The sequence below is a fragment of the Cnephaeus nilssonii genome, assembly GCF_951640355.1.
Source record: "Cnephaeus nilssonii genome assembly, chromosome: 21".
In the NCBI taxonomy this organism is placed as follows: Eukaryota; Metazoa; Chordata; class Mammalia; order Chiroptera; family Vespertilionidae; genus Cnephaeus; species Cnephaeus nilssonii.
In genome coordinates, this window is record NC_137092.1 from 16779268 (window position 1) to 17067625 (window position 288358).

General features: G+C 40.5%; 8 protein-coding genes, 1 long non-coding RNA gene and 1 pseudogene across 31 annotated transcripts in view; 5 read left to right on the plus strand and 5 right to left on the minus strand.

Annotated features, from left to right (window-relative positions):
• Positions 1-13061: 13061 nt before the first annotated feature.
• On the minus strand, positions 13062-30891 carry PRKAB2 (protein kinase AMP-activated non-catalytic subunit beta 2). Of its 7 annotated transcripts, XM_079760528.1 has the most exons (9): positions 27430-30570; positions 26019-26185; positions 25175-25268; positions 24815-24935; positions 19307-19440; positions 18481-18549; positions 16443-16479; positions 15328-15371; positions 13062-15027 (listed from the first exon to the last, which is right to left on the minus strand). In XM_079760528.1, exons 1-8 carry the CDS (start codon positions 27745-27747, stop codon positions 15352-15354), a joined length of 960 nt encoding a protein of 319 aa, XP_079616654.1. In that variant the 5' UTR covers positions 27748-30570; the 3' UTR covers positions 13062-15027; positions 15328-15351. The 7 variants fall into 7 exon arrangements, 6 of the variants coding, with proteins under 6 accessions (XP_079616654.1, XP_079616651.1, XP_079616653.1 ...); XR_013812909.1 differs by having other exon boundaries at positions 13062-15371; positions 16443-17376; XM_079760525.1 differs by lacking the exon at positions 16443-16479.
• A 202-nt stretch (positions 30892-31093) lies between these two features.
• On the plus strand, positions 31094-56438 carry LOC307092940. 2 transcript variants are annotated; one of them, XR_013812910.1, is made up of 3 exons: positions 31094-31483; positions 42289-42484; positions 56310-56438. It is a non-coding gene; the product is annotated as an uncharacterized lncRNA (long non-coding RNA). The 2 variants fall into 2 exon arrangements; XR_013812911.1 differs by lacking the exon at positions 56310-56438 and adding an exon at positions 47917-48036.
• LOC307092935 (flavin-containing monooxygenase 5) lies at positions 35633-58091 on the minus strand. 4 transcript variants are annotated; one of them, XR_013812907.1, is made up of 10 exons: positions 56894-58091; positions 56485-56663; positions 51731-51919; positions 47824-47986; positions 46701-46843; positions 43945-44144; positions 42130-42482; positions 41112-41258; positions 39713-39785; positions 37399-37420 (listed from the first exon to the last, which is right to left on the minus strand). XR_013812907.1 is itself a non-coding variant. In XM_079760521.1 (9 exons), the coding sequence occupies exons 2-9, from the start codon at positions 56617-56619 to the stop codon at positions 37075-37077; spliced, it is 1602 nt and encodes a 533-aa protein (XP_079616647.1). In that variant the 5' UTR covers positions 56620-56663; positions 57155-58091; the 3' UTR covers positions 35633-37074. The 4 variants fall into 4 exon arrangements, 3 of the variants coding, with proteins under 3 accessions (XP_079616647.1, XP_079616645.1, XP_079616646.1); XM_079760521.1 differs by lacking the exon at positions 41112-41258 and having other exon boundaries at positions 35633-37420; positions 57155-58091; XM_079760519.1 differs by lacking the exon at positions 41112-41258 and having other exon boundaries at positions 35633-37420.
• Positions 58092-69068: 10977 nt separating this feature from the next.
• On the plus strand, positions 69069-115459 carry CHD1L (chromodomain helicase DNA binding protein 1 like). 2 transcript variants are annotated; one of them, XM_079760515.1, is made up of 23 exons: positions 69069-69132; positions 71804-71916; positions 74092-74198; positions 74745-74859; positions 75622-75653; positions 79867-79948; positions 84532-84694; positions 85981-86136; positions 86821-86913; positions 88333-88429; positions 91011-91084; positions 93604-93714; positions 94317-94431; positions 95026-95179; positions 96322-96487; positions 98800-98948; positions 100689-100852; positions 101667-101872; positions 102985-103083; positions 107776-107846; positions 110019-110133; positions 110904-111012; positions 115319-115459. In XM_079760515.1, exons 2-23 carry the CDS (start codon positions 71893-71895, stop codon positions 115395-115397), a joined length of 2481 nt encoding a protein of 826 aa, XP_079616641.1. In that variant the 5' UTR covers positions 69069-69132; positions 71804-71892; the 3' UTR covers positions 115398-115459. The 2 variants fall into 2 exon arrangements, with proteins under 2 accessions (XP_079616641.1, XP_079616640.1); XM_079760514.1 differs by lacking the exon at positions 69069-69132 and adding an exon at positions 69180-70147.
• LOC307092939 (thymosin beta-15C-like) lies at positions 99202-99735 on the plus strand. Its single transcript, XM_079760531.1, has one exon. The coding sequence runs from the start codon at positions 99500-99502 to the stop codon at positions 99713-99715; it is 216 nt and encodes a 71-aa protein (XP_079616657.1). The 5' UTR covers positions 99202-99499; the 3' UTR covers positions 99716-99735.
• LOC307093711 (thioredoxin, mitochondrial-like) lies at positions 111232-112075 on the plus strand (annotated as a pseudogene). The gene is made up of 2 exons: positions 111232-111247; positions 111279-112075. The product of its transcript is annotated as a thioredoxin, mitochondrial-like (transcript).
• FIRRM (FIGNL1 interacting regulator of recombination and mitosis) lies at positions 115418-165120 on the plus strand. 8 transcript variants are annotated; one of them, XM_079760509.1, is made up of 25 exons: positions 119860-120049; positions 123126-123166; positions 124197-124285; positions 126319-126423; positions 126865-127005; positions 128743-128908; positions 130893-130977; positions 132751-132889; positions 137911-137991; positions 145237-145301; positions 146269-146417; positions 147318-147447; positions 148488-148674; positions 149511-149593; positions 149919-149970; positions 150963-151052; positions 154482-154667; positions 156677-156799; positions 157858-157953; positions 159777-159890; positions 161475-161579; positions 162309-162389; positions 162800-162919; positions 163883-164113; positions 164675-165120. In XM_079760509.1, the coding sequence occupies exons 1-24, from the start codon at positions 119940-119942 to the stop codon at positions 164081-164083; spliced, it is 2739 nt and encodes a 912-aa protein (XP_079616635.1). In that variant the 5' UTR covers positions 119860-119939; the 3' UTR covers positions 164084-164113; positions 164675-165120. The 8 variants fall into 8 exon arrangements, 6 of the variants coding, with proteins under 6 accessions (XP_079616636.1, XP_079616638.1, XP_079616635.1 ...); XM_079760508.1 differs by having other exon boundaries at positions 119902-120049; positions 164702-165120; XM_079760510.1 differs by lacking the exons at positions 119860-120049; positions 123126-123166 and adding an exon at positions 115418-115496.
• Positions 117192-119703, minus strand: LOC307092936 (histidine protein methyltransferase 1 homolog). Of its 2 annotated transcripts, none has more exons than XM_079760523.1 (2): positions 119590-119703; positions 117192-118570 (listed from the first exon to the last, which is right to left on the minus strand). In XM_079760523.1, the coding sequence occupies exon 2, from the start codon at positions 118371-118373 to the stop codon at positions 117255-117257; it is 1119 nt and encodes a 372-aa protein (XP_079616649.1). In that variant the 5' UTR covers positions 118374-118570; positions 119590-119703; the 3' UTR covers positions 117192-117254. The 2 variants fall into 2 exon arrangements, with proteins under 2 accessions (XP_079616649.1, XP_079616648.1); XM_079760522.1 differs by having other exon boundaries at positions 119417-119648.
• On the minus strand, positions 164120-194352 carry SCYL3 (SCY1 like pseudokinase 3). Of its 3 annotated transcripts, none has more exons than XM_079760517.1 (14): positions 194099-194352; positions 189419-189629; positions 186982-187167; positions 182237-182350; positions 180025-180081; positions 178747-178849; positions 177482-177587; positions 175742-175819; positions 173841-173980; positions 172524-172708; positions 169472-169643; positions 166471-166629; positions 165127-165779; positions 164120-164754 (listed from the first exon to the last, which is right to left on the minus strand). In XM_079760517.1, the coding sequence occupies exons 2-14, from the start codon at positions 189581-189583 to the stop codon at positions 164695-164697; spliced, it is 2178 nt and encodes a 725-aa protein (XP_079616643.1). In that variant the 5' UTR covers positions 189584-189629; positions 194099-194352; the 3' UTR covers positions 164120-164694. The 3 variants fall into 3 exon arrangements, with proteins under 3 accessions (XP_079616643.1, XP_079616642.1, XP_079616644.1); XM_079760516.1 differs by having other exon boundaries at positions 166462-166629; positions 194099-194351; XM_079760518.1 differs by lacking the exon at positions 166471-166629.
• Positions 194353-196700: 2348 nt separating this feature from the next.
• KIFAP3 (kinesin associated protein 3) overlaps positions 196701-288358 on the minus strand; it is a 118737-nt gene continuing 27079 nt past the window's right edge. The window contains exons 10-20 of the mRNA XM_079760743.1: positions 281277-281439; positions 264462-264562; positions 254437-254545; positions 252132-252244; positions 251557-251722; positions 250664-250789; positions 248839-248937; positions 246096-246181; positions 232414-232603; positions 226447-226546; positions 196701-197976 (exon numbers count right to left, since the gene is read on the minus strand). Coding sequence (XP_079616869.1) covers positions 197868-197976; positions 226447-226546; positions 232414-232603; positions 246096-246181; positions 248839-248937; positions 250664-250789; positions 251557-251722; positions 252132-252244; positions 254437-254545; positions 264462-264562; positions 281277-281439 — 1362 coding nt within the window. The 3' untranslated portion in view covers positions 196701-197867. The remainder of the gene's footprint in view (positions 197977-226446; positions 226547-232413; positions 232604-246095; positions 246182-248838; positions 248938-250663; positions 250790-251556; positions 251723-252131; positions 252245-254436; positions 254546-264461; positions 264563-281276; positions 281440-288358) is intronic.

Below are 288358 nucleotides of genomic sequence, written 5' to 3' on the forward strand. Positions count from 1 at the left end.
GGTGGTTTATTATATAACAATAGAGAACAGAACCAAATGAGAACAAATTAAGATTTATTTGCAGTGTTTTTTATTTTCAATATTTTGAACGGGCACAAGGAATTTCAGGGCTCCCCATTATTTCTCCATCAAAATATTCATAATTATTGGAATATGGAATACAGTCAGTCACATCACTGTTACTGATTAAAGACCTAAAGTTCAATTGATCTAGGAAGGCACTTAACTGAAACTTATCTCACTCCTACAAGAGTGGACTCTACTAATTAACCTTTTGCACTCGGATGTCAAGTGTGACTCGACACGGTTAGCATTAGAATAAAGGAATCGAGAAAAAAGCAAGCGAGTGCAAAGGGTTAAAATTATTTCATGTTTGGATGGAAACATTTAGGGAACTATTTGGGAGAGGAGGCCTTCTTTTCTCCTCCCACCAAATATTGGGAGAAGGGTAGAAGGGATTCTGTCTAAAAGGACTGAAAAGGAAGATAGCAAAACAGTTTCCAGAACTTGAGTTTAGGGCCAGCTCTATTTTCCTTCCATCATAAGTACACAAATAAAAGCTCTGCCCAAAGTATCTTGGAGGAGCCAGCCATATATAGAGTCTAGGATGTGTTGACATCATCCTCAACACTCAGGACCCCAAATCAGGAAAACTAAGTAATGGAGAAGTTTCTTACTCAGGACCCAACATGTCAGTAGTAGAGCTGGAATTCAGATCCTGGCTCTCCTGGGCTCTTTTCCTGAGGGATTTTTCTACTGCACCATGATGTTTCCTCTAGCCTTGCTGCTGAGGATAGAGCACATTTAAATAATGTTTATCTTGCATGTCTCTGGAACCCTGACTCCCAGAGGTTCAGCTTGTTTTTCTGAGTTACCTTCCATCACTAACTTTGACAAAAATGAAAACTGAGCACAGAGCTTGTACAGAGCTCATAGTTCAGAAAGAGGCATTCTGATGTTGAGAGAATTTCAAAGGGGTCAGTTGTCTGTCCTCAGGCAGTTATATTCTAATGGGGAAATGATATCTGCTTCTACTCAGTGGTTGAAGAAGCTACGGCTAACTGAGGTTTGGGCAACTACAATTTAATACTGGCCCTGGAATCAAGGAGAAGAGTAGAGGCACTAGTCAACGAAGGCCTCTTGGAAGAGGTGGTAGGTAGGATCAGCTATAACAATAGCAAGCATTGGAAAGGAGAGACAGAGAGAGAAGATTTAGGAACAAATATTTTGTGCAAAGTTTTCATATTCATGTTCAAGACATGATAAGAAAATTCCCAGAGATAGCACATGGCCCTGGCTGAGGAAGCAGGACAGGTGTGATTAGAAAAGTGGAGGAAGGGAAAGTTGAATTAAAAATGGAGGGAGATCCTGGACTCTTAGGACTCTTATCTCTGAATCAGAGTATGAGGCACCTGGTCCCAAGGCCAAACCTCCAGCTCTTTGTAGTGTCATTTCTAACTCCCATCTGTGTCTCCGGCCTCGGCAATAATCTCAATGGCATCCATAATAGCTGCCACTTAGCAAGTGTTTCCTATGTGCTGGGCGCTACATGGAGCTCTTTACATGCATATTCTTATATGACCCTCCTGGAAAGACAACGGGGAACCTGCACTTTATAGATGAGGAGACTGTGGAACTGTGACACAGAGCTGGGAGCCGGTTGAGAGAGGTCTGGCAACTTGCCCCAGGAGTCCCTTGTCACTCATAAGTAGCAGAGCCAGGAAGGAGTCCAGGCTGTTGGCCCCAGCCTGTGTTTCCACCTTCATCTGCTTGGGCTCCGGGTTGTGGAAGGGATTACATGCAGGACTGGCTGCATAATTTGCCGGGCCCAGTGCAAAATGAAAATGTTCACATATGATGAAGAACATTTCAAGGTGACGACAGCAAGCGCAGGGATCCCTCTGAATGCCCCTGTGTGGATTGTCTCCCTACGAAACCTGGCCTGATTATGTGGTTACTGCAGGGACACAGGAGGGTGAGATACACTGGGCTTGAGTGCTTTAGCAGCTCCTATATGCCCTCCCTGCCCTATCATTATGCCTCTCCTGCCCTTAGGTAAATCTCTCAGCACTGTCATTCAGAGAGAACAAAGAAGGAGGGGAAGACAGTGAATTGGCACTGTCAGTGGGTAAAGCTGTCCTTTGGCTGATCTGTCCTCAAAGGACCCCTAGCTCCCAGGAACCCTCCGGAAAGCTGCCTTCAGGTGAGGTTTTTGCTGCATCCAGCCAGGGTAACATACTGTGTAGATACACAGCCATATAATAAGATATGAAGGTGATGAATAACTTGGGAATTCTTGCCTCTTCAGTGCTCTTTAAGTGTCTGTTTATTGGAGGAGCTCTTTCTGTGTGCCCAGCCCTGTGCAAGCTGATGAGGGGAGAAGACAGAGTAAGTGAAGGGGAAGTCAAGATTCCTGCCCTCAAGGAATTTTTGCACTCTGGTTGGGGATCTAAGATTTGTAAACACTAAATAATTAGAAGACAATGCCAAATTACATGTAAGTACACTGTCAATTAAATATGAGCAAGGGCCAAAATATATATCACGAACGTGCTGTGTGCTGTCTGGAAGAGGAGAGGCCAGGGTGGCTTGAATGAATTAGCATGCAGAGCTTCCCAAGAGAGCTGTGTTTGAGTTGGGCCTTGAACAGTGCGTAGGAATCTGAAGAAGGGAAGAGGCAAGTCAGAGGTGATGTGGAGGGTGGGTGGGAATGTTAACAAGGTCAGAAGGGAGAACAAGCATAGTGACTGTGTGAGTCTAGGAGGTGACAGGACAGGCTGAGCCACAGGTGAGTGCTGGCAGACTCAGATTTCAGTCTGGCTCTTCAGGGAACTAGCTGTGTTATTTCAGACATTGCTTAACCTTTCCAATCCTCAACTGTCTCATAATATGATAATATCTGCCATTCAGGGTTAGGCTAAGGATTAAATTTAAATAAGGTAATTGACAGAGCCTGGCACAGAGTAGAGCTCAAAAAAAGTTAGCTATTATTACAATTATTTTGAAGACAAACTTGCATGGGTGAGTAGGATTAGATTATGAAACACTGTCTTGCATCAACTCCAATTTTTTTTTTTTTAGTTGGGCTGAATTGAACAATTTACCTAACCTCCCCAAGTTTCTTTAGGGATGATAATGTCACCAACCTCATAGGGGATTGCCAGGATAAAATGACAAACTACATAAATGTAAAACACGTAGGGCAGGGCGTGGTACCTAAGAAGAACTAAAAAATGCTTGCTATTGTTCTAGCTGATCCTACCCAAATCCTGCAAAGGTTTTTATCATTCACTTATTGTTGTTAAGGAAACAAAGACTCAGAGCTCGAGAAAATTGCTCAAGGCCACCCAGCCAGTCACTTGTGAGCCAAAACTTCATCCTTTCTATGAAAGAAAAACAGAAACAGTCCAGACGACCTTCCTCATCCCCCAGGTGGAAATTAGTCTCTCTGCTTCCAAAGCTCTCTGTACTTCTAGTAGAGCACTTACTATAGTCTGATTTAGACTGTGCTGACTGCCTCTGAGGCTGGTGTCTAACCCACCTTTTGTGTACCTGCACCTTGACATCAGCCAGCCTCTGGAAGGTGCTCAAGCATACTTGCTGACTTGAAATGAGGTGATTGGGATTAGAGCCCTGGAAAAGGCAGGGCTTGGTATGAGCCTGTATCTGGGGTATCAGAGGAAAGAGTGAAAGACGACTCCAGGTTTCTAGTCTGGGTGAGTGGGAGAAGGGCTGGACTGTTGGCAAAGAACAGGAAGTTGGGAAAGTTGATGGCTTGGGCTTAAGAAGAAAGTGGGGAAAGGGGGGGATGCCAAGGTTAGGTTTAGATAGGTAGTATGGAAAGATGGGGGCCATTTAATTAGGATTGTGTGCTGTAAAAATGTACTGGCAGCTTCCCAACCCCCTTCCTGAGGACTGGCTTGTGACCAGTCCAGGTCCCTGCTCTGGAGTTGCTTCTAATGGGAGAGGCCTGAGACACACCCAGGAAACCACAGTGCTCAGACCACTTACCTGACCACTTATCAACATCCAGAACTGAAAAAGGTGTTTGTTCATTGTGGTGAGGATGAGGAGCCTTGGAGTGAGTGGGGTGTGGAGGGGTCAGTCTAGGAGAGCTTCTTGGAGGAGGAGGAGGAGGCCTAGTTTTGGCCAAGAGAGGCCAGTAGGCTGCAAAGGAGGGAGAGAGAATTGGGAGCAGGGGTGGTGCTCACTGCCAGGAAGAAGAGGCTTCCTGCCCCTGACTGGGAGTCTGGGCATGGTCCCCTAATCCATCTGCGGGAGTGCTGAGGAAGAGCACAGCACAGCTGTTGTGAGGGGGCCCAGAAAGAGATCTCTAGGGAAACGGGACAAGAATAATCATTCTAATGCCCAGCACCACTCCACACTCTGCTACCTTCTCTCCCTGTGGGGATTTTGCTTTCGATGTCGTGGACAGCTCTCTGCCCGCTCCCTCTTTTCTCCATTCCCCAGCTTTTTACTCCAGCAGACTGTGGGGGAGAGGGACCACCACCTCCCAGCATGTGGGGGGAGAGTGGGCTTTGCCAGTTGTCTTCACCCTCACCTCAGCCCATCATGATCCCTTTCTTCTGGGCTGGCAGCACCCACTCTGGTCCTGACAGACAAATCTGGCGTACTGCCTTATCTCTCAGCCTCCACTCCTCCCTCCACTTTTCCTCCAGCCCCCTCCCCTCCCTCCACTCTCCCCCACAGCCCTCACCCCCTCCTTCTACATTCCCCCAGCCCCCACCTCTCCTTCCACTCTTCCCCACAGCCCCCATACCCTCCCTTGAGCTGGCAGACAATGATAAAACCTCTATCCACAAGAATGCTCCCATCTTGGGCTTTATTCCCTGGTTTCTCCCCATTACCCTCTCTCATCCCCTAGTGCCTCTTCCTTGGTATGCCATAGTCCAGCCCTCAGCCTTTTCTCCTAGGGCTGAGAGCCCTAGTACCTGCTACCCCCTCTGCCTGCGGGAGGGCACAGAGCTCCCTGCCTGGCCTGGCTGTGAGTTCAGCTTTTGGGATTTCCCGTTTACAGCCAGCAGGAAGTCTGCCTTGGGGAGGGGAAACCTTATTCTTGGCCTTAGGCCAGATGCTAAGCAAGACCAAAGTTCAGGGGAGGAGCCTGTTTCCCTGGTCAGCTGGGGACTCCCACTGACCTCTACTATTCAGGTTTAGGGGTTTGGGCCTCAGAGGCCCAGAGAGCAAGGTCAGTTGGAGGCAGAGGGAGAAGGAGGGCTGGAGAGCAGTGGGGTGAGAGAGACTTTATGCTGACCTGCCTGCTGGTTACCTGTCCCTTGGCTTGTCCAGCAGTAGGCTGGGAGGGGGAATGTCTCGGGACGGTCTGCCCTATCCCAGAAGGGAGTGTATGCCAGGGGGGCATGGTCTGGGCACACACATGGTTGGTAAGGGGCCTGTAGCAGCAGTACCACCCTCTCCAGCCCCCGGGGGAACCCTGGTATAGCCCTAGAGTAGAGCTGCCGTGTGGGTGGAGTCCACACAGGTCTCATGCTGAGACATCCGGGAATTAGGTGCAAGAAGGGAGGGTGCCTGGAAGCCAGTCTTGTTCTCTGGTGCCTCAGTTTCCCCTGCTCTTGAGCTGTTGCTGTTGGAAGCTGATAAACTCTGTGGATGGGGCTGTGGGGAGTGGCCTCCTTTTCCAGTGGCTCTGGCCCAGAAAAGGCCTCCCAGGCACTGCAGACTCCTCTCTCTTCTCTGAATCTCACCTCTGCCCTTACCCAGTTTGCCCCATTCCCTGGCTCCAAATGAGCCCCTTGGGACCCCTCAAGAGCAAACACATCAGGAAAAGAGCAAGAGTCAGCCCCCAGGGAGCAGAGCAGACCACACTGGTGACTGTCACATTGCACACTGCCCAGGCCTTCCCTTCCTCATCTCCCACTCTGCTCCTCAAATTCAGGCCGGGGTCCCCTTTTCAGGGCTCTTGGGCTGGCATGGGGCGGTGGGAAGAGAGAGAAACGGAGACAAAGGGGCAAGTACGTGGGAAGGAACCACTGGATGGGCTGAGGTCAGGGTCAGACGTGGTGGGGGCAGCTTTGTGGAGCCAAGAACGGAGTTTTCAGGGTAGGGAGTAGTTGTGCATTGGGCCAGCGCCCCCTGGTGGAAAGTGTTGCAGTTGCTACCCAGAGCCAGGTCTCCCAGCCCTGCTGCTGTGGCTACCTGGGCATTCTTCCCTGGACATTTGGAGAGAGTGGAGAGTACAGCCCTGCACAGGGCCCAGAAAAGGTCTGCTTTAGTAAGAGCTGGGTTTGAGGAAAAGAAAAAAACAACTGTCCAGGAATCAAGTTCCATTCCAGTGCCCCTTGGAGAAGTGCTTCCAGGGGAAACACTGTTTGGGCAGCCAGGGTCAAGACCTGGATCACTGCCTGAATAAAAAAGTATGCCTGCCTCTCCTTTGCAGTTGTCCTCCTCCCACTGCCCTGCATGCTCTCGTGTCTTCAGAACAGGACGTGGGACTTCCTGGGATTCCCCTCCTCATCCCCCGCGGCACCTCTCCCAGTCTTCCTTTTCCTTCCCGCTTCCTTCATCTCCGTTCCTACCCCACTCCCCACCCCCTCACGTCCCTGCTTCCCCGACTCAGCCCGGGCTCTCAGGACACAGGAAGGGACTGCGCGACCCCTCCAATGGACCCAAACCCTACTTCTCAGGTCTGGACCCTTAGGGGATCTTTACGGGAGGCAGAGCATCCACAGCCAGTGCTCGAGGTCCGGGCAGTGTGGGCCTCTTGCCGGCCCAGGACCTCGCCGAATCGCGGGTGACCCCAACGTAAAGAGCATCGGCTTCCGCGCCGCTCACCGCGGGTGGGTGTAATCCCGGGGAACCGATCCGCCTGCCAGGCGCTCCTTCTCAGCGTCCACTGAGAAAAGGCAGCGCCCCTCGTGGCCAAGTCTGGACGGCACACGGTGATCAGCGCAGTACGCTGGGTGAGGATACTCGGGGTCCCAACAAGCTACTGGCTAAAACACGAAGAAAAAAAGCTGTTCCTCTCTCCTGGCTACAAGCGGGGTTTGCAAAAGCAATTGTCTAGTGTTTTAGGATTCAAAACGTGGATAGTCCCACAACTAGGAGCCCGAGGATCATTGGCAGGCAGGAGAAAGGCTAATGAGCCACAGAAGCCCCTACCTGCGCAACCAGCCCTCTCGTTTTTACACTTCCAGAAGTGCAGAGACTCGGCAGAAGCTCCCTTGCCTCCATCTGTGCACAACCCAACATCTAAGCGTCTGGACCCTGGAACGGAGAGAGGGGTCTTAGACTCATTGGGTGGGAAAGGAGAGAGGAGAACAGGTTTTGTGCCTTAGACTTAAGTATACTAGTCAGATTCAGTGGAGGATTTTAAATAAGCCTCTGCTCTGGTTTATAGTGAATAGTGGTTGCTCTTATGGAATTTAATGTGGGGGAGAGGAACTGAATTTTCCCCTATACACTGGGGCCAAGTGTAGCAGAGAAAGGAGGTTCAGGCATTGGGCTGAACAGCATTCTCGCACAGGTGGGTTCTTCAGGGATTTATCCCCACCCTCTTACTCTCTCACTTGTTCTTAAAATCACCTCGCCCCTCCTAAGGCTTGTCTGTGCTTGTGAAATGAGGGTGTGATCACAAGGGTTAATGGTTTCCTAATGATTGGATCCCACTTCCCACATTTAAGAATGACCAGTTCATACACACAATGGAGTGCTTTGCATCCATAAATATGAGAAATACCTCTATGAATGGATATGGTTCATAATGTTTTTTATGTGAAAACTGCAAGTACAAAAGAGTGTGTACACAGTATGCTATCTTTTGGACAAGGAAAAGGAGCAATAGATATGCTTGTTTTACAGGAAGAATAGGTCAGAAAATAATGAAAAAAAATTTATCTAGGGATGCATGGGAATGGAGTTTAAGATATAGAGATGGGAGGAGCTTTTTTCTAGTTTTATTTTTTACTACAGTTTTTAAACACTGTTAATGTTTTACATATTCCAAGAGATTGAAAAAGCTCTTAAAACTGAAAAACAAGCAGAACAAATGAATTTAATTATATATGAGATGATAATAAAATCACATAGAATATAATTAAGTAAATTTTGAAGGTAGTTTTTGTCTGTATACCCATAGTTGAGTCCATCTTAAGGACATCTTGAGCTTAACTTAGTAGGTTGATTTTTTTTGTTTGTTTGTTTTTTGATTTCAGAGAGGAAGGGAGGAGGAGATAGAAACATCAATGATGAAAATCACTGATCGGCTGCCTCCTACATGCCCCCCACCAGGGATTGAGCCTGCAATCCACACATGTGCCCTTGACTAGAATTGAACCCAGGACCCTTCAGTCTGCAGGCCGATGCTCTATCCACTGAGCCAAACTGGCTATGGCGGTAGGTTTATTGTTGGAGTGGAATTAGTATAATTGTGAAGCTGTTTTGTGTTTTGTAGGATAGAGCAAATTAGTAAAAAAGGTTGATATTGTCAGGAATCAAGGTTATCCTCTTGGAAAAAGTTGAGGAAGAACCCTATGGTGTTGGACTGGAATTGGAGATATCCATATCACCTCATAATACCCACTTTTAGGGTCTAAAAACAGTGAGCCCAGCGTGGCACAGTGGTTGAGTGTCGACCTCTGAAACAGGAGGTTAGGGTTCGATTCCCAGTCAGGGCATATGTCTGGGTTTTGGGCTTGATCTCCAGTGTGGGGCATGCAGGAGGCAGCCAATCAATGATTCTCTCTCATCATTGATGTTTCTATCTCTCCTTTTCCCTTCTCTGAAATAAAAAAATATATATTTTAAAAAATTTAAAAACAGCATATTTAGTTCTTGGTTTCTGAATAGCATTTCCCATGAAAAAATTATGATTCATTGTAGAAATGCCTGCTTTGGGATTGGGGGACTAAAAAATACAAGGTGAGCCTGGAATATCTTATTGTGCCTGAAGATTAGTTAGGACATGTCAAAAGGTCACAGAAACCAGTTTGAAGAGGTTGCCTGGTCAAATTAGAGACCACTGGGACATCAAAAAGAATTCTGGTGCCATTTGTTGTTTCCGTGACCAGGGTACATGAAGTGTAGACCATTCTCCCACAGGCCGAGTCACATGACATCTACCACTCTCTACCTAAAGCCTGCAGGCATATCTTGATCTGCTGTTAAGGTTTGAGGTTAACTGTTTCGGTCTGTTTCCTTCACAGGTCTTCATTACCTGTCCTACTATACGTCTCCACTTCTTTCAACTCACCCTATTCTCACCCTCTAGTTACTCCCACAGGGCCCTTCTCCTAACTCCCTTAACGGAATTTAATTCAGTTAAATCTTTAGAGCAGCAAATATAAAGGAGACTGGCTGTGTTGTTTTTGGAAAAGTCCAGAGGCCAGCTATGAAAAACCGAGCGAAACAAAGGGATAGAAAACAAAAATTAGCCCTAGTTGGTTTGGCTCAGTGGATAGAGCATCAGACTGTGGACTGCAGGGTCCCAGGCTTGATCCCCAGTAGGGGGCATGTAGGAGGCAGTCGGTCAGTGATTCATCACTGATGTTTCTATCTCTCCCTCACTCTTCCTCTCTGAATCAATAAAAATATATTAAAAAGAAAAAGAAAACAAAAATTACCCTGTTATAAAATTATGGCCCCAAACAAAGCCATCTGAGGAGTGATTTGCTGTCAGAATGAAGTATATAATCGGTTTTCATGTATAATGAAGTATATGTCTGGCAGAGAAAGGATAGTGGTGCTTATCCCTGGATGTATATTAGAATAATCTGGGGACCTTAAATATAGATGCCTGAACCCCATACCAGAGATTTTCATTTAATTGGGGTAAAGGTAGCAGACTAGGCATCAATATTTTTATGGAATCTGCATAGGTTATATGCATGTGTAGCCAGGGGTGAAAAAATTAGTCTAGGACTTGAGCTAATTCATCCCAGGATGGCTAAGTGTACAGTTTACAGAAAGTGCTGAAAATTAAATCATAGGGTTTGCAGTTCTCTAGTTAATGTCGGCATACCCTGGAACAAAAAGAAAAGAAAAAGTGGCAGATGTAAAGATGACATCACTTGTGTTCTACCCCTATAAATTCTCATTTAAATGTGCCTGCGTGGCAATTTACATTCTTTAGGTCCTGAGACTATCAAGGCAGATAGATCTTTTTTAAATGTATTTTTAAAATATATTTTTTATTGATTTCAGAGAGGAAGGGAGATGGAGATAGAAACATCAATGATGAGAGAAAATCATCAATCAGCTGCCTCTTGCACATCCACTACTGGGGATCGAGCCCCAAACCCCAGCATGTGCCCTGACCAGGAATCAAAACCTGACCTCCTGGTTCATGGGTCAACACTCAACTACTGAGCCACACTGGCCAGGCTTAAGATTTTTAAAAATTGAATTTTAGAGAGAGGGAGAAACACTGATGTGAGAAACAACAATCAGCTATTTTCTGCACACCCCTATCAGGGATCGAGCCCGCAACTCAGGCATGTGCCCTGACTGGGAATAGAACCAGCAATCTTTCAGTACTGGTTCGGGGTGATGCCCAAGCAACTGAGCCACGTCATCCAGGGCAGCAGACAGATCTTGATAATATAATCAGTAGTCAATGAACAATTCAAATATTGCTGCATAATACTTTTATTCAACAGTTTTATGGAGAAAAACAATTTCTGCATGTGCTACATCACAACTTTCAGACACATCAGAGTCCAGTGACAAAATCCATTTGGAGAAAAGTTTTCAAACCCATTCTTGTGTGCTACTCCTCTATTAAATAGTAAAAAGCAGCTCTGCACCTCAGCACTATAGGTTACAAAAAGCACCATTTAAAGGACATGTTTAATTCTTTTCAAATTATAGTATTATTTCCCCTTTATGACAGAGCTTCACTAATCCAAAAAGCTTCAGTATAACAACAACCACATCCTCCAATTTACCAGTATTCAAACAAGTCTCACATAGGGCCCACCCAGTCTGGAATTAGAATTAATAACATCAGTGAGCTTGGCTGTTCTAAAACCTGAACCTGGTTAAGGTTAGTGCTCTGTAGACGGAAACAGAAAAGTAAGATGATCAATACATAATACTATGGTAGGTATTCCTTGACCATTTAACCTGACTACAAGATCCAGTGTTTAGAATTTCATACCAATCTTACTGCAAAAGTACTGTACTACACACAATCCATTTCCAATTAATGTTAAAACCAATAAAAATTTCAATTTTTAACAAAACTTATTCACTAAAAAGCACAATTGAGAAAAGCAAATCAAGACAAAGCCCATATATGAATCCTAGAGAGATTCCATTACTAAGAATTGGAGTTCATAAGCAGCCGATTCGAGTTTTTTTCTTTTCTTCTTTCTTTTTGCTTATAATTTAAAATTTAAAAATAAATTCTTTTACTCCAAAAGTTTGGGTTCATTGCAGAAATCACAGCCCTTCAAGCTCCAATTGAGATTGGCGCTTAAGAACAGACAAATGCCTAGATCCAGACTTTTAAAAGACAGACCGTAACGCCTCCCCCGCCCAGGTCCACCATCCCATTGGTAACTGAATCAGCAGTCCCTGGTAGAAGACAGCAGGAACTTGGCCTTCAGGATGAGTCAGAATAATGCAGGAACAAACTGTATCTGCGAGTAAGCCCATGCCCCAAATCACTAGAACATGAGGATTTAGAAACCTTTGAGAACAGAATGTATTTCAAACACACACAAACATAGACTATTGCATATCATTTTTAGTTGAGGTCAAAATTTTAAAAGCCCTGTTTCCCCAGTTAAAAGCAGGAAATTCTATCATTAGTACGTCACCTTCATTTACAGCCCACATTAATATAAGTCTGGAGGTAACACTTCTTTCAAAATTTAACTTCATTTTAGTAGCATACATGGAGTACCAATACTTTTCAAAGGTTTTATCTCAGATTCAGTACGTCTACAGGAAACTAGAACTAATTGGAGGGAAGTAAGTGGGCCAGGGTTTGTAGGATTCTCTCAGGAACTTCTCTTAGATTCTTCTTTTACAGGATTTCTTTACCATGTAAGCATTGTTTAAAAAAGCCAAAGTATTAAGGCCCAGTATGCCCTTCACGGGTGTTGCTTATAGTGGTTGAATCCCATTCAACTCTAAGCATGACTTGAAAGTTCTCCATACCAGCAAGATGCCTAACATTTATTTTAGGTAATGTCTGACTTGAGACCCTGATAAAGTCTACCTGACAAATGAATTTGCATCAGAATATAGAAAAAAGGGTAGAGAACAGGAACAAGAGTTGAAGGGATGATGTCTTTTATAGTAATTCTGTACAATGAAATCCAGGGACACCAATATGTTATGTCTGATTTAATTTTTTTTAAAAGGATAGTTCTCAGTTATTCAAGTCTTTATTTTCCTAGTATTACTCCTCAACTCAGTCATTCTTTTTCCCATAATCCCAAACCATGATGTAGTTCTTTAAGGGTTAATCCTTCTGAGAGCTATTTTCTTATTCTTCTGACTCTTGTGAAACTGCTATAGTCCCTCCCAAAAGAGCTAAAAATATTTTTCTTGCTTTTATTCATTTCTCAAATCGCTAAACTCTATTCTGCAGAAAGTAAACTATTCCATTAACCAATACAAAAGAATGAGTGCCTATACGTGGGGCTACCGCCCTCCCTCCCTATCTACCTTCTAGAATAGTTTCTTTGGGACAGAGGGTGACAGGGCTTCTCAGGGCCATGGGACGTATTAGCAGTATAAAAAAGGAACAATACTGAAGGAGTCATCATCCAGTTCCTCTCACCCACACCTTCCATACCAGCTGTTAGGCTCCCATTTCACATCTGGCTGAGAGATTACCTCAGAATTTGGGAAACTGATGCTCTCTGCATCTTTCCTGATTAGAAAGATATGAAAGTCACCAGCACCAAAATCTACTGTCACTGAAGCCAGACCCAATTCAACAAAGCCTTTGGCCTGAAAGAAATTGAAGGGATCTCTTTTCCTGCCCGCTCTACTGACATACCTGTGTGGAATAAAAATCTTAATACATAAACACATAGGCAATTACATTTCAATACTGTTGACCAGAAATATGAGTGCAACAAAATCCTTTATTCAAAACCAAGATTTTGAATCCTCCTAAGTGGCCCACTTATTTAATGGGTATTAGAAAAAACAAAAGTCTAGATTAACTGAAGATGACATAGATCCTAAGAGTTGGTTAAAATGGGATTTGGCCTGGATTTTTTAAATGGCACACTATTCAAACAGTGGTTGGGAGTATAAAAGTTCTCCACAAAAGCCTTTTGCTGCAGAAGGTGGCCTTAAGTGGCTAAAGCAGTATTTATTCTCAGCAATTAACCACCAAAGCGTATAGCAATTTGCATTCCCAGCGAAACACCACCACCATACCCTATTGCCTCATATGGGGACCTAAGAGGTCTACATACCCAAAGATAACTGCCTTCAGCTTTGCATGGGAAAGCAGGAGGTAACTAAACTGACCTGTGAATGCCCTCATTGTGGCTGGGCTCATCTTAGCAGTCAAGGAGTCTCTCAAGCATCAAGTTTGGACTCCTTCGGTGTTGAATGTTTGACGTGCATTTACCTGTAATGGAAGAGCCAGATACCTGGAAAATATGTCTTATTTTCTACCCCAAGAATAGATTGAATGCTACTTTTCATTCCACAAATGGAAATCACTGATCCCACCTCATTATCAAATATTTTTTAAAAAGAGGCAGAAGAACAAAATGATGGTTGAAGAACACCAAGGGTACTTTCTTGATTTTCACCCTAACAAATCTTAAATTGAGGGAACCTTTTAGGTGCATCAAATGAGCCTGAATAAATCTGTACCTAGAGCAGTATTTAGTGTAATGATGTGCACAGGGTCAGCTACATTACTTACTCTAAGATTAAGAACTAGACTAGGGAAGAAAATCTTGGGAACCATTCATCAAGAATTCTCCTATGAAGTCTCATAAGACCAATGAAAAGGCATTTTTAATTAAAGAAAAATGTAGGCACATAAAAATCTTTCAAGGATGAAAGACATGAAAGTTTTCCCTGGCTCACTCCCACCTTCAAGGTTGTCTGCTCTGAGAAAGAGAACTTGGAGCAGGCCAGGCCAGGTAGGAAAACCTACAGGGATGTGCCAATACAGCCCAAGCTGTGGCATCAAAATACTAGTAAAACAAGAAAGTAGACCTTCTGCATTCCTGCCTTTATTTTTTTTTTGGTTAATCCTCACCCAATGATATTTTTTCCATTGATTTTTATAGAGTGGAAGGGAAGGGGAGAGAAAGATCGATGTGAGACACATCGATTGGTTGCCTTCCACATGCATCCCAACCGGGGCCAGGGATTGAACATGCAACCCAGGTATGTGCCCTTGGACAGAAATAAAACCCACGACCCTTTGGGGTGTAGGACAATGCTCTAACCATTGAGAACACTGGCCAGGGCTTCCTGCCTTATAATGCTGAGCCATTTTCCTTAGTAGAAGTTAGAACAAGTGGTAACAAAGTGGCGTAGGCCTGTGCTGGGCTAAAAAGGACTTTCTGGCAGCCCTAGTCTCTGAGGTGGGTCAGATATCCCACAGACTTTGAAAGGAGTCATTTACCCAATGAGTTTTTGTGTTAGGGGAGGGTCATGTATAGGATCTGAAAGAGGTTATCAAAGCAAGAATGTAAAATGAGAGGAAAAAAGGATTTTTGTGGGGTATCTGGTATTATATAAAAAAACCAGAGTGTATCCTCAGCTGAGGATTAAAAAAAAAAAGACCACCACAAAACCAACCAACCAACCAACCAACCAGCAACAAGGTTGTGCCACATACTCTGGGAATACAGAAAACCCATGCAAGAAAAGCTGCCCTGAAAGGAGGCAGCTGTGAGTAGGGCCAGAGTATGGCACAGGTCCATCCCTTGGAGAGCCAAGGTAGCAGTGATACTCTCCACCCATCAAGGATACTGAGTTTGCTCTTCATTTTAGTAAAAAAAGCTTCCTATGTCGAAGGTTCTTCCTGCAGCATCCCAAACAGTTCTTGGTGCGTCCCTAGAGGCAGAGAGAATACATCTAGCTTCCATTAACTTTCCTCTCATACGTGTACATATATGCATTATTTTTCTTAGAATGAACGCCATGAATTCATAAAGCCCCCATCTTCAATCAAATGCAAAAGCAGAGCATCCTACTCAGAGGCTCTGAAACACACATATCAGCCTCAAAGCAAATCAGCCTTCCAGTCTCGGGTAAGACTAGTCTAGTCCAGAAAGGCAAGGAAACTGCTTCTGAAGCCTGGGAGGCAGAAAGGGATCCCCTCAGATGGGCTTGTACAGCAGAGTAGTGACATACTTCTTCTTGTAGCGATGGGTTGCACTAAGGACCATTACGCTGTCCTGCAAGGAAAAGAAACATGCAGCTAATTCATTAGTTCAAGTGGTACACAGTTGCTCACTTTTAAGTTTGATATTATAAAAGGAGTTTGATTTTAGAGTCAAATCAACTTAAATCTGATCCTGAATCCTACTGTTACTCTGTTTGTGACCTTGAATAATCCACTTCATGTCTGTAAGTCTTTTTTCCTCACCATTAAAAGGATAATACCTACCATTAAGGTGGCTCTGATGTTTACATCAGAATATCTGGCATAGTAGCTGACACATAATAGGTGCTGGTGCGGAAGAAAGATTAGTCTCCTATTTCATTCCTTCCCCATTTTAAATTTGAATATTGGGTTTAAAATTGCAAAGAAAAAAAGAAAGAAAAACCCTGGCAATCCATTTATAGAAGGAATCTTAAATGCAATGAAAATAAAGGGCATTTTCAAGCCCTGACACAGGTCTAATTTCCATTTAAAAAGTCTTTGATCAAGAGGGGACTCAGGAATCCCCTCCTATCCTTGAATAAAGTAGACCCCAAAATCCTCCTAGGAAAGACACTCAATCCAATTGATTAATTCCAAATAGCCTAAACAATTTGGGTCAAGGCCAAGGTAAATCACAATACTCAAGACCAGTGTGAAAAGTAAAAGGTACAATTTCCCAGGCTGTGTTACAGGTTATGTATTTATGTATGTACCACAAGAGAAGATGGCAGGCCTGTAGACATCCATTGATAGTCAAGGAGCAGTAACAGGAGGCAAAAGTTCAGTCAGATCCCAAAGAACCCAAGCAGATCCAATTGAGAAACCAGTGCATCTTCCTATTTTCCCCTATACTGTTTGTCCACAATCAGTGCTTCCCAGATTAACATTCCGTGACCAGAGAATGCTGGTCACAGCCTAAATATGACAGAAGCAAGGCAGGTAAAAAGTTCAACTCCAAGAAGGGTATGGTAGAAATGAGAGAAATACCTACTGGGAAAGTGAGAGAAAGACCTACTGGGAAAGACCTGGCACAGTAATATCTAGGAAAGAATAGGGAATGAGAATAGGAGGACTGGACTTCAGTCCTTTCTCTGGTACTTACTGGCAATATGACCTTCTCTGAGCCTTAGTTTCTTTATCTATAAAACAGGGGTTAAAAATAATACTTACCACATAAGGTTATTATAAAAAATAAATTCAGTTATATTTTTAAAGTACCCATGAAAGAAGTCATTTGTTAAGAAGGTGTATCAGTGATTTCCCTTATCTGATGCACATCTAAGAAATATAAGCAGTTTAAAAAGATGATTAGGGCCCATTCTAGATGCACTTATTCAAAATCCCTGGGATGTAGCCTCTGAATCTGTATTTTTACAAACTCTCCAGGTGATGATCATCTGGTAACTGTAGAACAAAACTTTATTCCAATAGCCAAAACCACAAAGACATGACTAGACTGAATGACTATTTTCAACCTAGACTCTAAAGCAGCAGAGAAATCAAGAAGGACAATAAGAATTGGAGGGGACACTGCAAATCTGGTCACATTTCTCCCAATATAGGAGAGATGCAACCACTTGGGTATATATGAATGAGGCACCTGAAAGCAGCTGTGTCCATCTTTAAAAAGTGAGAGCTTTAATACCACATTTAAGTATTCTTTGAATCGAAGCTAAACTTGCTTTTTGTGCAAGTGGAATTTTAGTGCTATGTACTCAAAATTAAGTAGGTAGTACAGTGGTTATAGCTACCCACAGGGTAAGCTAAGAACACATATGTTTGTATCTATGAGTTTCAATTTTATATCCCACACATAAGAATTATATGGTTCTTAGCTTTTTCTGACTGATTTATTTTGCTTAGCAAAATATTCTCAAGGTCCATCCATGTTATCACAAATGGCAATATTTCATCTTTTTTATGGCTCAGTAGTCTTCCATTGTATACCAACATATATATGTACCACATCTTCTTTATCCAATAATCCATCAAAGCACACTTTGGTTGTTTCCATGTCTTGGCCTCTGTGTATAATGCTGCAATAAACATATATATATATATATATATCTTTGCAAATGAATGTTTTCAAAATTTTCAGGTAGAGACTTAGAAGAAGGACTGCTGGGTCATATGGTAACTCTATTCTTAATTTTTTGAGGAGCCACTGTACTGTTTTCCATAGTGCTGTACCAGCTTACATTCCCACTAGCAGTGAATGAGGGTTCTTTTCCCACAACCTCTCCAATACTTGTCTCGTTGATAATAGCCATTCTAACAGGTATGAGGTGGTATCTCATTGTAGTTTTGATTTGCATTTCCCTAATAGCTAGTGAAGTTGAACATTTTTTCATATATCTGTTGGCCATTTGTATGTTTTCTTTCGAGAAGTGTCTGTCCAGGTCCTCTGCCCATTTTTAATTGATTATATGTTTGCTTGGTGTTGAGTTGCATGAGTTCTTTATGTATTTTGGATATTAACCCCTTTTTGGAGCTGTTGTTTGCAAACATCTCCTACTCAATTGGTTGCCTTTTAGTTTTATTGGTGGTTTCTTTTGCTGTGCAGTTTTTTGAAACTAAGATAAAAAAAAAAAAAAACCCACCCACTAGTTTAAAAGAGTTATTAATTTATCTCTCTCTCTCTCTCTCTCTCTCTCAAATTTTTTTTGGGGTAGGCAACCAAAATTTTTGGTGGCCTAAAAAAAAATAAAAATAAGTAAGTTCTTTATATGACTGGTCAGTGTTGCTCAGTGGTTGAGTGTTGACCTAGGAACCAAGAGGTCACCCATTCGATTCCTGCAACATGTCCAGGTTGCAGGCTCAATCCCCAGTATGGGGCATGCAGGAGGCAGCCAATGGATGACGTTTCTCTCTCACTGATATTTCTCTTTGTCTTTCTCCATTCCTCTCTCTCTAAAAAATCAATAAAAACTTATTTTTTGGGGGGGAAAAATAAGTTCCTTATAATTTGTTCCTTATAATTGCCAGCTGAGGCTGGCAATAAGTTCCATTATTGCCAGCCTCAGCTTCAGTGAAGTAGCAGAGCAAGTCATCACTGGAAAACATATGTTACCCTTATGTGTGGGATATAAAAGTGAAATCCATTTTGGGGAGCTCTGTGAAGAGCCAGCCCCACCACTTACCTTTATGGACAATGCATAGAGATGGTTCAGCATAACGTGATTTGGTTCAGGGAGCAAGGCTGGATCACACTAAGAGAAAAAAAAACACTACTTGGGGTTAAATGCACAGTCTTAAACCAGGCAGTTTATTCTTCCTCAAGCCCTCTGGGATGGTTGAGAAACTCTAAACTAGAATATACTGTTCCTTTTACATACTGCACTCATCCTTGTATATATCAATACAGTCTCATTACAGGAAATCAGGAAAATTCTGAGTCCAGGACAGAAATGCTAAGCCTCAGCATCAATTCATCTTCCTTAATAGAGCTAAGACAAAAATATTGCCCACATCACACATAGAAGATACAGGCTTAAGAGGCAACAGTAATCTTAATGGGAATCATGTGAATTGACTAGAGATGTAAATTATATGAAAACCACACACAAAAAAGGACCACTTTATACTTCTTTTCTATATCCTCAAGTGCCCTCTCTTGTGTTGGAATATAAGTTCCTGAAACTGGTTCTAATAATCCATAGCTCTGGGCCTGAATTACTTGGAGCAGAAGACAACTATGAATTTTGATATCAGTACCTGGAAAAGTTACAACTCAGCCCTAGAAAAAAGAAACTATAATAATATATGTATCTATATATGATATCTATATATAGCTATATGTATGATAGCAATATGAAAAGATTAGAATTCTTCTTTTTTCCATATATGTGATGAATACATATGTAACAATCACCTTTGTAATAATCCCAACCTCTAGGATTACTAAACTTTAGCTCAAATGGTCCCAGTGACCTCAAGATGCCCCAGCAATACTCTCAGGATACTCACAGAAATATTAGTGTCCTTGTTAAGAATAACTTGGAGAAGGTGAGGAGGCAAGATGGGCGGGGATTTGAATCTCTCCTCAGATCGAAACACATACATTTCTTGACTATAAGGGCCTGGGGGTGAGCTGGAAAGGTCTGGAAGACATTTATCCAAATATAAGGGAAAGTTAGAGAACTAGTAAAAATGCATGAAAAAAATTTCATCATGGCATCTAATAATAAATACATAGAAGTCATGAATCATAAACTTGTGACATGTTGGGTCTACAACTGTAAGGCAGACAAGAAAAAGTCTGAGTTATCCTGAACATAAACTAGGAAGTTCCTCAACCTGGCAACATGATATGGAGGATAAAGGAGGAGAAGAGGGGTAAAGGAGGTAGGTTTTGGGAAGAAGTACTCCATTTATCCGTTTCCTCATTCATAAAATAAAAAGAATCTCTACCCAATTTCACAATGTTTTTAAAGGAATCAAATAAGGAAACAAATGTGACAATGCCTTGTCACTGTAAAACAGTATAAAAAGATTACATTTCTTCTTTTTTTCCCACCCAGGAAACAGACAAGGTTATAAACTTTAAGATTAATTACACTACCATGATTGCAACAATGAGGACAAAATTACTAATAATATAGTAGTCATTAGGGGAATGCAAATAAAAACCACAATAAAATACCACTTAACATGCATTTAGAGGACTATAATAAAAAAGACTGACAAGAACAATAATTGTTGGCAAGTATGTGGAGAAATTGGAACCTTTGTACTATTCCCATTGCTGGAGGGTATGTAAAATGGTGCCGCTGCTTTGAACAGTTTGGCAGTTTCTTCAAAAGTTAAACATAAAGTTACCATATGACCCAGAAATTATATTCCTGAGTATATACCTAAGAGAAATGAAAACATGTCTACACAAAAACTTGAACACAAATGTTCAAAACAGCATTATTTATAATAGACTAAAAGCAGTAACAAATCCAAATGTCCATCAGCTAATGGATGGATAAACAAAATAGTATATTCATACAGTAGAATTTTATTTGGCTATAAAAGGAATAAAATACTGGTACATATTACAACATGGATGACCATATTAAGTGAAAGAAGCCAAACACAAAAGACCACATATTGTATAATCCCATTTACGTGAAATGTCCCAAATAGGCAAATCCATAGATTTGTGAAAGAAAAAGAAATGAAAAATGGCCCTGGCCGGTTTGGCACAGTGGATAGAGTATCTGCCTGGGCACTGAAGGGTCCCAGGTCAATTTTGGTCAAGGGCTCGTACTTCGGTTGCGGGCTTCAGTCCCAGTCGGGGCGTGTGTGGCCACTCAATGTGTCTCTCTCACATCAATGTTTCTCTCTCTGACTCTCCCTCTCCCTTCCACTCTCTCTAAAAATCAATGGAAAAATATCCTCGGGTGAGGATTAACAACAACAACAAAAAAGAAAGAAAGAAAAGAAAAGAGGGAAAGGGAAGGGGAAGGGGAAGGGAAGGGGAAGGGGAAGGGAAGGGGAAGGGAAGGGAAGGGGAAGGGAAGGGGAAGGGAAGGGAAAGGGAAGGAAAGGAAAGGGAAGGGAAAGGGAAGGGGAAGGGAAGGGGAAGGGAAGGGGAAGGGAAGGGGAAGGGAAGGGAAGGGGAAGGGAAGGGGAAGGGAAGGGGAAGGGAAGGGAAAGGGAAGGGGAAGGGAAAGGGAAGGGAAAGGGAAGGGGAAGGGAAGGGAAGGGGAAGGGGAAGGGAAGGGGAAGGGGAAGGGAAGGGGAAGGGAAGGGGAAGGGGAAGGGAAGGGGAAGGGAAGGGGAAGGGAAGGGAAAGGGAAAGGGAAGGGAAGGGAAGGGGAAGGGGAAGGGAAGGGGAAGGGAAGGGGAAGGGAAGGGAAGGGAAAGGGAAGGGAAAGGGAAAGGGAAGGGAAGGGGAAGGGAAGGGGAAGGGAAGGGAAGGGGAAGGGAAGGGGAAGGGGAAGGGAAGGGCAAGGGAAGGGAAGGGGAAGGGAAGGGGAAGGGAAGGGAAAGGGAAGGGAAAGGGGAAGGGGAAGGGAAAGGGAAAGGGAAGGGAAGGGAAGGGAAGGGGAAGGGAAGGGGAAGGGAAGGGAAAGGGAAGGGAAAGGGGAAGGGGAAGGGGAAGGGGAAGGGAAAGGGAAAGGGAAGGGAAGGGAAGGGGAAGGGAAGGGAAGGGGAAGGGGAAGGGAAGGGGAAGGGGAAGGGAAGGGGAAGGGAAGGGGAAGGGAAGGGAAGGGAAAGGGAAGGGAAAGGGAAGGGGAAGGGAAGGGGAAGGGGAAGGGAAGGGGAAGGGGAAGGGAAGGGGAAGGGAAGGGGAAGGGAAGGGAAAGGGAAGGGAAAGGGAAGGGGAAGGGAAGGGGAAGGGAAGGGAAGGGGAAGGGAAGGGGAAGGGAAGGGAAGGGGAAGGGAAGGGAAGGGGAAGGGAAGGGGAAGGAAAGGGAAGGGAAAGGGAAGGGGAAGGGAAGGGAAGGGGAAGGGAAGGGAAGGGGAAGGGAAGGGGAAGGGGAAGGGGAAGGGAGGGGGAAGGGGAAGGGAAGGGGAAGGGAAGGGGAAGGGAAAGGGAAGGGAAAGGGAAGGGGAAGGGAAGGGGAAGGGAAAGGGAAGGGGAAGGGGAAGGGAAGGGAAGGGGAAGGGAAAGGGAAGGGAAAGGGAAGGGAAAGGGGAAGGGGAAGGGAAAGGGAAAGGGAAGGGAAGGGAAGGGGAAGGGGAAGGGAAGGGAAGGGGAAGGGAGGGGAAGGGAAAGGGAAGGGGAAGGGGAAGGGAAGGGAAGGGGAAGGGAAGGGGAAGGGAAGGGGAAGGGGAAGGGAAGGGGAAGGGGAAGGGAAGGGGAAGGGGAAGGGAAGGGAAAGGGAAGGGAAAGGGAAGGGGAAGGGGAAGGGAGGGGAAGGGAAAGGGAAGGGGAAGGGAAGGGAAAGGGAAGGGGAAGGGAAGGGGAAGGGAAGGGGAAGGGGAAGGGAAGGGGAAGGGAAGGGAAAGGGAAGGGAAAGGGAAGGGGAAGGGGAAGGGAAGGGGAAGGGAAGGGGAAGGGAAGGGGAAGGGGAAGGGAAGGGAAGGGGAAGGGAAAGGGGAAGGGAAGGGAAGGGGAAGGGAAGGGGAAGGGAAGGGAAGGGGAAGGGAAGGGAAGGGGAAGGGAAGGGAAAGGGAAGGGAAGGGGAAGGGGAAGGGGAAGGGAAGGGGAAGGGGAAGGGAAGGGGAAGGGGAAGGGAAGGGAAAGGGAAGGGGAAGGGAAAGGGAAGGGGAAGGGAAGGGGAAGGGGAAGGGAAGGGGAAGGGGAAGGGGAAGGGGAAGGGGAAGGAAAGGAAAGGAAAGGAAAGGAAAGGAAAGGAAAGGAAAGGAAAGGAAAGGAAAGGAAAGGAAAGGAAAGGAAAAGAAAAGAAAAGAAAAGAAAAGAAAAGAAAAGAAAAAAATGTATGGCCGAAACCGATTTGGCTCAGTGGATAGAGCGTCAGCCTGCGGACTGAAAGGTCCCAGGTTCGATTCTGGTCAAGGGCATGCACCTTGGTTGCGGGCACATCCCCAGTGCGGGGTGTGCAAGAGGCAGCTGATCGGTGTTTCTAACTCTCTATCCCTCTCTCTTCCTCTCTGTAAAAAATCAATAAAATATATTTAAAAAGAAAGAAAAATGTATGTAAATCAGAATAGAAGAAAATATATAAAAATAAAGAGAACTAATTAAAAAAAGAGAGAGAACTATAACTGTTTGCTTAACAAATTTTAATATTTGTTTATAGTTTCTAGTAAAAAAGATTTTAATAACCAGTATAAGAACTCAGATTTCAGTTGTCTATATGAGAGGCAAAAGAGTAGCAATAATATTGCTATATTAAGAAACATCTTAAAACTATATAGAACTTGAAATTTTTTAAAATACTCTGTTATTTTGTCATGTGATCCACAAAACACCCACCCCTTGGAAGTATGTAGAAAGTTTTTATTTCCCTTTCATCGAAATTTAAAAAAAAAAATTGGTTAAGTGATTTGCCCAAAGTTACATACTTAGCAAGATGGTCATTGAGTGCAGATTCCTAATAAAATGTATTCTAAACTTTACCTCAGTGGATCAGGAAATTGGGTAAAAGAGGGAAGAAAGAAATATCAAAAGTGTGCTAGTCCTCTCTCTATATAATTATGACTATATGTCCAGTATTTATTGGCTGCTATGTCAGAATAATGTAATACAAAAATTTAGTCACAAGTGGCCTCATGATTTAATTCAGTATTTGTAAACCCTTTTTATTCACTGCCCCACCAGCCAAGAAGAATGCCCAGCTTTACTTTATGAGCTTATATAATGAAAACAACATTTTTACAATTTCCATAAACAATTATACTATTGATTATTCTTTTAGAAACTGCTTCTTTTTGTAACCCACACTTTGTGCCCTGAGATTCAAATATGCCCCAATTCAGGTACTGTGTCTCCTCAATTGAGAATCTAAGCCTCCGATTTTATTCATAAGGAACGGAGAACCAAAAAGGTTGAAGGACTTGTCCATGATGGCAAAGCTAGTCAGTAGCAGAGGCAGGCTTTTAGCCCACAAGGAAGTATGCTCACTAGAAACAGTGCACACAGTTCTGTAGACAGTCATAGCCTTTACTGTAAAGTAACAAATGGTAACTGTGAGTGTGGTTAGCAAATCACCCATCTGGTGCTGCAGCAAATGCACATAGAGATGAAGGCCTTCCTTGGAAAAAATGATATTGGGAGAAACAAAAGGATACAGGCCTTTTACTCTTCCAAGGCATTAAAAAAAAGAAAGAAACACTTAGAAAACTTCAGTTAACATGCACACTCAAGAATTGTGGGGTTTTGTAACTCCTCTTTCCCTAAAGACTGCCATTCCTGTAGGGTCCTATAACACTGTAGGCAAACCAGACAACATCTAGCCCCCGGGCAGTGGGGGGAGGATGATACCACCAAAGGTCAATGAAAAACTTGAAATATTGTTAGAAATAGATTTTTAAATATAGGCCATAGCCCATTATTTGCCAAAAGGAAAGGATAAAATAGAAAATAGAGTGCATCATATGTAATAAAGGCAAACACTGTTTTACAAGACTTGTGTTATAGGTGTGTGTGTGTGTGTGTTGGGTTATAATGTAAAACAAAAGATCTACATTACTGCAGATCCTGGTTAAAGTTTGAAATCAGATACTCTAAACCGAGATTTTTTTTTTGTCTCAGAGCCTGGGACCAAAATGCTTACAGAATTACACAGGGTGGGGCAAAAAAGTAGGTTTACACTTGTTTGTATGAAAAATAATAAAAATGATAAATAATAATACAAGCATAAACTCTGTGTTTCGCATACCCACAACTATAAACCTACCTTTGCCTCACCCATTATATAATTCAGAAGATTCCTGAAAAGAAAATGAAAATAAAACACACAAATAAACTCAAATAAACACAACAAAAATTCTTTACAAAAAAAATAAAAACCACTCTTGGGAAGAAACATGCATTATAAGAAAAACATCAAGAAAGAGCAAATACTACAAAATTACCTCGACAAGATGTCTCCGAGCTTTCCATTGAATCTAGTTTTAAAGCATCAAACACCTCAAAATCGGATTTTTTGACATGGATCAAATTGTTAATCGTGCCAAGCTGACTGGTAACCACAGGCTGAAACAGTGAATGGTAAAAATGTATGAGTCCCTGTTTCAAATCCACCTCTTCCATTCAACTCTCCTCTTTTTAAAAATGATCATACTCGCCACCTCCATCTTTTATCAAGAGATAAATCCTCCAGTGCAGGAGAGCTGCTGCCCATCAATCCTGACAGCAGTGAAGTTTGACACCAAGGGGAATAATAGCTAGGAGGAGACTAAAACAGTGGTTACCCTTGGAGGTCAAGGCCTTACCTCTGATGGATCATGAACCCACTGTCCATCCACAAAGAACTTGTACTGATGCTCTCCCTCAGGGAGGTCCAGGATGGCCACAAAGTCATTATGGCTACAGAAGAAAACAGAAAGTTAAATAGGCCAAGTTCTTATCAGAAGATGGAAAGTAAATGTAAAAACCATGAGGCAATCAAAATATCATACCAATTATCCTCTACACTGCTAAGTGATTGTAGCCTCTGAAGTAATTTATAAACCAGTTTCCTTTCCTATATCATGTTCAGCATGTATTTGCCAACCCCTCCCAATAAATTTAGTTCTTAACTAATGTCTGGAAAAGAATAATAAAAATGTTAATCTCCCAAAATGATTCACCTAAGTACAACTATTTTGCTTCAGCAGAACAGATCCCTCACAAGTGTAAATAAGATAGCAGGTAGGTTCAGGATACAGAAGTGGCTCAAGGTACCCTTCCCATATTTTGGTGAGCATCTTCTGGAAGATTACGTACTGATAGGTAGGCCGTTCTGATAACCAGTTAAATAATTCATTATTGCCCTGGAGGCAACAAATAACTTCACAGTGTGTTTCGTTTTAGTGCAGAAGTCAGAGCAACTAGACTCAGCTAGTTATAAAACACTTCCTATTGAATTAATACAGTCCTAAAGAATGTGCCCACAAAACTATAAATCCCTCCGAGTAGTAAAACACCTCTGACTCATTATGAGATTTTTTTTTAAAAAAGTCGCAGATATAGTCACTGGTCACAGAAAATGTTCAGGAGTCCCTAGCAGGTGGAGAGTAGTCCAGCCAGGTCTCTACTCCTGGACTCTGTAGACTCAATCAAGACACTTGTCTTCACCTCTTAATCAGTGGAATCTTGGTGCTCCAATTGTTGAAGGACCCGGAGATGAAGACCTCCTTGCCTCCTTCAGACCAGCGGATAACTGTGGGTCGGGCCTGCTGTGTGGGCTTTACGGAGTCGTCCAAATCCTGCTGCCATGACACAAACTCTTTGTCCCCAGGGAGCTGTAAGAAGGATTAGGTCATCCCTAAGTTGTGACCCAGGAATTCTTAAAAGGTCACTCTCCTCCCTAGGGCAGAGAGGGGTGCTATGTTTCTGCTAAGGGTTAATAAGCCCTGAAATTAGCAAGTTTGGTTTTGAACACACTATAGATAAATAACTCATCTAGGACCAATATGGTCAAATAAATGACTTATGCTCACAGGCTGCCCAAATCACATCCTAACTTCCAAGTCTGTTTCCTGTTATCACATTATCTCACAGGCAGGCAACTATGATATGCTTCTGAGTGCCTCTTAAGAGGAAAAAATGAAGTATCTAGATATATAAAAGCCTAAGTGACGAAACGACCAGTCGACTGGTCGCTATGACGCACACTGACCACCAGGGGTCAGATGATCAATGCAGGAGCTGCCCCCTGGTGGTCAGTGCACCCCCACAGTCAACCTCCTACGGCCGGCCAACCTCCTGTGGTCCCTCCCCCAGGCCAGCCGGCATCAATTGCTGGCCAGGCCAAGGGACTCCACCCCTGCATGGATTCGTGTACCGGCCTGTAGTCTTATATAATAAAAGACTAATATGCAGAATGACTGGTTGCTATAATGCGCACTGACCACGGGGGCAGACACTCAACACAGGAGCTGCCCCCAGCCCGCAGACCCCAGGCAAGCCAAGGAGGGTGCCAGCGGGGGCCTTCCCCCCGCCCCTGATGGACCCATAGATTAGCCCTGATTGCTGGCCAGGCCTAGGGACCCTACCCATGCATGAATTTTGTGCACCGGGCCTCTAGTGGTTCTATAAAAAATAATTACATTAGCCATGTATTTTTCACATGCAAGTATGAACAGCTCTGAATTATCAGTTGCAATGGAAGATAGAGATACTGAAATTCATAAATAATTCATAAACTCCATTTTAGCTAATAGGTTACAAATTAAAAATATAAAAACCAGATCATTGGTTTCTTAAATTTTGAGAATTGGTTATGAACTCTTATTTGCTCACCATACTAATTATTTCAGGAGTAGGAATGAAAATTCTGGAGCCTCAAGAAACATCAGATCAAAAACACAGCATCCTTCAACAAAAGCAGTTCCAATATCAAATGAGGTCTGTAGGATTCTGAAAAATATTGACTCCTTACTTAGTTTCTTTTCATTACCATGTTGGGAAATTTCCTGGGACTGAGAGACTGAAGGAAGAGGTTGACAATGCCATCATTACATCAGAGTTTATTAAGGGAACTTACATGAGGTTCATCTTGGGCTTCAGCAAGATAATGTGGATAAACTCCAAGCCCTGCAGCAGGCACTGAAGAAATATATAGAACAGAGCAAAATGGATAGGAGTACTGGGGCAGGAGCTGCCCTAAATAAGGGGAAATAGTCTTAGTGCCTGCCCAGGGCAGGACAAGGGCTTGTTCTTGGAACCAGTACACCTGGGACATATGGGAGAGGTCAATCAAACAATCTCTGAGGGAATTTACAGGAAGCAATCTCTGTTCTGGCAGGGATCTAGCTGGATGTAGGTAGAGGACATGTCTTAGAACAGTCTCCCCACATACCATCCTTTAGAAGAAGAGTTGGCAAACTATGGCCAGTAAGCCAGATGGTTTATAAATAAAGTTTTATTGGAAAATAGCACACTCATTCATTTACTTAGTATCTCAGCTGTTTTCATACTATAGTGGCAGAAATGGGTAGTTGTGAGAGACTATATGGTCTGCAAAGTTTAAAATATTTACTATCTGGCCCTTTACAGAAAAAAGTTTGCTGAGCCCCACTTTACTTACATAAGCTTAAATGACGTTGGTAAATAGAGAAATAAGACTGAACAGTATCAAGTGAAAAGATTACCAAATAGCCCTGGCCAGGTGACTCAGTTGGTTGGGCATCATCCCATGCACTGAAAGGCTGCCTGTTGGATTCCTGGTCAGGGCACATGCCCAGGTTGCAGGCTCGATCTCTAGTTGGGGTGTGTGCAGGAGGCAGCCAATCAATATTTTTCTCTCACACTGATGTTTCTCTGTCTCTCCCTCTCCCTTCCTTTCTCTTTAGAATCAATAAAACATATAAAAAAAAGGTTACCAAATAAAATAATGTGGGTGTTTTTTTTAAAGGGCTAGCTTATTCATTTGGGCTTTATTTTCAAATGGCTGCGGTAGTCTACCTTCCATGCTGCCTCTCGATCTTTCTCAACACTGCACTGAGACACCAGTAGCAGTACAATCTGAAGTAAACAGAGAAAGAGAAATGAAGGCACTTTCACATTATATAAGTGGCTTAAGAGAAAACCTGGTCTCCATATTCTTAAAGCAATGCACTCTTGTCTGACAAGCTGCATTAGAATTACAAAATGTCTACATATGTCTAAGAATTATCCTCAGATTCTGATTCAGATATAGGGCCTGGGAATCTTTAAGTTTCCCATATAATAATGTTAAACAAAGAAAAAAAACCCTCATTTTTAGAGATCTGTTCTAAAATAAATAAAATACCATATGACATGTCTGGAATTTGCTTCAAAATAATTGGTGTGGAGAGTGAAAGGGTATAGGTTATATAAATTCATTCACGATTTGATCATTGTTTAAACTGGGTGACAGGTATTTAGGAGTTCATTACACTGTTCTGCCTAAACTTGAAACATTTTCCATAAAGTGTTTAAACAAATGTCAGGCGATTTTAATGTGCAAACAGAATTGAGAACTGAAGAAGGTTGGCATTCAAAGCAATGCAGGCCCCACTGCCACTGTTTCTATCAGTTACTTTTAGGATTTAGGATTTTCGATTTCGAACTTGAAAGCTACAAACTATTAATATGCCTAGCTTTGGAAGAAAGCCCTTCCATGTATGACATGACATTTCTGTGGGAGATATGAGTACTGCTGACTAGCAGAAAGACTGTTTACGCCAAGTTAAATTGTCAGCAAAGGCATTAGGGAAAGAGACAATTAGAATTACAGTATGAAATGTTCAAGTAAAACATTGAGGGAAGAAGACAGTAATTTGAGAACTATAAAATTTTAGATTTGGAAGAAATCTTAGGAATGATCTGAACCAATTTTCTTATTTCACAAATGGCAAGACTGAGGGAAGGGAAAGAATGATCCAAAATAAGGCTCCATTTTCAGATAGAGCAACCTGGCTTCAATCCAGGACACCGATTACCGCAGTCACAGCTTGACAAAAACACTATTCTTAATTCCTGAGTCATCTATGTAGGAAAATGGAAAAAAAAATACAGTGAGGTAGATCACCTTGAGAAACCTTGAATAAGTAAATTCAGATGGCTGGATGGACAGCCCAAATGATGAGGAAGGAGTCCTGAAGTGGGAGAAGAAAGGAACAGAAAAGAAACCCCAAGAAATGGTCCCTTTAATCATCCTCAGTCCTCCTTTCTCTGATTACGTTCTCAGTTGGGATCCAAGAAAATAACCTAATTCTATGTGCTACCAAGTAGGCAAATCATTCTCTATTACTTTGTTGAAGAAACAAGAAACATCAAACACACTCCAGTCTCCTCAATCCCTCCATTTTTTTTTTTTTTTACTTCTTCCCAGTTGGCCTTAATGCATTTAATGCTGACAGCTCTAAAAGTGATTAGAAGCATTTGGATGGTAATCATATTGCTGTCAGCTCCATCTGTCCTTTCTGTAGAGTGAACGCAAGTTGCTGCTTTCCTGAAAGACCTTGGAACGGAGAGCAAGTTCTCCGGAGCAGCCGCGGGTGGTCCTCGTGAGCCATGCTAGCGTTAGGAAGTCCTACTGGGAAATGGAGAAATCCTGGAATTACTTGCTCTGCCCCTGGAGGTAAGCAGCTGGGCATGAGAGAAGCACCACCTCAGTCTCTGCAGACAGCCGGAGTGTGGGGCAAAACCTGAGCAGGGATATCCTTTTGTGAGCCCCACTGCTAGGAGGAAAGGATTCACATAAGCAAGCGGCTGCCCCTCGCAGCCAAGCCAAAGGGACAGGGATCGGAAGTGCTGAGCGCCTAGAAGGGTAAACGGGATACGGATACACAGAAGTTGCCAGGGGAAACATTCATTTACCCACCTCAGGGCAAATGTGGGAAACGGAAGTTTTCCACCAGCGCTTCCAACCTAGACTAGTGTTCATCCATACTTCAGAAGAGGACACCTTCCGGTTAGGAGAACCAAAGATAAGGGGGCGGGGGTCCTCCCGCCATCCTCAACCTGTGGCCAACAACAGACTGGTCGGAAAGCAAGAACTCTCGCTTCTACTTGGAGGCAGCCCGGCAAGAGGAACTGCCATCCCACATCTCCATCCCCGAAAAAAACCCCTGTAATTCACAAAAACCGTCACCTAGATCAGTGGGATAGGAACTAAGAAAGGGAGGAGGAGGAGCCCCGACGCCCAGGCCGCGGCAGTGTCGCCACCCGCTGGGTTCGCTCACCTTGGAGTCGGGCAGGCTGAAGACGCTGGGGTCGTCGGTGCTGCCCACCATGATCTTGTGCTCCTTGCCCGGGCCGGGGCCGCCGGCGCCCTCCGCGCGCACAGCCTTGGCGCCGTGGCGCTCCCCGGCCACCCGGTCGCTCGCGGTGTTGCCCATGGCTGCGGCGCGCGCCGGGGCCACCTGCCGTGGGAACGGCACGGCGCGGGGAACCCCCCGGCGGCGCGTCAGGGGCCCCTCCGGCCCCGCCCCTTCGCCTGGGGTTCCGGTTCAGGGAATCCCCGCCGTCTGGAGGTCGCTTTCCTCCGGGGCCTCCGGGAATGCCCGGACCCCGCCCCACCCTCCCTGGCTCCTTCGCTGTGCGTCGCTCAGGAATCCCGCTTTCGGGAACTCCCAGGCATCCCCGCGCTCACGCCCGCACCCCGATCACCTCCCGCCGGCGCGACGGGTGTTGTGAGGATAAGGCCACCAATAAAGTTATTGAAAATTGAAGCCGCGCCCGGGTAGCAATCCGGGTCTCCTCCGAAAATGGCTACAGCCCGCCCCCCGCGCGCGCGCGTTCCCTGCGGCCGCGCTGCGCCCAGGCCCGCCGGCCCCTCTAGCGCTGCCACCTCGATGGTGGACAGCGGCGCGCAGCCTCCAGCGCCGGGCGGGGCGCCCGTCTGCAGTCAACGAGGGGCCGGACCGGGCCTCCGGCCGCAGGACTGCCCTGGGGAACGGTCCGCCGAGTCCGGGCCTCGCGTGCGGGGGTCGCGGTCCCCGGATGACACTCGGGCTGCCACCCCGTCTCCCGTGCTCGGTTCCCGGAGGAACGGCGCTTTCTTCCCGGCCCCTCACCTGGCCGCAGTTTCTCGCCAAAACCGGTTTCTTGTTCGCAGGCGACCCGGAGAGGTGGGTTCCTAGAGGGAATGAGAACCCGGGCTTCCCACGGACGGCAGGAGGGCGTGAGGTTGAAAACTAAGTGCTGTAGGGAGCAGTCAGTTTGGGGGCCCCGGGAAGGAGGGATTAGGAGATAACCTTAAGTTAGTGAAATGCCAGTCTAAGAAGAAGGGGGAAGCTATTCCAAGCTAAGAAACAGTATATGCAGTGAGCAACCCCAGAAGAAATGAAATTCAAGAAAGAGCACCAACAAAAACAACCGAGGAATAAATACTAGGCAGAAGAGGGCAAAGGTAGTCCTGGGTTTGGGACAAATCCAGGCTTTTGCTGATAATGAATGGCATTTAACAATTCTTACTTTGTATTGTAATTATATGGGTGTCTCATTCCCTACTAGCAACCCTTGTCGCTCAACACGTGTTACACAGACCACCTAAGAGATGGTTCCAAATGCAAAATCCGGGCTCCATCCCATAGAATTGAAATCTTCGTTTTAACAAGATCCCCAGGGGAGAGAGAGTGTGTGCACATTGACGTGTAAGAAGCGCTACTTAGACAGTTGGCAAAGAGCAAATCCTGATTTGATTCCTCTTCATATTCTGCACGCACCTTGTACAGAGTATGCTTTAATAACATTTGCAAACTGGAGGATAAGCTACTACATTTCTCACAAGATAATGCCATTAGGCTTAAACACAGCCAGGGATGGGGACCCTGAAGTCACACAAGGCCACCCCCTTTCTGAATGAGCTGCTCTATTTATTAAAAAGTTCATTTTTATATTTAAGTTGAAAACCCACTACTTAAGTCCAACAGATCCACTGCTCCCCCTTTTATCTGTGCTCTGCATCTAATAAACTCAGTTTTCTGGCTCTTACCCAAAGACAGCATTAAAAAGGCACATTTTTACGGCAACCTTTTGCTTACCCCTCCAAAATCTGACTGTCTGCTTGCATCCTATTTGGTTATCCCCGCCCCCATCCCGCCTTCCTGTCATCCTTTCCAAAGGACTCTGAAACAATGAGGATGAGTGCAGAGTCCTTTGTCTTTAGGCTTTTCTTTCTTGCTTGCAGGTGGGAATCTTGGGGAAGGTCTCAGGGGAGAGTTTCTGCAAATTATTCATCAGTTTTCCAGGTGTGCTTTTTCAGGATTGTGGTCTCCACTGATGGGTCATTGTCAGGGTAGGGGGTCGTTAGTCATTGCAGCTGGTCCTGGTGTTGACTACCTGTTTTGCTGTTTTTCTTGAGCTGGCGCTAAATACAGCGGAGGCCTAGATGTTATCTCTAGGGAAGTGACCTTCTGTATCTGCTGTAAATTTCTCTGCCAGTCTGTTCAGCTATCTGTCTCCGTTTCCCTATTCCACTTGTCCTGGCTTCCTGGCCAGCCTGTCTTTCTCCCAAAAGCCCATAATCCCAGCTTACTCATGAGGAAAATATCAGATAACTCCAAATTAAGGAATATTCAACAAAAGACTTAACGGGTTCTGCTCAAAACTGCAAACATCATAAAAAACCTGGAAGTCTGAGAAACTGTCACAGTCTGAAGGAGCATAAGGATGAGGAGTAATGTGGTATCCTGAGTGAGATCCTGTGACAGAAAAAGACATTAGATATAAACTAAGTTCTTTTAAAAAGTGTCAAGGGCCTGAAGTACAACCAAAGACTTCTCAAAGGTTAGAGGAGATTAAGGATGCATAACAACTAAACGTAGGATGGGATCCTGGAGTTGATCCTGGAACAGGAAAAGGAAATTAGTGGGAAAAGCAGTGAAATTTGAACAAGGTTTATGGTTTAGTTCAGTGGTCGGCAAACTGCGGCTCAAAAGCCACATGCGGCTCTTTGGCCCCTTGAGTGTGGCTCTTCCCCAAAATACCACGTGCGGGCACGCACGTATAGTGCGATTGAAACTTCGCGGCCCACGCGCAGAAGTCGGTTTTCGGCTCTCAAAAGAAATTTCAATCGTTGTACTGTTGATATTTGGCTCTGTTGACTAATGAGTTTGCCGACCACTGGTTTAGTTAATAGTATTGTATTATATTGAGAGGAATGGTGGTGTGAAAGATTCCCTTGGTCTCTCGCCTATAAATTACAGTAATATGTACAGCCATATCTCAACAAAGGATTCCCTGCTCAACACACAAATGTGCCTGAGAGAGCCACATGATCCACACATTGAAGCATCTAAAGGTGGGCAAGTGGATCAAGAGGGGGAAGCGAAAAGGGAGTGGGGCTGACACTGTTGCTGGTGAAAGTGATAGATTCTTTTGCGGTGACGTGAGAAAAGAATTTCAAAGCCACATGTATGGAGAAGTTTAAATGTGAGGGCAAGATTTTATTGTAAATTAGAGGCCTGGTGAATGAAATTTATGCACCGGTAGGGTCCTTAGGCCTGGCCTGCAATCAGGGCCAATCAGTGGGGCGACCAGGGCCCCCCCTCCCCCCTCCCCCCCCCCCCCCCCCCCCGCTGGCACCCGCCTTGGCTGGCCTGGGGCCTGCGGGCTGGGGGCAGCTTCTGCATTGAACATCTGGTGGTCAGTGCGCGTCATAGCAGCCGGTCATTCCACCGGTTGTTCAGCCGTTCGGTCGATTTGCATATTAGGCTATTATTAGATAGGATTAAGGGGAATTAGTACACCTTAGGGGACAGAGGGTGGGCAGGCTCTAAAGAACTGCCACAAGGCTCCTATTAATCCTCCATATATCTTCTAGGTTCAGGTAAAGAACAAAGAACCAAATTATCCAACCCAAATTCCTAACTTTTACTGGGCACTCTTCCCAGTAAATTTTATTGGCGTTTCATGTCCTCTATCCACTCTATCCAATCTGATTACCTCTTTGATTGTTCCCAGGCTAGCTTTTAGTATCCTGTTCCGAGGATTATGTCTCCTGGTGAGGAGTGAGGGGGAAGGGGGGGAAGGCAGTTCTCTGGAGTGTGTGAATGAGTGTTTACCACTAAACTAGATGGAATTCTGCTCTGTTACCTGCTTCTGCTTCCCAGATTTTTTAGTTCCCCTTTGCATTTCTCCTTATATTAATAACTAGCTATCTTCCTCATATCAATAACTAGCTACCTACACTGACAATACGAGCCAGAAACACAGCCCAGCAGCCAGGACCTCATCCAGGGAGGGAGGAATCTGGTTGTCGCTGACACACCATTCATCTGGGAGGAGCACAGACCACATGGCCACTCCTGCAGGAATGAGCAGCAGTAGCTGCAGCTGAGCACAGAGACCTGGGCAAAAACACAGCAAGGGAGAGCGGCCACAGTTGTCGGGCTGTTGGCAATTCAGACAGTGAAGCAAAGCCACAAAGCCTGGCCGCCTGCCCTTAACCTCCCAGAGATTGCCTCCCTTTGCCCTTGATGTTGGGCTGTAGACCACATTAACTGCGTGCCCAAGGACACGCGCCCATGGTCTAATACTGCAGAATCACATTTCTCCCTAAGCAAAGGGTTCACTCTTTAACCAGAACACAGGGAGGACCCTGGCAGAGGACCGAGGTCTCCTTTACTGAGTGTAAAACAACAAAGAACAGTGTAGGGATTCCCCAGCCCACCCCAGGGCATCCTGGCTACACTGACCAGAGGTCAAGGGAGACGATGCTGAGATCTCACAGAGCTAAAACCTTGTGATTCAGCTCCACCTGCTGGAAAATAATAGAAATATGCCCATGTGTTAATCAGCTAGAGGTAGTGGATGCTTCAAGAAGGTAGGAATTTGCCCTAACCAGTTTGGCTCAGTGGATAGAGTGTCAGCCTGCAGACTCAAGGGTCCCAGGTTCAATGCCAGCCAAGGGCATGTACCTTGGTAGCGGGCACATACCCAGTGGGGAGTGTGCAGGAGGCAGCTGATTGATGTTTCTAACTCTCTATCCCTCTCCCTTCCTCTCTGTAAAAATATCAATAGAATATATGTTTTTTAAAAAAGGTGGGAATTTGAGAAAGCAGAGAAACAGCTGTGAGGACCAAGGAAGACGTCTACCACTCCTCCTTTCTTGTGTTATGATGCTGACTTTCACAGGCAAGGAGGAGTGGTAGATGTGTGTTTGAGAATTTACGGAATACCTCATTTTATTGTGCTTTGCTTGATTGCGTCTCAGAGGTGTTGCATTTTTTTTTTTTAATTGAAGGCAAGACCCTCCACCAGCAAAATGACTAAGACTCGCTTTATTGCAGTACTTGTCTTATTATGGTGGTCTGGAACTGAAATCACAATATCTCTAAGGTATGCCTGTAAATTACAGACAGGACATATCATTTGTGTTTCAAACCAAACAGGACATTAGAGATGACATACTGAGTCAGATCAGTGATCTATTCCAGAATATTTTCTAATACAGTCTTGCCCCACAGACATTTCAAAATGTTAAGCACTCCTTACTCTCATTAATAATACTTTTTATGTATGTGTATATTTATTGATGTTGAGATATATTCACTATATTATTTGATCCTTTAAAAATACATTCATACTTTTACCTCTTATGTCAAATTTATTTATGCAATTAAGTAATCATTAACGTACTCAGGTCATATGTTTTAGGCAGCCCTAGCAACATACAGATTACTTACAAAGTATCTTCCTCCATGGAATTTACTAGTTCAAGAAGGAAACAGGTGAGAGAACCAAGTGATATATAGTCTGACAAAGGCAGAGTGTCTACATAAATTATTCGGAATTCTGGGTTGGAGATTTGTGTATTCTCCCCCTCTTATTAATTTATTAAAACACTAGAGGCCTGGTGCATGAAATTCGTGCACAGGTAGGATCCCTAGGCCTGGCTAGTGATCAGGGCCAATCGGGGCCTTCTGGCTGTTAGCCAGGGCCTTCCTTCCCCTGCTGCCAGCTGCTGGCCCAGGCCTTCCTTCGTTCTGCGCTTCCCCCTGGTGGTTAGCACACATCATAGCGAGCAATAGAACTCGTGGTCTCCTGGTTGAACTTTCTGACAAATGTTAGTTTATTAGAATGACCCATGATCCTAGGAAGTTTAAGGTAGTTTCTTCATTGAGATAATAAAGACCTTTTGCTGAGGTCAAAAGAGTCAAAATGACCAGATACCAGATACTCTAGTGAATAGCTAATGAGACAAAATGTTTTAGTATGTATATATATTAGGTATATACAACTGTTACAAGTCTGTTATTTCTTTTCATCCCTCAGGAAACACATTTAATTACAATATTAAAAACAAACAAAAGATTGAGCTTCTAATAGAAAACTAAATCCTATCAGAAGCTGAGTTACATGGAGTCACCCATTTCTTATACAAATATTGACTTCTGCTCCACACCATAATATTTGATAACAACAAACATTTATTAAGCACTTATCATGTAATAACTCTGCTAAGGACATAAAAAGATGACTAACAGTATCAGAGTTCACAGACTAAGGATTGCTGGAAGGAAAACATGATGGGTCATAAGAAGGGAGATAAGTCAATATGAATGAAAAGCTGGAATTTCATTGTAGGGGAAAGGGGAAAGAGGATTAATGCTTTGGAAAGAGAAATAAAAGATTTTGGGGCAATGTGAAACTCAAGAGTTGTTCAATCTTGTCAGATTCTGAAGGTGTCTCTCCATCCAGCTCCCCAATGGTACAGCTAAAAATAGGTTATCATTACAGCAAAGATAACAATGGCTAGCATAAACCTGGCCATTGTTATTGTTGAAGTCATGGAATCGCTGCTTTCAACCTCTCTTGTCATCATAGGCTTCCTGATACGATCGTCTGTGGTGAGGATGGCTTTTCGAGCTCCATCCCACTTTCCAGGACCCTGTAGACGATACTGGATTGGAGTGCAGGGTCCCAATAATAACTGCCATGCCAATTTGGGGTCGGTGAAAGCTAGAGACAGCAGATTGGGCCTGACGCCCACCAGGTCAGCAAGCTCTTCCATGGTGTCTACATAGTCTGCCTGAATGGTATGGCGCTGGCTCTCCACATACCTGAAGCAGAGAAGACAAAAGCCATGGCCTATCAACAATTTAGCAACAATTTAGTCCATCAACCAATCAATCCGTCAATTAACCAGTGCTTTCTAAGTATCTGTTATTAGCTCAAAATTGGTCTAGGAGGTATGGAAAATAGAGAAGAAAGATAAGATATTGTCTCTATCCTTAAGGATAAGAATATAAGATACACACGAAACATAGAATATAAGACTTTTGGAAAATCACGTGATCTTAGACTGCTAAATAGAAATGTAGAAGAGGGTAGTTAAAATACAGCTATAATAAGTCCTTGAAGTATGTGGAAGATACAAATAAGCTGACAACAAAGAGGAAAGTATTACAAGTCGGGGACAGCAGAGTGAAGGAATTAAGCAGGAATGAGAGTAGGATGTGAGTATAAAATATCTGTAGGCACTACCTACAGTAGAGGAGGAATATTGTGGAAAACAAGGATGGATAGAGAGAGGCAAGTATAGCCGTTCCCGATACAGAGGACTCTGATTTTATCAGAAAGAGAGAACCCCTCATAAACATTCTGAAGTTTGGGACTCTCAACTGTTCTATGAGGGCAGTGGTAATGGGGTCCACAGAGCACAACATTGGATGGCCAATGTTAATTCAGAATCTAGAAAGGAGGGGGCTGGATGACTTATTCCACAAGAGGAAGTAACGCTCCAAATGGAGCCAGGTGGGATGATTACACCAAGTGCAGATTTGAAAAGCTAAAAGGGATTTTTAGAGGGAAAATGTGGTAATGATGATACCTGTGTGGAAGGATTGAGATTTAGAGAGCTAACTGGTAACTTTCTTTTTTTTTCTAGAATAAAAATAAAACAAAGAGCAGTGGGATAGAAAGGAAGTAAGAGAAAAAGCCAAGTCAAATTAATTTAAATTAGATGGGCTTATTAAGAGAATCCAAAACAAGGACAGGAAAAAAAAAAAAAAACAGAAAATAAATTTGAAGTAGAACTGGTGAAATAAAATTCCACAGGAACGGACAGATTCTAAAGTTTAGAAGAGAAGAAGATAAGACAGGACAGAATTTGGGAGCTCTCCCTTAAGGATGTTATGTTGGCTCAAGGATTTATAGACATACATTTATCCTATCCTGGGTTGCAAGCTGTAGTATTCATGCATCTTTCACAAAGAGATTCACTAGTACCTGCCTTGTAGGGTTGTTATGAGGAATAAATAAATTCATACATATAAACCATTTAGTGCATGTACATAATGGACCCTCAATAAAGGGTAAATTATATCATTAGGGACTGCTCAGTCAGGTGGCCTGACAAAAATAAGCCAAAGTAAAGGGAATAGGAACGTTGAAATAAGACATTTTAGTGCCAGAAAAACAAGGAAAGAAAGCACCCCAAGAAGGATGAGATGTTTAAAAGTGTCAAACTCCGGGAGGAAAATGAAGTTGGGCATGGATGACTTTCAAGAGAGCCGTAGCAAGGAGTTACAATGCAGGGACCTTCGGAGGGAGAAAAGGTGGGAATTGAGCACATCATGCAGAATATTTATTGCAGACATTTGGCAGTGAAAGGAAAGAGGAAACGAGGACCTGGAAAGGGTATCAGGGTTAAATAAAAACTCTTTCTCCTCCTCCAAGGTAGGGAAGAGATACGCTAGTATAACCAATTCAAGAAAAACTACATCTTTAGGCTTGGATGATTGTGCCTCTGACTTTAGCACACAATTTTAGGAGCTTACCATCAACTTCCACTTGGTCCAAATAACATTGACCAGTGAATAAGCTCAGTTCTGAAATTCAGATTGCTAAATTACTGTGTCCACCCAAGCACTAAGCAGCTGGCTGATGCTACCACCTTTCCCAACCACACAGACTATTCACACCATGAGCCAGTGTCAACAGTGACCTCTGCAGATTTGTAAGCCTTCCGGTGGATTTGGAATTCAACCATATGTATCACTCAATTCATTGTCACTCTTCCTTTCTCTGGTGGCTCTGCTAGCATTTCAAATGATAGTTATAAAAACCATAGGCCTGATTTTCTCTCCAAGTGTTTTTTCCTACTTGACAATTTCTTTTAGGCTCTACATACAGGATTTTAAACACTTTTCTTAAGCTTGTCTCTTCTTTCCCATCCATATCTAAACCACTTGGTACTATTTCTTCAGTCTGTTGTCACAAACTATTATTTTCTTTTCCTGCGCAGTACAATCTAAATCCTTAAACTAACACAATTGAAGATAACTATAGTACAATATTGTTCTTATTAAATAGAAAAATTAAGCACATATTTTCCTGGGAGAATTTCTCACCTTTTTTCCATTTGCTCTTTAGCCTTAGTTATTTCTGTTATCATTTCATTTTGTGAGGGCAATGTCTTTAGCCCTAAAGAGAAAAAACAAAAATATAAGTGTAAAGCTACCTCGCTACCTCAGTAGGAACATTAATCCTATTAACAATTACTGTGTTATGGAGAATTCAAAGAAATACAGGATAGTTTTCTTTACTCAAGGAGGTTAAACCTTCACTTGATCACTTTATCCTAGCACCACCATAATATAATAATATAAATTAACAACAGTAGCTTTCTCTATTCTACTTTGTCTACGGTAGATACTTGCTTAACTCTGCCTTCCAACCGATACCTGGTTCCTCCCTAGCATGGTCCTTTATTTGGGAAATGAAATATGGACACAAGGAAATAATAAATGGCCTTAAAGTATATGGAAAATGAAGTACAAAGTAAAAGAGCAGGGGAGCACACCCACAGTTGTACTCTTAATAACAAAGAGGTTTTATAACCCAGGGAGAAGGAAGTAAAAAATAATGTTCAATCCCATTTCATGCCTGTAGTCCTATGGAAGATAAGCTTCATCTTCTAAACTTTTTTATTTGGTCAGAATGGGAGTAAGGCTAAGGGCAACTCATAATACCCAATCTTGACAGATAAATTTAAGCACTGATGCACAGTTCTGATAGTAGGAATTTAACATCAAAGACCTGGCTAGAAAGGTAGAATAGTATTTAAGCCAACATAAACAACTCTAAGTTTAAAGAATTAGCGTTATGCCCAGATTTATAGGCACTATGCCATGCAGATAATTTTTTAAAAATATATATTTTATTGATTTTTTACAGAGAGGAAGGGAGAGGGATAGAGAGTTAGAAACATCGATGAGAGGGAAACATCGATCAGCTGCCTCCTGCAACACCCCTACTGGGGATGTGCCCTCAACCAAGGTACATGCCCTTGATCGGAATCGAACCTGGGACCCTTCAGTCCACAGGTGACCCTCCATCCACTGAGCCAAACCGGTTAGGGCATGCATGCAGATAATTTTTGTCACACCCAGCCATAAGGTGTTACTCTATAAAATTCTGGATGGTAATATATTTTACCTAGCCGAATCCAGTTTGGCTCAGTGGATAGAGCGTCGGCTTGCAGACTGAAAGGTCCCAGGTTCGATTCTGGTCAAGGGCATGTACATTGGTTGCGGGCACATCCCCGGTGGGGGGTGTGCAGGAGGCAGCTGGTTGATGTTTCTCTCTCATCGACGTTTCTAGCTCTCTATCCCTCTCCCTTCCTCTATGTAAAAAATCAATAATATATATATATTTTTTACCTAACACAAACCTTCTCTTTACAAATACACGCATCAAATGGTTATCTCTTTCTTCCTTAAACATCTTTGCTGACGGGGATCTCATTACCTTCTGAGGAGATGATTTAATTGTGTGGCTGCTCTAGTTGCTGGAACATATTCTTTTTATTGATCCCCAAATCTACTTCCATGCCACTTGCACCGCTGGACTTAGCTCTGCCTTTTGAAGCCACGGAGTCTAATCTTATATGACAGGCTGTCAAATATTTGAAAACAACTGTCATAACTTCTTCAAATCTTATCAGCAGCAGCAGAGCACAAGTTCCCCACATCACAGGTTTCACATGCTGTCCCATGTTGGTTGCCCTCCTCTGGGCACAGGCCAGTTCTTATCCTGGTGTCCCTCTTAAACTGTGAGACTCAGAAACTCAACACTCAAGAAATAGACTTCTGTATTTCACCATGTGGTTTCTCATTTGGGAATTATTACTTATATTCATAAGTCTATGAGGGAACACTGAAATGCTTCATTTGAGATTAAGCAGAGGTCCCTTATGATGCTTGTGAAACATATTTTGAGAGTTGATTTCCAAATTGCTTCTTATAGTACAACCATAACTTTTACTTCTATTAACTAGAAACATTATGGGGAAGTATATTTCTTGCCTTGGAGAGGCAGCCAATTTATCAAAAGCAAAAAAATTAAAAACAAAGAAAAACTTCTATATACATATACAATATCCTGTGGTACAATTCTTTCTTAATTCATTGATACTCTTCTTGCAGTGTTTACTCGTTCAGATACGTATTATATTTTTACCACATTTTTTATCTTCCTCTTCTTATCTTAGGTTTTCAGTTTACTATTATTGTTATTATTATTTTCTTTAATCCTCACCTGAGGCTTTTTTCCCCATTGCTTAGGGAGGATGGGAAGAAGGAAGAGTGAGAGGGAGGGAGGGGTGGGAAAGGGGGTGGGTGAAGGTGAGCGAAGGGTGTGAAAAGGGGGATCCCTGCAATTATGACAACATTGAAAATTTTAATTAAAAAATAAAATAAGAGCAAGAACATAAGTATAATTAAACATACTACAAGCAATTAAGTAGTCAAGTTGCATGGTTATTTACCTTTAAATACTTGAGTGACCCAGCGTCCTTGGAGCTCTGAAATGGGCATAATGGCACCCAAGGGCTGGATCAAGCCTATGATTGCAAGAGTTGGCTTTTCCAGGTTAGGAGGGAAGACTTTTTTATACAGGGATATCTTGTTTTTTACTACTCTGACAGAATCTTCAAGGAAAGGAAAAGCAAAGCTGTAGCCTGTGGCAAAGATAACGGCATCAATGTCATCCTCCCTGGAGCCATCTTCAAATATGGCAGCTGTCTCTGTGAATTCCTTGACATTTCCTTTCACCTTCACCAAGCCAGAAATTATACGATTTGGCAGATCATCATTGACTGTTGGATGCTGACTCAGAGCTCTGTGAGTAGTGATAAAGACCAAAAAATAAAGAAAGAAGAGTGATCATGGGGGCAGGGAGGGAGAGAAAAATCAGTCACATGAAAGTAAAATTCTGTTTTGATGGAGGTGGTTAAACACTATGCCAATGGCCCCCATCTTGGTCTATCCATGGGATTTGGGAAAGGTCTAATGTATATTGGAACAGATGAGGATCTCAGAGCAGAAGTTGTACCCTGGATGTCACTGAAAGGAAAGATGTTAGAGAAGTGAAGGAAGAATGGTTTTATCTGGAGAGTGCATGTATGGTTTCTCAAAAAAACATACAGACTTTCTGCAAAACAATTGGCTTGGGTCTTTTTTAAAAAGGAGAATTATTTCAAATTAAGAGAACTTAGAGAGACAGAACAGCTAAATACAATGGTATAATACCTGATAGGATTTTAGATTTGGAAAAAAAAGCTATAAATATATATTATTGGGGCAACTTGGTAAATTTGAATATATTAGATAATGATATTTTATCAATGTTAAATTTTCCAAGTGTGATCATTGCATTATGTTTATGTAGGAGAATGCCCTTTTTCTCAGGCAATGTATGCTGAATAATTTAGGCCCTAAATTTTAGGGTAAAGTGTCTTAATGATTGCAACTTACTATTTAAATGGTTCAGAAAAAATATGTATGTATGTATGTACTATGTATGATATACATGCATGGATCTATTTTTAGAGAGAGGGAGAGAGAGAAAGCAAATATAGTGAATCTAAGTGAAAGGTATTGGTGCTCATTATCCTTACTATTTTGTATGAAGTAAATCTGAACATTTAAAAAATAAAAAGTTGGAGGGGAAAAAAAGTTGGATTTAAAATCAGCTTCTAAAAATGCTTTCAGTCTCCTTCCTTGGCTGTGTGAGGATTCCCATCCTTCATGCTCTCATAGCATGCCATGCATTTCTCTATCTTATCCTATTGTCTGTCTTATCGTTAGAGTATTTAAGGTAAAATCCACTTCTCGACTCTGCCATTTATTTCTTGTGTGCCCTTGGGATAGTTCATCTAAGTATCAGTGTTTGTAAAATGGAGGGAAAACGCCCATCTATAGGACTGTTGTGTGAGGGTTAAATGAGATAATGCATAGAACTCATTTAGTACTGTACTTGTCATATTAAGTTCTCAAAAAGGTAAGGTGTTATTATTTGTATTAGTATTACTATTAGATCTTTAATATCTGTATGCTCATGCCCAGTATAATGCTTGGCTTGTAAGAGGTGCTCAGTGTTTGTTGGATGAATGAATGATTCATGCGCTGCCCTCTCCCACCATTTTGTTGTTGTTGGACATCACATAAAAAGAACTAGTACCGCTCTGGCTGGTGTGGCTCAGTTTGCTAGAGTGTTGTCCCATATACCAAAAGGTGGCAGGTTTGATTCCTGGTCAGGGCACAGACCAGGTTGTGAGTTTGAGCCCATCCTGAGAACATACCTGTGTTTAGGCTTTAGGCCATACATTTTGTGGTTAAACCTTTGGTTCATCCTTTTTTCCAAATATGTGTTTGCTAATGATTGACCACAAATCTTCGACAAAAAATGTTTAAGCCGAGAGTTGAACAACACATCGAAAGGATATCCTTGGTCTGCTACACGATTCAGGATCCAAGCCCCTCTCCTGGTGCTGAGGAAAACCTGGGGCATGGGGAAAAATGGTTTGCTTTTACCATTCTTTGGTTCATAATCCTTTAAAAGTACCCTGTTTTCTTCAAGAGTAAGTTTAAACTCAATAGTCTGGCTTTTCAGCGCCTGCACAATCTTTTTTTATTTCCTGCTATTTTTCTTCTCAGATACTAAGCTTACAATTAAATTGATGTATTCACTGACCAAGAATATGTCTTGCTCTTAACCACCACTGCATTTTCGTTTAATGTCATCACGCCTCCTTGAAAAGCCCCTATCCTCTTAATTCTCTAAAACCTATTCATTTTTAAGATCCAGATCAAGCCCTAACCAGTAGGGGGAATGAAGGAGGCAGCCAATGGATGATTCTGTTATTATTGAAGTCCCTATCTTTCTCTTCCTCTCCCTTCTTCTCTCTAAAATCAATAGAAACGTATTTTACAAAAAATAAATTAGAAAAAAAAAGAAAGGAATGTTTTCTCTTCACAAAAGCATTATAGCACAAAAATTCTTATAACAAAATGTCGTTGATACTCTGACATTTATAGTTTTATTTAAAACTAGAGGCCTGGTGCACAAAATTTTGTACCCGAATAAGGTCCCTAGCCCTGGCCTGTGATCAGGGCCAATTTGTGGGGCAACTGGTGGGGCAATCGGGGGGTCCCTGCTGGCACCCGCCTTGGCCGGCCTGGGGCCAGCTCCTGTGTTGAGCATCTGCCCCATGGTGGTCAGAGCGCATCATAGCGACCGGTCAATTTGCATATTAGACTTTTATTATATAGGATGTTTGATTTACAAACCATCTCTCATAAATGCAATTTAATATGTAAAGCAAAGAGTCATATCCAGCAATTGAGTTTCTTCAACTTGCTTTAGTGGTGTGACAGTGCTGTCCCTGCTGGGCTGACATCGTTGTGCCATTTGTTCTCCCAGGCTCTCTCAGACACAACTACCTATCTCCATCCAGGTGGGATGCTTTGTTCCTTGGCAATCTACAATTTCCCGTTGCATGTAAGGCCTAGCTCCCTTATAACTGACCATTTGACCAAGTCAATGATATTAAAGAAGGCTTATGCCTTGAGTCCCCACCACATACCTTGTACATTCTTTTTATCATAACACCCACACACGTTTTTACCCTTTCTTGTTTATATAGCTATTTTCTGATAGATGCTGTTGAATTAATTCATGGAGCATTTCAAATCATTTTTGTGGTGATAAATGGAGATAGGACTGAGAATGGGGTTTCTTTTTTTTTTTTAATATATTTTATTGATTTTTTACAGAGAGGAAGGGAGAGGGACAGAGAGCTAGAAACATCGATGAGAGAGAAACATCGACCAGCCGCCTCCTGCACACCCCCCACTGGGGATGTGCCCGCAACCAACGCACATGCCCTTGACCGGAATCGAACCTGGGACCCTTCAGTCCACAGGCCGACGCTCTATCCACTGAGCCAAACCGGTTTCGGCGAGAATGGGGTTTCTGAGTATAGGTCATGTAACAAAGTTGTAGTATTAAACTTCTATTTAAAAAATAATTTAAGCCCAGCTGGGCTTGAGCATTGACCCATGAACCAAGGGGTCACCAGTTCAATTCCCATTAGTGCATATGTCCGGGTTGCAGGCTAAGGGCATGCAGGAGGCAGCTGATCGATGTTTCTCTCTCTCTCTTCCTCTCCCTTCCTCTCTGAAATCAATAAAAAATATATATTAAAAATTTTAAAACATATTTGTGGGGAAGCACACCTTAATTAAAGTTACTGGAAGAACAACCAGATATTTAACTATTGTTGACAGTTATGATTCAATAAAGACATGAATAACAAAATATAAAAATGACATGTCTTTTTCTAGGAACTTATAATGATGACTCTTTCCAGTTCAAAATCTGATGAAAACAAACAAACAAGAAAACCTCAAGGAAATCTATGATGAAAACAAACAAACAAGAAAACCTCAAGGACACAGAAATTGCTTTAGAGAAAATAGCATTCCGTGTTGCCTAATTGTATGCAAAGGCTGGGGCAAGCTGCCTGCAGGTGCCACAGTGTGGACACTTTCATACTGATAAGCATGTTGTCTTTTGAAAGATTCGAGTGCTCCTTTTTTTCCAGTTGGGGAGTAAAGAGGAAAATTCCCCCACCATCCTATGAGTGAAAAGCTTTCAATGACCCAGTGCGCTTTCCTTCACATAAGGGCATGGCACTTCTGCTGGCCAACCAAAGATCCACACTTCTGGTTGCTGCCTTCTGACAAGCTCTCCCAGCAATTATTTGGTCTTCTTCAATGCCAGAGGCACACTCTGAAGAGACAGCTGATTGGGATTGTGACCACAGTCGTGGCATGAACTAATTCCTTAGTGTGAGGCCAATTGAATGATGGGAATCTAACTGGCAACCTTGGCTCCATCACATCATCAATCGTAATGTTGCTCACCGAGGCAATGAAACCAAGCCCTACACTTGCCATCGGCACTGATGGGCTATGCACAGGTTATCCATACTCTCTGTTGAGTCCACCTGCAGCTTTCTTGGAGAAGCAAAGTAAATAATTTGCTGATTCAAACCTGTTTGGCTGTGTGGCTAATCTCCACAGCCAGGTCGCCTCCAGAATTCCCAATGCCAATTACAATGACTCTCTTTCCAGTGAAACTCTCTGGATTCTTATAATCTCTACTATGGAAGTACTGTCCTTTGAATGTCTCAATTCCTGCAAGATAAGGGAAAATAATTATCAGGTGATAGTTTATCTGATACCATTTGACAATTCTTTTTTTGCCGTGTGTAGAGTTTAAAACATATACTCTCCACATGTTCTCCCTTTACTCAGATGCACACTTGCCTTTCTGAATATTTTTGTCTATTTCCCCCCCATAGCCTCGGGGCAGAACCTTTCGACTTCTGTATCATAAATAGTCTGCTTCCCTCAGGATGTTTGTATTTTGGACTTGTAGACTCAGATATACAAATGGTTTCAGAACACCTCCATTCTCTTTTGTCTTTTCATCTTCTTTAAAGACCTCCCATTTCAATGGACTATATATTTTTATAAACTCTAGAATATACATAGACTGCTCTTGGGCCTAAAAATCCAGGCTCTGCCCTAACCCGTTTGGCTCAGTGGATAGAGCGTCGGCCTGTGGACTCAAGGGTCTCAGGTTCGATTCCGGTCAAGGGTATGTACCTTGGTTGCGGGCACACTCGCAGTGGGGTGTGCAGGAAGCAGCTGATCGATGTTTCTCTCTCATCGATGTTTCTAACTCTCTATCTCTCTCCCTTCCTCTCTGTAAAAAATCAATGAAATATATTTTTAAAATATCCAGGCCCCAAATGGAAATAAATTCTTTCCTTAAGCTTTAATTTCTTCCTTATTAACTCAGTATTTCTGTTTGTTTCCTTGATTGCTGAAAATCCTTATTCAACCTAATACACATAAACTCCATCTTTTTTCTTTTGATTATTAGAAAAACTAAAGTCATTGTGAAACTAAATATAGCACCTTCTAACTTTCCCCTAGTCTCCAAATTACCATTATCTCTACCTCCCAACATCTTTTAGGAGGACATACAGAATTAGGATAAGCCTTATTTCATCCCAAGGTCAGAATCACTCAGACCGAAATCCACCCATTCCTCAGGGACGAGGTCACAGGTATCGTTCAAGGGCCTTTCTTCCTGGTAAGCTACTCACCAGGGAAGCTTCCCAAGGGTAAGTGAGCATTGGTATGATGGCCGGTGCAAACCATGACTCCATCGAAGACATTCATCTCCTTTTTCCCTTCAGATTCCGTGACCACCTCCCATTGGCCTGAAGTGGAGAAATCAGGCCGCTTTTTCACACTGCACACAGCGGTCTGAAAAGGAAAGTGATAGCAACAGGGGACGGTAACCACAGCCTCCACAGCGGACATCTTTCCTGACACGACTCTCCTTGCCGAGTGACACAAAGGGCTGATATCACACAAGAAGGCTCATGCAGGGATGTTTGATTTCCATACTCCACAAGTGAGAACATTTTTGTGAGATGTGGTCAGAGCGAGAAAACTTCCATGAGAGAGGCTAAATAAAATAGAGTTGGCAGGCTAATGACGTACTCTTCTCCGCTTCTAGAAAAGAGCAGATTGCTAGGTCTCTTGGATTATCCCCTAAGGCAGCAATTTTCAAGTGGTGTGCTGCAAGAATTTTTAAAACATGCAATACCTGACTATTTAGTCAGAGGCTCTGACCTCTTTCCCCTTAGACTGTCAAATAAAAAAATGGCAACAGCCAACACAACAATAGCCATCTGGTGTGAATGAATTGAAATTATACCTACTTTTTGTCAGATGGGCAAAAAATATTATTTTTTTGGTGTGCTGCAGAATTTTAGTAATTAGTACATGTGCCAGGAGTTGAAAAAGGCTGAAAATCACTACCCTGAGGCAATGCAACACTTGAATAAAGCTTAGACTTCTCCTAATATACTCTATGCAATAAATGCCTATTCCTCCCCTGACCCCCAAACATCCTAAGACTCTCTGATGTCTTCTTACCCCAAGTCTTGTTCTCATTGTCTATCTTTAAACTTGTCACTGGGCTATAGGGCTCCCATTCTTAGTAGAGTAGAAAAACATCTCAGTGGCTCCCATAAATGCCTATCTCACACATAACTATAAAAGAAGAAGTTGTGAAATGGGATAGTAAGTGGTATTAGTTTGTTGTTTTTAAATAAATAAATAAAACAAACAAACAAATACATGTTATTCTACCCAGCCTAAGGAAACATTAAGAATGTATTCCGCCCTAGCTGGCTTGGCTCAGTGGATAAAGCATCAGCCTGCGGACCGAAGGGTCCCAGGTTCGATTCCGGCCAAGGGCACGTGCCTGGGTTGCGGGCTCGGTCCCCAGTAGGGGGCGTGAAGGAGGCAGCCGATCAATGATTCTCTCTCATCATTGTTTCTATCTTTCTCTCCTTCTCCCTTCTTCTCTGAAATCAATAAATATTAAAAAAAGAAAAAAAAATGTATTCCTATGTGCTTCTAGGGTCTATGACCATAATGTCTAATAGGGACATGACACCTTTATACTCTAGCCATCTTACACTATTTATAGTTCTTGCTTTTACACACGCTGGTGCCTCTGTCTGGATCATCTTTTTTATTTCCTTCTTCATTTGACTGATTCCTGCTCACCCTTCAGCCTTTAATTAACTCCTCTAAGAAAACTTCCCTGGTGCCTGATGACTGATGCCCAGATGAGTTAAGCATCCCTCCTCTGAACTGCCATATATAGATCTCTATAGCATTTATCACTTTGTAACACTTGTAAAAAAAAAAAAAAGTAAATAGAAATCTCACTCAAAATGAAGTGGGAAGTGGGGGAGGGGATCTGTCATGCCCTATGTCAATCATGAAGCATAAAAGGGAGAACTCTTTGTAACTGCCCTCCCAATTTCTTCTTCCCTTCTATAAAAAGAGTTCTTTCTCTTTTTTTTTTTTTTAGCAGACTTGCATGTGGCCCACCATGGTTGCCTGTTCCAGATTGCAACACTTTGTTGTACCTGAATAAACCCATTTTGCTGGAGAAATATCTGGCTAACTTTGTGTTTAACGTCAACATTTTTTGTTTTTATTACTTACATTTATAATAATTTTTCTTCATTTTTGTATCTCTGTAACTAGAACATGAAACCACTGGGTTTTGTTTAATTTTGTTTTTGTATCTTCACTACTTAGAATGATAACAAACATGTTCAATAAGTGTTTAAACAAGTGAAGAGAAGTACCACTGGGCTGGAAAATATTTACTTTGGAAGTTATCACTGTTTTATTATTGTTGTTAAACAGAAAAAGGCATGATTTAGCAGAATGATCAGAAAGTAGAAGGGAGGTGGGGATTAGGGGAATTGAATTAAGGTGGTCAAAAGGTACAAACTTCCAGTTATAAGATAAATAAGTACAAGGGATGTAATGTACTACATGTAACTATACCTAACATTGCTGTATGGTATACTAGTATTTGAAAGTTGTTAAGAGAGTAGATCCTAAGAGTTTTTGATACCGTTGTAATAACTTGGTTATTATTTAACAGGAAAGAGGTGAAAGGGGAGACCAAAAGATATAGGCATGCCATTTATAAAGCTATGCCAAAAAGCTACATTTAACACTGTCCAAATCTGTTCCCACTCATTGATGGGGGAAGGGACTAGAGCTAGACAAAGGCAGTTTAGACATGTGCCCAGTAAGGTCTGAATGTCATGGGAAATGCTTGCCTATCAATCACACCTGGAAACAGGTAACTGGCCAGGATGAGCATGGCCACTGAAGTGTGCCCAAAACCTAAAATATTTAAACTTCTAAACAAAGAACTGACACTTGGCTCACTCTGTGTTCTCTCTCTCTCTCTCTCTCTCTCTCTCTCTCTCTCACACACACACACACACACACACACACACACACACACACACACGCACGCACTAGCCTTAGCCCTCTTGGGACTCCTGCTGGTGTTGGGCTGAGCTACCTTTCACCCACATGGCCCACAGACATGTTGGACTCCACACACAGACTAATTGACTACAGTCTATTCTGGATGCTGAACCAGACCCGGCTGCAACACAGAAGGGAAATTCTGGACGCTGACCCTCTTTCTAGCTCTGATGAGCTTCCAGCTGCCCCTCTCCCAGGACTGGTTTTGGGGAAATGGGACATTGGAACCAGAGGAATGTAATTCTATGCCAATACAATCTACTGCCACCACTCTCCTCCCATGGGGGCTTCTGAAATTTTTTATTTCAGCCGCGCCCCAAGAACCCGACAAACAACGGATGGTTCCCACTCATGTACTCCTCTGGCAGCATTTTCATCCAAGGAAAAAAAGGGTAGAAGATTCAGGCTTGTTGCTAGCTGTCAGAAATATCTGTTCTTCTATGGCCATGGCTAAAAACTATAGAAAAGTATGGACGACTTTACAGCAGGAAGAAACCATTTAAGTGACCTAGTACAATCATCTTGTTTTACAGAAAAGAAAATTAAGACACGTGGAAGTTTAGGAACTTGTCTGAGGTCACAAGATGATTAATAATAGAACAAAGACTAGAATTCAAGTTTTTGTTGCCCAATTCAGTGTTCTTCCCTCTTCACCAGAGTTAACTTTTTTGCTTTCTTAGTAACTTCCCAATAACCACTTCACTGCGTTGTTGTGATTACATAAAATAATGTATTGGAAAATACTTCAGAAACGTATAAAAAGGCTAAGCACTAGTGGACAAGTTGTAGAACCAGAGGATTTTAAAGTTCCCATACCTGTCAATTTCCCTCTATAACTGGAAAAACATTCCCCCTCATTTGTTTTATTGCAATCAAATAGTATAAAATGCAGGCAATGAAAACATTCTGGCAGGTGGCTGGCTAGAGCTGCAGCCAAAAATATATAAAAGAGGGACTTTTCTGTGAATATTTTTCAGGCACAGAGAAGACAAAGTGCAGTCTTTGTCTAGATAGGATAGATATATTGATATCAAACCAATATTTATGTGTAAGTACTGATAAATGAAACCATATTATTCATGTAATTGACAAACAACCTCAAACACAAAGGTACCCACAAAATTTCCCTACCTTGAATCGGATATACTTTAGAAGGTCAAATTCTTTGGCATACATCCTGAAATACTCCAGGACCTGGGAGTTGTGCATGAAGTTAGGAAAATGATCTGGAATAGGATAGTCACTGAAGCACATCATCTCCTTAGAAGTATTGATGATCACTGATTTATAAATACTGGCTCTTCCTTCTTCAGGATTTTCCTGCAGTAAATAAGAAGCATTCATAGCCACTTGAGAATTAACTTCATGGTTTATAAACAGTCAATAAACACTTCCAAAAGATTTTTTTTAAAAAGTTACACACATCTCTACATCTCCTAGTATTAGTGCCTTCGTGTAGTCTCTTCCTCTTGAATCTGAGCTGTCTTTACGACTTGCTTTTGACCAACAGCATGCAGTTGGGATGATACTGAATGGCTTCCAAAACTGTCATAAGTAGTCTTGCAGCCACTGCCTACGTCTCTCAGAAAGCTTGCTCTCGTGGAAGTCAGCAGTCGTGTAAAAGGTCCAGCTACCCTGAGACTACCATACTGTGAGGAAGCCCACGCTAGTCCCATGAAGAGAATGTATGAGGTAGAGAGAAATACAGCCAGTTACTAGAAGTTCTAGTTATCCCAGTGGAGTTCTAAACATATGAGCAAAGAGACCATAACAGATGTCCAGTCTCAGTTGTCACCCTGATTGCAATGACCTGAAATTCCAAGTGAGAACTGCCCGTCTGAGTAATAGTCTTAACTATTTTATATATTTCAAAGCCTAGGTAAGTTGTGAGGGTTTTTAAGTGGCTTCATAGCATTCCTTAGTTGAAGAGCAGTACAGTCCTTTGCATCTAGACTGTCTTTGGAGACTAACTCTATTGAACAATAGCCCTTACTATACTTATGAGGCTGCTCTCCAGGAATCATTGTACTAACTTAAATTCTGTCCAGTATATGTCCCCATGTTACCTCATTTTTATTAATTTAAAAGACAATTACTCAGTGTTAGCAAAAATGAGGTGAAATTGGAACTTATGCTGGAGAGAGTGTAAGTTAGTAGAATGTACTTTTCCACCATCAGTCTTAACATTAGTGATGAGATCAAGAATTGATTGAAATTAATATTTTGAGAATTTATATATGCAGTAGCCCCCCACCCCCATCTGTTCTCTGTGCTTTTAGTTACTCACTGTCTGAAAATATTAAATGGTGCCGAAACCGGTTTGGCTCAGTGGATAGAGCGTCGGCCTACGGACTGAAAGGTCCCAGGTTCGATTCCGGTCAAGGGCACGTACCTTGGTTGCGGGCACATCCCCAGTAGGGGGTGTGCAGGAGGCAGCTGATCGATGTTTCTAACTCTATCCCTCTCCCTTCCTCTCTGTAAAAAATCAATAAAATATATTTTAAATAAAATTAAATGGTAAATTCCAGAAATAAACAATTCGTAAGTTTTAAATTTTGGGATGTTCTGAGCAGCATGATGCAATGTCATTCTGTCCTTCTCCAACCTGCCCATGGCATGAATCATCCCTTTGTCTAGCATATCCACGCTGTATATGCTCCCCACAAGTTAATCACTGGTTATCAGATGGACTGCAGCAGTATCACAGTGCTTGTGTTCAAGGACACAAGGAACCCTATTTTACTTAATAATGGCCCCAAAGTACAAGAGTACTGACATGCCAAAGAGAAGCCATAAAGTGATTCCTTTAAGTGTCAAGTTGAGTACAATACAATAAGATATTTTAAAAGAGAGACCACATTGATATAACTTTTTACAGTATAATTGCTCTACTTTATTCTTATTATTTTAATCTCTTCTGTGCCTAATTTATAAATTAAACTTTATCATAGGTATGTATGTATAGGAAAAAACATACTATATATAGGGTTTGGTAGTATCTGTGGTTTCAGGCATCTACTGGGGATCCTGAAATGTATTCCCCATGGGTAAGAGGGGATAATTATTACTATAAAGCTTCAACAATAACAAGAAGGAGGCAAGTAGTAAATCCTCCTTCTGTTTGGCAGATGGACTAGAGAAAAGAAAACGCAAGTGATGGTATTTGAGAAGAAAAAATTCATACTAAATCCTTGGGACCTGTCACAAGAGAACAGATATTTCTGCCACATATATATATATATATATATATATATATATATATATATTGTATATATATGATACATGATATATAATAGATACATATGTGGTCTGTCTTAACGTAAGTCAGAGAGTTATGATGAAATATAGCTTATTTATTTTCAAGAAAGTAGTTTACATGGTATTGAAATTTTGCCGAGAAGATAATCAGAAAAAAATCCCAAGTCTTTAACAGAGAATAAGGTTAAACCACTTTGGAGATAAAAGTCAGTTACCTGGGCCCCACTCCAGGCCTACTGAATAATAACTGGCATGCAGCACGTATCGTACAACTGGCATTGTTATTAAAGAATGACACAATTATTCATGTACTTAATCCCCACAATAACTCTATGAAGTGGGTATTATTATCATCTACTTTTTTTTTTAAAAAAATATCTTCTTATTAAAGATGAAGAAACAGAAGTACAGAGAGATTTACTGATTTTCCCCAACATCACACTGCTGGTAGGTGCCGATATAGGAGCTGAACCAAGACTATGCTGTTAACCTCTACACTAAGTTGTGGCTGGATTTCAAAAACAGCATGTTCTGTTGATTACTAAATATTAATTAACAGCCTTTTCAGCCCATGCCCAAGACCAATTATGACAGAGGCGTGGGAGATGTGGTTTTCTAAGGGGTATCCACTCATGAACTAAGTAAGGACTATTGTTGAATAGAGTTAGTCCCCAAAGACAGAGCCCAGATGCAGAGGATTGTACTGCTCTTCAACTAAGGAATGCTATGAAGCCACTTAAAAACACACACACAATTGAACAGCATTTATTTAATATTGCTGGCAATATGGAGTGAGGAGTGGGCTTCATGTCCTGGGGAAAAACTGCTCCTCCCCTTCTCCTGCCAGCTGGATGGTTATATAGGAGTAAGGGGAAATATCTGTGTGCAGTGTAGCAGGGTAAGGGGGTTTTTAGGGTCTGCAGTCTGTGTGTCTGCCTCCAGGAGCTTGAAGTCAAATACCAAGGTGGCTGATCTTGTTTGGTGTTAAAAACATCTCAGCCTGTTCCAGGGACCAGAGAATGGTCAAAGCTGAAGCAAACTCCCAGAGGGGGTCAGGGTCCAGGCACAGCAACCAAATCAAAGCATGTCCTGTCCTTAGTCTGCTCTCCAAACGTATTTTCTTTTCTGAGTAATGGGCCCATTTGTGCTTTGAGACCATATTATCTTTACAGCCCTGTTTTTCTTCTTGCAACACATCCTCCAGTTTCCCACGGTCTTCAGAATATGGTTTCAAGATGTGATTAATCCCTGATCTCAAAGCTTCCATCATTCTAGAAAGGTTTGAATTAGAGTCAAAATTTTCAAGAGCTCCCACTCATTCCTGGGATATGCATTCAACAATGAATACAAAGTTCCTGTGTAAACTCCCCCTAAAGAGTAATCTTCAATAGTTCTGAAGATCAGATGTCTGACATGGACCTCACTGGGCTAAAATCCAGGAGCCGGCCGGGTTCCAGTCCTACAGAAGCCGCTAGGCTCTTCCCCTTGCCTTTTGCACCTTCCAGAGGCTGTCTGCATTCCTTGGCTCATGGCCCCTTCCAGCAATGGCATCACTCTGACCTCTGCTTCCAGTATCACTTCACCTTCTCTCTGAAGCCACTTTTTTTTTACATAGCTGGTCAACACTGTTAGTTTTTATGAAATACGAAACATATTTGGATACCCCCAGTACCATTCACTGGTTTAGAAAGCGAGTTTAAAAACAAACCCAGTGCATGTTACTTTGGAGATCAGGAAAGGCGGTTCATATTCTTTGGCATATAATAAGTTTAACTATTATTTAAGTAGGTGATACCTTAACTTTTAGTAAGTAACAAGTTACAGGGCTGGGTGTGCATATTAAAGCAACTCAACTTTAAAACTGAATATTTGCAAAGACAAGAAAGTCCAGTTGCAGGTGTCCTCTGCCTTCTTCTGAAGACGAGGACTTTGACCTCCTGGTTTGATTTCTCCAGTGAAGTAAAAGTTCAAAGGATAGAGGTGGCCAGATTTTATACTCTACTGAAGGACTAGGATTTTGAGAGATTGATCTAAAGGGAACCGGAATTCAAAAGAAAAAGAGAAAGAGGAAGGAGGAAGAGGAAGGAGGAGGAAGAAGAGAAGGAGGAGGAGGAGGAAGAGGAGGAGGAGGAGGAAGAGGAGGAGGAGGAGGAAGAGGAGGAGGAGGAGGAGGAGGAGGAGGAGGAGGAGGAGGAGGAGGAGGAGGAGGAGGAGGAGAAGTTGTTGTAAGCAGGTAATCTATAATCACTTACCTGTTAATGTGGACTAGGAGCAACCACTCTAAATTTCCTCATCACTTCACATTTTGTTTGTTATTTTGTTCTCCCCTCACACCACCCTCTTCTGGATAGCAGCACAACTCAATAATTGAAAATGATCTCTGTGCCATTGTCCTGGACATCAGTAAAGGAAAACCAAATGATACCCATGTTCTACTTTGCTTCCCGCCTAGGGAAAGAGGAACCCATATAGAGGTGACGACGGCTGCTAAGAAGAGGTCAGCAGGCTGAATTGCAGCAGATTTAAATCACTGTCAAGGCCATCATTATCCCCTGACAGAAGATAAAATATCTCATGTACCAACTTACAGGGAGGGTTCCAAATACTATTAACCCCAGGAGATTTACCTGGAACCTCCAGAGCCCTCCGATGTCATCTGTCCTTTCAAAGCAGACGGGCTCCAAGCCTTCATCCAGGCAGCACTTGATGGATGTGAGCCCGCTCACACCTGCCCCAATCACGGCAATTCTCTTGCTGGGCATGGTCTCCGGAGAACTTCACAGGGCTGGGTCTACCCCAATGTGTCCTGAAGAATGGATGACAAAAGACAGAAAGCACACATCAGTGAACACCTTTCAAGAAAAGACCTTGGCCAAGGCATCCAAATAAAACTTGCAACAACAGGTGTCCCTGGGGAAGCCAGATTCTGCTGTCTTCTTAGCCCCTGGGAATGGCTACTCGCGGGGACCCGGGAGCCCCGTGCCTCCCAGTGAGGCCCAGCGCTGAGGGCTCAGCTGTCACACGCGATCTCACTACCTTTCCTACAGCGCCGGGCAGATCCGTCAGCTGCGCTCTGGAGGCTCCACTGCACTTTAGACTGTTTTCACAGAAATATAAAGCAACAAAGCGCAAACAACAGCAACAGCCAACTGGGAGGGGCTGAGCCGCACCACCCCTTTCAGCCAGCACCCCGCCCACTCAGCCGCCCCCGCTCCCTCTCTCGGGGTGGGGGTGAGGATGCGGGGGGGGGGGGGGAGATGGGGCAGAGGGAGGTGGGGAATCAAACGTGGGCGGAACCTGCTTTGGACAGACAAAAATTAGTCCTCCAACTTCTCCGTTTTTCTGTGCAGTTGCCTGCATTCTCTCGGGGGAGAGGCCTTCCATCGCTCCCCGCCCCTCGGCACCCACGGCGAACTTCCTGGTTTCCACCTTAAAGTGGCAAACTCCTCCTGGTGAAGGGGAACTGTCAACCACCCCAAAGCAAGTCATGCTCCACCAGCTTAAGTGGAGAACCCCAGTCTTTCCGATCTGTTCACACAGGCCCCGGTCCCTCGCCCGCCCCGCACCCTAACCCCCACTTCACAGATTGGATCTTTGGTTCTGTGTACTGAGGGACATTTACTCCGCAATGCCCAGGCACTGAGCTGGGTGCTGGCCTACAGTGCGCAGTGGGTTATGGTTCCTACTAAGAGGAGCTTCTAGTTTGGTGGAGAGGACCAAAACACAGGCTGAAAACTTCAATAAAATAAAAATACTTAAAAAAAAAGTGTTTTATGCCATTGCATGTGGACTTAAAGCCACAAATATCCGCTTTTAGAAATTAATTTTTTCAAATATAATTTCACTGACTGGGTCACAATCAGGGCCCATCCCAGGAATCCGCTCTGGTGGGTTGTTGGGGAGGTAAGCTGTGGCTGATGCAATCCATTTTTGCTCACCTTCTACTACTCCCAGTCAACTTTGCTCAAGATGGTTGGATGCCAATGACCGCCCTGGGTGTTGACTTACTGGTTTCACCTCTAAGGTATTGTTCATGGAGTTAATACTTATCATTTCTCAAGGGCTTACCTTGTATGGTTCAAAAGGCTAAATGGGAATGGACACAAGCTTCTCAGCAATGCTGTGAAGCAATACTATCATTATCCCCATTTCACAAGTAAGTGGGAAAGGATGCAAGCCAGGCAGTCTAGCTGTAAGCCTGAGCTTTCCATCACTGTGCATACAGCCCCTTTAAGAGGATAAATATACATATACTAGAGGCCCGATGTACGAAATGAAATTCGTGTAAGAGTAGGCCTTCCCCCCAGTTGCCGGCACCACCTTCCTTCTGGCACCTGGGACCCGGGCTTCCCTGGCAGCCTCAGCTTTGTTTGGAAGGTCGTCTGGAAGGACGCCCAGAAGGATGTCCAGTCTAATTAGCATATTATCCTCTTATTATTATAGATATATTTTTAATCCTTACCCAAGGATATTTTTCCATTGATCTTTTAGAGAGAGTGGAAGAGAGAGGGAAAGACAGAGAGAAATATCGATGTGAGAGAAACACATCGATTGGATGCCTCCTGCACCAGCCTTGACCAGGGTCCAGGCTGGGGAGGAGCCTGCAAGTGAGGTACATGCCCTTGACCAGACTCGAACCTGGGACCCTTCATAAGCAGGCCGATGCTCTATCCACTGAGACAAACTGGCTAGGGCTAGGAGGACATTTTTACTTCTTATTTAGTCACAAGTCCTTCCATTTCTCAACTCCTTTCTTTTTGCATCCTTTTCTTTTTGGCTAACTTCTGCCTTTACGACACTCTAGTTGAACTGCATTTATTTTTATTGTTTAAAGTTTTACAAATAGTAGTGCATATGTCTCCTTTTTCCCCCCATTGACCTCCCCCCACAGGTTCCCCTACCCCCGGCACTTGCCCTCACAGTGTTTTGCATCCATTGGTTATACTTATATGCATGCATACAAGTCCTTCGGTTGATCTCTAACACCCCCCACCCCCGCAACTCTCCCCTAACTTCCCGCTGTAGTTTGACATTCTGTTTGATGCTTTTTTGCCTCTGTATCTATTTTTGTTCATCAGTTTATAATGTTCTTTATATTCCACAAATGAGTGAGATCATGTGGTATTTATCTTTCACTGACTGGCTTATTTCTTCTTTTTTAAAAAAAATATATTTTATTGATTTTTCTACAGAGAGGAAGGGAGAGAGATAGAGAGCCATAAACATCAATGAGAGAGAAACATCGATCAACCGCCTTCTGCACATCCCCCACTGGGGATGCGCCCACAACCAAGGCACGTGCCCCTGACCAGAATCGAACCCAGGACCCTCCAGTCCGCAGGCTAACACTCTATCCACTGAGCCAAACCAGTTTCAGCTGACTGGCTTATTTCACTTAGCATAAAGTTCTCCAGTTCCATCCATGCTGTTGCAAATGGTAAGAATTCCTTCTTTTTATAGCAGCGTAGTATTCCATTGTGTAGATGTACCATAGTTTCTAATTCACTCATCTGCTGGTGGGCACTTAGGCTGTTTCCAAATCTTAGCTATTGTAAATTGTGCTGCTATGAACATAGGGGCGCATATATCCTTTCTGATTGGTATTTCTGTTTTATTAGGATATAGTCCTAGAAGTAGTGTTACTGGGTCAAATGGCAGTTCCATTTTTAAATTTTTGAGGAAACGCCATACTGTTTCCCACAGTGGCTGCACCATTCTGCATTCCCACCAGCATTGAAGGAGAGTTCCTTTTTCTCCGCATCCTCTCCAGCACTTGTCCTTTGTTGATTTGTTGATGATAGCCATTCTGACAGGTGTGAGGTGGTACCTCATTGTTGTTTTGATTTACATCTCTTGGATGATTAGTGACACACACACATGGAAACGCATGATAGCAACATAACCTAATGAGACAATGAAGGGCAAGAGACTTAAGGATGGAGTTTTATATATTTTCTCAGTAATAAAAAAAAGTTTTTGCTTTTTGATGTGGTTCTGTCTTTTTAATGTTCTTCTTATTTATTAAAATCTTCCAATAGTCACATCAAGATGGCCTAATCTAAAAGTTCTTCTTTTTAAAAAGCTGATGTGTACTTTTGCTCAGAATTCTCTTCTGACTTGGCTCTAGAAACCTTTTATTTGACTAGTATCTTCACAGATCACCACCAAATAGAATGCATTTATTCATTAAGTATTTTTCCTTCTATCTAACTTTTAAACTTTCTCCTAGAAAGAAAAAGCAGGTGTTTTTTGTTTTGTTTTTACCCCCCAGATATATAAATGTATCTTCCAGGCACCGAAGCCGGGTTGGCTCAGTGGATAGAGCATCAGCCTGTGGACTGAAGGATCTCAGGTTCGATTCTGGTCAAGGGCACATACTTTGGTGGCAGGCTTGATCCCTAACCCTAGTCCGGGCTCCTGTGGGAGGCAACCAATTGATGTGTCTCTCTCATATCGATGGTTCTTTCTCTGTGTCTCTCCCCCTCCCTTCTACTCTCTCCAAAAATTAATGGGAAAATATCCTCGGGTGAGGATTACCCAAAAAAAAAAAAAAAAAAAAAAAAAAAAAAAAGTATCTTCCTTGAGATTTCAGAAAAATTAGCTTCTCATTCTATCCCTCCCCAAGATGTATGGTAGTAGGAGGGCCAAGCACCACTTAAGAACAACCACATCTACTACAACTATCCTGTTTCTATTAGTCCATGGTTTATTGGGCGCTAGAGAAGGTACGTGACTTCCTTTCAGCTAATGAATTGCTGGACCACAAGGAGCCTCATCTGAATTGGAGGCAGATAATTGCAAGTCACCTAGAGATCCCCAAATGTGAGCTCGGTGTAGTAACTGAATGGGTGGGATGAGCATATCAAGAAAAAGATGAACATAGAATTTTCATGGTTAGAGGAGTGGCAGACACTGCTAGCTGTTCACTAAAATCTGTTCTCCTTATACAGCATAAATGACTGGATTTTCTAATCTGGATCTACTTAGACTGTTATGTAAGAGATAAGTAAACTGCTATTTTGTTTGTACTATTGAATGTTTAATTTTGCTTTTTACAGCAATTTTCCAACCCTATTAAGTTGCGGGGATGGGACTGCCCAATAGGAACTGTATTTCCCAGTTCCCCTTGCAGCCATGTATGCCCATATGATTAAGTTCTCACTGAGGAATATAAGAAGAGGTAACATAGGCAAGTCCTACCTAACCGGTTTAAAGGTAATGGTTTATCCTAGAGTTCTCCTCTTTCTCTTTTCCTGTAGCGTGAAATAGTGATATCCATAGATAACTTTGGAAATCACATATTGGGTCCTGAAATGACTGGATTTTCTAATCTGGATCTACTTAGACTGTTACATAAGAGATAAGTAAACTGCTATTTTGTTTGTACTATTGAATGTTTAATTTTGCTTTTTACAGCAATTTTCCAACCCTAATAACTATTACTATTATGTAATTTTAATATTCTTTGTACCTATAACTTTTTTTGCTTAGTCCTAGCTACTCTTGGACTTAAAATTTTTTTCTTTCAATTATAGTTGACATTCATTACTATATTTGTTTCAGGTATATAGCATAGTGTTTATTTGTTTTTTCAGCATAGTGTTTAGGCAGTTATACAACTTATGAAGTGATCCCCTGAGAAGTCTAGTACCATACATAGTTATTGCAATATTAACTATATTCCCTATGCTGCCAATTTTTACTCTTAATCCACTTACCTTTTTCAACCTCTAACCCCCTCCAATATGATAATCATCAGTCTTATTTAAAAACTAGAGGCCCATGCATGAAATTTGTGCATGGGGGTGTGTCCCTCAGCCCAGCCTGCACCCTCTCCAATCTGGCATCCCTCTCACAATCCAGTACTTCTGGCTCCCAACTGCTCACCTGCCTGCCTTCCTGATTGACCCTAACCACATCTGCCTGCCAGCCTGATCACCCCCTAACCACTCCCCTGCCAGCCTGATTGATGCCTAACTGCTCCCCTGCCAGCCTGTTTGCCCCTAACTGCCCTCCCCTGCATGCCTAGTCACCCATAACTGCCCTCCCTTGCAGTCCTGTTCACCACTAACTGCCCTCCCCTGCAGGCCTGGTCACCCCCAACTGCTCTCCCCTGCAGGCCTGGGTCCCCCCTAACTGCCCTCCCCTGCATGCTTGATTGCCCCCAACTGCCCTCCCTTTTAGGCCTGGTCCCTCCCAACTGCCCTCTCCTGCTGGCCTGATCGCCCACAACTGCCCTCCCTTGTAGACCTGGTCCCTCCCAACTGCCCTTCCATGCTGGCCATCTTGTGGCAGCCATCTTGTGTCCACATGGGGGCAGCCATCTTGTGTGTTGGCATGATGGTCAGTTTGCATATTACTCTTTTAATAGCTAGGATAGAGGCCTGGTACATGGGTGGGGGCCGGCTGGTTTGCCCTGAAGTGTGTCCCAGATCACGGTGGGGGTTCCCCTTGGGGCGTGGGGCAGCCTGGGCGAGGGGCCTGTGGTGGTTTGCAGGCCGGCCACTTCCCCCCGGTGACCCAAGCAGAGGCCCTGGTATCTGGGACTTATTTATCTTCTATAATTGAAACTTTGTAGCCTTGAGCGGAGCCAAGCCTCATGCTTGCTCTGTAATCGCAGCCATATTTGTTGGGATTTATTTATCTTCTATAGTTGAAACTTTGTAGCCTTAAGCGGAGGCCTGGGCCAGCCAGGGTGTGCAGAAATCTTGGCTTCCTCCATTGCCAGGGGAACCCAAGCCTCCTGCTCTCTCTGTGGCTGCAGCCATTTTGGTTGGGTTAATTTGCATACTTGCTCCTGATTGGCTGGTGGGCATGGCTTGTGGTGTAGCAGAGTGATGGTTAATTTGCATACTGCTCTTTTATTAGATAGGATTGGCAGAGGACCTGAGTACACATTTCCAATAGACACATGAAAAGATGTTCAATGTCAATAATCAGAGAAATGTAAATCAAAACCACAATGAGCCCTAACCAATTTGGCTCAGTGGATAGAGCCCTCGGCCTACAGACTTAAAGGTCCCAGGTTTGATTTTGATCAAGGGCATGTACCTTGGTTGCAGGCACATACCCAGTGGGGAGTGTGCAGGAGGCAGCTGATTGATGTTTCTCTCTCATCGATGTTTCTAACTCTCTATCCCTCTCCCTTCCTCTCTGTAAAAAATCAATAAAATATATTTAAAAAAAACACACAATGAGATATTACCTCACACCTGTCAAAATGGCTATAAAAAAAAAGAATGAACTCTAACCATTTGTGAAAACATGAATGGACCTAGATGGTATTTTGCTAAGTGAAATAAGTCAGACAAAGGCAAATACCATATGGTTCACCTATATGTGGAATCTACAAAATAAAATAAATGAACAAACAGAAACAAACTCATAGGTACAGTGGACCTGTAACTTTTATTTTTTGGACCTGTAACTTTTAAAAGACTGGTATATTTCATAAAAGCTTTCAGTTACATATGTGAACCTATACTATAATAGTCTCTTTTAAAAATGAAATTCTGAAGAGATTATCTTAACATAATCATTTTACAGATCAGAATTTTAACTTATAAACGAGTTATTTGTAAATTGGAATATATGAGTGTACTAGAGATGTCTAGCTATAGGAAAAGTGGGAAATCCTATATAATAAAAGGCTAATATGGCTTTGGGATCTTGCCAACCAGAGGAGGAGAGAGATCTTAGGCTCAGAGCCCCTGGGAGCAAGATCACATTGTTTAGCAATATTTCATTGTAGACTAAGTCAATAGAAACATTTAGCTTCATGGTTTCCTTATTGAGATGTCCTGCTCCTTCTGTGGAAATATGTCACAAAAGTTAACTGGCAAACTCAAAAGCTTGGGATTAACTAGGTGGATTCCTGGCAGGCGTGGCTTAGTGGATGAGTCCTGACCTATGAACCAGGAGGTCAGGGTTTGATCCCCAGTCACGGCACATGTCCAGGCTGCGTGTTCTGTCCCCAGTGTGGAGCATGCAGGAGGCAGCCAATCAATGATTCTCTCTCATCATTGATGTTTCTATCTGTCTCTCCCTCTCCTTTTCTCTCTGAAATCAATAAAAATATATTTTTTAAAAACAGAAAGAATAAAATTGGGTGTCACTAATTTGGTGGCAAGGCATATTGATAGTCAAAAGGCATTAGTTAAGGAAAATAAACAGAACTGTGGGCAAATCTTGGTGCACAGCTGATAGTTTACAATCTTGGATTTTGTCCTCCAAGATTACTTGATAATATCCTAGTGTTAAAACATTACCTTTGGTATAAGAGGGATTGGCAATTTTCTGATGAGACTGAGTAAGAGTCCTATAAAGCAGACTTACTTTGTTTATATATTTAAAGGGGCACTCTTTTTTAAATATATTTCCCTGGTTTTCTGCATTTTAAATTAATGTGTGATTTAATGCTAAAAATGTATAATTATGTCAAATGTCAAAATATGGTTTTTCCTTTTTTTGGGAGAAAAAAACTCAACTCTCTTTCATTCCAGTACAGTGATTTCTCCACCACAGGGCACTGACCTAATCCTAACCTGCACCCAAAGGTCTAAGTTCATGTACTCACAAAGAGGTTTGTACAAATTTTCACCCATGGCCACAGCTTTTACTCAAGCTCCCTATCTAACCTACTGCTAGTAGATGTTGCCAGCTGGAATCCTCCTTTTACCCACCAGGTCAGGGACATAATGGATAGCAAACACACTTGTTCGCCAGTCTGTGCTTCCTCATGCTTGCTTTGATGGGATTGGCAGAGACGAAGGCCTATCATTAGCCTGATATGATTACCGTTAATCTTATTCAGTTGCTGTTGCCAGGTGTGTACCCTCTCAGTGAAGTTATAAAATAAAGAATTAATATTAACACCATGATTATATAACCTGGACAAAGAATGAAAAGGAGTTGGGGTTAGACGCTCTTCTGGCAGCTAACATTGGCTCACTGGAAAAATTGGACGAGTTGCCTAAACTTTTGGTGCCTTGGTTTGTCCAACTCTGAAATGTCCTCTCTGTACAGTGAGGTTATAATAGTCAGGTCTGGACTTCAGAATTGCTCAACAGACACCTCATTCAAACATTCAACAATACTTACTGAGTGCATACTATGTGCCAGTCACTGTTTAGGTACAAATTCAACCTATCCTAACAGTGAAATTACTATATTTTATCTCCTGTATTCTCTGTCTCAGTGGTGGTATCAATATCCACCCAGTTATCCAAAGCTATGCTAGTCAATCTCAACATTTCTCTTTCTCTCAGCCCTATATCCAATCAGTGACAAGTCCCCTCAAGTGTGCCTTCACCAATTGAAAAATCTATTACTCCCTTGCTAACTCTGCCTCAATGTCTATACCCTTCCAGTCTCTGCCTTGAACATTCTTCTTCCTGATTATCATTCAGATCTTAGCTCAAATGTCATTTTCTTAGTGTCATGCTTTTCAACTCATCATGATCTGCATCCCAGCCCTGTTCTTAAGCTCATCACACTGTTTTATTATCTTATTAGCACTAATACTAATACTGATAACTTATTTTTTGGCCCCTTCCTTTTTGTCTGTCCCCATCACTAGAATCTAACCTCCATAAATGCAGGGACCTTACCTGCCCTGTTCACTTCTGTTCTAGACACTGGATATATGGTCAATGTAATCACTCTCTGCTGTATTCATCTAGCAAAAATCCAACCCTGGTAAGATCCAGTTCTTTAACTATTCCCCTCCTGCAACTAACACACACCATGCTGACTGGTCTCATGACCATAAACTTCAAGTGTCCCTTGCTGCCATATTTCTCTAATCATTTCACTCTCCCCTTTCCCCAGACAGCTATTTCACACCTTTCCCTCTTTGAACCTCCAAAAACTCCTTCTCCTTCCTCAAGCTCATCTGATGACCTTGTTTCTTCTTTAAAAAATATATTCTATTGATTTTTTTACAGAGAGGAAGGAAGAGGGATCAAGAGTTAGAAACATTGATGAGAGAGAAGCATCGATCAGCTGCCTCCTGCACACACCCTACTGGGGATGTGCCCTCAACCAAGGTACATGCCCTTGACCGGAATCGAACCTGGGACCCTTTAGTCCCCAGGCCGACGCTCCATCCAGTGAGCCAAACCGGCTAGGGCATGACCTTATTTCTTATTTCACTTAGACAACTAAAACAATGAGAAGAGATCTTCCACATACTTACACTCACCACCAACTCTGGCCTCTACATGTTCTAGTGCATGACTGTCTGTAGACTGACTGTCTGTTGTCCTACCTAGGCCAACCCCACCACTTGTGCATTGGCCACACCTCTGCTCACTCAAGGGCAGCACTCCTGCAGCATCAGTTTTTCTCTCTACTGGATTGTTCGTATGAGCATTCAACATGCTCTAATATCAACGATGTGGAAACCAAATAATTCTCCTGTTAGTACATGCAGACCCAGGGAAAATTCCCAAGAATGTAAAAACTACCTCCATAAGCAGAGGGCGTGGAAAAACTGAGGAAAGAGGCCGGCCACTCCAGTTTCATAAGTGGTAGAGTTTATGAAGGTAAACTTACATATGAGGTGTGTCTTGGGTGACCTACAAGACAAAACGGGTCTCTGTACCATTTGATAGGCATCAAAGAATTATAGAAGGTAAAAGGGGGGATAGTAATGATACCATATATAGGAAATTACATGCTTGATCTGGTCAGGACAATGACCAGGGACCGGCATATAGAGGGAGACAGGGGAGGTGCAGAATGAATATCAATTATGATCAGACAGATTCTAAGCGGGGTGTGTGTGTGTTAAGCAATCTCTGTTCTGGCCTGGGTCCAGCTGACAGGTCTGGCAGCAGTCACATCTGTCCTCCAGACCTCCCATTAGCTCTATATCCCCTTTCAGTTACTGCTCCCAGTATGCTGCTCCCTTTTATAGCAAAACTCTTTGAAAGAGTTGTGAGACATTCTGCCTCTACTTTCTTTCTTCCTATTCTCTTTTTAAAATCCATTCCTATCAGGCTTTTTATTCCACAATATACAGAAATTGTTCTTGTTGAGGTCGTGAATGACTACCACATTACCCAACCCAGTGGTTATTTCTCTACCCTATCTTTATATTTGACACAGACAATCCACTCTGCCGGGGTTCTTTCCCCAGCCTTACAAAGGGTTCTGCATTCTGGAGAAAGGGGCTGATGCGTAGATTCAAGAAGGAGTCCAAAGACGAAAGATAATTTTGAAAGGCATTGGGGGTCAGAGGAGCTTCAGCTAAAGGAACTGAAGACTCTCCTCCTTCACTCAGGACCCTGCTTTTATTCACACGATTTATCCTAAGGCAAGGTGGAAATATACACTTCAAAGGGTAAGGTATCAAAGGATAGAATACAGAAGCATTATCAGTTTGGGGAATAGCCTACAGCTGTTCAGGTGTTTGGCCAACAGGAGGCAATAAAGTGCCCTGAGCTGTCTGGCAGCTAACAATCCTATTCAGGTTTGGGGGAAGTGCCCTTTAGCCTTAGCCGTTTCCAACAGGTAAACTACATATGTGGCTCACCCTTGTTGAGCCTCCCAAGTCCCATCAACCTTTTGACGGAACTCTTGTAATTATTACATGCTGGAATTGGTTCCCTTCTTTTTGTAACTCCTCATCATTTGGCTTCAGGGACACCACACTCTTGCTTCTCATATTATCACATAAGCTGCTCTTAGTCTCTTCTGCTGGTTCTTCCTCATTTTCTTGACTTCTAAATATTATTTTAGTGTCCAAGGCTTTGTCTCTTTTATAATTCTTGTCCTCACTTAGGGTATACCATCTAGCACCAAGGTGTAAGGTCCATTCTATAATCATGACTTCCATATTTATATATTTTCCCCCTGAACTTCAAATTAATCTATTTGATTATTCACCATCTCCACTTGGATATCTAATAACTTTTTTATGCTACTCTGTCCAAAAATGAATTCTTGATGTTCCTCAAAACTCCTCATTCTCAGTCTTCCCCCATTCATAAATGGAAACTATTCTACTATTTACTCAGGTCAAATCCCTGAAATCATCCTTTATTTCTCTACTTCTCTCAGATGCTCAATTAGGGTATCTTACAGGTTCTTCCTTAGCAATATATCTAATATCTGACCACTACTCAAACCTCCACTCCACCATGTTGGCCCAACAACTATCATCTCTTGCCCAGACTCCCACAGTAGTCTCCTACAGGGTCTCCCTGCTTTTACCTTGACCCTTTCTATATACTCTTTTCATACAGCATCCAAATAAAACTCTTGAGGCATCATCTCACTAACTGACTTGGAGTTTCTCAGCTACTTCTCTTAGCTGTATTTTATTTTTATTTACTTATTTTTTAAAATGTTTTTATTGAATTTAGAGAGAGGAAAGGAGAGAGAGAGACACATATACATCAATGATGAGAGAGAATCATCAATCGGCTGCCTCCTGCATGCTCCCTACTGGGGATCAAGCCCGCAACCCAGGCATGTGCCCTGACTGGGAATTGAACCGTGATCCTCTGGTTCATGGGTCGACACTCAAACACTGAGCCACACTGACCGGGCACTTAGCTGTATTTTAGATGCCAGACTCAATATACCAACAGAACACTTAGCTTACAGCTAGGGCCCCATCTCTAGTATAATGCTAAAACAAATGTATGTTAAGTTGATAATAATAAACACCCGTTTGTTTGAGTGGCGGGCGGTTAATATTGGTGCTTTAGTAGATGTCTACCCACAAAGTCTTGAGGGGAGAAAGTAAGTCCAATCCAGACACCAGGACTCATAATCCATTTACAACAGCCACTTAGGACAGAAGCCCCTCAAGAGAAGCCAGCAAAGGATATAAATCTATCTTAAGGTTTTGAGAAAACACCCAAGTAGGAGAATCAATGTAGCCCTATTATATGACTCTGTTTCTCTTTCTTCTTAACATTGATCACTACTGGGTTTTCATTTGTTTATTGCTTGTCTCCTCCATTTTGAAATACAAGCTTAATCTGATTTACTTAAATTAAGTTTGTGACTAGTGGCCTCTCTCTCCAGTGCTGAAAGAGCACGTGGCACATGGTAAATGCTCAATCAGTATTTACAAAATGACTCAAGACACAAAATTAGCTTCACAAAACAGTGCTTTGTTTTTGAGGTTTTAGACATCAACCCAAAGTCATTTCTTTTGTAGCTCACAGCTAATTTCTCCCTTTTATTTTGAGGGTAGGTGAGGATGGGGTGAAGTGCAACTTTAGTCTGAGTTTACTGAAGACAGAAGCATCAAGATGAATGTAAGTGAGAACAGTATTCTAATTTCATTATCCAGAGAATATCATGGTTCCTGTTCCAGCTTTGCCAATTACACTCACAGTTTCCTCATCTGTAATGTGGGGACAATTATAGGGTTATTATGCGGGTTAAATGAGAAAATAAACACATGTTAAGGCCTTAGGGCAGAGCCTCTAACTGCATCAATAAATGCAGCTACCTGGTTATTATAATATTTGTATTGGGGATACACTACTAATCATAAATTACTACATCATAAATCCACTCAAAGCTAATATTGAGTCTTGGTGACCCCGAATCTAACAACACATTGCTTCAGTTTGCTCCCCATAATTCACTTGAGAAACCCATTGTAGCACAAGCTTTGGTGCCTTGACTACCCTTGAGGGGTTCCTAACTATGGCCTACAATCAGCAGGAAGTAAATAAGATTTCAGGGCCGAAACGAATGTATTATTAGCGTAAGCTGAAAGCACTCAGGCCTTTACCATCTCGCCGTGAATCGCTGGAGGGCAGCAGGGACGATGTCTGATTGAACGCTACAGCCCCAGAGCACCTGGCAGAGGGCAGTCAACTCGGGTAAGTGAATGACCAGCACATGCTGACCTCTGGGGGCGCGGCTTCAGGCCGCCGGTCGCTGATTATTGATGTTCAGAGCGCGCGTAAGCACAACCAGGAGCACAGGAGCGCGCATCCAGCGGCCCCGCGTGCACCAGCTGCAGGGAACCCCGAGGAGTCTGAAGGGTCGCCCGGAACCGCGCTCGCATCCGGAACTCAGCGCTGGACGCGCCCTCTGGCGGCGGGTGGACCCATTTGCGTCGGGAAGGAAGCGCGTGAGGCGACGCGGGGCGACGCGCGGCGGAACTCTCCGGGCGGATGGAGAAGCGCGCGGACGCCGCGACCCGCCAGGGCGGCATGCCCGGCTTCTTACAGACCCTTCAGAGCCGGAGCCGAGCCGAGGCGGCGCGGGCGGGGGCGCGTGTGCAGGAGCAGGAGTTAAGGCAGTGGGGCCTGACAGGTCAGTGGCCCCGGGCGAACTTCCGCCCGCCCGACTGCTCGCCGGGACCGGCTTCTCCCCGGTCAGGACCCCGCGCCGCGGACGGTGCTGGGCGCCGCGAGGGGACCGTCCTGTGGGCTGTTTTCCTGCGGACTCAGCACCTTCCCTCCCTTCCCTTCCCGCACCTGCAGCGGCGCTGGGCGGACCGGAGCCCCTCCGGGGCCAGGTGGCCCTTCCCGCCGGCGCGGGGCGCGGGGCTGGCGGACGCAGCTGGAGAGGGATTCCGCGCACCCGGCGCGGCCCAGGGGAGGGGGCGCCTGGTGGGGCCTCGTCCTAACGGGAAGACCTTCCTCTGCAGAGGCGGCGGGTGTCCCGACGCCCCCGGGCTGGGGTTTACAGTTTCTGTGCCGGTGGGTTTGCAGGCCCGTTCTTGGGGTTTCCGTCGTTAGTTCTGTGAAACTGTCAGAACTCGGCTCCCAGCTCCAGGTTTCTTAGTTTACGGTGCATGCGCAGTTCTTGGAGAATTACCCCGGCAAACTCCCTCCCCTCCCTCCTCCCTCCTGCTGTGTTTTAAAATGTGCATCCAAGCTTTTGTCAGTTCATCACCGCACACAACTGCCCCTCTTACTTTTCCTAGCCCTTCCTTCCCTAAAGTCAACGCAGATCAAACCTTTCAGCCTCTGGATAGGGAGGGGGCGCCCCCTTACCCCTCGATGAGGGTGAGCTATGGCTCCCCAGTTGGCCTCCACTGACACTGTAGGGTAGTCTCCTTTCCTCTGGACAATGATAAAGGTCCCGGGTCTCCACAAGGCCTCCGATGACACCGCTTTCGAGGGTGGTATTGCAGAGGGCTCATTAGGATCTCCTAGGGGTAGAAGTCCAGGCATTTCTGGGTTGTTAATTTTTTCACCTCCCAAGTCTTCAGAGTTGACTTACGTGTGGTTTTTTATTGTAACATTCAGGATTTTTAGTTGCGTTAGCAGGAAGAATGGTGAAAAGAAAATCTCCATCTTCCCAGAAGCCATTTTGGTCTTTCACATTTTAGTCTTCTTTGATTCGTTGAATTTTCTAACCTACAAAGTGGAGATAATACCTACTACATGGGATTGTTATAAGTATTAAAGGAGGTAACTTAAAGTGTTTACTACTCTCCCTACTATTTAATAAGTGCTTAATAAAAAGAACTTATTTTTTCCCAAATGTTCTACAATTATTATATATGGCCTAGTTTCTTTTTAAAGTTCAAACCAGAAAATTATAGTTGTGTTAATAGTAGTATGAGTGGGGTCTCCCCTTCTCCCAAGATGTAGCTATTTTCTGAAATTGTATATTCTTTCCCCAAGGGAGAGAAGAGAGACAGCAGAAGCTCCATGTGGATTGCAGCCTCATTTCCTAGAATGGACACTGGCATGAGAGTCAGGCCCCAGCTGACTTTCTTATCGGTCGTGTGGATCCCATAATATTGGGCTTTGAATATAATGGTGACTAAATCTGCTGAAAAAGCAGTTTGGAAGTCAGCAAATGTTTACATATTTCTAACTTCCCACCAGAGGATATGGCCAGTAATGTTGGGGTTATAGGGAGTTAGGCCATATCCTTCAGTTGAAGTCTTAGAATATAGCCTGTGTGTGTGTTGAAATATTTGCTGTTTGGACTTGCTGTGTTTTTTATTTCTAGGGATAAACCTACGCTCTTATCAACTGGAGGGAGTCAACTGGCTAGCCCAGCGCTTCCATTGTCAGAATGGCTGCATCCTGGGAGATGAGATGGGCCTGGGTAAGACCTGCCAGGTATGTCACGTAACCTCTGGTTGAAGGTGAGAGGACTGGCTCCCCACGTGGTCTCCACTGACCCTGCAGGGTGGTCTCACCTTCACTGAAATACCTTCTTACAACTCATTTCTATCTTTCGTTGCTGGTATGCATTTTTATATTGGGTGGGGAAACGCCTGAACCTTTATTTAGAGATTCTGATGTTGGAGCTGACGTTTCTAATCGGGACAGTTTTGAACTGTGTCACTTGTTATAGAAGACCGGAAAAAAAACCAAGCCATGCTTAGAGAAAGGGAGTTACATTTTATTAAGGGCAGGGCCAGAGAAAGATGTGCCTTTCAAATTCTGGGCCCCCCCACATGGAGGAAACCTTTTCTATTTATACTTTTCCTAGCTCTTTTGTCTCCCAAATTTGGAAGGAGACTTCAGGGCCTTCTGGGAAAGAAGGCCTACGTGCTGGGAAGGGGCCATGAGACCCTATCTCCAGGCCTGGCCTGGTGTCAGCACAGACACCTCTGTCTGGGGCATAGTCCACGGCCTCTCTGGAATGGGAGTAGTCTTATTTTCCTTGTTATTTAGCAAGCAAGTGTTTACAGAAGCCAAAATATCAGGGTTAAAATTTCAAACAGCAGTTTTTATATAAGATGGATGCTTCATCACTACCCTTATTTTAGTTATTGGGCAGGGTTTTTCTCTTGTAAAGCAAATATACCTGTCTCAGGGATGAAATTGTTTCTGTCTTCCTTAGCAATACTCTAACCAATTAAGTTAGCTGGATCACTTCGGATATTAATTTCCCTTCCTCAGTGAGGAGAGGGCCACTTGTCATTTTTCTAGCATGTTAGAGAAGTGCAGGAGAGATACCCTATGCTTTCCAAAATGCCTTGTACATGTAATGGTAGGACATAGTCTAGGGATAGTATCCTCAGCAAAAGCTAGACAGAGTGGTTTTAATCCATAAGTAAGTATGATTTTTCTGAGCACAATCTGGATTGGAAAGTGATAGGTAATTAAAGAAGAAAATTACTTCTATTATAAAATTAATGTAATTTCAGTTAAAAAAACAACAACTACCAAACCATAACCACAGAACTCTAATCATAACCATAAATAGTAGTGTATGTTTTACAATGGTTGAAATTATAGTGCATTTATAGTTTGTATTTTAGTAATCTAACACTGTCATTTCCATTTCTATTCTCCCCAATGATTATTTTTATTGGCTACTTAATATTCCTTCAAGAGAATTGATCATAATTTACTTAAATGTCCTAAAGATGAGGAATGATGAGTTCCTTTTTTTGTTGTGCTACTTAAATTAACCTCAGTGTGAACACCTTTGGGAATTTGCTTTCTCAGTATTTTGGATTGTATCCTTAGGATAGATTTTTTTCAGAAACAGTTTAGCATTTGGGGATGGAGGCTTCTCAGACTTTTTGTTTTATAAAAGAAAGCTATTTTCTCTGTATATCACAGCAAGCTTCTAAAGAAACTTTTCTAGTCAAAATTTGTACAACCATATCCTTTAGTAGGCCTATTTGGCTTTACAAAAATTTTCATTTTATACCCCTACTTAAGCTTATGAGGCGTTACTTATTGTTTTGTTTTGTTTTTTTACACTAGAATTTCTATTCCAGGAGAGCTAGTAGTTTTATCTATTTTGTTCACTGTTATATACCAGAGCTCCGAATAGTAGCCTAGCAAATAGAAGGTGCTCTATCAATACAGAGAGGAGGGAGCAAGTTAGGGAGGAAAGAGAAGCTGGTAAGCAGCAGAGGCCACCACGTGGTTGGTCATTTTCACAGTCATACCCTGACACTTGCTGTATGTTTTCAGAGTATTCCTGATCTCTTGTACATTCTTTGCATTGTTTTCATTGATTTCTGTGGTCTTTCCTGATATATATACATACATATAATTTTTAAATTTTTTTTGCATTAGAGGTTCAATTGCATAAATATTGAGCACCATTGCTTGTTAACTGTTGATATAATTGAGTGCCATAGATTTCTTTGGCAATTATTTTGAAGCTTACATGATTTCACTCCAGGAATGGATGACTCTCCTAATGTGCATATTATTTTTTGTAAACCAAGTGTTCTGTAAGAGTTTGTGTTCTCTATAAGGTTGTGGGAACTTTATGGTCGTTTCTCATATGAAATTAATCAAAACTGCCTTCTTTTTCTGTTTCAGACTATTGCTCTCTTCATTTACTTGGCAGGAAGATTAAATGATGAAGGACCATTTCTGATTCTTTGTCCCTTGTCTGTGTTGAGCAACTGGAAAGAAGAGATAGAAAGGTACAGAGCAGATGTAGCTGAAATTTTATTTTTTGCATTGATTCAGGTTTTTTTTTTCTGAGTGATATGAGAACTGTGATAAAACAACAAATTGCCCTAAACCGTGAGTGTATGTTTTTCCAGAAAACTCTAACCTGAGGTAATGTAGATAAAGACTGAGGATCTGGATGGGAGGAGGGTCCCATGTTATTGTTACTATTTGGCAATTTGAAGGTCAGTCCTCATCTTTAGTACATTTTGCTGAACTAAAGGAGAAACCATCTTTTTCATAGTGACATATGGAGTAACCCATATGGGAAAAACATTTTGTTTTTACAGTTAGCACAAGACCCTTTTTTTAGATGTTCACCAGACCCTACCCCTATTTACACAAGAACTTATCCATTACTCTGCATAGGATTGCAGAGTCCCAGGCCTCTTTCTGATTGCAGGGCATCCTGAGGCCTGCCCATCTGCAGTCCTCCCATGAAATGTGCTTTTCCAGATAGGCGTGCCCTTCCCCATGGCTCTGTGTTTGTGTTCATCTACTTCTTTTCTTGGATTCAGATTTGCTCCAGGTCTTTCCTGTGTAACATATACAGGTGACAAAGAGGAGAGAGCCAGCCTACAGCCAGACCTAAAACAGAAGCCATGTTTTCATGTGTTGCTGACTACTTATGAGGTACCATTTGTTCCTCTACAGCAAGAACTCTTAACTTGGGACCCTAGAAGTTGTAAAATCCATTGGAATTATGTTTAATGATTTTTGAGAACACACATTTTTTCTGGGACAGTCTACTTCGATTAGATTCTCAGTGCCGGGGTGTGACCAATAAAGTGAAGGGGAAGGCTTCCCAGGGAGGTGGCACTTAGCTGCTTCTTCTTTTAAAAAAAAAAAAATATATATATTTTATTGATTTTTTTACAGAGAGAAAGGGAGAGGGATAAGAGAGTTAGAAACATCGATGAGAGAGGAACATTGATCAGCTGCCTCCTGCACACCCCCTACTGGGGATGTGCCTGCAACCAAGGTACATGCCCTTGACCGGAATCGAACCTGGGACCTTTCAGTCTGCAGGCGGACGCTCTATCCACTGAGCCAAACCGGCCAGGGCTTGAGCTGCTTCTTGATTGATGAATAGGTGGCAGACAGGCAGGCAGGGGAAAGGGTTTGTGGGCTTAGGCATGGTCTCTGTTACTTGAGGATGGGAATGGTGGACACTTAGTTCCTGTCTCTTTTAAGACCTTGTTCTTCATGCTAAGACCAGGTCACTCACTGTAAGCAGGACTTACTCAGGCCTCCCTTTTGCATGTCTAAGTTAGTGCTACTTAGAAATTATGTTCATAACTCGTTTTACTTAGTAAATGAATAAGACTTAACTCTTATTAATCTCAGAGTTATACTAGTACCAGCCTTTATAATGTATTTTCCTTAAATTTTCAGATTTCTTTGAAAGATGCCGCATTTCTAAGATCGTGAGTATGTTGCATTTCTTCAGAAATTGTGTTAAATGTATCATGATACTCATGTTTTTTCTTCTTTCCTGCATGTCTTCCATGAGTCTTATTTACAAACTAGAGGCCCAGTGCGTGAAATTCGTGCACTGGTAGGGTCTCTAGCGGCTGCTGGCTGCTGGCCAGGGCCTCCCTCCCTTCCCCCAGCTGGCCCCATGCCCTGGTCGAACTCCTGGAAGAACTCCCGATTGAGGGGACAATTTGCATACTACGCTTTTATTATATAGGATAGGAGGCATTGCAGGAGTCCTACAGTCTAGCTCCCTAGATTGTATGTCCTTGGGTTAGTTACTTAATCTCCATGAACCTCAGACTCTTCATGTGTAAAATGGGGATGATTAACTCTCTTAACTTGGATGGCTGTTGTGAGGATGAAATGAAATAAGGTGTGCCTGATAGGAGGTGAACAGATACTAGATTCTTTCAATTGCAACTTGCATAGACACCTTCAAGACTGCTGTTTGGAGATTTTCCTATAATATAGGAGGTGACTTATTTGAGCCTACAAAATTAACGTTTTAGAAAGGGAGTGTTAAGAAGACTTCTAATTAATTAGCTTTCAGGCTTCATATGTGCTCATGAAGTACAGGAAACTTACATCTAACTCTTAGTACCACCTGATAATAAGGCTGACATGTTGCAGTATAGGGTCAAGATAACAGTTACAGTATAAATTAAACAAGAGGTAGACTTTAGGTAAATAAGAAAAGAATATATGTTGACAGAGTTTCGCGTTCTCCATTGCATGTGTAGTTATGACATGATTAGGTGGGGATTTGCATCTTTAATATTCTGAAACTTTTGTTTTCAAAGTGCTTATCAATATTTTAAATGTTATTTCTCAGTCAGGTTCTTTAGAGTTGAATTTTTTTCATCTTATTTTGAAATACTAAAGGCTCAGTCATAGATTTCAAAATGACTTCCATCCAGTATTTTGTTTCACTTTTCATTTAAGTGAGCATTTGACCTTATTTTTCTGTAGGAGAGGATATGCTTTGCCTCTCTTTTGTTTATTTATTAATATCCAACTTAATATTTGTTGAAGATTTCTCCTCTGGAATGATACTGTTCTGGGAGTTATCAGAAATACCAGGAAGGTAAGCCATAGAGCTACCTTTAAGAGGACATTAGCTCCAGGAGAGGGATAAAAAAATATATAGATATCCATAATACAAGGCAATATACGGGGCATCTCAAACAATGAAAAGATTGAGGCATAAATGTTATTCAGTACTTTATATAAATTATTCTATTTATATAAATTATCTATTTGATAGCTGAGGAAATGAGGTTAGGTAACCTATCCACTAGTAAATTGTAGATAACAGTTACAATAAACATTAAACAAGAGCTAGACACCCAGACCCAGCACTAGTGCTGTGGAGCTTTCTTTTAAGCGTGCTTCTCAAAGGATGTAGGTACACTGTAGTTTCACATTGTTCAGCAGAAATACAATCTTTCTACGTCAGATTATCTGTCTTGAATCCCTTCCAGGTGAATTGAAGAACCTAAGTAAATGAAGGGGCATTTGTAAATGTTGACTCATAGTATGAATCCCCAAAACACAGATAGGTTCTTTTGATAACAGGAGTGGGCAAAAGTAGGTTTACAGTTGTGGGTACACGAAACAGTTTATTCTTATATTTTTATTTACTAATTATTGCATTATTTTCTATGCAAACGACTGTAAACCGACTTTTGCCCCACCTGTATTTGGCAAGGGTACACTGTGTATTACTATATTGCACACTTTGAGGATACGTGGGAAGTGTAATGTAATCTCTGCCCTAATGAGGTTTATTATGGGGAGTTAAGACTGTGCATGTAACAATAAGAAAAATAGGAAAATTTTTTTATGATAGGCAACAGACTTATACAATCTCTGAGTGCTAGAATTTCCTCCACCTCTTCCTTTCCACGAATATCGTTCAGCGTGTCTTTTGATGAGTGCCTTTACCTCCTTCCTTTTACTGAGCCCCAATCCATCTCCCTGTAGCCTGTTGCACTGAACAAGCTTTTATTGGATGCCTACTTGCTGTGTAAAAACCTAAATATCTGGTTCTTCACAAGGGAATAGGACCCAATCTGTTTTGAATGCTAATTCAGTCAGGCACACAGCTTTATACTGTGGCCACGTTCACACCTTATCTGTGACCAGTGTCCAACTGCAGCTAGACTTTGTTCCTGGTAATCCTTAAATGCATCCCTTGCTCATCCTTCCCAGTGGGAATGATCCCAGTTCCTGTGTTCTCTTTGGACCCCCAGTCTCTCTCCACCTGGACCACTCTCAGAAAGTGAATGGAACTAGGTGTCTGTTTCTGTACCATTTTCTTGATTTTTCACTGCAGCCTCAGAGGAAGAGGGCTTCCTCTTTGTAAGGCCAACCTCGGCTCAAGATCTTGTTCTAACTTTTTAGGGATTTTTATTTCCATGCCCACTATCTTTCCAATATGCTGTCTTACTTGTATATACATTTAGTTTTTTTAAGTATAAATTAATGCAATGGAATTACCGAATGTTTACAAACAAAATAAAGAGTTAAGAAATCTTATAACTTACACTTTATTATCTTTTGAGTGGTTTACACATTTGTGAAAAGATATATTTATATCTTTTTTGGTTGTCATATAGGCCTATCTTATTGCAACATAATCATCTTTATTATTTAAAATGCTGTATAATATTTTATAACTTATAATTGGACCTATTATGATTTTTTTCTATTTTAAATAATGCAGCTGGAAACATACACAGACATACATTTTTTAAAAAATATTTTGAATTGTTTGGGGGGTGGTGGGGTGAGCAGCTTCCCAGAAGTGTTTGAATGAAACCTCTTGAGAAATTGTTATAACGTACTATGCTCCAAAACGTGCTCTGGCAGCCAGTGGATGTATCTTCCAGACATCTATAACATTTGGTCCTATTCACCACTTCCTCATTTCAACATCATATTATTTTAGCTATTGTGACACCATTGTCGGTTTTCTTCTCAGTCTGAATCTCAGCTCTGCCTCGTAATACCTCTATGACCTTGACCAAGTCACCTAGTCTTTCTGAGCTTTCGGTCTCCTTGTTGGTAAAATGAGCACAATAGTGTCTACAAATGTCTACAGTAAAACCTGGAAATAATGGAATAATTTGGGCGGAGGGGGAGGGGTTGTCCCTTAATGCTGAAAGTCTGTTATATCATAAAGTAGGTTTTCCAGATGCGTATGATAAAAAATTGACAAATCAGTTCATTTATCTGTTTTTACTTATTTGACACATTTTGTGTACTTGAAATTAAGTATGTATGAAAAGTTTGAGTTCACAGAAAAGTTTTCTATAAAATTACTGTAATTTTAAATTTATACTGAATAGGTCTAGTAAATGTGTGCATTCACCAGCCACCACAAGTAAACAAATGCGCACAGTTGAGGTGTGGCTTAGCACATGTCGGAACTTCATTAAAACTGCTGCAGAGTCTCGCCAGGAGACAACAGAACCAATTACTGTGCATGTGATCACATGCTGAACATTGTTTGTGAGTGGTGACTCTTGGATTTAAATATGTAGACTATAGTTGTAGATATGTAATATTTATTTATATCGGCTAAATTACTGCAGTTTTTTCCCCAACACGTGGCCTATTCGCTAAAATTTATTAATAGTAACAGTGAATTAGTAACAAAACAAAAAACACCCAAACCCCTGTTAATTTAATTATAAGCAAATCTTGGTTAAAAGCATTTTAAAATTAACAAGGTGTTAATTTTCACATATGACATATGGACTGGAAATTCTGTCTGTTAAATCCGAAGTCCATTAAATCAGGGTCTGCAAAATCGAGGGTTTGCTGTACTCACCCTATTCTGGTAGATTAAATAACATACATAAAGAGCCAAGCTCAGTGACTGGCACACAGTAGGTGGTCCTAAATGTTTCATTTTGCTTTCTGTCTCTGGCTCTTTCCTATCTTGGGAAAAATTCCTTTTATTTAAGTACCTTATCTGGATATTGTCACATGTACATGGTTGGCTCTCAGATAAGAAGGCAATTTGAGTGTGTTTCTAATAGAATGGGATTAATATTCATCTTCCCAACAATACTCACAGTTGTGTGGTAAGACTTTTGAATGTGAGATACGTGTTTGAGTTATACAAAACTGATAGCTTGGATTTTTCTCTCACAGCTTCCATTGGAGTGTTCTTGTTGTGGATGAAGCTCACAGGTTGAAAAATCAAAGCTCCTTGCTGCATAAGACACTTTCAGAGGTAAACTCACAGGATAGTTTTAGTTTTTAATATAACTTCCTTATAAGAAACATTAGTTTAGGCTTGCATAGAGCCAATTAAGTTGAAACGTTTTTTCAGTCACATTCCTGAAGAGCTGAATGAACATTTTGTGGGTGACAAGCAGGTACTTAATGTGGCCTAACTTCTTCTTCCTCTAGTCTTTTACAAAGGAGATGTTTTCAAACATTTGGTTATCCAGTGAATAAGTTTCTACACCAATAAAATACATTGTATTTTTGGAAATGTTTCAACTCTCTCTTTCAAGGGGCAATTTCTTTTAAAAAGTTTATTATAATTCTTCTGTCTGCAATAGCAGATATATCTGATATATTGTACCCCCTTTCCCATATACCTGTTAAAAAGTTTAGCAGTTCACATAGAGTCACAAAGAGACTGATTACATGCCATTGAATATTACCCTCAGTCTTTCTTGTCTTAGTCATACTTTTGAGTATGACACCCTTGGTCTCATTTCCTTCTCTTGATCTCTGACCTCATTCTGGCAAAGTGGATGAGGAATGTTATTATAGCCCGAGGTTTGCCATCTCTCCTGAGGATCAGGAACAGCTTGTACATATGAAGCGCCCTTCTCCTTCATCAAGTAAAGGCTTGTTCATTCATGAGACCACATGTGTGAATTTCTGTGACCATCATTGAGGTTTGGTCCCTGTCCTGTAATCAGTTAATAAATTTAGAGGTCATTTGAAGAGAAGTCTGGATTTTTATACTTATTGGCTAAAAGTTACAGTTTTTAGCATTTTCATGCAGATGTGGCCACTGTCCATTATTAGCTCAATCACAAGATTGCTATCCTGTGGTGAGTCCCTTTCTGCTTTATCGTCCTTTGCCTTCTTTTTAGGGACTTGTAACAGTGTCTTTCTTCCCCAAGAGGTTTACATGTGCTGGTGCCTAATCTTATAAGAGACTGTTTCATAAACTACCAAGTTAGTTTACTGATTTGCAAGGGGAGAAGCAAAGCAGGTATAGTAAAAGAACACGAGGTTTGGAGTGGGGACACTAAGTTCTGCGGCTGGCCTCAGAGCGATTAAGTCAGGAAATTGTTCTCTGTCATCATGCATTCTTTTTAGGTGAGGTTTAAATTGCCGTTAACGCATTGGTTGAAAAAAGACATTTACTAGTACTGATTGGGCTGAGAGGTGGGGAGGTTACTGCTTTTATTCTCCTTCCTAATATTGTTTTCAGCTTGTTTATAAAAAGTTGGAAACAACCTAAATGTGAAACGTAATTGATTATATAATTTATGCTATATTCATATACTACATTTACAAAGTAAGGTTACCATGAAAAATTATGTAGAAGAATATTTAATAACATGGGAAATATTTGTAAAATATTTTGCACAAAAATGTTTACAAAATATTATACATAGCCCTAGCCAGTTGTGCAGTGGTTAGAGCATTGGCCCAGGGACTGAAGGGTTGCGGGTTTGATTCCAATCAAAGGCACGTACCTTGGTTGCAGGCTCGATCCTGGCCCTGGTCAGGGTGCGTGCAGGAGGCAACCAATCTGTGTGTCTCTCCCACATCCATGTTTCTCTCTCTCGGTCTCTCCCCCTCCCTTCCACTCCCTTTAAAAAAAAAAATCATTGGAAAAATATCCTTGAGTGAGAGGATTAACAATACACACACACACACACACACACACACACACACACACACACACAAATGAATTGTCTCTGGATTTTTTTTTGCCCATTTAGAAGTTTTGATGCCAAAACAGACATTACTTTAAATAAAAATGTTAACTTATGTGATAGTGTAAGTTGATTGTAGTGACCAACAGCCTTGGTTTTGTGACCTCATATCTCTTAGGTCATCTCATTTTTTTGCCTGGTGAACACACATTGCAAAAATCTGATCTGGTTATTGGAAACTTATTTTTGGCCAGTTCCCATACTTGAAATACTTTGAAAACTTTGCCCTAAAAGTAGATCAGGCATGAATGGGTAGACACTATTAGACATTTTAAAAAGAAACAATATCTCGGAAGGAAGCCTGGGGAGGGTGGGTGGGTGGGAGGTGACCAACCAAAGAACTTATATGCACTTACGCATAACCCGTGGGCACAGACAATGGGGTGGTGAAGGCCGGGAGTGGGGGGAAGGGGGTCAATGGGGGAAAAGGGGACATATGTAATACTTTCAACAATAAGTTGTTTTTTTTTTATTGATTTCAGAGAAGAAGTGGGGGGAGAGAGATAGAAACATCAATGATGAAAGAGAATCATTGATTAGCTGCCTCCTGCATGCCCCCTACTGGAATGGAGCCCACAACCCGGGCATGTGCCCTGACCATGAATTGAACTGACACCTCCTTGTTCATAAGTCAGCACTCAACCACTGAGCTACCTTGGCCTGGCGACAATAAAGATTTAAAAAAAAATAGTGTTGTGCCCTAGCTGCTGTGGCTCAGTGGATAGAGCATTGACCTGTGGACTGAAGGGTCCCGGGTTCGATTCCAGTCAAGGGCACATGCCCAGGTTGCAGACTCCATCCCCAGTGCCATGCAGGAGGCAGCCGATCAGTGAGTCTCTCTCATCATTGATGTTTTTATATCTCTCTCCCTCGTCCTTCCTCTCTAAAATCAATAAGAATACATTTAAATAAATAAATAAAAATAGTGTTGTGTTTTCAGATTGGTAGAATTCATTACTAGGGTGCTGTTCTAAGAATGTCCACAAGACAGCACTATGCAACTTTTCCCTGAGGAAGAGAGCCTTCTAGGTCTATCAATAGGGATTTCTTCTCAGACTGGCAGAATTCCTACTAAGGTGCTGTTCTTAGAATGTCCATAAGAGGGCACTATTGTAACTCCTCCCTCTCTAGGGTGCTGTTTTCAGAAACACACACACACACACACACACACAAAGATTACCAAAAAAAGCAAAACATATTCAAGTCAGTTTTAATGATTGTGTTAATTCATCTATTACCTTTTCTTATGACAAAACAGTATCTTCTTAGGACTTTCTCCCAAATCAAAATGTATGAAGACAAGATGAAAGTAAAACCCCCCAAATATTCTACTCTGTATTTATTAACATTTGGTATTTATTACTACCATATCCTTGTATACCCAAACATATATTTGCATAATAACCTATTTTAAAAATTAAAACAATACACATACATAGGATATGGCTATCCCATTTTGCTGTGCTATTTAATTCAAATGGTGTATGTTCTTGGTAATGTGAGGTCCAAGGGTGTTTTTTGCTTGACCATCAGGTCTATTGTTGCTGTTTTTCCTAAACTTTTACTTCATTAGTCACTTATTCTTGGTGTTATCATCTTTGCTCAAAATGGAAAGACTTTTTTTGCATTTTGGGCTGTATATGACCCTGTGTCTAGAAATATCCGGAAGTCTTGATGTGTTACATGTGATGCACTGTAAAGTTTTATAAAAGGACACTAGAGGCCCAGTGCATGAAAATTCATGCACTTGGGGTGGCGGTCCCTCAGCCCAGCCTGTGCCCTCTCGGAGTTCCAGGACCCCTCGGGATGTCCACTTGCCAGCTTAGGCCCACTCCCCGGGGGATCAGGCCTAAGCTGGCAGTCAGACATCCCTCTGGCAGCCCAGGAGCTCTCAGGGGAGCAGGCCTAAGCCATTAGTTGAACATCCTTAATGCTGCAGTGGAGGTGGGAGAGGCTCCCGCCACCACCACTGCACTGGGCAGCCATGAGCTGGCTTCTGGCTGAGCAGTGCTCCCCCTGTGGAAGCGCACTGACCACCAGGGGGCAGCTCCTGCGTTGAGCGTCTGCCCCCTGGTGGTCAGTGCACATCATAGCGACCAGTCATTCCCGGTAGTTCTGCAATTAAGGTCAATTTGCATATTACCCTTTTATTATATAGGATTCTTTTAGCCTCAGCAGGTTTGGCTCAGTGGATAGAGTGTTGGCTTGCGGACTGAGGGGTCCCAGGTTCGATTCCAGTCAAGGGCTCATGCCTGGGTTGCAGGCTTGATCCCATTGTGGGTTGTGCAGGAGGCAGCCAATCGATGATTCTCTCTCATCATTGATGTTTCTATCTCTCCCTCTCCCTTCCTCTCTGAAATCAATAAAAAAAAATTAATAAAGGACATTCTTTTAGTATAGATTTTGTTTGTGCTTATAGCAATGGGGCCTGCTGCTATAACTTTGGGCTTCTCAAACTGCATGAATATATGCTATGTACCTCTGATGCCTCAGTGGACTCCCCCACATAGGTGATAATATAGCTTGAATCCCCACATACATGGAATAATAATGACCGTGTTGAATACTCATGTAGTACTTCAGAGTTCACAAAGTGATTTTATTTACATTCTTACAATGGTATCTCCATCACAGTTATTATCCCCTTTTAATAGTTGAAACCGAAGAGGTGTTATTTCCTACGTCAAACAGATAGTATGCAGCTAGAACCTGAGCCTTTTGATTTCATGTCCCTGTGGTCATTCCATTAAGTTATATCTCTGTTAATACGGGTAAAGGTTGTGATGGCTAACTCTGCCTTGCTTGCCAGTGTTACAGATTTTTTACTTTATTTCTTTATGTATTTGAGTTCTCAGTAGTCTTCAATCTCCTGCTGACCGGTACGCCCATCCAGAACAGCCTCCAAGAGCTCTACTCCCTCCTCAGCTTTGTGGAGCCTGATCTCTTTTCCCAGGAGCAGGTGGAGGATTTTGTTCAGCGTTACCAGAATATTGAGAAAGAGTCTGAGTCAGGCAAGTGCCCTTCGGACAAACTGTTCCCTAGAGGTCTGGGCCCAGAAACTGGCCTCGCGCAAATAGGTAATAGATAGAAAAGAGAGAATCAATAACCAGAGGATGCCTTCCAGGAAGATAAAGAGCCACACACACAAAATCAGATGTTGGTAGATTTCTCATGTTGTTCCCAGTTGTCTGCTATTCGTGGCTCTCTTATTTGTTACATGATTCCACAAGAGGGTTTCTTTGGGTGAATTTTGGAAGAAATAGAAAGTGTCTGCTAATTTTCAGACTTTGACACGTAATTTCTATAAGGACTCGTTAACTTTCTGTGCTACTTCCTGAGGCAGAAAAGTATATGGGTGCGATAGCCCTAAACTACTGTTCAGCATTCCACAACACTGGCTCTTCTATCAACACTGCACCGAAACCGAAAGTCTGGGATGGCTGTGTGGTGGACGTGAACGAGGAAAGCCTTCCTCCTTCATACATTGCCTGTTGTGGGCTTCTTCCTCTCGCTTCTGTGCACCTCTGCCTCGTAGAATTATCTGTATATCCCTATGATATTGTCCCAGGCTGATTATTCAAAACAAATGGTAGGCGTTCTACTAGTGGGTATGAATGTACTCGGTGAGTATGAATTGGAAAGGCTTCTCATACAAAAATCCCCACACTTCAGGCTGAGGATTCCTTGGGGAACTTGCTCTGATGTTGGTTGCTCATGTTTAGGGTTGCGAGATAAAATATATGACACCTAGTCATATAATACATGGGACATACTTGTATTAAAAAAATCACCTGAAATTCGAATTTAACTGGAGCCTTGTATTTTTATTTGCTGTATGTGGCAACTATACATGCAGTGTAATGCCAATTTTGGCTAATTTTGAAGTTTACCACACTTAGGGGAGGAACAAGGGAGTTGACGTCAGAAGAAGTAAGCAACAGTAGCATCTAGCTATGTGACTTTGGATAAGATGCTTAATTTTTCTGAGCCTCACTTCATTCTAAAAACGGAGAAATATTACTTACTTGGCCTGTACATTTCTCAGATGTGCTGATCAATGAGATTATCAGTAAGAATCAAGTTCTTTGGGTATTCCTAGTTCTTGAGTTAAGAGCTAGTAATGATTTCAGAAGGAATTGGAAAGAACCCAATGAAAGAAGAAACACTGAAAAATTACCATATTGGCTTAGAATGCAGAATTGGCATGAAAATGAGAAAAATAAATTGCTGTATGTTCTCTAGTAATTGGTCTTACTTCTATCCCACACTTCTTGTGTGTGTTTTTTTTTTCTTACAGCAAATGAACTACACAAACTCTTGCAGCCATTTCTGCTGAGGCGAGTGAAATCTGAGGTAGCTACGGATCTTCCCAAGAAGACAGAAGTGGTGATATACCATGGCATGTCAGCACTGCAGAAAAAATACTACAAGGCCATTTTGATGAAAGATCTAGGTAATCAGAGGGCACTTGTCTCATGCAGGGAAATATTTTATAATCACACTCATTTTGTACAGCAAGGCTATGGGCTGGAATTTTGTATTCTGAATATATTCAGGTCAGCTACAGTGAAACTGGCTGAGTATCTTCAGTATAACTCAGACTTGATTGGCTGTTGCAGTTGTGAAATTTCCTCCCCCACCTCTCCCACACTCAGTTTTCCTTATTGCAAACACTTGTAGGTGTTCCAGTCATGCCTTTAATTTTCCCTCCCTCTTAGATATTTACATTTCAGAACGTTTTTGTTGAATCAAATTCACTGGGAGGAATTGGGAGTGAAAGGGAGAGATAGGAGTGGAACAATCTCTGTTTGTATTTTTTTTTTTTTTTTTTTGTCCCTTGGCTCCAGAGCAGCAGTTAAAGAAGGAAATTTAGAATTTACAAAAGAATAACAAAGTTCTCCTGAGTTCAGTTCATAGTTAGTCTCCTTCTTAAAACAGAATGATGTTTAAGGAGACTTCCTATGGATGTGCTGTTAATTCTTAATGCGATTCAATGGAATTTGGGAAGTTAATGTAGGTTTGAAAGATATATTATTAAAACGAGTAAGATTATTTATGGAAACAGAGAAGGTTTCTTTTTTGTTGTTGTTGTTCAGTAATTCATCTCTATTTCTCTCTCTCTCTTCAAAAATTCCAGATGCATTTGAAAATGAGATGGCCAAGAAAGTTAAACTTCAGAATGTCTTATCCCAGCTTCGAAAGTGTGTGGATCACCCATACTTGTTTGATGGTACGGCAGTGCTTCGTCTCTTACTTTATGTTAACATTTCTGTGGCCAGCATGAGAGCATAATTTTTCAAAAGAATTGCCTGTATTTACTGTCTATTTTCCCTCCATTTTATTAATATTTTTATGTTGATGTTATCTAACATATCGATCATATACAAATTTCTTCAGTTGTCCCCTATAATATCCCTGATGGCGACTTTTTTTTTTTTTTAAATTCAAGATTCAGTCATAGATCCTGCTTGCATTTGTCATGTCTCTGTTCTCCTGTAATTGAGAAATATCTCACTTTTTTGTTGTTGCCGTTTTTTGTCTTTCATGAAATTGGCAATAAAGTAATCGAGGCCATTTGTTTTAGGGGATGTCTTATAATCTGGATTCATCTGATAATTTTTATGTAAGATGTCCCTTTGTCTTGAACCCACTCAGCCTTTCACCACTGTTAGTCCTAGTTTACCAATGATCTCCATGTTGCCCAACCAATGGTTGTCAGTTCACATTTTAATTAATGTCTCAAAACCTGTGACACAGTTGATCACATCTTTCGTGTTCTTCACATGGGTTTTGGGGCAGCACTTTCTCTTCTCCACCTCTGTTACGTCTACGCCTTTGTAGCCTCCTTGGCTGTGTCCCTCTTCATTTTACGGATGTCTATCAGTTCCCTCTAAGTGCTGTTCATTCTGTGCATTCTGATAAGTAATGTTTTCATTTTCATTCAAACTGTTGTGGTTTTGTAATTCGTCTAACTGGTAGTCTTTGGGACAGTGCCAGGACTTCTGTGGCTGGGGGGGCCCTAGTAGGGATCAGAACGATGCAGAAGGTTTGCTGCAGTAATTTTAAGGGAGTCTTTGCCAAGTAGCATGATGGGTTGTTTAAAAACGTCACAGCATCTTAATTAGGTGCATATCAGAACTTTTTTTTTCCAAGGAGGGGGGTTTTGGGAACATGTACATTTTGAAAGCAGCCCTCCAGGTTAACCTGACTGCCATCCCCAACTTGAGACTTACTAGAGTATACAACTAAGCCTATTATCGGTTAGCATTAGAATAAAGGAATTGAGAAAAAAGCAAGCAAGTGCAAAGGGTTAATTTGTTTTCTAGAGTTAAAGCCTCAAGATATTAATTTTGGGTCTCTTTGGCCTTTAGCATCTCCCTGTGCCTCAGTATCCTAGAGTCAGTTTGTTCCTTGGATAAACATTTATTAGGCATATTGGGTGTGCCAGGCTCCGTGATAGATGGTGAGCAGCACCGAGATTATCATGCAAACAAACAATTATAAAATGCCTCAAAGGGAGAGAAGATGTGGGCCCATTATCAGTTGGAAGGAGCTGGGCCTCTTGCTGTAGCCTGGCCCTGGGTTTCACCATTCACGGGGTCTGGCCTGGCTGAGGAGCACGATTGAGAGTGGGTTCTCTCTTGTCCAGGTGTGGAACCAGAGCCTTTTGAGATTGGAGACCACCTGATTGAGGCCAGTGGGAAACTTCACCTGCTGGATAAGCTGCTGGCATACCTATATTCTCGGTAGGTGGTTGTGTTACAGAATTTAACAGGTGACCGAAAAATACACAGGAGTACCCGGGGATACAGGAAAAACCCATTTATTTTCACATGTTTCACATGTACTAGTACAGTGACTCAGGGGGTCAGTTCTCCAAATCCTGAGTAAGCCAATATGGAGGAAGCTTTCTCTCTATACCCGTTGGTTTCTTTGTCCCCCATATATGGATCAGACTTGCGGATCTTTTCGAGGGCTTTGCAAAAAGCCCCATGTGTGTTGGGATGGGGGACATGAGACCACACCTAAAGGCCTGGCCTGGGTTGTGTATTGTTCATGGTTTATGGCTTCTGTCAAATGTGAGTATTTGGGTAAATAGGTCTTGCAAGACCAGATAATTAAGGGAGGGGCGGTGACTAGACTAGAGGCTAACAGGAATGTACTGATTAACTAGGTACAGAGTCAGGCTGCTGGTCTCCCCCCCGAAAATGTCTTATTTTCCTCATCATTTGGCTCATATTTTGTGCTCTGAGCTGCTGACTGTTAAAACCAGTATAATCAGGAACTTACCGATTTCTTGAGATTAATTTCAGTTTTTCAGTTTTCAAGACCCTGATTCAGGTTCTACCTATGCAGCTACACCTCCTACCCCTGTTCCTTCCCATTCTACCCCATCAGCTCCATAATCATCCTTTCCTTTCTTGAATTACTACAGCACTTAGGGTCCTAAAATAGTACTTGGCCATGCACTGCCTTAATTGGTGTAGATTAACCAAATCACTCAAGCTATGTTGTTTAGTTCCACAGGGACAGTGATAACATCAAGCATTTCTTTTTAATTGCCTGCTGGTAGCTTGTATTGAATTGGCACATAGAAAGACTTAATAAATGTTTGCTTTTGTTAACCCTGTGATGTTTTATTTTATTATTTTTAAAATGTTTTTAAAAAAATTGATTTCAGAGAAGAAGGGAGAGGGAGAAAGAGATAGAAATATCAATGATGAGAGAGAATCATTGATCGGCTGCTTCCTGTACACCCCACATTGGGGTTTGAGCTTGCAACTCGGGCACGTGCCCTGACTGGGAATTGAACTGTGACTCCCTGGTTTATAGGTCGACGCTCAACCACTGAGCCAAGCCAGCTGGGCCTGTGATGTTTTGGTTTTAACCCAGGAAAAACTTGGGAGATTCTATCTTAGAGACATGAATTGAGCCTTGGGAGACCAGGTCATTTCTGGAGCCTCTAAAAGTTCAGCTAAGTGTTCAGCTAAGTGTTCAGCCAGTACCTGATCCTCCTAGTCCCCAGAGGGACAGAGTAGTCTAGAGAAGTCTAGCTTCCAAAGTATTTAAAAATTCTTGGAACTATTTCCCCAAGTGGGCCTGAACCAACCTAAAACCTCAGATTTGGCAAAAGCACCCACCATTAGGAATGTGCTAGTCAAATGATTGCATGTCTTACTATATTCTGTTGGCTCTGATATATCTACTATAAGTGTGTTAGAGTTGGAGAGGATCCATAAATATCTTCTCTCTAACCATTTTATTTCATAGGTGTTGAAACTGACCCAGAGTGGTTGTGTGACTTGTCTAAGGTCAGCCAGTCAACAGTTGGTAGAGATGGGATTAGAATTGAGGTCCTCAGCTTCAGGTTTAATGCCTTTTCCTATTTGGGGCTAGAGTCTTGAAGGAATTCTTCATAATTCTTCCTGTTGTACCCATTGCAAGCTCAGATTAAATGAAAATACTGTTTTGACAGTGCCATACTTCTTTGTGTATGACAGCTTAAAATAACTGACATCATGGGGCTCTAGGCTTGACTTCATTCTTGGCTTAACCCATTTTGCCTCCTCCTCTCTTCACTCCTCTTTCTATACATAAGTTTTCTCATGTATCTTATGGGATATCACCTGCCCCTTGTTTCTCTAATGCTTCATAGACTTCAACCAGCATAGCTCTAGAAGAGAGGATAGTGACTTTACACCCTCAAGTAGATGTTGATGGCTGACTACAAACTTCAGTGTTTTCAGGTTTTTGGTGCATTTGCATTTTGCATTTTACTCTTCTAATGTCTTTATTTGCTGTTAAACTAAAATTTTCTTCCCACTTGGTAAATTGATCTTAGAGAGATCAATTTGGTTATCCTAGGGCAGTGGTCAGCAAACTCATTAGTCAACAGAGCCAAATATCAACAGTACAACGATTGAAATTTCTTTTGAGAGCCAAATTTTTTAAACTTAAACTTCTTCTAATGCCACTTCTTCAAAATAGACTCGCCCAGGCCATGGTATTTTGTGGAAGAGCCACACTCAAGGGGCCAAAGAGCTGCATGTGGCTCGCGAGCCGCAGTTTGCCGACCACGGTCCTGGGGCTTCATACGCTCCCTGGTGCATTAACACATGCCCCTGGGGATATTCCCTCTCTGCTTTGAGAACTACTATGAAGGATATTGCTACATTTGGACCTATGTCCTTACATAAGGCATTTAACATTTCAGAGGAAATCGCTGTAAATGATTAGGACATTTATACTTCTGCTTCAGCATTTCATTTATTTATAAACTTGCATTCTTTGGTAAATTTCACTTGAAACTTTTCTTTTTCTTGCCAGGGGCCATCGAGTTTTAATTTTCTCCCAAATGACCCAGATGTTGGATATTCTCCAAGACTACATGGATTATAGAGGTGACATCCCGTGGCCACTACATTTCTCCAGCTTTTTTCAGACTTAACAGTCCAGATAGGGTCCTAAAGAGTAATCTAGGGCGTGGGGATGTTACAGAGGAAAGCACAGAAGAACATTACTCAGACCAAAGGCAGATTAAAAGTAAAGAGAAAAGTGTGTGATGCAAGGATTGACAGCAGGGTGGAGACATGTGGGCAGAAATAAACACATATTCCCATCGGTGATGTGATTTAAAAATATGGGTCCTGGAGAAAATGTGTATTGCAGAAATGTTGAGAATTTTTGCAATGTATGATAAATAGTTTTAGTGAAAGGAGCTATCAGTGTCCTGCAACATTCAACTCAACAGTTGAGTACCTGTTCAAGATCAATAGAAGAGATGAATACTGAAATTATAGAGATCCCACATATCAACCAAGAAAGAGGTAAATGAAATAAAAAAAACCCCCATATATTTTTATTGATTTCAGAGAGGAGAGAGAGAGAAAAACATCAATGATGAAAGAGAATCATTGATTAGCTGCTTCCTGCACACATGTGCCCCAACTTGGAATCAAACCGTGACCTCCTGGTTCATAGGTCAACGCTCAACACTGAGCCACACCGGCCAGGCAAGACAAAGAATCTTAAAAGCAGCAAGAGAAAAGCAGTTAGTTACCTACAAGGCATCTCCCATAGCTAGTTACCTATACTACTGTCAACTGATTTCTTAACAAGAATTTTGCAGGCCAGAAGGGAGTAGCAAGAAATATTCAAAGTGATGAAAAGCAAGGACCTACAACCAAGATTACTTTACCCAGCAAAGCGATTATTTAGAATCAAAGGACATTAAAAGAGCTTCCCAGACAAGAAGAAGCTAAAGGAATTCATCACCACCAAACCATCTATGTATATAAAAGCCTAAGCAACCATTATGACTGAACAACCAGAACAACTGGAATGACCAGTTGCTATGATGTGCACTGACCACCAGGGGGCAAGACACTCAACACAGGAGCTGCCCCATGATGGTCAGTGTGCTTCCACAGGGGGAGCACCACTCAGCCAGAAGCTGGGCTCATGGCTGGCTAGGGAGCCTCTCCCGATTCTGCGGCAGTGCTTCTGAGCAGTTGTGGCGGCAGGCGCAGGGGGCGGGGATGAGTGCAAGCAGCGACCCAGCTCAGCTCCTCCCTGGCTGCCTGCCACTTGGCGCACTGCTACATCTCCCGAGGGGTCCCGGATTGCGAGAGGGCACAGGCCAGGGTGAGGGACCCCTCCCTCCCACACGAATCCATGCACCGGGCCTCTAGTTATTATATAATGTTACAGGGTCTTGAAGAAGGAGGAGGAGGAAGGGATAAAAATATGAACAATAAAATGGCAACAAATACTTATGTCAGCAATTGAATCTAAAAAACAAACCAACAAGCAGAACAGAAACAGACTCATAGACACAGAGACCTGATAGTTGTAAGATGGGAGGGGTTTGGGGAGATGGGTGAAAAAGGTGAAGGGATTAAGAAGTACAGATTGATTGTTACACAGTAGTCATGGAGATGTAAAGTACAGCATAGGGGAATATAGTCAATATTCTAATAACTATGTATGGCAGTGATGGGCAACCTTTTGAGCTTGGTGTGTGAAACTTCACCAAAAAACTGAGCATAACTCGGGTAGTGTGTCACTTTGAGGAAAAAACATTATTTCGCAAATGTTTCATCCTCAGGAGCAGCAAATGTTTCATCCTCGGCATGCGGCCGCCTCAGCAGCCGCGTGTCATCAGAAATGGCTACGCATGTCAGTGCTGACACGCGTGTCATAGGTTCGCCATCACTGATGTATGGTGTCATTGGATATAAGATTTATTGGGATGATCACTTAGTAAATTATATAATGTCCAATACTGGGGTGTACACCTTAAACTAATAAAATATTGTATGTCAACTCTAATTGAAAAATAAAAGATTATTTAAGAAAAAAGGAAAAGAACTCATAGACAGTCTCTCAGAGCCACTTGATGCCCCAAAGGTACTATAAACTGGTCCAGTGGACACTTGCAGGAAATGCCATTGGCACATTGAGGAATCCCCAGATTTGTAAACATGGCTTGAGCACATAGTTCCCCTCTCCAACATGGGTCTGTAGTGAAGCCTGAAGCCATCTGGCAGGCTCACTCACCAGCTCCCAAGTGCTTGTCTTACTGCTTGCATAAGTGAGAGTTAACGTCTTAGCATGGTCCACAGTGTGCTTTAGTGTTGCTCAGGATAGTCAAGATTGAAAATTAAGTCCAGGAATCCAAGTATATCTTATCAACTGCATGTATTTAAAACAACTAGAGGAGTACATTATGGAAAGTTCTTTGGTAAGACAATAAAATGTCCCCTACATTTTAAATTTTGCCTGTGGGATTTGCTTAAAATTGGGGCATGCTTGTATAGGGAAAGGGACAAAATTAGCATTTGGTTTTAAGCTGACAATGTTTTATTCCTCATAGAGTATCTGAAAAGGATTAGTATTTGTTTTTTTCCTGTATGTGAAGGCTACAGTTACGAGCGTGTGGATGGTTCCGTGAGAGGAGAGGAGAGATACCTGGCCATTAAGAACTTTGGACAGCAGCCCATTTTTGTATTTCTTCTAAGTACCAGGGCAGGTAAGTCACATTGGCATTGACAAAGACAAATAAGGGATGACACAGGACTTTTACATCCCAACACTTAGCATGTTTTTCCTTATTTCTCTGAAACTTTAGGTCAGTACTGAGTATAAAAAATGGGACTTTTAGGTCATTGCCATAAGTTTATCAAGGTACTGGACCTCTGGCATGGTTTTCTATTGTCTCCAGCCTTTCTTAGCTGTCATCTCATCAGAGAAGTAAGGCTGAAACCTGGGGTCAGTAATTTTGTGGAAAGTTTTATTCATAATTAATAGAGGTAGCTCTCCTCCCCAGCCATGAATTTGTGAAATGAAATAGGAGTCTGTCCATTACTTAAGTATCCACATTTGCTGCTTTCCCCTGCTCCCCTCCTTCTGTTACTTTCAGTGGTTAAATTTCCCCAAGTCAGGCAATATGAGCTCAGGGAGCATTTTTAACCACTACAGGTTTCTGGAGTTAGAGACTGGGGTGAGTTTGAAGGAAGAAGCCCGATATTTTGACAATTCAGTTTATCAATCTGACCTCTGTAGCCCGTGTCTTTCTTTTCTAGTCTCTAGTCCGCATACTGATGATCATTCTCCTTCGTGCATTATTTTCAGGTGGAGTTGGCATGAACTTAACCGCAGCAGATACCGTTATTTTTGTTGACAGTGATTTCAATCCTCAGAATGACTTGCAAGCAGCCTCCAGGGCTCACCGAATAGGCCAGAACAAGTAAGAGATTTAAGCAGCAGCATGTTTCCACTTCTTGGCTACTCAGCAGTTCTGGTTTGGGGAGGAAGGTGGTAATCCTGGTGATAGTCCCAGACTGGAGGCTGAGAGACCGCTAGGTGTTTGACTGGGCAGGACACATTCTCACCCAAGACTTGCTTTGTTAAAAAGAGCAAAATCAAATTGTGAAAGGACTAGAAGGAACCTTCAGAAGTTATTTAACGCATCCTTCCTTAGTTAAGGTCTAACTCAGTTAAGAAATTTGTGTCACGGAACTAAGCTGATAAGATGGGTCTTACCCTTTGACCTGAAGATAATTTAGGTTTACCAGAGATTTTCTTCTGCCACAGATAAGGAATCCCAATTCTGACCACCTCATCATCCCTTCCTTAACTCTTTTGGAAAGGTTTAGTGAGAACCTATGTGAGGTCAGATCTCTCTTAACAGTGGCTCTGTCCATGGATAACAATCTCCCTTTAGCTGTGCCCCAAACATGGCATTTTGGGTTTATTTCCTTTTAGGTGCATCAACCTTGTGTGCTTGCATCCATCTTTGCAGACTCCGATAGCACACTCCTCTCCTTTGACTTCTGTACAGGTCTGTTAAGGTTATTCGGCTGATTGGCAGAGACACTGTGGAAGAAATAGTTTGTAGGAAAGCCGCCTCCAAGCTGCAGCTCACCAGCGCAATCATGGAGGGAGGTCATTTTACTCTGGGAGCCCAGAAGCCTGCAGTTGATGCTGACCTCCAGGTATAGTAGTTTGTTCTTCACTTCAGAATACGTCAGGATTTGTAGTCAGTGCTCCCTGTGGATGAGAATGGAAATGAAAAGAACTAGCATTGCCCTGGCCGGTATGGCTCAGTGAGTGGGGCGTTGGCCCATGGACCAGAAGGTTGCTGGTTCGATTCCTGGTCAGGACACATGTCCGGGTTGCGGGCTCGATCCCCAGTAGGGGCATGTAGGAGGCAGCCTATTGATGTTTCTCACATAGATGTTTTTCTTTCTTGCTCCCTCTCCATTGCTCTCTCTCTATAAATCAACAAAAATATTTTAATAAAATACTAGCATTAATCACCCACTCTCCTCAACTACACATTTGGTCTCTGGCCAAACTCTTCCTCTTCTAGTACCTATTGCATACAGGCTGCCGTAGGAGCTAGAAATGAATATGATACAGAAAGGCAGCAGAATAAAGAATAACGATGTGCTTTGGATCCATCTGACTTGGATTCAAATCCAAGCTTTGTCACTTGTTGACTCTGTGGCTCAGAGCAGATATCTTTTTTTTTTTTTTTTAAGTATATATTTTATTGACTTTTTACAGAGAGGAAAGGAGAGGGACAGAGAGCTAGAAACATCGATGAGAGAGAAACATCGACCAGCTGCCTCTTGCACACCCCCTACCGGGGATGTGCCCGCAACCAAGGTACACGCCCTTGACCGGAATCGAACCTGGGACCTTTCAGTCCGCAGACCAATGCTCTATCCACTGAGCCAAACCCGTTTCGGCTCAGAGCAGATATCTTAACCTCTTAGCTCTAACAGGGTCTCTGACTTCTCTGTGGCTGTTGAGAATGCCTATGAAAAAGATTCGGTCAGGAGGGCAATGGTAATGCAACAAATTACTATTACTCTTCAAAAAAAGAATTGGAGGCTCATAACTTGTTTTTATTATGAGAATTGTCAAAAATCAACATCTCTGGCCATCATTTATCATATTTTCTGTTTAGCCATCACCCAATTATTAGATGGCTCTGTTCGTTTCTTATCATGGGGAGAGAGGAAAAGGCCCACCATCAGGGAAGGAATATACCTGGTGTCACTTAGCAAATCCCTGATATCCCGGTGTTTGTTTCATGAGGACTGACGGGACTTTGTTTTCTCCATTCAAGTTGGGTGAGATACTCAAATTCGGTTTGGATAAACTGCTGTCCTCTGAGGGGAGCACCATGGATGAAATAGACCTGGAGTCTATCCTGGGAGAAACAAAAGATGGCGAGTGGATCTCTGATGCCTTGCCTGCCACAGAAGAAGGAAGCAGAGAGCAAGAGGAAGGAAGTAAGTAGGGGGTGAGAGCAGCCCCAAGGACACAGCCCCCCTAAGCTAGGACATGAGATGAGTCCCCATGGAAAGTCCCCAGTACTGCTCTCTGGGACATCTTTCTCCTACCCAGCCTTGTTCTCATCTTGGGCACACTGTTTAAGACTTACTTGGTCCAGGACCTCTTTCTGGACTGACTGGGCATTATCTGGTTATTCCCTTATAGCTGAACTTTGAATCAAAGTAATGATATTGATGCTTATGTAGTATCAATCTCAAGGATCTTAATTTGTACTTTTCCTACCTTGGTTGCAAGCATCATCTTCTTTATTAGTAAATCCTACTGTCCTTAGTATGGTGCTTTCCATATCGTGATTCCTTTTCTGAATAGTATGAGGATTTGTTTTTTAAATTACAGTTAACACTGAGTGTTCTGTGCTCAATCGAAAGTGTGTACTCTGTCATGCGCTTTATATACCTAATTTTTCATTTAATCTTCACAATACCCCACGAGGTGCAGGCACCACTTAATTTTCATTTTTTAATGAAGCAATACATGTAAATCATGAGATGATTTGGTCATTCTCTTAATTTTTCTGACTTTGGTTAACATTTGTCTATTTCTATTCTGAATATTTGAATTTCTGATTTGAAGTGTTTTTTTTTTGTGTTTTTTTTCCCCCCACATAGTAGCTTTGTAAGGGTGTTCCCTGATATCTTATGATTGTTAGAAAGGACTTTATTTTTTTGTAATCCCAGTGGCAACAAGGATTCAGTGTGGACTTGGGTAAGAGGTTTGAGAGTCTTACTAGGCTTCTTAATTCAAAAGAACTTTATCCCATGGATACAGAGATAAGGTTCAGTGTCTTTACTGGATGGTGCTTCCTTCTTTTTGGTGGGGAGTAGGGTTGATGTGACTTCTGATCTTGTGTTCTCTGGTTTCTGTATGACCCTGAGTTTTCATCACTTGCTTCCTTCTTATGTTTAGTCATAATGCTGCCAAGGCATGTCTGCCCCTTCTAAGTTGTCCAACTGCCAAAAAATAATTACTGTTTCAGGCAGCCCAGCATGTTTGTAAGTTGAGAATTGCATGCAATATGAAGCTACATATATTGATTATATTTTGACACTTCTCAGCTCTTTATTATTTTTTTCAGCTCTTTATTTGTTCCCACATGTTGATAGATCACCTCATTGAAAGCCCACTGTTGATTAAATTAGCAAGTGCCAATTAGAATTATAGCTGGTTGTATTTGGGTATACGTGTGAAGCAATTGATCTCTTGAGAATAAAAATATTTTGCTTTCGTACTGTCTAGAGAAAACATACTTATAGCTGATTTCATAATGCTGTGAAAATATATTCTTTAGTAACATATACTATTAAATACACTTCAGTTTAGAATCAGTATTTCATCTCTGTGGTTGCTAGTCTTGTCATGAGTTTCCTTTATCAGTGATTCATGATCTTGGCAGGTCACCCAACCTCTTTGAGCCTTTGTGTTCCCATCTGTAAAATGGTGCTGTTAATGTCTGCTTCTCTTTTAAACAGTTGCAAAAATCTAACGTGATAATGATGTGACAGTGCTCTGATAGCATAACATGCTAATTCAAGATTACACTATTGCTGTTATTATAATTGGCCTGTTATCTCTTCTCGTATAGACACAGTAATATACTAAAAAGAGCACACTGGCCTTAGAGTCAGAAAATTCTGTCTTCTTTATTTATTAGCAGTAAACATTGGGGAGTCCCTTAATCCCTGTCTTAGTCTTGGTTTTCCCTTTCTTAAGTGAAGGGGTTAGTTATACCATGATTGTGGTGAGGCTCATGAAAATGCTTTCTGAGATCTGGAAAGACTACTGTAAATCTAAGGGATTATATTTATGATTCCTCATTTTTCTCATTAGTTTGCCACTTGCTCTTTTAATATTACAGAAAAGGGGAAAGAGTTGAGTATTAAAAATGTGTTCAGAATATGTTCTTAGTTACTAATGTCAGGAGATTTATGCTGAGGAATAGTGTAGCATGAATGAGTGATGAGTGATTCAAAACTCAACAGGATGGAGGTACTCACCGACCATGTAGAGATGAGCAAAAGGGTTTTAGCCATGCTCTCTCCTTTGAAAAATAAATGTGTGAGATCTCCATTTGGATCCCAAACCCATCAGTGTCAGTGGGATGGGAAATGCAATACCTTCATCACAAGCTAGTCTTGGCCCATTTAGAATACAGGCTGTTCTTTAGTTCACCCTGGTTATTGCTTTGAATAGAACTAATCAATTTTCTATAAATATCTAACATTTCTCTTTTTATGTTTTCTATTCTTAGAAAATCACATGTACTTATTTGAAGGGAAAGACTATTCTAAGGAGCCCAGCAAAGAAGACAGAAAATCATTTGAGCAACTGGTGAATCTTCAGAAAACCCTTTTGGAGAAAACTAGTCAAGAGGGCCGGTTACTCCGAAATAAAGGCAGTGTAAGAACTATCTATAATAATAAAAGCGTAATATGCTAATTAGACCGGACAGCCGGATGACCTTCTGGACAAAGCCAGGGCTGCGAGGGCCGAGCCCTTTGCACAAATTTCGTGCATCGGGCCTCTAGTTAATTTATATAAAAGAATAAGTTCTTCCAATTTTTCATTCTAAGAGAATAAAAAATTATGCTAGGTGTGATTATTTTTTGGTAGTAAAAATATATTTTTATTGATTTCAGAGAGAGGAAGGGAGAGGGAGAGAGAAACATCAATGATGAGAATCAGCCATCAGCTGCCTCTTGCATGCCCCTACGGGGGATGGAGCCCACAACCTGGGCATGTGCCCTGACTGGGAATTGAACCCTAACATCCTGGTTCACGAACCCTAACAACCACTGAGTAACACCGGCTGGGCTGGATGTGATTTATTAAGAAATAAATTGTAAGCATTTGTTGAAATGTAAGTATAATTCCTCGGCCAGAGTGTGGAGTGGTCTCCCCCTCGCCGCCTTCCTCCAGCCTTCAAGCCTTCAGTCTTTCTTTTAGTCAAGATGAGTGGTAAGCCAGACTTGTCTGAAGTGAAGTTTGACAGGTCAAAACTGAAGAAAACTAATACTGAAGAAAAAAACATTCTCTCCCCAAAGGAAACTATCCAGCAGAGGAAGAGTGTGTTCAAATATTGTAAAACAATCTTGTCTGAAGAACAAATTTCAACATTGCCTGAGTGTCTTGGATTTGGGCTTGTTTTTGTGTTGTGGAGACTTTAGGCATCTTATGATGTCTTCTCACTCATACTCCCTGGCTAAGAGGTCAGGGGTAACCGATGTTCTCTTACATACTTTTTTAAACTTCCCATCCAGCTGGCAGATGGTGTTGATAATCTCACCATTGATGACCTTTGTGTGTGTAGTCCTTGCACCCCCTGTAGGATGAACCACTTGTAACCTTCTAGGATGGATGCTTCCATTGCTCCCTAATCTTCACCAAGTGACATGCTTTTGCAGCTTCTTACAGTTTATTTCTAATGTAGCAATAATATATATATACATAATCACTAAAAACAAGAAATATAATTAACTGTACTGTAATATAAAAACTATGAAAAAGTTGGCATAAAAAACAGAAGGAGAATTTATTTTGCCACTTAATGCAGGTGAAAGCAGCTTGTCCACTTAAGCCACCCCTGGGATCACTGTATTACAGCAATATGCATACCCTGCTCTTGATGATCATGGCCCCATGTCATTCAGAGAGGATCGCAATCACACTATATCTCTAGTGTCCATATTATTTGGCATTTACTATGTACTCTTTGAATGCTAGCTATAATTAAGATAATCATGATGTTGAAATACTCTGTTTAAGAAAGAAATATAATACATTGTATGAAGATTTTCATTAAAAAAATGGTTAAACATAAAATGGCATCCTGCAAGGTATGCTTTCCATTTTTAAAAAGTGATTTTTCTGAAGTGCCTTATTATTAATGAAATTAATCAAAATGACATATAGCTTTACCAACCATGCCAGTCCTTTGGTTGAGTTTAGAGCACATGTCCTGGTCGCCATGCCTGTGAGATGTGTGATGGAAGTGTAAATTGAAGTGGCATGGAGATGCAGTGTTTTGTGAAATATTAAGCATGTTGCTGGCATACAGAGTGTGTTCTAGGGATGAACGAAACTCATGAAGGAGCAGGCAGCCCCCAAACTTCTTGGTTATAGATCTTGTTCTTCTGACAGGTTCTCATGCCAGGCCTTGTGGAGGGGTCTACCAAGAGGAAGCGGATTCTAAGTCCTGAAGAGCTGGAGGAAAGAAGGAAGAAAAGACAAGAAGCAGCAGCCAAGAGAAAGAAACTAATAGAAGAGAAGAAGAGGAGAAAGGAAGAGGTGGAACATAAGAAAAAGTATGTGGGCATTATTTGACTGCATTATTAATAAAGCTGAGGATCACAATTGATAAAAGAATCGCTATTGTATACTGAGTCCACAGTTGAACATCACTTTTTAAAAAAAGCACTGATTGATTTGAGAGAGAGGAGAGAAAGAGGCATCATTTGTTGTTCTACTTAAGCATTTACTGCTTGATTTTTTTATGTGCCCTGACTAGGGATTGAACCTGCAACTTTGGTGTATTGGGATGACGTTCTAATCAACTGAGCTACCCGGCCGGGGCTAGAACATCATTTTATTTATTTATTTATTTTTATTTATTTATTTTTCTTTTTATTTTTTCCAATTTTTTTATTAAGGTATTATATGTGTACATATCTTACCATTGCACCCCACCCCCACCCCTAGAACATCATTTTAAAATTGCAGAAAACTTTTATAAAGCTGGTAGCTCCTACTGGTAACAATATTTTTATAATAATTAACCTAAACAGTTTACTGAGGTGAAAAGTCCTGAGTGCCTAGGCAGAGAAGATACATTCAGTTGAGGCAAGAAAATTTAAGGTTTTATTGTAGCTAACAAAAAGTAGTTTACTCACAGTCCCTTCTAGTCATGTTCTTAAGAACAGGGACATCTGGTGGCTGCTCATTATTGAAGTATTGGTAAGCCTTCTTGTTTATTTACAGATTGGCAAAAACTCAATTGGGGGGAGTTTCTAATTGCATTTCCACGTGGCACTCAATGTTTGTGAATAGCAGTCCAAAATGTGCTCCATGGGAAATGGTGATTCGCCTGATTAAATTCCTTTTCTCTCTGGCCTGTTGAAGGATGGCCTGGTGGGAGTCCAATAATTACCAGTCCTTCTGCCTGCCTTCTGAGGAGAGTGAACCCGAGAATCTAGAGGAGGGGGAAGATGAGAGCTTAGCCCAACTGGATTATGAAGATTCAGACTCAACCTCCATCAAGTATGTTAGTGGTGATGTCACCCACCCACAGGCCGGCGCGGAGGATGCTGTGATCGTGCACTGCGTAGGTAGGAGAAATGGTATGGGCTCAGGGTGGGGGCTTCAGTCTTTATGGTGCTAAGAACTGGGGAGGATGAAGCAGAACCCTGACCTAGTGCAGTCTTGTGTGGTCAAAAAAAGTGTGAATTTTAGAATCAGGAGACTTGGATTTGACTGTTGTCTTTCCTTTACCTGGTTGAGTAACCCAACCTCCCTAGGCCTCAACTTCCTTATCTGTATAATGGGGTGATGCTATCTACATTATTCTCTTCACAGGGTTTTTAAGAGAGTGAAAAGAGGCAACATCCATAAGACAAATGAATCCTTTGAGGAAAAGCAAAATTCCAAGCATGTTTCCCCCTCACAATCTTTGCACTTTTCATTTTTTACTTCCTCTGCCTGGAACCCTCTTTCCCCAGAATGCCACCATCAAGTATTGTTCAGATGTCTGTGTGTCAGAGAGATCTCCCCTGCTTGCCTCACACAGAACAGACCCCATCCTCACGCCTCCATTTCTCTATCCCCTTTCCTACCTTGTTTTATTTGATGACACATATCACCATCTGACATTACGTATTTGACTGATTGCACTAGAAAAAAAGCTTTATGGGAGCAGGGTTTGTTGTCCACTGCTATAACCCTAGTGCTTAGAAAAATGCCTGACACATAATACATGCTAACAAATATTTGTAATATGAATGAGTGACTCTAAATACAAGGTACTAACCAGTTATGTTAACACCAGCTTGAATGAATCATTTAACCTTTCCTCTTCCTTACCTGTAAAATGGGAGTCAAATATTGTTAAGTACCAGTGCTACAACTCTCTTTGTTTTGTTACGTCAACTCTCCACCGTTCCTCGGTCTTCTCCCAGGAATTACAGAAGTTCTACAGAGATTTTGCTCTTTCTGAGCACTAATTTTTTCGATGCTTTCCTGTTATGATGGTTGGGTATATTAGAGAAAATCTAAATGTATTTGAGAAATCCAACCTATGGTATTCCTAGGAGATTAGATTGATTTTTCAAAGGGAAGAAAAAAACTTCCTTCTACAAGTCTATTTGGTGTAACTTTGTTTGTTTTTAATTGTGGACTGGACTTTGCCTCCTATAAGAAGAAAATTTTCTCTTTCTTCTGTCAGATGACTCTGGCCACTGGGGCAGAGGTGGTTTATTCACAGCTCTGGAAAACCGATCCACTGAGCCAAGAAAAATATATGAGCTGGCTGGGAAAATGAAAGGTAAGGAGCCAGCAGAGAGAAGGGTTAGGGATGGAATAAGAGGACGCTTAGGGTAGGTATCATGTGGGTTTAAAAAGCAGTAGATAAGGAGTCTGAAGAGCTGGTTGGAGTCTGAATTCTGTCATCGATTAGCTAGTTGTAGTGTGACTTTGAGGCAGTCCCTTCCCCTCCCTGTGCCTGCTTTCTCTATTGTAATTTGTGAATAATGGGACTATAATGAGGAAAATGAATGTGCAACTGCTTTGATAAATGTTGATCCCTGCATGCATGTTAAAGTTTAGGATTTCATTGCTTGCCCAACTCACCCCATCTTCATAAGGGAATCTCTCATGAAAATTTGAGAGCCTATGGGAGAGAAATCAGACACACCATTAAAGTGCTAACAAAAGCTGGGTGCTGAAGGGAAGAAGGCTGTATCATAACGTTAGCACAGGCGGGGGTGAAGCTGTTTGGTGCCGGGGGATTTGGAAGTCTGAACAGTATTCTCCATTGGCATAGAGAAGGGGTAAGGGCACCTCCTTTTATGAACAGAAATCACAAAGTGGCAAAAGGAGTAAAAGGACCTTATTCAATAGAGAAGGGCCCTTCACATTTCTCAGAGATTTTTTTTCCTTTAAATTCTTCTGCTCAGTTCTCTAGGATGGACTTAGAATGAATAGAATACTCTTTCTACTAAAACCAATTACTGGAAGATGGCTTTTAATATGAGTTGAAATAATTAACCCAGGTCTAGATATTGATTGGGCAGTTAGAAAAGCAGGGAATCCAGAGGAGGTCAGAGCTGGAGGTGCAGACGGAGGAGTCTGTCTGGATCCTTGTTTGAAACCAAGAGGGAGATCTGATGAATCTGGGATAGAATGCATGTCCTAACAGCCTAAAACGCACTGTTCTATTTATAAGAAGTTTATGTAAATCCCATGGTAACCACAAAGCAGAAACCTAGAGCAGATCAAAAAAGAGAAAGGGGAAAAAGAGCATACCAGCATAGAAAATAACCAACTTAGAAAGATAGGCAGAAACAGGGAAAAGAAGAAACAATGGAAATGCAAAACAACCAGGAAACAGTTAATAAGATGGCATTAGTAAGTTATTGTTACATATCAGTAATTACTTTAAATGTAAATAGATTGAATTCATGAATTAAAAGGCACAGAGTGACTGGATGGATTAAAAATTTAAAAAAAAAGACCCAACTATATGCCGCCTACAAGACCTACTTGAGCCTTAAAAACACACAGACTTGAAGTGACAGGATGGAAAAAGATACTCCATCTAAGTGGAAACCAAAAGAAAGAAGAGTTAGCTATACTGCTAGGAGACAAAATAGCCTTTAAGCCAAAAATGGTAATGAGAGACGATGAAGGTCATTATATAATGATAAAGGGATCAATTCATCAAGAAAATAAAACAGTCATAAATATATATGTATCCTAAGTACATATATACAACATTGGCACACCTAAGTATATTAAGCAAATATTAACAAATATGAAGGGAGAAATAGACAACAATTGAATAATAGTAGGAGACTTCAACATCTCATTTTCAGCCATGGATATGCTCTCACCAGACAAAAAAAATCAACAAGGAAATGATGGGCTTGAACCAGACGTGAGATCAAATAGACCTAACATCTATAGAACATTCCATCCAAGAGCAGCAGAATATACTTTCTTCTCAAGTGCATATGGAACATTTTCCGGGATAGAGCATATGATAGGGCACCAAACAAGTCTTAGCAAAGTAAGAAAATTGAAATACCAGGCATCTTTTCTGACTACAGTGGTATGCAACTAGAAATCAACAACATGAGGAAAGCTGGAAAATCATGTGGAAACTAAACAACACACTCCTGCACAACCAATGGGTCAAAGAAGAAATCAAAAGGAAAGCCAAAGAATATCTCAAAAAAGTGAAACACAGCACAGCATACCAAAAACTATGGGATGCTGCAAAAGCAGTTTGAGAGGGAAGTTTATAGTGATAAATGAATATATTAAAAAACTAGAAAGATCGAAAATAATCCACCTAATGTTACACCTCAAGGACCTAGAAAAGAAAAACAAATTAAGCCCAAAGTTAGCAGAAGGGAAGGAAATAGCAAAGATTAGAATGGAAGTAAATTAGAGGCCAGAGAAACAGTAGAAAAAAATCAACAAATCTGTTTATCTTTTCAAAAAGATAAATAAAATGGAGAAAACTTTAGTGAGCCTAAAAAATTACTTATTTAAATGTAATATCTGAAACCATAAAACTCCTAGAAGAAAACATAAGCAGTAAACTGTTATTATTGTTGCTTTCTCAGCAAGGGAAACAAAAGGAAAAAATAAACAAATGAGGTTACATCAAACTAAAAAGTTTTTGCATAGTGAAGGAAACCATTAACAAAATGAAAAGATAACTGACTGAATGGGAGATGATATTTGCAAATGATACACCGACAAAGGATTAAAATCCAAAATATATTAGGAACTCGCACAACTTAACACCAAAAAGACCTCCAGATAATCCAATTTGCACTGGTCAATGTGGCTCAGTTGGAGCATCATCCCATACACTGAAAGATTTCAGGTTCAATTCCTAGCCAGGGTGCATACGGAAGGCAACCAGTTGATGTTTCTCTCTCACATCAATGTTTCTCTATCCCTCTCCCTTTCTCTCTTTCTGAAATCAATAAGAACATATCTTCGGGTGAGGATTAAAAAACAAACAGTCAGACAATCCAATTAAAAAATGGGCAGAGGACCTGAATAGACATTTCTCCAAAGAGAACATATAGATGACCAACATGACTAATCATCAGGGAAATGTAAATTAAAACCACAATATCACCTCACACCTGTCAGAATATCTGCCATCATCAGTAAATGAACAAATAAGTGTTGGTGAGGATGTAGAGAAAGGGGAACTCTTGTGCACTGTTGGTGGGATTATAAGTTAATGCAGCCATTATGGAAATCAGTATGGAAAGTCCTCCCAAAATAAAAATAGAGCCTTCATGTGATCCAGCAATTCCACTTCTGGGTATTTATCCAAAGAAAACAAACACTAATTTGAAAAGAAATATGCCACCCCTATGTTTATTGCAGCATTATTAGTAATAGCCAAGATATGGAAGCAACCAAAATGTCCATCGGTAGATGAAAAGAAAAAAGATGTGGAACATAATATTACATAGCAATAAAAAAGAATGAAATTTTGTCATTTGTGACAACATGGATGGACCTACTGGGTATTATGCTAAGTTAAATAAGTCAGACAGAGAAATACCCTATGATTTAACTCATATGTGGAATCTATAAAACAACACACACACACAAAATGAATAAACAAAAATAAGATAGAAATATCCATAGATAAAGAGAATAAGCTGATGGCTGCCAAAAAGGAAGGTGGGGTGGGAGGATGGGAAGAAAAGAAATAAAAACTTAAAGTGCTTCCTACAGTCTTCCTCACTTCAACATTCTGGCCACAGAGTAGGGGAAAAAAACATGTAAAAATGCCTTTGTAACCTAATGCTAACTGTGAGTTCCAGAATATGGTCAGGCCCTCTGCAGCCAAACATGAGTATTAAGCCCTTGCCTAAGAAACAAGTGACTTGTTCTGAATCTTACTTAAAAAAAAAAGCACCTTTTTAATTGCTTGCAGAGAATTTTAAAAGGTAACCCTCACTCATCTCCTTGATTTTATTTTCCTATAGACAAGCAATCAAAAATTGAACTGCCAATTTATTTAGGTGAATTATTTCAATTGTGGACTTTACCTTGAGAGCTCAAACTTATCAGATGTTATTTGAACAGATTTAACAGACATTTTTCTTTCAATTCTTGCTGATTCCATTTATATTTCTGAATAAAGAAGAGTATTTTTTATACAATAAAACCTTGTACATGACCCAGGAAAGAAATATGTTAATCTACCTTAGCAGAGTAATTTCTATTTAAAAAGTATTATTTTTTACTAGAGGCCCGGTGCACGAGTTTGTGCACAGGTGGTGTCCTGCTGGTCTGCCCTGCCCACCCCAGTTGGGCCAATCAGCGGGTTAGCTGGGAGGAGGGGCTGTGGGTGGTCTGATCAGGGTGGGAGGGTCCGATTGGGGGTGGGGCTGGCTGGGTGGAGGTGCTGCAGGCAGTTAGTGGCTCCACCCCCCCCACCCCCTTCGAACTTCCAGTTGAGCTCCAGGTTGAACTCCTGGTCGAGGGGACAATTTGCATATTAGCCTTTTAGTAAAGTACTGTGCCAGGCTCTCAATTTTTTGTAAAAATTGAGCTTTTTTGGGGGAACTAAGCCGTATCTTTATGACAGTGGTAAACATAAATATTAGGCAAAAATGGCTCAGCTTCCAAAAGGCCCTGGTGCTACTGAATGGAGAGCAGGAAGCTACTCCGAGGACTGAGCTCTTTAAAGACACAAAAGTTAGGGCACTTACAGAGAATGTTGTCATATTCATGTCTGAATCCCCAGGGTTAGAGCATAATGCCTGGAATAGTAGGGTGTTCAATAATGTCAATAGTAAACTTTTATAAAATAAATATAAAGTAGAAAAAATGTTTTTGAGGGGGAAAAAGGAGTACCTAGCTAAGACAGTGACTGGGTCCAGGAGAGTGAGAAAAGGCCAGTTTGAAACCTGATTGAACTCAGTCTGCAGTGAACTTAATGTTCTTTCTGTTGCTCCTTTTTCTTGTATTGCAGACTTGAGTTTGGGAGGTGTCCTTTTATTTCCTATTGATGATAAAGAGTCAAGAAACAAAGGGCAAGATTTGGTAAGTGAAAAACACCACATCTCATATCAGAGCTAAAATATGGCTCCTATCACCTCCCCTTGAAACCGCTCCTGCTCCCACTGGCCTCTGTCACTGCATATTAGCTTGCTGGGGCTGCCATAAAATACCACAGGCTGGGTGGCTTCAGAAACTGCAACGTATTTTCTCACAGTTCTGGAGGCCACAAGTCTAAGATTGAGGTGCTGGCAAGGCTGGTTTCTTCTGAGGCCTCTCTCCTCGGCTTGCAGGTGGTTGGTTTCATGCTGTGTGAGGACATGGTCTTTCCTCTGTGCCCAAATTTCTTCTTCCTGTAAGGATGTCAGATTGGATTAGGCCCCGCCCTAAAGACCTTTTCAATTTGATTACCTTTTTAAAGGTCTTGTCTCCAGATACAATCACATTTTGAAGTACTGAGGGTCAGGGCTTCAGCATATGAATTTGGGGGGACACAATTCAGCCCATAAGCAGGTTGAACCTCACCTTCCGATGCACTCTGCCATCCCCCATGCTTCTGTTCACAGCTTCTGGAGTACTGTTCCCCACTTTCTTGTTCTCCCCACTGATTTAGAGGACAGGCCCCTCCTAATTGCAGAGTTTAATTTTATCTTTTTATCCTCAATATTGTGTGCAGTATGGCTTATGCAGAAATGCTCAATAAACATTTACTGAATGAATAAGGAAACCTGACTAAAAACTCATGGTTTCATCATTTGTTACATGAGAGGTTCTATAAAAGACCTTGCTTTCTATCGAGCCAAAGCCAAGAAGAACCAATCCACATTTCCTCTGTGGATTGGTTCTTCTTGGCTTTGGCTGGCTAGAAAGCAAGGTCTTTTATAGAACCTCTCATTAAAATTCTTCTTTTGTATCTTAAGTGTCTCCCACTTGCCTGTCATTTGGAATTCTTGTAAAATGTTTTATTTACCACTAACTTAGCTTTCTCCAGGGCCTGAATTCATATTCAAATTTTGGGCCAAACTTCACTGACTTAGCCCTGACTGGTGTGGCTCAATTGGTAGGAGCTTTGTCCCATACACTGAAAGGTCACAGGTTCAATCCCCAGTTGGGGCACAAGCGGAAGGCAACCAACTGATTTTTTTCTCTCACATCAATGTTTCTCTCTCTCCCTTCTTCTCTCTCTCTAAAAATCAATGAACATGTCCTTGGTGAGGATTAAAAAAATGAAAAAAACAAAAACTTTACTGACTTAAACAAGACATGTAGAAACTAGGCTGAGAGGACCTTTTCTTGAGGTTAATGGCCTGTGTGCCTAACAACAAAGTGGCTTCTGCTTGTTTAGTCATTTCTAAAATGCTGAGAAATGAGAATGACACAGTGGTTGTGCATAAAAGACTCAGAAGCCAGTGACTCAAAAAAACTGTTTACAGTGAGTACAACCAAGACTATGATGTGACTACTGGTGTAAGTCCCAGATATTGCCTTGACACTCTCTCCAGCTCTACCCCTCTTCGATTAGGAGGGTGGAGATAGTTGGCATTTTGAACAGAGATAGAATGACAGCTTATCCTGGTGGTTGCAGAGTTTACCTGAGCATCAGCTAGTGGGCTGGAGTACAAGAACCTCGAAAGGCCTTTCTGCTCCAAAGACTGAAAAATTCCTTCTTTATCCTTGAGAGCATTTAGAAAGGCCAACATGTCTTGGACTCAGGTTTTTTTTTCTTCTAATTTTTAAATATATTTTTATTTATTTCAGAGAGGAGGGGAGAGGGAGAGACAGATAGAAACATCAATGATGAGAGAGAAGCATTGATTGGCTGCCTTCTGCATGCCCCACACTGGGAATGGAGCCCGAAACCGGGCATGTGCCCTGACTGGGAATTGAACCGTGATCTCCTGGTTCATAGGACGATGCTCAACCACTGAGCCACGCTAGCTGGGCGTCAGGTTTTAACATATCTTAAAAAGAGTAAGGAAAGCTTATATAAAGTTGCCACAAAATAAGATAAAACAACTACAATGGGGTGTGAAATCATAGATTTGGTAGCATATGGCAATTCAGGCAGAGCATTCAAAAGAGGTGGAGCTAACCCGAGTGATCCGTAAAGGGCTATGCCTATTGGGGGACCGCTCACACCCCCTCCAACGGCAGGTCACTTAGTTGGCTGTGTAGCCATCTCATGCCGTGTCAGCTATTAATGATGGTTTCTCCTAGTTGGCCTTGATTGTGGCTCAGCACCGTGATCGCTCCAATGTCCTGTCTGGCATTAAGATGACAGCCCTAGAAGAGGGCCTGAAGAAGATTTTTTTAGCAGCAAAGAAAAAGAACGGTAAGCTCCTCCATTTGTCCTTAGGAGTAGATGGATTTCTGTAATATGGTTTTATGGTTTTTAAGGGGTGAGAAATGTCAAGAACCCGTTCAATATGCATAGTAAAGGTAAGTCCCGATGTGAGAGGCGGGAGAAGTAACCACCTTGTCGTCTTGTATTTGTAAAGTCCTTTTTCTTTTCCAAATTACTTCTGTTTCCCTGTATCTGTGATCTCTGTGTACCATCCGCATCCACTGGGGGACTTGTACCATGATTTTACAGATGAGGAAGGAGGCACCAGAGATGAAGGAAACTGGTTATATGCAGATGGGAAATGCCCTCTATCGTGTCCTCTCTTGGAGAGTCACAGTCCACATCAGCAGACAGTTCTCTGTCAAAAACCATAGTTCAGTGTTGTTTCCAAACCTTGTATGTCTCAGAGTTTGTTGAACTGATTGGCTTGTTAAAGAATCTTTGCTTATTTTAATTACATCTCGACCATTGATCATACATTCTGTTTCCGTTGTACCTACTTCTTTTTAGGGCCTACCTGTAGGCCAGACCTTGTGTTCAACAGAATTATTTTTCCGTATTACATCCCTCCCCAGAGTATTCGTGATGTTATAATTGTATGCTTTGAGTGGGATGCTCTATGATAATGTACGTTTGGTCCATTGGAAACCACAGAGTGACTAAGAGTAAAGATTATTTTCTCCTTTGTATATATATATACATCCATCAATCCATTTTTGATGAAGGAAGACATCATAATCTATTCTTCTTTTCAACAGCAAGTGTCCATCTCCCACGCATTGGGCATGCTACGAAAGGTTTCAACTGGTATGGTACTGAGCGACTTATACGGAAATACTTGGCTGCAAAAGGCATCCCAACTTATATGTATCCTTTTGTTACTCTAATAGTGTCCCCTCCCACTTCAAAAGGGAAAATGTCTTACATTTTCTGATATCACTATTTTACCCAACACCAAAGCCGCCTCTGCCACATTTTTCACTCTGCTCCTCTTTAACAAGAGAAAATCTAAGAAGCACTTTCTAACTTTTATCGAAGAAGACAAGTACATCCAAGCCTTTCTGGGTGCCAAGAGCTAAAAGATACATGAGAGGAGACCCATGTGGGTGGCTGGAGGTGGTGTCTTGGCTGAGGCACTCTGCGGGCACCTTCCCATGGGGTCCAGCAGCCGAGTGGGCGGAGGCCCAGGGTGGGAAGGCCTGCCCTCCAGAGAGCCAGGGTCTCTGATAGTTCAGTGACTTCTCCTGAGGAGGTACCTGACATCTCCAGGAAATCTCAAGGTCAGTGGGCACTCCTCACCTCCAGAGCTCTATAGACCCCACAAAGTCCTGGTGACCTGACAGTAACATCCAGCCATGCCTGGTCATTATATACCACCAGTCTATACAACAACCTTTAACATCCAGGATGGACCTGACTTTCAAGACTGAGTTGTCAACAGTGAGACACCAGTGGTTGTGGATTTTCATGCACAGTGGCGTGGCCTCTGCAAGATCCTGGGGCCAAGGTTAGAGAAGGTGGTGGCCAAGCAGCATGGAAAGGTGGTGATGGCCAAGGTGGATATTGATGACCACACAGACCTCGCCATAGAGTATGAGGTGTTAGCTGTGTCCATCATGCTGGCCATCAAGAATGGGGACATGATGGACAAATTTGTGGGCATCAAGGATGAGGACCAGCTGGAGGCCTTCCTGAAGAAGCTGATTGGCTGACAAGCAGGGAAGAGCCCTTATTGCTCTTGCCCACTGGGACCCTGTGGTCCTGGGAGGGACCCTGATAGAACTTAGTCCTGTGTAGGCCCCTCCCGCCTCCTCCCTTCTGTCTGGCCCCACAAGGGTCTGTGCTTTTGCTGCATCTCAAAAGTTTTGATATGTTATATTGTCATTCTCATTTGTCTGTATATATCTTTTGATCTCACCTTTTATTTCTTCTTTGACCCAATCATTTTTTAGTAATGTGTTGTTTAACCTCCACATATTTGTAGGTTTCTTTACTTCCTCTTTGCAGTTGACTTCTAATTTCAAAGCATTGTGGTTAGAGAATATACTTGGTATTATTTCATTCTTCTTGAATTTGTTGAGGCCAGTTTTGGGACCCAGTATATGGTCTATCATTGTGTACTGGAGAAGAATGTATAATCTGATGTTCTGGGATGAAAGGCTCCTTAGATGTCAATTATATCCATTTGGTCTAATGTATCATTTAAGGCTGATATTTCTTTGTTGATTTTCTGTTTGGATGATCTGTCTAAAGCTGTCAATGGGGTTTTAAGATCCCCAACTATTTATCATTATAAAATGTCCATCTTTGTCTCTTGTTACCTTTTTTACCTTGAAATCTATTTTGTCAGGTATATGTATGGCTACACCTGCTTTTCTGTGGGTGCTGTTTGCTTGGAGAATCAGTTTCCACCCTTTCACTTTGAATCTACCTTTGTCTTAGCAGCTTAGGTGTGTCTCCTGAAGGCAGCATATGGTTAGGTTTTGTTTTTTTGATCCAGTCTGCTATTCTGTGCCTCTTTATTGGTGAATTCAGTCCATTTACATTTAGGGTAATTATTTATGTATGAGGATTCCTCTAGCCCTTTTATCTTTTGTTTCTGTGCCTCTATTGGTTCTTTTCCTTTGTGTTTATATCTTTTTTGTTTGTTTACTTGGTGGCATTTCATGCTTCTGTCCTCTGTTTCTTCTTTTTTGATGCTAAGTGTCTCAGTTTTGGGGTTTTTGTGTGAGGTTACCATTAAATTTCTGGGGAAAAAAATCTTTTTTCTTTTTAGTGCATCTGGCCTCCCCCCTCCTTTGCCAATTCAGACCTTTTTCCCATCCCCATTTATATTTCGGTTGTCATAAATTATCCCTGTGTATGCTGTCAGGTTGTTGGTGATATTACTCGTAGATTTGTGACTTTCTGTTCTTTGCTTCAGGTAGAATAATCTCCTTGAGTATTTCCTGCAATTGAGGTCTTCTGGTGATGAATTGCCTCAGCTTCTGTATGTCTGGAAAAGTCTTTATTTGCCTTTGTATTCAGAGGATAACTTTGCTGGATATATTATTCTTGGCTGGTAATTTCTCTTTCAGTATTTTGAATATTTTGTAGAGTTTCTGCTGAGAAATCGGATGGTAACCTAATGGGATTTCCTTTGTAGGTAACTCATTTTCTCTGGCTGCTTTGAGAATACTTTTTTTTTTGTCCTTAATTTTATTTATATATATATATGTGTGTGTGTGTGTGAGAGAGAGAGAGAGAGAGAGAGAGAGAGAGAAACATCAGTGATGAGAGAGAATCATTAATATGCTGCCTCCTGTACACCCTCTACTGAGGATCGAGCCCACAACCCAGGCATGTGCCCTTGACTGGAATCAAACTCAGGACCCTTCAGTCCGCAGACTGACACTATCCACTGAGCCAAATTAGCTAGGGCTTTTTTTCCTTAATTTTTATCTGTTTTAATATATTGTGTCTTGGAGAAGGCCACTTTGGATTAAGGTAATTAGATGTTCTTGCTTCTTGGATTCAAGGATCTAGTTCTTGCCATAGGTTTGGGACATTCTCATTAACTATTTGAATAGGTTCTCCATCCCCTTCCCCGTCTCTTCTTCTTCTGATATGCCTATTATTTTTTATATTGCAGAGTTGTTTCATTTTTTTTTTATGCTCAAGTCTTTCTTCCTTCTACATCATTTCTAAATTTCTATCTTTGATATCACTGATTCTTTCCTCTATTTGGTTTGCTCTGTTTCCTATCCTCACTTAGTTCATTCTTCATCTCTCTCATTGAAGTCTTTATCTCCAGGATTTCTGTTAGGTTCTTTTTTAAAGTTTCAATCTTTTTGGTGAAGTACTCATTTTGTTTGTTGTTTTCTGAGCTTGCTAAATTGCCTGTCTATATTTTCTTGCATCTTGTTGAGTATTTTCAGAACTGCAATCTTGAATTCTCTATAATTTATGTCATATATTTCCATGTATTTGTTTTCTGGAGATTTTTCATTTACTTTCCAGCTGCCTTACTACCTTGGTTATTCATGGTTGGATTTCTTCTTTGTCTAGACATCAATATGTGAACACCACTTCTCTAGCAGATTAACAGGAAGAGGTTTTTCTGTCCTTTTCCAGTAGGTATCACAAGCTTTTTTGTTGTTGTTGTTTTGCCCTCCCAGTAATGGTGGTCTCAGGCCTCCATCGGGTCTCCCTGTGTTCTGACCCAGGACTGGTCACAGAGGGTATGTTCCCTCTGCTCAGGAAGAAATGTAATTCTGCAGTATTTGTCCTCCTGCTTGCAGTTAATGTGCTCTGCAACCCTACTCCAAGGGCAAAGTGAGGAGATCTAGCAACCGCCGCCTAGCAACCACCCTGCTTTCCTGTGCTGTGTTCCTGCCCAGGACACTCCCTTCAACCATAGCTAGTACTGCTCTCTCCTGCACAGAGTCTGTCTGCTTCACCCGGCGGAAGGGCGTGTCCACAACAACCAGATTCCTCCCCTCTCCCAGCTGAGTCTGGCTGTGTGCTCTGGCTGCTGCTCCCGGGCTGTGTTCCTGGCTCATATCAGCCCGACTCCCTTTTTGCCTCCCCCTTTTGCTCCACAAGGAGCATGCCCATCTTTAGATGTTTCATTGCGTGGGTCTCTCAGGCATGTTTGTGCTTGAGCAGGGCATCTTTTGTTGAAATATGGGTGTTCAGGTTGTTGAAACTTCCAGGGGAGAGACTAAGGGGTCTCTCAGGCCACCATTCCTCTGATATAATCTAGTTTTGCTAGGCTAGTATTTTCTCCTAATGACCTCTTTGTTGTATAAGTTAGAATTGTTTGAACTATTATAAGAAGTCCAAATGTTATAATCATATAGAAACTCTTATCTTTTTTTACTTAGATACTCACTGAAATTAATTCACTCAGTGTTGGTTTTCAAGGTATTTAAATTACTATAAAAACTTAGTAGGGAAGTCATGTTTTGTACCCTTGCATAATTCAAGCAGTATCAAAAGCATTCCAGTACATCAGCAATAGCAGTAACAAGTACTATCAACATCTGAAGGATTTATAATATGGTGAAAGGGAATTAAAGGTATTCTACTTCTGGAGTGGTTATCTTAACAGTGACTAAACTAGACAACTAGTAGTTCTAGTAAAGTTGATTTTAAAGAGATGAAATGTATGTTCCTTGACTGTCCTTATCAGATATTACTTTCCCAGAAACAAGGCTGCCGTCCCTCATTCACAGTACTCATCTTCCTCCTCAGGACAGCTGCCGCCTTGAGAACCAGCCCCGGCTCAGCCCCAGCCTTCAGCAGCTAGCTAAGGGTTTTGCTCAGAACTACTGTAATGGAATATTTTGAAAGAAATTGGGATCTGAAAGGTGGGCCTGTGCGATACTCTTTTTTCTGAATTCTAATTTTGTTCTGAGGTGTTGCTCTGATTGGTACCTGTAATACAGGGATGTTGAAGTTAGATGGGAAAGTCCTTTGGCAGCTTCTCAGGGCCCCAGTTGGCATAGCTATTTGAATAATAATAAAATTTCTGTCTCTAATGGTTTCATTGCTTTCTTTCCCCCAATCTAGATTTCTTCCCCTCTGTCAGACTGGATTAGAATATTTAATAGTCTAAGTGTTCTAATTGCCACCAACTTAAGCTATATATTTAATATAATATCAACCAAAATACCAAAGGAATTGTTTAAACTGTCAGAATGATTGTAGAGTTTACCTGGGAAAAATAAACATATATAAATAGTAAATAACATACACTGTACCTTCAACAACAAAAAGAAAGGTTTGAAAAGGAAAGAGCAAGTCTTGCCTGACAGATAAAATTACATTATATAGGTACATTGATTAAAATAGTTTAATACTTGTACAGAAATGGGCAATGGAAGGATACACCTAGATGGGGTTAAGACAACTATCTAATCATTGGAGGGAGAGGGGGAAGATAAAATCATTTGGTCTGGCTCTACCAAGCCATCAGGGGTGAGTTAATTAAATATTTGACCACATATAGCAGGCTAATTTTCAAGTTGATAATTTTGTATGGCCCAAGAATGATGTTATAAATATCCAAATGGCTCTTGGCCGAAAAAAGGTTCCCCACCCCTGGTATATATAAAAGTTGTTAAGAAAGTACATCCTAAAAGTTCCCTTCAGAAGGAAAAAACATTGTTTTCTTTTTCTCTTATTTTTTTTGTATCCATATGATAATGGATATTAACTAAACATATACATGATATGTTTATAATATGACTATATACACACATTAGGGATTTATGTATAATATATATAATTTTTAATGATAGGCATAAATAAGATTCTTTAACTGTGACTTCCATTTCAGAATAATACAAGGGTGCTAAGGAATATTTGTGATGAAAAACAGGCAGTGGTAAGGTTGAGACCACTGGGGTGGTAAGAAAAGCTTTTAAATAGACATCAGTTCAGATTCTGGTTCAAGGCAAGAAATGTGATGGGGATTTAATTACTTCCTTGACTCTCAATTTCTTTATAAAATAGAGATACTAATTATAACCTGAATCATAACTAATTCAGGGCGGGCTGTTATTAATATTAAGTGTTAGTATATGTAAAGCTCTTCTGCCCTGCACATAGTAAATACTGAGAACTGTTGGCTCTTATGATCATTATTAAAATGAGCATGCTATATGCCTCATAAGGTTATAAATATTAAGCAAGATGCTATACAAAGTACCTAGTTAACAGATGTCCAGTAAATATATTTTATTGAATCCTAATTTCACAAAATAAGACCCGAAGCATGGAGGCATGGAATAGACTGACATACTTTGATGTGGGGTTGGGGGGAGAGGAGAAGAGATAAACCAAATAACTTAAATGCATAGCCCATGGACATGGGCAATAGGATGGTGAAGACCTGGGCGGGGGGGTGGGGTAGGGCCTGGGAGGAGTGGGGTAAAGGGGGAGAAAATGGGAGACATCTGTAATACCATCAACAATATATATATATATATATATATATATATATATATATATATATATATATTACCCTTGCTAATTGTATTGTAAAAAACAGCAAAGCAGAAATTAAACATTCTAAACAAGTTTTTAGTTATTCTGTTTATTTTACTTAGGGCACTTCGTGGACATTAACTAGGATACTTAAAAGTCATTTCAATTAGGAATCTTTTTAGTCCTTCATCAATTATTTCAAGTATTCTAGTCTTAAATACATTCCTTTCTTCTACAAACTTCTGAAAGAGATGGACACCTCCACCTACACCAAAATAATGTGCTTTGCTGGCCAAAAGCACCCGCCCATTTTTACCTAACAATTGAAGGAATGTTTGGTGCAAAGTACCATAGTAATCCGGATTGTAAATCGTTTCTGAGGTGAGAATGAGATCATATTTTTCAAAGTGTTTTTCACTGGTTACAAGCTTACAAAACGTAGACCACTCCCCAGAAAAGAACCGGCATTGACCTAGTTTTTGTGCTACTTTTGATTTCCTGCATCTTTTCACATCCAGCTCATTTCCATCATTTTCTTCATCTTCCAAAGTGGAGTTAGCCGCCACATTAGGTAAAGTTACTTCATCGATCACCAAACTGTTATAATCTTGAAAATGAACTTCTTTGGCCCCTCCCTTGAGTGCAATTAAACCCAGCAACCCTGATCCACAGCCAAGATCCAACACTTTTCCCCCAGCAAATTTCACTTGGGCCTTTGTGAAATAAGCCAGGAGGTCAAAGGTACATTCCCAGATTTTTAAACCTCCTTCATAAACACCGGTAATCAGATCAGAGTTGGACGAAAAGGTTTTTGAAACGATGTTTTCTCCAGGGAAGTTCTCTTTCAACAGGATGGTTTTCACTACCGATATGTTAACGTGCTGGAGACCTGGAAATGTTTCTATGACTTTATTTTCTAACACTTTCTTTAAATCTTTAGGCACAGCATGCTCTTTGGCAAGTCTCAAGCAAGGCTGTTTTTCATGAGGCTCTGAGTTCCCTGAACTGTGAGCTGCATTGAGTGAGTTGCATGTGTCTTGGGAGGGAGCTGCATGTCCCACTGACTTAGGTCCCCACGAGTGATTCGGAGGCAAGACGGACTGTTCTGTAGAACATTTTGTGTCCCTGTGTTTACCTTTTTGACTTTCTGAGACTGAAGACTCTTTTGAGGAATTTGGGGTCAAAGTTCCATCTCCAGGGGGCGTTAATTCATTTTCCAGATGGTCATCTATAGTGAAGTTAAATTGGAAGGTCATCCTCGTACAATCCTTCAGTTCAAAGGGAGACTCCTCAGCTTCTGGATAGAATTGATGACACAGAACATAAACCTGTTTCAGTTACTCAAGTAGTTTTGTTTGGGTCACTTTCTCTTTAGTGGCTTATACAGTTACAAATATTTAGAGATGTTTCCAAATCACTTTTTAGAGGTTTTTGCTTTTCTTTCTGTTTAACTCTGGAGGGGAAAAAAAGAAATAAAATTGTTAGTAAAAAGCAAAATGACACATTTCCTTAAAATATAATATTAAACAGTAATCACCCCAACCCCCTCAGCTAGCTGCTTTTTCTATACAAGTTTTTTTTTTTTTAAATATATCTTATTGATTTTTTACAGAGAGGAAGGGAGAGGGATAGAGAGTTAGAAACATCGATGTGAGAGAAACGTCCATCAGCTGCCTCTTGCACACCTCCTACTGGGGATGTGCCCGCAACCAAGGTACATGCCCTTGACCGGAATCGAACCTGGGACCATTCAGTCCGCAGGCCAACGCTCTATCCACTGAGCCAAACCGGTCAGGGCTCTAGACAAGTTTTGAGGGAGATGAGGAGATTTGGAAACACACAACCCCTCAGGGGTCAAAAACTGGATTGGAGAATGAAGAGTAAAAACAAATAATAGAACAGCAGCAGCAACAACTAGAAAAAAACAAAAGTGCCAAATTTTCGGTAAGGAACTGACAAGCCTAGCTACTTGGTGTCTGTCACCTGTCATGACCCTGTCCAAACATATTTACCTACTAAACTGACAGAATCTCTTCACTCAGTCTGTTCCTGTTTCAAGTAACAAGAATTAAGAGTTTATTTTGGTAAATGTGTAGTCCTGTAAAAACTTGCACGGTTCTACTTTGGTGCAAGTTCATCCAAATGAGCTCACAACCCTTAGTGGGCATCAGCAGCCCTAAGTGTATGGGAGTGGGGTGATTTTGGAGTAATCAGTAAAGGTTAGTTTGGCGGCAGAACAAACACAAAATAAGGACACTGAACGGTTGGAGAGGCCTGTGGAAAATGGAAGCAACTTTACCGAGACTCTCACGGTGCTAGACCTGCTTCAGATCGTACAATTCTGGCAGCGGGGTCTCTATTCTCATTAAACAAGACGTGCAAAGTAGGGCCACACGGTTATGTGGACAGGAACCGGATCCAACCCCATCGGATGTGCAATCTCAAAGCCCCCTGGGATCGACGGTAGCAAACCTGGGGACTTCCGGCCTTCATCTCCCCAAAGCGCCTCAATGTAACAACAGCAACCTAGACCTTGGGATGCTCACAGCTCCGCAAGTTCCCAGCTCACCGCCGCGTGTAGAAACCTCACGTCACGCCAGATGCTCGGGGCTGAAAGCGCGCACCAGCGAGTCGAGTCCTCCGCGGGCCAGAGAAGCCCGGTTTTTCTCAGCCGCGCAGGGCCCGGGCTCAACGTGGAACGCAGCCCGCTCCCTCTCTATGGTATTGGCGCCGTCGGAGAGCTCGCAAGGCCTGCCGGGACGGCGGCGTTTCCGGTCTTGGCGGTGGCGGGACGGTTTTGAAGCTGGTTGCTGGGCAAAAGCATGTCTCAGGAGCGCGCCGTCTCGGCGAGCGCCGTCCCCCTGGAGGAACTAAGCAGCTGGCCCGAGGAGCTGTGCCGCCGGGAGCTGCCGACTGTCCTGCCTCGGCTCCTCATATCCTTCGCTGTCGCTTTGCACCCCGAGACGGGAGTGCGGCAGGTGTCGCATCTTTCTCCTCAGCCGGGCCACGCCCGCCGCCAGGTCGTGTTGCGTTCCCGCGGCCTGAAACCTCTCGGTTCTTTGTTGGTGAGCGAGACGGAGCCGCGAGGGGACGGAGGGCGAGCGGGGGCCGTGTGCCCGAGAGCCAGGGCATGCCTGGCTTTGGGACTGCTCGGGCTCGCAGAGGCGTCCTCTGCCCCTCGATTGTGGAGGTGGGAGTGGCATTTTCGTCCATGGCTCTGTGCCGTGGAGTTTTTCTGTGCTCGTCACGACTTTTGGACAGGATAGGGGGAGAGGCAAGGACTCGGACCTGAGCTGTAAGGCGAGACCTGACTCTAAGCTGGATGAGGCAGAGAGTCACTCTCTAAGATGCGTGGTGGGTCTGAAGAATACCTTCCCCAGTATTGTGAGAACTAGAGGTGCTGAAGTGCTCTTCCCCTCCCCCACCTCCTTTCCTAGGAGGAGTTGCTAACTTGTGTTATTGGCTCCATCTGCTGGGGTTGAGTTGCTTGATGCCTCAGTTGTCCAGGTGCTGACCATTCTTTAGTAGTCTCATGCCTTTGTGGTTGTAAATGTGCCTCGAGTACTAGCCTTTCATGTTATTTTGGTAATTTTTTTTTAAATGCTTTTGCGCTCACCTTCAACATAAAACTACACTGAAGAGGAAAAATGACCATTATTTGAGAGAGTCCCAACACTGTATAAATAATTTTTACAGTTAAAGCCAAATACAAATGTTGCCATCCCATAGACGTCATTCGTCTAGGGCAGTGGTCGGCAAACTCATTAGTCAACAGAGCCAAATATCAACAGTACAACGATTGAAATTTCTTTTGAGAGCCAAATTTTTTAAACTTAAACTTCTTCTAACGCCACTTCTTCAAAATAGACTCGCCCAGGCCGTGGTATTTTGTGGAAGAGCCACACTCAAGGGGCCAAAGAGCCGCATGTGGCTCGCAAGCCGCAGTTTGCCGACCATGGGTCTAGGGCCTAGGCATTAGCACACTCCCGCTAGGTACCAAAGCCCTTTGTTAGTCGTTGTGAAGATAAGGAATCCCCATCCTCAACGATTTTTGGACTTGGAAATTAAAAAAAAAAAAAAGGATTTTGACTTGGGAAACAAGAAATAGCTATCCTTCTCAAAGACATGTCCTGGGTCTTTAATATGATTCAGGCAGGTTGGCAGGCTTTGGAGTAACAGATAAGGAACATGGTTCCTCTTCTTCCCCTCAAACTTATAGGGGAACCTCAGTAATTGAAAGTCAACATTCCCACCTGGTTTTGCATCTCACACTTAACGTTCAGAAAGACCCAAACCTGTTCTTCCCCCAGTTTTCTTCATTGAGATACTGCAGGTCCTAGAATAACTAATTTCGTTCAAAGTCATTTCAATTATAAAATAGGAACTTTTGTTGAGATCAGATGGCCTATGAAAAAAGTGGTTTTGTTATACATCGTGTTGCTTTAAATCACAGAATCTATTGATAAATTAAGTGAGGACTTAACTGTAAATGGTTTCACAAACCTTGAATCCTCACATCTAAACAGCAAGTTTTTTTTTGTATCTGACTTCAAGCTGTATCTTGAATGCATCCACTTGTCTCCATCCCCAGTTGCTATCACTTTATTCTAAACCTCCATCACCTCTCACCTGGACTGTTGTTAATAGCTTTCTTATGTCCTCTTATAATCCATTCTCCAAAAATAGTTCTGGGTGAAAGAATTGTCATTTCCTTTTTAATCCCCCACCCCCACCCCAAACTTACCCTAAGGCCCCATGTAATCTAAGCCTTGCCTTTTCCTCCTGCCTAGCTCACCACGAAGGCATGACGTTCTCCCACCTCTAGGTCTTCATGCTTGCTACTCCTGCTGCCTCCTTTGTTCTCCAGCCTTTTGTGCAGCTCATTATTCGGGTCTTGGCTCAAATTTCACCTCACTGGGCCCTTTTCAGAGCCCTCAATTTTAGATAGTTCCCACAAACCAAATCTGCAACACTTTTATTACTTTGTCCTGTTTTCTAAAGAGCACTTTATCATTAACAGAAATCATCTTGTTTGTTTTGTTTATTTAAAAAAATGTTTATTGCTTTCAGAGAGGAAGGGAGAGGAAGATAAAAACATCAATGATGAGAGAGAATCATTGATCGGTTGCCTTCTGCACATCCTCCAATGGAGATCAAGCCTGCAACCCGGGCACGTGCCCTGACTGGGAATTGTACCAGTGACCTCTTGGTGCACAGGGTGATAATCAATCCACTGAGCCACACTGGCCTGGCAATAAATATATGTTTTATAATTTGATTACTCTTAGGATAATTTACTGTGACATATTTTGTAAGCTCCTGTTATGTGCAGAAGAGTTTCAGTCTGGTAAGGTTGGTAAGAAAGGTGTGAAAATAATATGAAAAGATAATATGAAAAGAAGATAAAGTGGTGAGTGACTTAAGACAGCTACAGATAAAGTATTATAGAAATGCTGAGGAGGGAGAAATTGCTTTCCTGCCTGAGAAACCAGAAATCCATGGCTTATTGTAGCACTGTTTGTCACCTCTCAAAGATATTTTATCTAATAGCTTAGGCAAGAATATTCCTGGAGTGATTTTGAAAATATTTTCATATTGTTTTTTTAAATCTAAAAGCTTTAACTTTTTATTTATTTTTTATCATCACCTGAGGATATTTTTTTTCCCCATTGATTTTTAGAGAGTGGGAGAGGGCGAGACCAGGTGAGAGAGACACATTGATTGCTTCCCTCCCACATAATACCTCCGACCAGGGCTGGGAGCCTGCAATTGAGGTACGTGCCCTTGACCAGAATCAAACCCGGACCCTTCAGTCCGCAGGCAGACGCTCTATCCATTGAGCTGAACCAGCTAGGGCAAGTTTTAACTTTTTAAAAGCAAAATTATGCCAGTAATTTGAGTCTAGTTTCAATCTCTTACTGATTATTGCTTAAACTTCAAGAATGGTCCTTTTAAATTTGTTTTCAGTAGTGAACATCCTAATAGTATGATTTTCCTTAATTATTTTACTCCATGTATCAACATTCTGACAGTTGGATTGAGCATATTCGTAAGTCAGACTATCTTACTGTATGATTTATTTTGATGTTAAGATGTGAATCATATCAATAGAGCATTGTATTCCCTTCAGATTTAATCTTTTCCTATTGTCCTGCTACAGTCTCTGTAACTTTCAATTACTTAAAATGCCCAATTTCTTCTAATTACAGTACTTACAGTTTTAAATTCCATTTTTGATAGATAGCAAACATATTCTGTTTAATAATGTGTGTGTAAGCACAATGCAAACTTTAAATGTTAGTTGTTAAACCATGGTTAACCTCTATGAAACAACTTGCAGTCTATTGCTTTCAGCCTCTAACATGTGAAGTAGCTTTAGAAAATAATTTCAACCTGGGCATGTCCTCACCGGGAATTGAACTGTGACCTCCTCAAGCACTGAGCCACACTGACCAGGCCAGTTCTGTAAACATTTTTTATGGTTTTTAAATAATCTCTTAAGAATCATTTACAGATCCTATTCAGTAAAGGTACCCACATCCATTAAGTGGGCCTCAATTGCTGGACATATTTTTCCTTTTTATTTATTTTTATTTTTTTATTGAGGTATTATATGTGTACATATCTTACCATTGCCCCCCCCCACCCCACACCCATACATGCCCTCACCCCCCCGAGTTTTGCGTCCATTGGTTATGCTTATATGCATGCATACAAGTCCTTCGTTTGATTTCTTATCTCCCCCACCTCTCCCTAACCTTCCCCCTGTAATTTGACAGTCTGTTTGATGCTTTACTGTCTCTGTATCTATTTTTTTGTTTATCAGTTTATAATGTTCTTTATTATCCATAAATGAGTGAGATCATGTGGTATTTTTCTTTCATTGACTGGCTTTATTTTTCCTTTTTTTGTTATTATTCCACTTAATAGTTTCTCTACACAGGTTATATGGCATTTGTAACTGTACAATGCTTTCTGTTCGTTGTGCTTACATATTTTCCCATTTGGTAAGAGCAATGATCTTTGTTGGCTGACATGATTAATATTCCTACAAAATGTGTTACTGTTTTGCTTTGTAGAAATTCTGAAAACCATTGTACAGATGTTTTTACCTCATATGAACCACCTGACATTGGAACAGACTTTCTTCTCACAAGTGCTGCCAAAGGTACAGTACTATTAATGTGCAGGATACAAAACAAAGGCTGTTAAAATCTGACCTCCGTTTTAGAGCATTCTTAATTGTGGCTTTTTAAAAAATATATCAAACATATTTGTCATACAGATAAAGTATTAAAAGATAAATCTCATGTGAGAATATGGTGGTGGGGAATGTCTGGCTCGAGGGCCACATAAGGCCTTTAAAATCATTTGGTCTGGCCCTGTCAGGGCATTGGGGGTGAGTTAATTAAATGTTTTGGCCAAATATAGCAGGCTAATTTTTAAGTTGATAAGTTTGTATGACCTGAGAATGCTGTTATAAATATCCAAATGGCCCTTGGCATAAAAAAGCTTCCCCACCCTGTGTTAGAGTAGGCGATTAAAAACTATTTTCAGATAATAGGGATCCTTTACTAATTGAATTTAAATTATTTGCAGTTAGTTTTAAATGCTCTTGTATTTTAATGCTATTAAATGAAAATTTGGGATATGTGATAAAGGTAGTAAGTCCCTTTGTTGTGTCTTCTCTGTAGGGTTTATTAGTAATTATTAAATAGCACTGTCTGAAGAAATGGACCCAAGGTTTATTAAAGAAGTCAGGATAAAAAAGGCTGAAATACTGGTAAAATCAAATAACTAAGAGAAAACATTATATTTACAGACTATATTATTACTTTTTAGATGCATGATATACTTTTTCTCTGAAAAGCCATCTTTTTTTTTTTTTGATAGAATTAAAAGTACTTTGGCATGAAAATGAAATATATTTACGATAACTTATTCTCTTATTAGAATGGAGTTCTAAGTTTAGCTTTGAGGCAGATAACAATCAGAATTCCTTTTACTCATATTCACTTGGTTATTCTGTATCCGAGAAGATTCTTAGGATTTGTTCTTGACCAGCAGGAAAGGTCAGCTGCTGTGTATGTGAAAACAGGAGGAGCATCACAAAAGCAGTGGGAAACCATCCTCTTTAATTACCTGGTCTTGTTGCCGGTGTGCTTATTCCTGCAATGTGTAGGTCATTTAAATAGTTTAGAAAGATCTTAGTATTAAGTCTTAAGGTGGCTAACTTTCACAGACAAAATACTTAGTTCTGAGGTCACATACTATGCCCCTAACCTGGGAACTGTATTTTGAGTTGGTTGAAAAGGGAAACTGGTTAGAATACAAGTGAATAGGAGATTCAGCACAAATTCATTACTCTGTCAGGAATTATCCTTATAAATGCCCACATGAATGTTGATTGGTTAAGACCATCATCTTTTATTATGAAAAAAGTAGCACTTATGTTTGTTACGTCACCAAAAAATGAACTATCAATTTTTTAAAAATTGTTACTAGATTCAAACCACAGAAATGGAAAATAAGTTAATTTCTGTCTGAAGTCTTTTTTTAAGTGACGGTACTGTAAAATTACTATATACAGTCCTCGGGTTACGTTGGACTCGACATACGTCGTTTTGTGGTTACATCGCCATCTCCCATTTATTTATAAAAAACAAAAAGTTTCATCATTTCGATGTATGTACATATGTGCTTTATGTTTTTTATTATTTACCTCAAGTAAAGGTCAGGAATTGTTATCTTTCTTTTACATTTTTTTAACTGTTTCACTTCATTACTGCTGTGTATGTGCTCCATGTGAGTGACATAGGTGCTTATGTAGGTGGGTTCCGACTTAATGGGGAAAATCGCGTTACGTTGTGCCATAGGAACGGATCTCCGACGTAACCCGAGGACCTACTGTATATTATACAGGGTGAAGCAAAAGTAGTTTTACAGTTGTCCATATGGAAAATAGTACAATAATAAATAATACAAGAATAAATGCTGTTTCACATACAATTGTAAACCTACTTTTGCCCCACCCTGTATGTATAACATATATATTCTAAACTTAATTAGGTACAATTGTTAAGCTAGATAATATCCTAAGGGTGTTACTGATGCAAAAATAAATCATCTCATTTTCTTTTAAGGAAGCTTTCCTTTTCTAGTGACTTCTGTTTATAGTAATAACATGCTTTGTTTTTACAGACGGTGAAATTATTTGATGATATGATGTATGAATTAACCAGTCAAGCCAGAGAGCTAACAAGCCAAAACTTAGAAATCCAGACCACTCTAAGGAATATTTTGCAAGTACGTCAAATTTATTAGAAAAGGAGAGACAGAGCTCCAAGAGTGTGAGAATTTTTATACTGATATTTGTTAGCCTTGTATTCTTTATGTGATGGCCTAGTACTGGAATTATGTTTATAGAATTAAAGATGTGAACGCAGAAACATAAATTCTGAAAATTTTCTTGCTGAATAAACATCTAAACTCATAAAGAAAGACAAGTAATTGAGAAAGCAGGCTTACCTGTAATTTCAAAGCATATGGGTTAGGATTCCAACATTTTTATTTTTAACCAAATGGCTAGCTAAATGTTCCAGTATTTGTAATTCTGACAGATTGAAGTTCTATGAATGGAGGTACAGAGTGTCCATTTTGTTCACTGCTCTACCCTAGCACTCAGTCTGATAGTTTTTAGATACACAAAAAATATATTCTGAATTAATTGTCTTTCCTTATTCCCAGACAATGGTGCAGGTTTTAGGAGCTCTTACAGGATGTGTTCAGCATATCTGTGCCACACAGGAGTCCATCATTTTAGAAAATATTCAGAGTCTCCCCTCCTCAGTCCTACATGTAATCAGAAGTACCTTTGTACATTGTAAGGTGAGTAAATGGATCCAGGTACACTTTCAGTGGTCTAGAATCCATGGGCAAAAGGGCTGAGTACAATAGTATTTATATATACAATTTTCTATTCTTGGAATGGACTTTGCTATAGAACTAAAAGCATGTATGTAAATCTTTTAAAATCTTACCTTATAATGGAGAAACATGCAAATTGACCGCACCTCCGCTATGCCCATGATTGGGCCGGCAGGAGGCTGGGGGCGGGACTCCGGGTGGCATATCCGCTGTTGAGAAGATCAAGATGGCGGTGCCCAGTGGCCGGGCCCATGCCGCCGCTCCCGGGGGTGCCTGGGGCAATCGGCACCCCGGGGGGGCGTGGCCGGGCCCATGCCTCCGCTCCCCGGGGTGCCTGGGGCGATCGGCACCCTGGGGGGGCGTGGCCGGGCCCATCGGCACCCCGGGGGGGCGTGGCCGGGCCCATTCAGCCGCTCCCGGGGTGCCTGGGGCGATCGGCACTCCGGGGGGCGTGCCGGGCCCATCGGCACCCCGGGGGGGCGTGGCCGGGCCCATGCTGCCTCTCCCCGGGGTGCCTGGGGCGATCGGCCACCTGGGGGTGTGTGGCCCGGCTCCTCCCGCCCCTCCCGGGGGTTCCGGGGGTCGATCGGCCACCTGGGGGGCTTGGCCGTGCCCATCCCGCCCCTCCCGCCGCTCCCGGGGGTCCCAGGGGCTGAGGCTTTCCGGGCCTTGGGCACCAGCGGGGAGCCTGCACCACAGGAAACCACTGGGGGTCGGCTCCTGTGATCAGTAGCAGGGACGCTGGGTGCGGCGAGCCCAAGGCCAGGAAAGCCTGGGGCGGAGGCTTTCCGGGCCTTGGGCACCAGCGGGCAGCCTGCACGGATCGCAGGAAACCACTGGGGGTCGGCTCCTGCGATCCTTAGCAGGGATGTTGGGTGCCGCCGAGCCCAAGGCCACCGCCCGGGGCCAAGCCCCCACCCTGAAAAAGGCAGAAGGCGGTGGCCACAGCCAAGGCCTGGGTCCTTGGTGCCGGCAGAAAACTGGTGCAGGCAGCCAGGTGAATGAAGGTCTATTGCACGAATCTTCGTGCAAACGGGCTACTAGTAAGTGACTATAAGGAAGTAATAAAAAGTGGGCTTTTGCCTTTTGTTTGCTTTATCATGTTTCCTTTGTATAAAGAAAGAAGTGATAGGATTTGTCTTGGGTCACAGGGATCCTGAAATAGTTCTGTAATGGCGTTGCGCCTTAGGAACAGATCTCCCACGTAATCCACTAAAGACAGTGGATTAGGAGTTGTGAAAGGACATTAACCCTTGTTAGTTCATCTCGGTATTCCTGAGGCAGCTTTTAAGTACAAAAGCTGGCTATGATTTGTGCATCCCAGGAAGTTTTGATACTGCTATTTGTTGGGTGAATGAAAAGTGTTAATTAAAGCTTCTCTTTGGTGATAGGGTTCTACATTGTCATGCACCTGACCTAATGTTCTTTATCTCCCTTTTAGTTCTGTATTTGCAGGGTCTAATGTTCTTTATCTCCCTTTTAGTTCTTTATTTGCAGGGTCTTGGAAGTCATATCATTTGATTCATGCTTGCATCTCTTGAAGTACACTGTATTTAATGGATGTTCACTAAACATTTGTTTAATGAGTGAATATGTGATTCAGTGAAAGGCATTAATGATGATCTCTGATAGTATGAGTAAAAGTAAATTCGGCTTTTTCTGATTTGCCTCTTCTCTCATTTTTATTTATTTGAGCAGAATAGTGAATCTGTCTATTCTGGGCGCTTACACCTCGTTTCAGACCTTCTCCAGGCTCTTTTCAAGGAGGCCTATTCTCTTCAGAAGCAGCTAATGGAACTGCTGGATATGGTCTGCATGGACCCTGAAGTTGATGAGAACGATGACATTTTGAATATGGTACTTGGTGAGTGAAGAAAATTACTACCCAATATATGATGTGTACTGACTGGACACTGTATATCAGTTAAATTGTTGAACCTACCATTGTTTTAATGATTCATGGTATCTTACATGTAAAAAAAAAATCCTACCAGATAAATTTTTAATCTTTTAAATTTTAGAATTTTAAAATTGAGATTTGATGCCTTAACATTAGATTTATATTCAGTTAATGTTTGTAGATAATTTCCCCACAGTGATTAACACAAAAAAGGTATGCAACTTTGTACCCTCTGAAGTAGTTCAGATTCATCGACAGTGGCTTTAAAGAGTTTTTAAACTATAACTCATAGTATGAAATGTAGTTTGCATTCCTTCTCAGAGCACATATAATTATATATGGGTATGTTTGTCAATGTGTATATGTGCATCACATTTATTATACATGAAATAAAATCCATATTACATGTGATATATTTTGTTTAATTTTTAAAGGTTTGACTTCACTCACTAGTAAGTTATGACCCAGAGTTTGGAAAGCAATACCCTAATGAGTAAAGGCAAAGATTGTATTCATCAGTTCAGTCTGAAGAGTCTAAATTGTTGTTGTGCAGCATATTAGGTACCTTTATTCCATAACAAACTACTCCAAAATCATTGGATTAAGAAAACCACTGTTTAATTTATTCATGATTCTGTGAGTCAGCAGTTTAGATTGGGCTTAGCTGAGACAGCTTTCTCTGTTCCGCTTGGCAGAAGTGGCTCACGTGAGTGTGGTCAGTGACCTCACTCACATCTGGCTATTGGAAAAGGCAGAAGTACTGAGCCAGCCATGTGTAGCGTATCATCCAGCAGGCTAGCCGGGCTCTGAGCTGATGTGGCCTCAGGGTTTCCAAGAGCAGCAAAAGCGGGCAACCCCCAATACGTAAGAACTTTTTAAGTCTGCTTGTCTTACACTTATTATTGCTCTGTTGGCCAAAGCAGATCACATGGCTAAGCACAGAGTGTGTGGAAGGGGATTGTCCAAGAGTGTGGACACAGAAGGGGAAGTTATTGTGGCCATTTTTATAAGTAATCTGCCACAGACAGAGTAGGGGCCTTATATGAGAACTGTGCAAATTAGTTCTAATTCTTCCTCATTATGTTTTCTTTCCTTAGGTTCATTTGGTCATTTTACAGTAGAAATATATATAGAGAATATTTCAATTATAACAGGGTACAACTTGATTCCATTAAACATTTTAGTTTTATTTAGGTCATAGGGTAGGTGTAAACTTCAAAAGTTAATTTTCTCTAATTTCTAACAACCTTAAAAATGTGACACTTATCCTATATAATAAAAGGGTAATATGCAAATTGACCCTCATGGCAGAACAATTAGAATGACTGCTTGACCAGTTACTATGAGGCACACTGACCACTTCTTGGTCCCATTCCCCAGCTGGCAGGCTCCCATCGCCTGATGGCGAACGGGGAACCGGGGGTGGGTGGGGGGGGATGCAGGCGGTGCCAGGCCAAGGTCCCCACCCCATCAGTCGCCCTACACACAGAGGGTGACCCGTGGTGGGGGCAGGGGTGGGGCCAGAGAGCGGGCAGGAACGGCCGACCTCTTGGTCCTTTCCCCCCTCTGCCCCCCGGCCGGCAGGCTCTGATCGCTTGATGGCTAACAGGGAACCAGGGGTGGGTGGTGGAGGGGGTGGGGCTGGCTTCCAGCAGCCAGGGAAGATGGCCCTGATTGCAGGCCAGGCCTAAGGACCGTACCTGTGCACGAATTTCATGCACCGGGCCTCTTGTTTTCAATAACTATTTTGACACAATTTTTGCAAACTGCATTACCTATTTTAACAAATGTCAAATTGTTCAGTAGATAATTTTAACCTTTTGCACTGTCGAGTGTGACTCGACACGGTTAGCATTAGAATAAAGGAATCGAGAAAAAGCAAGCGAGTGCAATATAGACGATACTCATGACATTTGAATGTTTTAATAGTTCTGTTCTTTCTTTGTAGTTATTCATTCATTGTTGGACATCTGCTCTGTTATTTCCAGTATGGACCATGCATTTCATGCAAATACTTGGAAATTTATAATTAAGTAAGTTATTTTCTTTTTACTTTTTGTAATTTTCCATATCTTAAATCTTAATTATTCATATCAGATTGCATTTAAAACAGTTCCTGTAGGTGTATATAATGTTCACTGACCCTGCTGTCTGGTAATCCAGATAATCCTACATAAACTAGTAGCTCCCAAACCAAATTGGACTTTATCCTGCTGCCTCTACAATTAAAAAAGTCTCCCTAGTTAGCTAGTAATTCTCAAATAATGGACCATGGTCAGACTAACCCTTAACCACTTGCCTGCTGCTATTGATTAATGGACTATTAAGTATCCTATTTTCAGGCTGAGATAAATTAGTCATTATAATTAGAGCTGAATATGTAATCCCTTCATTATAGAATTTTGAGTTGTTCAACTTGAATTCTATTTATAAAGTAATTTTAACCTTTTGCACTCGGGTGTCGAGATTAAAATTACTCTTTGAATGTATCAATAATTTGAAATATAAAAAAATCCAAATAAATAAGTTTGTATGAAAAGAAACTCCAGTTTTTCATTCTACTGCCGCGCTTTGTAAAATCTGGGGTATTTAAAAAATTAAATCCCTCGTAGAATAAAGGAATCGAGAAAAAAGCAAGAGAGTGCAAAGGGTTAAGTAGAGCATTACAAAGGGTTACTAGGGAGAGTTCCCACAGTGTTCATCAGTTTCTTAAGTGCTGGACGAGTTACAGTTGAGATGTAAAAATGGTTAAGAACCTCTACTTTACACACATGTGTAATACTTTGTATTAAAGGACAGTGTAGTACTTTCAGGTCTTAGGTGCTTTTGCACTACCAGGCCATTAATTTACCAAGTAACAGCAGAGGTAAGAAGTGTCAGCTCAGATCCATGCTGCATTTTGCTTGAGTCTAGACTGAAGTAACTTACTCTTCCTGGACATTTGAGCAATTTGGTTAACTTTTCTGAACCTTAGTTTGCTTATCTGACAATAGGAGTAGTAACAGTGGCACTTTTTTGGTGGGTGTAATAGAGTTGAGTTTATAAGGGTGAAATGGTTAGAATGGGTGCGTAGCACATAGTGCTCAATGAATGAAGTGTATCATCATCATCACCATTATCAAATATCTTCCAATTCACTTTCTACCCAGAATTCAGACTGATCTCTTACAAATGTAATCAGATCACTCCCCATTTTACTAAGAGTAACCACTAATCCTCTCTGTGCTCTGCCTTCTTCACCAGCCCGTCTCCGCTGCTCTTTCTCTGCTCTTAGCTCCTCAAACGAACCCCACTCTCCTGTCCTGGAACCTTGTCTTGGCTTCTTCCTCTGCTGGGATGCTCCTCCCTGTTCTCTACACCTTGCTATAACCCCTGTCTGTTTTTCACTTCTCAGCTTAGGTGCTATGTCTTCATGGTAGCATTCTTTGATTTCCTCACCCTAAGAAGTTAGATTAGACCTTTTCCATCTTCACAGTGATCACAGGCATAGTTAATTATTAATGGTCTCCCTCGGGCTGGCCCACATGCTCTGTACACACAGGGCAGAGGTTGTGTCTTTGTTCACCTCTGTATCCCCAGAGCCTAGCAGAGTGACTGGCACAGAGTAAGACTTCAATTAATATTTTACATGGAGAAATAAAAGAAATCCGTAGCAACTTAAATTGACGTAACTGCTTAATAGGTAAAGTTGGCACATCTTAATTATGTCATGTCTCATATGTGTTCACTGATTTTTTTACATATTCCTTCATCGTATTTTCATGGTCCTAAGTTACTCATGGTGACTGCTCTTTTTACTCATTTAGGCAGAGCCTTAAGCACCAGTCTGTTATAAAGAGTCAGCTGAGACACAAAGAAATCATCACCAGCTTGTGTGAAGACATTCTGTGCTCCTTCCAGTCTTGTTTACAGTTAGCAGAGCAGATGGCCCAGTCAAGGGCACAGGTACGTATGCTCCCACAGCACTTAGATTGTGGCTCTTACTTCCTTTGGCAGTTACTGAATCGAATTTGAACCTATGGATCACTTTACTTCTAAGGGTTTTAATTTGTTTCATTTGTGTTTGCTTATTTTTCAGTTTATTAGATGAAATTATAGCTCATAATCACTTTTCATCCAGAACATTGCATTAGGCTCCTGTCTGCTCTTATTCTCTCTAGGTTCCACCTGTCCCTCCTCTTTACTTACTTATTGGTTGGTCATTCTCCTCACCATTCTTTCATTCTTTTGTACCCTAAAACAAAAGTCTAATTCTTTAGTCCTATAGACTAAAGCCCATGCAACAGGATAGTCCAGTGGTCGGCAAACTGCGGCTCACGAGCCACATGCGGCTCTCGAGCCGCGGTTTGCCGCTCTGTTGACTAATGAGTTTGCCGACCACTGGGATATTCTATAGTGGGAGAGAAAAGAGAAGACCAGAGGGTGCTTGGCCTGGTGGCTGTTTGCACTAAATTATACAAGTTCAGCTCATATCAACTGTCTGCACGTGAAAATCAGGGAATTTAAATTGTAAATTCTCCTATCGTCCAAGCATATTTTAATGTGTTTCCTTATTTGTAAACATTTGGGATTGACTATCCCTACACTATTCATTGGCTGAAATGGAGCTTTGCCATGGTCTGTAGAGATGCTGCATTTTTTACTCTAAATTCTAATCAGCAGCACCCTCTCCTGTTCACTATTGATATTTATTCAAAAATCAAACTATTAAAGTTTTCCAGGTAGTGTTTTAAAAAAATGTCTAGCTAAAAACACTAGAGTTAATTTGTTGTGTGCTATTAATGGAGGGGTTATTGATGTATCAGTTTTCCAGGCTGCAGTAGCAAATTGCCACAAACTAGGTGGCTTAAATAAAAACGACATTTATTCTCTTTCAGTGCTAGAGGGTAAAAGTCTGAAATGTGTCAGCAGGGCCTTGTTCTCTCAAAGACAAGGGGGTAGAGTGTGCTCCGTGCCTGCCACTTAGCTTGTGGTGTGGCTGGCGTTCTGTGTAACACTGATCTCTGCCTCCACCATCACATGGTGGTGTCTTCCTGTGTCTGCACATCTTTATATAGGACCCAGTCAGCTGGATTAAGGGCACATCCTATTTCTGTATTACCTCATCTTAACTAATTACATCTGCAGTGACAGCATTTCCAAGTAAAGTTATATTCTGTGTTAGGACTTCAGCATATCATTTTGGGGGACGTTGTTCATTTCATAATAGCCACTAAAATTGACAAGATACTCATTCTCTATTAAGTCTTGAATTCGTTTTCAAAATGAGAATATTGTGTTAGACTTTTTAGCATGGTCTTTTTTTTTCTTTTGCTCCCTCTTATCTCTAGCATATAGCCTTTTATCCACCAATGATTTAGTTTTTCTATAAAGGTAGGGAAATTTATTTGTAAGGCTCTTTTTAAAAATATATGTTTTTATTGATTTTAGAGAGAGGAAGGGAAAGGGATAAAGATATAGGAAATTGGTGAGAGAGAAACATCGATTGGTTGCCTCCTGTATGCCCCATAATGGGGATTGAGCTGGCAACCTGGGCATGTGCCCCGACTGGGAATTGAATTGGTGACCTCTTGGTTCCTTGTGTTTGTGCTCAACCACTGAGCCACACCAGCCACGCTATAAGCTTCTTTGATACAAATTTAATTTTCCTCTGTAATTGGCTACTTAAAAAAAATACATATTTTTATTGATTTCAGAGAGGAAGGGAGAGGGAGAGAGAGATAGAAACGTCAGTGATGACAGAGAACCTTCGATTGGCTGCCTTCTGCACACCCTATACTAGAGATCGAGCCTGCAACCCAGGCATGTGCCCTGACTGGTAATTGAACTATGACCTCCACCTTCATAGGTCGATGCCTAATCATGGAGCCATGCTGGCTGAGCTGTAATTCCTACTTTTACTTTACATTGCTTATAGAAATTTGTATTCTGAAAAGAAACATATTTTATATTTATTGCCTACACTTATATCTATTGCCTGCTGCATTTAGTCAGTATTTTTAAAAAATATATATTTTATTGTTTTTTTACAGAGAGGAAGAGAGAGGGATAGAGAGTTAGAAACATTGATGAGAGAGAAACATTGATCAACTGCCTCCTGCACACGCCCTACTGGGGATGTGTCCGCAACCAAGGTACATGCCCTTGACCAGAATCGAACCTGGGACCTTTCAGTTCGCATGCCGACGCTCTATCCACTGAGCCAAACTGGTTTCGGCTAGTCAGTATTTTTCTTGTTTAATTTAAAGAAAGGAAGCATTGGTACTCAATATTTTGAAACATTGGATAATGATCTTCCTTGCTTATGTCCCAGCCCCTTCTTTGTTGGCATTGGGGTGCAAACTTTCTGTTCTGAATAGTTCAGAAAATCAAGATGGGACAGGGTTTACATTATACATTTGCTTTTTGAAAATATCAAAATAAAAACTCTGGCTTTAATTAGTATGTTATGTGGTAATGAAGTAAAACTAGTCTTCTACCAAATCTTAAACAATTTCCCTTTAAATGTGAAAGGAAAATTTAAGGTAGGCAAACATAAGTTGTGTGTCACCATTCATTCACTTATTGAATATTTCCAGAGTGCTTGTTCTGTGCTAGAAACTAGGCGCTAAGTTAGTCACATTTTCTGCCATCAATAACTTATACTGTAATCTAGCTCAGGAGACAAATAAGCAGGTAATTACAGAATAGGGTGATCTGTGAAGACCTGGGGGTTGGTTCATGGTGGTAAAGATAGAAACCCAGTCATTAAGTCAGGGAGTTTTCTTGTGCTATGACATCGAAGCTGAATAAAATTTCTTATTCTATATAATAAAAGGCTAATATGCAAATAGACCGAACGGTGGAACGAATAGTCATTATGACGCGCACTGACCATCAGGGGGCAGACGTTCAATGCAGGAGCTGCCCCCTGGTGGTCAGTGTGCTCCCACAGGGGGATTGCTGCTCAGCCAGAAGCTGGGCTCACGGCTGGCAAGCGCAGCGGCAGTGGCGGGAGCCTCCTGCCTCTGCAGCCGCTCTAAGGATGTCCAACTGTCGGTTGGACATCCCCCGAGGGCTCCTGGACTGCGAGAGGGCGCAGACTGGGCTGAGGGACCCCGCCCTTCCCCCGAGTGCACGAATTTTGTGCACTGGGCCTCTAGTTGAGTATATTAGAAGGTCAGTGTAGGTTCATTTTTAATCCCTTTGTTTATTTCCATAGCACTGTAAGTGTTCAGATTTGTAATGATCAAAGAACGATGAATATTCATCTCACCTATTTCTGCTGAGGAAAACTTACTATTTAAAATATTTTTAATATAGGTCAGAATGAAGGGTCATGTCTAATTAGTGGGTTATTCAATTCCATTATGACTGATTTAATTTAGGTTTTGTTATATTGTTGGAAAGAAATCGAACATAGTTGATTAACATTAAAGTTAAGATATTTTAGCCCTGGCTGGTTTGGCTCAGTGGATAGAGTGTTGGCCTGTGGACTGAAGAGTCCTGGGTTCGATTCCCGTCAGGGGCACGTGCCCTGGTTGTACGCTCGATCCCCAGTGGGGAGTGTGCAAGAGGCAGCCAATCAATAATTCTCTCACATCATTGATGTTTCTATCTCTCTCTCTCCCCTCTCCCTTCCTTTCTGAAATCAATAAAAATATATTAAAAAAGATATTTTATTTCATAAATTATTCTCAAAATCAAAGACAATAATGTATCTATTTGACATAATTTTATGGTACAAATTTAAAGTTCTGTGGATTATAATGTGTATTACACATTTGGGTAACATAACCAATATTTATTGAGCTAAATTGTCTAAGTGTTAGATACTAAACTTTACAGTAACCTTAGTATAAGCCACATTGCAACCCCACAGAGGTTAAATAATGTTCCCTCGAACATGTATTAGTTGGGGAGGTGGGGACAGGATTTCAATCAAGGCAGGATGACTCCATAGTCTCCTAACCGCCCTTTATACACATAGTGATTGTGGAGTTACCCATCATTCAAACAGCTTACCAGTGTAATACACACTCAAAACCCTCATGTGTTACACAGGTACCTAACATGGAAAGTGAAATGCTACTTTCCTGTGCTAGAGAGAACACAGATAAGGTTTCAATTTATTTTTGAGGGGTTAGGGAATAAGTATTAATAGCATACATTTAAAAAATAATGGGATATTATACATAGTGTTTTGCTTACTGTGTCATGAAGGTATTCTTTTTTTTTAAAAAAATATTTTTATTGATTTCAGAGAGGAAGGGAAAGGGGAAGAGAGAGAGAAACATCAATAATGAGAGTCATTGATTGGCTGCCTCCTGCATGCCCCCTACTGGGGATTGAGCCTGCAACCTGGGCATATGCCCTTGACCAGAATCAAACCTGGGACTCTTCAGTCTGCAGGCTGAAGCTCTGTCCACTTAGCCAAACCAGCTAGGGCTGATTCTTTTTTGTTAATCCTCACCTGAGGATATATTTTTCATTGATTTTTAGAGAGTGGGAGGGATGGGGGGGAGAGAGAGAGAGAAACATTGATGTGAGAGACGCATTAATTGGTTGCCTCCTGCACTTACCCCAATAGGACCTGGGATGTAACCTGCAACCCAGGTCTGTGCCCTTGATTGGGAATCCAACCAGAGACTCTGGTGGGTGGGTCAGTGCTCTAACCACTGGGAACACTGGCCAGGGCTACCTTATTCTTTTTAATAACTCTGTGCTATTAGAGTTTATATGCATACCTTGACTTTATTTAACCATTCTCCAGTTAAGGCATACTTGGTTCATATAAGTTTTCACTAGATAAAAAATGTTGCATTGCATACCTTTGCTAGTATTCCTATAGGAATTATGTTTTCTTGAAAAATGTTTTCATTCTAAGTATTTATTAAGGGACCTTTTCAGAAAAAATTCTCATTTACAGGTTAAGCTAATTCCATATTCTATTCTTATATGCTTTCTTATTTCCTTTTTCGAAACAGGATACTGCTGACAACAGGTTATTTCAGAAAACACTCAAATTGTGTCGTTTCCTTGCCAACTCTCTTCTACACTATATTAAGGTAAGGCTTATTTTTTCTAATAAATTATAAGTTAGCATATTTTTATCATTCCTGTCAAGAGCAATCTTATTTTGTCAAGAGTATATTTTTTGGGTTTTTGTTTATTTAGTATCGTTAATTGTGAAATATTGAGCATCTGTGAAATTATTTAAGTGGCCACCATCATTGTTCTTCAATTATCTGAAAAATTATCCTCCTATATAATAAAGAGGTAATATGCAAATTGACCCTCACGCCCTCACAAGATGGCTGCCCACAACTAGGCCGGCAGGGGGGTTAGTGAGGGATGACCAAATGACTGAACAAGCAGGCTGCGTGGGGTGACCAGGCCGGCAGGGGGTTTAGTGAAGGATAACCAAACGACTGAATAAGCAGGCTGCGTGGGGCGACCAGGCCAGCAGGGGGGTTAATGAGGGATGACCAAACAACTGAACAGCAGGCTGTGTGGGGTGATCAGGCTGGCAGGGGTTCAGTTGGGGGCAACCAGGCCAGTAGGGGGGGCAGTTGGGGGAGATTAGGATGGCAGGGGGCGCAGTGAGGGGCAACTAGGTCGACAGGGGGGCAGTTGGGGGTGACCAGGCTGGTGGGAGGGGGCAGTTGGGGGCGACCAGGCCAGCAGAAGGGGGCAGTAAGGGGTGACCAGGACGGCAGGGGGGGCAGTTAGGAGTGACCAGGCTGGCAGGGAGGGGGCAGTTGGGGGCGACCTGGCTGGCAGCAGGGGGGCAGTTAGGGGCAATCAGGCCGGCGGGGGAAGCAGTTAAGGGTGACCAGGCAGGCAGGCAGGTGAGCGATTAGGAGCCAGCGGTCCAGGATTGTGAGAGGGATGTCAGACTGCCGGTTCCAGGATCGGGCCTAAACCGGCAGTCGGACATCCCCCAAGGGGTCCCCAATTGGAGATGGTGCAGACTGGGCTGAGAGAAGCCCCCCTCATGCACGAATTTTATGCACCGGGCCTCTAGTTTAATATAAACATAAATAAAATTATTTCTGTAATCTCAAATCAATTTTCAGAAAATAATTCAGTTTGTCTTCAAATATGGTTTATATGTTGTTTCTACCATACTTCTAAAATTAGGTTTTTAGAGTTTAAATGTTCATATCTTTAAAACTGTATAATAATTTTAAGAAGACCTGCATATTTTGGGAGTCATCAGGAGAGCAGTGATAGTTGAAGATATGTGGATAGAATAGAGTAGTTGTCCAGGGAGATTATTTGTTTGGAGAGATGAGCAGGGAGTGCTTACGGCAGCCAGTTAAAGAAATATCATTAGTAGTAGATATTAGTGATTAAAATAAACAGAGATTAGGGATACAACATAGTGATTAGACATTTATGTAACTTATGAAGTGATCACCCTGATAAGTGTAGCCCCCATCTGCTGCCATACTAGCTATCCTTAGCTAGTATGCTATACTTTGTATCCCCAAGACTACTTTTGTAAGTGCCAGTCACCAACCTCGCTCCCCTCTGACAATCATCAAAATGTTCTTGGTATCTGTGAGTTTTTTTCTATTTTGTTTTTCTATGTTTTTTTTTTAAATTTTGTTTTTATTCCACATATAAGTGAATTCATATGGTATTTGTCTTTTTCTGACTCATTTTACTTAGCATAATACCCTCTAAGTCATCCATGTTGTCACAAATGGCAAGATCTCATTCATTTTTGTGGCTGAGTAATAGTCCATTGTATATATGCACCATAGTTTTTTATGCATTCGTATATTGATGGATACTTAGACTGCTTCCATATTTTGGCTATTGTAAATAGTGCTTCAATGAACATGGGTGCATATGTCTTTTTGAATTCACATACTGGGTTTCTTTGGATAAATACCCAGCCATTGAATTCCTGGGTCATCTGGTAGTTCTATTTGTAATTTTTCGAGGGACTGCCATACTGTTTTCCATAGTAGCTTCATCAGTTTATAATTCTAACAGTGCACAAGGTTTCCCTTTTCTACATGTTCTCGCCAACACTTGTTTATTGATTTATTGATGATAGCCTTTTTAATTTGCATTTCCCTGGTGATTAGTGATGTTGAGCATTTTTTCATATGTCTGTTGGTCATCTGTACTCTTGGGATTTGAAATGTCTATTCAGGTTCTCTGCCCATTTTTTAATTGGATTTTTGGTGTTAAGTTATATAAGTTATTATATATTTTGGATATTAATCTCTTATTGGAAGTGTCATTAGCAAATATCCTGTCCTCTTCAGTAGGTTGTTTTTTGTTTTGTTGTTATGGTTTCCTTCACTGGGCAAAACTTTCTTAGTTTATGTAATCCCATTTGTTTATTTTTTTCATTTCCTTTGCCCAAGGAGACATATCCATAAAATATTGCTAAGAATGATGTCAGAGAGTTTAATGCTTATGTTTGCTTATAGGAGTTTTATGATTTCAGGTCTTACATGTAAGTGTTCAATCCATTTTGAGTTTATTTTTGTGTAGTGTAAGAAAGTGTTCTAGTTTTATTTATTTTTTCCTGTGTCTGTCCAGTTTTCCCAGTTTTCTTATTGAAGCGATTGTCTTTATCCCTTTGTATATTGTTTCCTCCTTTGTCATAGTTTAATTGACCATATATGCACCACTTTATTCTTGGGCTCTATATTCTGTTCCATTTAACTGTGTGTTTTTATGCCAGTACCTTGCTGTGTTGGTTACTGTAGCTTTGTAATGAAGTTGCACGATACCTCCAACTTTGTTTTTCTTTCTCAAGATTGCTTTGGCTATTCATGATATTTTGTGGTTACATATGATTATTTGTTCTAGTTGTGTGAAAAATGCCATTAGTATTGTGATAGGGATTGTAGTGGATCTGTAGATTGCTTTGGGTTGTATGGATATTTTACAAATGTTAATTTTTGCTATGCATGAGCATGGTATATGCTTCTGTTTATTTGTATCTTCTTCAGTTTCTTCCTTTAATGCCTTACAGTTTTGAGTACAGGTCTTTTATCTCTTTGGTTAAATTTGTTTCTAGGTATTTTTATTTTATTTTTTGCATTTTAGTTTCTTTATTGATTAAGGTATTACGTATGTGTCCTCATCCCCCCATTACCTTCCCAACTTCATGCCCTCACCCCCCTGTTGTCTGTGTCCATTGGTTAGGCTTATATGCATGCATACAAGTCCTTTGGTTGATCTCTCCCCCTTCCCCCACCCTTCCCTACCTTCCCTCTGAGGTTTGATGGTCTGATTGATGCTTCCCTGTCTCTGGATCTGTTTTTGTGCATCACTTTATGTTGTTCATTATTTCCCATAGATGTGTGAGATCATGTGATATTTATCTTTCTCTGACTGACTTATTTCACTTAGCATAATGCTCTCCAGTTCCATCCATGCTGCTGCAAATGGTAGGGATTCCTTCTTTTTTACCGCAGCGTAGTATTCCATTGTGTAGATGTACCACAGTTTTTTTATCCACTCATCTGCTGATGGGCACTTAGGCTGTTTCCAAATCTTAGCTATTGTAAATTGTGCTGCTATGAACATAGGGGTGCATATATCCTTCGGATTGGTATTTCTAGCTTCTTGGGATATATTCCTAGAAGTGGGATCACTGGGTCAAATGGGAGGTATTTTATTTTTTGTAATGCAACTATAAATAGGATGTTTTCTTAAATTACTCTTCCTGATAGTTTGTTTTTGGTATATAAAAATGCAACCAATTTCTGAATGTTAATTTTGTATCTGTTACTTTACTGAATTTATTTACAAGTTTTAATTTTTTTTTGGTGGAATTTTTAGAGTTCTCTATAGTATTCTGTCATCTGCAAATAATGCTAGTTTTACCTTTTCCTTTCCAATTTGAATGACTTGTGTCTTTTTTCTTGTCTAATTGCTGTGGCTGAGATTTCCAATACTACAGGGTTGGGCAAAAGTAGGTTTACAGTTGTTTGTACTGGTATGGAAAAATAATACAATAATTAAGAAATAATGCAAGAATAAACGATTTCACATAGTCACAACTGTAAACCTATTTTTGCTCCATCCTATCTATATCATAAAAGGCCTGTGGTCATTATGCCGACAACAATCAAGGCTCATCTACAACAGGAGGGCACACACAACCTATATAAGGGACACCCAGGGAAACTGTGCCACTGAGCCCCTCAGGACACCTACTATACTGGTACAAGGCCACCCTACCAAGACTTGGAGATGTAGCAGCTCTACCTAATACATAGAAACAAACACAGAGAGGCAGTCAAAATGAGGAGACAAACATATCCCAAATGAAAGAGCCAGACAAAATCCAGGAGAAGAACTAAATGAAATGGAGATAAGCAACCTATCTCCGTTCAAATGCAACATTCATTATAAAAATGCTAAATGAACTCAGGGGAAAAACCGATGAAATCAGTGAGAATTAACACAAAAGATAGAAACCATAAAAAAACATTCCGAAATGAATACAATAACTGAAATGAAGAATACATTAGAGTGAATCAACAGTAGACTAGACAAAGCAGAAAATCAAATCAGAGATCTGGAAGACAATGCAGTCTTCCAAATACCCAATCAGAACAGCACAAAGAAAAAATAATTATAAAAAATGAGGATAGTTTAAGGGAACACTGAGACAATATCAAACACAGGAACATTTGCACCATAGGAATACCAGGCGAAGAGAGACAGCAAGGAATTGAAAACCTATTTGAAAAAAATAATAACTGAAAAAAGTTCCCAACCTGCTGAAGGAAATAGACACACAAGTCCAGGAAGCACATGTAAAATTATATATAATTAACAAGAAGAAAACATAAACACAAACACATGGAGGCTAAATATTACATGCTACTACAAAATGAATGGGTTAACAAGAGATCAACAAAGAAACCAAAAAAATACCTTGAGACAGATGAAAATAGCAATTCTAAGGGGGAAATTCATAACAATATAGGCCTATGTCAACAAACAGAAAAAATCCCAAATAAACATTCTAACCTTAGACCTAAAAGAACTAGAAAAGAGCAAACCCTAAAGTGAGTAGAAAGAAGGAAATAATAAAGATCAGAACAGAAAATAAACAAAATAAACTCTAAGAAAACAAAATGGATCGATGATACCAAGAGCTGGTTCTCTGAAAAGATAAACAAATTTGATAAACCTTTAACCAGACTCATCAATTAAGAAAAGAGAGGGCCCAAATAAATAAAATTAGAAATAAAAGAGAAGTGACAACTGACCTCAGAAATACAAAGCATTAATAAGAAAACACTACGAACAATTATATGCCCACAAATTAAACAACCTGGAAGAAATGGATAAATTTCTAGATACGTAGAAAGGCTGAACCAGGAAGAAATGGAAAATCTGAACAGACTAATAACTGCTAACAAAATCAAATCAGTAATAAAAATACTCTCAAAAAACAAAGCTGTGGGCCAGATGTCTTCACAGGTGAATTTTACCAAACATTCAAAAAAGAATTAATACTTATCCTTCTCAAAATATTCCAAAAAATTGAAGAGGAAGGAAGGTTCACAAATTCATTTTACATGGCCAGCATTACCCTGATACCAAAACCAGATAAAGACACTACAAAAAAAAGAAAATAGGCCAATACCCCTGAAGAACATAGATGCAAAAATTCTCACCAAAAAATTAGCAAATCAAATTTACTGATACACCAAAAAGATTACTAGTATACATCATGATCACATGGGCTTTATTCCTAGGATGCATGGCAGTGTGTGGAATTGACCTTCAGTCTGACTGCTGTGACTAACAGGCTGTTGTGCAGGGGCTGACTCCACGGATCAGCAGTTGCTTTAGTTGCACTAGAGCCAATAGTATAGTTTGCTCTTCGGTGTCATTTGTGGAGCTGGTTAGGTGATGCTCTGGTGAGGTCTGAAGCTGGCCAACAGGTGAGTTCGTTTTGGAGTCTCCTGGGAGCGTTCCAGTGCAGGTCATGGTCAATCAGAATCTGTTCCTGGGCGTGGGCCATCTAGTAGGAGCTACAAAGTGATCTGCTGTTGGTTGCCATCAATGCTGGGCCTGGAACCCTTTGGTGGGCAGTAAGATGTGAGCTGAAGCCAGCTGCCATTTTGTGCCAGGTTTATGGCCGATTATTTGAGCTCACCTTCCAAACCAAGGTTGGCCACTGCTTTTGCTAGGCTTAGGGCTATCTGATGGGAGTCACAATGGAAGTCGTTGGAGTAGCGAGGCGGAGGTATAGGGCACACTGAGGCCAGTGCTGCTTTTTTGGGGGTTTGTGAGATTTTGGGAATATGTACAGCACAAACTGAAGCAGGCTGCTTGTGTGGAGGAGCCACTGGAAGAGGTTCCGCAGGGTTTGGGAGGTGGGTAAGGCTGAGAACGGGAACAGTGTTAACCAGGTTAACGTAGATGGCACTCAGGGTGTGACAAAAGTTGTGACTGTGCAAAACACAGTTCATTCTTGCATTATTATTTATGAACTAGAGGCCCGGTGCACAAATTTTGTGCACGGGGATGGGGACGGTGTCCCTCAGTTTGGCCTGCACCCTCTCCAATCAGGGACCCCTCGGACATCCCTCTCACAATCTAGGACTGCTGGCTCCTAACCGATCACCTGCCTGCCTGCTTGATCGCCCCTAACTGCTTACTGGGGGGCCATTTGCCTACCTGATTGCCCCTAACCACTTGCCTGCCTACCTGATCACCCCTAACCACTGGCCTGCCTACCTGATCGCCCCTAACCACTTGCCTGCCTATCTGATCACCCCTAACCACTTGCCTGCCTACCTGATCACCCCTAACCACTTGCCTGCCTACCTGATCACCCCTAACCACTGGTCTGCCTACCTGGTCACCCCTAATCACTCTGCTTGCCTGACTGATCTCCCTAACTGCTTGCTTGGGGGTGTAGCTAGCCCAGCAAGGGGCCATTTGCCTACCTGATTGCCCCTAACTGCTGGCCTGCCTACCTAATCACCCCTAACCATTCTGCCGGCCTGCCTGATCTCCATTAACCGCTTGCTGGGGGGCGGGGCCAGCACAGTGAGGGGCTGTGGTGGTTCTGGTCTAATGGTCATTATGGCTGTGATGCCGTTAAGGTCTCTGGCCTTTTATAATATAGGATGTTATTTTCCATATAAACAACCTTACACATACTTTTGCTCCCCCCCCCCCCCCCCCCCCGCCTTCACTACACTATTGTCTGTGCAGGATATTATTTTATATTTTGCATGTCCTTGTGAGAGAGGTGTATTAGAAAGGTACGTTGTATATAAAGAATGAATATAGTTGTTTTATTTTAGGAATTTCTTCCTTTCCTCTCTGATTCTTGCTGTACATTGCACCAGCTTTATCTGCAGATACACAGGTAAGAAGAATGCCATGTAATTATTAAAATGTAACAATGCCATTTGAACCAGCCAAAGATTAAGTATATATCATTTTAAAATAAAACATCAGAGTCATTTTTCTTAATGTTTAGTAAATCTTTATCTGCTTGCTTAAAATAATTGGAGATAACAGCTTTTAAAAAAATAGATTCCATGTGGGTTTTGCATATCTTTATATTCTTAACTAGTGTGTTGAATAACTAGTGTGTTCATACCAAGTGGTGCATAATTAAAATAACGTGGCAAAAAATACTGAATACATATCTTCAGTTTAGTTATTGTAAAGCTCTTGCTCCTAAGAAACTGAGCATTAATTCATAGTATATTCAGCATTCCATCTATTTTATTTATTTAAAATATATTTTATTGATTTTTTACAGAGAGGAAGGGAGAGGGATAGAGTTAGAAACATCGATGAGAGAGAAACATTGATCAGCTGCCTCCTGCACACCCTCTACTGGGGATGTGCCCGCAACCAAGGTACATGCCCTTGACCGGAATCGAACCTGGGACCCTTCAGTCTGCAGGCCACTGAGCCAAACCGGTTAGGGCACATTCCATCTATTTTAAAACAATGTTTAATAGAAGTGTTTATGCCAGAATTTATCAGAAATTTTTTTTACATATAATGTTTTTATTGGTTATTTAAATTCATATTTTTGCAGTATTTTTAAAAGACATTATTGTCAAAATGGGTATTAAAATGAATTAAAACAATCCAAAGATTTCACTAAGATTCTAAATTTCTTGTTAGAGTCTTGTTATTTAGTTCTGAGGTTCTTCATAGTTATGGTGTCATTTCCGTAGTCTCAATTTTGTTTAATAAAACGCATGCTACTTATATTTTATGTATTCTCACTGCTAGAAGAACATCAGTTTGCAGTATTTACCTCTTGCTAAAATTAGAAGGTAGCTGTTAATAACATTGTTTTCCTCCCTTTCCAGCAAGTTTCCTCCCAGCCTGTATGCTTCCAGGATTTCTCAAGCCCAGCAGGAGGAGATAGCGGGCACTTTCCTAGTTACCCTGGATCCACTCATCACTCAGCTTCTCACCTTCCAGCCTTTCATGCATGCGGTTTTGGACAGTAAATTAGGTAAAGCTTCAAAACAGAATTAATGTTAAAATGTCTCTTATTAATTACTAGAGGCCCCAAAGGTACGGTCCCTAGGTAGCCTGCGATCAGGGCCATCTTCCCTGGCTGCCGGCAGCTGGCCTGGTTCCCCGTTCGCCATCCAGGAGCCTGACGGCTGGGGGAGGGACTGAGAGGTCAGCTGTTCCTGCCCGCTCGCCGGCCCCACCCCCACTGCAGATTGCCCTCTGTGTGTAGGGCGACTGGTGGGGCAGGGGCCTTGGCCTGGCACCACCCGCATCCCCTGCCACCCACTCCTGGTCCCTGTTCGCCATTGGCAATCGAGCCTGCTGGCCAGGGAAAGGGACCAAGAGGTGGTCAGTGCACCTCATAGTGACTGGTCGAGCGGTCGTTCTGGTCGTGCCATTATGGTCTCTGGGCTTTTATTATATAGGATATCATGTTAGAGACAGCCTTCCCTTCCCTTATGTAATCATCTTTTTTTTTTTTAAATGTATTTTATTGATTTTTTACAGAGAGGAAGGGAGAGGGATAGAAAGCTAGAAACATCGATGAGAGAGAAACATCGACCAGCTGCCTCCTGCACACCCCCTACCAGGGATGTGCCCGCAACCAAGGTACATGCTCTTGACCGGAATCGAACCTGGGACCTTTCAGTCCGCAGGCCGACGCTCTATCCACTGAGCCAAATCGGTTTTGGCCCTTATGTAATCATCTTTTTAAGTTTCAAACTTTTAATTTAAAATTTCTCTTAGGTTTTTCTTCTTGGAACATATTTCTCATTTAAATAAATTATGTCTCTAATTTCTTTACATATCACATCAGGTTTCTGCTGAAAAGATGTAGAATATGTTTTTACCAATTTGTTTGTAACACAACGAATGTGTTTTTATTGCTTATAAGAGCTGCCATGCGAACTACAGTTCCCGCAGTGTCTCCTGCTGGTTGTCATCATGGATAAGCTGCCCTCTCAGCCCCTGGATGTGCAGACACTGTGGTGTACCGAGAGCCGGGTCTCAGGAGCTGCGTCCAGGTAGCAGATGCGCTGTTTCTACCTGTCATGTTATGATGGTTTAGAATGCCCTCTTGCTTGGAAAGATCTTGAAATTACGTTTTTTGTTGTGTCAGATATTCTAGTTAATAATTACCGTAGACCTCATTCATATGTTGCTACTTTATAAAAATATACATATAAAATATATGAATCTATAGACACTAAAACTATTTTAATTTTGTTCAGTGTTTTAGAAGGTATTGCCTAATAGTGTTATAAACATTGAGTGTAATGGGTTAGATGTAATGAGTAACATGAAAATGAGCTCTGATGAAGAGAATGCTAGACACTACATTACCACTTGGGAATTTTCACTTGTATTCATCCTCCTCCCTTGGGTTATTGCTCTGCTTGGATTTTTCACCCTCTTTTAGCCCATTCTTTGTACCGTTGCCTCGTCAGTTTCCCGAAAGCCCAGCTCTGAGCTCCCTGTTCTCAAAACCAAAATTCTGTACTCAAAACTAAAGCTGATTTGTCAGACTTCTCAGCTGTGGGTTGAAAGGTCATCCCATTCTGTTGCCAATTTCTACTTTTGCTCCTCATCCTTTCGCTTGTTTTCTGTCAGACCTGTTATTCATGTTTACCTTGTACTCATGCTTTTGTTGTCTTTACCTATTTATATCTTTTTGTATTTTTAATTTAAGTCCTCTACGAAGATTTCCTAAACCATTTCAATTATAAAATGCCCTCTCCCTATCTGAACTGTAATATTCTGGTTTATATATGCTATCTAGCTATTTAAAAATAAAGTTTATTCATGAATTTTGTCTTTGAATAGTTTAGTTATGTGATAAACACTTAGTCAGTGATACAAAATGTCCAGGCAAATTCTTATCCTTTAAGGACTTTCTCTAATAGTGACTGTATTTTGTTTTTATTATACATGTTCACATATTGGAAATGTATACCTCTTGAGACATTTTGCTTTGCTAAAAAAACCCATGTTATGTTATATTATTATACCTACTAATTATTAAATGTTAATAATGTTGGGTTCCATATTCTCAATTTCCCTGCAGGGTATCTCTACTCAAAGCCATTTTCTGCAGTTTTGAGCAGTGTTCTGGTGAACTCTCTCTACCTGTTCATTTACAGGGAGTGAAGGGTAAAGGGCAAGTGGAGGTTGCCGTCCCCTTGTATCAGCACGTCTGTGTTCATCTGTGCACATTTATTACTTCCTTTCATCCCTCCCTGTTTCCAGAACTGGTAAGGTTGTTACTTGTTTGGCTAAGCCGAGGTTGCTCTTTTGCATTTTTTGTTTCACTGAAATTGTGATTTATATACAGAAAAAAGTGGGAATAATTAATGCATGTTCTTTTTGACCGACGTTTTCTCAGCTTACACATTTTATCCTTTAACTCAGTTGTGTCCTAGAAAATGTAATCCTAGAGCCCAACAGTATTCAGATGTAGTATTTAGCTAAGACATTTGAAGAAACATTTTGGGTGGAAAGGTATAGCAAGACTGCAAGGAGAGGAAAAATATGTGGGTTTTATCTGCCTCAGTTTCATAAAGAAAAGAAGTAAAGAGTTGTATGCAGTATTAGGTCTCCTGTAGATCTTTGGTATAATAAAGATATTTTTTTAAGTGGAATTGGATTAGAAAAGGTGTTGAAATTCTTGGGAAAAGTTTTTAGAACTTATTTAAGTATCCGTATCATTTAAGATATTATGCAGTGGGTAGTATCAGTCATATTAAATACTGTATTTGGATGGTTAAAGGCAGAAACAAAAGTATAGGCTTATATGTTACTATGTTGTTTTAACAATGTCAGCTACTCAGAGAATTCTGGTGGATCCTAGTGATTGAGTTACCACAATTAAAATCGGTTTTGAATCCCGATAGCCCAGCACAGTGCTCGATACGGTAGATTTTATCTGCCTCAGTAGGTGCTGAAGACAGGCAGGCAGCATAGGCTCCTTCAGATTCCAGGAAATAGAGCCTTTCCCTGAGCTCTGTTGCTGTGTGTGTTGTGACGGTGTTGGCTTCATTGAGAAGTGTAACGTGAGTGGTAACTTACCCTGAACTGTGTTTCTCCTCAGGATGCCGCTCTGCTGAGTGCAGTGCTCAGTGCTAACATGATCTCCTCCTTGTTAGCGATGGACGCCTGGTGCTTCCTTGCTCGGTACAGCATACTGCTTTGTTTTTGGATTGGTTTATAGTAGTGACCGACAGTGAATTATTTTAGATTTGTACGTTTATAGAAAAGTTCTGCCTCAATAACTCTTTGGTTTCCTATCACAGCACTCAATTAGGGTTCCTTTCTCCTTTCTTTGTTTGAAGTCATAGACGACTAGTGCTTACGTGGCTTTGTATGTCGTGATAGTCCTTGATCCTGGGAATAACTGCAGTTTAGAATACTTAGTGCTTTATGGAAGTTCGTCTCCTTGCTTTTCTGGGCAATTGTATAAATAATTGTATAAAGACTCCCTCCTTCATGTACATTGCAGATATGGGACTGCTGAGCTCTGTGCGCACCATGTCACCATAGTGGCTCACCTGGTGAGTAGAATTGCAGGCCTGATGCACCCACTGCCCATGAAGTTCCTTTGGAGATATGCTAATCTGAAGAAAGGGAATATCGAACGGAGAAATACATGGCAGCTAAATTATTTTCACAGTTTGTTGATACTGTTTAGAAAGATAGACTAGAAACAGTGTAAAACTGGGGAAATGGTCTCATACTTTCAAAATTTTATCGAGTTCCATTAATTGTTCTGGGAAATAAAGACTAGGTTGAGAATTAATTTAAAATTGAATGCAAAATAGAAAATCAGGAGAGAGGAGTTTAATGTTGATGACCAAGAGTGTTCTCTTTCTCCCTCCTCCCTCCCTCCCTCCCTCCCTCTCTCTCTCTCTCTCTCTCTCTCTCTCTCTCTAATATGACTTAGACAAGCTGACTCTTGAATTGTTGTATCTCTTTTAGTCAAGAGGGACTAAATGTGATAGTGATTAATACCTTTTGGGAAAAGAAATAATGCTTTGTGGATGGGTATAAAGAGAGAATGATTTAATGATGATTTAATCTTTTCATATTGACCTTTTTTACTTTTAATTCTGAGATATTTGATACATTCCATTTAAGATGGTCATGATCTATTGGTTATTTTGTTGTTGTTTTTTTGTCCCTGGCCTTAGTGTATTATGCAAGGAATTGATTTCCAGAAAATTGAGTTTATAAAATCTTTTAATTATGGTTCCATCTTACCAGAATTATACCCACCTCTGCACTGTTGTGCTTAGATCTGAAAACATTCCATGAATTGTTTTTGATTAGGAGGTTGTCATCAAAATGATAATTCGAAACCAAGATTCCAAAGTGGTGTTTTAAACATAACGTCAAAATAGTTCTTTCATTATAAAAGTAATCTAGGTTCATGGAAAAAAAATTAAAATTACCTATAATCTTCTCTCAGAAAGAGCTACTGTTAACACTTGGCATATAAAAGCTTGTAAAAGATATGATTTTAGGCCAATCTCCTGTCTTTTCTCAGATAAAGTCCTGCCCTGGAGAATGCTATCAGCTCACCAACCTGTCAATACTACTGCGGCGTCTCCTCTTCTTCATGGCCCCACCCCACCAGGCAAGAATGTCCTCGTTGTCACCGTCTTGGAGCAACTGCTGAGGATTGGGTTCACACTCTTTTTTTAAAACTTTTCCTCCCCCCATTTGTACTATGTTTAAATGTTGGCATGATAACAAAAATTTTTTTTAATAGTCCTCACCCAAGGATATTTTTCCCCATTGATTTTTAGAGAGAGTGGAAGGGAGGGAAGAGGAGAGAAAAACATCCATGTGAGAGAGACACATGGATTGGTTCCTTTCCACACGTACACCCTGACTGGGGCTGGTGATCGAACCTGCAACCCAAGTGTGCCCTTGACCAGGAATCAAACTCATGACCCTTTGGTGCATGGGCTGATGCTCTAACCACTTAGCAACACCAGCCAGGGCAACAAGAGCACAATTTTTAATGTATCATTGCTTATTGCTTTTAGATGAGTTCAGATTTTGGTGTTGTTAAAGAAAAACCAGAGCTACACAGTAGTTAAAGTGGTAAACGCAGATTTTATTCAGGGACTATCACGATAGGAGAGAGACCTCAGTGTGCAGCTGGCTCAGTTCTGAATTCCGCACAGACAGGTGAGGACTCAGAGTCAGGGAGCAAGTGGACGTCAGAATTAGTGAGATGAAACATCGGGACGGGGTGATTTTTTCTAAACTGACTTGACAAGATTCTTGCTGAACAAAGACCAGGTGCTCAGATCGCAAGGCGGGAGAGATCCTTTCTAAACTGACTGGGCAGGATTCCTGCTGACATTGGATGATGCCGACCCAGCATGGGGGACACAGCCCAAGGTCGAAGGCTAGTCATCAGAAGGCTCTCTGACTTAAGTTTGTCAGGGCCTTTGCTGCAAGTTAGATAATCATTCTGATTTTCTCTTCCTGAAACACCTTCCCTCTTATTTCTTGTGCATTTAAGATACTTGAAATGGTTCTATGTCTCCTGCCTCTGTAACTAATTTGAAGAGCTAGAATATTATTTATGCCCTTAGTGATATCTCTTGTTTTTCTTCAGTAAATGAGTTTAACATGCAGGGGGATGTTAGGATGGCCGTAGCTGTTTGAGGTTGTGAGGAAACAAGCTGTGATGGAGGAGGCTCTGTAATTACAGGGCCTGGTAGCCTTGGGCAGTCCTCCGACTGGCCACTTGGGAGGGCGTAAGGAAGGTCGGGGAGGGTGGGGGTCAGGGGGAGAGACCAACCAAAGGACTTGTATGCATGCGTATAAGCAAAACCAATGGACACACACCAGGGGGGTGAGGACATGAGCGGTGGGGGGGACGGGGGGCAATGGGGGAAAAAGGACACATATGTAATACCTTAATCAACAAAGAAAGGAAGAAAAACAAACAAAAAAACAGGTTCCCGGACCTTCATCCGGGTATGGAGTGGTGGCTGTGAAGTGAGGCTTAGTAATTTGTTTTTGTTGTTATTGTTAAATTCCTATGTGAATCTGACAGGGATACACGCTTGGGAACCGCTAGGTTAGCGAAGGGGTTACAGGCCTCTGTTGGAATCCTGGCTTAGTATGACCTTGGACAAGTCATCCTTTCTGAACCTCAGTTTCCCTGTCTACAAAGTGGTGGATAGGTATAACTATTTTTGAGAAAATTTGTACAACACTAGCACTGGAGGGGTGCTCAGTAAATGCTGGGAGTTCTTTTTCACTGGAGTATTTGGCCCGAGTCGCAGTCTTTCCTGCCCTAGAGAGGCTGGCTGGGCCCCAGGAGAACCGCACCAACCTTCTAGCCCTCCTCAAGGCAGAAGCACCTGAGGCCGACGGCGAGCACACGCTGTTTCTCCTCCAACTCCAGCCTCGTTGTCTGCTCAGGTCCCTTTGCATTTTCCTCCCCTCCCTCCCGTCAGAGGTCTTGTCCTAGGTTCTCGGTGCATTGCTCTTCATGGAGGGAGGGAAAAGGTCCTCTTAGTCTCAGTTTCTCACATAGAAAACAGGAATAAAAGTATCTGTTTCCAGGGTTGTTGTGAAATTTTAACTTTTAGGATAATACAACTCACAACAAATTAGCTCTAAGTGAGGTCTAGAAGCTTTGTTATAAATAAAGGAGATAAACTCTAATTTTAGACATCTTACATCTCAATTTTCTAAATTTTTCCCAGTAATTGAGGCTATCAGATAAATAGGTTATGGGTAAATGAGGGGTTTTTTAACTTTTTCCTTCAGTTATCAAATATTAATTTTCTGCTATGATCAGTGACTGTGCTAAAATTTACAATTAAAGGATAGCCCTAGCCAGTTTGGCTCAGCGAGTGGAGCATTGCCCGTGGACTGAAGGGTCCCAGGTTTGGTTCAGGTCAAGGCCACGTAGCTCGGTTGCAGGCTCCATGCCTGGCACCTTTTGGGCTCATTCGGGAGGCAACCAATCGATGTGTCTCTCACATGGATGTTTCTCTCTCTGTTTTTACCCCTCCCTTCCACTCTAAAAACCAATGGAGAAAATATCCTCGGGTGAGGATTAGCAAAAAAAAAAAAAAAGTTAAAAATTAAAGGACAAATCTGAATTTGAATCCCTGTTCTGCGAGTCCTTGGGAGTGTTCATTAGTCCTGCAGGTGAGATGCGGGGGCTTACCCTGATGGCAGCTGTGCGGTTTGAAGTGAGCATTTACCGAGTGTCAGTTCTGCATGGTCACTCCTCTAGAGGAAGGAGGGAAGGTACAGACATTTTTGAGACTGGAATGTGGACCGGGCTTTATACCAGGCACTCAAACTGTTTGGTCCTCATGTCAGCCTTGTACAAGGGATACAGATGAAAAAACAGTGATTCGGAAATTAAAGAACTTCCCCAAACACCCATGATAAATGCCAAGCTAGTTCCTGCGTTGTCTCAAGTGGAGCAGAGCCAGTTCCCACTGGAAAACTGACTCTGTGACCTTTGCTTCTTTAAGTTCCTGTTGCCGTGTTGGGAATATTACTTCTGACTTAACTGTACAAGGTGATGAGAGTATGAATTCTTAGGAAAATAGTAGGCTTGCTCTAGCTGGTTTGGCTCCGTGAGTAGAGCGTTGGCCTGCGGGCTGAAGGGTCCCAGGTTTGATTCTGGTCAAGGGCAATACCCTGGTTGCAGGCTCGATCCCCAGTGCAGGGCATGCAGGAGGCAGCCGATCAGTGATTCTCATCATTGAAGTTTCTATCTTTCTCTCCTCTCCCTTCCTCTCTGAAATCAATAAAAATATATTTGAAAAAAATAGTAGGCTTACTAGGTAGGAGCCTTATAAAATAGCTGACCTGACTACTAAGGAATTATATTCTTTAACACTCTCGGTGCATTTTCATAATGTTCCTGATGGAAACAAATGCAACAACAAAAATAATAAGTGTTCATTTCAGTTAACCTTGAATCTGGTACCTTGTGATAACACTTTAATTAAAAACTTTTAAAATATATTAAATAATATATTGTTACTCATGTTTCTTTAACAATTTATTTCAGGTGGAGTTTATCCAGCAATTTTCCCCAAAAGAAGTGGAAAATCTTCCTCTGTGGCAACATATTTCTTTCCAGGCTTTCCCCGCTGAGCTAAGGAAGCAAGCTGCTCATGAGGTTGTCAGAGTAGGCGCGGCTCAGAGCAGGAGGTGGCTCGGGGGCAGTCGCACTGTGGGGGAACTCGAGTGGCTGGCAAGTAATCAGTTTGATGGATTTTCTCAGTAGTGGTTGGTGAGCACCGTTTTAGGAATGGGTGGGTTGTTAGAAGATGGACCAGTCTCGGTCCTCAGGTTAGAAACTTGTGAGATTTTCAGATTTCTACATTCTGTGAAAGGCTCTGGGAAACATCCTGTCTTGAATGATGTAAATTATAAATTATGTGGAGAGTGAGTGTCTGAAGCTCCAGACATATTGAATATTGTGAAACACATTACGGAATTCCTTTATCTGTAGTGTTTTTGTTGACACAGCTCTAGGTCCTTCTGTTTGACAGGATATAACCCCTATATTATGCATACCTATTCTGAGCCTTTATGTACCTTTCTATTTATAATGCTCCCTCTTAAAATAATGCAATAAAAAAATTCATCTGTAAGAAGTAATAATTACAGTTTTGAAAGATGGATTATAATGCATGGAGTTGAATTTTCCAGTTTACTGTTCATTTGCTCATTCATTCACTCAGACCTATTTTGAGTGCTTTTGTGTGCCAAGCTCTGCTCTAGGCATTGGGTGTATCAGGGAGCAGAACAAGAATTCCTCCTCTGCCGAAACCGGTTTGGCTCAGTGGATAGAGCGTCGGCCTGCGGACTCAAGGGTCCCGGGTTCGATTCCGGTCAAGGGCATGTACCTTGGTTGCGGGCACATCCCCAGTAGGGGGTGTGCAAGAGGCAGCTGATCGATGTTTCTCTCTCATCGATGTTTCTAACTCTCTATCCCTCTCTCTTCCTCTCTGTAAAAAATCAATAAAATATATTAAAAAAAAAAAAAAAAGAATTCCTCCTCTCATGGACTTACATTCTAGCTTAGCAAGGTAGTAAAATAACTGGTAAGTATGATTATCCGTTTGTGATAAGATGAAGAAAATCGAACAAGGATGGGGACCATTAAGTTCAGGGTTCCTGAGGGGTTTATATTTCATTTCTGAGTGTAAATGTTCTAATGCGCTCTTATTTGATGGCACTTGACTACAATTATCATAGTGACATTTGCATATATCTAAAGGATGTAAACTTATTTATGTTCCTTTATTTGGCAGAACTATTAAATACCTAGTTAGGAGTAGGCTAAGTGGTTCACGTTTTGAATTTATTGGGCAACTAATTTCTATAAGTAAAGACAAAAAAAATATTTTCTATTGGGTAAAATAAAAGCACCTATTTTCTAAAATTGAATAAATCTTTTATGTCTGACCAAAAACTTTAGTTCAGCAGGTTACTTAACCTGTTTATAAAAAGAAATGGATAAATTATAAGTAAAGAGCAGTATGGTAATTACATAAAATTAAGTGGGTTGTTGACATATAACGGGTAAAAGGCATTGTTACTATCGTTCCATTCTCACGGCCTTCACTTCACTCCCACCGACCCCAACGAGCCCACGCCTGGTGGGGGCGAGGAGGGTTGGGGGGTAAGATGGGATATGTAACTAAGAGTGAATACAGGAAAAGTCTGTGATTCTAGATAGTATAATACTTCTTCATTTTTTTAAAAAGAATAGTTTATTGATTTTTAGAGAGAGCGAAACTGATGTGAGAGAGAAGTGTCTATCAGTTGCCTTTCGTGCATTCCCTGACTGGGGATTGAATCCGCAACCTTTCAGTGTACGGGACGGTGCTCCAACCAGCTGAAATAGATTGACCAGGTCTAAATTGATGACTATTATAAATTAGCTTGGCCATACTGACTATTTGTATCAAACTTACTTATTAAGATAAAATGTTCTTTTTATTTCCTTACATTTTCAACCTAAAAGGAAAAAGGTTTATTTAAAAAAACGAAGCAAATGTTCCTATGTTAAGGAAAATTAGTTTTATTAAAATATATTACAGAAATAGCTGAAAAGATGAATTTGGGTCTTAGGAATATAATTCCACATGGATGTTTAGGAAGAGTTATGGGTAACTCATAACCTCTAGCTAACTGGCCTCAGCTCCGTTAGGCTGGTGTCTAGACTTGGGTCCTTTTCCTGTCTCTCCATAGAACACGGCGCTCTCTGCTTTGCTTTCTGTGAATAATTCTGCGAGCGAAGCTCTGGATATTGGACAACAAACTGCAGTTATGGAAGCCGGAAGTCAGCTTTGGGGTTTTCTAAACACTAATCTGGTAAGCAATGCAACTGATGATTTCCCTGAAGAAAAAAAAGATCAACAAAAGAGAATAGTACTGAAATTTCCCTGTAGAGTAAAAGGGATCTCATTTCTTTAGGTGCTGGGTAGAGCTTGTGATTACAACTTATTTGTACAATTGAATTAGATTAGTAAAGCCAGAACCTAGTCAAGATGGTGACAGTCCAGCTAACAGTTTCAGGACCAGTCGGACCCAATTTTTTTTTTTTAAGTTTCTTACCCTGTTATTTCTCTTCTCTCTTGAGTTAGTTCAGCCTGTTTTGTGATTCTGGGTTCTTTAATAATACCTTTTGGGCTTAAAGGTATAAGGGGCAAGTAGATGGATGACCCAGCAAAGACAGAGCCTAGCGATGAGCAGGCTGGAAATAGTATGATATGTGTCCCACATGTTATTACAGTTTGAAAATATGCACTTAAAAATCTAAATATGACATTTGCTTTGAGTAAATAAAAGTTGACCTCTGGCTGCCCCGCCTGTGAAAGCAGAAAGCTACAATTGCATTGTGGGAAATAACAGACATGGTTTTGCAGGTGGTTCAGCATAAAGTTTGTGTGGTCAGATTTCCCCTCTGCAGTATTTTCGCTTAAGTACTTCCCCAGTCCTCACAAATCATTCAATAAATATTCATAAAAGCACCTATTTTCTAAAATTAAATCTTTTATGTATGACCAAAAGCTTGAGTTCAGCAGGTTATTTAACCTCTCTGCTGGTGACATAACTTACAATATCATGATAGAAACAATTATGGAGAGAGGAGTGGAATTCTGAGACTCAGGATAGCCAAGTACAAGGCAGACAGACGTGATATCTGGTTTTGCATCGTGTCTCTGCTTTTTACTAGCCACACGGTCGTGAGCAGATGGTGTGACTGCCCCTGTTCCTAGTAAGCTGAGGGGAGTACCTGCCTCAGAGATCTGTAAGGCATAAGTGAGGTAACAAACAGAAAGAACCTAGGTATAGAGTAAATGCTGATTAAAAGGCTGCTATCCACATGTTATTGAGAAATTTTAAAATTATTTTGTTTCTTATTTAAGGTAACAGGTCAACCTTATGTTCAACAGACACTCAGCCTTTTATTTCCACTGTTGGGATTTTTCATTCAAACTCTAGATCCTCAGCTGATCAGTCAGGTAAGAATAGTGAGCAAGTGGGTACTTGGTTGAGGAAGTTGTTAACGTGGGATGACTTAAAATAACTTTCTAGAAACTGTCCTTTTTCATGATTTCTTGCGCAGTTTGCTTAGTTACCTTTCTTGTGGAGTTGCACATAGCAGCCACAAGTTGCATGTGCAGGGATGTCTCCTCATTGCTTCTTTCTTCCTTCTAGTGGTGGGTTGTTAGTATCCTGGGCTGTTAATCCAGCCTTTACCTGTCTTCCTTTTCTCCTTGATAGGGAAGAGTCAAAACTTTTCTGTTGCTGTTAACTGCCCAGAAAAATCCCTGTGGTTGAGTCAGAGTTGTGTGGGACCTGCATTCCTAGCACTTTCCAAGGCATTTCAGCAGCCCTGGGAGTGAGGACTAACCCACATGGACGAAGGCTAATCCTCAGTTTCTCTGAGGAAATAAGATGGTTTTGAGGGAAGACACTGCTGAGTTTTCTGACCCCAGCATGCATGTCTGGGACAGGCAGAACTGGGGTTACTGTCGGGGGAGCCTGGGGTGTTGCTCAGTTATGCCCCATTTTGGAGGTTCTAGGCCAGTGAGGGGAGAGAGAAGGGAAAGGCCTTCATCTTATCTGAAGTGGTCTAGAGGCTCTGGAATGAGTCCAGACTGGACAGGATGATCCCCAAGTCAAGAGTTGGTTTGTGCTTAGTCACATAAGAAACAGAAAGAAAAGCTGTTAGGAAATAAGACTAACCCTGGTTACTCAGGAGGCTGGGTGATGGAAGATATGTCCTGTCGCAGTAGACTGTGGGAAGCTCTGGTGAGTGGCTGTATACATGAAAAATTTAAATATTTGCTAATTAGGTATATTATTTTTGTTAATCCTCACCTGAGGATGTTTTTCCATTGCTTTTCAGAGAGTGGGAGGAAGGAGGGAGGGGGGGGACAGGGAGAGAGAGAGACACTGACATGAGACACATTGACTGGTTGCCTCCCAACTCGGGGAACGAACCCAGGTATGTGCCCTTGATCCAGAATTGAACCTGACACATTTCAGTGCGTGGGCAGACGCTCTAACCTCTGAGCCACATAAGCCAGGGATAATTAGGTATATTTTAAAATTTCTATATATGTAACATGTATTACTAAATTAGAGAGAATGACAATGTGGTAAAAATCATTCACTCCTATTATGTGAATGCAACATGTTGAATTTGTTGATTCTGAAGGTTCTATTATTCTTTTATGAAAAGTTAAATGCTGCTAATTTTAATATGATTGTGCCTACCTTTAAAAAATCCAAATAACTAAAGTTCTAAAATTTCAACATAAGTAAATTGCTCATTTAGGCATTTTTCGTTTTACAGAAGACTTTCTCTCATTGTTCCCTTAAATCAGGGGTTGGCAAATCTCCTGGTTAGATTCTGCCCTGCTTTCAGCACAAGAGCTAAAGGTTTATAAAATAAAATACAATAAAGTATGCAGCAGGGAACACATGTTGCTGCAAAACCTAAAAATACCACCTGGTCCTTTACAGAAAGTTTGCCAATCCCTGCTAATAATAAAGAACTTAGAATTTAAAATACAAAATAATTTTTAAAGGTTTGAAGAACAACACTGGTATATACTTTTTCAGGACCCCCTCTTGGTTTTTTTACACAGTTACTTCAGCATTCTTCCTACCAACCACTGACTCAATAATTAGTCTTACTAGATCCCACCTTCATGAAGTTTAGGGTTTGTGGAGTGTTTGGCTGTTGTGGGTTTTGCTTTGTTTTCCCTCCCACACCCCCTTCATAATCATAGCTAGTCAGGATGTTTCTGCAAAATAATGTTCTCTGCCTCTTTAGGTAGTAACTCTGCAGGTCTCACTTCTGAAATTAGAGCCTCCAGACCATGTTCGCTTGGCAGTCCTTGACTTTGTGTCCTCTCTAGGAAAACTTTTCATATCTCCGGCTATCCAGGTAAAACACTAAATTCTGTTCTTGTTATTACAAAAATGCTGCAAGATGAGTGACTAAGGGATTTTTAGGATTTTGATTTCAATTCTGTGGATTGATGACAATGTAAATTGGGGGAAAATGTATTTTATGAATAGAGTGACTATCAAAGTAGAACTCATTTTATTTTTTAGAAAAATATATGTTGACATACACACACACACACACATATATTATGTCAGCGTAGTCTGATATTTTCTTTGTGGGCTAAAGCAAACAGTGTATAATGAGGAAGTTGGGTAACTTACTGACGTTATTCTTTTGGTTTTATACCCATGAAAGGGAGTCTGTTTTTAAAGATAGTGTTTTGAATATGTTGCAAAGTATATGTAGTTGACATTGGGTGCTTATTTATGAGATCATATTGTGAAGGCCTGGCTGTCCACTTCTGTTGAAGGAGATCGTCCTCCTCAGTCTCGCTTTTCTTACTGCTGCCGTCACAAGCCAGCAGTTCCAGACAGCTGACTTTTCCCTCCTCCATGGGAGAGACTAGAGCTCACTGATGAGGACCTTTTATGTAAATGGAGCGAAACCGTAATTGACATTACAGGTTGATTATAATCTTTGCAACCAAAAAATTTACCTGGTTAGTTTCTAAAGGACTTTCTCATTTGTTCCCAGGTAAACGACGCTGTCCCGTTTGTTGCCATCACATCAGGTTGTGTTTCAAGAGAAAAAGTGTAGCTGTTGTCAGTTTGTTTTCAACTCTATGGGCAAAAGTAGCCAAATCTTTTTAGCATTGGAGTGTTTTCCAAAATGCGTCTGCATTTGGACCATAATGTGCCCAGAACCTATAGAACAGATGTTTTTATTAGCAGAAATTACCTTTTATATTTCTAGAAATATATCTATTTCCAGGAGTGAGGTTAAGGCCTGAAGAAATTTTGGGGACTCATCAGCAAATGAGAGGCATTTAAAACCATTAGATAAGATTGATTCATATATTCATTTAAGAAAAAAAATTACTGAGTTCTTATATATGTATCAGGCACTGTTTTAACCTTTTGCACTCGCTTTTTTCTCGATTCCTGCTACCGATGCTAACCGTGTCGAGTCACACTCGACACCTGAGTGCAAAAGGTTAATCACTGGGGATTCAATAATGAACCCAACGAACCCCCCACTGAGAGACTGCAGACCAGAGAAGTGGTGACATGTGCAGTGTGTGGGATGGTGTAAGTGCTGGGGGGGCGGGGAGAGCAGGAAGAGTGCATGTGGACCTGGGGCACAGCTCTAAGTGGGGTGGTACAGTCAGTGGTGACACTAAGACTGAAGCCGGGGGAGCAGGCCTTGCAGCTATCAGGGACAAGCGTCTTCTGAGCAGAGGAAAGGCAGGGAGAGAGGCTCTGACCTGGGAGTCTGGTACACCGAGGATACATCAATGACATGAACAGAGGCGGCGGGCTTGCAAGCCAAGGTCAGGACCCTGATTTATACGAGCAAAATGGAAGACTTGAGCAAAGGAGTGACATGACCAGCATGTGTTTTAATACATTAGGCATATTGCATTTACTCTGCTAAGGTTTTTCTCTGCTTGGTTCTCTTTAGGACAAAATTGTGCCCAACCTGTGTTCCATTTTTGCTTTGCTGCTGGCCGACAGGAACTGGCTATTAGAACAACATGCCTTGGAGGCATTTACTCAGTTTGCAGAGGTAAGACCCACCTATGGCCGTGAACCTGCAAAGCATTTCAACATTTCAGACACTCCAGAAACAGTGATGAGCTGCTTCTCTTAGTCATAAAATTTTCTGCTGCAGAAGATATTTCTAAAGATGAGGCATCAAGAAGTGAGATTCCTAAGGGCCTGTGGGTAGTAACAACCCAACAGGCATTCTAACCAGGTCTAATCCAGGCAGTCTCCTCGATGCTGTTTTTGGGTTGGATGATAATACCTATCACCTCAAACTATCCTGGCATCAGGTTGATGAACACAGACCTATTAATTTGGTTCTGTGGAGAAGGTGATCTGGACGGCTCATCCCCACTTCCCACTGTATATCTAGTACATTGCAGAATGGGGTATTACTCTAAGGCACCTGAAAGAACTACGAGCTAATCATCTGAGTATCCCAGTTAACTACCATGCACCCAAACAGAAACCATCCCCACATGCCACAATATTTTGAATTTAATTTAAAAAAAATCAGTGATTATAAAAATAAATACTCAATGCAGATGTTCTTGAATATTTTCAGCTGAAAATTCTCACGAATAATGATTTTAAAGTTGGTCAGGGCTGCCACTTAGAGCAAACATTTTTAATAGACGCCTGTGGCGTACAATGGGTTAAAATGCTTTTCTGAGTAAGGTGGCCCTTAAAACTCTTGTGTCTCTTCAACTTATCAAAATATATTAAAATTTGTCTTAACAATTTTCACTAGGGAACAAGTAATGAAGAGATAGTCCCCCAGTGCCTCAGTTCTGAAGAAACTAAGAACAAAGTGGTATCCTTTCTGGAGAAGGTATTTATTTTATTTTTTACAGAATCAAAAAAATGGTGTCACTGTTCTTTATCGTGTTCCTTTTTAAAAAGGTTCTCTCCCTAGCTTCACTTTTTGCACAGTGGTGACACGTGGAGTCACTGCCTGTAGCAGTGAGGACCCTGACTGTTAGTGACCGTGATTAGATGTTAATGTGCACACTGTGGTTCAGATGTAACTGAGGCACAGCTTCTCTGCACTGACAGCCCAGGACACGGGCTTTTTACAGTTTGACTCCATCCTACGGCTCCCACATCTGTGCATCCTTTGTCACTTTCATGGGGACAGTGTTAGGTGAAGCATAAACAATAATAGTTAAACCATAGGTTCCGAATTCCGGGAGCAGTCTCACTACACTGGCTGTTTACCTGGTCTTTCATGATCTCTGGCAGACGGGATTTGCAGATGAGACGGTAGCTGCGAGAGTGGAGCGTGTGAAACTGGAAAAAGGGATTTTCTGGGGATCCTTGGCAACAGTTACGTTAGAAGAAGCCAAGTGGTCATCTTTACAGGTATGGACTATTGCATTACAATATGGGTCAAGCTCTTTTTGTACGAGAAATTCTGCTCTTAGTACTTAATGAGTAAGCAAAACAAACTAGTATGGTTCTTATTCTCATGGTGCATATAAAAGCAAATAGATCTAGACATGTAAAATTCTGTTTTATGCTAGATGCTCTTTAAAAAAATCATCCCCCCCTAAAAGATTATGAACATCATACCAAATACACCGTTGACACACCTGTTACCTGTAGTGGCCTCTGTCCCAGTTTATGACCCAGAGAGGAAAACCAGAAAACTTACCTTCCAGGATGTTTATCTATCCGATACCCTGCCTCAAAATCACATCTGCCTATTATTAAATATCCACTAGGGAGATTTAAAATGTTTTTGTTTTTTGAGTACTGACAGTATATTTGGAATTGCAATCCACAAGAACAATGTTCTTGTAAGTTTTAATAACTTTTCCAGACTCTTATGCCTGAAGTCTGTAAAGTTAAATACCCTATCAGTAGTCCAAGGGGGCCCCTCAAGAATTCATGACCTTCCTCAGACAGAGTGACTATAAAGGGTGTCTTAGCTCTCAGCCCCTCTCCTGGGCGGTGACTGTTTAAGAGACCTGGCTCCACAGCTCTCCTTAGTTATGAACTTAGCATTAAACCCAAATGGGCTCTGTGGTCAGGACATGGCAGGTGTGTCTAGAGCATACTCACTGGAAGTACTGGAGGGGAGGCGTCGGCACTGAGGGGTTAGCTCCCTGCATCACTGTGACAGACAAAAACACGTCCGCGTGTCTTTCCAGGGGATGCTGGAGGTGCTGCTCCTGTGAACCAATGACTAGAACAAAGTGTGCACATGCAGCTTTTTACGGTTTTCGAACTTGTTCTAATAAGCTTTGCTCTAGTCCGCAGCCAAGTTCTTGGTAGTTTTTAGAACAGGTAGGCCATCCCTACCACGTCTTTCTCATTTGCCAGCCTTGTGCTAAAAGAGCCCGTCTCGAGCCCCCTGTGGAAGAAGAGTACCGGTCAGCACTGCAGGCCGCAACGGGGGCCCTGGAGGCAATCGAGTTGCTGCTCCAGAAGTCCGCTGCTCCAGACTGGCTTCCCACAAAAATGCAGCTGCTCCAGGAAAAGATTGACGAGCTAAAACGTCACGGGCTCCAGGATGAAACCTGAAGGGACCGGACCATCGCTAGACAGAACTGGGTATGACTATCATTCTACAATGTAGTTTGTAAATGAAAATATTTATGTAAATTATGTCTATAAATTTCCTAACACATAAAACAACTTTTGTAAAGTTAAATCTAGTGAAAATAGTCTTTATTGGATGTCTAGAGAACAGGATTATAGGGGATATTTCTCATGAAGAACTTTGGTCCACGTAATACATGTGGGAATAACCGTAAACAAATAAATAAGCTGCCCAAGGAAACCTTAGCAATTTAAAGTCATTTACATCCTTCATCGTAAAATGTTTTCCAGGTGTATTTCATAATAGAGCTCACTCTTCTCACCGGTAAAGAAATGGCACAAAATTAAGCTAATCAGTTGGAAGGTCTTGTATTTATTTCCTTTACTTCCAGATGACCTGGCCTTAGAGGCACAGGCTTCCCCCAGCTGAGGGCCACACCCAAGGTCTCGCTTCCTTGGCACAGACTGGAAAAGCTCCTGGTATGAGAAACAGGATGCTTTGGGGTTTTCTTGTCTGCAGAGCCTGCTTTTGAGGTATTTGATTTTTTTAAAAAAAGGAATCCTTTTTCCTAGAGTTTAACTCACAGCCATTGTCACCAGCTGCTGTCTCCCCAGTTCAGCTCCCCGGCATCTCCCCAGCCGTCAGACTCCGCCTGCAACGACATAAAGCCAAGGGCAGCCGCTGGGACAGCGTCTCCATATTCGAAAGGTCAGCAGTTTCTAGTTCCTGATGCAAATAAGTAAAATAGCTTTCTCAGCACCATCTCATCCAATGAAGCCCACCTGCTGACACCACATTTATTCTTGGTTCACTCCCTTTTCCCAGTAAAAAGGTGACCATTTACAAGTGCCACTGAACCCTTAGCCACACTGCTGCATTTTTCCGGGGAAGGAAAGATGGTACTAGGAAGTGACTTTACTCGCCACTGTGATTGGGCACAGGTGTCCCTTCCCTTGGCGGGAAGACAGCTAGGTGTCTGTTACGAGGGGACAAGGCAGCTGGTACCCACAAAGGAAATCCTTACCTCAGTCATTTCTGCTGCAGCAAATTTTGAGGAAAACTGCATCCCTGGCGAGATACCATCCGTGTTGGGGATCACCGTTTCTGTCCTCAGTTCAGGTAGAACAAGAATAGCACCCGAAGGCTTAATTTCGGGGATCATGTCAGCAAACCAGTCCAACTCAGGGTCCTGTGCTAGCTTCTTTTTCACTTGAATGGTGAACTCCTCTCCTAAACCAAGTTCTGATGGAACCTTAGGGTGCCTTTCTCGTGATGATACTTTCGGGGGCTGGTCTGGGATAGGACTGGTCTTTTGGGGTTGGCTTGATGCCAAAGGCTTGGCCGCCTCTGTGAGCGGAAGAGAAGTGGGAATGGCCTTGTGCTCCCCCGAGGTACCAGTGATCCCGCCTCCTGGGCTCACTGCATTGCCGAGGCTGCTGTGCTTAAGGTCATCCCACGTCTCCACCACCTTCAAGGCTGTGAGCAGGGGCCTGGCAGGCTCTGGGGGCCACACCTGTGTGGTGAGAGTTCTGCTTTCCGGCTCCCCAGGCTCGCTCCAGTCGGGCCACTCCTCAGACGCCTGGGGGCTTGGCAGGAAGCTCTCACTGTCTCCTGAGGTATTTTTCACGTCTGAAAGTCCATTCAAGGAAAATGTCCTAGGCTGAGAAAACCGATCACCTGTGGGATATGGACAAGAATTATTCTCCTAAATGTCAGTTAAAAGCAAGAATATATTTAGGGAAATGTACAGATGTAAGTTTTTAGAAATATCCTTGCACACTAAACCACAGAAGCAACAATTAGAGCTTCTTTTACTAAATACTCAAAACATAAATGCTGTTGGCACAGTTATCTATAAACAGAAGTGTTAAGACAGCCGGTGTTACCCTTGCGATGTCAGTTATGTACACCCTGAAACGGTGTGTGGCCAAGTAAGTTTGCCTCAGTCACATACTTCACTTGAACAGGTTGCCTATGTGCTCAGGGCCTGGAGGAGCCTGTGCCGTGACTGCTGGCATTTCCCCAGGCTTTCTGAACCGTGCACGACACTTTTCTCATGCATTCCTGTCACCTCCCAGAACTATTGCTACACTGGGAATTTGGAAAATGCTACACTGAGGCATCAAAGTAAAGACAGTGTCTGCTGTAAAAAAAGATTCAAGCTGTGTTAACCTGCCCCTCTGCCAGCTGTAAGCAAAGGTAGTTTATCACCCTGTGGTCAGGGAGGCAGGTGACACCCGAGCTGACTTCTCTTGTAATCAGTCTCAGATGTTCCCAAAGTGCCCTTAATGTTCAGAATTTAAACTTATTACTTAAGAAAATGTTCACCCAAGCAATGGAAAAGCTATATAAAACTTACTATTTCTACCTGTCTGGGAAAGAGTGGTGTAGGAATCTTGCTGTTTGTGCTTCTTGCTGCCGATGGGCCTGTCGTCAGAAAGGAACCCTTTAGGGAATACCCTAGAGGGGTGCTCCAAGACGGGTGAGGTCTGCCTGTGCTGGCTGCAGGCCACGTGCGTGGGAGAATCTGAAGACAAACAGAAACTCCAGAAAGTGAAAGGGACAGTAAACTGCGTCTTGCTCTAGCACACATGTTAGGCGAGCAACAGTTAAGGGAAACGGGTATATTTAGCACAAATAAGAGCTAAAGTGCAGGGAGAAATGTACACCTGGGATTGGAGTGGATTACCTGTCCTGGGGGGGAGGGGGGGGGAGGACAGGCTGAGTGTCCACCTGGTGGAGTTGGACTCGAGAGACAGAACCCTTAGGGCGACACCTAGTTAGAAAAGTTACCGTCTTTAAAACCAGAAAGGTCATACTCATGAGTTGGCACTGCTCAAAAGGATTTAAACACAATTTGGCTACTTCCTCTGCCTTAAAAAAGTACGAGCAACAGCCTGGGCTCAGTCACCTGCTGGTGCCCTCCTCCCTCCTGAAGTCCTAATTTTTCTCAACCTAAGATGTCCTCCAAATTTCCTCCCAACTCTCAGCAGACTTCTCACTAAACAGGTGAAGTGCAACAGGACAGAAGAAAAAGTCAGAGAGTATCTCTACATGCGCAAGTCAGTGGGATTAGATCTGATGTGTCTTCAGGAAAACCTATTTTAATAAAAATTCACCTGCTCCTGCAGCTCTGGTGTCTTTTCAGCTAAGATGACAGTGTGATCCAAGTGGACGGTATATAATAGCGGTCGCCAACCGGTGGTCCGAAAGGTTGGCGATCGCTGGTATATAACATGTCTAGAATTAGAAAACTCCAGGCAGCAAGTAACACCGAGGTCAGGAGTGAGGACTTATGCAAAGCTGCCACCAAAGCCTTCTCTCAAAGCTATATATACCGTCCGCCTCCCCCCAAAGCCCTCCCGTATGAAACATGAATAAACCTCTTTCTTGCTGTTGGCAGCACAGACCTCCCCAGTCTGATAGTACATTCCACAGCTGTAGAGGTGGCGGCAGTTCTACGTCCTCTCCAACTGCTCAGAGCCCCCTGACCCAGTCTCCTCTGAGCTCTCAAAGGTTTAGGAAGCAGGAATTGTTTTTAAATTCTCTTGGCATCAAATTAGAGCCTAGTCTATCTGATGGCTCTTTTCTAATAACTTTCCCTGCATCTGCCAGCTATCAGTGAGGACCGGATTAGAGAGCCCGTTTCACAATGTCACTGTCCTTGCTACTCGGGGTTACATAAAGGAGCAGGAAAGCGACCCTTTACAGCCTAGAGACCAGAAATTACTGCCTCCTCCCAGGTAACACCCAGTGGGAACATACCGGAATAAATAAGGTTTCTTGAAGTACCTAAGCACCAACAGCTTTTCACCTAATAGGCCACAAAGTCAAAAGAACTTTACTAAAGCATTTATGGAAACTGACAACATCTACTAAAATTTTAAATATCGTATATATTCTTGTGACTCAGTAAGTCTATTCCCAGGACCTGATCCTACAGCAATAAAACTGAAATAAAGATGTATTTCTAAGAATATGTAGTGCAATACTGTAGGTCAGTGATGGGCAACCTTTTGAGCTTGGTGTGTCAAACTTGGCCAAAAAACTGAGCATAATTCGGGTAGTGTGTCACTTTGAGGAAAAAACATTATTTCGCAAATGTTTCATCCTCAGGAGCAGCAAATGTTTCATCCTCGGCATGCAGCCGCCTCAGCGGCCGCGTGTCATCAGAAATGGCTACTCGTGCCCTGACCGGTTTGGCTCAGTGGATAGAGCGTCGGCCTTTGGACTGAAGGGTCCCAGGTTCGATTCCAGTCAAGGGCATGTACCTTGGTTGCGGGCACATCCCCAGTAGGGGGTGTGCAAGAGGCAGCTGATCGAAGTTTCTAGCTCTGTATCCCTCTCCCTTCCTCTCTGTAAAAAATCAATAAAATATATTTAAAAAAAAAAGAAAAAAAGAAATGGCTACTCGTGTCAGTGCTGACATGCATGTCATAGGTTCGCCATCACTGCTGTAGGTAGTGGTTAAAAAGCCAGAAATGGGTGTAATAGCCATCAACAGTGAATTACACTCAATGAAATACAAAGCAGCTTTCACAAAGACGAGCTCGAGTTCATGCTGACCTGGAGGCTGGTCCCTGATAAACTGCTACATGAAAAAAAAACCACATAAACCAAGCTGTACAATTATGGACAGTATTTTCTCGTCGTTTTAAAAAATTGTGTGGAGCCCTAGCTGGTTTGACTCGGTGGGTAGAGCATTGGCCTGTGGACTCAAGAGTCCCGGGTTTGCTTCCGGTCAAAGGCACATGCCCAGGTTGCAGGCTCAATCCCCAGTAGGGGGTGTGCAGGAGGCAGCCAATCAATGATTGTCTCTCATCATTGATGTTTATATCTCTCCCCTCTCCCTTCTCTAAAATAAAAATATATTTAAAAAAAAAACACAAAAAAAAAACTGTGTGTAGTCCTGACCAGTTTGGCTCAGTGGATAGAGCATCGGCCTGTGGACTGAAAGGTCCTGGGTTTGATTCTGGTCAAGAGCATGTATCTTGGTTGCAGGCTCGATCCCTAGTAGGGGTGTGTGCAGGAGGCAGCTGATTGATGTTTCTCTCTCATCGATGTTTCTAACTATCCTTCTCCCTTCCACTCTATGAAATCAATAAAATACTACATTTTAAAATATAAACTGTGTGTGTAAATACACATTTGTCTTTTTGTGGCTTTTGAGAAAAGGATGAGAGGATTCCCACTAAGCTATTAAAATCGGTTTCCTGTCCCCAGAAGGATCTGGGAAGGAAATTACCAACTGTTCCTTTACACTTCTCTGTATCATTTGACTGAATACAACCACCTGCATCATTTGTACAATGTTAGAAATCTAATAACAATACTTCATACAATAAAGAGACCTTTTCAATCACTCTTACCTTCTGGGGAAAGGTCAGTAGCTTTTGTAAAACTTGGGGCAGTGCGTTTGAAGACCTTGGTTCTCTGTCCTCCCACAACCACCTCTGGTCCAAGCAGGGAGACCAGCACAGCCAGGCTGTGAAGCGTGATTGCCACAATGGAGCTGCTGGTATCACGCAGGCCCAGTAACACCTAGGAGCAGACAGGGCAGTGAGTGTCTGCCTGCAAGCAGGCTGTGTTTGCTCAGATGAACTTCATTTCTCAGACACACGTTCTGAGGCAGTAGCTTGCACACCATCTGGTCAAGGACCAGCATTTCCCCCTCCCAGTCCAGCGCAGAGTGGATTTAAAAACTACGTAAGGTGATTCATGGCCACCTGTGGTAGGTAAACACTGTGCTCGCCTCCTCTCACAACCACATCAAAGTTACAGTTAAATTATAGAACCACCACCCTTGAGGACCACCTGACAACTAGCTGAACAAAGGCCTATAATTAGGGATGTGGCAAATCTGAGTCTCATTAACCTGGCTAACACCTTTCACCTCCCTGGTGAGGCCCTGAAACTCCACCCAACTCAGCCCCGTGGAACCTCTTCCAGCAGCTCCTCCACACAAGTGACCCGTGCCAGTTCACACTGCAGACGCCTAAAATCTCTAGGTCCACAAACAAGCAGGGCTGGCCTCAGCACGCCCTGTACCTCTTGCTGTGCTACCCAAAGCCTTAGACGCAAGCTGCGACTGGTCTCAACTTGCACTGTAGCTCCCAACAGAAGCCCCACGCCTGGCATAAGCTGCAGCCAGTGCTGACTTGGAACATAGCTTCAACCAAGTGGCCACGAGCCCAGCACACGTGGTCTGCTCTCAGCTCCATCATGGTGCTCACCAAAGAGTCCCTAGTGGCAGTGGCCTGTGCAGCACAGCCTCTCACTGCACAAGCAGCAACCAATTGCAGACCAGTCTGTAACTCCCACCAGCTGGCCCCAAGCCAGGCAAACACGGAGGCTGGTCTTGGCCCACATGGTCAAGAGGCTCCAGAACAAACACCTGGTGGCTTGGCTTACCAAGCACCACCCAAACGCTCCACAAACAACACACCTGCGGGCTCAGCTGGCACCAGAGCTCTGCTCCAGTGTCCTGCTCCGTGGGGTCACCCCCCCCCCGGGGTCACAACAGGTTACCCCACATTACAGCAGGGCAACAGCAGCTCAAAAAGGGCCAGGGGCATTGGGTAAACAACGGTCTGACTTCAGGACAAGGGCTGGAGAGGCAGCTTTCTCCCAGACAGAAGTCCTTGCAGGTGCCACTGTTCCTTCATTGAGCCCTCCCCCAATTCAGCCTGCGGGCGCAGGCACCACGTCTAAGTCAGTCTGAGTCGCCATCAACCTGGCGACTCCAGCCACCCAACTAATGCATGGACCCAAACCTTTCTGCAGCTGTTTCTCATAAGCAACTGGCCTTGGCTTGTGCTGTGGACTTTTTTTTTTTAATGTTTATTAAATCTATTGGGGTGACATTGGTTAATAAAATTATACAGGTTTCAGGTGTACATCATTTGTATATTGTATTGTGTTCACCACCCCAAGTCAAGTCTCCTTCCATCACCATTTGTCCCCCCTTTACCCTCTTCTACCTCCCCCATCTCCCTTTCCCTCTGTAATTAGCATAAAACCTCACAAAGGTCCACAACCACAACTCCTGGGTAAGAAAAACTAAGATTAAAATTTCCATACTAATCAAAGTAATCCACAGAGTCAATGCAATCCAATCAAAATACTAATGGCATTTTTCACAGAACTAGCATAAATAATCCTAAAGTTTATATGGATTCACAAAAGACCCAAGGAGAATGAACACAGTTGGAGGTATCACACTCCCTGGTATCAAAGTATACTACAAGCCTATAGTCATCAACACAGCCTGGCACTGGCATAAGAACAGGCATGTAGATCAATGGAACAAACAGCCCAGAAATAAACCCATGCCTATATGGTCAATTAATCTATGACAAATGAGGCAAGAATATTCAATGAGGTAAGGACAGTCTCTCAATAAATGGTATTGGGAAAACTGGGCAGATATATATATATATATAAAGAAACTACACCACCTCCTTACTCCACACACAAGAATAAACTTAAAGTGGATTAATGACTTAAAAGCAAGACCTGAAACCATAGAACCCCTAGAAGAAAACAGGCAGTGAACTCTGACATGGCTCTCGGTAATATTTTTTTTGGACATGTCTCCTTGGGCACAGGCAACAAAAGAAAAAATACATAAACTAAAAAGTTTTTGCACACCAAAGGAAACCAACAAAACTGCAGACTGAGTTGAATAGTGTCACCCAAAAATTCTTGTCCACCCAGAACCTGAAAATGAAGTCACACTGGGTTAGAGTGAGCCCTACACCGAATGCCCGGTGTCCTTATAAAAAGGCCATGTGACAATGGAAGCAGAGGTTGGAGTGACACAGTCAACACCAAGAAAGGCCGAGGAGCCAGCAGAAGCTGGGAGAAGTGAGGAAGGACTCGAACCTGGAGCTTCAAGGAGCTCGGGGCTGCCCACACCCGAGCTGGCACTTCTGCCTCCAGAACCGAGAGAGTAGTTGTCCTGTTAGAAGCCCCACCATTTTCAATCACTTGTTCATCACTCAGGAAACCCACCAACCCGGAGCCTTCGAGTGGGCAAATCCTAACGAGGCTCCCTGGTGGCTGAGGAAGAGGCCGAAAAGCCCTGAATCTCAACATCCACCCCACGCAGTTACAACTATTTTATACCAGCTGTGCACAGTCTGCGTTCACAGAGCATTCCTCCAAGGGTGCTGGCTCTCCTTCCCCAGCGAATTAGCAAACAGAGTTTTCCTCCGTTTCAGACCAAACCCATTAGTTTACCGACTGGCCTTTGCGAATGGGACCACCAGGGAGCTTTAATTTCAACCTAATTGCTGCCTCAGGGCCTCCCGTGCTCCCCTCTGAAAGCCACAGCCTCTTCCAGCCTCGCTGATCAGCACCCGCGGTGCCCACGCCCCGGCCGCCCAGCTCCCGGATCCCCAGGCGCCGGCGGTCTCTGACCTGCGGCAGGATGACTGTCCTCAGCTGCTCCGGGGTGAAGTGCTCCACGTAGGCCTCCAGGTGAGCCAGCAGCACCGTGCGCACGTGCTCCTCGTGCACCTGGAACAGCTGCAGCAGCACGGGGACCACCCGCGAGCGGAACAGGGCCGGGGACAGCAGGCGAGGGGGCTCTCCGGGCCCACCGTCTACCCCAGAGCAGAGGTGGGACGGATGAAACAAACTGCCATTTCAGTGAAGGGTGCTAAGCATGACCCACAAACGCAGCCAAGAACCGGGCATACTCAGGACTCGCTCAATTCTCAGGCCCCAAACCCAAGGGAAGCTTTGTTGACCCAAAACTCCTCTCAAGGCTGAATTACAAATACACTCCATCTGACAGAAGTGTTTTAAACATACTGTCATTCTTCATGTACTACAAAGCAAGCTTTTATTTTAATAGAATCCAGAATCAATGACTATGCATGTATGCTTACTCAGTGAGGAACTGTATACACTACATTAGATGGATGTTGTTGCAATCGTATCTGTAAAACCAGAAGGTGCTGAAACCATCAGCCTTGGTGGTGGAGAGCGGTTGTGGTGGTGGAAGTGGGACCTTTAAAATATGTACAAAACCCCTGGCCAGGGGACCCCGCACACAGAGAAAACTTTAAAAAGCTCCCCAGGGACTCAGAAGTACACCCCCACCTGAGATCTGAGCAATGGGATCGAAGCGCTCTAGCGAACAGTTCATGGCTAAGGGAATAACATCAAAGGAGAATGTAAGGACATTCTAGTACCTGCAACACTGCTTGGATTTAGACTTTTGCTTGGATTTAGACAGAAAATAAATTCTAAAAGCAGGATTCTTCCCAACTCAAAATTCCTAGTCATATTAAAGCTATACTCTCTAACCTAAAATGTTACCATCTACAGTGATGATAAAGTTTCAAAGCAATAACCTAATTTCACATTCCGAAAAAAACCTGAGGTCTTAAGAAGTAAAGTGATCTCAGTGCTTTTCCATCTTTGCTCTGGGGAAGTCATTGCAAATGCCCAAGTCCCTGACGACGTGCTTTTCATAGGTTAGTCGTGTGTGCATGTGTGTGCACGTGTGTGTGGCATGCTGCTGACCACAGGAAGTCTGACTCTCCAGGAAGACTCCATGTCTATGCTGTTGGCTCTGGGGCCCAGGGCTGAGTCAGTTATCAGGGACCAATACTGCTCCCCACTCGTAGAAGCAACATGAACGACACCATGCAGTAACTCACTGTTCAAATACAGACTAATAATCCCCCAACTCCTCAATTACCAATCATAGTTTGGAGAAAAATTCACCTTTTTTGGGGCCAAGCAGATGAGGAAGGAAACTCTTCACAGCCACTGGCTCCGCAAACACCAGCTGATTGAGCAGCAGAGGCACCAGCCGTGAGGCTATCAGTTCCTCCGACAAGCAGCTGACTCTGTCCAGCAGAAACCTGCGGGAAGGAAGAGAAGCCTGGGAACTGGGGCGACCCTGGGCCAAGCCCTGCACCCTTCAGACCGTGCGCCTGTCTCCACTCCTCTGACCGGTGCATTCTGAATGAGCTAGGGACGGCGACCAGGTCGGTCTCAGGCAGGAAGAAGAATCAGGTGAGAGGCAAGGCCAGCTCATCAGCACTCAGACCTCCAAGCCGAGCGAGGAAACGTTCCAGCATTCTGCCCTCATTAACAGCAGAAGTGCCCCCCCAGCCAGGGCTTTCGGTCCATACAAGGTGCTTCCCTGATGGAGTGTCCAAACTTCCACAGGTAACAAAGCACAGGCCTCTGTTTCCAAACTTTCTAGATTAAAAAGGCACATGTAAAAGCCCGTAGTTAAGGACACAGATACTGGATATTAACGCTAATATGACCCCACTATCCCATCAGCCTTCTCGGATAATCTTGCCTCCCACTTTACTAGGAAATAGGCCACTATCCACAAACAGGTCCGTCCACATCCCTCCTCACCCCTCCCGCCTTCCCAGGTACCAAAGGGTGAGTTCTCCTCCCACTGAAGGCCACCCACCAGCCACTGCTCCACCCCCCCTCCCCTTCCAGCCCCAGCCTGCCTGCAGCTTCAACTGCCCCTCCTCCCGTCCCCACCTCTTCCGCCTTAAAAACATCCCCCTCAACTCCATTTCCTCCCTCAGCGGTTCCCCTCTCAACTCTGCTCCCTGCTCTCAATTCTGCAGGAGGTTTTACCCAATGTCTCCCTCCTCCCCTGGCCTTCACTTCCGAGTTCGCTGAGCCCGGCTCCCTCTGGGAAGCAGCGGAGACAAGCTGCCTGTTTTCCTGCTGACCCCACCTTCCTGACACGCTCCTCTCCCGGGAAGACCAGGCTTCCTTCCGGCCGCGTTTCCTGCCCTTGTCTCACTCACGCGTCAGCCACTCCTTCCCTTCAGCCCCTTCGAGGCTGGGTCCCCGGGGCTACAGTTTGGACCCACTGTCTTTCTCGTGCTCCCACTTTCTCTGGGAGTGTCACCACCCTCAGGCTGATGAGCCCTGACAGTCACCTCCAGCTCCTCCCCTCAAACCTGCTCTCCCGCGCTCAGACCCACCGGCAGCAGCCCAGGCACCCCCCTCTACAGCCCCGGACACGCTGGCCACCACGGGCACTTCCCGCACGGGAGGGCCTCAGCCGGAGCCCTAGGCCACCTGGTGGCGATCACTGACGCTTGCGATTTTACCTTTTAGGTCTTTCTGATCTGTGTCTCTGTACCCGGAGCCGCACATTTACTGCCTTCACTACCTCGGTCAGTCTACGGGGTCCAAGCCCCACACCAGCTGAGCCTGTGCCCACCTCAGGGGACGGGACCGCTCTGCAGCCTGCGGTCCCTCTGGGGCGGGCTCAGGGCTGGGCCCAGGTACTCCTCATGCCACACGCAAGGGTGCCCTCCTCGCCCGTCCTGGTCTTGGAACTTGTCCCCCAGCAGGCCCAGCTGTCGTCATCCAGCACAAGACACCTGCCGCTCTGTGCATTCGTCCACGCCGCCCTCTGCCCGCTCCGTCTGCTCAGGGCCCCGGGGGCTCCATCACGGTAAGGCCCCCGTCCCCACCCGCTTCCCTCACCAGATCTACGCACGCAGGCCCGGCGGGAAGCCTAACGCGGAGCAACACTCAACACAGCAACTTCGGTGACAGAACACACGTGTGACCCACCCGACTTCATGGACTTAGCCCACGTTACTGAATTTTAAGGTGTTAACTTCTGCGCTTACTTAAAGAATTCAGTTTTTTCCTCTTCACTCTTCAAAGTTAAACTTTTCAAGAAATTCACAACTTCTAGAAAATCATTCCTAAATGCCAGGAAGAAAAAAATAGGGACAACAGATTAGAGAAGGCAGGTCAAACGCCGAAGCACAACCAGACGACACTGTAATAACACTCAACAAGGAACACCTGCTGTACCAGTTCAAAGGCTCCGTTACAACTAAGCAGCTCATGAGACACATGCTACGGGACAAGGCACTGACATTGAGAACCCGTATACGCGCCCCGCTGCTGTAATGGGATGTGCTCAAATGAGCTACGTGGGAGAAACGGTTCTCGTTACGAAACTGTTACTTCTCCAGCCGCTGCTGAAGTCACAACGATGAACACGGGGTGGGGAGGGCTTCCCTACGGTCACAGGGACCCGTTACTTCTCCTGCTGCAGAGATAGGTCACTTCCCAGCCGCAGGGGGAGGGGAGGAGTGGTCACTTTCCCAGGCCACTGCTGTCGGCCCTTCGGTCCTGTCCTCTGGGGATGGGGCTGGGACGAGGCTTCACAGCAGCCTGCAGCCGTGGGCTCAGCTCACACCCACCCACCTCCCAGGGCTCAGGAGCAGAGAAAAGGCCCAGGGGTCCTCACGAGTCTAATGCCTCGAGGGAGACACCGCCGGCCGCCCGCCCTGGCTCTGGGAGGGGCGCAGGCGTGTTTCTTGCCCGCCGCTGCCCTTTCTATTGCGTGTTCTAAAGAACGGTTACACACACAGCGAGAGGGATCTGTGTACCATGCAGGATGGCCCGTGCATCAGGGTAAATAAAACATTACTATGAATCACCCGAAGGACGGGGCAATACCCTGGTGAGTACTCCTGGAAGGAAAAGTTTCGGACAGTTTCTTGGAAACAAATGACAAAACCCAGTAACTACAAGGAAACTGCCTCTGGCTGAGGAACAGCAGCTCCCCCCAACCTGCAGGGAAGTGTTCCCTGGGGGACATCAGCTTTCCCTTCGCCTCGCTTTTTCTTGGGCTCTCCGACAGCAAACGAGGCGTTTTCGTTTCAAAACTGACACAGGGTTGGCTTTGCTAACAAAAGTCATGACCGTGGAAATGAACGTGAGCAGTTCATGGAAGTGAAAAAATGAAGGACACGTAACTCAAACCAACCTTGAGGCTCAGAAACATCCGAACCTGCGAGTGTGCCCTGTGCCCGCCCCTCGCAGCCCGTCTTACCAAGCACAGAAACAGCCTTCGCCTGAACAAAAGCAAGCTCGTCTCCAGCCCCAACAAGAAAATCTCGACAGCAAACTCACCCTGACCACCGCGGCGGCGGCAGGTGCGGCCACGCTCATCAACTTCCTCCATTACAGCCGGGCCCCGGCCGCAGCCGCGCTCCCCCACCCGATGCTCTAAACCAGGGGCCCTCAAACTTTTTAAACAGGGGGCCAGTTCACTGTCCCTCAGACCGTTGGAGGGCCGGACTATAGTTTAAAAAAAACTATGAACAAATTCCTATGCACACTGCACATATCTTATTTTGAAGTAAAAAAACAAAACGGCAAAAACACCCGCAGGTGGCCCGCGGGCAGTAGTGTGAGGACGCCTGCTCCGAGGATTCAGCTAAACGCCTCGGCCCAGCCTTCTGACACAGGACCCCGAGAGGTGACCCGCCTCCCTGTTCCCCAGTGGACACAGCTCCGTCTCCCCCGGTTCAGAGCGGATGCGCGGCGGCGGCGTGTCCCACGGGCCTCACCTGAAGAAGTCATGGGACAGTAAGGTGCAGAGCGCTGGCCGCCGCTGGGGGACGGGGTTCAGCAGAGCTGAGTGCAAGGCCTGTCGGAAGCTGCGGAGAGCGTCCGCTGAAACGGAAATCCAGAGCGAGAGTTAGTTTCCGAGGCTTCTCCCTCCTCTCAGGGCCTCTCTAGCTGGAGACTGACGGGAGCAAAAACCAACCTGTAAAACCCAAACAAACAGCCTGGCTGTTGCGAAACAGCTTCCAGCCCTTAAGCCCAACCCCCTGGCAGGTGTAGGGAGTTGCCCTGCCAGCCCCACCCCCAGGTGCCTGCCCTCCTCGCCCCCTCACTCCTGATTGGTCCTGGGGCAGGTGCGCAGGCCTGGTCAGCTGGGGCGGCTCGTCCACAGAATACCGAGGTCCGTGAAGGACGATATTTTCAATTCTCCCCAGGACGGCGCACAACTGTCACCATTCCTGACCAGTGGGGGCAGGATCCACACCCACAGGGGTGCCTGCCAGGGCCTCGGCGTTTCATTCTCGAGTACCGGGGGTGGGACAGTTTAGGGCTGACGAGGGGATGGTGCCTGTGACTCCAGGTTGCGGCATCAGCCTGGCGGCAGAGGCTGGGTGAGGACTGCACGAAGCCTCAGCAGTGGGGTACAAGCCGCTGGGGGGCCTCACAGGCAGACCCTGAAGGCCTGGAGTGGCTGCAGGACCGGGACGCAGCTGCCGAGCCTGCCCGGAGAGGACTCGGGAAAATGCTTGTTCAGGAGTCTGGGCTTTACCGGGCAACAAAGGGAAAAGGTCTGAGTAAGTTACAGCAAGATGAAAAAGTTCAAAAGGACTCTGAAAGAATAAAGATAACGCATGTCGAGCCTGACTGAGAAACAGAGATTCTGAACCGTCCTCTGTTCACCTGACTGTTACAGGTAACGGTCTATAACCACTGCTTCAAGCTCTTCAGCCCCGCAGTGGTGGTCCGTGAGGTCCGAAAGGCTGGCGGCCGCTGCTTCAGACCATCACCAGTTACTAAGGTAACAACAGGACACTGACAGCTGGAGTCCAAGGTGCTTCCTACGGAAAGCTCTTTAACGAGGCGAACCTGGGAAACCCGCCTCTCTCCTCCGCTGCTCAGATCTGCCCACAGGTCACTGGCAAGGCAGGGTCCTCACTGCCATGGAGGCCTCACTGCCATGGAGGCCTGCAGGCCTGAGCCCACGCAGAGCAGGCTGGGGGGGTGGTTCCACTTGTCCTGTGGATGCAGCAGTTTGAGACCAACTCACCCTGTCCGTTCCGGTCCGTGAGCAGCCTTTCCACCAGCATCCCAAAGGCGTAGGCGTCCCGTGCGTGCCCGTGCGCCTCTGGCAGAGTCGTGAATTCTGGAGACTGGAAGCAGGGAGGCCGTTAAAACCACTGCTCTCCCTGTTCTGCATGAACCATACTCAGAGCTACCCAGAGGCTGCCACACTCCAGTTCACAGGCTTTAATGGCTGTGGCTTTCAAAATGGGTTTGACAGCAACCCAGAGTAAACAATACACTATTATTCATTATTATCAGCACACACACATGTACAAATGCACACATAATGGAAACAAAAGTTTCATAAAACAGCACTAAACATTACTACCTACCTAAGATGCCCAATGATATTTTCTACCCACCACCCCCCCATGCTAGTTAGAACCCTTAAATTGATTTAAAACCCACCTATCATCAGAAGAACACATAATCCTGATTTGGATAACTCTGACTTTTTTCAAGTCTTAGGTTTCTATTTAAGTTTGTTTTTCTAGTTGGGTTTGCATTTCCTGTAAAGCACGTGCAGACGTGTCTTTGGGGATCAGTGTTTGTTTACAGTGGTCATAAGAACAGGTCTAGAGAGCAACTGCTTCGACCTCACAGGTAAATACAGCTTTCTCTGCCAGCACACGATGCAACGATCACTCCTGTCTGCATCTCGGATTCCTAAGTGATAGCCAGACGGCCGAGCGATCTTGTCCAAACTGAGGCCCCCTTTTTTTTTAATTTTATTTTTTATTACAGTTTATATTCAACATTATTTTGTATTATTTTCAGGTGTACAGCACAATGGTTAGACAATCACATACTTTACACAGTGATGCCCACCTGGCACATACGTAGTTGTCACAATACCACTGACTATATTCCCCGTGCTGTATTTTACATCTCCGTGACTATTCTGTAACGACCAATCTGTATTTCTTCATCCCTTCACCATTTTCACCCAGCCCCCTCCCCTCTGGCAACCGTCAGTCTGTCTTTTGTATCTATGAGTCTGTTTCTATTTGTTTGTTTATTTTGTTCTTTGGATTTCACATATCAGTGAGGTCCCTCCATCTTTAAGTAATGCCACAAGTGTCTATAGGACCCAAATGTCAGCTGAGTGTCAAGAAAAGGCTGCCTGCTGGTGACGAGGTACTCTCAGAAGCCTCCGAGGCCACAGGAATTTCGGCCTCTAATTCAGCAAAGAAAGGGTGGGCGGAGAAGGGTTGTTGGGAAGTGTCACACTTGGCTACACAAAGGGCACGTGTCATCTTACCGTCTCTTCAGGAGGGATACAGGCCGGGTCTCTCACTGACTGAATGCTCCGCAGAAACTAGACAGAAATAAAGTACGGGGAGGAATTCATGGGGATGTTTGGTGAACCAATCTGACATCAAGCGACAAAAGCCACGAGCAATGGAAACAGCAGCCATGACACCGTCCAACTCCGCCCCCATCAAATACAAATCCAACGTCCTAACTCGGTGGTCGGCAAACTCATTAGTCAACAGAGCCAAATACCAACAGGACAACGATTGAAATTTCTTTTGAGAGCCAAATTTTTTAAACTTAAACTTCTTCTAACGCCACTTCTTCAAAATAGACTCGCCCAGGCCGTGGTATTTTGTGGAAGAGCCACACTCAAGGGGCCAAAGAGCCGCATGTGGCTCATGAGCCGCAGTTTGCCAACCACGGTCCTAACTGAAGAGGGAAACACCAGAGGCTTCATTCCATCGCGCTCCCCTCAGCTGGTCTAACAGACACCCTTGCTGTCCCACAGAGACACAAACCTGGAACCTTCTCCCTCCTGCACAGACATTACCCAGTGAGAGGCTCCCCAGCAGGGAGATCTGTCACCCATCCTCTCACTGCAGAGTCAGTTGTAAGGTTCGCTGCCACGTGAGCTATAAAAGTTGAGGATCTTGCCCGGCCGGTGTGGCTCAGTGGTTGAGCATCGGCCTATGAACCAGGAGGTCACAGTTCGATTCCGGTCAAGGGCACATGCCTAGGTTGCGGGCTTGACCCCCAGTGTGGGGCGTGCAGGAGGCAGCCAGTCAATGATTCTCTCTTATCATTGATGTTTCTCTCTCCCTCTCCCTTCCTCTCTGAAATCAATAAAAATATAATTTAAAAAAAAGCTGAGGATCTTACCAAGAGAAAACCAAAATCACAGAACAGTACATTCTTTCACTGACATAAAGATTATTTTTCAAGAGTTCGTAAGTCCCACACACCATTCAGGGCACTAGGAATAGAAAGTGAATGCAATCAGCTCGCTGCCCCTGCAGGTGCGCTCATCCTAGACTGTAAACTAGTTTCAGTAACACATGCAGAGGGCCACAAAGCACAGGAGTGACTCATGTTGGGGAGGGACACCAGGAAGGGGTTCCCAGAAGACACTGAGCTATCTTACACTGCGGCTCCTCTCACATCTCCCAGAGCCCACGGCAAGGGGGGTGCCCAGCAACAGCAGCATAGACAGCGGTGAAGGGCGCCGGCACACCTGAGACCACTCAGGGTGGGACTCAGCGAGCGAGTGTGAGCGGCCGATGGAGCCCGAGGGCAGCTGGGAAGAGACGGGCCTCACCTGCCTCACGCGGGGAAGTCTGGAACCGGTCCCCACAGCACTGCATGCTGAGTACTAACGAGACATGAGGTGAAGTCTGGGAGCAAGTGATCAAGGAGCAAGAATGATATTCAGAGTGTCCTTGAGGTGAAATGGCACCTGAATGAGTGAGAGCCCCTGTGGACGCCTCACGGAGGAGATGGTGGGAGAGGTGAGGGGTGGCAAGGCTTCAGTGGGGATATTACGACAGTGGGTTTTCTTTTCTCAGAGAGTGAGTCTCGTGGCAACATGCAGCTTGGTGAAAACAAGAAAGAAGACACAAAGGAGGTTTGGCAGCCTAGGAGGGACGCCGGAAAGATCTGTGTCAGACAAAATTATATGCCGTGCCACAGGCAGCCACAAGGCCGTGGGGGGCTGGGGCGGGGGGGGGGGGGGTGTTGATGATGCACAGGCCCTGATTCCAGCTCCTAGGACATAATGTGTGACTTGGGACAACTTCGATGATTGTGCCTCGAACAACAAGTTGTATCTAATATGTGCCAGCACTATCTGGGAGGAGCTATAAAGATAAGTATAAACACGGTCACACCTGGCAAAGACAGACCCATACGGTCAGTTCAACGTTCAACATGACATGGAATCACTGACTTCAGGAGCAGAGGAGGGACGTAAAACTGAAAATCTGACTAAGCCATTCTACCTCTCAGCCTCAGGCTCCTCAGCTACAAAATGAAGAGAAATGAAGAGAAAGGAGTAAGTGAGCCCAGTGGCCTTGTAAGAACCAACTCCCACAATTCCAGGAACACGAGCACTGACAGAAAGCCAAGTCTCCAACCCTAAGACGGCCCCACGCTGAAAGGAGGTCCCTGCAGAGACCACACCAAACCGCTGGCCAAGTCCGATGCCGCGCGTCACCGCTTACCTCCGGGGTGGCCTGGGGGACTCGGCAGACTGTCTCCATCCCTCCCAGCTTCCAGTGCCCATCTTCACTCACAAACACAGAGGACAAGCAGACGTTGTTATGCGTTAGGTGGCCCTGGAAAAGAGGAACAGGAAGAAGACTGCCACTCCAATTTCTGAAGTAGAGATTTAAAAAAACTAAATACTAATCACCAAAAAGGCCTGGCCAGTCTTCCTCTTGTGGCATCCTAAGTGAAAGTCTGACTTTGGGCATGACGGCCGAAGGGGCCTGCTTAAGCACTGAAGCCGGGGGGGGGGGGGGGGGGGGGGAGGGGGGGCGGAAGACACCAGGGAAGGGCTTCTGTTACCTCCCCGCCCGGCCTGGCAGGTTCATAAGACACCGAACTCACTGCTCAGATACCGCACCCCATTCCCACGGGAGTCAGGAGATGCACGTCCCTAAACATGAGAAATACTATGGATGACCAGAAATACCACAGAGCACAGCAGAGCCAGAGTCAACACCATACAAACAGGGCAGACAAACACGTGAGAGGGAGGAAGAACATGAGAACGGGGATGAAGTAAAGGTTTCTTTTCCAAACCAGAAATCATTCCAGTACACAAGTACATTTTAAATATTTTATCCAGTAGAGCAAATATGTACCTACTTTTATATTAAATGCTTCAAGGTATATATATTTTATTTTATTATTATTTTTAAAATATATTTTTATTGGTTTCAGAGAGGAAGGGAGAGGGAGAGATAGAAACATCAATGATGAGAGAGAATCATTGATTGGCTGCCTCTCCCACTCTGGGGATTAAGCCTGCAACCTGGGCATGTGCCCTGACCAGGAATCGAACTGTGACCTCCTGGTTCATAGGTCGATGCTCAACCATTGAGCAACACTGGCCAGGCGCAAAGTACATACATTTTAAAGGAAGATTTAGAATAGTGTGAATGGTATGTTTCCATTTGAGAAAAAACGAAGGAGAACCCGCACACAGAGGTTCTCTTTACCCGCACAGACTTCCCGGACTCCAGTCTGAGCGCCGAGGATGAAACAGGACATTCCACGTGAGGAGGGCGAGGGCTGCCTTTACCCACGCTCACTGCACTAGTCAAACCTTTCCCCGTGTGCACACGCTCCTCCGTCAGAGGGCACGTCCCTCCACAGCGAAGCACGAGTCATTCCCCTGTGGGAACCTCAGACACACTTTGAAGAGAAGATAAACCAAAGTGATATTTGGAGACTAAGTCTCCCATTAGTAGGAAAAAATTTAAAAACAAACATTGAGTTAAATGCAAGTGTTTCTAACCTGTGCCTGGTGTTTTTAATCTTGGGGGCTGGTCCTACCATGTCAGCGTGTAAACTCCACTAAGCAACAGTAACTCTCACCCGTTAGACACGGCCCAGCAGTGACCAGGAGCGGCCACTTTATTCCTGAACTGAAAACGTCGCCAGAGTCTCTCACTGGAACAACCTACTCGAATGGGAAGAGATGTGTACAACTTTGCCTCTTTCTAAGAAATTATTGCTTTTTTTTATTTTAATTCTTTATTGTTTAAAGTATTACATAAGTCTCCTTTTTCCCCATTGCACTCTCTTTGGCCAACTCCACCCCCCAGCACATGCCCTCACCCCCCTACTGTGTCCATTGGTTATGCTCATGTGCATGCATACAAGTCCTTTGATCTCTTATCCCCTCACCCCCTGCCTTCCCTCATAGGTTGAACAGTCTGTTCGATGCTTCTATGACTCTGTATCTATTTTTGTTCATCTGTTTACGTTGTTCATTATATTCCACAAATGAGTGAGATCAAGTGATATTTATCTTTCTCTGACTGGCTTATTTCACTTAGCATAATGTTCCATCCATGCTGTTGCAAATGGTAAGAATTCCTTCTTTTTATACAGCAGCATAGTATTCCATTGTGTAGATGTACCACAGTTTTTTAATCCACTCATCTGCTGATGGGCACTTAGGCTGTTTCCAAATCTTAGCTATTGTTAATTGTGCTGCTATGAACACCAGGGTACATATATCTTTTCTGATTGGTGTTTCTGTTTTCTTGGGATATATTCTTAGAAGTGGGATTATTGGGTCAAATGGAAGTTCCATTTTTAATTTTTTGAAGAAACGTCATACTGTTTTCCACAGTGGCTACAGTATGCATTCTTACCAGCAGTGCAAGAGGGTTCCTTTTTCTCCCCATCCTCTCCAGCATTTGTCGTTGAGGATAGCCATTCTGACAGGTGTGAGATGGTACCCCATTGTTGTTTTGATTTGCATCTCTTGGATGATTAGTGACTTTGAGCATGTTTTCATATGTCTCTTGGCCTTCTGTATGTCCTCTTTCAAAAAGTGTCTATTTAGGTCCTTTGGGCATTTTTGGATTGGATTGTTTATCTTCCTTTTGCTAAGTTGTATGAGTTCCCTATACAACTTATATAAGGGTTTGGAGATTAAACTCTTATTGGAGATAACACTGGCAAATATGTTCTCCCATGCAGTGGGCTTTCTTGTTGTTTTGTTGATGGTTTCTTTTGCTGTGCAGCTTTTTATTTTGATGTAGTCCCATTTGTTTATTTTCTCTTTAGTTTCCATTGCCCTAGAAGCTGTACCGGTAAAGATATTGCTACACAAATGTCTGCTATTTTGCTGCCTTAGCTTCTTCTAGGATTTTTATGGTTTCCCATCTTAAGTTTAAGTCCTTTATCCATTTTGAGTTTACTTTTGTGTATGGTGTAAGTTGATGGTCTAATTTCATTTTTTTGCATGTACTGTCCAATTTTTCCAACAACATTTATTGAAGAGACTGTCTTGAGTCCATTGTCAAATATTAATTGAACATAACGGCTTGGGTTGATTTCTGGGTTCTGTTCTCTTCCATTGGTCTATATGTCTGTTCTTGTGCCAGTACAGGCAGTTTTGAGAACAGGGGCTTTGTAATACAGCTTGATATCTGGTATTGTGATCCCTCCAACTTTGTTCTTCTTTCTCAAGATTGTTGCAGCTATTCGGGGTCTTTTTTTATTCCAGGTGAAATTTTGGAGTTTGTTCTAGGTCTTTGAAATATGCCATTGGTATTGTAATGGGGATTGCACTGAATCTATAGATTGCTTTGGGTATGATGTTGATTCTACCAATCCATGAACACAGTATATTCTTCTATTTGTTTATGTCTCCCGCTATCTCTTTTTTCAGCATCCTATAATTTTCTGAGTATGCTTGGTTAAATTTATTCCTAGGTATCTTACCTTTTTTTTGTAATGGTAAATGGGATTTTTTTTTAGTTTCTCTTTCTGTGAGTTCATTATTGGTATATAAAAAGCCATAGATTTCTGGGTATTAATTTTGTATCCTGCTACACTGCCGTGTTCATTTATTATTTCTAGTACTTTTTTGATAGTCTTTAGGGTTTTCTATGTACAATAGCATATCATATCATCTGCGAATAATGACAAATTTACTTTTTTTCCAATTTGGATGTCTTTTATTTCTTCTTCCTGTCTGATCACTATGGCTAGCACCTCCAGTATTATGTTGAACAAGAGTGGTGAAAGTGGGCATACCTGTCTTGTTCCTGTTCTTAGGGGAAATGGTTTGTTTTTGCCCATTGAGTATGATGTTGGCTGTAGGTTTGTCATATAAGGCTTTTATTATGTTGAGGTATGGTCCCTCTATTCCCACTTGGAAGTGTGCCTTCCTCTTGAATTTTTTGGAATAGTCTGAGAAGGATAGGTTTTATTTCTTCTTTGAATGTTTGATAAAACTCCACTGTGAAGCTGTCTGGTCCAGGGCTGTTGTTTATTGGAAGTTTTTTAATTACTGCTTCAATTTCCTCCATAGATATCAGCCTATTCAGATTTTTGATTCCCCCTGGTTGAGTTTTGGAAGGTCGTATTTTTCTAGGAATATGTCCATTTCTTCTAGGTTGACCAGTTTGTTGGAATAGAATTGCTCATAGTACTCTTTTACGATTCTTTGTATTTCTGTGGGGTCGGTTGTTACTTCACCTCTTTCATTTCTGATTTTGTTTATTTGGGTCCTCTCTGTTTCTTGGTGAGCCTGGCTAGAGGTTCATCCATCTTTTTTATCCTTTCAAAGAACCAGCTCTTGGTTCCACTGATCTTTTGTATTGTTCTTTTGGTCTCCATGTTGTTTATTTCCACTCTGATCTGTATTATTTCCTTCCTTCTGCTTACTCTGGGCTTTTCTTGTTGCTCTCTTTCTAATTCTTTAAGTTGCAGGGTTAGATAATTTATTACCATTTTTTTCTTGTTTTTTGAGGTAGGCCTGCAGAGCTATGAACTTACCTTACCTCTCAGGACTGTTTTCACTGTGTCCCATTGATTTTGGATTATTGTGTTTTCATTGTCATTAGTTTTCAGGATGTTTTTAATTTCTTCTTTGATCTCTTTGGTAACCTAATCGTTGTTTAGTAGCATGCTATTTAGCCTCCAAGTGTTTGAGAAATTATCATTTCTTTTCTAAACTGAAAATGGAACTGCTGAAAATGAAGAGGAACTTTGGTTCACAGGCCTGATGTTAAACTTTTGTTTTGATTTTATTAACAAATAACAGCTGCAGCTGTATTTACCTAAGTCTGTAGGTAAAGACTTACCCAGAACTGGGGGAGACTAGTAAACTGAAATAGTCTGTCACTAACTGCCCAATTCCATGCAACAGGAACTTATGACTTCTATGTGCAGCATAATTTACCGTTCACCCCCCAGCTGCTGTGTTCAGGCCACTCACTCTGTCGTGAAGGAAGATGAGAGCCAGCAGGATGTCGTAGATCCCGGCACAGACCTCAGCGGAGGACAGCGTTTCCAAGGCCTCTTCCAGAGGCTGCACCCGCTCAGTGACCAGATGAATGCCATCTGCCTCCACCGTGCAAGATAAGAATCTCAGCAAGCAGGGGTGCCGGAGTGTCTTCAGGTGCTTGAACAGTACAAACAGAAGAGTGGGAGGTTAACGACTCAAACCCACACTCATACCGGACACAGGAAAGTTAGGAGACGGAAACTTGCATTCAAGCTCCTTTCCAGCTCCCTCCCTTCCCCAACTACCCCCATATGTCAAATAGGGCAAAGGAGAATCTCGGACTTGCTGTGACTTTATCGACTTCACCAATATTTAAATAACACGTCAGGGACGTCTAGTGCTACTGTGCAGCGTGAGCCCGACAGCCCAGACCTCCTGAGAATTACTGCCCAGAACTGGAAAGTGCCCAAAGCAACCACCTGAGGACTCTGAAAAGTCAAGGAAAGCGTGCAGACTAGAGCGAGTCAAACTCGGGGGAGAAGACCCACAGGGGTGAGTTTCCTTCACTTTTGCCTCCAAAGAAAATTCTTCACTTTGCTTTTCTGTCTCAGGCTCTAATTATTTTCTGTTGGTTTTATGCACCTTCTCTTATTCTTCTCGGGCTCAGGGCAGAACAGTAAGCCAGAGCAATACTACTTGGTTCAGTGCTGGCCTACAAACACAGTCGATAAATGTTCACCTGGTTAATAAGGGAAAAAATAAATTTCATTTTCGTTTCTGTTTATTTTGAACCCTGCATGCCCACCAAAATTCTAGATCCAAAGTGGCTCCTTGTTTTTTTACTGAAGGAAGAAAACGCTCACTGCCTGATCCTGAGGAAAACCCTGTTTGGGGCACCCCTGGCACAATTATGCATAAATTCTACACACAGATTCATGGGAGAGGCTCACAGTTAGCAGTCAAACAGGAACGTTTCTTAATTCCAGTGTCTGCTCCAGAGAACAGAGGGAGCACAAGGTGCCCTTGCTGAGTGTGACTTGGACAGGCTCCTAATGGGCACCAACTAGAGAGAGAAACAGCGCTAATCCTGGGGGGGAAAGGTGCCTGGGACTGAATGACAGTGCCTTCAAAGTACTGGTCCTGAAGGTCCTGACACCTGGCCCACCACCTGCTGTCCAGGTGCTGGGCTATGAGAGGGTCCTGAGTAAGGAAGGACCTCACTGCCCAGCAGGAGCAGGACTAGTGACTGGTCAGGACGCAGCCTTACCCAGGCTGAGTGTGACATCCAGCCTTGACTAGAAACCAGGCCCATGTTTCAGGAATAAGCTGTGGCTCAGGTATACAGAGAATTAACTCAAGCCTTTAGGCTTAACTTTTTATTATCCTTCTACCTCGGACTTACTACTTCACTTAGAGAATTACACAGAGCAGTAGTTCTTAACTATAGCGTGAGTTCACTTGCAGGTTTTAGGCAGGGAGAAGGCCATCATTTCATCCTGTTAAAGAAATATAACACTATAAACTAGAGAGCATGAAATTTCAGGGAGAAATAGTCTTCCTCCTAAGATGCAAATCTGAGACAGGATGGACGAGCATTGTCTTTAAAATGCCCGCTGCGTTGCGATACCTCAGGAAAAGAGAAAATAGTACAGTTCCTAAAATATTATTTCCAGGCCCACCGTCACTGCACTATTGAAAGGTTGTCAATACTTAGAGCACCTGAGCTGAGCTAGGTGAACTCTCCACCTTACACCAGCGACGTGAAGTCACCTCCCAACCTTCTCACTACAAAGTACAATCTGATATGGAAGCCACCACACTGAGCTTTCTGGAGCTTTTGACTATTGCTGTGGTCCTTGACCATGTCATATAAGTTGGGGACACTCCCATGAAGGAAGGACAGCTATGTTTTTAAAGGCCATAAATATGACCCACCTCCCTTGGCCTTTATTCATTTTATATTTTTCATAGAAAAAGTACTAACTATTGCCCGGCTGGTGTGGCTCAGTGGTTGAGCATCGACTCAAAAACCAAGAGATTGCTGGTTCGATTCCTGGTTAGGGCATATGCCCGGGTTGTGGGTTTGATCCCCAGTGGGGGCAGTATAGGAGGCAGCCAATTGATGACTTTCTCATCAATGTTTTTATCTATCCTTCTCCCTTCCTCTCTCTTAAAAAAAAAAAAGGCGCTGACCTGTTTGGCTCAGTGGATAGGGCGTCGGCCTGCGGACTGGGGGGTACCAGGTTCGATTTCAGTCAAGGACATGTACCTTGGTTGCGGGCACAACCCCAGTGGGAGGTGTGCAGGAGGCAGCTGATCGATGTTTCTCTCTCATCGATGTTTCTAACTCTCTATTCCTCTCTGTAAAAAATCAATAAAATATGTTAAAAAAAAAAAGTACTAACTACTAAGAGACCACACTGCATACCTTGGCGGCCTTGTTGACTTTGTCTTCGTTTTCTCTCTTGTACACAAACACCGACGCGACTTTGCCATCCTGCAGCTCAGCGGGGAACACAGCTAGTCCTGAGTGTAGTGTGACCGGGGGCCCCTTCAGCGCACAGCTCTTCAGAGCGCTGCTCTCCGCTCCCATCCCTGGGGCGGGGGGCCACGTGCAGCCCCTCCCCAAAGCCACGGACCTGAAAGGAAAGAGAGACACGGTCAAACTTCAAGTCTCTGCAACATGAGCCAAGGATCCAGGCGCAGCCTTGCCAACCTGCAAGTTTCTGCAATGAACTAGGCCACCAGATAGTGAAAAGGTAAATGCCCGGCGAGGTCCCAGAGACGCTGCCAGTGAACGGCTGACAGCTCTAAAAAGTGCACTTGAACGGAACAGTTCGTGAAGCAACTGCCCGCCAACCCCCAGCACGCACACCTGACGTTCAGGGTGGGTGATGGGCAATCAAACACAGACTGGGGTCACTCACGTCCCTAACCCTCACACACCCGCCTCACAGGGGAAAGGGTTGCAAAACTGGAGTAGTACTAAAACGTCTCTATATCTAAAATAACTCCCAATTATAAAGGAAAAGAATACAAATTGGAGACTATTTCTAACAATGATGAAAACATGTTAACAAATGGGGAGCTCATTTAAACCAAGTAAAACCCCAGGGGAGAAATGGGACAGGAAGCAGACAGGGCACAGAATACAAATGACAACAAACAGAGGAAAAAGCGCAGCCTCTCTGCTCCTCAATGCTGTGCTGAGTAATAAGGGGAAAGTGCAAAACTGTAATCTCACATGCTAGCTCCCCACCCCCATGCACACACACGGGATTCTAGAAAATGCAAGCTACTCTTAATGACACAAAACAGACCTGTGGTTTCCCGGTGTGGGGGCCCAGTCAGAGGGACCCGGAGGGGTCAGGATGGCAAAGGGGTATAAGGAAACTTTGGGGGGAATGGATACATTCATTATCTTGATTATAATGAAATGGTGATGGGTGACTACAAATATCAAAACCTGTAAAATCGTACCCTTTACTTATGCTCAGTTTATTGTATGTCAATTATACTTCAGTAAAGGCGACTTAAAAAGAAATTTATACTGCCTGCCTATCCCTGTACCAAGGTGCATATGAAAAACATGCTGAAGTGTGAACAGAGCTCTGCCGAGGGTGTCCGATCACGGCGATGCACACGCACACAGACATGCACCGTGGACCTGCCCTGTCCAACCTGCTTTACAACAGAGACACAGCTCACACGGTCACAGCAGGTGACGCCCAGCAGTCCAGCAGCACAGGGTCTGCGGCGCGGGCACAGGACCTGCTGAGGCAGCCTGCGCCCTCACTGAGTGCCAGCCAGGACTGCAGGCCCAGAGTTGCCAGGTTGTGCCCTTGATCAGAAGGAGGCAAGAGCCAGGATATTTATGGGGAAATGTCCCTGTTTTTCAATGTTGGCTCAAAAAATTTTTTTAAAGCCTATATAGGCCAAACAACATGTCTGAAAAATAAGTGGCAGTCTTCAGTTCTGGCTTTACCATAATTTAAAAAATAAAGAGTTCTTACTAATTCTGGCAAACAGATAACATGGCCAAACACTCTCTGTAGACCTTTAAGATTTTAGTTTAAAATCTGCCTCCTTTGGGTAAGTATAAACCAAATAACCATTACCCACAGCCCCTCTACTCGGTGAAGTTCCACACGCCTTCTGTTATCGGAGTCACGCTGCTCCAGACACATGTCTGAGACACACGTGCACCACTGTACAAGGAACATGTGGACAAGGGCTAACGCTAGCCAAAATGGAAGTCTTTCAAAATCCAAGGACGCTTCTGGAGATAAAAAGGAAGTGAGGCCCTGGCTGGGTGGCTCCGCTGATTGGAGCATTGTCCCATACACCGAAAGGCTGCAGGTTCAATGCCCAGTCTGGGCACATATGGAAGGCAACCAATCAATGTTTCTCTCTCATATCGATATTTCTCCCTCTCTAAAATCAGTAAAAAAACATATCGGGTGAGAATTAAAAAAATAGATGGATATCAGTTTTGTAACAAACCCACTGAGTTCCTGCCCACCTAGTAATGCACCTTTCTTAAGAATAGGAGAGTGAAAAACACACAAAATAGTATTAAAAAGGCCAAGTGTCTCAACTACAGGCAACATTCCCCTTTCTCTGGGGAGGAGAAATGTGTGTGCAGGATCATGGAGAAAGCAACTATGTTAATTCTCTTATTCCAGAGCAGGTGCAGTGCCTGCCCAGCCGTGACAGAACTCCCACCCCTGCTGAGTAGGGAGGGTCAAGGGTAATACCTGGATCTTGCTCTCCTCTTCCCGGACAGTTAATGGGTCAGGTGCCTGCTCAACACCGAAGGGCCATCTCTACACATTAGCCACCTCTGGCTAATGGGGCCCGTGGTCTGGTTGTCTCCCCAGGAATCGGAATGCACAAAAGGCATTTTTGTCCGTCAGCAGGTAAAAAGGGCGCCATGAGGAAGAGTCGGCTACAGCAAGCCAGAGCCATGTGGAGGCAGTCACTTGGCAGGCACAGAGGAAGCCAGCGGGCATCAGGAGGGGAGTTTAGTGGCACTTACTGGGCCTGTTACTACCCCCAAATTCTACATCCATCCCCTCCCTGCCTCACGCAGGGAGCCTCAGGTACACTCAGGGAGCCTCAGGGTCTGTGTTCTTTGAAACCAACTGCTGTTTCATAAGCAGAACTCGGCTCCTCTCTAACCCCTCCAGTCTGGTCTGCAAAACCAGTCCGACTAGAGCAATGAGTTCGAGAAGTGTTCCTCTGAAGTGTCTCCCTGAAGCTGGCCTAACTCCTTTACCCACAGAGGCTTCCTGAAAAATCAACAAGAGAATGAGAAAACCTGCCTCATGCTGTTTACTTAGTTTTAATATGAATCCCCAAAGCAGATAAGAGGGCCACCAGGATGCAGGGCCCTGCTCCGGCCGAATAATTACTTAGTCATTTCCAAACAGCAGAGGCTTCCTCGTGGCAATCCTGGGCCTTGCAACATCCATTCACCTCTGACTTAGTATCATGAATTCTCCTGAGATAATTAACAGCGTAGGGGCATGAAAACTTTAGCAAGAGGCTAAAATGGGTGATTTTTCTTAGCAGTGAACATTCTGAGTCTCGGCCCTAAGAAATACCACTTAAAAACGAAAAGGGAATGACTTCCTTTGAGAGGATGCAATAGAAAGATGCCATTTTTGAAACACATGATTAATGTTGACAGAAGGTTCTACCCTATGTCCAGGCAAACTTTATTAGGGGGAAATACGCTGGGCTGTTGACTGCAGTTTGAGAATGTCTTAAAATCAGTAATTCTTAACGTCACACAACTGTATCCCAAGACACACTAAAACTGCTGATATAAGCGGTGCTTTAAAAACTATAATTCATAATTCGGTTCATGTGGACTTACTGCAAGGTAAGACAGTTACACAGTAGCACTTGGATTTCTAAAATGTTCTTTCTTGTTTTGAGGCGTGAAGGGGAAAAGACAAAACCTTTCAGCTTTAAAACATGTCACAAGAAGGCAGAGGAGGCCACCCTAACACTGTGCTGTGTATTTTGCAGACGCTACCATCTCCACTCGTCAATGAAACGTTCCGGAGTTTTATCGCACAGGCTGTTTGGGACTTGAGTACGCATCACAGTCTTGTCCCTAGAAATGTGTCAGCCTACCGGGCTTTATTCCTCGGCTTTCCTGGGCGGCACTCCCAGTTTCTGGGCCACCTGTGGATCCCAAAGCTCTGGCCTGGGCCCCCGGGCAACTCACTCAAACCAAGAGACCCGCATCCTCTGGGGAACAGCTCTCGCTCTGCTCTTTCCACAGTTAGCCAGGACGTGCAGGTTCCAGGTCCTTGGCCTGCGAGAGCCAAAGACCAGGAATGGCCTGATTGTGAGCTCTGAGGCCAGCCTGTAAGGACTGACATTTTGTTATCGGTGGTAACGCCACTCGGGGTCCTTGCTTTGGTCTGTTTCAGGTGCATGTCCCCGCCTGGAGCTCGGGGTGACCGGCCAGGTGCCCACGACACAAACGAAGCGGGGAAGGACCCATAACGGGGTCTGACTTCGGCCCCGAGGGGAGACGCGCCGTGGGGCTGCTCACAGGTCCTAAGAGCAGTGGTGCCAGTGATTCAGAAATTCGGGGCGGCTCTGAAGGTTCACGTGGTTTCCTACAAATGTTTCATCTTTATTCTAAATACAAAGCACGACGCACAGACAGGCGCCACCTGGTCCTCTGGGGCCGGGCCCCCGGGGCGGCGCGACCCGGGGTTCCCCGGCTCCAGCGACACCGCCCGCCCTATCCCGCCCAGCTCGGGGCCACGGGGCCACGGGGTCCAGCCGCAGCCGCTTAGGGGGCGCGCGGGGCAGGGCGGGCGGTGTCGCTGGGCTGCCCCTCACCTGCCCGCGAGGCCCGGCAGCGCCGCCCTGGGCCGGGACCCCGCCAGCCCCGCGGAGAGGCCGTCCCGCAGGCCGCAGGGGGCTGCACGGAGGCGGCGGGCTGGGCTCAACCGGCAGCGGCGCCGCGCCAAGCTCGCCCCCAAGCGCGGACCCGCGAGCCGGGCGCGCGCCCACCGCCCACTCCGCTCCCCGCCCCGCCCCGCGCCCGGGCCGCACGGACAGGGACGCGGCGCCCTGTTACCTGCCGGAGGGCAGCGGGAGGTGGCCGAGGGTCTTGGCGCCGGTCCCCTCTTCGCCCCCAGTGGACACAAACCACCCTCGCCTCCCCCGTGAGGCTCCGGCCACTACACCCGCAGTCTTCGGGGGTCTGGTCCCTCCGCCACCATAGAGACGGATCCGGAAGCCGGACAGAATGCCAGCCTGCGGCCCTCCGACGCCACCACCGAGGCGCACGAACCCGGAACCGAGCTAGAGCGGCCGGCCGGGTGACGCTCAGGCCGGCGCCATCTTGAGTGTGGGCGCCGTGCCCACCTCGCGACTCCCTCACTGCTCCCAGCAGCCTGTGGGGCTGTGAACCGGGCTTCTCTATTGGCTCTTGAGTTAAATACGCAAGTTCGTCTTGACTGTAACGTTCAGGCTTTTGACCCTGAGTTTTCATTTGATTTCCGCCCGAATCAAAAATGGCCCCCAGCCGCTTCTAACAAATAGCAAAGGGGCGGAACGGGAAGAAGGGGGTCTGGCAATTGGAGTGACGTCACGAGCGCCGCAGCTCTGATTGGCTGAGCCGCGTGGCCCGAAGTGATGCATTGGAACGGTGGCTGAGCTCTGGACAGGGAAGTCTGAAGTTACACTTAATTCAGTAAGGAGCCAAATTGGCCCTATAGGACCTATAATTAATATTAATGGTTTCTACTTAATAGGCTTTCGTGAGAATAAAGTGAATATACGTAATAGTTTTAAAACTACACGACTCGGTGTAAACACGATCTATTTTCCCTGTTGTCATCTGCATGGTTGTGGTCATCATCACTCCTACTCAAGGCGTCTACAACTTCACAGATGACAGCTGACCCAAAGCATTCCGTCATCTAAAACGTTTAGGTTCTTTCTAGTCGATAACAGTAGCTGAAACTTCTAGATAAAGGAGCCCACAATTTCTTCAAGTTAAGTGAAAGCAACTAGCAGACTAAACGTTGCCCCTTATTCAGAAATGGATTAAATACTTATAAGGAGGCAGACACAAATAGCATTTAATCTGTCCTAATAGTTTGATGAAGGCCGAGTTGTGTACTAAGTCAGTGATGCCCTATAGAAATAAAATTCAGGCCACATAGGTAATTTTAAATTCTAGTAGCCACATTAAAAACAGAATGAAGGTAATTTTAATATCGTTTTAACTAAGTAGGTCCAGAAGACTGTCATTTACACATGCCCTCAATATGAAAAATTGAGATTCTTTGCATTTTGTACTATCTTTAAAACGGATGTTTATTTTTTTAGAATTTGGACTAGCCATATTTTCACGCTCAGTGGTCACACATGGTTAGTGATTACCATGATAATTAATTAGTAAAACATCTGGTGTCTTCAGAGATCAAGGTGGTTAAAGTATTTGTAGCTCCATCTCTGGAATGTGGCCTTTCTGGTATGATGCTACTAGCTACCCCTGCAGTGTGCATTCTGATTACTAGAATGCTAGCCGCCTCTATGGTATACCTGGAACCAATTAAACCACAGAGAACATCACACTGCCTATGCTGAGAAAATTTAAAGTCAACCAGAGACATCATGACACCCATGTTACTGAAAGAAAGATTGCCCTGTGTTTTAAACACTATAAATGTTCTAGAACTTGTAACCTCATGCTACAGACTATGTTTATTCCACAGGTATTTAATACACACCCTTTCTGTGCCATGCATTGTGCTGACCACTAAGAAAAGAAGGAACAATCATTACAGAAAAGTGGGTAGTTTGAGGGGCCCAAATAAAGCTTTTTTTTTTCCTTTTTGTTTAAGGGGTTCAAGATGTGCCAGTACCGTAGTCCTAGGAATGTTATTGTAGTTTTTCAAAATGCCTGCCCCACCACCAACGTTTAACTACTGCTACTGTTTGTGGATCTGTACCTGAGCTAAGTGACTCTACACTTTCCCTGACATTTGCTCCTTGTTCATTGTGCGCCAGCTTCCACTCTACAGACAAGAAAGACACCAGCACAAAACAACTTCCCTGCTCTCAACAGACCTCACTTCTTAGGGGTAGGGGGACAGAGAGACAATAAGCATATAAACAAACAAAGATAAGTTCAGCTAATGTAAATTCTATGAAAAAAATAAAACAAGTTAATGTAGTAAGAGTAACTAACACACGTTTAGTACTTACTGTGTTAGATTCTCCATATGATGTTCTTCCTAAATCACTTTGTAATAGTATGTGGGAAGTTAAGCTTTATAACGTTTGCTTTGTCTTTCTATTAATGTCACTTATTATGTTTATTTAATCTTTGTACATATGACAAATAACAAGGCAAGATGCTTAGTGTTAAGGTTACTGGGTTGGAAGCAGGGAGACAGATTATGTCACTGACCAAACAGGTAAGCTTGGGCAAATAATTTCATCTCTCCTGGCCACAGTTTTTTCAACTGAAAGAATTTGATAAGGTTGCTTCAAGGGCCTTTTCCAGTTTTAATAGTCTATGGTTGAAATAGAAACCAAGACAAATGTATGTTTTCGGAAAGATCAATTAGGTTGAAATTTCAAAGACACAAATCATATTTCAGAGTCACATAGTCCCTCAGAAGCATCATATTCTTAGACATAAGCAGTAGTTTAAAAATGTTGACTGTATTGAACATTTTTATGTGATTGGTTTCTCAAATAGGTAGATGGACTGAGTTATTTCAAAGGCTCTTTCCAGCTCTACTGTTCCTTAAATATAAATCAAGCCAATAAATAGTGCAGTAGATCAATGAGATCTAAAACTCAAGGACAGAAGTTGTCTTTGATCTATGCATTCCCTTCAAAGTCTTACATAATTCCTTCCACAGCAAGTGCTCAAGGAAATAGTTACAGATTATTGCTATTTTATTTGCGTTAGTAAACTTTAAGCATTATAACATTGAGCTATTTTCAAAAGTCATGATTAATTATAAAGTCTTTCCATTTCTTACTACCTAAATCTATCTTATAACAACAAGTGAACAAATGGGAAACAAGTATCAAAATATTGTTCTTAATTTTCCTCAGAGAGAGGAAAATTAGCTTTACCATACTTTAGATTTCACAAATCATAAAATTTAAAAGCCCAATACTAACCTAGTTTCATGCATACTAATAGATGTCCCAGACTTTCTATATTAAAATCAGAAAGACATGAATGCAAATGGTTGAAGAGACTATAGTCATATATAACAACATATGGGATATGTTCCATTGTTAATTGAAAACTCATAGTAACTTTGGGAAGCAACTTTTCAGGCACATGGCATGGAATAAAAAGGTGACGTCTTTTTATAAATTTTCAGGGTAGCACATGCCACATGAAATACTCAAGAGTTTACAAGGGGGGAAATGAGGCGGGGAAAAATAAAATTCATATGCACCCTATATAAGCATGTAACTCCTAATGAAACACATTAAATAGAAACACATGACTTTCTCTAATTCATTTGTACTTTATGTTTCTTTTTAATAGAAATTAAATTAGTCACTTAATGTACATAATGTAGTGTTTGTTTTCCAGTCTAGTTGCTTTTCAGCATCCACTTCTGAGTCTCAAGGGAAATGTTATCCAGGATCAAGATACGGCTCGATGATGAACAGTGTCAAGCATCCACTCTACTTAACAGGGGACGTAGGGGGTGCAGTTAACCTGCAGCTAACAACATGAAACGAAAAAACAAGCACAGACCTGCAATAGTATCAACATGCATTATTAGCTCAATATTCAAAGTCAACCCAAACCACACAGGTTTCTTCTAAGCTAAGAGCACATATGGAAAGGGACGACTTTATCGAGATCCGTAGCCATAGTAGTAAGGTTCATCAGGGCGGAATCCATACGCTGTCGCTGGGCGTCCCAGAATGCCAACTGGCTGGCCAAAGCCATCCATTCCAAGGCTAGAAAGAGAAAAAGAAATATGTTATATTTTTCATCACACATCCACAATGCAGGTCAAGTAAGAGGCCTGGAACTTTACACCTTCAAGATTCTCTTCCTAGCAGTGGAAGTGATTGATGTGGATATTACCAATCCTTTAAAAAATCAATATAGCCAAAAAATGTGTATGATAAATATTTACTTCTAATGATGTGCATTAAAAATGTTGGGAACCACTGTCATCAGGGTAAAACCATTAAAGATAAAGAGGAGGACAGATCAGAAAAGTTTCAATAAATTACATGCATATATGGCTTTTATGCCAGAATATTTAAAGATTTTACATGCTAGCAATGATCTGAAATACAATGCGAGGGAATGCTAAAACTGGAAAAATGAGTTTTGCTGTTTATAATGAGATCTCCTTCATAAGAGGATGTAGGACTGATCCACTATTATAAGGACATGCAGTTGGATTTTAACAGTAAATGCTCACTCAGGGCCAAATTGCACACTAAGCATGTGAGTAAAGGAAGAAGACAGGACATTTTACAGAATTTCAAAGTGAGCCAGATTTGATCTTCAATCCTTCTTCTGGCTCCGCAGTGCAAAAATTTACTCAGTAGTACATGTTTGAGTAACAGCAAGTTAATTATACATTTTGATTTAATTTATTCCATGGAAATAGAAGTCCAAAGATAACCTTCAGTTATAAAAATAACTTGATATGGATGACTTTGAATATTATTACCTTAAACAAATCACTGTTCCATTAGTAAACTATTTAGAAGAGTATCTGTTCTCCAGAGCACCTTTTAAGGTTCAGAGAATTACCCAACACTTAGCAAAATCACGAGCTTTGCCAGGCAAATATGGTAGCTGCAACATGCTCATGCACAGCTCATGCAGTGAATGCCAGTGAGCTTGTTTTCAATCAAAGGAAAGGGCTTATGATGCAGAAATGTAAGCTCTGAAAAAATAAATATATTTAAATGATTTAAGATTATATTATTAGATGGAAAATACTTTTCTCTTGCAAGCAAAATCTCAATATGATTAAACAATATATCCAAATAGCCACTAACTTACTCTCACAGCTCAAAATGAGATGAAAGCACTTTATAATTTAAAATATTAAGGTTTTAAATAATGTGTGTGTGTGTGTGTGTGTGTGTGTGTGTGTGTGTGTGTGTATTGGGATAGAACTTAGAACTAAAATGTAAAGAGTCATAATACCTATAGGGCATATTAGTCGTGTGCATCTACCTCTCAGAGGAATAGAATTTCTGAAACGTAAGTCTAGGTTAGCATTTATAATGAGTGATGCTGGATAAATCAAACTTTTGGGCTCTGTCTATAATTTCTGAAAGTTGATTGAAAATCTTAAGTTTGAATTTTATCTTACAATGGCAAAATATTAGCACGCCCCTCCTACCTTGGTCCTATGGGAAGGTTAAATTTTATGATGAAGAGAAATATTAGTCTAAAGGCAGCTTTAAAGATATCTCAGAAACTAGTGTAGTCCATGAGCTCAGCTACACCTGCATCATTTTAGAATCAGAGGAAAATTGCTATAGAAATTTACCCCCTGGAGCACTAAGGCTAACAAATATATATCTGAACAACACTCCACTATATAAAGAGGGATGGCATAGCTGTGGGTTTCAACTCCTTCCTTTATCATCTTTCTACTTAAGCCACTCCCTACAGATTTTAGCATCTCTTCTGAGGCCAAGCAGCAGCAGACTTAGGTTAAACTCAACTCAATTTTGTCTTTGTTTCTCAATCTAGGGGCTATGGTGAGATCTCTTTCAAGAACTTGGAAATGAGAAGCACACAGCAGATCAGTGAAGAACTAGACAAAAGCACCTTGAACACTGAACCTCTCACAGAACTGTGACAATATGACTAATTCTATCTAAAGGAGGAAGGAGCCTCAGAAGGCAGTCTGTCCACAAGCTCCCGAGGCAATGCTGGTAGAACCGACCCAAGCAATGTCTTGGGGGGACCTCTGACAACACCTGACTGTTCTGGAAGGCTTGTCCTCGGCGAGGAAGGAGCCTCAATAAAGGTTCTGAGAATCTGAGGTCATTATACACTCAAACGGCAAAACCTTCCATTTTTTCTTTCTTTCTATGACCAACAGGCAAACTTCTGATCACTGTTTTCTCATGGGGCTTGCTAACAGGGTAAAGAATAAACAGACATCTGATTTGCCTGATGTTGTTACTTTCCATAGTAAGTTGACCGGTGGGTATTACGTTTTTTTAAATGTCAGTCACATTGCTGGTAAGAATTTGCACCCAGTCAGTGAAAGTAAGACGTAACCCAGAACTCTGATGAGTTTGTGTCTGAGCCTGCAGGTTTCCTATTTACACAGAGACATCTCTGTGCAGTACAATCTCAAGGACAAAATGTCTTGAATTTCCACAGGAGGAGGAAAATTTGAAGCCACCTCTATTCTTTTGGGACATGTGGACATTTATTTATTCTTTCTCCCGTGGGAGGCAACAGTATGAAAGGCACGTGCACGCCCTCACGAGGGACCCTGAGAACCAAGGGAGACTAAGCTGTGCGATGTGCACCTGCCCTTGCCCGGCGAGACTGTTCTGCTTCAGGTAAGTGCGTATAGTTGGCTGTTTATATGGGACCTTAATCTCGCACTGCACGTGTGTCTCTGCATGTGCATGTCCGCTTCCTGGTACTGCTGACCTATACACAGGAGCTGTGTGTCCCTTTAGATCAGAATATAGTACAACTAGACCACTCTTCCTTTCCAGGACTAGTTATATAGTATCACTTGACCTGCATCCTCAGGTCTAGATATCATACTTCGGAACTTTAAGTTAGAAAAATACCAAAATGCAAGATCTCTTCTTGAAAATATATAATTTTAGTTCAATGAAAATGGTTACTATTTGTTGTGAAAAGACAACTTGGAAAGGTAAGGGCTCCAACCCCACCTGCTATTGTTTTATGATCCAAGAACAAAGATTTTGGGGTACCCTGAGAGGAAAATGGCAAATTCTTCATCAACAAAACATTCATATTTAAAATCCAAAAACAAATATAAAAACTACACCTAGGTTTTATTTTATAAAAACCCTTAGAGCTCTTATTAGCATTCAGCAAGCAGGAGACTCAATTTCCTGTAATATTAACAAGGCTCCCAATAAATTTTTAACAGCATTCATTAGAATTCTAAACCTGAGATGATGGGGGGAGGGGGACCCAGACATGACAGGTGACGCATCACATGCAGCACAGTACACGGGGACAGCAGCCGGGGGCAGTCCCAGGCCCTCTGATGCTCTCACTGAACTCCGGGCCAGAGCTGACATTCCCAAAGAAAGGGAGGAAAGCCACCTACCTCTGGCTGTTTGGGAGGTTTACTTAGTGCATGTTTGTAAAGCACTTTGAAATCCTTGGATGAAAAGTGCTGCATAAGTGAAAAGTATTATCGTTACTTTATTAAAATTAGATAAAAGCAATACAAGACTTTTTTCCCTTCTTTGAAATTCCCAAGTAAGCAAAATGAATGCAGAGTGAATAGTGAATATATTAGTGGATGCTACAAAAGAAAATTCCAGCCATGTTCTCTTCCACAGAATCTTTGTTGGACACATTTCCAGAAATCATCTATAGTCTACACCAGTGATGGCGAACCTATGACACGCGTGTCAGCACTGACACGCGTAGCCATTTCTGATGACACGCGGCCGCTGAGGCGGCCGCATGCCGAGGATGAAACATTTGCGACATAATGTTTTTTCCTCAAAGTGACACACTACCCAAGTTATGCTCAGTTTTTTGGCGAAATTTGACACACCAAGCTCAAAAGGTTGCCCATCACTGGTCTACACTTTCATCCACAACAGCACCCTTAACAGGGTCTATCCCATTCTCGTGAGAACACCTCTGAAATGCAGGTCTCACTCCACCGTGGAGGCAGTTCATGCCATTTATGGCCACATCAGACTGTTAGAAAGTTCCTTGTTACACCGCTCTGAGATCTGGTTCTATTAGTCCTCGATTTATCCTCTGGAGCCACACGAGAAGTCTTATTCTTCTTTAGTATCTATTTTACAACTCCTGTTTAATCTTTCCTCATGATATGGTCTCTAAAAATCTTTACCATCACATTTTCTCTCTAAAATACTGGTAACTTCACTTTTTTCAGTATTTTTCTTAAAATGAAGCTGAAGATGTATAACTTATAATGTGGTCTGGAACCAGTATAGAATATAACGGGATTCTTTTTCTGACTCTGCCAAAGTAGGCTAAAGCTGTATTGATCTTAAAGTTCTTTAAGGTCTCATTACCACAAAGTGGCTTACACTGAAGGCACATGTGTCTGTGTATAATTCTGTGTACACACACACACACAGGCACACATACAATTTTCACTTATAACTACCATGTTGAATATCTTATAAAAACTTTGGGTCTTTCTTTAGTGATTCTATTCTACCTAAGACAAAATCTTTTATGACAAATACATTTTTAAATAGGGAATGGTGAGTCTTATTAACTACCTATCTTTGTGGTCCATAAGGTAAATCAAAGGCTGGAGTTCTTTTGAGATTGTGAAGTGAAAGGGCTGAAGGACAGCAAGTGGAATGTTAAGGTGAAAGTCTTGGGTTTCTGATGTGAGCAAGTGGCAGGAGATAAGGCTTAGAAAGGGGGGTGAGGATAGATTCTGAAAGTTCTTCATATGCCTTCTTAAAAGCTATATACTTTTGGAGAGTTGTCATGATTTTTAAGAAGGGGAACAATTTACTGCTGTTCTTTAGAGAAATAACTGTGGTAACAAAAGGTGTTGAGAGGCAAGAGCATGGGGAACATTTAAGAGCATATTATGGCTGTCCACATGTGAAGTCATTAATGAGAGCTGGGAGAGGCATTGGCAGAAAAACAATGATCAAATATGCTATATATATTTCAAACCAAAAAAAATAGTATTTTTTTTCTTTTAAAATGTGTGTGGTTTGCTATTACTATTTGGGAACTGAGAATAAAGGGAAAGAATATAAAAATTGGCTGAAAATTTTAGAAGTTATAGTTAATTGTGAACAAAACAAATTTTGCCCCTTTAAATGGGAATATGCTTCATGCAATAACTAGAGTCTGTGGTATTCTGCGTAGATGAAATCAGTAGTTTGCCTCTGTATTCAATAGAAAGGGCTGGACTGTTCTAGCAGAAGCGAACATTTTTTTCTTGATATTCTTACATACTAGAGGCCTGGTGCATGAAATTCGTGCACGGGGGAGGGAGGGTCCCTCAGCCCGGCCTGCATCCTCTCGCAATCTGGGGCCCCTTAGGGGATGTCCAACTGTCCAGTAGGATCGGGCCTAAACGGGCAGTTGGACATCCCTCTCACAATCCAGGACTGCTGGCTCCCAACTGTTCACTTGCCTGCCGTCCTGATTGCTCCTAACCACTTCTGCCTGCCAGTCTGGTCACCCCCTAGCCACTCCCCTGCCAGCCTGATTGATACCTAACTGCTCCCCTGCCAGCCTGATTGATGCCTAACTGCTCCCCTGCCAGCCTGATTGCCCTAACTGCCCTCCACTGCAGGCCTGGTCACCCCTAAGTGCCCTCCCCTGCAGGCCTGGTCACCCCCAACTGCCCTCTCCTGCAGGCCTGGTCCCCCCCAACTGCTCTCCCCTGCAGGCCTGAGGCCCCCCCAACTGCCCTTTCCTGCAATCCCTGTTGCCCCCAACTTCCCTCCTCTGCCAGCCTGGTCACCCCTAACTGCCCTCCCCTTCAGGCTTGATTGCCCCCAACTGTCCTCCCTTGCAGGCCTGGTCCCTCCTAACTGTCCTTCCCCTTCTGGCCTGGTCACCCACAACTGCCCTCCCTTGCAGGCCTGGTCCCTCCCAACTGCCCTCCCCTGCTGACCATCTAGTGGCAGCCATCTTGTGTCCACATGGGGGCATCCATCTTTGACCACATAGGGGCAGCCATCTTGTGTGTTGGAGTGATGGTCAATTTGCATATTACTCTTTTATTAGATAGGATAGTCACAAGAGAAGTGTTGATCAAATGAGACAATGCCTATAAAATTTTACCTAATGTTTGTATAGTGACATAGTATTATTAAATCAAGATCTAAAGGTTCGTAATTTTCAGACCAACCACTAGATGGAGGGCTTGTCTTATCACTGAGTATTGCCCTTTTGCAAAGTTAGAAAGCAAGCTTTATAAAATTTAAAATTTTCAGCTATTTACCTCCGACAAAATGTGGTTTACATTGCTCTCTCATATAATTGATGTCTTCATTTTATAAGTGTGAAATAATTTACTTAGAGCTAAACAGGAATATCAGGCATATGCAAAGTGTTGTAACTAGGCCCTATGAAAAGGCTAGGAAGACTCTGTTGTCTTGGACACTGAAAAATGTAATGTACATGCATGCTAAGGTACTACTGTTGTAGAATGGCTTCTATTATGTTCATTGAACTGTTGACAGGGTCTCATTCCTACAAATTTATATGTAATAAATATATATTTTGGGTTGCTCGAAAATATTGCTTTGGACCTGAGCCTTTGTATTATTGAGAAAATGAGCAGGTAAGCAGTCTTTTAATGAGCTTCACCAATATATATCAAGTTTAGCTGTAATTTCCCATTTAGTTTTCTTTTAATCTTTCATAGGTGTGATTATCAATTTTCCTTTTATTATAAAACTAAATGCCTAAGAATACTAAAGAATCATATTTTTAGTGAAATCAAGCTAAGTAATATTTTCCCCCAAAATCAGGGACAAATGATATGAGTAGTGGGAAGTTGTGTTTAAAGTACTCATGTGGAGTTTACATTAAAAAAAAAAAAGACATCTATCAGTTCTAATGGGAAAAGTACCACTGACAGATCCTTTTAATTTAGTTACTATACTGAGATGCTTCCGAGAAAAACTAATCTGTACGAATGAGGGAAGCATGTGTAACATGGTCATGAACTTATTCCAAATGAAAGAAAATCTATTTTATTGATGCTCCTGTAATATCACTCAGTCTACACTTCTTTTATTATACATTTTAATTTGTTTACAGTTGGTATCTTTTCATATTATACAACATCTGCATTAAGTTTTCTATCCTTTTCCTTTTCCTGTATTTTATAGCCTCACTGAGGTTTCTCTGTTAATGCTAGTTCTTGGGCATCCTGACTCTTCCGGTTGCATCTGACGCTTCTCTTTCACGACAGTCATTTCTTTATGAGCACTGTAATTTTTTATTGTGCTCAAGTTCAGGCTTATTTGTTTTTTTCCCCTGTCTGTTGGCCCTTGAGCGTTGGAAATATTTTTACAGAGAGGTTCTGTATTTGCTTATAATTTCAAGGCCCTGCTGATTTCACTGTCCTGAAGCAATTTTAATAATTTCTGGATTTGGGGTTCCCTCAGTTATACTATACAGTCTAAATTCTGTATTCCCACTCATGTATATGGAGCAAGCTGGTGAATTAAAACCAGGAGATCTCTTTTCAACCGAAGTTCCCAACTTTATATAGGGAATTCAGTGCCACCCCCCTATACACCACAAAACCCACACCCCATTCAGGATTCTTGTGGGTGCTTCTTTTTTGTGTGCTATTTTTGTGTCATTGGGGTGTTTCCTATCTTTGTGAGTTTTTGTGAACTTGGCCAGGAATTATAAATGGTTGTCCTATTCTATGCATTTATATGGGAGGCTGCCCTTCCAAGTCAGCTCGGTCTACCGTCTTGCTGGAAGTCTCCTTCCATTTTACACTTTTTAGCTGCTCTGCACATTCAAGGAAAGAATTTATAAGCTTTATATTCCTGTAACTCAAAATTGGCTTTCTTGAAGAGAACAAGGATTTAGAAGAAACAACTGAGCCATTAGAAGATGTTTTCTTTTCCCTTATTTGCAGCAATTAACAGAAAATATACCCTAATAGATGCCTGGTGGAAGCTGTCAGATGTGGTTATCAAGCCGATGGGAATATTTACTCAAATCTATAAAGGTCTCCAACTTTTTCAGCAATCTTTTAGTGAAGGTATCTTTAACTTCCACTTTTTCAATGAAGCACAAGGCTGCTTGACGCCGGCAGTTCTGTAATATCAAGCAATGCCTCATTTCACACCACCAAATGTGCGGGGAGCTCACCGAGCTGCTTAAGTAACCCCTAGGTCAATAAACTGAGTCATTAGCACCTCCTTTGAATAACTGTTTGTCTGTTACTGCTTCAACATTTATATAATCTGTCATAATACCTTGGTTTTTTAAGGTACAAAAATGACTGCTGTAGGCTTAACATAGACACTATAATGTAAGTAGCAATGTTTTCACAGTGATGGTTTAACTGTCCTGTCTGGTACTGAGTGAGTTAAAGCCCGAACACCACAGCTAATTACTCTGTAATGCTAACCTTAGTTGCTGGTTCATTTTGAGACTCTTTAAAATATGAACTGTGTATTTTACCCCTATGCACTCTCTTAATGATTTGTTTTTTTAGACTGAAATCACTTCCAGCCATCAGTTATACCCTTGGTCTCTACATATGCACTTCTCCAAGCACAAATATTTCTTTTTCCTATTGGCCTGCCAGCCCTGTCAGAGCGAATTTCACTTTAAACTCAATGCTATGATACTTAAAACCTCTTGGATTACTCAGGCTGCCAGTGTGATCTATGACCTTCCGAGAATGACAGCTGCACTTTCCAATTTGCTTCTACTGCTTGGGGAACTAGAAAGCACATGCCAAAGAGGAAAATGTTTCTGATGTTGAACAGAGAGGAGAGTTCTTGTTGGAGGTGGGAGCCGGAGACTATTAGGTACTGAAAAATACGAATAAGAAATGAAAAGAAACTAAACATGCTGTAAAGTCTAAGACCTTGAGCATAATTCAAAAGTTAATGCTGGTACTAAAAACTTTTGAGTCCAGTTAAAATATGAATAATGACCTCCAGTTACTGTAATGTAAGCACCAACCAGAAACTTAAAGTGATAATGCAACTATCAAAATGAACAAGTTCAAGAGATGGAATAGCATCTAAAACTATGACAAGTACTATAACAAAATGGATTGTATCTTTCTTCATAAAACACAGCAATCTGACATATGGACATAGTCAATGAGGTAATATGGCTACCTAACGTGCACACTACCCCTACTGACATACCAGTCTCTCATAAATGGAAAATTATGGTTAAGCTTCTGTTAAAACCTTGTCTCCAAAGTGCTTAAATAAATAATATAGTTTGGGAATATTTCAATATAGTTTTGAAGCTTTTCACTTTCTTTTGTTATCTTACATAAGAGGGGGATAAATGTTTGTTGTAAAAAAACTCAAAAGTTATCAAATATAAGAAGCGTGATGTAAAGTTTCCAATTTATGTCATGTCTACTTATTCATTTACTTGTCTCAATATTTAGGTTAAACAATATACAAATTACCTTTGGCTGATAAAAATAAAATAGTGGTTGCAAAGTTAAGACTTGTTTGTAGGTAAATCAAACTAAGTAACATATTTCCAAAACTGCGGGTACAAGAATGGATAATAGAAATAGTATTTAAACAAATTGAAAGTGTATGATTTAAAATAGCAAAGCACGAAAGTTTGAAATTTTGATTCTCAGTAAGTTTATGCTATCAAATATACAACAAAAAAGCATTTTCTTGGGTTATGATAACATTTCGAACCTCTATTTTGGACAGTGTTATGAGAATACTATCTCAGTAATTTCAGTAATCAACACAGGCAGATAAATATTTCATAGCTATATGGTGCCCTCTGAAGCATTCAGAACCTCAGTGTACTGTGCACTGTACCAACATTGCATGTAGCACTGGAAGAATAGGTACTAAAGTAAATCTCCACTCTTAAATTTTACGAGTTCTCTTGGTCCTTGAGAATATGATATATTATGGATCTGTAAAAACAAACAAACAAACAAACAAACAAACAAACAAACCCAAGGTGAATTCATTTTCTACTTACATCTATCTAAGGCTAACTTTAGACTGTCAAGATACAGACTGACTTAAGTCCTTCTGATCAACCGAATGCAGTCTTCTGATGATGACACGAAGTATTTCCTTATCATTTTCATAGAATGGGGCTGAGCTCTTTCTGGGCACATTGAGTTGATACTAAGCAAAGTAAGTGTACATTGGAAAGAAGTATACAAGCTTAACAAATAGTTTTCTGACTTGTACCCTATTATCATGTTTTAAATTAAAGTAACTATTTTCAAAGCAACATAAGGAAACTTTTTAAAAGTGCTGATGTATATAAGCATTTCCCTCCCTTAATTTAAGGACTGGCAATTATGTTTATTAAATTCAGCAACATTAATTTAAATATGAACTTAACTCCTGAATTTTTAAAAGTCATTTGGGCGCAATGACCTCAGAAACAGAATATCTGAATAAGATTTCTGTCTCTATTGATAACTTTTTTCAGTCTATATCTGTAACTTTCTTTGTCATGATTATTTTTGTAAAATAAGAATAACGGCTATCCCTTTTAACATCTGTCTGCCTTGAGATTATATTTCCAAATCTCTTACAAGAACAGTATGGTGACTCTTATACAGTTGGTGTTGTTATTGTTCTGACATATGAAAATAATAGAACCTCCCCTTAAAATACCTAGGAAATCCTGGCTCCTGCCACCTGATCTAGACAGTGCAGAGATCTCTATCATATCTGGCACACTTCTCATGCATGCTTTCTGTTTGACATCCTGGGGCTCTTACATGATTCATAGAGAGTTATGCCTATGCACAGGCGACTAATTGTTATTGCACCAAAATAATGCCACAGCCAATCATACCTTCCTTTTACCACAACGAGAGTGAATGGCTTGTGTAAGTGGGATTCTGTGTTATGACTAATGCAAATGATACAACACCTTTAGCGATGAAAAATACTAGGAAAGGTTATTTACATGCTTTCTCATCTTTAATATTCAGTGATTTTACTTTGAAAGTAGCTGATCAAGGGCAAGTTTTTTGGTTATTTCACACAAATCATCACTTCTCACCTTGCACACATTCCTGTTCTCAGGCTGACTGCTCTAGTGTTGGCTTCTCTTTGAAAAGGGCACAGAAGTACTTAGAGTGGGTGTTTTCATTTTGGGATGTTCATTGTGTTGGGGTTGTGCCAACCCAACAAACTGGGACTTATAAGCAAAGCTGGGCAACGGTGAGGAGAACTCGCCCTGGAGATGGGAATGCAGCGTACATTCTTGAGATTAAGGGCAGAAGAGGGTTTTAGGTGGAATTTCAAACTCACACACAGGTGTCTTGACCCTTGAACTACTTGGGTCTGAACTGTGCGGATTGGTCACACGCATTTTTCAATGGACCAGCACTTTGGAACCGTGTTGTTCAAGGATAAATTCCCGGTGGGAACCTGTGTATGTGCAGGGCTGACTGTAGTTATATGCAGATTTTTTACTGCCTCGGAGATTGGTGCACCTAACCCCTGCATTGTTCAAGAGTCAATTGTATATCTATATTAGTTATTTCAAGCATGCAGGATGAGGAAAGATTATAAACTGATTTATTTTAAATGACTATGGTACTCACTTGCTGATGGCAAACAGTACTTCACTCCCCCAGACTTTGAGAAATAGGCAAGTTGCAACAGTAAGAAATTGTAATAGTTTCTTTTTCCCCTTTGTGTATACAGAGAATAAGTTAATTATAATAATTCAATATTTATAAAGTCCTTAAAACCCAAAAACCTTTAAAAAATGCTTTAGAGACTTTTAAGAATTCCTATTCATTTACCACCTCAAAGCTATCTCAGCATGAAGTTTTAATACCCATGTAAACATAGCTTTATGGGTTTCTTGTATCAATTTGAAAAGATGTAATTTTAAGTTACAGTTGCAATTTAAAAATTTACTTGCCTAACTATGCTCCTAGAAGCCCCACCTCTCCTTTCTCATTTGAGGGGCTCTAAATTAGCCCCTTGATACTGTCCACACCAATTTAGATTAATTTTTAAGATTGCTTTTGCCTTTTAACTTCTGACCAGCCAATATGAAGGTGCTTTGATTTTGGCTGGAAAAACCTGAAAAGGAAAGGATATCTGAAAAAGTGGGATGTATCAACTTTAGGTAAAGCTAAACAACAAAAAAAATAGGCTTAAAATATATGTGTGTATGTGTGTGTATGTTATATTACATGAGATAGGATGCTGACTTATGTCCACAAAAGAGAAGATATTCAAGAAGTCATTAATTATTCTCCTGTTTATAAATCTATTAAAAAGACTTTAATCTTTAACTTAATCAAAGGGCATAAAAAGCATTTGTTGATTGTGCCATTGTGCCTCACTAGTCTAAAATGAGGCCATAGAAATATGTAGCTTTTACATAAAAACCGGCATAGACATACATAGGATTTATGATGGCCAATAATTCACTTTAATAACAGAAGTATAAAGTTTAGAAAATTACTAATATTCTTCTCGAATATAAAAACAAATAGCATTTGAAATTAGATTCTATTATAGAGCCACACTTATCTCTTTGAAATAGCTCTGAGTTCTATTTAATTGATGAAGGCACTAAGTAGTTAAGAGATTACCAAGTGATGGGCTACTACTGAAAGACTGTATATTGACCTAAAATTCCTACAGGTAAAATCTACAAAACTATAGTCCATAATTAATCCCCTTAACTCCAGACATCGTCTCCATTTTCAAATAATCATCAATGGAGGTTTATTGTGTTTAAAATGAGAAAACAGAATCCATTTGAACAAATCTTTGTAATCTAAAACTCCATTAAATGTTTTGAGAACTCATCAATAGCTATTCCCTCCCTCCCTCCCTTCTTTTATAAAATGGGTTTCCTCAAATCTCACGGTTATTCAAATTATGTTTTGAAGGACATAGATGTGTTTTTGAAGAAGCATTATCTCTATTACAAAGCCACAATGAGTTGCCTTCTGTACTCATCATTATTGTTATAATGAAAAATTTACTGTATAAAAATTCTATTGACTTACAATCACAATGCAGGATTTTATTAAACAACCTATGTAATTCAGGAAGTGTATTTCAATAATAATGCAATTCTTTGTCAAAAATTGCACTGTGCCCTAGCTGGTTTGGCTCAGTGGAAAGAGTGTCAGCCTGTGGACAGAAGGGTCCCAGGTTTGATTCCGGTGAAGGGCACATGCCTGGGTTGCTGGCTGGATACCCAGTATGGAGTGTGCAGGAGGCAGCCGATCAATGATTCTAATGACATGGTTTGATCTCTCCCTCCCTCTTCCTTCCTCTCTGAAATCAATAAAAAAAATTAAAAAAAAATTGTACTGCGAGGCATAAAATGAAAAAAAAAAGTGTTTATCATTTAACATAGCATGGCATTCTTTTCCAAAGATGATTGATTTTGTGTCCTCTTAAGATTAAGGACAATTCAGAACTGTTTAAGATGTTTATTTCATTGGAATACTCACGTGCATGCACGCACATTTAATCAAGGTGTGGGAATAACACAAAAGTAGGCAGGAACATGTAGAAGACTGGGGCAGAAATAAAATATTTGGACCAGCTACAATTATAAGAAATATTAATCATGCTTTGTTAACCATGATGGTTCTGTTCTGATTAGAGAAAGCACATTCTAGCCTCGCTGAGAGATAAACGCCCTAGGACTTGAGAGCTAACATCGGAAGGCAGTCCATCCTTTTTCTGAGAACTGCCTATCATTATGGACAGGTTTACAACCTTCTGGCACCTAGTCCTGAAGGCACCTGATCTTTAAAACCCCCTATTACCTGTAATCTGGTCCCGAGGCGCCTGAAGGCACCCGATCTCTGTGACTCCCCCCCAGTCCACATGACTTGTAACCTGTAATGATTATCCCATGCCCACTTTCCCATACCTGTAATTCCTACTTGCTCATGTACTCTTCATCCTTCTACCAAATATAAGCAGCTGGCTTATGGTGGGGTGCAGAGAAGATTTTTGTGGATGACCTGCTGCTTTCCCATATGCCAGCATTATTGGAATAAATGCTCATATATGATTCAACCCTGTCTCTGCTTAATTGGCCGAAGTAGTGACAGGCAGCCTGGATCCCTTGGTTGTCCAGTTACAAGACCACTGATGTCCCAAAGTTGACAAAGTACTTAGTATTGATTCCTGAATGCCTTTTCTAAGCCAAATAATACTATTAATCATAAATATTTTCAAAAAGAGAAAGTTGAAATAAGGAATAATAATTATGCTTTAAGTCATCTCAAATAATGACATTTTAATCCTGAACTATAACTTTCTTGAGGGAAAAAGAATTGTTTCTCTATCCCTGGGGCCCATCCAAGTCCTTGTCAGTTAGAAAGGTTACTAAATAAAATATTAAGTGTTAAAAGAAAACGTTAAATGCACATTCTTACCTTGATTATATCTTTATTTTATATCCTATAAAGTTAATTTAATTTGTCATCACAGAAACTTTAGAAGTTAAAATATCTTTTAGAAATGACAGTCTCTAACAGCACATATGCTATCCTTCTGATTTACTAGTTACTAACAGGTCATTAGTTAAGACCCAGTAATAGGAAAAAAATACGGTTAAGGAAACTCTTTATTCATTTTAAGTATAGCATATAATTTGTTTCTACAGAACATAGGCTATTTGATAACGAAAAATAATATAAAACTACTTAATACTGGGACATAAAAAGTTTCTTTCCCAATAATAAAAATTTTTTTATGATAAAGAATGCTGATATTCGATAAGGTAAGTACTTCTCTCGTGTGTATGTGTGTATGTGTGTGTGTGTATACATACATATGTGAGAAGTACTTCAATGAGATATGTTGTAGTATAATACATGTGTACTAAGAATTTCTTAACTCAATCTTAACTATGAAGGCAGGCATCTTCATCTACAAAAAATACTGCAATTTAAAAGACATTATGATCTTATATAGGTTATTAAAAAATTTCCCACATAGCATAGGTTCCTACCAACAATGTTGTAATATAAGCATATAATACTATATATGTGCATGTGTGTGCGTATATATATATCTTGAGTCTATAATAAATACAGGGTGGGGCAAAAGTAGGTTTACAGTGTGAATGCATGAAACTGTTTATTCTTGTATTATTATTTGTCCATTATTGTATTATTTTCTATATGAACAACTGTAAAGCTACTTTTGCCCCACCCTGTACTATACATTGTATATTTGAAAGGATGCTGAAATGGTAAAGATTAAATATAAATTTAAGACATTGTTAAAAAAAATTAAGATTGAAAATAAAATACAGCCCAGGAAATAGAGGAAGACACATATGTGTTTGAACACTGGCTCTGACCCTTACAACTCATTTATTAAACAAACATCTATTGAGAACCTACTGTGCCAGGCACTGTAGGCCCACCTTTGAATATGACAAAGTTCTTGGTCTTCTGGAGACTAACCTCTTGTGGAAGAAGGCAGATAAATAAATGACTGGGGTGCTAACACAGAAATTAGAGGATGGGGAAGGAGCTTCTTTGGTCATTTTGTCAGGAAAAGGCTCTTGAGGGAGTGATACCTGAGCTGAGATACTTGAGATGTTCATATAGAAAATAATACAAAAGGGAAGTTTCACAAAGCAGGACCCAGACACTCCTGAGGATGAAGGACAAGGAAGGCCCACCTGATGTGGCGATGTGAAGACCACTGGCGATCTTGACAAGACGGGAAAGTGAAGAGTGAAGAGTCTTTTGAGAAGCATGTATGATGGGAAGTGAGAAATGGGCAGTAGTTGGAATGTGATGTGGGGCCAATGAGAGTTTAACTTTGGAAATTCCAGAGAACGTTCATAAGATGACAAAATGATCCAGTAGAAGGGAAAAGAGAGGACAGCAAAGAAATCCTTAAGAAACAACAGGGATGGGGCCAGAGCAAAATGGACTGGCTGGACTACGCAAAAAGGCCACTTTCTTCAGTGTAACGGAAGGAAGAAAGATGAGTAGAAATAGAAGTAGACATTGGGTGGTAGGAAGACAACCGTGGCAAGTTGGTTAACTTTATAAGCTTCAGTTTTCTTACTATTAATGGCTCCTTGCCTGAGCTGTTGTGAAGATTAGACAGGGATGTAATAAATAGCAATTAGCATGCCACCTGGCACTCAACGTACATATCTATATATAAAAGGCTAATATGCAAAGTGTGCCCTCGGGAGTTCGACTGGGAGTTCGATGGCAAGACTAGGAGTTCGATCGCTGACCACCAAGGGGCGGTGCGGAATGAAGGAAGGCTCCAGCTGGCAGCCGGCAGCTGGCAGCAGGGGAAGGAAGGCCTCGGCCTGGCAGCTGAAAGGCCCAGATCAGCCCTGATCGCCGGCCAGGCCTAGGGACCCTACCCATGCACGAATTTCATGCACCGGGCCTCTAGTATTTCAATAATTGCCATCATTATTATTAATTAACAGATCTAAGATTGTAGGAGGAATTGAAACTATTTTAGAGAATATTTCAAGTAACTGAATTAGGATAAAGATTAAGTCTATATGACAGTGAAGCCTGAATTGTTTCTAATTCTTTCCAGTAATTTCATTTAAAACTGTTCTGGACAGTTCATGTTCCAGAAACAAATTTTTGAGCAATTTTACTTATTTTTTTGAATAATAATAAAAACTTAACAAAATTAATGTCTGTTCTGTGCAGAAATTTTTTGTGGACTTTCAAATCCAGAACATTGGATGGATTTTGGACTAATGGTCTGACACATATTTAATGTTACAGAAAAATGAAGAAGCAAACTACAGAACAGCGCCCCCACCCTATCCCAGATACAGAGTCTAAAATTCTGTGTTAGCCTCCACCATTTTGTTCCACATGGAAACTATGATGTTTTAGTTTAAGTGCACATAGACTGGCTTATTTTAAAGTTCAACATTTCTACATTATATTTAACACCTTCGAAAAAGGCCCAGGTTAGTACTGCACCTCTCTGTCTTTTAAAATTTTGAAATCACTCGTTTCTCATTGGAGTAACTAAAAATAGGCACTTCTCCAAGTGGGTCCTCTGTTTTATCAGGAAATCTTGATAAATTTAGAAATATTATCCTAAATTTCAATGTAATTTTAGTTATTGTTTTTATGATAGTTATCTAAATCACTGACTGGGTATTATATACTACTAGAGGCCCAGTGCATGAAATTTGTGCATTGGTAGGGTCCCTAGGCCTGGCTGGGGAACAGGGCCGATCAGGGCCTTCCAGCTGCCAGCCGGAGCCTTCCTTCCCTGGCTGCCAGCTGCTAGCTGGGGCCTTCCTTCGTTCCACGCCGCCCTCTGGTGGTCAGCTCACATCATAGCGAGCAGTTAAACTCCCGGTCAGTTTAACTGCTGAAGGGACAATTTGCATATTAGCTTTTTATTATATAGGAGGATTGATTTATACTCAACATTTTGATTTTTATGAGAATACAAATGATTTCTTCTGTGGAATCAGATGGCAATAAGGTAAGTGTAACTTCAATTGTGAGAAACTAGAAGTTGATTTATTTCTTTTATATATTTTATTTTAGAATACTTCATATTTATGTTATTACGATCTATATACGTGGATAATATTATTAGAATATATTAGAATATATTTATCAATGGCTATCATCTAAAATGGCCTTCTAAGAGTGAATTTCTGGAAGGAGATAAGTTCCAGTTACAAACCACAAAATAAGACAGTAAAAAAGAGAAAAGGTGTAAGTGAAAAATAAATTTAACAACATATATTAATTGAATCAAATAATGCCTCAATTATAAGGTCTAACTGTAGCAAAAAAAGCAAATAAAAATATGAGATTTTATTGTAATTCAGCATGAAGATACATATGTTTAATGGTGTATAAAATAGTTTGAGGGCATGAGTGGGGGGGATGGGGAAATAATGGGGGAATAAGGACACATATGTTAACACCTTAATCAATAAAGAAATTAAAAAAATAGTTTGTTTTAATACAATTTTAAATTTCCTTTGATTTATTTTACAAATATTTATAATATTTCCAATATGTATATGGCCCCATTTGATAGGATGGTTCAGTGCTTGCTTATAACAATCTTATTTTTACTTTAAGAATAGCTCTTATAATGTAGAGATCAAGGTTTTTTTGAAATTCTTTAAATTCCATTAAATACTATGGACTCTTTAATCAAAAGTTAAAAATAATGTTCTGGCTTATTAAATAAATACTAAGTACAAATTTATGTTGAAACTGAACATACAACACAATCAAAGAATTGACAAACTTGTTAATTTTATTTGAAGAGAACAAGTGGCCTGGTCTTTGAAAAGCACTAAAGTGGACCCACTTTGAACCTTAATGCTAGTACACATCGCATGTGCCCTGACTCCCTCAACCCACCTCCTCAACACATGCACCCTTCTCTCCTACGTTTGTTAACATCCTAAATCTTTCTCCCAGGTTTGGTTTTTAACCACTTACTTTTGATAAAGTAGGTCACTTAAAAAGCAAGCAAGCCCAATAAAATGAATTACAAAGACGACAAGATTAAACCGACTGCACCATTTTCATACATTGTAGCTGAAATTCTGCAAATATGCAGTTGGCTGTGGTTTGGCATTTAACAGCATGTGATCAGTAAGGAGGAGGAAATTTTATTCTCATTAACTGTTGCAGATTTACTGCAGTGAAAAAGAGCTATGTAACCCGAGATGTGACAGTACAGAAAGATCAAAGCCAGGGACTGGAAACTAAATAAACCCTCTGGCTACTTCCTGCAAGGAAAATTCACTTTGGCAATGTAAAACAGAGCCCAGTTAAAAACTACTCTGTTTTATGAGCTGTCATAGCAGCTCAAGTGGTTTGGACCGGCTGAGTTTAGAACATTATATTTCCTTGTTTTTGTCTTAGATATTGCTGCAAGCAGTTTTATAGACCCCCCCTTTTTTTTCTTTAACACAATAACAACACACACACACACACACACACACACACACACACACACACACACACACACACAAAAGAAACTCTTTTCTTTTGGTTGAAACTGAGAAGGTAACTGCTAAACTTATTAAAGCAGGCAGGTCTTCATTTGCACATTCCTTTCTCATTTACTACAGTTTAATATTTTGCTCTTAGATTTATTTGGCAATACATTTACTTTAATAATTCATCAACAATCTGTATAATTCCTATTCAAAATAAGTGCAAATCAGTTTACAGAACCCACATGGCTCATTATCTGAGGATTGAGCTATTTGGTAATAGCACATCTGGAAGGACTATGGAGAATATGGGAATTAATTAATATTACATTGAAAAACCTTTAGGCTCTAGGTTTCATCTGTTTTTTCAAAAAGTATTTGAGAAAAAATATTTGGTTTAACATTTCTAACATAAAAATTTTAAAATTGTTCATAAATACTTAAATCACATTGTTAAATCAATCAAAACACAGACGGGCCAGAATAAATCAACCTTAAATTAGAAAATATCCCCTAGTTTAGGAGTAAGCTCAGTATCATTGAATCCAGACTTAAAGGAAATAAAAGATGACATGCTCTCTTTTCCTCTCATTTTCTTGGATGGGTGGTGGTGCTTATCAAATTGCTTACAATTTGGTTCTTATCATTAGCATGTGATTAAGCAAACCTTTATAATGACAATTTGCATACTATTCCCTTAAAAAAACACACCTCATATTTTTTTTGAAAATAACAGCATTCAATAGGTCAAATATGTTATAAAAGCAGTCATCTTTGTTGAAGGACTTTCTATTTTCTTTCCATTTAAATTTACAACTAATTTTTATATATCTGTGCAGCCAACAAAAATGCAATTAATACATATAAAAATGTATGAACTTTAACACTAGATAATTGCTCTTAATGGTGGTGATATAATTAACTTCTCAGTCACGACTGGATTAATTCCCATGTCATTTCTTCTAGTACAAAGCTACACCATAATTAATGTGTTAACATTTTTATAGGATTTAGTCATATTCAGATTACTTTTCTGTTTATAGACTAAGTTATGCTGAATTTCTTCTCCTAAATGAAGTCCTAAGAAAGTGATAATAAATTCGATTTTAAATCTGGTTTTCTTTGGGAGCACCTTTGGACTTTATATACAGCTAACATGCATGCCTCCAAAAACTCTGCTCAGATCACCAGATTGAAAATTAACACAAACTTTATGAGGGCAGCTCTGTCGCCAACTTCTATTCCTTCTAAATTTCAAAGGAAAATAAATCACTTAAATTTTTTTTCCAAGTCAGTAGTATAATTTCTCTAGGATAAAACATCTTCTAAAGTTTCCAGAATTCTAAGCCTTGATTTTTGGCTTCTATTTCTATATTTCAGTAAAGTTTATAATTTGCTAATGCTGATGTGTGATAGTCTAATAAAATTTGGCCTTAAAGTTATAGGCCCAATTTGCTAATAAAACCTAATTCAATTCTCCTTGGGAAATGCAAATCATTAGTGTTCTAGCAGTAGAACCAAATTTTCTTGCGATTTCATGACTACAAAGAAGTTGTCTCAATAAAAAGTAAACAAATAAGACAAGACTAATATATAAGGATTAATTTATAGGTATAAAATAATAGTATCATATATATATACTGACATTAGTTAATTAGCTAAATAAACTATTTGCATGAGACATTAACCCTTATAGACTGAGATTATCCCACGCATTTCATCCAAAATTGTTTATACAACTGTATTAATTTATAGAGGACTTTATGACCTAACTACTTAGGACAAATGAATAGTAGCAAACTAATTAAGGTGTTAATAATTTGTAGCAACTTGCCTATAATTTGAAGCGCCAATTTGCAGTAAATCATGTCAAATGCATTAAAGCAAAATAGATAAACATGTTGTGTTGTACAATGAGACCTACATATCTTACTCTGAATTGTAATAACATTTACTTTGAAAGTTTCTAAGCATAGTTCACTGTGAGACAAAAATAATGGCTTGCCATTTCGAGGCAGCAATGGTATAATACTAAGTGCTGGCTCTTGCCAAGCTTAAAGGCTTCACTATTTATTAGCTATCTGGTTTGGGGCTTGTCCCTTAAAAATCCCTTAGACTTAATTTCTACATTTGTTAAAATAGGGATAATACTATTCTTTGCCTTATCTAACTCACACACTTGTTGAGGATCAAATGAGATACATGATGTTATAAATGCTAGCTAAAGGAAAGTTACTAGCATTAGTCTTTGTATATTTAGATTTAGACCAAAAAACATTTTATTCTTTGAAACTTTTAGAAGGCTCTTAAGACAGTCCATCTTCTGAAGTAATAAAAAACGAACTGGCAGAATTGCTATGGGAGTATTTAGAAAGAAAAATGCAATTTGATATAAGAATTATGTTAGAACAAGAGTCTTATAGTGTGAAAACCATTTATTTGCATTGGTTTTATTTTATCATCAGAACTGTGTTATAGGGCTATTGCCATTCTTGTTTTCCTGTTTCACTATCTCACAAGTTTGAAAGTAAAATGACCACTTCATTACCTTAGATATAATTTTCCCTGTCATTTAGTATTATTTTTTATGAATGGTTTTAATTCATGTCAAGAAAGTTTACCACTCATTTCTGATTGGTTAATACTGATGAAGGTGGAAAGAACTGAAAATTATTTCTATTGATTATACCTAGGTATAGTACTTATTACTGAACTTGAAATACATATTTTACTTACATTAAAAACAATGTTATTTGGATAACCAAATACAATTATAATAAAAATTTCGGAGATTTGGATATTTTCAGATTAAATAATATACTCTGAAACAGAGCAACTTTTAAAAGTAAACAGAATACTGTCCTGTTACTCAATCCTACTGTTCCTATAAAGAGGTTGTACTCTATGTGTTTTAATCATGGTTTAACAAAATTTCATTAAAACAGAGAAGCAACTCTTGCAAATTTCCCAAACTAAGTACAGCTGAGAACAAGTATTAGAGACCTATGCAAATCATGAACAAAGAGGAAATAAAATATCTAACAGTGCCTTGCATAAGCATTCAGTAAGTTTTTGTTTTTAAATTTTGTATATTGTTTAATAGTTTTGTCTTAAAATAAAAGTATATTTTACACATTGAGATTAAATAAAAGAATCTGTTGTCCTAATGTTTTCGTACATGCAAATGAATATAAATGGAATGACTAAATGTTCCAAACATACTGTAGACTTTCATTACTGAAATTACAGATATGGCAGTGATGTACTCAATTTTATGTTATCAAAACATCACAGGTGAATAATGTTTTTTATATAAAAAGAGAATTTTCAATAAGGAAGAAGCAAACTATAAAATGTCTGTGGTCAACTCTTAAAAAAGTGAAGAGTTTTATGTTAAGTAAATATATATTCCTAAATGTATCTATTTTACCTATTTTGACTTTCATATTGACTTAAACCAGAACACTGACATGATATAATCTAATGTGTGGGCAATATCCTGTGGCATAAAAGTAGGTGCTGAAAATAACGTTTATTCCACAATTAGGCAAGTGTACCTCACTACACTCAGTGGATCTATTTTCTTTGACATACAATCATTTATTCATTTATGCAGGATTTATCTTTGATCACTTTATAAGGATAAAGTCTTAGAAATGAAGTTACAGACGAAAGGAAGTGAACAATTTAAGGCTCCTGTTCTCTGTTACCAAATATATCCCACAATGGTTTCATCCATTTAAATTCCTACAGGAGGTGATCAGAATACCTCTTTGCTCCAGTCAATACGTGGGTGTTAGCATTAAAAATCCCTGTCAATTGATAGGCAAAAAATGGAAATTGGGTGCTTTATTTTGTAACCACTGTGTCTGGAAAAATTACTAAAGTCAAGAGCTTTTTTTTTTTTTACAGATTTCATGAAGCATGTTCTCTACTGAGAAAAATAGAAGACATTAATAAATAACAAAAAGGCTATGTTCATTTTTGATAAAAATTTAATAGCACATTAAATAAAGCAGTGTTTTAATTAATGATTATCTTTAAAAGATTTCATAAGTATTTGCCAATACATTTAGTTCTTACAATACTGCTGAACAAAAATAGTTGGTCTCAATGTTTATCAAAGGAAATATTTCCTGAAGGTTCTTTTCACTATTTTTGGATCCTTTCATATACTGTCTATACTACTGCCACAGTAACAATGGTTACTAAAACTTCAGTTATTAGAACAAATGGGAGAGTTTGGGTTATCAATTAAAAATTGATAAAGGATTTCTCAAAGAATGGATTTTATAGGCATATTTACTTTCTTCTCAATATAAAATAAGTTTTGCATTGGCCAAATTAAGAGTTGTAATAGACAATCATTTCATTTATTCTTTAACTGCTTTGAAAAATCTAATCAAATAGAGTTCTAGAAATAATATGTAGTTCTGTAAACACTGCACAATGCACTTTAGACAGGGAATATGTAAATTTGAGGTGCTTTTCTCAAGTGAAAAAACTGAGTAAATAGCTGAGTAAAATCAAGGTGGCCTAGTAGCTAAAGAAATATCTAATTTTTACATGTAGAGTCCTTGTTTTAGGTAAAAATATACATTTAAAAATTTGAAAGATTATTTCTTATATATTAAGGAAGTAAGTAATTTGTTAGGTGTATTCAGTATGATTTTTAGAAGTACAACTAACATTTCAATTGTGATTTAATGTTTGAAAAAAATAAATTGAGCGAACAGAATAAAAGGTGCATATTGGTAATATATAATTAATATAATGCACAGAAAAGTTCATGCCAACATATTCTAAGAAAGAAGGAAAAAGAGGCAGGCTGTCTAACAGACACAGAAAATGAAAGTGTAAGAATCAGATGGCTCAGATAACGACACATCTAGTTCATCCCGGGCTCCAGTGAAATGGTCAGTAAATGACATCACCGTGGCAACCACAAAGAACTCCAGGCCCTCCCTCTGAAAAACATTGTTCAAAGCCCCAAGGAAACCTAAGCAGCCTCTGTAATTTTTTTCCAGTTTATGAAAATTGGATTCCTATAAAAGAAAAATGGACCATTTTTACTGCAACAAAAACTGATTTGTAAAAGCTGGAAGCAGTTTAAAAATACTCAACATGAGGTTCTTGTTAGTCTTGAAAAGTAAGAGTTATAATAAAAAACGGTCCAAAAATATGGTACGGATACATGGTAAAAAGGGGGAGAAAGCTCGTCTTACTCCTATTATTTTTAATTAGCTTCAATAGCAAGTTCCACTTTTAACACCAGTTCAGATTTGGGGAGGGGAAGATTTACATCTGACCCTCTGGGATTGGCAACTCTGTAGCTAATGCCTTGAAGCCCTAATGCATTTTGCATTACCTCTAAATGTCGGGGAATTCTGGCGCCCAGAGGTTCCGACTGATAGTGAGGCATGTCTAAAACCCAGGATTCGCTGTCCAACTGCCACATCTATTTTATCAGACATCCAATCTCCCTTGTAGAATAGGATAGATGAGTTTACAGTTTTCAATATTTCCATTTACATGGCCTTGTTATATTACAAAAATGCAGTCATTCAGATTAAGCAGGACCCCTGTCGTGGATTTTAAGAAAAAGACTAATTTGAACTGTTCTCTAAATCTGGCTTAGTTTCTGCATTTTAACAGATATGCCATATTACTAAATTTTGCCATTTTAGGAAGAAAGTGAAGGGTTTTTCTTTGAACAATAAAAAAAAAATCTCTTATAAAAATTAGAAATGTATTTTTTCCCTCACAGGAACTTGGGATCATCAACTTGACCTGAATCCAGTGAAACAGATATGTTAAAACCCAAAGACCAAAAAGCCATGAGTATTGGCTAAAGAGCATGCCACCTGGCACTGCCATATTGTTTCATGTTAAAAACAATGACAATGATTAAAAAGTTTACATTTTATACATTAATTTTTAAAACATATTTTTAGTGATTTCAGAGAGGAAGGGAGAGAAACATTAATGATGAGAATCATTGATTGGCTGCCTCCGGCATGCCTCCCACTGGGGATCAAGCCCACAACCCGGGCATGTGCCCTTGACTGGAATCAAACCTGGGACCCTTCAGTCCCCAGGCCTATGCTCTATCCACTGAGTCAAATCGGCTAGGGCTATACATTAATTTATTATTATTTTTTCGGATAACTTGACAGTGCTTACTTATAAAAGATATATGAAAAGGAACAGGGAAAGCTTAAGTCATCTGAACAATTTCCCTGTTCAAAAAACCCAGAACATATAACATTTTCTCTTTTTAAAAGTATTTAAAAATCAGCTTTTTCAATATTTAAAATTCAATCAAGACATTTTTTTTTCATAACTAACCCAAATTTTTCAAGTTGTCCATTAGGTCTGCTTATTCTTATCTCCACAGCGAAGATGAAGAATAAGAGTTTAACATCTTCTGCCCTAACCGGTTTGGCTCAGTGGATAGAGCGTCAGCATGCGGACTGAAGGGTCCCAGGTTTGATTCCAGTCAAGGGCATGTACCTCGGTTGCAGGCACATCCCCTATAGGGGGTGTGCAGGAGGCAGCTGATCGATGTTTCTCACTCATCGATATTTCTAACTCTCTATACCTCTCCCTTCCATCTCTGTAAAAAATCAATAAAATATATATTAAAAAAAGAGTTTAACATCTTCTGTTTATAGTTCTAAAAAAATACTTATATTTTGCTTAAAATAAAAATTTTCAAAAATAGTATTTTGAGTCAATGTTATTTCATCTAATAGGCTTTAAGTTTACCTATTGGATACCAGAAGCTGAAAGGTAGCCATTAGTTTAAAATTTCACATCTGGGACATTTTGTGGCAAATTTTCATGCCAAAATATGTGAATAATTATGTAGCAATTTAAAATGCTTAAATCTTTGCAGAATTAAAAAACAAACCAGATAAGATCTATGGTTTGTTACTATCAAAGAAGAGCATAGAAATCCTATTAAAAGAGAATCCTAACCAATCAAAAATGATTGAATAAAAGCAAGAGTAAATGATTCCAGAGTAGGAAATGCAGAAAAAAACAACCGAGTTTGGGCTACACTGTAGATTTTCTCTGTATCTCTGCTGATCTAATTGAAAGTCCCTTCTTATTTGATCTATTACCTAATCTACCCCCCCCCAAAAAAAAGTAAGGAAATTCATTGTAAATTATTTCTCCTGGAAATAAAAAAAGAAAACGATACAGTTACATGATTTAAGGCGTGAAAAATTACAAAAGACAGGAGATGAAAGACAACTTTCTCAGGGGAAGTTCTTTTTAAAGGGAAAATAATTCCCAAATCAAAATGATTATAATAAATAAGTATATCACTCTTTTGATTTGAAAATAGTCTATAGTAAGTTTTATTAACTAGTCATTTTAGCCAACATTACTCTAATGTGCCTTTTAGATATAAAAGACACTACTTAAATATTTTTACCTTTTAAAAGAACTGAAGGTACAAAGATAAGAGAATTTTCCCAGTCATTTTTAAAGAGTTATTGACAGAATTAAGAAATAAAACACTGAAATCTTTAGACATAAGTGCATAATTTAGTCACTGAGTACAAACATATTATTTTATAAAATGACCATTTTGAAAACCAGATGAGAAATTTTGCTAAACTGAGCTCATAAGTTCATTGTTTTGTATATTCAATTTTAATGAAAATGTTCAGGTTCTTAAAAAACTGAAAGCAAATCTTTCTGGAGTAAGTAATGCATAATTAGTATCCGTCTGTTTTCTTTAGACTGGGGATTGGCAGTGTCTGAAGAAGATACAAAAATGTTTTCTTCACAATTAGACATAAATGGCAGAATTAATCTTGTAAATGTCATCAGCAAAAATCTCCCATATAAATATTAGGATTAAAAACCCAAATCATTTCTTTCTTTTCCAATTATGTTTTAGAAAACATTTGTATAAGGAATTGTCCCATGATGGCGTATAGTAGTTATGATTAAACAGAGCCTCTATTTAAATGATTATAGCTAATATAGACAGAAACATCAGAAGTAATCAAAAGCCATATGCTTTCTGGTATGTAACCATGTTTAACTTTTATTTCCTAAGGCAAGGAGTTTCTTACCGTGACATCCAGTACAACAATAAAACTATTTAGAAAGTGCTATTATTTATTTAAAGTCTGTTACAGAATACTGAACTACATATAAGGTATCATATTTCATGTAATACCACATTTTCCACCATGCTTTTAAAACTTTGAGTCATGATCATCAATGAGTTGTGAAACCAATATAGTGGATTGCAATGTGCATTTCAAACATGAAATAATAGAATAAAACAGAATTTATCATTGTGCATTACGGACAGTAAAAGTAGTTACCGTTTTAAGAAATTTTTGTTCTACATATATACAGGCATATATATATAAAAACAAATGTGTATGTGTGCATTGGGTTGCAATATGAAAGGTATTTCTTAATGGGGTTGTGGTAAAAAAAACCCCAAACGCTTAGAAGTCACTATAGTATGCTGTTTCCTTCAAAATTAGGCATCATGTTTGAAAGAACATAAACTTTGGAAACATATAGACCTGAGTTCAAATATTTTCAGTAATATCCTACTAGTGTGAGTTGGTTATTTAAATTCTTAGAGCCTTGATTTCTTCATCTGTAAAATGGCTATAACAATACTTGTCTTAAAATATTGCTGGGCAGATTAAAATAAATATGATGAATATTTGTAAAATAGATTATACACAATACATGATCAATAATGGTTGTAAATAATTACTATTGAATCAAATGGCTTATTACAAGTGATCAATAAGAGTTACAAAATATTAGTCATAATTGTATTCTTTCAATTAAATAATGCCTAAATATATCTTCCAAACAGAAAACAGTTCATGTTAATGAAAACTACAAATCTATAAGAAAAAATTAAATAAATAATTTAAAGGAAAAATAGTCTTAACGGCAAATAAGACTACACCTATTCGTGAGACTAATTTGATGTGAAATTTCAATAGTCAGTCTAAATTCAAATATTACACCACAAGAAATGATATGAAGGAGAAAATATTGTTTACACATTCTGGTAAAATTTTATAAATCAATTGTAGAACAATACTGACATGTCAGATTTTTTCACCTTAAATGTTTTATTTGCATGCCATCCAAGGAGGGGAAGTTTTTAATCAAAGTATCAACTTGCTAAAACAGTGATGTCTGAATAATTGGTAAAATACATGCATTGAGTTCTTATTTTATTTTATATTTTATTAGCTTTGGAAAACAACCTTGGCTCATTAATTTGACAAAAGTACTGTCTCTTTCAATAGAAAGCCTGGATTTTGAAAATCAGTGATGAAGCATATATGTTTTTCAGATCTGTGATTTCCTTTTTTTTTTTTTACATAGAAAATATGACTTCAAAAATTAATTTAAATTCAAGCAAGCATAATCTTGAAAATACTGAGTATTTTTTCCTCTTTAATGAACAAAGATAGAAAAATGGGAAATGAAGAGAATTCTAGCTTTTGAGAATAAGGAAAATAGATTTTCTTGGAAAGATTGTTTACCTGCCAGGAAATGAATGCTGCCCAACTACATCTCCATTTTGCAGGTGATAATCATTGAAGAAATCTGGACTTATGGCTCCTTCAGAGGCAATTAGTCCATCTATAAAAAAGGAAGATGGTAACTAGTAAAACAATATTTGTAGGGAATAAAAAGGAAACTATTCTATCAAGTAACACAATAGCAAATAACCTGCATATTTAATCTGGAAATAAAATGTTAGCATGACATGCTCTTCTCTTGGGAATATGAACAGAAGACCATACATACATGTGCTCTTTTAAAACAATCCAGCACAAAGCTTGAACACTTATTGAGCATCTACTACAAGGCAGTACTATACTAGTGCAGAGGTGAGTAAGACAATCTCTGCCTTCAGGTGGCTCACAAAGACAGAAGAAGAGGACAGTGGTGAGGCGAGGTAAGGGGAGACAGACAGTAAGGAAATAGAATGATTGAAGACAAGGAGACTTTAAATAGCACACTGTCAGTAAAGTGCAAAAGTTTGGTTAGTATGTCCTGCATTTTATACCCACACAGCTTCATTTGTGTAACATGATTAGGAAATTAGATACTTCAAATAAGTGAATTTCTAAATAAGCAATGCTTGACAAACCTTAAAACAACACACAAACTTGGGTTAGAAATCTTTGTAAATATATTTTACACTCCCTGAGTTTTTATAAAGTGTACAGAACATATTTAAATGGTTCTCGATGACTCAATCTTCATTATAAGCATCAATTATTATATAGCAAGCCCTAGATCCGTGGTCGGCAAACTGTGGCTCGCGAGCCACATGCGGCTCTTTGGCCCCTTGAGTGTGGCTCTTCCACAAAATATCACGGCCTGGGCGGGTCTATTTTGAAGAAGTGGCGTTAGGAGAAGTTTAAGTTTAAAAAATTTGGCTCTCAAAAGAAATTTCAATCGTTGTACTGTTGATATTTGGCTCTGTTGACTAATGAGTTTGCCGACCACTGCCCTAGATGATTACTAGATACATTTGACTACTTACATACACTAAATGGCTCTACACTATTATGCTTTTTAAGTTATTTTCTGTTGATGATAAAGTGCTTCTTTTCCTAAATCCAGGTCTGCATTATTACTTCTTACTAATTTTTGAGTCTATTTTCTTATTTGCTTCAAACTAAGAATCCAGATAATCTATTTCTGATAAGATATGACTTTTGTAATAACTATTTGAAAAGTTCTGAGAAGTTTCCTATTTTGAAAGTATTCTGGATTAAGTGACCTCCAGATAGATATTGACTAGGTCACACTCACAACACTGTTTACAAATTTGGGACATGGTAAGTCAATTACTCAAACACCAGATGACCATTTTACACTTATCATATTCGTAACAATATTTTCCTGGGTCCTGTGATCAATACAAAAATTACAATACATAATTTCTGTTTTCAAGATTCTTATGTTAAGTGAAATAAAGGACAAACACTTAAGATGCAATTACATAATACATTTCATTAATAAATAATATACAATGGGAATGGGTATATGTACCAAATGAGCGCTGGAGACAGAAAACCTGCAGCAGACTGTGTGTCTGCAGAGAATCCTACTTGGGGAGGGAGGGAGGGAAGCAGAGGTGTGGGGAATGCCAAGATTCCATAAAGAGTTGAGCAGCTAAAAAAATTAACATTATATGGATCTAACACTTTGTGAAAGTGTGGCTAAAATTAATAAGGTTAAGGCCACAAAAATCAACAAGCTCCTCTGCTAAATGACAACCAAATAATTGAGGATGAGAGTTCAAGAAATCTGCAAATTTTAGAGGAACACAGCTAAGTAAAATGCCAAAATAAAATGTATACCACAGTTTGAAAATGAATACAAAGATATCCAGCATGCCAGTAGAAGAAAAGATTCTACACTCAGAAATACTTCAGATATAAATACACTAAATAAAAAGATAATGGAATAACATTTTAAAAATTATTACATTAAACATGACCTAGTGACGAGAGCCAGATTAGGAAGAAACTAAATGTCAAATTCTCAATAGCGTCATTTTGATGAGAGCTCCCATTGTCTTCAAAGGGAAAAATGAGGATCTAAAGCATAAATGGAACACAGAGTGGAACCATAAGCTGGGAGCTCATCAGAGATCAAACTAAATATTTTCAGTTTAAAGATTCAACCAGAAATTTTATAAACCCAGAACACAACTAGTTTAACAATAAAAATAAGCCTGATATCATGTGAGTAAAAAAGAGCAAATTTATATTTCTGAACTTATTTTTTAATACTTCTAGGATACTGCAGCTCATTCTGTGAACCACAGCTGCTACAGTGCCCTTCATGGCTTGACAAAAGTTAGGCAACTCTGATATGTGAGCAATCTCTCTTCCCTAGAATTTATTTATAATTTAATAAAAGTTAAATTATACCTTAAATTAAATTCTCCATTCAAGCATCCCAACTTCTTCGGAACTACCTGTTTCTCAGCATTCTGAATCCAAAAGTAATTGTTTTCTAGAAATACTACAGAGGAATAATTTATTCTTGATTATAAACTCCAGATAAATCTAGTAGTATTTTACTCTAACCTTGTTTCTTGTTCAAGGAACCGAAGAATTCCATGTCCCATTTAAATAACCAGAGAACAAACAGAAGACAGGTGACATACACCAGAGCACGCTGTAAGCTGCAGAGCATTATTTACATTTAGGTTATTAAATTATATGAGGCCTTTATGCCATGGTTACATCCAACACACCTTTCTGAGGTGTTCCGAGTAATAATGGTAAATGTGCTTGTAAGTAAAAGGGGTATGTACTGGAATAAGGGTGAAATCAAAGCAAATTGACTGTCAGCACAGGTAATTTATCAGCCTTCTGATTTCTGAAAGTCAGTTAAAACACTGGCGTATACACATTGTGAACAAAAGGAACAAATACAAAAACATTATCTTCTTATATATTGTTACTTAAATAAATTTCATTTTTTAAAGTCTAAAGAAAACATAATATTGGACTCTTTGGTGAACTAGCTAAAAGTGAAACTGTGATTGTGTGGGAAAAAATAGATATCAATAATGGAGAAAATGAGAAAAAGAAATGACTCAAATAGGTAAATCATAACTTACTTGGCTGTGTCTGTTAAGACACACCATAGAAACACAGATGGAAATGAAAATGATAGTTTTATAATGATTCTGAGACAGAAGCAAACCATTTTAAGCTTCATATTCCAGAAATGTCAAGTTCTAGGAATAAGATTCACCACAATTGATGGAGAAAAACAAAAACGTAAGAAGTCATTTAGAAGTGTGTAGTGGTAGCAGTCCAGCTTTGCTGTAAGTGATAATATGCTTGCTCTGTTGGTAAATGTTCTAAAGCAAACAACCTAATTTTCATGACAGAAAAGGAAGTTAGTCAGTGATTACAATCATAATAATTTTAGACTCTAAGGAAAAAATACTATAACTAAAGGAAATGCTAGATTCCTATTTTATATGACAATATTAAAATCCTTTTAAAAAATAAAAGAGAGAAACATATACATTTTGACATATTTAACAGTTTGAATATACAGAAGGCAATACTAACGACTACCAAGTAGCAAATGATATTTCATTTAAAGTAAAAGATAAAACCCAGGGAGTTATGGGCCACTTAGCTTAACTTCTGTGGCTAAAAAGCTACTGATCCTGCTTTTATTGGAAGAAGCCTAAAGTTTCATGGAGACCAGGGACTTAAATAAGATGGCTTTCAAATCTGTAGTATTACAAATTTCTCTGAAGTTTCTGAAGATACAACTGCACATAATAAGAGGAAAGAGGCTGGCATTATCTAGGTTTCCATGACACACATCAAGAGATTCATTTAGTAGATGAACTACTCATGGAAAATGAACTAGGTAAAATATTAATACACTAATAAAATAGATGGCTTGATATAAGAACTATATCTTTAAATTCACAGCAATGTAATCTCCACCATATCATCAGGCCACAGGTATTAAAAAACCACCATGAGTATATCTAATGATAATATTCTACCCCTCAAATGCTTAAATTTTCCATCAGTGGTGGCTGTTTCTAAATTTTGCTATAAATTTATTAAATTTAGATTTTGCATAAAAGCCTAAGTTGTACATTTTAATTATAAAATATCTTACATAAAAATGTTTATGATTTTCATTTAAGAGGTTAATTTAAATAAATTTTTGGAAATGTGCTTTAACTTTTTAAAAAAATTTTATTTATTGTCTAAAGTTTTACATATGTCTCCTTTTTCCCCAATTGACCCTACCCTCCTAGTCATTCCCACCCCGGGCAAGCCCCCACCGCCCCAGTGCCTGTGTCCATTGGTTATGCTAATATGCATGCATATAAGTCCTTTGGTTGCTCTCTAACCCCCCCACCTCCCCTACCATTTGTCTCTGGATCTATTCTTGTTCATCAAATCATGTTGATCATTATATCCCACATATGAGTGAGATCATGTGATATTTAAGGGTATAGATAAGACTTTTATTTAATTATAGCTAAGTCCTCTCAGCAAACTGAATATTTTTTTCTTTTTTAATTTTTTCCCCTTTATTGATTAAGGTATTACATATGTGTCCTTATCCCTCCATTGCCCACCCCCCCACTCCCGTTCATGCCCTCACCCCCCTGGTATCTGTGTCCATTGGTTATGCTTAAATGCATGCATACAAGTTCTTTGGTTGATCTCTGTGCTTTAACTTTTTAGAAATCTGTTCTAAAATTCTAATTGTATTAAAACAACAAAGTTGAATACTGTGGTGGTTAAAAGTTTTATTTGGTTTGAAAACTATGATTCACACTGAAAAGTAGCTATCAATCTTCAAAGCAAGAAATCTGATTCCAAGAAATTCTGATTTCTATTAACAAAAAAATTCATATCATATATATTTTACATCATTTTACTTCATGAATATCTGAATATGTAAGGAACAGCTGCTTGCCATTACTGAACTAAGAAATTTCGGTTGGTTGAAATTAATGATCTACACCATCTGGTTTGAAACACAAAGCAGTATTTCATAACTACTGTAAAGTTCAGTTAGGAAGAAATCTATTTGATTTTCAAAGTAAAGTATCAATTTTCTAGGATTCAAATAACTATATGAAATATAAAAATAATGCAGTGTTTATGGGCAATTTGCACAATACACAATTATGAATACACATGAATCAATACATAGTAGGAAAAAGGTGAGCCATTAATTTAGATATAATCACTTTCATGCTTTTTATTTCTAACCTGCTACAGATCTTAATTAGAAATCCTTTCCTTCCACTCGTCAACTAAATGACTTCAATGAAGTAATATTAATACTGGCAACTGTGAAACACATTAAAAGCCAAAATATGGAAAAACTTACCAATCTTTGTGCCAAACTCATCCCTGGAAAAAGGCAGTATGGCAGAATCAACAAGGTTATAACATATGTAAGATTTATCTTGAAAACACTAGCCGAGTTTAGAAGGAAAAAACTATTGCTATAAAGTATCTACATCATCCCAACCAGTAAGAGTCATCAAATAGTTTACTACTTTGAAAATAAAGAAAAACCATGGCAAAAGTAGAGTTTTAAAATGAAATACAGAGAAAACAAAACATAAATTAGTAAGTTATACATTTAAATAAATAAAGAAAAATACATATTACATTTTCAAACCGAAGTCAGAAGTCTTGAAGATGTCATTTTAAGTTACATATTCTAGAATGTAATCAATTAAGAGCAATTAATTTTCCTGGCCATGGGCTTTTATATTGAGATCACATAATAAAAAAGGAATTATTTTGGAAAAAAATAACAGTAAATTATTAGGTTTTCCTGGTGAGTACTGATGTTATGCCTGAAATGATTAGCAGAAGACATTTATACTCTAAAAGAAGTGCTTACAAAGCTTGGGAATGAGTAAGGCTGGCAGATCAAACTAGCATGCAGACAACTGGCTACCATCTTACCTGAGCTGTAGAAAAGGTCAGGTCTTTCAAGAATATCTCCTTCATGGATGTAAGGCTCAATTCGGTCATCACCATACAAATACTGCTCACTCTCATCCATCTGACGGCTCTCTACCATTTCCAGCCATTGAGAGTTATGCCAGCGGAACTTTTCACTCTGAATTTTCTTAGCCCATTCTTCATCATATTCCTATCGAAAACAAATAGCCAATTATCACTATGTAAGCCTATGAAGGAACTTCTTTGACTCTCAGATAACAGTACTTTTATCTTGTGAGAATTTGGGGGGCCTTTTCATTTGGGTCAGAGGAAACATTTAAAATACCTGTTCAGAATTATTTTATACAATAATCAATAAAAATCAATTAAGTAAATACATATATTAAATACATTTCTGTTTGGATTACCAGTTGCTAATGGGAATGTCAAAAATTGGAAAATCTTAAATTTCACAAATTCTTTATCACTAGACCTAGGTAAGGAATCAGACTTCAGCTTTCAAAGAGTTTTGTGGCTATACTTATTTGTAACACTAATGACAGGTGGTGAAGCATTAAAATTACATCTTTTGCTATGTCTTTTTGTTTAGATAACAGTTTTCAGTAGGAAGAAAAAGCACTAAAGTATTAAAGCAGTAAAGTATTTCTCCTATTACTGAAATAGTTACTATGGAAAACAAAATAATATTATCTTATTTAGTCATAATTATGTCTTTATATGTCATTCTCCTGCTTCAGCCATGAATTCCTGCCTTATTCACCGCTGTACCTGAAATACCTGTTCACAGAGAACATCTTTGGTGAATGTTTTGAAGGACAAAAGGCAAGTTATTATAAACTACAGCTGAAGTTATCTAGCTTCCAGCTCTTTACCCAGATTATGGCTACTTCTGACTAATGTATTCACTTAACAATTAGTGGACAGTACCATTGATGGCATAGATGGAAAAAAAAAAAGGATTCAGGTATTTCTTAACCTAATACTAGAGTTCTTAGTTTTAAATTCCTCTGTTACCTCTTTGACACTTTTTTTATAGTCATCTAAAAAGGAGTTGGAAAGGTGCCAGCTAATAGTACAGTCCTCGAATAGTCAACACAAATTATGATAACAGAGGTAGACCAAATATACATTTTAGTCAAATTATTGCACAAATTTCATCCAAAATTGAGGCTCAAGTCAAAAATTGTCATCATAAAATGAATTTCTGGGATATAAGAATAATATGAAATTTTATAATAAAGGTAATTATTATTTTCATATTAATAATTTACCTGTTAATTTTTTAAAAGTTTCACAGTATCACTAAATCTTTTAGTGGTGTCAGCTTTCAGACTGTCACCTTTGAAACTATATAAATGCTCTTTTACAACTGAGGTTGGTGGAGGTAGGAGATATTCTGGGCTATGGTACTGCAAATGGCAACTTGGCCACTGAATTATTAAATTTTTCTTCTAATAGTTTTCTAATAATACCCTTAATAGCTGTCAATTTATTTCCAAATGTAATTATTTGAAATTAAATTATATAAAAGTAGAGCTATGATAAACATTAATCATTACATTTTACTCTAAAACTAATAAACATTTATTATTTCAACTGTTACAATTTCAATACTAAAATCACTGAAGGAGATTTTTTATTCGGAGTTATATTTTCAATGCTAACCTGTATTTGAAATTGACAATTTAGATATAAACAATACATCCTAAATCCAAATGCCATGTCTTGTTGGCATGGTTACAATGACTAGATACAATCATTTAAACAATCATCCAATTGTTGATCACACATAAGTTGCTCTGATGAGAAAATGCAGATAAAGCATTTAGAAAACCTGTAAACCTATACTGAAAACACTTAATGTTCACCATTACTGTTAATTAATTGAAGTTATGGCTCTCTAAATTAGGTACTATTCTTATTGCCATTTTACAAATGAGAAAATGAGGCCCAGAACACTGAAGTAACTTTGGGCAGCATGAATGTTGAAAAGGCAGTTAAATAGAGAATAAATGAACACTTGGCAGGGTCACTGTAGAACGTATTCTTCAGTGAATGCATATAATAAATGACTTCCAAGGTCAACTTTCAGCTCTAAGATTTTTATGAAGGGGTCGAATTGTTGACCAAGCAAGTAGCTTCTGGTCTGGTAAGTATATTACACACTGTATTCTCAATCATGTTCTCTTGACCTGGCCACACATAGGAGGGTGTTAGGGAAAAAGGGAATTGAAAAATATAATAGCACAAAAATGTTACAAGTAGTTTCATGGCTACAGATTTTAGTAGATCACTTTGGTTTTCCAAAATTAAATAGAATACTAAGTGGTGCTAATTATGCAATATGAATACTGTGATTAGCTTTAAAATAATTTAGCCCAAATGCTAAATATAACTTTGAATCTCTTCAAAGTATATGACTTCAAAAGTACAGTATATTGTTTTGGTTCCACATGTGGCAAAGTTAGCTGCAAAGAAATATTACTGTCATATTAAAAGTGGCCAGATAATTTAAGAATGATCACATATACACTTTCAGAAGAAAAGGATGAACTTACTATCATTAAGGTAAAGAATTTAACGCATAAACAAAAAGCAAAATGATATTTTGGGCAAGAAATTCTAACTGGCCTTTTTCTAAAAGATAAGTTAGTTACAAGTCACCAAAACTCCCAGGATATGCCTTATAATACCAAAAATCCTATGAAATCTACATTAAATACTGGAACTAATTTAAGTGGTATTGTTTCTTTTATGGATACTAGCTTGTTTCATTTGGCAAGAGGTATAAAACTAACTTTTCATTTTGGTAGAAGAACTTAAAATCTGATTATCTGAATGAAGAAGTATTCAAGGAAGAAGATAGAAAAACACATAATTTGACTGTTTTATTATAATTTAAGTTCAAGCATTTGGATTTCTAGTGTAAGAACAGTAGTTAAAACCCAGTCAAGTGCCCTGGCCCTTGTGGCTCACTGTTAGAGCATCAGCCTGGGCACCGAAGGGTTGAGGGTTCAATTCCCCTCAAGGGTATGTAGGTTCATACCCCGAACCCAGGGGTGCCTTCAGGAGGCAACCAATTGATGTCTCTCTCACATTGATCTTTCCTTGCTCTCTCTTTTGCTAAAAAAAAAAAAAAAAAAAAAAAAAAAAAAAAAAAAAAAAAAAAAAAAAAAAAATTAATGGAAAAAATATCCTTGGGTTAGTATTAACAACAAAAAAAACCCAGTCAAGAGCCCAAAGCCTATAAAATATAGGGTTTGCTATTTTATTAAGAGTAAAACTTGCCTCTTTACTAATAACTGTGAAATGTCAGAGGTAGGTATAATTCAAAAAGTAAATACTTAAACCACATATCCATAAAGTGTACTTAGTCTAGTAAGTAATGCTCTGCACATACATACACACAATACATGCTTATTCTAGGAGTTATCATCTTACGCCCTTCTCGTAAAATTGTACTATTGTAATTTAATAATAAAATATATTTAATAAGTGTAGAAATGTGTAACAAATATGTTATTTTCTTCACAAATAGCCCTTCTAATTAAACCTTCTTATTGCCTTTCAAGCTTACAGCAATATTCTTAATGAACCTACACATGCATACCTGAGTTTTCAAATAAAGACTACCTGCACTCTATGCAAACACACAAATAAAAAATATCCATGAGCATCAGTGGCTAACATTTGACAAAAAAGTATGACTGGTTAGTGTCTTGGGCACAGACTTAATACCACATATAATAAGACTTCCCTTGCCCTAACCGATTTGGCTCAGTGGATAGAGTGTCGGCCTGCGGACTGAACGGTCCCAGGTTCGATTCCGGTCAAGGGCATGTACCTTGGTTGTGGACACATCCCCAATAGGAGGTGTGCAGGAGGCAGCTGATTGATGTTTCTCTCTCATCGATGTTTCTAACTCTCTATCCTTCTCCCTTCCTCTCTGTAAAAATCAATAAAATATATTTAAAAAAAAAGACTACCCTTAGGCTAATCTGAATTCCTTTAAAGTTTTGTCTTCTTTCTTTTACCAGTTTATGACTGAACTAGAGGCTCGGTGCATGAATTTGTGCACAGGTGGGGTCCCTCGGCCTGGCCAGTGATTGAGGTCGATTGAGCTGTCTTGCCCAGTCCCGATAGGGGCCAGCCGGCTGGGGGGATGGACTGCAGAAGGTTGGCTATTCGGCTAGGGGGAGGGACTGTGGGAGATTGGCTAGCCAAGGGAGGTTGGCTGTGGGAGTGCACGGATCACCAAGGGGTAGCTCCTGCATTAAGTGTCTGCCCCCTGGTGGTCAGTGCGTGTCAGAGCTACCAGCCGGTCGTCCAGTTGTAATGGTCGCTTAGGCTTTTATATCTTACCTAATAATAGACAAACATGTAAATTGACCGTACCTCTGCTATGCCCACAGCCAATTACAAGTATGCAAATTAACCCGAAAAGATGGAGGGTTAATTTGCATATGCAGGTGTGGAGCAGCCTGGTGGGGTGAGATGCCTGCTATGAGGAGGTGGGGGGTGGGCAGAGGGAGCTATAGGAGCAGTGCTCTGGCCAGGAGCGAGGAGTTGCTGGCTCCCGGGCGACCCAGGAACAGGGACTTGGCGGCTCCTGGATGGCTGGGAGCAAAGCCAGGGGAAGGAAGGCCTATTCTTGCACGAATATCATGCAATGGGCCTCTAGTATATAGATAAACCCATAGAACCAGGGCATCTCTTAACATTATAGAGTCAAAAAGTTTGAGTAGCACTGATATAGATTGTAGTGTCATTTTCCTTATTAAAAATAACTTTATTTTGGTTTTAAGTGTTTTTGTATTGTAAAGCCATTGATCTGACTCTCTGTGACTAACAAGGTTAACAGGTGCATTACTGTTTACAGGATACCACAATGAAAACATATGGTTGTTTCTTCAGCTTTTCAAACACAAAACGAAACAATCCCCTTCCCCCAGCTTTTCCTTCAGTAAACATGAGACAGAATATGTTACTCTATACCAAGCTGTGTGATCATTTAGGATATAGGAAATTGTGTTTTGCGAAAGATGACTACAGATTCCTGCCATAATGAATCCACTACAATGACAAGTGGAGTTTTCATGAGAGTGGCCTTGAGATTTGATAGGTATGTGTGGCTTGCTGTTACAGACCATAGCGAAGATAACAACAAAACCCTTGACCAAGCAGTATCAAGGCATTAAAGTTATACCAAGACTTTAAAAAATATTTGGCATTTTATGATTATAAAATTGTTTCAGTATTGAAAGTAGAAAATTATAGAAACACCCATAGTCCCTTTACCTAGATAGAACCAAAATAAAAAAAAAACACCAGTTTTCATTGATTTCAATTCCAGTATTAACAGCTAACTTTGGAAAATATTTTAAAATATATATAATTAAATTTAGAGGCTAAGTATAAAAATTATCAAGATATTGTACTTGCGCTACTTTGTGATATACAGCCCCAGGTATTCAGTTTACCAAATGTAGTATTTTGGGATGAAGCATGTTTGTTATGAGGAACACAAAATTCTTTTAAAGAATTAATTTCTCTTTTCCTTAATGGTAAACACTGGTTAGAGTCAAATGAGATAGTATTGTTTTTTTGTTTTTTTTTTAAATTTCTTTATTGATTAAGGTATCACATATTTGTCCTCATCCCCCCAGAGATAGTATTGTTTTGCTATATGATGCTGGCCTTGGATCTTTATGTTTCGGTGACACTGATTTTTATGTTCCAGATTTCTTGAAAATAAAATATTTTAGTTAATGGTTGTTGACTGTCTATTCAGCAAGTGTAGTTAATAGGCTAGTACTGTGGTTCCAAGGGATTTAGACTTTAAGAAGTTTCAAAAGTAAATCTTGGGGATTCCCATTAAATGTAAATCAACTGTCATCTACTATTGTTATTTTAGAAAAGAAAGATCATTTTAACACTAAAAATATAAGCAAGATAATCTGAAAATAGACATATACTTTCCAAAGGCAAAACATGTTAACAACTTTACATTTGCAACTCCTCCCAGTCGTGGTCTCTGCATGCATCTGTTTCTCTCTCTCTCCCTCCTCTCTCCTCTCTCTCTCTCTCTCTCTCTCTCTCTCTCTCTCTCTCTCTCTCTTTCTCTCTCTCTCTCTCTCTCACACACACACGCACACACACACACACACACGCACACACACACACACACGCACAGACACTCACACTTTCTCTCACTTTGTTTTGTATTTCTCCTCCACTTTGGTGAAACACATAGAGCTTTACCCTACTCCCATGGCCAGAGTTCTGGAATCCCAGGCCTCAGTCAACTTCTATGTTATCTTCAATGAGCAGAGTTTAGCATCCATGGCAAAATCATAGTTTCTTTGTATCTCAGAGTCTGAATTTACGTATATTAATAATATGGCATGGTATAATGCAAAGAACATTGGCTTAGGAGACCTGGGTTCTGATTCTGGCTCTGATACTAAGAGAAGTATATAACCTTCTAAGATATTAAGGTATTTTAATATCTTTTGGCTCAGATTCATTTCCAAAATGAAACAAATCTAAGATTTACTCAAGTTGTAACATTTTATAAATAAAAATCTATGATTAATACCATTACTTCATAAAGTTGTTGAAGTAATTATTCCCCCAAAACTGAAGAATACTGGCAGTATAAGTTTATTTTATAAAGTTAAATGGCAACTCTAAATGAATATCCAGTGTCAAAAATTTAACAAATTCAACATATATCAATTAAATCTATTCCCTTTAACCTCTCTGCTCCAAATCTCTACTTTGCTCTTCTACCATCACCTCTCGTTATCAGAAAGTAACTATGGAAATTGAGGGATGTCATAGCTAAGCCACAGCTAAGACATACAAAAATATATCAAGTCATTATGGAAATATTCTAGGAATATATATATCCCCCAAAAATGTATACACATACTCTGAATAATTATAAAGACAGTGTTTATTAAAATACATTTCATTATCAAAATTGAGCTATCAGCTGTTACAGTGTGTTTATATTTTTGGGAGACACCCTGTAGTTAGTTGTTTTCTCCTTATTTTTGAAATGCTTCTTTTCACAAGGAGTACACCCTGATAGCCACACTTTGAGACTTGAGTTTGTCTAATATTTAAAGGTGCACAACACTATGTCTTTTATTTTCTTCTCAGCTCTTGACATCATGATCTTAAGCGCTCAATTTCCATAAATTCTAAAGTGTCATGAAGAACTTATGGTTTGACTTTCTATGGAATGTGCCATCCTTTTTGAAGTCCTATATTGTTGTTTACTACTTAACCCCTGAAACAGTATGAAGCCTTAGCCTATTATCAGAGCCTGTTCACTATCAGGAAAACTCTGTCACTGGCTTCCGTCACACCTTGTATCTGATTAACACAATACAGGATAACATAGAGCTACATAGATCTGCTCTGTGTCCTAAAATTTTTGATGGAAAACAGACTTTCCTTTCTCCTTTAATGTGGCAGCCCCCTAAGTGAGAACGTAATATGGTTTATTTAATACAATTCTTCATACTAAATTAAAGTAGATCTAGAGTAATTCAATTGCTCATTAAGGTTAAGTTAGTAGCTGCTAAAAAGATGCCTTTTATATCTTAGAAATGACTTCTCCCAATGATATGTATGTGACACGTATATGTAGATACACGATTAAATACGTACATAATAGAGATGCTGACTTTTATGCACATACTGCCTATTTTGCAATAGTATTATTCCCACTGCTGCCCTTTAATCTTGACTATGGATGGTATTTTCTATCCAGACTTCACAGTAGAATTATCTCTTCAATCTCTGTTTAAAGCACTGAGGGGGCTCATATGTGCAATATCACTTTAAATATTATGTCCAGTCAGACCGCAAAAGAAGATATAACTGTACAGAATGTAGTTAAGCAAGAAATCATGATTCTTGCCCTAGCCGGTTTTGCTCAGTGGATAGAGCGTCGGCCTGTGGACTGAAAGGTCCCAGGTTCAATTCCAGCCAAGGGCACATGCCTGGGTTGCGGGCTCGATCTCCAGGAGGGAGTGTGCAGGAGGCAGCCAATCAATGATTCTCTCTCATCGTTGATGTTTCTATCTCTCTATCCCTCTCCCTTCCTCTCTAAAATCAATAAAAAAATAAAAACCATGATTCTTATCTTTCATAATATGCTTGGGTCCTTTTATTTTTTTAATATATTTTATTGATTTTTTTTTTTACAGAGTAAGGGAGAGGGATAGAGAGTTAGAAACATCGATGAGAGAGAAACATCGATCAGCTGCCTCCTGCACACCTCCTACACTAAGGATAAGCCTGCAACCAAGGTACATGCCCTTGACCAGAATCAAACCTGGGACCCTTCAGTCTGCAGGCCGACGCTCTATCCACTGAGCCAAACCGGTTAGGGCTGCTTGGCTTCTAAAATTCAACTGTTGCCTATTAAAAAAATCAATAAAGTTACATGCATAGGACTGGCAGGGATATACACACATTCATATATACATATACATATATACATATATATACATATATATATATATATATATATATATATATATATATATATGCATACACACACACACACACACACACACACACACACACACACACACTGAGTGGCCAGATTATTATGATCTCTGAACGCATAATAATCTGGCCACTCAGTGTATATCCTATATAACAAAAGGCTAATATGCAAATTGTCCCCTCGACCAGGAGTTCGACCAGCAGGCAGGCCGGCCAACTGCCCATATCCCCTCCCCCTGGCCAGGCTGGCTGGACCCCACCCATGCACGAATTCATGCACCAGGCCTCTAATATATACATATACACTGAGTGGCCAGATTATTATGCGTTCAGAGATCATAATAATCTGGCCACTCAGTGTATATATGTATATAATACACACACACACACACATATATATATGTATATATATATGTATGTGTGTGTATATATGTGTACACACACAGTAGGTCCTTACTTAATGTCGTCAATATGGTTTGTGACTTTAATTGAAACATCATACTAACCAACTGTACTGTAGTTTAATGGATATAAACAAGAGTTAAGTTCCTAGGGCATCTCCTCAATGTTATAAAGAAAGGACTTTGAAGGAAATGACATTATTTAAGGATCTGGTCTGTGTGTGTGTGTGTGTGTGTGTGTGTGTGTAAATTCTAAAAAGCTGGAAAAAATATCCTAAATGTCTGCCTTTCACATTTATGCAATGTAAAAATGAACTCCAAAAGAGGGCTAGCCAAACTTATCTCATTAAACCCAATTTGATTGTATGAAACTGAGACATAAAAGTCAAACTTACAAATATGAAAAATTAAAATTTGCCAAGATTGTGAAACAAGGAAGAACCAACTCCACTTACTCTAGAATGAACATGTTAGAAGTTTCTGTCAATAACTTACTTAGAAATCTGTTCTGTCCCTATAACCAACCTGCAAGCCAATTAACAGTGACTACTGTCTACTCATTTTACCCAATTCCTACCCACTCGCTGTTTTTGAAAGCCTGTCCTGAAATAACCTGACTTCTAATGCTAACCCTCTTCCTATTGCTATGAAGCTTCCTCTATAACTTCCCTTTTAAAGATGTAGGAGGCATTTTTAAAATGCTCTCACTTGCTGTCAAGATTATTAATAAACATAGCTTTTCTGTCTGACACAAGCTTTCCTGGTCATTTTTGTGGAGACCATAACAATTGAGGTCTTAGAGGTTACATGTAAACCTACATTGATTTATTTCATTTCAATACACCAGTCTTATTTAATATGATTTTGTCTATCCTGGAATGAAGATAGCACCTTGTTTTCCAAGTTTAAAATACTGGAGCTACATTCCTTTTCCTGTGAACACCCTGTAGCCACAATGTGCCATTGGTACAGAACATGTATGGGCAGAGCCATGTAGTTGTACTGCTCCCGGAAGGCCAGCTCACGTCTAGAACCCTTGTGTTCTGTAGAGTCCCGATGGTAAACTTTTATATTTTAGGGACTTTATGTTATGGAGTTTTGTAGTCCCTGTGTCTACCTTAGTGTCTGGAACACAGTATGTGATTTATAAACATATATTACATGCATGAAAACCCAGTAAAGTCAGGGGAGGAATTCACTTGGCAACTGAGGAAGAATTTATGTGGTTCTCAACTACTTCAAAGTTGAGGAAGCACTGAAGTGTGAAAATCTATCTGGGTTTTTAGGAGCTCTCTATGTGTAGAGGGTTTTGTTCTTCCCTTCAAGATTCCCAAAGCTTGGAAGAGAAAAGGCAACAGTCAACTTCCATAGAATCCTCTTTGAAGATCAAGAAGCTGTTAGGCTGCTCTCTCCTTGCCTTCCTGCTCCCCTCGGAACCTACCCCATTCTCTGCCTCAGAAACTACATGTAAGGCCTAGTCAGACAGGCGACAACTTGCTGATGAGGCCACAGAGACCGCACCACCAAATATGTAATACTCCATGGTACAAAGACTACTACCACCACATCTGTTTCAGTTCACCAATTCAGGGCTTGGGCCCAAATATATTAAACAAATCATCACTAACCTAACATTTCCATAATTTTGGGGACAAATACTTAATTGTAGTAGGCATATTTCCTTAACGGTTGTAAGGCATCTAATTTTTCTTAGTATTATTCTACACTGTCTATCTTAAGTAAAAAAGAAGTCTGTTTTCTTAAAGATAAGTTGCTTTAAGATATAAAATTCCCACTTTTGGGTATTTTTTATTAGTTTAGGACATGCTGAGATACTAGGAAATCAAAATGTAGAGGTAAAAAGAGTCTTAAGAGATCATCCACTTCCATCCTAGGCAGTTGATTATTTGGTTCTTACTGATGTAACTGGACAGAGACTTCACATTCTCCCTGACAGCCCATTTCTAGTGTTTCATCATCGTTGCTGCGCCTAATCAAAGTTTCCCCTGTTTCAAATTAAGTCAATTTCCTCTTGTTTTGGTCTTGAAAAAGATTCAGGACAAGCAAATAGACCCTGAGTCATGATCAGTAATAGAGCCTGGGCTCAAAGAACCAAAGACTGGCAGCTATCCCAAGTGGCTTGAGAAGCTGTCTTTTTACTGATGCGTTAAAATGCCCACTCCTCAAATTTCTCCCAAATACAGAGGTCCAGTGAGCTAGGAGTGTAACTGTGGTCTGAGGTTAGCTAATAAATTGAGTTCAAACCCAATAAATTACCACAGTTCAGAACGCGAGTAACTGAACAGATGAGGCACTTCTGTACTGGAAAAGGCTGCTCCCTTTTTAAGACATTCTCCTAACCAGGTCTTTCAGCTAATTGCCCTATTCAGTTAATTGTTCTGATATGAAGTTTTAAAATGCAAATTCAGCCATTTGCAGGGTAACTTTAAACTACAAATAGTAATATGTCCGACTAAAATATATACTCCAAATAACGTCCCATACTTAAAATCCAAACAGTGAACAGATTATCTTCCCATACCAGTTTAAAAATTAAAATGAACAGAAAATAGTCTAATTATCTGTACTAAAAAAAGTGAAATGATCCACAGATTTAATCTACATATAAACTTAACTAGGTCTGAGTTTTGGTCTAGTCTGAAATGAGCATATTGAGTGACTATCATGTGGTAGATGCTTCATATACATCTTCTCCATTCCTTACACTGTAAATGGAATCTTCACAAAGTTAAATAAATTGCCTGAGATTATTCAGTAAGTGGGAGCACTTGAGTCAGTTGTATTCTAGATGCAATGTCAACAAGACCAAGCTGCCATTTCACAGAGACCAAAGGTTAAAATCAGAACCCCAACCCAACTGAGGAGAAAAATGTTTTGGGAAGGAACTGCTCCCACTATACCATTCCCAACTATCAAGCTAAAACTGAACTAGGGCCTTGAATCTTGTAGGTGTGTAACAAAAAGGTAACGAAACATCCTTCCAGCAGAACATGGCAGTTTCCAGAGCTGGTGCTCTTCTACGAGCTGCACTGGATAACCTCTCTTCTAAAAGATTCAACTATGAATATGACTCAGTTGAGTGGCACAGCAGGACTTCAAATCACATGAATAATTCATGCATGAACCTTCAGATTACTTGTCCATAATTTTTAAAAACTGATTCAAGTGATCAGACAGCATCATAGGGAGCCTTATATAGTAGCTGATCTACCACCATTTCAATGTGCTGATACTTCCTCGGCCTAACAACTGGTCGTTATGACATGCACTCACCACCAGGGGGCAGACGCTCAACGCAGCAGCTGTCCCCTGGTGGTCAGTGCACTCCCACAGGGGGAGCGCCGCTCAGCCAGTAGCCGGGCTCATGGCTGGCCAGTGTAGCAGCGGTGGCGGGATCTTCTCTAGCCTCCGTGGCAGCGCTAAGGATGTCCCACTGACGGCTTAGGTTCTAAGCCAGTGATGGCGAACCTATGACACGCGTGTCAGCACTGACACGCATAGCCATTTCTGATGACACGCGGCCGCTCAGGCGGCCGCATGCCGAGGATGAAACATTTGCTGCTCCTGAGGATGAAACATTTGCGAAATAATGTTTTTTCCTCAAAGTGACACACTACCCGAGTTATGCTCAGTTTTTTGGCGAAGTTTGACACACCAAGCTCAAAAGGTTGCCCATCACTGCTCTAAGCCATCAGTGGGACATCCCCCGAGGGCTCCTGGACTGCGAGAGGGCGCAGGTTGGGTTGAGGGACCCCAACGAATTTCGTGCACCAGGCCTCTAGTATACAATAATGACACCAGTGATCTAGTAGAAAAAAGTATGAGTCATGAAATTGTTCTCTATGAGTAATAAACAGTCTCTATTCATAAATCCTGTGACCAGTGGCCCACATGTATGAAACATCCTGGTAAAACACGGTTTTAATATTAAAGTTTCCCTATTGTAATTTAGAGATCAAAGCTAAAATTTCAATGTACTCATTTAGTTTTAAACCAATAATGATATAATCAGTCAAATCCAAAGAGCAGATGACATAAAATAAGATGAATTTCTGAAATAAAATATGGAAAACTGACGAAAAGTATCTGCTGGTGGTTGTCCAATATCATAATGAGATCACTAGCAGAATTGTCAACTCAGAAAATTTGCAATAAAATTGTTAATTAAAGAACTTTAAATAATATTCTGATCCTTTTAAAATACTTAAGTTTAACTTTGAAAACTACTGAATAGTCTATATTCAAAAAACTTTTTACAGGGTGAGCCAAAATAAAAGTATAAATATAGTTCAAAGAAGGAAGCAAGCAGTTTACGTGTAGCACTATCTGTCATATGTGAAAAAAATATTTAAAGTAATCTGGTATCTGGCACATCCCATGCACCAAAAGGTTGCCAGTTCAATTCCTAGTCAGGGCACATGGCCAGGTTGCTGGTTTGGTCCCCAGTGGGGGTGAGTGCGGGAGGCAATCGATTGATGTTTGTTTCTTTACCTCCCTTCCCTTCCTCCCTCCCTCCCTCTCTAAAATCAATAAAAACATGTTTTAAAAAAGTTAAGAGCCAAAAGTCTTAAAAATGTTTTAAAAATGAATTTTTTTTACCACTGTATTTTCTGAGATTTACCAAAAGACAAATTTGTCTTTACACTGAATGCAATGTTCTAAATAGGTGTACAATGTCTTTTTTCTCCCCAAATGAAGACTATTATAATTTGTGTAGAAAGATAAATTACTTACCGCTATAATATCTAATGTATTATCACAGACCTTTCGGATTTCATTATTTTTATCATGCATCAGATCTATGAGATAGGCTGGAGCCTCTGAATAAAGTGGTTAAAGATACGAATGACATTTGAGATTGAGGCTATTCAATCTTATTAGAAAATCTCTCATTTCACAAAATTCAAATAACTTGAAATTTAACTGCAAATTTTAAAATAAAATCATTAATACAAGATGGCCAGAAACATTTTCTATTTCATTTGTTTAAAAAACAAGAATGAGAAAGAAAGAAAAAAACTACATAAAAATGGGTAAGAAAAACAGCCAGTAAATTTTAGAAAGTACAAGGCCATATTTTTGAAAACATGAAAATAGCTAAAAAGGTAGCTCTACAGCTGTATAGTTATAAAAGCTTTCTCGATCTATCTGGCCCTGCTAAAAGTCTAGGGAGTGAATTTCACAGTAAAAGAGCAACAGAAAAGAATCACAGTCAAATTCCATCTATGGTTATTATAAGAAAAAGAAAACAAAACATTTTTACATAAAAGATAAAACTGCAATTCAATATCCCAAAAAGAGATAAAATAATTAGAGAAGACAATAGTATATGAAAGAATATATGTCAGAATTAGAAAACTGAAATAATTCAGGAAAGAAATAAAAATCAAAATCATTTAAGGTATAAAAAAAACTAAATTTATAACAGCACAAGAGTAAATAAAAATAATAGATAAAACTTTAGGAGAAGTAGAAAGTAAAAAGAAAGAAAAAATTTAAAATTAAAGAATAAATGAAAAGAGAGAACAATTAGAAACAGATATTAAAGGTAGGCAAAGATGATCCAACATAACAAATATCAAGAAGACAACCAAAGCAATAGGACAGGACAAATAATAAAAGCTATAATTCAAGAAAACTCTCCTGAAATAAAAAAAAAAGACAAAACTACATACTGAAAGAACACAATTGCATACTTGGAAAAATCAAGCAAGGATAATAAATACCAAGTCAAATTCTAATACAACTACTTGGCTTTATAGAAACAGAAAACATTCCTTTGACCTTTCTGGCAAAAAGACTGACTCACTTAGAATGGAAACAAAAGTAAGTTGTCATCAGACTTTATGTCAGATACCAATAATTAGTAGACTATAGATTTCTCATTGGCAGCAATTCAGGCCAGAAGACAGTGGAAAAATACCTTCTGAGGGAAATAACTGGCAAGCTGGAAGTTCATATCATGCTAAATTATTATTAAAGAGGGCAAACTAATTATTACTCCTAATGGGAAGAAGAGAGGCACAAGGCTTAACTCAGAAGATGGCTTATAACCTTATTAATGTTTGCTAAGTTGGAGATAGTCAGGTAAAAAGAGGAGAGGAATATTTTTGAGGTTGACAAGGCACCTGAAGAGGCAGTAAGTTTTGACAAGGTGGGTCATGTTTGATAAATGATGAGAAATTGGGTGTGCTAAGAGACAACTGTGTATAGTAAGGTTAAACAGGGAACTTTGGAAAATTTGGTTAAGGTCAGGTTATAAAGAGCTATGTATGCTAAGCCACAGCTTAGATTTTTTCACATGGGTATTGAAGAATTTTATGCAGTGGATTTCTAAAGCAGATATTTTAATTTTAATTTTTGGTTCACAAAAGCAGACCACATCTTATATTTTTTAAAAAAATAAAAGACAAAAATTCAGCTTAGATACCACTTCCATTTTTCCATTGCCATCCTTTCATGACATCCCCAGAGTTGGTTATATATCTCCTCCTGTGTATTGGGCAAATATCTTTTATGACACTGTTCACACTGGATTATAATTTTATATTTCTTATTTAATTGTCTAACTCTACAATAGTCTATAAAGTCCTTGAGTATATTCAACGCTTAAAACATTGTTATATGGTCAGCACTAGATATATATTTGTAAAATAAATGATTAGTTATGTATGGTAAAAGAGACAGCAGACACAAAATTTTCAGCTATGGGACTGGGAGGATGATACCGTTATTACCCACTGTGAATACAGAGGGTAGGTTGTTTTTCAGGTGAAGATGTTGGCGACATCAGGAACCCTTTTAGATGCAATAATGATAAACTACCACTTAATGAGTAAATCTCTGTGCTGGGAACTATTATAGCACATTAAATCCATTAGTACTTATGACAATCCTATAATGAAGGATGTCTTCTTTCTACCCTATATAATAAAAGGCTAATATGCAAAGGAGTTTGACTGGGAGTTCGACCAGGGGGCAGGGCTGGCCGGCCAACTGCTGTGGCCCTTCCCCCCTGCCAGCCTCATACCCCAGCCCCAACTGGCCCCCCCACCCCGATTGGGGGTGGGTTGGCCAGCCAACCATCCAAAGCTCCTCCCCCCTGGCCGACCTGGCCCGATCAGCCCTGATCAGGGTGGGCCAGCTGGACTCCACGCGTGCACAAATTCATGCACCAGGCCTCTAGTTTAATAATATTATGGCCATTTTATAGATGCAAGATTGTATGTTCAAGCAGATTAAGTAGTGTATCCAAGGTCCTGCAGCTAGTAAGTAGTAAAAGGTAATTAAAAATGACCTTTAGGGTTATGTGATTATAATGCTTCTTAAGCTACACCATACTATGCTTCCATGAAAAATAGCTTGCCTTATAAATGTATTTCAGAGCTTGATATTTTCCACATTATTTGAATATTTGCAAGAAAAAATACCTAAATATATGAAATGTCATTATTTGTTGTAAACATTGAAAGGATACGTGTTTCTTTAATTATGACATCTCTCGTGGCTTGGTGGAAAACCATCTGATAGAAGACATAAATTATCTGGCACACAAATTCATCATCTTCTTGTTGAGCTGAAGGAAACAGAAAACTTTTAATAAAAGAATACTGTGTTTATATACAAATTAAAAAACACTGAATAAAAAACCTAAAAGTGTCAAGGAGACTAATAAAAGACAACTAGTTTAAATTATTGATAATAATATGGGTGGCACATGTCATTTATGTCTTAGGTGTTTTTCTAAATTACATGATGATAACAGTGAGGAAATTCTTAATAATACGTTTTCAGAAGTTTTAGTAAATTTGGTTGTAAACTAAATAGGTTAAATTACTTTGGAATACAAAGATAAAAAAGTAAGATTTTGAAAAAGAGAAATTATATCATATCTGAGTTTAAACCAGACTACATGAGATTACTTATCTCAAAAGCCCAGGTTGGACGAACTGAGGAGCAAGATTGTTTTAAGAGAATAGTAACAGTGCTTCTTGATAGTTTTCACTGTATTTTGCCACCAGGTATAAAGAAATTGATTAAATTAGCCATAACGTTAAATGGCAACACATCTCCACTTGTTTTATTTCTTGTCCATGATAAGAATTCTTTAAACAACTCTAATTTTGAAATAAATTTGGTTCTATTTTCCTCACCAGGAACCAAATAGACTGATAGCTTGATCTTGGACTTCCCAGTCTCCAGAAATATCTGTTGTTTAAGACAACCAGCCTGTGGAACTTAGTTAATGGCCACCTGAGCAGGCTAATATAAGGTCCCAGAAAATGTGACTCTAATAAAATAATATTAGATTCAGACAAATTTTGTGTCCAATATGGAGAACAAGAAACTCATTAAGAGGAATACAAGGGGGTAGGGAAAGGCTCTACCTAGGCCTCATTGTCCATTCTTGTAACCATAAGCCACTGTGGCTAATTAAATTAAAATGTAATAGAATTAAAATTCCAGTTCACACAATAGCTACATGTGATGGACAGCATAGACAGAGAACATTCTCTTCACTGAAGAAAGTTTAGAGGACAATAAATGTCTGGAACTAGGGGGTATTATGATAATTAGAATTAACTTCTAAATAAACTTTCCTGATTAGAAATCAAAATATTAAAAAGGATTTGCACAGCATAGGAGATCCAAATACGAAGTTCAGCAGGAAGAAGAAATGACAGAATATTAGTTGTTCAAGGCTGATGAGAGGAAGGCAATGTCTAAAATGGTCCTGAATTTCTTTTCCTTTTTTTAAAAAATAATTATCTTTATTAAAGTATTACAGATGTCTCCCTTTTTCCACATTGACCCCGTCCACCCTACACCTGTCCTGGTTAGAAAATCTTTTGGATAGTAGCTGAGAATTTGAATAATCTAAGAAGGTTAAGCATATACATGCATAGATTTGTATTTCTAAGACTGGACCAGAAATATCAAAGATATGAGGGAGAGCCTTTGGTATGGCAGACAATAAAAGTAAGGACTCTAAAATTAGAAACCTGGATTTACTAGTGACCTATTTGGGTTCAGAAAGGAAAAAGCTCACAAGTGAGTGTCCTAGATTAAGGTAAAATTCAACACAGCAATGTTCTCAATTCTTTGATATTACTCTAGCTAATCCCAGTAAGAGTTATATTTAATTCATTTTTCATAACTATATAACTTAAGTTGCTATAAGATCATTAATGTATCAAGTTAAATAACATTATGATTCCAAACTCTATTCATATTTAAAAACTTAAACTAATAACCTATTAATATATTAGCATACAAATAAATTAAGATAAATTATAATTTACCATTCAGCAGTTCAATGAGTGCAGGGATTATCCCAGACTTGGCTAGCAATGCAGCACAAGAGTCATCCATAGACACAGTTCCAATCATTATCACCACTTCCAAAACAAGGTCATCTTCTGCAGTACCTGATAAAGTCAGATCACACAACATTTTAATTCACAGAAAACATAGAAGATACTAAAAGCTAAATCAATTCTTATGAATCCGTAAGGTGGTTATATATCTTTCTTTTTCCAAATTTCCATGTTTACTGATGATAGTTCGTGGTGGGAGGGGAGGGCAGCAGAGACATAGAAATTACTCTTTGGAAATACAAATGGATGACAATTTAAACACAGAAAGTAGAAGACTCACTTGAATACTCTGAAGAACTTTGTGTGTGTGTATGTACATGGTTTGCAGAAAGGGATGGCATTTGGTCATTTCAAAAAGGCAGGATTAAAAAAATAAGAAAGAAGGCAGAATGGGAACGGGAAACTAATATTCATTGTTAGGAAAAAAGAATAAGAGTGACCACCTTACTGGGAAAAAGAAACTAGAACTTGAGCCCGGCTGGCTTGGCTCTGTGATTAAGCATCAACCTATGAACCAGGAGTTCACAGTTCGATTCCAGTCAGGGCACATGCCTGGGTTGTGGGCTTGATCCCCAGTGTGGGGCATGCAGGAGGCAGCCAATCAATGATTCTCCTTCATAATTAATGTTTTATCTCTCTCACTCTCTCCTTTCTTCTCTGTAATCAATAAAATATATGTAAAAAAAAAAAAAAGAAACTAGAACTTGAGGAATAAGAGAAAATTTGTCATATAATGGCCACAAAATAATGCTCTAGCAGCCTTGTCCACAACATAAATAACTTCATGGTAGGACTAAAGTGAGATGCTCAGCAGAGACCTGGTTTTAGTTTATCCTTGAGGTATGGAACCAGCTTGTACTCCTTCAGCACCAATTCCCAGTCTAAGTCTGGAATGGTCAAGTTTGCAAGTGTTCCCAAACACTCAATCACAAACTCCTCCTCTTCATCATTAGAGATCTGGGCTGCAAGATCCCCAACATAATCCTGTAGAAAATACAATTTTAATACAAATTTAAAAATGATTTCTGCAGAAGAACCACTCTAATAATTCAACCCTTTGGAAAGAAAAATAAGTATCAAATGTGACTCTCTTGTTTTTAATAATTTTGAGCTGAATTACTAGGGGAGCCTATGGTGAACTGGTTTAAGGCAAGAAAACTGGAGTGAGTATGGAAAGGTTAGGGGTAGGGATCATAAAACAAAAACATCATCATAAAAACCTAGGTTTAAATTTCTAGGAGTTACTCTTACAAAGAAGTTGTTGATAGAAAACCAAGTTGGGTCATGAGTTAATATTTGATGAGAGCTCAGGAAAAGTTATATTTCCAAATGGCTCATTTTAAAGCTTTAATTCTCAGGCCATTACAATAGACAGGTCAAAAATTATACTTACAATAAATAAGTTTTTAGTTGGTCCATCGTGCTGGGAAATGTTTCTAATCATTTTCATTAGCAGTGGGTCCTTGAATTTCAGAGCCCTCTTCATGAGCATCTTTAGCCCATTTCCTGGTACAGAAACACCAAAGATTCACCAGTAAAATAAGGTTCACTAAGTTAAATCATTTTTTTTTGTTTATAGTTCACAAAAGTTCCATAATTTATATGCAGTAAAGTGCATAAACCTTAAGTATTCAATAGATTTTGGTGGTGGTAGTGGGGGGGTGTTAATCTACACCTGAGGATATTTTTTCCATTGATTTTTACAAGGAATGGAAGGGAGAGAGAGTGGGGGAGGCAGAGAAAGAGGAACATCAATGTGAGAGAGAGAGACACATCAATTGGTTGCCTCCTGCACGTGTCCGATCAGGTTTGGGAATTGAGCCTGCAACCCAGGTGCATGCCCTTTACTGGGAATCGAGCCTATGTCCCTTCATGTTCAGGCCAATGCTCTAAAAGCAACACAGGCCAGGGTTCCAATAGATTTTTTAAGAAAAATATTTTTATTGATTTCAGAGAGGAAGTGGGGGTGGGGGAGAGATAGAAACACCAATGACGAGAGAAAATCATTGATCGGCTGCCTTCTGCACGCCCCCCACTGGGGATCAAACCCTCAACCGGGACATATGATATATGCCCTAACTAGGAATTGAAGACTGAAAATCAAATATCAGAAATCAAACTGACACTCAACCTCTGAGCCACCCTAGCTGGGCCTCCAATAGATTCATTTTGATAAACGTATGCTGCTATGTAATTCACATACACAACATATAGAATATTTCCATTTGCTCCAGAATCCCCTATGCCCAGCCAATACTATTCCCCAAATTCAATCACTTTTCTTCTTTTCTTTTCCTCGTCTATTCCTTCTCTTTCTTCTTATTAAACATAGATTAATTTTGCTTGTTCTAGAACTGTGATGGGCAACCTTCTGAGCTTGGTGTGTCAAACTTCACCAAAAAACTGAGCATAACTCGGGTAGTGTGTCACTTTGAGGAAAAAACATTATTTTGCAAATGTTTCATCCTCAGGAGCAGCAAATGTTTCATCCTCAGCATGTGGCTGCCTCAGTGGCCGCGTGTCATCAGAAATGGCTACGCGTGTCAGTGCTGACACGCGTGTCAGGTTCGCCATCACTGTTCTAGAATTTCACATAAATCTAATCACAGAGTATGGGCTCTTTTGTGTATAGAATATGGGCCACACATTTTTAAAATGTACGTGCTGGTTGACCTAGAAAAACTACTTCTAGGAATTCATCCTAAGAATATAAAAATGAAAATGTGGAAAACCTCAGAAAAGGGAAAATCACTGCCTTGTTGTTTGTCACAGAAAAGAAGTGGCAGCAAATTAAACAACCAAATTAGCAGATTAAACTATGGAAAATCATTCAATGGATTATTTTTCAGCTATTGGTAAGTATGTTTTATAAAAGTATTTAACCACATGGAATGATATTTCATATATTATTAACTTAAAGAATATCACCATACATAAAGAACCCCATTTTAATTTAAAAAATATATAGAAGCAGCCCAGCTGGCATGGCTCAGTGGTTGAGCGTCGTCCTATGAACCAGAAGGTTACAGTTTGATTCCCGGTCAGGGCATATGCCCGGGTTGCAGGCTCAATCCCCAGTTTGAGACGTGCAGGAGGAGGCTGATTGATGATTCTCTCTCATCATTAATGTTTCTCTCTCTCTCTCCCCCTCTCCCTTTCTCGCTGAAATCAATAAAAATATATAAAAAACAAAAAAAATATATAGAAGCTTTGCATCAAAATATATAGAAGCTTTGCATCAATTTTACCTATGATTACCTCTAAATAGGGAGAGTAAACGCTTAATTTTTTCCTATTTGCTTATTTGTATTTTTTTGTAACAAACATGTATACTTTTCAAATAAGAAAAAAACTATCAAGGGGACTCTGAAATATCATAATGCATGACAAGCAATTTTGCAAAAATACTATAGAAACAAATACCTAACATATTTGTATTATACTATCTTACATTGCAATGAATTACTCTGCAAATTAAAAGTTTTGTTTCATATAGAAAGTATTTTTAAAAATCAAATTTCAATTAAGGGTAACTGACCTTGTTACTAAAGGGTGTTTCTACTCATGATATCAGAATATTCTGAGTCTATCTGACCTTTTAGGGTTATAGCTGTAATTTTATTTCCTTATTACCTATTTTCCATCATATGCCAATTGCCATATGATAGAGGTTATCTATGAAGCTCAAAGGCACTAACCTTCACAGATAAGCTGTACATTCCTTTTATTAGCAGCAAGATTAATGCAGAAAGAAATCAGTTCCAAGTCAATTCGTTCATCTGAACATTCAAAGAGCATCTTCATTAACTATTAAGAAGCACAGGGGATATTTTTACTCAAAAAGATACAAAAAAACCCCGAATCACTATTTTATCACAATGTGTTATCTTAGATTGCATGTTGGAAATAATATAACACAATTACATTTTCAGTACATAGCTGTGGCACACTCACTATTGAATAACTAGATGAATAAAGGGTTAATGAACAACTACATTAAATATAAACTTCCAAATAAAGTGGAGGATACAGAAGAAATATTAAATAAAGCCTATGCATTGAAGGAATTTAAAATTGTGCAGAAGTATAGCATTCTGAGCAAAGAAAACACCTTGGCCAAATTTACAAGACAGGAAAGAACATGATTCCACTGAAGAACTAAAAGAAGATAAAGCATGGTTGGAGTGAGGGAAACAGTGTTGAGAGATAAGATGGTAAAAGCCAGATCACAGGGTCTTGAAGTACATGTTAAGGATTTAGGGCTTCTAAAGATAATGGAAAGCCATTAAAAGATTCTAAATAAAGGAAGTGTCAGGATAAGATACGGGTTTTAAAAATATCTGGCCAGTGTAGAAAATAGACTGAAACAGGGTAAGAAAAATGCAAGAAAATCAGCTAGAAGGCTAGAGGAAACATGCAGGTAGATGATAGCTTCTTAGACTAGGGAGAGTAGTGGAGATAGAGGTAAAAGGAAGGCTAGAACTATATTTAGGAAAAAGAATCCAAATGGGATGGAATAACTGACTAGATGTTGAGATATTGGAGAGGAAGGGTCAAAGATGACTCCAGGTTTCTGCATCAACATGGATGGTGGTGCCAACATTTACCAAAAAAGAGAAACTAGAGTAGGCACGTTAAAGGGAAGATATTAATTTTGGTTTTAGATACGTTGAGTTTAAGCAGCCTATTTAAGAGTTTAGTATGGCTATTCAATGAAGATAATAAAGGCAAGCCTGAATTAAGAAGAAATGTTCGGATTGGAGGTATAATTATAGGAACTGCCACATATGCTTGATAACTGAAGCTTCAGGCTGGATCCAACTATCTGGGCATGGGTATAAAATGAGAAAATAATTCTATTTAAGGTTAAGAAAAAAGGGAGAGGGTCAGAGAAGCAGCAGACAGAAAAGTAGAAAGGAAAAGGGAGGCTACCTATGCCATTCAGCAGTAATCTAGGTTTTTCATAAGAGATAGAGGTTATCATAAAAGAGAAATGAACAAACTTTGTGCTGTAGTTTTGAGAAGCTAGCCTTCTATTATTAGTAAATCAGAAAATTAAGTTATTGTATATTATCTATATACTAGAGGTCTGGTGCACGAAATTCGTGCACTCAGGGGGGGGGGTCCCTCAGCCTGGTGTGCACCCTCTCGCAGTCTGGGAGTCCTCAGGGGATGTCCGACTGCCGGCTTAAAACAAATCATGGAGTGGGCCTAAGCCGGCAGTTGGACATCCTTAGTGCTGTGCTCCCCAGTCCTGAGCCTGGCTCAGGGCTTCTGTCTGAGCAGTGCTTCCCCTGCGTTGACTGTCTGCCCCCTGGTGGTCAGTGCACATCACAGTGAGCGGTTGAGCAGCCTTAGCATATCATTAGCATATTATGCTTTGATTGGTTGAACGGCCGACCGGACAACTGGACACTTAGTATATTAGGCTTTTATTTTCCTATAGTAGAGGCCCGGTGCATGAAATTCGTCACGGGGGGCGGGGGGTGTCCTTCAGCCCAGCCTGCACCCTCTCCAACCCAGGACTGCTGTCTCCCAACTGCTCACCTGCCTGTCTTCCTGATTGCCCCTAACCACTTCTGCCTGCCAGCCTGATCACCCCCTAACCACTCCCCTGCCAGCCTGACTGATGTCTAACTGCTTCCCTGCCAGCCTGTTTGCCCCCAACTTCCTTCCTCTGCTGGCCTGGTCACCCATAACTGCCCTTCCCTGCAGGCCTGGTCACCCCTAACTGCCCTCCCCTGCCGCCTGGTCACCCCTAACTGCCCTCCCCTGCAGGCCTGGGTCACCCCTCAACTGCCCTTCCCTGCTGGCCATCTTGTGGTGGCCATCTTGTGTCCACATGGGGGCAGGATCTTTGACCACATGGGAGCAGCCATCTTGTGTGTTGGAGTGATGGTCAACCTGCATATTACTCTTTTATTAGATAGGATAGAGGCCTGGTGCACGGGTGGGGGCCAGCTGGTTTGCCCTGAAGGGTGTCCTGGATCAGGTTGGGGGTTCCCCTGGGGCGTGGGGCGGCCTGGGCGAGGGGCCTGTGGTGGTTTGCAGGCCGGCCAGATTTTATGTATCTTCTACAATTGAAACTTTGTAGCCTGGAGCAGAGCCAAGCCTTCTGCTCGCTCCGTGGCAGCAGCCATTTCTGTTGGGGTTAATTCACCTTCTATAATTGAAACTTTGTAGCCTGGAGTGAAGGCCTAGGCCGGCCAGGGCAGGTGGAAAGCTTGGCTTCCTACATCACTGGGGGCAACCCTAGTCTGCTCTCTCCAGCTCTATGGCTGTCACCATTTTTCTTGGGATTTATCTTATATAATTGAAACTTTGTAGCCTTAAGCGGAGGCCTGTGCCAGCCAGGGTGTGCGGAAAGCTTGGCTTCCTCCATTGCCGGGGAAACCCAAGCCTCCTTCATGCTCTCTCCATGGCCACAGCCATCTTGGTTGGGTTAATTTGCATAATCGCTCCTGATTGGCGTGTGGGCGTGGCTGGTGGGTGTGGCTTCGGCCACAGTGGGATGGTGGAACAGATGAGCAGGGTCGCCAGACAAGATGGGGCACCAGTCGCTGTCATTGGGGCAAGCCTCTGGTGGTTACTGAAAATTCTTTGCTCCTGAATGCTGTGGTCCTGCCTGGTGCTTGCACCTGCTGCCGGCACCAGCCCTGCTCGCACCCACTGCTGGCACCAGAGCCGTTGCTCTCATCCGCTGCCAGCCCTGATTGCTCAGCGCTGTCAGCGTGTGTGAGTGGCGGCTGCCAGCCCTAATTGCCCCTGAGGGCTTCTCCATCTCCCCCTGCTCCTGAGGGACAATCGGGGCAGCAGCTCGAATTGCTCAGCACATCAGAGGGTGCGAGTGGGGCCAGTGTGTCAGCACACGGGAGTGGCGGCGGTGGGAGCAGGGCTGCCGGCAGACAGGGGACCAGGGGCTGCGGCAGGAAGGGCCGGGCAGGGGCGCAGAGGATGGGCCGAGACCCTCCCCTGTGCCCACTGCAGCCTCGCAGCCCACAGTTCCTTTCAAGGTGCACAAATTCATGCACTGGGCTCCTAGTATAGGATATAAAAGCCTAAGTGAGTGAATGACCTAACAACTGAACGACCGGTCAACCGGTCACTATGACATTCACTGACCATCAGGGGGCAGACGCTTAATGCAGGAGCTGCCCCATGGTGGTCAATGTGCTCCTACAGTGGGGATGCCACTCAGCTGATCGACCTGTCCCAGCAGCCCACCAGCCCGGTGGCAGCCACTCACTCCCTCAGTAGTCCTGCAGGTCCAATCTCCGGAGAACGAGCCAGGCACCGAGGAACCGGACCGGTGCCACTGGCACAATCCCGACAGCACTGCTGCTGGCCTCCTGGAAGTCGGCCTTGGGCAACATGGCCGCTTCCCCTCCCTAGATGCTCCACAAGGAAGAAATGATATAAAAGTGGCCTCCAGGTGGCTCCCAATAACCAGTGCAAACGCCAGCAGGACGGATCTGGATCCCGGGCCGGCAAGAGAACCCCGGAGGGCTGATTGCGTCTGGGCTCCCCCTCCCCCCAACCCCCCTTGGGATGGGTGCCAGATGCAGGGCTCACGACTGGTGAGTACCGCTGCGGTGGCACGAGCCTCTCCTGGTTGGGACTGACGGCGCACGCCAGTGGCAGGCACAGCAGGGCCGGGATGAGTGGCAGCAGTAGGAAGGAGTGGCATTGGACTGCAGGTTTTAGCCCGAACTCTGCAGGCCACCCTGAGGGCCCCCACCTGTGCATGAATTTGTGCACTGGGCCTCTAGCATAAAGATATTTTTCTCTAAATAAAATTGCTAACAACATATAGAAGTTAATTTATAACCTAAAAATTTCTTATGCTTCTGAGGGCAATACCTTTTTACACCAACATGCCTTCCTAAATCCTGCATGCCTTATACTATCTAATAAAAGAGAAACATGCAAATTGACCAACCTCCACTATGCCCACCAGCCAATCAGGAGCAAATATGCAAATTAACCCAACCAAGATGACAGTTGATTTGCATATCCAGACACAGAGCGAAGACTGAAGACTGAAGACAGTGTAGAAGGAAGCCAAGTGCTGCAGAAGGGAGCGAAGCTGCAGAGAAGCAAGCAGGGTGGTGGGGAAGGGAGGGAAGCAGGCGGGGCAGCAGAGACGGCTGCAGAAAGCCCTATTCTTGCAGGAATAGGCCCAAGGAAGCCCTATTCTTGCAGGAATCTTCCTGCAACGGGCCTCTAGTCTATTATATAAAAAGCCTGTGGTCGTCACACCATCACACCGTAATTACCGATCAGCAGGAGGATGCATGCGCAGGGTGGGTGGGGCTGCATGCGCAGTGAGGTGCACACGGGTGGGCGGGGACTTGACTCTGGAGGATTTGACCAGAGGCGCGGGCAGTTTTCTGGGTCCCGCCTCCTGCGGTGGCAGTGGTGGCCACAGGACTCTTTCTGGGTCCCACCAAGCCACAGGACTCTGGGTCCTGGGTCTCACGCGATTTTGCGCGCTGGGCCCCTAGTTTATATATAAGTGAATAATAACTATTTGTTGACTGGTTAGACCCTATTCTGTTAAATCTTGTTTTGGTTATTCTCTGTGTTAGTTCCAGATAATGTCTAAGTTGCAAGAAGGATACACAGTCAACACACAAAAATCATGTGTTTCTATGTGCTAGCAATGAATAATTGGAGAGCAAAATAAAAAACACAAATCCACTTATAATTACTCCAAAAGTAAAATACTTACGTATAATTCTAACAAAACTATGTGTATATATAATTTGCTATACACTGGAAACTACAAATACTATAGCAGGTTGGCATGTATCATGCCTTTTTCCAGAGGGCAGGTCTTTAACCCCAAATGTTACTGCTACTGGAATCTTTGGGTAAAGAATCGCTAAACACTTAATAATGTTAGAGGCTAAAAAATTCTATGGCAAAAATAAAGTAATCTAAATTTATTGGATATATATTTAACAGATTTTGCAACTTTTCTATAAATTAACTGCCAATTAAAATTAAATTACAATTTAATAAAAATGTAGGTGACAATCCTCCAGTTAATGAAATTAGTATGTTTGTCATATTCATTAAAAACCTACTATAGATTTCTTCTAAACTTTTACTGATATAAAACACTTTTTGTAATAACAAAATACGTTTTATCAAAGCAAATCTTTAAGAAGGCAAAATATCTGTTGTTATCTTCTTGAAATTAACCTTGTGGTATGAAAACTGCCCTTAGAAAATGGGGTTACAGGTGATATGTTTAGAAACTGAGGATTTTTAATTTTTATAATTTCCATGTTATATCCTGTGGTGAAATAATCAGGAGCTAGATTAAAAAAAAAAAAAAGGTATGATTTGAAATCTTATCCAATACCCACCCCCAATATCAAGAGAAATCAGGACTAAATGTGAATTAAATGTATCATGATATAGAATTAGTTTTTCATAATAAGAAAGAGAAACACTTCAATTTTAATTAAATCATTCACATTTTAAAGTAATAGTTTAGTTCAAACTCCATGTGCAATATGATGTCTTTAATTTGATTGCTACCCATGGCACTTCAAAAGTAAGTGTAATTGCTGACAACTAGGAAATATTAAGACTAGATTTGTTCTGCTTTAACTATGTCCATTGTCATCTTTTACTAATTTAACAAGAAGGCACTCTAAGGGCTTCAGTCTGTGCAATGAAGAGGCAATAGTGCTCAATCAGACAAGTCCCATATTGAGTATCAGATACCAAAGAACCACGACTGAAATCACTGTGTCTAGACTCTCTGGCACCTGACTTTACTTATTTACCAGTGACCAGAGGCCAACCCCCACAGCTCTCTGTATTCACATACACCTCTACCACCCCCAGCCCCCTGCCCAAACATCTTTGAATGATTATGGCAGAACTTTGCATGCCTCAGGAATCTCTTCTGACTGGCTACTCCCTAGCTCTGCTGTTTGAAGTGATGCTCTGGTTTCTGAACTTCAGCAGATAATGGCAGGCAGGAGCAAAGGGGGCTGTCAGAAAGGACGTTTACCAGCATTCAGCTAAAAAGAAGCATGTAGATCAAAGAGGGGCCAAACAGGACAACTATGGTGGAAAACATGTGGATCACTATGAAGATCCCTGCACACTGTTCTAGGGTAAAATATTAAATAACACCATGACATCATTACCTAAACATGTACTTTGATTGGCCACTCTATTACCAATAAATACTTTTATAAGCATCTGGATGGCATTTGCACCTATTTAAACAAAACATGCATCTTAGAGGTCTAAATAACAATGAACTGTTAATGTGTACTTTTAACTATTATTAGAATACAACTATTAACTCCTGGTTATCCCAAGTATGCTTACCTAAAACAATTTACCCACTGAGACCATTAAGATCATATGTAAAGAAAAGACTTGCCCTGGCCCCAAAATTTTGCAGAATACTGACAATAATAGGAAAAAAAATTAGAATATATTGGATAATTAGAGGCAATAAAAAAGTACAAAAGAAACAAAGCAACATAATATTGAAAGACATTATAGGGCACACTGAATATATAATCAACTATGCTGAATGTTAAATAATTTTCAAAAGTGAACTCTAATCTAATTATAGGTTTAACCTATAAAACACATATAAAAAGAGCAGTATTTAAATTGGACTATGAATGGATCCAAAATAATGAGAAAAAGATCTGCTATTTTACTAATAGTACCTTACTTTGTGTTTTATAGCTTAGAAAAGCTCCTTAATATATCTCTAATGTAATGAAAGAATATGACATACTATATACTCTGGTCACTGATATGAATGAGTGCTGATTCTTTGCTTTCCCATTTTCAAAGTGATTTTAGCCTTCTCATTTGAAAAATTTATTTGCAATACTTGACCATCTTTTTTTTTTTTTTTACCATATTCACTAAATAAAAAATATGCATAACATAATCTCAAAGTGAATAGAGTATTGTATTAACTCTAAAATATTCTGAACCTCAGATATAATTTTATTTAAATAAATAATAAATCTATTGTCACAAAGAAGCTTAAAGCTTTACTGGTGTTTTAAACATTAATTCAAAAAGCCAATAACTATGAAAGGACAATCTTTTTAATTCCCAAAGGAATTAAATTGAATTCCAGATATGCTTCTGATGATTCTTTTATTTTATAATGAGCCTGGAACTGGGTGGCATATCAAGCCATGTCAACTTTTCCCTAAATATATCAAAATTGAGCCATGTAAAGTACAAGTTATAGGCTGCATAGCACTTTAGGAACGAATATATTCTAGAGTATCATTTGGTTTCTCATAATGTGACCTCATACTAAAAAGCTTCAGGATGTTTATGACATAATCTGATAATATAACCTCACCTAATCTTTGAAGTTTTAAAAAGCTAAAATGTTTATACCAATCGAGTTTTAGATGATTCTGTTAATAAAATATACATCATAAATGTTCTGAAAACCTTATTGCAAAAATGTTTGATGTTAGAAAATTATCTGGCAAAAAAACATGCATCAATATTGTTCTAAAAGGTCTCAGAGAATTTTCTACACATAAAATTATCAACAAATAGATAATAAAATGTCTCAAAGGTAAATAAAATAGGTTTTTATTTATGATTCTTTACTTAAAATAAAAATTTATATTTTATGTCTGAGATTACACATTCTAAGAGAGAAAGGTAACTCCAAATTCAAGATTCAACAAAGTAAGTTTCCATGCCTTTTTAGTTTACATTTCTCTCTTTTATTTAATTTTTTTAAAAACTATAATCTGGATAAAAACAGTCAATCTAGGCAAGAATATTATTCTTTTTTGGCTGCTTTCCAATTCATATCCTGTAGTCAATGAAGTTCTGACACTAAATGGGATTGAAAAAGGAACACCCTTTGAAACTGCAAAGGAGAGACCCTGGGAACATGTGGAGTGAAACTGTAGTAAATCACCTGTAATCTCCCTCTGACATGGCTACTCTTTTATTGAAAACTTGTTTGACAAAAAGCTTGATTACACTTCACATTGGCTACAGTCTGACATGCGTTATCTTTGTAAGAAGCCTTGCCTTGTTAGATAAAATATGCTGTATATTCTTTAAAGGAAGTCTATTTCCTATAAGCACACATAACTAGCTTATCTCCTGACATAAAAGGCTAAAAAGTTATCCTTGAGAGTTTATCAGTTTTTAATTGTATGTAGATAAAGTGTTAAAATTCTGGAATACAAAATTCAATTTTAGAATTTTCTTACTGATTTGGGATGAACAGAAGGATGTTCAATTAATAAACAGAGAAATTATGGCCTATTTTTATTACTTATTACTTTTCTAGTAACACAAATTTAATAACGTACATTATGCTAACAAGAAAGTGCCTTTTAGGAATCTTAAGAGCAATTACTTTTAATAAGTATAAACTATCATTCATATTCTAAAGTGCTTTTAAAAGTGTTATTTTATTGTGTATTATACATCCTGTAATTTTCCTTTATCTATTTTAGAAAATCATTTTATAGAAAATAATGTAATATTAAAATCAGCCCAACCAGTGTTTTAAAACAGATAATCAAATTACTGGAGCTCAGTTTAATAAAGATTAATGGAACACTAGTTATTCTCTGAATGTAAATTCCCTAAGAGTAAAATCATATGTATAAAATCTCTACCCTTACAGTCCATGCAAAAAAAAATCACTAAACTCTTTCAAGTAGACTTTAAGATATGAAATGAAATGTATCAAGCAACTGAGAACAGTGCTAGAAAAATTTTTTATGAAGCATTTTCCCATCAGCAAATGCAAAGCACTTAAAACCATCAACCATAATAGAATTAAGGGCAATTGACAAAGTTGGGAAATGTTTGTAATATGACAGAGTTCAAATAGTTATCTATCTATCTATCTATCTATCTATATCTTTTTTATTAATCATGAAAATATTAACATGACAATGAAAAAACTGGCAAGAGACATGAAGGAATAATTTATAATATAATATGGATAAAAAACAAAAAATGTTCAATCTCACCAATATTCATAGAAATGTAAATAAAAAAGACACTTCATTTTTAGAGAAATGATAATATCCAGTGTTACTAAAAGTGAAATGTTAGCTGGAAATATAAACTTATGTCTTCTTAGAAGGTAATTTAACCACAATGCGTCAAATACAAAAGTGTTCATGCTTTTTGACCTAGTAATTCTACTTTTAGGAATTTAAACTAAAGAAAAAAATCAGAGATATGGATAAGCATTTGTATACTATAATATTTATCCCACATTTTTTCAGTTGCTTACATACCTTTACTTCTGTTTTTATGTGATAAACTAGAAAAAAACTAAATATACAATTTAACAATATTTAAATTATGGTACTTTTACACAACAAAATGTTATACAACTATTAGAAATTTTTGAAGAATATTCAATGACATGGGAGAATACTTAAGGTCTGTGTGGTAAATAAAGCAATGTGTAATTATATAGAGCATATAATCCCAATATATTATTTTTTTAACAATGTAAAGGAAATGTACCAAAATGTTAAATGATTATCTCTGCATTTGGGAATAACAAAGTTATTTTCATTTTATACTGCTCTGTACTTACACCAAATTTATATCATAATGGATTAAAATTTTTTTTCCAGGAAAAGGACATCTGGGAAATGAGAGAAAAGTGAAAAAAAATTGTTTGACTGTTCTTTTTAAAAACACTGAAACGACTTACCTGTGGTATACAGTCAGTGTATGCAAACATTGATTTAAAGCGGTCATCCATGCTTATGTGGTAAAGTACACACATTGCTATCTGTTTGTAGTTTTCATTGCCTGGGAATAAGAAATCATGGAAATGGTGATTGATATTTATATGATTAAATTTTTTGGTATAACTCACTCCAATTAATGCATTAAAAATTTAAACTACTGAATCAAATCCTTACATAACCCTCTTCTAGAAAATATTTCAAGCTCCCTATTCCAATTCCCAAGTCTGGAGCAAACTATCTGTGAAATATTACAAACTTCCAAGAGATAATGTATATTTTGAAAGATATATTGTTTTGGATAAAAAATTAGGACCAAACCTAAGAATTAATAATTTTCAGTAGCTCACTATAAAATTGACCTCCCCATCCTTATTTTTTAAATCAAAATATGTTATTAAGACATATTTAAAATCGAAATATGTTATTAAATTACAGGATGTGTATTATACATCCTGTAATTTTCCTTTATCTATTTTAGAAAATCATTTTATAGAAAATAATGTAATGTTAAAATCAGTCCAACCAGTGTTTTAAAACAGATAATCAGGCTCTGCTGTCCTACGGGCTTAGGAGAGTCACCCCATACTACAAGGCTCTGTTCTGATAAGAACTCTTCATTATTCTCTCATTCTCCATGGGTTATAAACACCTTAGCAAAAATAAACTTGAGAAAAGGAAATCATTACAGTACAGATTATTGTCATCAGTGTATGTTCCTCTACTACCACCACCACCACCACCAACACGAATCTCTTCCTTCTTTCATAGTTTCTTGGGTGTAATAGAACTTAACTTCTCTCCTAGAGTGGGGAATGGTCGTGGAGGGAATGGGCTATTAGGAAGATGAAAGGACACAGAGAGAGAAGTCTGAAAATACTGAAGACAAACCTCCCAACTAGCTAAATTATTTCATCTATCTTTAAGCAGCACGTGCCAGGCAAATAAAACCTATAGGAGTTCCCCCCCTTGTTTGGGCTGAGCACAACTGAACAAAAGAAACTGGAATATGACTAGCACTACACCAGAGACATTTGTTCCTTGAGGAAAGCGTGAAAGGTGGTGATGACAGATCTAAGGGACTACAAGACTGTACTCGGAAGTCTATATAACCCAAGTTGCTGATATGTCTTCTAGATTTTGTCTGGGTAAAGGTTCTCTAGAATTTAATCAATTGATTTGCAAATATCTATAAATCTTATTTTCATCCCTTTTTATATTTATTTAAGGAATGAAAAAAGACGTCAACTGACACTTGCCCTTTTATTCAGAAAAAAATGTAAATAATTCATAAATGCCATTGTTACCCAGATGTTACCTTGATGATTCTAATTCAATCTTGTTACATGCCACATATTTCCTTTATCCTCTAAAGAATTGCAATATATGAACGAAGATTACAGCATGTAAACCAGATACTTTATTCATTGATTCAATAATTATATAAATGATTAACTTGATAAAAATACAGTCTATAACCTTATGACATCTAGCAGATATCTGACAGCTGCAACAAAAGACAAAGTATTTTAGGAGAAAAGTGAATACTTGGAGAGAGAAGAGTGAATACATGGAAATAACCTGAATTCATTTCTTCAAACACAGCTTCATACAGAAAGTAGAGGCTTTCTGGCTGCCAACACTTATTATTACTTAAAGGCTAATTTTCAGATCATGTAGCAATAAACAGCCATTAAGAGAGATTAAATGGTCCACGTAAAATAAGAGCTTATCCTTTATTATAAGTTAATAATCTTTGTTCATTGAAAGAAAGCATACTTTAGTTCCTAAACCATAAACCTAAAGAAACACACCAACAACCAAAACAACAACAACAAAACATAACCCACCAAAAACAACAACAAACAAACCACCACCCAACACTCTTGTATATCCTAAATGAATTCGAGGGGCTGAAGGGTATGATTTTCTCCTAAGAATTCCTGACGGAGAACCATAAACTCCAGCTAACCAGCTATGATTCCTCCACATCCTACAAATGGCAGGCATTTCAAAAGGGCTCCTTTAAGACTTATAGACATCAATTATTCCCTAACAGCATCCCAAGTAAAAACAGGCTGCCAATAGTAAGTATGCTGGCATAGCACCAAAGGCCCTGTGAGTTCTGGGCAGAGCAGTGAAAAGACTGAATATTTTGAGAACTAGGCCTTAATGAGTAGAGGTGGATTAGTCAAATCTGTTCAAGTAATAAGGCCTGGCTGGAAAAAAAATGGCCTAGTCATTACACTTCTTTTGGTATTTATGGTAATAAACATGAATCATGATGAACTCACTGGCTATTAAACGCAGAGGTCATAAGTACTTCGATAGGATTTCCACAGGAATTCACCGTTAATTAGCTGGATCATTATTTGAAAGTGTTCCTGAATTATCTTAGCAGTTGTGCAGCCATTCCTCCAAAATTGGTCATTCCCAGCTGAGGGCAGTTAATGCCTTAACAAACTGGTCATTAACTCCAGTAACTGATTTTGTGGGAATTACTGCACTTATAAAATACAGTCAAGAGGTTTTGTCTTTCTTTCTTTTTAAAGAAATTTGCAGCTGTAGTTCAGCTGGAACAGCTGAAGGAGGAAAAAATCAGCTCTCCAGGCTGCTCTCACGATCAATATTCTGCCAATTAAAGGGCAAACGAATGCTGATGGGTTTTGAATTTTAAAATGTCTTCAGTTTTTTCATCTCTGAAGTGATTAGTAAAAACACCATTTAGCCACTAATTTTGTAAGGCACTTGGGATTTTCCATTCACAGTTCAGTCATGCAGAAATATGAGTTCTGAACACCAGAACTCGAGGCCAAATTTCCGCTTCTGCAGTAGACTCAGCCCAACACTTTGTAAAAACAGAGTGAGAACACAAGTTATGGGCAACATCATTAGCCCGATTCTTATTCCCTTCTACACTCCATGTCTTCATTCAAAGTAGAAAACTCCCTTTGAAGTCACAAAGCTCCATGAAAAGATAAGAGAAGTGGGAATATAAGCACCCTTCTATTACAATAGTGTAGCATTAAGGTCATATTTTACCCCTAGAAAGTCTATGTGAATACAACATAGCTCAAAAATCACATGTGCCTTTAAGTTTCCTATAGAGTCAGAGCCCTTAAAGCTTTATCAATATAGTAAAAATGCCACAGGAAAACTACCACTTAAAAGATAATTGCAACAATTATTGAACATATATATTGAATACAGTGAAATATACTTAAAAGTATACTGAAGGTACATTAGAACATCTTTGGTACATGTTTCCACATAATTTTATGTTTAATCTATTAAGACTTGAAATTGGAGAGACCAATTTTTAAGAATGCAACTATATTGGATAGTCTCCTATTTTATAATATACTTGTTCACAATAAAATCTAGTACAGATTTGAGATAAATAGATAAAAACCAAGTGTTTTTAACCATGAGTTAGGTGGGATGGGGAGTGACAAATTATAGGTTACAATGACCAGTCTGAAAACAAGTGTAACAATAGTTTTGTGATACAATGATTCATGGATAAATGATTTTGTGTCCAATTATTTAATTTAAAAAGTATTAAGAAACTGAAATTATAAATCTACCATTAAGCTCAATAGCTGTTACATTAATAGACATTCACTTAATAAGTGCTCTAAAATCCAACACTTTTGATGCATTTTCATTCCTGTTTAGTATGTAAAACTGTACATTTTGTCATGTAGCTTATTTTAAAAATATTTTCAGTTATTTTATTACCTTGTCTTTTTATTACATCCAGAGCATACCACAACAACTTCTTTATAATATATCCTACAAAATATGCATACTTGTGGTACAAATGATAAGGACCAAAATAAAGCCCGTAACAATGCCTGCTTTCTAGTTTACAGGTCTCCATCATTGACTTAATGTGCTTTAGTCAGCCTTTACCATCTAGAAATGGAGACACCCCAGGCAATATTCACACACTGAGTATTGGAACCAGCTGGTGATAGAAGAATCTTAAGAAAAAAGGCTTCTTGATTTAATTGGGAAAACAGGAGGAAGCATAAATTTTACTGCCATTAATAACTTCAAGCAATCTTGATATGACTCTACCTCACCCTGACGGCTAGACATGTGCTTTTTGTTAAAGCGTTTGCCACATCTAACCCCTATTGTTTGCTCACTTGATCAGGTAAGAAAATGTAGGTTTATTTATAGGATAATGAGGTCTATTAAAATTGAGAAACAGTGCAGTAGTCTATGAGGACCTGCGTTCCAAAACAGATGTGTGAAATTCCGTAACAGTTTTGTAATAAACAGGCTAAATGAAGTTATTAAACAAAATCTACTTTAAGTTTCTTAAAGAAACCTTCATAAAGGCAACCTACTTAAAAAAAAAGAAAAAAAAAAGAAAACACCTCCTGTTTGGAAAACATTATTCTGACCATTTCCAAACAGTTTTTAATAATCAAGTTAGAAAAGGCCATTTATAAAATATTGCTCTCTTCACAATATAAAGGTAAGCTTTATTTCTTCATTTTATGATGGTTCTGATAAACTAAAAATTAAGTCATATTGATATGTAATGAAAAAAGTGAATTTCACATTATGGAGGAATTTCAAAGATGTTCAGAACTTAACTTTTCCAATTTTCTTTTAAGGACCTATGACAGAATGGTCAAAGAAAATAATCCTTAATTTTTAAGTGATCAAAGTTTAGACTCCAGCTTTGGCCATCTCCAACAATAAGGGAAATCAGACTTGTCTTAATCGGAAGAAATCAAACATTTATCACTTAACTCTTGACCTGGTCTGACTCCTGACATGCTGATAAAACCTTTCTACAGCCTTGGAAATGTCCTGAAACCCAGATTACCTAAGGTAATATAGATCAAGATGTGTCAGGTGCCACTCCTCCTCTCAAAACCACTCTGGATCCCATCCCAGAATATGTGAATTTAGAAAACCTCAGAAACTCTCATTTGTTTTTCGGTGAGGAGAATACAGTCTAATATTACTCTGACTAAAATCTGGATCCTTTGTGAAATGATTCATGTGGAATTGTGAAGCAGGCGTAATGGTGTGCTATTGAACCTGGGAATCCTCATTTTCTTGCCATCACCAATAACATTGGTGAAGCACAAACCAGCCATGCAAATTAGTATGGACACACCTCAAAGACAGAAGAGTCAAAATTTATACAGATAGGGATTTGAATCAAGATTTGAACTATGGCTCAAATTTTCATACCTGTATATTCAGTGCCATACATAAACACTGACCAGTGTGGCTCTGCTGAGGAAAGGGCAACTTTAACAAAGTTGTCTGAGATAGTTAACTTTGGTAGCTAACATACACACGGATTCATAAATTATATGCTAAAGTGCCTAATACAAGTTAAGCACTTGATGAATATTTATTGAGTATGAGTTTGACCTTTAGCTATTACAATTTTTATAAATACTGAAAAGCTTAGCAACATCTCTAGGTAACATTACCAATTCCTCAATTTTTAGAAACATTCTGATCTCTGCTCATAAATAAACTAAGCAAGTCTGGCAAGGCATGGTCATTTGTGATGCTGGCTTCAACATTATATGGACTTTTGAATACTTTAAAAGAACAGTATGCTAATCTAAGATCAAACCCACCATTTCATCTAAATAATGCTTCTCAAACTATCTGTGGTGTAGGGCTAGTTTTTTATTTTTCCTTTAAATGTGTCAAAGACCAACACTTTTGTAAAGTATAATAAAAATGTAATTAAATAAAAATATGTAAAATAGAAGTTCAAAATTTGTATTATTATATTCAGAAGAGATAATTTTATTTAATTAAGTTGCTGTGAGTGTCTGAATGCTTATTCTCAATTTTTAAATTTACTCATTGCAGGCCAGTGATACTTTGAGTATCACTCTATTAGAAGATTCCTGCCCTGGATTTACACAATTCACTCAAGATATCTACCTCAAATAATAAAAGTGAAATTACAGCAATGTTTGAAACAAATCCCTAGAAATAGTCAAAACTATGAAGAAGACTTTTTCTGTGCTCCTCACGCTTTTCATTCAGCAACCATTAGCCTGTAAAGCCTTCCCCTTCCTTTTCTTCCTCCTTGTCATAACTAACATTTATACAAGGCTTTCTATGAATTCTCTCATCTGCTTCACATAACAGTCCTATGACCTCGGTCTTATTTTATTCCCTTATTTTCTGAACAAGACAGAAGGCTCAGTGAAGATTAATTTACTTTCCTAAGGCCACTTAGCTAAAGAGTGAAGGGAAGGAAGAAGACTCAAGCTCAGCTCTTTTGAAGTTCACTCCTTTCATGTGTTCCTTTCATACACTAATCCACCCACCCACCCACCAATATTTATTGAGAACCTACACTATGCCAGGCACAACTCTACATTTTCATGGAGCTTGTAGTCTTTGGGGCCTGGGGCATGATGGTGATGGTGGGTGGATAGTGACAAAAGAAATAAGATAATGATATGAAAGATACATTATGTGGTGATTAAGTATTGCAGAGAAAAATAAAAAATGAGAAAGAGAGAATCAGGAGTCAGGGATTGAAATTTTAAGTACAGCCACTGGAAAGCAAAGCTTGAAGGACATGAGAAAATGAATGATGCCAAAAAAAAACTAGGAAAGAACAGATCTAGGCAGCAGGAACAGGAAGTGCAAAAGTTCTGAGGTAGGAGTGTGTCTACTGGGTTTAAGGAATAGCAAAGAGGCCAATGTGCCTTTAGCAGAAAGAACAAGAGAGAGAGAGAGAGTGCTACAAGATGTAGTTACAGAGGTAAAGATATGGGAGAGAACATGTAACTCTTACAGGCCCTTATAAAGAGTTTGGTTCTTCCTCTGAGATGGGAAGTGATGGAAAGTTTTGTGCAGATAAATGACATAATTTCACTTAAAGTTCAATAGGATCACTGTGTGCTATGTTAAAGAAAGACTAAGGCCAGGGAGGAAGCCCAGAGACCTGTTAGGATGCTACTGCATTAAAACAGGAAAGAGATGATAGTGGCTGGGATCAGGGTGGTAAGCAGCTATATTTTGAAGGTAGAGCTGACTGATCTGACAGATTGGATGTAGGGACGGAGGGAAAGTGAGGATTCAAGGATAAAACTTCCCCGATTTTGGGTAGTTAAATTGAAAGAGGAAGTTTTCACTTATGAAGATAGAAAAGGCTGTGAAAATAAAGGGTTTAAGGAGGATTGGGGGTGGGAGGGTCAGTAGCATAATTTTGAATGTGTTAAATCTCATGTACTTATAAGGCATCCAAGTGGTAATGTTTGGAATAAGAAAACAGAGAAGGGGCTGAAATTATCTTTATTCAGTAAAGGCAGAATATTTAAGTGGAATGGATAAAGTCACCAAAGGAGTAAGTACAGATAAAGAAAAAGCCTAAGGACTAAGCCTTGGGCGGGGGAGCGGGGCGGGGAACTGGGTTTAGTAATGTGGAGGTCACTGGAACTTGATCAGAGTAGTGTGATCGGCTGTGTGTGTGTGTGTTTGGGGGAGGGGAGGAGAGGGGAAATTGGGTATAAAGCCTGACTGCAAAAGGTTAAAAAGAGCACTAGCTAGGTAGCTCAGTTGGTCAGAGCATGGTCCCAATACACCAAGGTTGCAGGTTCAATCCCTGGTCAGGGCACATACAAGAAGCAACCAATGAGTGCATAAATAAATGGAACAACAAATCGTTATTTCTCACTTTCTAAAATCCATAGATAATTTTTTAAAAAGGACTTTTAAAAAAGATTAAAAAGAGTATAGAACACTGAGGGAGGGAACCGAGGGAGAGAGGGAGAGGGAGAGGGAGAGGAAGAGGGAGAGGGAGAGGGAGAGGGAGAGGGAGAGGGAGAGGGAGAGGGAGAGGGAGAGGGAGAGGGAGAGGAAGAGAGAGAGAAGATAGGAGACAGGGAGAGAAGAGCAGACAGCAAACAGAAAAAGATATAAATATATGTAAAAAGCGAAATGGAGACAGGAAATGAAGACAACTCTTTTGAGGCACTTTGCAATGATGGAAAGAAAGGAAATGTGATGATAGCTGGAAGGTAAAAGAGTAAAATGAGAGTCAAGAGGAATTTTTATTAAGATAGAGGAACAGCATATTTGTATGTGGATGGGAATGATCTACTAGAGTGGGGAAAAAATTAATGAAACGAGAAGAGAGTGGAATTTCTGGAGAAAGGAACTGGAGTAGGTGAGAGGGAATGGGGTAGAAGGAAGTGCTAGCCTATGTAAGGTAGGGGCAAGTTTATCCATAATAATGGGGGAGAAGCAAAGTATAGACAGATACAGTTTGGCAGCAGAAACTCATGGACGTTCTCTTCTGACTGCTTCTACCCTCTCAGTGAAATGGGAAGCAAAAAAAAAGGTAATGAACGGAGAACGAGGATGAGAATGAGGTTGGATCTGTGAGGAGAAAGTAGAGAAATGAAATTCTCATGTAGGAGAGTGGGGAAATGCCCAGACAAAGAAAATATAATATGATTGTTGGGCAGCATTAAAAGTCTAGTATTGCCCTGGCCGGTGTGGCTCAGTGGATAGAGCGTCGGCCTGTGGACTGAAGGGTCCCGGGTTCGATTCCCGGTCAAGGGCATGTACCTTGGTTGCAGGCACATCCCCAGTAGGGGGCGTGCAGGAGGCAGCCGATCCATGATTCTCTCTCCTCATGGATGTTTCTCTCTCTTCCTCTCTCTCTCTCTCTCTCTCTCTCTCTCAAAAAAAAAAAAAAAAAGTCTAGTATTGTTAATTATCCAGAATGTATTGTATGCAGCCACCCCTCTGTGCTCAGGGTCTTCCATCTTCACAATCCTACACCATGTCATGCATTCCCCAATTCCTTCAAAAAGCACCAAAAAAATGACTGGAAGATGTGAGTTGCTGAACATGCAGATGTCCAAAGAGCAAGGTAAGAAATGTAACTAAATATCTAGAATTAAGAGAAAATAAGGATTATCCTAGGGGAATGGGAGTGTTTGGGTCATGCCTAGAAATCCAAAAAGAAGATTAAGAAAATATAGTTTGGCAAAACCAAACATGTCTTCTAGCTGTATTTAAGCAGCTAATTTAAGACGCCTTGTGAATTATTACTACCAGGAGTGTTTTCATTTAATAGGAATTAAAAGCTTTAAAGGAATGCTCTAATTCAAAGTGTGCTCTGAGGACCCCTAAAGCAGATCCACAAAGTCACACCATTTTAAGAACAATACAGTACTAATATATTATTTTCCTTTTTTTAAACTCTCATTTTTTAAAAATAAAAGGCTACATGACATGATATACATGACATAATGATATATGACATCACGACAGATTTGCTAAGTAGATATTCGAGCCAGCTGTTGTCTACTAAGCCTCACTTTCTTTTTAGAAAAAAATTACTTTTCATAAAAATATTTGTCAACTTGTAGCAGGTTATTTTAAAATGAATAAATATAATTTTTTATCAGTTTTAATTTTGAAGACCATAAATATTCATAGATATAACTCCTCATAATTAAAAGCTCGTGGGGGGATCCTCAATTACTTTTAAGAGTGTGAAGGGGCATCCTGAGACCAAAAGTTTGAAAACGGACGTGCTAACCACTGAATTCCTACAATCTCTTCATAAACAGGGGAGACTTAGAAAATAGCAGCAAAATTGTGGAAAGTGGTTACTGCCTGTAATTTGCAGGCAGCTATCTAATCTCCTAAATATTAGATTGGCTGTGCCTATTCGATATTTATTTTAACAAATGATAAAATTTACATAATGTCTGATGAAACCTGTATAATTTATAAGGCTTACTCCCTTGAGTTTAAATCCGTCTGAAGTCAAGTTAAAAATCGAAAAGCTGGCATGAGAATTCAGAACATTACTCAATTTAAAAAACATATTAATATCATTGACAAAGAAAAAAATGTAAACAAACTCAAAATTGTCTAAAAGAGTTCACCAGTGAAATCCGGTAGTTTTAAAAATAAAATTAAATATACACTCTGTTTTACACTGTCTCTATCATGTGATATTTACACTTTATGCATGAACTAATGTCATGATGAAATAGATTATTGCAAAGAACACATTTCCACTGTACATTTATTTATGCTTGCTTCTATGCTAATCATTCCCAAGCACATCAAACAATACTCAGCTTAAAAAATATCCAGCTAAAGTAACTGAGAGGTGCAAAAACATTATCTGCTTGGTGCATCAGACAAAAAGCTAAAAAGATTTAGTTTTCAAGCTGCTTTTGAAACACTATCAGTGCATTCTCCAGGGAACTGAAGAATACAGTGTGACAAGGAATTTCCTTGCCATCTACCAACCAAGGATACTCTGACATAAGGAAGCACTCCTGAGACACATCAAGGTCAAATGGCTTTAGGACTTATGACAAGAAAATGTATTTTTAAATGATCTGATTTTTGGATGAGCCAAAAAAGTCTTTAAGCACTTAAAAAAAGTTAATTTAATATCATAAAAACCTGAACAAACTATCAATTGGATAAGTTAGAGCCAAGTTTTCTAGGTCCAATTCAATTTGCATATAATTACATTTGCTATGACATAAACCATTGGCTATGATAGGTGTCCCAAATGAAATCATAAAGTTATTAGGTATAAGTAACTATGAAAAGAACTGAAAAGATTTGTAACTGATACTGAACTAGGCAGTGATAACTTTAGGATTCTTATGAAAAACATTATCAAAAAATAAAATAAGAAATGAGTAATTTTGGTGGTATTTAAGAAAAGAGAAACAAAGGAATATTTCAATATAGGTTTTCTACAAATTCAAATACAATTTTTGAACCATTTCAAGAGAGAATACCATTCTCTATGCCTCAGAAAAGATAAAAACTCTTCAAATCAACCAATTTCAAGATTAAGTCGGAGAAAGAAAAATTTACATAATAATTTCTAAAATTTCTTATTTCTCTTTGTGTCCCTGATGTCAAAGGAAAAAAAGTAAAAATTCTTAAATGAAATGCTTTATATGATAAATTAATATTAAAATAAATTTTGGCAATATTGAATTACCTTTCACTCAGAGCCTCACATGGCAAAAGAGCTGAACCATAACCAATTCTCCTTTGCCTGTAAATAATATTCTGATCACAAAACCTTCCTCCATTACATATATATATATTTTTCAGTTATTCAGCAATTCTCACAACAGCAGGGGTCGCAATGTACTAGTTAAATGCTTCAGGATACAAGAGAAGGAGATTAAATGTTCACACAGCACAGCTTTATTGGAATCTGAAAGATTCATGATTCATTGTACTCTAGTTAAAGTAATCTATTATTAAGTATAAAAAGATTTTTCAGTTATGGGGCCCCCAAATAATAATAAAAAACCTACTTAAAATCTGATAGCATTTCCAGTTGAAACAGCATCCCTTAAAAGTCACTTCTGACAAGTTCTACCACATATATAGCCCTACAACAGTGCTTTTGCATTTTTTGCATCTTTTTAAAAATAAGTCATTTCTATATATAAAATGGGTAATTCTTTAATTCAGTCACCTGTCAACATGAACATATATTAAACAATGCATTTATTTCTAATGAAATAAATGGCCACTCATGTTCTACTGCCTGCTCTTTAGTTCCTTCTCCATGACCACAGAGTGAAGAAAATGCAGCCCGAATTCTTTAACTATTTGATTTACAGGAGGTTTTTCCACTTAAAAAAAATTTTATTCTCATGTAATCACTCCAAGTATTTCTCAAAGAATAACCTGGAAAAATTTAGATTATCAACTGATCAACACATTAAAAGTCCAGCAGAGACAGTGATAGTTCTGAAGATTTAAAGGGAAAGAAGTCTAATCACTCCCTTAGTTCAATGTTTTTCAACTGAACATAAAAATCAATCAGAGAACATAAAATCAATGAGTAAGTCATTAGTAGAATTAAAAAATAGAAAAAATATATAGAGCATTACACATAGAAATGGCAAATACATCTTTGTGACACTTAAAAATTACATATATTAAACTAAATATATAATATAGATAATTAAAATATCATGTATATTAATATACACATATGGATATATGCACATACATATACACATCACATCCCATAAACGTGTGAGTATTTAGTTGTAATGTAAAATGTATCTTACTATAGACTGGAGTAAAACATGTTTGAAAGTCTCTGCTCTAGATGAATGATTTCCTATTCCTTTAAAATCTGCTCTTTATAATACTTCCTTACTACAACGTCTATATAATCATAATGGTAAAAGATCAGATATATTAAACATATCATTACTCAACTGAGAAGCTTAGTTTATTGTGTTAGGAGTTAATGATTTAATTTTCCACACAAGTAACATTTACATTGACAAATGTAAAAATGACCATTCTAATAATTACTTATCAGAAAATCATTTATACACTGAATAACATTTCTTTGAAAATAGCAGAGAGCACAATCAAGCAAAATGGGTTTCTTCACAGTCAAAAGAAACGTTGCTAAGTCCATGCAATAAACATTACTAGGAAGAGAACATTATTAGGAAGAGAACCCTTCGGGCATTCATTTGGAATTCATTTTTAACAAAGTATACACTTCAAATAAGTTCAGCTGTCGGTTTCCAAGACCACAGGAGATTAGAACTATATTATTAGAGGAGAGGAAAATTGCTGCTATGGAATTGCTGCTAGTGCAGAAGAAATGAGAAGTGACAGCCAAGGACAAGAGGGGAAACAGGAAAACTGCATATAAAAATTAAAATACATGGCATTCAGGGGCCATTCAACAAGGGGAAATACTTGAGCACAGTAACATCTGTAGCCTTGTATAATAAATTATCTCCAGAATTGCAAACCTGAATCAATGATAACAAAAGCAACAGCTAATACAGAGCACTTGAACCCAGGCCCTCTGGCTCCAAAGCCTCTAGTTTTAACTAGTATACTATACTCCTCTCAATAAAAATTTAAATTATGTTCATGTCATTAAGGAAAACTTAAGAATATATTTAACAAAGTAAGGATGTAATCCATTTGAAAAGACCTGCATATAAAATGGTGTAAGCCTGGAAAACTTTAAAAAAGACCCATTTCTAGCTATTATTTGTATTCTGTGTATTTTTATAATAATTTAACATATGTATAATTCCCTAACATTTACTGCACTATCTCATTAACCTTTCCCTATTAATATGTACAATTCTTATCTATATACTGGAAATGAGAAAACTGACATATGGGTTAAGTAATTTGCAAAATATCACATAGCAAGTAAGTGATAACAACAATATTCAAAGTCATATAGTCTGGCTCCATAATTCTAGCTTTTAATCAGTATGGTCTGTGTTACTACAGTTGCTAGTTATAGTACATATGGCAGTATTTGCTAAAATGTCTCAGAGTGTATTTTTTTAAAATTTCTTTATTGATTAAGGTATTACATGTGTCCTTATGCCCCCATTACCCTGCCCCCCCAACCTCAGAGTGTATTTTTTAAGAGATTCTAGTTAATCCTGGAAACACAGCTAAAATTCCAAAAAATTAAAAAACACCTTTTAGGATCATTAGGCTGCTTGTTACCAATGTTCCAGTTCTAATCCTTGCAAATACTTACCCAGCCCCTTAAAGTACAGCATGGTCATGTGACTTAGTTTCATCAATAGAAATGTAAATAAAAATATTTATAACTCCAAGTGGAAGCCTTTAAGAGAAGTTTGCAATTCTCCCTTTTCTTGTTCTACCAGTCTGTGCCCTTGATTGATGCTAACATGGACCAGCACTTTCCACTCATCCATGCAATATGAGCAAGAAATAAACAATTGCCCCTTTTTAAGTTACTAAGATCTGAGGGTTGTTTATTAATAATCATAGCCTTGTCCTCCTAATATATTAGGTAGATTTTTCCTGGGAAGTGATGGATAAAAGGGGCCATTTTTGGGACATGATAAAGTTTACAACATGGTTTTATGTTCCAAAAGTTCATATTGAATCGGTTACTTGGGATTTGGAACATTTTTTTTAAGAGGCTCACCTTATAAATACCCTACAGAAGCTTATTAAAACCCATAATTTAAAGAAAAAAGAGTAGAAAATAACAGTGCCATTAAAATAATTAAATTAAAATAACTAAATAATAAATGTAAACTTGTAGACATTTTGAAGCACTTCACAGATGTTGAAGGCACTGTTCTTTCTCTAGTGTGTATTGATTTCTGTTCAATATGGTCATTTTCTGCCTTTCCTTGACCCTGGAAGATCAGTAGATACTCTCTCTGTTTCTGAATGACTGCCATTGCTTCCATGGCTTGTAAGTGGAATGAAAAGGAAGAACTAAAGAAAGTTATTAAGTGACAGGAGAAGAGTTGACTTTGGGTGATGGGCACATGGTGCAATATATAGATTTTGTACTACAGAAACCCACACCTGAAACCTACATGTTCATTTTGACCAACGTCATTCCAATAAATGGAATAAAAAAAGAAAGTTATTAAGCAAAGGATATATGAACATTTGGAAAAAAAAGAAAATGCTTAAGTTAAATTCAATGACTTGTGAGCAATAAAATAGAGGGATATTTGTTAATAAAATATGAAATGAGTATTCTGTAATTTCCCAAAAATTTCTTTAAAATCATGTTTCATAAAGGTTTGTGACTGAATATTGAACAAACCAAAGAGATAATGAATTCTTTCAGGACAAGGACTATAATTTAGTCATCTTCATACACTGAGAATCTGTCCTAACATTTGATATATAATTCTGCTAGATTATGATAAATGGAGGATCACATCATTAAATGCAAGACCCATCAATTTTACTTCAAAAAATATTTTTTATTGATTTAAGAGAGGAAGGGAGAAAGAGAAACTTCAATGATGAGAGAGAATCATTAATTGGCTGCCCCCTTCTGGGGATCGAGCCCACAACCTGGGTTGTGCTCTGACTGGGAATTGAATTGTGACCTCCTGGTTCATGGGCCAGTGCTCAACCACTGAGCCACATCAGCCGGGCCATCAATTTTACTTTTAAAGTTTTTTTGTTTCTTCACTAACGTTTGTATTGTTTTGGTTCCCCAAAAGCAAATCTCAAAAGTACTCAACATAATTTCTTCTAAAATGTGTAATAAAAGTCCTGTGCAATATTTGTGGATTGACCAATTAATCAAATGTTCTTGGACTGACTAGATTAAAAGTTTTCCTATTCTGAGAAAAGAGCAAGAAATAAGTCAAAACTTATTTTTAAGCCCTTGCTGGTGAGTTCAGTGGTTAGAGAGTTGGCCTGTACACTGGAAGGTCTCAGGTTTGATTCTCAGTCAAAAGTATGTACTTAAATTAAAGGTGCAATCCCCGGCCCTGGTCAGGGTGCGTATTGGAGGCAACCATTCAATGTGTGTGTGTCTCTCTCTTTCTCTCTCCTCTTACATCTCCCTTCTACTCTCTGAAGAATCAATGGAAAACATATTCTCACTCCTCAGGTGAGGATTATAAAAAAACCAAACCAAAAAAACAACAACCTCAAAACAACTTTTTTTTTTTTTTAAGCAGACTTGGAGAACTGGATTTTTAAACTATAGCTCTGCATAGTCTATTTAATCATAGCCCACTTAATATCACTATACATAGTAGTTTACAATAGTAGTTAATAAAGCCAACTTTGGCAGTAGATAGCTCTGAGTTGGAATTTGAACTTTGCTTTTTATCAGCTATGTAATCCTTAGTACAGATCTCAGACAGGGATTCCATGAGATAATGTAATTAAAGCACAGAGCTAAATGACTGGCACAGTAAATGTTCAATAAATGTTAATAATAGTATTACAAAGAAAATGATGTCAATGAAAGATTGGATTAAGAGATATTAGATAGCAAAGAATAAACGCATTTTTAAATCATTCCACTACTATCCCACTACTATTGGAAACTGTTACAAAATATTTGACTATGGAGAACGCTACAAAACAAGAATGAAATTGCAATACTGAAACAAAGGAACAGAGTCTTAAAAGACAAGGGAGAATTAGCTTTCTGGCTAGTAAAGGCAGTGGCATCCCTGGTAGAAGGAAAAAGCAGATGAACAGGCACATAGGCATAAAAAGTGCTTGTTTAGGGGACTCTGAGGGCTCAGCAAGGACACAGTATACAGCATGTGCTGGGGAGTAACAGTTGCCTGTAAAGACAGACACTGAACAGACCAAGATCAAGGGTGAATAATACTCTGCTAAGAAGCATTATGTAAAAACACAGAAGAGTTAGCACCTGAGTCCATCCTTGCTATGTAGATCTCTTCCTAACAGCTAAAAGAAAAAAATGTATCATCAACTGAATCCTCCAATACAGTCTTTTCTAACTCACTCTATATAAAAATGCCTTTTTACTTAATGACAAAAAGGCTCACCAAATTTGTGTAGTTGTCAGGAGTATTTTAAAAGTATGGCAGCATATAAGAAGTTAAATGATATCTGCTTTTTAAAAAAACGAAGAGAAAATAATTTTCCCTCTTGCTTCCCTATATAGTTGCACATTGATTTCACTTTCACATGGGTAAATGAAGCCAGAGTTAACAGTTTCTATTCCAGTGCATTCTACAGCACCAGGGGAATCCTGGCATATGTCATTTTTCATTCATTGTTCATTTTTAAGTTCCCAAAGATTATATATATGTATATGTATATGTATATGTATATGTATATGTATATATACACACACACACACACACACACATATATAATACATATAATTTTTGTTCAGCTGACTTTTTAACACACTGCTCAATTTTCCAATGATGTTGGAAATTCCAAGCAACACTATCATTAATTTTTAAAAAGCATACCTAAGAGTGCAGTGAGTTTGGGAAGCAGTCCAACTTGTACCATCTTATTCCTCAGTCCTGTGTCAAAGGACAGGTTTAATAAAAGCCGGAGGGTGATATTCAGCAGATCTTCATGCTCACAAGGTACCATTTTTACCAGTTTTTCAACAATATCCATTTCCACCTATGTAAAATAATAATACAAATGCAGTGAGGTTCTGTTGCACAATAAGACAAAAAAAAAAGATTATAATTTTTTCATTGTACCCTAATTATGTGTTAAGCTATATACTCATTTTAATCCATAAACTTCTCTAAAAGCAAACTTTAAATTTTTAAAAAAATCTTTATTGTTGAAAGTATTACAAATGTCCTCTTTCATTTCCCATTGACCCTTTCTGGCTCCCCACCCCAGGCCTTCACCACACTATTGCTTGTGCCCATGGGTTATTTGGTTTATCTCTTCCCACCCATCCACCACCGCCTTCCCTCTGTCCCATGCTTCTATGTCTCTGGATCTATTTTGTTCATCAGTTTATTTTGTTCTTTAGATTCCACATGAGTGAGATCATGTGATACTTGTCTTTCTCTAATTGGCTTATTTCACTTTGCATAATACTCTCCAGATCCCTCCATGCTGTCTCAAAGAGTGAGATCCTTCTTTTTTACTGCTGCATAGTATTCCATGGTGTAAATGCACTGAGCTTTATTCATCCACTCATCTACTGATGGGCACTTGGGCTGTTTCCAGATCTTAGCTATTGTAAATTGCACTGCTGTGAACATAGGGGTGCATATATTATTTCTGATTGGTATGAAAGCAAACTTTTGAGGTGAAAACATACATTGCCACATCATCCCTTCCTTCCTTTACATAATAGCATCAACTAGAGGACAAATTACACCGGGTTCTTGAAAATGCATGGGTTGCCACCTACTAAGTGCCAGCCCTGTGCTAGAGCAAACAAGATCTAGTCCTGGCCTTCAAGGATTGCAGTCTAGAAAGAGAGCAGAGAAATGGAACAAATAATTAAATACAATGTGATGAAATGGAATGCATAAATTGCCTGGAAGCAACATGGAAGGAAGCAGTAAGCTACCTAGAAGAACAGAAAAGACTTCAAATTAGAAACAAAGTTCTTTAAAATGTATAATAATTTGCCCTCTTGTTAAGAGAAGAGAAAGCCAGTGGTCAGGCACTAGGGCATAAAAGCTTGTTGAGAGATGGCTGTGCTTTCGTATGACTACAATACAAAGTATATGCTGGAGAGTGGCAGCTGCCCAGAAGGACAGACACTGGACAGATCACAGAAAGCTTTTAATGCTCTGCTAACAGGTTTAAATTGTCCTATAGGCAGTAAAGTGCCCAGAATGGTTTTTAGTTCAGAGGGTGATATGGTCAGACTAGTAATATATAAATAAACATATCAGTAAACACACACACACACACACACACACACACACACACACACACACACAGATACAAACAAATGCTTATGGTACACTGTATAGGTAGAGATTGAAGGTAAGTGCTGAAGAATATATTGCCTTGTGATTAGGGTTTGAATCAAAGAAAGAATATAAATATTGAAGAGGAAAGACTAATTTGAGAGGTATTTAAGAGATACAGTCAAATCACATGAATGAGCAATGAAGAGGAGGCACTAAAGATGACTTTCAGGTTTTTGGCTTGGTTCAATGTGTTCGGTGATTTGCTAGGAGGACTCACAAGACTCAGCATATAATCACATTTATGACTGTGGTTCATTACAATGAAAGGATGCAAAGTAAAATTAGAAAAGAAGAAAGGCCCAGTGAAGGCAAAGTCCAGAGAAAACCAGGTGTAAGCTTCCTAGAATCCTTTCCCCACAGACAAATACAGGATGTGCTCCATCCAGTGTTGGATTGAGACTGAGACTTGGTGCCCAAGATTTTTTACTGGGGGAAAGTCACATAGGTACCCTTTACCTAGCTCAGACTAAAACTGCAGACTCCCAAAAGGAAAGCAGTATTTAGCATAAACCACGTTGCTTGTGCAAACAATTTAGGCACAGTAAACCAGCCTTATGAGTTAGGAAACAGTGAAAACACTCCAGAATTCCAAGTTCCTAGATACCAGCTATGGCCAACCTTGTGAGAGGGCCTATATAAGAGCAGTCTCAGGCCCCTTTTCCATACTGTCAATAAGGTGGATGTAGGTGCCATTTAACTAAGCTTTTTAAGTTGAAAAACAGGCATATGACAAGAAGAGCAAAATTATTTTAATTTTTGTCATTAATTTTAGGTGACTATTCAGTGGATCTTGGGAAATCTTGTAAAATTCAGGAGAGAGCCTGGTTTACGAGTAACATTTGAAACTCTAGGACAAGGGTCAGAAAACTATGGATAATGTGTCTAATCTGGCCTGACATGTCATTTAATAAAACCCAAGAGCTAAAGCTAATTTTTGACCTTTACCTTTTTAAATGGTTGAAAAAATTAAGACACATGAAAATTATTTGAAATTCAAATATTGCAGTTTCCATAAATAGAGTTTTATGGGAAAACAGCCATGCTCATCCTATATAATAAAAGCCTAATAGGCTAAGTGTCCGGTTGTCCATTAAACCAATCAAAGTATAATATGCTAATAATATGCTAAGGCCACTCAACCGCTCGCTATGACATGCACTGACCACCAGGAGGCAGATGCTCCAACTGATAGTATAGCTTGCTGCTGGTCCGGCTGATCGGGACTGACGGGCTGGACACGCCCTGGAGCCCTCCCGTGGTCCCTCTCCAGCTGGCCAACCTCCCGCGTCCCTCCCAGGCCCTCATCATGCACCGGTGGGGTCCCTTGGCCGGGCCTGTGCCCTTTCGCAATCCAGGACCTCTTGGGGGATGTCGGAGGGCCGGTTTTGGCCTGCTCATGCAGGCCAGGCTGAGGAACCCCACTGGTGCACGAATTTGTACACCGGACCTTCAGTTTGTTTATAGACTGCCCATGGCTGCTATCATGCTCCACCTGTAGGGCTGAGTAGTTGTGACAGAGGCCGTATAAACTGCAAGGCCTAAAATATTGACTACTCAGTCATTTACAGAAAAGGTTTGTTAACCTCCCAAACCTAGAAGATTATAACATTGCATCAAGAAAGCTTGTTTGAGAGTATGAAATCACAGAGGACAGATCTTATTTGGTAATATAAGCCCTGTATTCACATTTCTTAAGGTAGCAATCAGAAAATTTTGGTTATAAAAATATCACATATCTTTATTACAATGCAATGGCTAAAAAGGAGAGCAATCTATACTAATAAAAGGATAATATGCTAATTAGACTAGACGTCTTCTGGACATCCTTCCTGACAAAGCCGGACCTGGGTGAAGCCACCTGTGGTCCTGGGCACCTGTGGCTGTGGCCAGCCTGGGAGAAGCCGCCTGCAGTGCCGGGTACCTGTGGACAGCCTGACCTGAGCCACCGGGGGTCCCGGTTGCCTGCGGCTGGCAAGAGGGAGTGAAGCCTGGGTCCCAGGTGCAGGGGCCAAGGCAGAGGTGGTTAGGGGCGATCAGGCTGGCAGGGGAGCAGTTAGGAATGATCAGGCTGGCAGGGGAGCAGTTAGGGGTTATTAGGCCGGCAGGCAGAGTGGTTAGGGGCAATCAGGCAGGCAGGGAGAGTGGTTAGGGGTGATCAGGCAGGCAGGCAGGTGAGCGGTTAGGAGCCAGTGGTCCTGGATTGTGAGAGGGATGTCCAACTGCCGGTTCAGGCATGATCCCTGTGGGATCCGGGCCTAAACCGGCAGTCGGACATCCCTCAAGGGGTCCCAGATTGGAGAGGGTGAAGGCCAGGCTGAGGGACACCCCTCCCCACCCCCACATGCATAAATTTCATGCACCAGGCCTCTAGTTCTATATAACTACATAATTTTTTATCATTACTATAATGTTTATGAAAAATCCTGCTCCACTTTTTCTTTTATTAGCAGTATAAAGCAAGCATTTATTTATACCATCTTTTCCATATCTTTATTGCAATTGTTCACTGACCTTGTAAATGCTACATTAATAATTGAGCCCTAGATATACTTTTTCCCTTTCATTCCATCCCAGGGAGTACCCTAAAAATTTTAAATGCTAAATTGACCAAGCAACAATTTTGCCTTCAGAACTCTATCTACTCTCCACAGTCTCACTGCTGTTATGTCTGAGAGCTCTTCATTATAAAGTACAAATCCATCTCCAAAGACTCACTGATTAGGGTCTCTATTTCTCCTAGTTTAGTCTGTTAAAGAGGGTGGGTCAATCATTCATTTGCTAACTGCCAAAAACCATTTCCACAGAGGCCAGTGACAAATACTTATCACATTTATACAAAACTGTGGCTCTGTCACTAGCTTCAATTGATTACAGTGAATAAATTCTTTTCCAGATTTCTTTCTTTATTCATTCAACAAATATTTCTTAAATAAGCCCCGGATATATATGTATGCATACATATATGAACAGGAAAGAAATGGTTCCTGACTTCATGGATTTTATACACCAGAGGGTGTGAATTACAGCAAAAAAAATAATAACAATTATACAATTAATTGTAATTGTATAACTATTATACACGAGAGAGAAAAAAAGAGTACCGTGAGACTGAACCTGAGATCATCTCAGTGTGAGTTGTTGTCAAGGAAGGCTTCTCAGAGGAAAAATAATCTTCAAGACGAACAGATATTACCTGAGATATATATCAACCTAGAATTTTGTATTCATACATTTGAGAACATAGATGAAATGGATAAATTCCTTGAAAAACACAAACTACAACATTACCACTCAGAAAGAAATAGAAACGTAAATAGTCTTACAGATATTAAAGAAGTTTAAGGAAGAAAACTCCAGGCCCAGATGACGTTTTCACTGGTGAATTCTATTAAACATTCAAGTATAAATAATGCAATTCTACACAAACCCTTGCAGAAAAATTGGAGAGAAAATGCTTCCCAATTCATTCTATGAGGCCACATTTATCATAATAGCAAAACCAGCCCACGACATAAGAAAACTATAAACTAGAAATCCCTCATAAACATAGGTACAAAAATCTTCCACAATACATTACCTAACATAATGTAGCAATGTATAAAAAATACAATACATCATGATCAAGTGGTGTTTATCCTGTGAATGTGACCAGCTCAACATGTGAAAGTCAATCAATACAAATCCCTGTATCAACAGTCTCAAGAAGAAAAACTGTATTATCATTTCAACCAATGCAGAAAAGGCATCTGACAAAATCCAACATTCATTCATAATTAAAAGTCTCAATAAACTAGGAACAGAACTTAAACTGATAGAGTATCTACAAAAAACCTAGATAACATTATACTTAATAGTAAAAAACATTGCTTTCCTCCTAAGATTAGTAACAAGGCAGGAAAGCCCACTCACAGAATTCCTTTTTAACATCATATTAAAGAGCCTTTCTCTAGTAGCATAGGAAAACAAAAAGGCATGCAAATTAGAATGGAACAAGTAAAACTTTCTATTTACAAATAACACAATTTCCTACTTAGAAAAGCCCCAAGAACATACAAAGAGTAACTACAACTAAAAAGTGAATTTAGCAAGGTTACAGGGCACAAATATATGAAAATCAACTATATTTCTTTATACTATCAATCACAACAGATGATAACTAGACTTACTGCAGTGATCATTCTGTAACGTATGTAAATATCAAATTTCTATGATGTACAAAGAAACTAATAGGACATTATATATTAATTATATTTCAATAACAGATCAACAATGGAAAACTAATTTCTTTTATAAAAACTACAATTTTTAAACTACATTTTTTTTTTTGCTAAAAACTGAAATAATGGAAGAAATCAAGAAAGACCTAAACAAATGGAGAGCTATACCATGTTCATGGATTGGAAAATCCAATGTGACTAATATATTGAATATATATTATTACTGACAATAGATTCAATACAATCCCAATCAAGATTCTAAGATTTTTTTTTAAAAGAAATAGATTGGGTATGATTCTAAATGGGTATGGTAAAGTAAAAAATATGAAAAAGCCAGAATAATTGAAAAAAAGAATAACAACATTTGAGGCCATGTACCACCTAATTTCAAAACTTACTATAAAGCTACAATAATTGAGACAAAGATGTATTGGTCAAAACTCAGACACATGGTAAATGTAATAGAAAAGAGAGTCCAAAAATAGAAACACATATATAACTGATTGATTTTCAACAAAGGTACAAAGGCAATTTTAATATGGTGTAAAGGCAATTCAATGGAGAAAGAATAGTCTTTTCAACAAATGGTGCTGGAACAATTGGCTATCCATTTCAAAACATGAATCTTGATACATACCTTGAACCATATACAAAATTAACTAAGAATGGGTGGATCACAGACTAATAAACAAAAGAGCAACAACACAAAGCCTATAAAACTTCTTGAAGAGAAAGTAGGAAGATATCTTTGTGACCTAAGTTAGGCAAAGATTTCTTAAGTAAAACACCAAAATATAAACCATTAAAAAATTCTTTGATATACTGGACTTCCTAACAATTAAAACCTTCTGCTCTTGCCCAGCCTGCGTGGCTCAAGTGGTTGAGTGTCGACCTATGAACCAGGAGGTCACAGTTCAATTCCCAGTTGGGGCACATGCCTGGGTTTCCGGCTTAATCCCCAGTGTGGGGCATGCAGGAGGCAGCAGATCAATGATTCTCTCTCATCACTGATGTTTTTATCTCTCTCTCTCTCTCCCTCTTCCTCTCTGAAATCAATAAAAACAAAACAAAAACAAAACCACCTTCTGCTCTTCATAGAAGAATGAAAAAACAAGTCACAGAAACTAGGAAAAAATATCTGCAAAACATAACTATTGATAAAAGATATATTCAAAATATAACAAAAAAACTCAAAATTTAATAAGAAAAAAGCAACTCAAGGAATATATATCCTTTCTGTTGTTACTCTTAAAATCATATTCTAATATGACTTATTACCTTTTTGTTATACTGTATTAAAATATAAAATCTCAATTTAAATTATTAATTAAAATATTTTTTCAGTAAACTAAATTTCCTTTAAAATATACAACT

What these genes read in the sequence shown, in the direction of transcription:
- PRKAB2 (XM_079760525.1), bottom strand. Translation starts at nt 27,747, where the DNA reads ATGGTATGTGGGGAGACTGTTCTAAGACATGTCCTCTACCTACATCCA. An exon ending in AAGCCCAAGATGAACCTCAT is followed by an intron (nt 26,186 to 27,429) that starts GTAAGTTCCCTT and finishes TCCTTCTTACAG; the next exon opens with CTCCCTGGGGACAAAGAGTT. An exon ending in ACAAGGACACTAATATTTCT is followed by an intron (nt 18,550 to 19,306) that starts GTGAGTATCCTG and finishes TTTTTCTCTTAG; the next exon opens with TGTGATCCAGCCTTGCTCCC.
- LOC307092935 (XM_079760521.1), bottom strand. Translation starts at nt 56,619, where the DNA reads ATGCCCAGCAAGAGAATTGCCGTGATTGGGGCAGGTGTGAGCGGGCTC. An exon ending in GAGGGCTCTGGAGGTTCCAG is followed by an intron (nt 51,920 to 56,484) that starts GTAAATCTCCTG and finishes TATTTACTGCAG; the next exon opens with GAAAATCCTGAAGAAGGAAG. An exon ending in GGCCTAAAGCCTAAACACAG is followed by an intron (nt 42,483 to 43,944) that starts GTATGTTCTCAG and finishes CACTACTCACAG; the next exon opens with AGCTCTGAGTCAGCATCCAA.
- CHD1L (XM_079760514.1), top strand. Translation starts at nt 70,006, where the DNA reads ATGGAGAAGCGCGCGGACGCCGCGACCCGCCAGGGCGGCATGCCCGGC. An exon ending in CACCGAATAGGCCAGAACAA is followed by an intron (nt 94,432 to 95,025) that starts GTAAGAGATTTA and finishes ACTTCTGTACAG; the next exon opens with GTCTGTTAAGGTTATTCGGC. An exon ending in AAAGGCATCCCAACTTATAT is followed by an intron (nt 111,013 to 115,318) that starts GTATCCTTTTGT and finishes TGTCCTTATCAG; the next exon opens with ATATTACTTTCCCAGAAACA.
- LOC307092939 (XM_079760531.1), top strand. Translation starts at nt 99,500, where the DNA reads ATGAGTGGTAAGCCAGACTTGTCTGAAGTGAAGTTTGACAGGTCAAAA.
- LOC307092936 (XM_079760523.1), bottom strand. Translation starts at nt 118,373, where the DNA reads ATGACCTTCCAATTTAACTTCACTATAGATGACCATCTGGAAAATGAA.
- FIRRM (XM_079760509.1), top strand. Translation starts at nt 119,940, where the DNA reads ATGTCTCAGGAGCGCGCCGTCTCGGCGAGCGCCGTCCCCCTGGAGGAA. An exon ending in TGGCCCAGTCAAGGGCACAG is followed by an intron (nt 132,890 to 137,910) that starts GTACGTATGCTC and finishes TTTTCGAAACAG; the next exon opens with GATACTGCTGACAACAGGTT. An exon ending in TCACCATAGTGGCTCACCTG is followed by an intron (nt 149,971 to 150,962) that starts GTGAGTAGAATT and finishes GTCTTTTCTCAG; the next exon opens with ATAAAGTCCTGCCCTGGAGA.
- SCYL3 (XM_079760516.1), bottom strand. Translation starts at nt 189,583, where the DNA reads ATGGGAGCGGAGAGCAGCGCTCTGAAGAGCTGTGCGCTGAAGGGGCCC. An exon ending in AAGTCAACAAGGCCGCCAAG is followed by an intron (nt 187,168 to 189,418) that starts GTATGCAGTGTG and finishes GTACTGTTCAAG; the next exon opens with CACCTGAAGACACTCCGGCA. An exon ending in CACGGACCGGAACGGACAGG is followed by an intron (nt 177,588 to 178,746) that starts GTGAGTTGGTCT and finishes TTTCCGTTTCAG; the next exon opens with CGGACGCTCTCCGCAGCTTC.